The sequence below is a fragment of the Ammodytes marinus genome, assembly GCF_949987685.1.
Source record: "Ammodytes marinus genome assembly, chromosome: 15".
In the NCBI taxonomy this organism is placed as follows: Eukaryota; Metazoa; Chordata; class Actinopteri; order Uranoscopiformes; family Ammodytidae; genus Ammodytes; species Ammodytes marinus.
In genome coordinates this window covers 15,449,099-15,700,144 of record NC_137219.1, presented here as the reverse complement: position 1 = coordinate 15,700,144, position 251,046 = coordinate 15,449,099, and the positions used below count along the sequence as shown (strand labels likewise).

Below are 251,046 nucleotides of genomic sequence, written 5' to 3'. Positions count from 1 at the left end.
TACGTACCACCCTTCAGCTGTCACACACAAACACACACACACACGCACACACACACACTTCCCTTCCACCTCCCCGCCTCCTGCACAGTGCGCCTGCAGGCGTTCAATACTGACAGCACATTAGGCTCTTCAGCTCCGCCCCTGATTAATATGATTGCTCTTACAAGTTTGCTGTGGTCACGCTACCTGCCATTGCGTGATTAAGAGGCGATAGATTATGGTATTGACCAGGGCGTTCACCACACATATGCCCCACGTTTTCTCTTAGATATAAATGATCTTTCCGGGGTGCGGCCACCGACTGATCTTTATCTCATCCTGCCTGAACACCGTGAACACACACACCTACACCCACACACACACACATACACACACACACACACACCTACACCCACACACGTGTGCAGGTTGAGAAGAACAAGAGACAGGATGAGGAAGCGTGAGAGAAAGTGTAAAAGGAAACAGGACGGAGAGAGAGAGACAGGCAGAGAGAAAAGAAGAGCAGGGGAGAGTAGTACCTGAGTGTTCAATTTCCCTTATCGTGGTGATGACCACTGCAGGGGAAGAGCTGGAGGATACATTAATTAACAGATTGGGATCAGAATGTGAGGGTCTTCACATTTTGAAGGGGAATCAATAGTCAGTAGAATAGAGTGCTAACAGAAATGTGCTGGTGCCCGGCTGGACTGGTCAGAGGCCTGAAGAGTCCAAATTAGACCCAACAAAGCAAACTGCCAAAAGCACTCAAAACACTTGACTATTATCAGTAGACGCAATAAGCCATTATTTTTTGTAAAAGCCTGAGCCATTACACATATCCTGGCTCCATCTTTAAAATCTTTTTGTCATGTTATTTCCTTGTCTGCATACGTGGCCATTAAGTCGGACAGAATGTGGACTGGCCAGAGGGGGAAATTGTCATGCAAGCGTGGGGAGCAGTCTTGATTGCCGCATCAGGTTGGCATCGCAATCACAGGCAACGCTTTGTCGAGCCTTTTAATGCTGAAGGAGGACTGAAGCGGAACTAAAGCCCTGCTCCCAATGTGACAGCCTGTGTGAAGGCCTTGTTCAGGGATTGTTGGAGAGGCTTTAGAGTTGTTCTGATACAGCCGACACCTCTCAGCCATATGCACACGCGCAGCCCCAGCAGCCTACAATTACCTTTGACGCTAAAAGTCCTTGAATTTAATCCAGTGTTGTGAGATGGAGAGGTGGTGTTTTTGCCCTGCTCCATCCCCTCTCTTCAGGGCCTAAATTATCGCTCCAAATGGGATCTTGTGTCGTTGCCTTGCCTTTTTCCACTCAATTTAATCGAGTAATGAAGTGACTTCCCGACTCCGCAGGTCACACTGCGCTCCGGCCGCCCGCACTCTGAAGGTGGTTCGGTTAAGTGCCGTCGGAGTGGGTGATTTCCTATAATGAAATATCAATATTTACATCTTCATTTCCAGCCCACTGCCTTAGCGGGGGGTTTGACCAAACATGACACAATATTGACCAAAGCCGAGAGGGCTGTCTATGCGCTTGAAGGGCTTTATTCCACTCCGCTGCTGATTTCTGTCTGAGAGTCTTTTGTGTCAGGACTTCAGATATAATAACTATGCAGAGTTTGCCTTTGTTCACTACATCACGTGTCTCAAAGGGAACTCCACATCGGAAATAACAAGATATAGAATATGTTCAATAAAAATCAGTTTAATATAGACTAAAGACAACAAATAAATATACAGTAGGTGACACAGACACAACCCAGTGACCACTAACTGCATCAGCACACCATCATTCATAGCTCAGAGGGTGAAAACAAGACCAGCAACCGCAGCCAAAACCATCATCTCTTCCTTTATCTCCCCAAAAAGCCCTGGGCTCTGGGCAGGAGGGGGCAGCCCAAACCCATACACACACACGGCTGCTTCAAACCCCCTCGCAGAGATTAATCAGAGCGCCGTTTCATCTGCCAGTGCACCGGTCCAAAATGAAATGCTGGAGATTTCTGTTGAGCTGGAGTTCATATTCTATTAATTTATTATTGTTTCCCTCTCCCCGAGGGCCATTAGCGCGGGTAATAAAAAGAGATGTAATTACGAGGCACGGTGGCCCCCTCCAGCTGCAGCCCCCTCGTAACTCACCCTCAATCAGACAACAGAGCAGACAGAGGGAGGGAGAGGAAAGAGGGGATAGAGAGAGAGAGAAATTAGGATAAAAGAGAGGAGAAGATATGGGCCAGAGAGGAGGGAGATAAGGAAGAGAGAACGAGAGCAGCAGCAGTAGCAGCAGGGAGCGAGAAGGGGAAAAAGGAAGAGGGAGATAGAAAGAGGAAAGAGAGTAATTCTGGCTGGACAGGGGCTGATCTATCATGGCTGGCTATCAGAAGGACAAGCAGGCCCTGAAGACTTCTGCCCAGCGGCAATCTCACCTCAGCCAACTCAAGTGCTCTCCGGGCTCCAGTTGGAGTAAAACTGGCCCTAACAGGACCCCAGGGGTTCAGCACGTCTTTTTTTTTTATTGTAGCCTCAAACTGAACTGAATGATCGTGCTGCCATAAGCTTATTCTATATCAAAGCTTTTTATTTCAGATGACACTTAAAAAAGAAAAAAAGGACAAAAGGAAAATGTATGCACCTCTGATTTGTATTCCTCTGATCTGTCACTCCAGAGTGACAAACTACAGTGTAAAATGTATATCCGATATAGGAATGAAGTTCAATTTTGAGCAGCTGATAATGGTGTGCGTGTGCATGTGTGTGAGTGTGTGTGTGTGTGCTCGCGCACAGGGTTGTTTGCGTGGATCTGTGTATGTGTATTTGTGTGTATGTGTGCAGCTGCCGACCATGATTTTTCTTGAATTTACATGACAGCGTCAGGCAGACCCAATCAATAGCCGCTTGGTAATAAATTGTTGCGCTTGACATAAATAATTTGACCTGAAGTCCAGCCACATGTACGATACAAACAGCTCAAGTTTGCTGGGGATTTTCCCTGGACAACGATTTGATAACACACATGCTGTGTTTATATTTGACGTCATGTCAATGCAAAACTAAATTGACTCTGACTAAGAGATAGAAGATTGAAAATAATCTTGTTATTTTTCACGCTCCAGCGCTGTCTTTCAGGAGGGTCAGCTATCTGCCTTCTTTCAACATGATAACCAGCCCATTATCCCATGGTAAGTAGCAGGTTGAATGGTGATTTGACCAGTAGCCTGTGAACATTATGAGGTTGAAGAACGTTAAATAATGTAATCCCCTTGTTTTAATCTGCACTTTATGACCTCATGACCCTGAGGTAGAGGTCTTTAGCCCTCCCCAGGGTCCCACACTGCCCAATAGTGACGCTACATATCTCTGTTTAGCCCCAAAGACCAGGACGAATCAGGCTTTAATCATTGCCATAATTACACACAATTTATCTCTGCTGCCATCAAGCAACATTGCTTAATGAGGGATGGCGGCCTGCTGCAGATCACTTAAAGGCGCATCAGCATATAACATTTCCTACACAACATTTTCTTTTTAACACGACTTAAAGTTCTTTACCAATGCTTTAGTTTAAGACCCAGGAGTTGGTTCAGATGTAACTTGGTGACAATGTGAACAGTGCAAAAGCATAATTGTGATGCTGGATGTACCTGCTCATGTGTCACAGTAACTAAACAAAGCCCTCCCCCACCCTGCCTGGCAGATGTCCCTTTTCTGGCCCTGCATGCTCCTGACTGCCTGTCTGCCTCCAATACGCCCCCATCTCAATCTCCCCGCAGCTTTTCCGCCTTCCTGCCGCTCTCCTGCCGGGGTTCAGGCCTCAGTATCCACCTGATTGCTCAATCTATCTTTATCTCCTGTGTTGAAGCCTACGTCAGAGGGTAAATTGAATATACTAAGAGCTGTCTGTTGGTGTCTATATTTAATAAAGTGCACTGATGAGGTGCTGATTTATTGCCGGGCAGTATTCACACTCTATTACAAGGAGATTACGCAGCTTGAGTGGGATCAGGCTGGCAACACAGTAAGTAGATTTCACAATTTAATGGCAAAGAGAAAACAGGAGCCCGGAGGGGGCTGGAGGAGGGTGGGCTGATGGGTGATTATGGTGGTGAGGGGCTGAGCTGACACAAACACGACAACATACAAGAGGCGCGATCTCTTTTTAACATCGCTGCCTCCATGCTAACAACTAACATGCCAGGCGCTTGTCTGTCAAAAGCGGAGCTGATGAGCTGGAATCCAATAAAGCGCCCATGATGAATACTCCCAAAACACCAGTAATGAATAGAACAATGCAAACAAGAGTAGTTCATTAGATTAATCTGGCTTGATTTCATACATAATTGCAAAATGCTATAACAAATGAGGGTAACGTTTGATTTTTTTTAAACGTAATAATACAAAATCGAAACGAAGTTAAGACATAAGCATATGTAATGTCATACATTTAAGGGGTGCCCTGCCAAAGTAAAAATATGTTTTATCATGTGCCAGCAAAGCAGCAGCGGCAGCAGTAGCAGAGAGTCAATGTTTGCTTGGCCTTTTAGCCTTCCGAGAATTCCCAGCTGAAAACACTTGGGCCCGGGAAGCTGGGATGGGAGCTGACAAACACCAAACAGTGACTACCTCCTGTATAAGCAGCATGCATGGCAGTTTTTACATATGAAAGCATGACATTCCCACTGCGGGTGGGTCGCAGGTAGCCAAGGGGGATCACACTGGTATACCGCCGCTTATAGAGAAATGTAGCAATGTCAAGGTGGTAAACAGGTTCTAGTGTACTGAAGTTGTCATTATACTTAGTTCCACCCTAAACCTCTTGGACAGAGTGAAGCACAGCTTTATGGGGATGGAAGGGGGCCAGAGGGGTGGACAGTGGACTGCTATGTGTGTCAAAGGTTGTTAGCACCTTAGGAGCAACAAGCCATCTGTCAGCATCCCTATAACACTGCTACTAATGACCCTACCCCCCGCAGGCAACAGCCGTGTCACACTCCGCTTCATGGTGCTATTTGGAGCAGTGACACTAGTGTCCAAAAGCTCCGCACTGATAATCAATTCATCAAAGGCAGATTCAGAATGAGGTTCAGAGCAGCGGTCTGGAAATCGCAAAACTGTGAAAATCTCTTGACAGGTGACACCAGCCTTCAATACCTCCCTCGATAAACGTAAGTAACAAGTGCACCTGATCTTATTGATTGATCTAAAATCAGACAACAAAAACCTGTAAAACCTGAAAAGCCTTTCCTTTAGACACACTGACCTTTCATGGTATGCTAAATAGAGCCGGGATGACAAAGTTGACATTGGACCCTGTAAGGCAAAGATACCATCGACACTAATGATAGAGCTTTGATATCCTCTAATCATCTTCCAATTAAAACTCAATAGGGCCACTCTACTTCACATTATGCCACTTTTGAACGCGTTTTCAAATGTTAGCTGAGAATAGGGGAAATTAAAAATCAATTGGGAGAAGGTAAGTGCCAATTTTCCTGACATTTAAATTGTTACATTTGGACTTTAGTTATTGGCCCATCTGTCAATGGCCCTAATCAATGTGGTCTACTTCATAATGAACTGTTAATCTTTTTAATTCCATTGCCTAAGGCAGCGAAAATCTATCAAAATGCAATCAGCAGCTTTTCCCCCCTGTTCCTTTCTTGTCCCGGAGCGGATGGAGGGAGAAATATTGTAGGAAGCGAGCGTGGAGGTTGCCCTGGGGTACCGTTGCTGCATAGAGTGTTAGTGGATGGAGTCTCGCTCAACCAGTGAACCGTCTCTGATCAGGTTCAGCCATGTACAACTCAATTATGCAGCCATTTCATGGCCAGAGGACACCCACTGTCCTAATACAGACACCACCAAAGGGACAGACACAGACCAAGCACTCAGCTGGAGTCAAAGTCTTTATCCAGTCAAATTGTCTTTTTAATCTAAAAATATTATGTCTGATTTTTAGATATAGGTTTGAAAAACTGACCAAATATAAAACAAAAGCACAAGTGTGATTGTGAGTATTTAAACAAAAGCAGAGCAGAATAATCAACTTAACCATCATTAAGGTGGAGTACATTGTTTAGCGCATCCGTACAGTTCCAGGTACTAGCTCACAGTTGGAACAGATCAGGCTTAACCTACTGCTTCAGGTTTTGGGTTAAATGATCATTATCAACGCATTCAGAATGACTAGTCCCCATGCTGCAATCTATGGGGCAAATCCCATTAACCTAATGAATCTATCCATGTACAATACCTGTTAGTATAATCTGATTAACAATGCTTCAATACTATGAGAGAAAATCCGAGTCAGAGTGTACACAAATTAAAATGATGATGCACTTCAACATAGTACATCCCTTAACACTGACTGTATATTAAATGCTGTGTAAAGATGTACGGAGAAAAATCATAAATCATGGTCATAAATAAATAGACAAAAGTGTGGGTGCTGCTATAGCGACTACGCCTGCTTCAGATGAAAATAGATGTCCTACTCTTTCTACTCTATCTAAACGTATGTATGTCATGGTAATTCCTGGATGCTTGCAGTATACACTCAGCAGAAAGTACAGGAATGGCATCGTTTCTGTGTTTTTGTGAATTTTTGGGTCACAACGATGAGAGTGTGTTATCAGGTCAGTCGTGATCCAGTCCTGACTAAGCTCCTTGTTAAACTCTCAGTCTGCTGACCATGCAGGGCCCGTGGGGAGCGTTCCAAAACTGTTTAGATGCGCAAGTGGCCGGGGCAGTGGGTGTATATCCATCTCTAATCTCCTTACGATCAGATCTGTACCTGATTAATACCCCTCCTTCTGAGAAGTAGTCTAATACCTTTTCAGCACAAAATGCACCTGCACAAACTCAGTTGAAGTCCACTTCACCTTACTGAAAATAAATAAATCTTCTTCGTCTGTGAAATGGGATTGAAGATTTTCTTCTGAAATAATTTATAATATGACTCAAAAGCATGTACACACTTTTTGATTGTATTCATGTGTGTGTACGTGTGTGTTAATTGTGTGCGTGTGCGTGTGTGTGTGTGTGTGTGTGTGTGTGTGTATGTGTGTGTGTGTATCAGTGCTATAGTGATGTCGCACATTTCCTTTATGCCAACAGCTCTATGCCTGTCCAAGTTATGCTGATGAGAAGAAGAGGTTACGGGGGTGCCGCCGAGGGACACATTCATTTAGTTTGTTACGTCTCCATGCCTACACCACTGTAATGTTATAGAGTTATGGGGGTCAAGCTCAAGATCAAGGAGAATCTGCCTTGGTTGCAAAAAAAAGAGCGGCTAAACAATGTGTTCTCTGTCAAAATCAGGGGAAAAACTCTTAAAAGAAGCAAAATCTCTGCTGACGTGAGGTGCTGTATCCTTATATTCAACAGCCTCTTATACCTCGTCTATCAGAATGCCTATGGGGGCAAGAAAGAAACATGATTATGCCCATCAATAATTCAATGTGTGTGTGTTCGCGCTTTTCTGTGTTCACGTGTGTGTGTGTCTGTGTGTGATATGATGTCTTGTTTGACTGGGCAGGTTCTCAACTTTTTTCTCAATCTCCCTGGTGATTACAACATACATTTGCACTTGGTCTGTGCCCCTCCCCCCATTACCATTCAATGCAGAGGTTTAAGATGCACTCTATTGATTTTCTTCTTGCACAGCTATGTCAGTTTTGCACCCCCACTCCATCCTCCACACACCCCGAGGCTGTATAATCTGCTGCCATTAATGATGTGCATGTGTGTGTGAGTGTCCGTTTTATTTGGGCAGAGTGTGCCTGAGACAGAGGGAAATAAAACTGTAAAAAAAAGAATAGAGCGGGCAGGTTTAGAATAAAGGAGAAAGGAAGCCAAGATGATTTGTGTTGTACCTGGGATGTGCTTGGCCCAGCCGATGATGACCACCAGCTCGCGGTCGGCCAGATCACACAGCGTGGTGAGAGCCTTGATGTCGCTCTCCGGCATGGTGGGGTCAGGCATTGCATAGATCTTCTCCGGCTCTGCCACCAACAGGTGTGACACTATCTTTGTGACTGAGGAGAGAGGAGGAAGGGAGACGGGGTGTCAAAAGCAAAAGCAGAGGTCAAGGGGTCATGTCAACGCAAAGATGCACCGAGCTGATAAATATTTGGATGTTGGTAAAATTGTGGAATGGTTGTCACACTTTCTTTATTTCTTTCTCTTTCTCATTATACTATACAATGGATGGAGCTTGAATTGGTACGATCCTTACAGACTGCATACTGGAGAAAAAACTAAATGTATGTGTGTAAATATGAAACACAAGTGTCCTCGAGCACTCTGTCATTGTTTATTATCGGTCATCTGCTCATAGAGTTTTTCAATTTTTCCTTGACTTTATGTCTAAGAAATTAACTCTTAGGTGTCTTAACGTGGCTGAGATGACGCATGAATCTGGTGAAGAAATTTGCCTCAGTTTTACCTGCGTGCTGGTCTGACAGAAGAGGGGCGGTGGCGGGGTGAGACAATGGGTAAGTGACAAAGCAGTATACTCACGAGGCTTTTTGGTGGGAGGGGGGAGCGTTAAGCCCAAGTACGGGTTGTTGTCGTTGTCCAACCTCCGCTTGTACTTCTGTCTGCCCCCTCGCACGCGGTCCAGACGAACCCCTGGGTAGAAAAACGACAGAAGGACACGAGATGAGTGTATTTTTTTCCACATAAGATTTTAAGGGGAGATCTGAACACTCAAAAATCAATTAGAAAAAAATTGCAAATTTTAGATTAATTGTGATTCAAAAGAAACAATGCAAAGATACTTAAAACAAATCCTCCATCTAGTACAGTAGAACAAAACATGTGGCATGATGATCAGAGATGACACTGACATTTATGCATTAGATCATGTGTAAAAGGAGTAGTGTGAGTGCCGGTTTCTGGTTTCAGCATTGTAAAAGGACTACATAGTGGCATAAGTCAGTGTGTATGTTTGTGTGAGCATGCACTTCAGTATGTCTGTATGTATGAGTGTGTGCGGATGTGTCAGAGGCACGGCTGCCTTCCCATATGCGGTCCATGCCTGGCTGGTCTACTGTGACACAGCTGAGCCCAGAGCAGGTCTAAACATATGAATATTTAACGCAGGGTCAATGATCTCACAGACTGGCCCTCTAATTATTTAGCTTTTGGGTTGAGGCAGACTGCATACTAATTAGCTGCCAGCTACATGCCTCTTTGCTTGTCTGTGTGTGTGTGTGTGTGTGTGTGTGTGTGTGTGTGTGTGTGTGTGTGTGTGTGTGTGTGTGTGTGGGTGTGTATGAGCTCAGGTAGGTGCAATTCGGTATCCAAGAGAGGAAACTTAACCGGCCAACAAGCAAATACATAGTCCCACAGACACCGTACACAACATCCACTGTCACGCTGCAGATAGATAACTTGGTATTGCTTTCCCATAAAAAGACCCTTATTTCACCCCTCTTTCACAGGAGTAGCACTGAGGCCTTATCACCCCCAGCCACAGCTAGGGGGCCAGGTTGCACACTGATACTGTAAATGTCAAGCCGGCCTCATCATAACATAAGTTATTTATTATCTCATTATTTGATAAGAATGTTTCCATTTGGATGTCTTTTCTATTCTATTAATTTTCAACATAGTTAAAATATTTCATCTATGCTGTTCTATTTATTTGATAGCACCGGGCAGGTATTTGGTTATTTAATGCAGTTGTATGCCAACTAGGGCTGCAACTAACGATTATTTTGATAATCGATTAATCTGTCGATTATTTTCTCGATTGATCGATTAGTGTTTTGGTCTGTAAAATGTCAGAAAATGGTGAAAAATGTTGATACATTTTCCAAAGCCCATGTTGACGTCCTCAAATGTATTGTTATGTCCAAAACACACAGATATTTCAGTTTACTGTCATAATAGGATTAAAGAGACCAGAACATATTCACATTTAAGAAGCTGAAATCTGAGAATTTCGAAATTTTTTATTAAAAAATTACTCGAAACGATTAATCGATTATCAAAATAGTTGTCGATTACTTTAATAATCGATTAATAATCGATTCGTCGATTAATCGTTGCAGCTCTAATGCCAACATTTATATCCTGTATCCCCATATTTGGCCCTGTGCGCCGCTGCAGCCTAAATATCCTTGATATCTTAATCCTGTCAAGGAGGAGAATCCCTTCAATTTACCTTGTATGCATAATGTAACCTCCCAAACAAATGTAATACTAAAGGGGGATGAGAGAAAGGCTCGATGAAATGCTTGCGGTGGAGGAGGAGTTAATTTGTCAGCCGCCCGCGTCCTCTGAGCGAACAACACCCGCAGCCAGAGCACTTCCTTGATGATTTCATCACTTTATAACAGGGAGGACAGTGTCAAACCTGGGCATTGTGTGGCCACTGCAAATGAGCCTAATACAATTTGCCCATCAGCAAGTGCTCTTGGAGGGGATGAGTTTGGGATGTGTCCCATGCACCGTGATTGGAGGTCGGTTGGTGAACGAGTGTGGGGGGGGGGGGGGCAAAATGAGATGATGTAAGATGGAAGCAGGGGCCTTCATTTAACAAAGAGGAATTCAGCAGTGGATTTATGCAAAATATCTTCTTGATTTTCACCACTTATTTTGCACAGCCAAACCCCTCTACCTCACATTCAATGCAAAGGGGGGGGGGGGGACAGTAAACTGTATCATCATGTGACAGTAGAATGGAGATTTTCTTCTACTTGTATAAATGATTTGATTCCCTAGAAACACAAATCTGATTAGGATTGTCTTTCAATTTCCTGACACTGACAACCCACTAACCTAATTACCCCCAATTCCCAACAGAGGCTCATCCTTTCCAGCAAGCACCAGGGAATCGTCCTATGGCAACCATCTATACTTTACCCACACAGACACACCATGACAATTTCAATCGTATGTGTAAAATATAAAGATTTTCTTTTTTCTTCTGTGAAGGCGTCTTCACAGCAGTATCCAAACAGTCTCCCTTTGCTGCACAGGTTTAAGCCCTTAAAAAGTTCAGCTGAGATAGCATGTCGTGCTCGTGACTGTATGGATGGAAAATTCCTCTCATTGTCCAACATGTCACCCCCTTTCTACGGCTTCTTCCGGTTCTCCCGAAGAGCTTGGCTGCTGCCAGGTGGCTGCGCTTCTGCCTCTCCATGATCTGCCGGTTGAGTCATGTGGCTGTGTAAGCCAGAGCAAAGCCAGCCGTGGAGGTAGAAGGGTGCCTCTTTTAATTACAACAGTCCCGGCCATAATTAACAGATGCTGACAGGAATAAAAGCTTGGCACTAACCTGTCTCATTTTACTGTCCAACAGGGCCAGACACAAGCAGAGAGGAAGATAGAGTAATTAAGAGCAGATAGACCGATTCATTCACTCATACTGTCCAGCTCTATGGCCAGGACTTTATAGGGGCCTTTGCGAGGTTCATATGTCTCTTTGGTGGCACCAGAAGCTTTAAGTGGTCTCACTCTGACTAGTGGGTTGTGCTCCGTTCAAGGTAAACAGTAGGTGTGTTATAAATGTGCGAAGAAAGTTGAGTACCACCTCATCCAAAGTCATCTCACTGTTTTATGGCCCACTACACAGTGCAGCGAGGGTAGCAGTGGGTGAGCTCGGGTATCATCTCTTCAAAGCAGGGTGGAAGGGGAGAGGGCTTTTGGCCAAGGCGGCTGGCATTTGTGCACGGATTAGCGCAGGCCTCTGGGTGGGGGCTGGGGCCAGCTGACCTAGGGCTCTTCTTTCTCTCCAAAAACAATAATAATCCCCTTCCGAGCCCTCTCCTACAAAAGGGCCTGTCTTCACTCACTTTGTGTGGCCGGTGGTGGCAGGGGCCCTTATTTTGAGTCTCTCACCTGTTCTGGGTGTCTCTCCCTGGGGAAAGTGTCAGGATGTCTGGGATGGTTGGCAATGCCAAGGGGGGCTTAGGCAGACCCTATTTTAGCTGGGAAAATCAGAAGGCCACATGGCAAGGCATGGTGAACCTTGCCTTTCAAGGAAGCCGCCTCGCTAAACTGCCGTCAGCAGTATTTCAAAGGGACTCTGTTGCCAGCTTTGCATACTTGTAAGTGTGTTGCAGCATTTTTAATCATGAGTGGTGATAAGCGAGGGTAGCGTAAAAAAATTGTTCCCACCCCATTTGTTGACCCTAGGGGCTGCCTAGCTCGTCACATACTCGATATACAGGTTAGCTACAATATCCGTAGTGCGCTGACATCCCTGCCCGTACTGCTAATTGAAAGGACTAGACAATAAATGTATTTAAATTACAGAATTTAAAATATATATTTATAAAAAATAAATAAAATTTGGTTTGCCTCAGCAGAAGGTATATTACTTACTAAATTTTGGCATTACTACATCTTGGAAGCAGACTGTATTTGTCTTGGTATAGAAGGCCTGCAACGCACATGCACATTTAAAAGTCTAGTATTTCAGGTACTATTCGTGTGAGCGTAGTGTGGTTTATGTGTATGCTCTGTATGTTGTGTATGTGACAGTGACGGCGCTATTGTGGGATGTGGTTGTATTTGCGTGCCAGTCTGCTTCACAATGAGAGGTGTATTGTATATCAGTAAAGACACACTTTACTCCTTTGTTCAGCAAATGTTCTTGACTGACAAACTGCTCTCTTACAATAGGACAGGACATTTTACACAGCGAGGACAATGGACGAAAAAGCTATTGTCTTTGGTTCCAATTATTCAGATGTGCAGATAAAAAAAATGATGTAACTTTACAGAAATATGGCTTTTTCTCTGTACCGGTGACGTGTGTTGAAGAATCTTTGTGAGTCTGAGCTAGGGAGAAAGGAAGTCTGCGCAGAGAGCAACTGCCACTGAATGATGTCGATGTAATCTCTCAATAGTATCTTGTCTTCATTCCTGCTCTAAGCTCTGATCCGTTCCCATTGATCAGAGGAAAAACCTGTTGCTCCTGACATTTGATTCTTCTATTGATCACTTCCTCTTCATACAGTCAAGGGAAAATACAGCGACTCTACACAGGGTTTAAGCAGGTCTCCTGTAATCAGAGTGCTGATCTTCCAAGACCATTTCCCTTACAACTCTTACCGCACTTTGTGATGCGAATGGTCTGACAATAGCTTTTTCAGATGCTCATTAATTGCTGCCATCCTATGAATTGTTCTGTTGATGGTATACATATCTAACTTTACATTACTTAGAAGATGTCTAATATTGTCATTCTTTCAGCGACAGTGATGGATTGAATCTTCTGTTTCGATGGGGGGCAGCGGTGTACTTTGTAAGAGCTGTAAAGTTATAATTAGGTGATTTTCCATTGAGACACAATGTGACCTTTCTGGAGTAATGAAAGTAAGCAACATCAGTCACATGAGCGGTGGCCATCTCCACACCCTGGGCCTGAGCATGGCGTTGAGCCGATTGGCTTCATAGAGCTTACAGTGGACGCAGACCATGTGTCTCTCTTTCCATTTCGTCTTGGTGACACTTTTAAGTGCCGGGCCTCACGGCAGAGCTTACGCAAAAATGCACTTCACATCTCGCTCTCAATCAAGACAAGTATGTTGAATCATTTTGATTGTGACAAAAATCAGTTATTTGAGTGGGATAGGATGTGTGACAAAAACCTGCAAGACTTCAATCAGGCCGTCACAATAGTTGCAGTGTGCCGTTGACGGCCGCTATGTAAAAGAGGAGGGACATTCTTATTCTGGGAATGTGCTGAATACACAGAAGTGTGCATTATAACCTAAGGCTTAGCCCAAGTCTGCATATTTGAGTTCTACAGTCTTTTTACTCTGACCTGACACTGGTCATTCATTTATAGCCACGGCTACATATTTTTGTAGTCTCTTATTCTCCAAGATGATATATCGGCATACATTTTTCATCAGATAGTAATGTGATTACTCTGTCTTTCTGGCACAGAGGCTTTATCTGGCTGCATGCAGTCCAGAGGATTCTGTTACTGTGTGGAGATCCATATGGGCTGTGACCCTGGCTTTAGGTGGTGACTGGATATATACTGTATGCATCAATATCCATTCTCCAAGGAATAATGGGAGGGAAAACGGTGGGATACATACAGTATACTATGCAGAGAACCTAAAAGGGGATGTTTTAGCCGAATTTCAGAGCATTCATATCACTGTTTAACCCAGAGGGACTATCATACTATGCACAACACAAGTGCTACCTGACCCACACTCATCACCACTTGAGGAAAACACGTTTCCTTACAGAGTCCCTGAGCTACTCCAAGCGGAGGCTTGAATAAATATAACACCGCCACTTCACCCCCAAGCCACATATCTTTCATTATTCATTTGTCTGGCCTTTCTGGAGCAACCAACAAGTGAGAAAGAGACAGGTGAGAATGCATCCACTAATGCAATGGGGGTAAGGGAGAACGGATAGGTGTCCCCCCTGGAAGAGCAGCCAAGCCTCTGGGTCTCAGGGGGTTCAGTCAGTAGTGAAAGGGAGGGGAGAGGAGGGGGGAGAGAAAAGCCCAGCCAGACAAATCCATCGGAAGTATGTTTAATTGTCACTGAATTCCCTGATGGCGTGACTTTAAAAAACCATCCACAGGAAGAGAGCTGAGATGTTCGGAAAACATTTAGTGGATCAATATGCCGAGGAGAGCTGAGACTGTTCCGAGTGTGTGCTCAGGGACCTGGCCTGAGCCTTTCCAGGCGGAATACTGTTACAATTCTATTACTCAGACGGCCGGATCAACCTATTCAGCATATTTCTGTCCCCAGCTCAACTGCACATTATTTACTGCTGTGTAGGTAGGGGGAGGACAGAGGAGGCTGGGAACTGTTGTCTGGGCTAGTTGTATGCATCTCTCACTTAGGGCCGGTAGAAGGAAAATAATGTGTTGCTGAAGCACTCTGGGACTAGAAAACCATTGTCATGAGAACAAGCGTGTGTTTCAGTCATATTCCACTGGCAGCCCACAAATTGCGTTTTCTTTATTTGCATAAATGTTATGTCAGAGTTAAAAAGCAAAAAAACATCCTGTATGTGTATCTGTGGGTGCAAGAATAATAAAAATGTTCTTACTCTTCTTACCTTCTTTGAGCATCCCCACTTTGAGGCATTTCATGAAGCGACAAGCCTGACATGATTTGCGTCTCCGTTTTGTGATCTCACACTCATTTGTGGCAGGACAGCTGTACTCTATGTTACCTGAGGAGAAGAAGAAGAAGAAGAAGAAGAAGAAGAAGAAGAAGAAGACCAGGTAAGTGAATCAAGGATCAATAAATTACCATTTGAAAGCAAAATGTTTTTCTAATTTTTTTTTTTTTAAATTAGACACAGTAGGAGCTGGAAGCATTCCACCAGGCGCTAAAGAGAACCAAATGGTAAAATAAGTAATAATGTAATAAACACCAGTGTATCAGATGGTCCATAAAATATCATATTTTGCCAATCAGTCATGGACACTTGTTAATCACATGGATTCCTATAGAAAATCAGAAGGCCACATCCATTTCTGTAGACTGTGCAGGAGGCTTAGGTGTTCTTCCGCGAGTACAGGACCTAACAGCGCTGAGGTTTGACTGCAGGAGCTGAGGTAAGACGTAAAAGTGGGGGGTGGAGGTAAAGCTACAATAGTCCTTCAGGAGCCATCAGAAGGCACCACCCTGGTCCAACACTAAATTGGCCTCATTAATTCTGTGCGTGTCCCCTCCGGGCCCCGGGCACAGGCCATGTCCCCCTGCGCTCACAGGGGCCTGCCACTGCCTCAATAGCAGGCTAGAGAGCCAAACACGCTGCCCCAGACCACTTTACATAATACTCCCGCAGACCCAAACCTGTTGTTACCACTGTAGCCATTGTTGACTATTTACATAGACTACAGGCAAGAGGCCTTATGCATTATTCAGCTGCAGCGTCTGATTCCAGGACGGAGCAATGAAAACGAGTTTCATTGCTACACAATAAAAGAGCCGGTTGTGCTCTACTCTAGCATTAGCAACAGTAAGGGCAGCATATGTGAGGCAATTCCTCCGCTTCTGTCTGATTCCCTACATTTTACTGTATTCAGGGGGTTTTCAATAAAGAGTTTCAATATAATGGTCGCTTCAGCCAAGGAATTTGAATAATCCTCGAAGGGGCTTTCAGCTTTAAAGCCTTTGACATTGATATTTTTCCTAACTTTTGTTTGATGTCAGTCAGTGTAGTGAAATGAATTGTTGAGTAATATAAAAATCGAATTTAATCAGTGTTATTACCTCAATATTTTTCTTCATCCACTTAAATACATGTCAGTTAACAATATGTCAGCAAATATGCTTTCTGTTCAACATGTACAGCAACCCGTTTAACATATAAAGTATTTTACACGCACAAGCACATTAGGATTGCATCCCGACATCCTGTAGCTGCTCCACAGCTCTGACCCTCACTCTGTATTTCTGTACAGAGGAGCCGAAAGCTGTGTAATATTCCACTGGCGTTCCTACACTAGCCCTCCAACATCCTTTGACAACTTATGCAATTATGTTAACATTATTGGACAGATCAAGTGGAGGGTCCCAAGATGTTATAAATAATTAGAAATTCCTCCTTATATCTGGGTTAGAAATCATTATGCTAATTCTCCTCCATCTCTTTGGGATTGGGGTAAATAAAGGTGTGAGGGAAGCTGCTGATGAGCTCTGATTGTCTTTCCTCTGTCTGTTTTCTCTGTTGTCATAGCAGAACCAGACCATAATAATCCTATCAATTTCCCATATGCTGAGAAGAGGCAATCAGTGCCACACTGCGCTGGAATCAATTCATGGAGGTCTTTTTGGTTTGCGTTCCAACATTACTCTAACCAATCAGCAATTTGCTGGGATGTAAAGTACTAAATATATTTCAATAGAACGTGGACTTTGATTGCAAATCTCACTTTATTCACTTGATTATATCATTCCCAAAACACAGCTATTTGCATGTGCATACGATGTTGAGGGTTTGCTTGCATGGCCCAAGCCAGCACGGTTGACCCAGTGTGTCCCAGAGGGCGCTTTGTTTACAGGAGGATTTTCCCAACCTCCTCCTCCCTTCCCTCCCTCACTGTCCTCAGGGGGTCTTGGGGCACACGCACAGACCACACCTGGTGGCTAACTAAGAGAGTTTGTCCGTTGATATCACACACACTCCAGAAACAAACACACACTCACATAGTGCTGTGTCCACCTGTCAGAGGAGGCTTCTAATAGCTTAATACAGAGAGAGCGGAGGATTAACTAGTTAATTCATCTCTACATTTGGTTTATATTTAGGAGGGGGAATGTTTCAGTATCAGTGTACATACAGTAAGTCCCACTTCAAACCATGCCTAACACCTCTTAGCTCATTTCAAAAACAACAAAAGACTCTAACCTCTCTCGGCTGTGGTGGTTAAAGAAGAAAAGTATCCTTGAAATGTTAATATTACAGGCTCAAGCCCTGATGCAAATGTAAAATATAGCCTCACAATAATTATTTATAGGGGTCTTTAGTTGTTTATTTTCTCATTTGGCACCAGGCTCCGTCCATTGATGAAAAAACTATTTCTACCTGAATATAGCTAAAATGACTGATGTAAAATAAACTGTATTTTAAAAACTTTGTTACTTTGAACAATATAGGTAGGTTAAAGAAAACAGATGTAAAGTGTGACATCAGTACTGAGTTAATGGAAATGTCTACTTACAGAACATTCTAACATTGACTTGAATTGCTTTACAATAACCTTGTCATTCTCAAATGATGCCTGGAAATCCTGGCTTGTAGAGTAATAGCATGGCCAGCTCCACTCTCAGAAATGAAGCATACTGGCGGGAACCCCTTTAACCCGAGGGCCATGCTCGAGTTTATCTGTTTTAGAGAGGTTATGGTATGGTTACCAATAACATTACAGGGTGAAGGGAGAAGAAAAAGATTTCCCCCCTTCTTCTCTTGATAAGTATCTGTCTCAATCTATTTTATGGCTTTTCAGGACCCATGCCAGGGCACAGAGGGGAAAGTCAGGTCTTGTAAGTAAATTACAGTAAAATGGCAGGTATTTCTCATCAAAATCTAAACTGACTTTTACAGGCTTACTGTCAAGGTCTATTACTTCATATAAAGGAGGGCCACTGAGTTCAGTTGGTTTTCAAGCAATTTTACACTTGGGTTCAAAATGGGAAGAAAACACGGTTCAATAAGAGATTTATGTTTTTGATTGGTGGGACACGAGAGGTGCAGGAATTGGGGGATGATTAGGAAGCAATGAGAACAGGGGTATTTCTGGGATGGATGGAGATCCAGGTCGACATTAATTTGGGCCTGGCCTTGACTAATGTAACTATCTCCACGCAAGAGTTCAAGGGGCTTTTCGCTGGATGAATAGGTGACAGAAGATGGATTTTCCGTCCGCTTTTGTTGAAAAGGTAAGTGCATCAGCTGAAAAAGTGGAGGCCGGGAGCGGCGAGGGAAGTTAAGTGCATTAACCGCAAATAAATGACTAATATTTTAAATACAACTAAACTGAAATATTACATAATAATATGTTTAAAAACAAATGACTGCACATTTCCAATCAAGAATTAGCTGCTCTATCACAGGAAAATACACAGAAGTGCACAAGGTGAGCACAAGGTGATAAAGAAACTGTCATTTACATTGTTACCATTAACTTTGCATGTTGTTTGCCCCAAGTGCTATAGAACAATGTGATAAAAGGCTGGAAAAGACAGCTCCTTTGTTTTCCTCTCATTAGAGAGGGCCGTCTCACACTCCACCCTTGACTGCCTCGTTACTCCTTTAATTAATCAGTTCTCATCAACGGCACCCTCTCATTCTTTCAAGGGCTCTACAACCCGCTATTTACTGCCTCAATTTTCCTCCAGCAATCCTGCATGTGCTTCTTTTATCATTTCAGAAGGCTTTCACCTCCCCCAAAAAGTCCCTGCGTCCTCCCGCCTTCTCTGCCTGGGACCCCTGTCTGATTATTATGCCATTAAGCCTCTCCTCCTCTTCTCTGAAAGAGCAGCAGGGTCCCTCTCCAATCTAAAGAAGTCCTGGTTCCCCCCCCCCCTCCTTTTCCTGAAATTACCCGGCGACGCGTGCCTGAGTTTCTAATTGGCATGCCCGTCCCTGGAGACGGCCCCCTCCCTTCTTCCTAATGAAAAGCCTCGGCCTTAATTACACTTTCCAAACGCTGATTGTTATTGACAAAACTCCTGTGGCTCGGACAAACGACGGCAGATTAGCTCCATTACAGGCAGCCCTCCAAGAAGAGAAAGAGAGGGATTTCAAATCGACAATGCAAAGTGAGGGGGGAAAAAAGAGGAGCTTTCAATTTCTTTCCATGTACCGTTCTCTTAATTGTTTGGGCCATTGCTCCACTTAAGACATCTTTTTTTTCTACCCTTGATGCCTCTTTTCTGTTGCATTGTGTTGCCGTCAGTGTACTTTTAGTAAGGGGACAAAAGCCCAGTAATGTTACTTGAGAGAAAATGTTCATCTTTTGTCAATAGACAGGATTGTTGATGGCAGTATGGGTAAACAGGAGGATTTGGCGTAATGCTTTTGTTTGCCTGCAAAAGGTACATAGACTGTATAAAGCTGATAGGGCTGTGAGGTCCAAAATCAACACCTATCATCCAGAGACAGCCAGCTCTCCATTTAAAGCCTGCAATCATTCGTTGATGACATTTTTACTGATACAAATGACTAGAAGATATCGGACCTATTTACTCTAATATCAAAATTCCTATTTTCTTCCAATCTTAATCAGCTCATTTCACCACACTCCAGCCCAATGGCTCATTTTACCTACTTTATCTAGTTTTTCCACTGCATTTTTTCCACTGCTAAGCCGTCAGAGCTTAGACCTGGGCAGCTGTTCCTGTTGTGCAGATTTCTTTTTCTAGGCTCAACAATATCTCCGTCTTCCTGATTAATCGGGAGCACAGCGCACAGTTTCACAGTGGGGGGCCATTCATTGCCTCTCTAATGAGAAGCTGTGATACATCATGCCTTGCAGATAGCCAATCGCACCCTAGTATCCGAGCATATACATTCGCACACACGGATACAGAAACACACTGAACAGAACAGGAATACTAAAGTGTGTTCTCTGAGCCCCTCAAGGCATCTGGGCAAACAGCCCCTACACTCGCCCAAGTCTGACCCCTGAGTGATGATTGCATGTCCACCATACACCACCAACCATGACAGATGATGTAATCTAACCTAGACTATTGATCTGTCCCATGTTAAAATATTCTTCTGGTGTTAGTTTTTTTTTAAAGCCTGTACAATCAACATTTTTTAAACGCATAATCATTGGGTACATTTGCATGTTTTTAGGTTATATTATAGAAGTTGGCTATTGTACATTGAAATTAAATCAAAATATGTTTATAGGATGTTGCTGGTCTCAGGAGGAAGAGAAAACATGGTCCACACTCCAGTGATTTTCTTTTACATAGTAAATCACTCGGACTGAGTATGTTTCAGTGTTGTTCTGAGGGCAAGGTGTCTTGTATGGAGGGTGTTTTTATGTCTGGTGATGCAGCAACATGGGATGAAATAACTTGTATTGAGTGGAGAAAAATACCTTGTATTGTCCTTTTAAAAAAGGCTTTGCAGGCCTCACAAGAGGCCACCCCATAGTGATACCCTGAGGCTATATCTCCACAGACCAGGCACAGCCTCTTGGGGAGGGAGTTCAACATGTATTCGCACTTTATGGATGAGTCCTCCATGATGGTGCTGGAGCAGTCGTCATAGCGCTTGCGGCAGGTGCCGGCGCCGAGCCCGTTGGGAGTGAACATAGGGGGAGAGTCCAGGCCGTTAGAGTGGCTGTTCATGGTGCTGACATAGCCGCCACTGGCGTCTGAGTTGCCGCTGGGGCTGTGGTGGCTGACCGTGTCGATGACTGAGGAGGGACTGGATGGCTCCGTCTTAATGTAGGACCCACAGCTAGAAGGTAGGTGCCGGTCATCAGCAGCCATTCTATTCAGCAGCCTGCGATATGAAGGGACAGGAGGGGGATGGTTGATGGGGACGGGAGGAGGAGGAGAAGAGGAAGATAATTAGCAGAGATCTTCAAAGACTAGAAATGAATCTCATCTATCAGTGAAGTGACATATAAGCCTACAAAGCAAATTACTTGATTTACATTAAGAACAAAATATAATTATCTGGCAATCCATGACAATTACAACACAGATGCTCTTTTTCTTCACATACAAAATATGTGTAAGTTTCTAGAGATAATGCCTCTAGAGTGAATTAATCAGACAAGCCTTGATATACTGTTATTATATGATATTACTGACCAACTGTTCTTCTAGATCAACACTTTAGTGGAAGACGTGTTTCTTAACATAAATACGAAATGTCCTGAGGTAGAAAAGATTGGAGATGAGAGTGAGACATTAGGTAGGTTTCGTGTAATCGGTCAAAGCCAAATCCTGTTTCAAGGTGTCTTTCCAATTCTCTGTTCTCTATACCACTATGTGTCCTAACCTTCTCTATAAAGCAGTGAACCAGAGGGAGGATCCTAAGTGCTTCATTAGCCACACACCACGGCAGCTGCCCTCACAATACAAACATAGAGACAGACAAGAAAAGAAAGAGAAAGAAAGAGGAGGATAGGAAGGGGGAGAGAAGGAGCACTCAAATAACTTAACACGCAAGTGCACACACACAAACAAAGCACATCAAGTCTGGAGCATCATAGTTTAGGGAGCAGAGTGTACCTTGGCTTGTCTCCTTGAGTCAGCAGTCAACCAAAAGGAAACATGATGGCAAAATATTGACTTTTTCACTGTCTGCCTAATAACTGTATTTTGGAGTACATGCAATATGATGCTGTAACGTGTGCAGACTAAAGTGCAGCCTTTTGGCTGTGGCCACAAAATGCACTCTGATGCCTTCCTTGCCCATATAAATCTATTTCAGTCTGATTCTATAACCTTTCACTTGAAATTGCACTGGGAGAACAATGGGGAAAAAATCTCAAAGTGTTCAAATGATTTTTTGGTAGGCAAATAGAGCGAACCGAAGTGGTGGACTGGCAGAGGAGACGGATAACTCAATGTATTGTAGATGCAGTGTAGACATAGTGACCCCTTAGTGTCAAGGCGAGGTCACACACTTACATACACGCACACCCCTTTGCATTAGGTACCACGGAGGGGGTGAAAGGTCACCTGCACTTGCTTGCATTAACAAAATTGAGCCTTGCATGGCTTATGCAAATTCAGACACGGGGGCTCCTAGTGAGTGGCAGCTAGACAGCCCAAGTTGTGCCTTAGCACATTAGTTTCCATTAGCATATTGCCAACTAATGGTAATGTTTACATATTTGACATGTCAGTTTACCATCAGCACGAGAGGACGGGGGACGTTCCATACTGGGCTCTATCTGCCTGATTGGACGATAGCTGTCTGTCTGCGAGTGCTTCAGAGGCAACAGGAAAAAAGAGGGCCTCCACTGTGTCCCCTATCGGTGGGCCGGACTGCCTCTTGCTCTCTGAGGCTGATTTAATTGTGAAGGTGGGTGACGGAGGGGTTCAGGCCCAGGGGTCAGTGGGTCAACCTTATTTTCTCACCCTGGCTTCCTGGGCCCGTGGAGATGGGGGTCAGCGTGTCAAATTAAATCTCATTCCCAGGTTTCCCCTCCCCACTGTCATGTATATTCATCGGAGCTCCAGGTGCCTACCACTTCTGGAAATTCACAAAAAGGTTAACTGCTAAAATAAATAATAAAAAATGCCCCCTGTTAAAACAGTTGACCTTGTGGAATAAGCTCTTTTGCCTGAGTACCCCTGGAATTCTTCATGTAATATAAAGCCTTTTCTATATATATATCTGATACACACAACTGCCGTTGTGCTAGAGGAGTACAATCTACTGTTTTTCTTTCAGCTATTCTCAATCCGAACAATGCAAAAAATAGATTTAAAACGACTGATGGCACTGGGGCGAATATTCAGATTTGCCATTTTATAAAATGATCCACTTGTAATCTTAAATGTCCTTGCAGACAGAAATTGAAAAAGTTAATCCATTTCATGCCTTTCTTAAATAGAACTTGCCGCTCTTGATAATGAATGCAGATTGCATTCCCATAAATTAATGCACGGCTATGTGTTCATCTGCTTTATGTTCTCTGTTTCAGATGGATATGTGCACCTGTGCGATAGGGCACCTGCACTTGGCTTATTAAAGGCTATATATTAAAACGCAGGAGCACAAGATGGCTCCATTTAGCTTTTATTTCACAAATTCAGAGTAAGCTTAACCCCGGTTCAAAGGCCATCTTCAGGGTGACACTTAGCATAATTGCATAAGTGTCTTAACTGTTTCCCCTCCAGCTCAATGTGGTCATTTATAATAAATGTGCCGGCTAGAATCCCCTTAACTCATTCTGCTATGACACATTACACCACTGCTATGCTTATGTTTTTAACAAGCCTGCATATATTGATTAATGATACTGAGGGAATACTAACCACTTGAACCTGGCGTATTAATCAAACAGTCTAAAATATTTCTATAAATATTAGTAATCTCTAATGGGACAGGTCCAATTTAAATCTATAAATACCATTGTAAGGGGAAAATGAATTATGGACATTAAATAGTTTGACAGCAGCAATAGTCGTAATAAATAATTCAATATGTGGGGCAGGTGCTAATTAGCTTGTGTGCTACACCGACAGAACAGACAAGAAAGGTTTTGCTAAACTGAGGCTTGATCCTGTAAAAATCTATAGTTCAGGCTTCCTTCCTTCCTCAAGGTAAGAGCATTTCAAATTGTGCTGCCTGGCTGCCCAAAGGAGCAGTGCTTGTCTAAGATACAGTATCTCTTCCTCTCTTTTTCTCTCGCTGTTCTTCCTCCTTTTGTTCCCTTTGTACCGATCAAAATTCATGCTGAGTAGTGGGTTATGGGCCCGCAAACGCACACTGCGCAGTTTGGTTTTAATCTGATTCCACCTGGCCCCCCTAACAGCATTTTCAGATCCCTAATATCATTCCACCAGTGCTGCTGTGACCAGGATTAGCTGGCCTAATGATCTTGCAGCTTCGTCTCACACTTACTGTTCCTCGGCTTCTGAGAGGAGAACCCAGGAGCGGCACGTTCTCTCACGTCTCGACATGACACTTCCCTTGCCTGCGAGCGAAAAAACTCTGAACACTGGTCGTAAGAACGCAGTACATTCAGGATCTAATTGAGCCAATTTGTAAGTATCCCTGCTGAGAGCTTCCTGCTCACTTCAGGAGGATTCTGACGTCATCCACTCTTCTCTGGCGGACTACGGCTCTCTCTCCCTGTTTTATGAGTAAATCAAAACTACACAGCACAACACCTGTGCTAGAGGCTCAGTTTAAACTGTGAGTACATTCCTGATGTCCTTTTCAGTCTCAAGGCCACTCAAATGCCAAAAACACAATTTTATAACATTTGCTAACCTCATCCCAGAGTGTCACATTCTTGCTACCTGATCAGACTGGGTAAGCGGAGGTTGGAAGGTGTTGGTGGTGGAGGGTGGGGGTTGACTGCAGGCATGGGCTGATGGTGATATCAGATGCCCCGGTAGGGCCCCGGGCGATGTGGCCTGATAAGCAAGTGGCCCCAGAGTCAGTGCTGGTAGGACGAACTCAATTAGCTCCTGACAGACCTGCCTGCAGCCCGCCACAGCCAGAGCCCACTGGCAGCTGCCATGCTGACCTCTCCTCCAGGGGCCACTGCCACCTCTTACCGCTCCAACACACAGCCACCTTTTATTTTTTTCTGGGTAGAGGGGACACTGCGCTGAAATGCTGCACAAGCCCAACTAGTCACAGAAATACACACAGTGGTATGTATTCCACAAAAGGGTGCTCAGTGTGTGTTCTTTCAGGGGAAAATGTAAATGAAAAAGGACCTACGCTCAGGGTGCAGTTGGGGGTAACCCTCAGGAGAAAGGAAGGGAATGCAAAAATTCCAAAACATACACTCGAAAAAATGGAGGAGGGCTCTCTGTCTAACTGGTTTCAGGTTAATGACCATCAGGGGAATAGGGGGCCAATAGACTCTAGGGGCTATGTGTGTCTGGACCTTTAGCTCATAGGTCTGAGTGTGTGCTTGTGGTGCAGGCACAATATGAAAGATGGAAATATTGGAGGGATGGAGGTTGAAGGGGGGTTGTTTGACGGCTATGGTTTGGTTGGAGGCAAGCCCGGCACTCCATAGGGACCCATTCTAATCTATGAGGGAGAGGCTCCTAATTTTGGAGTTTCTCATTCATTAGTCCTGTTCTGGCAGAGAGAGAGAGGAGGGAGCGGAGGGGGTGGGAGGGGCTACTTTATTAACGGATATGCCAGACACTCAGGAGAAGCTGACATAGATTTATGATGTGCAGATCTATGAAGGCAAACAAAAGGGGAAGTGGAGGAGACTGGAAAACAGGAAAAGCCAAAGTAAGCGATACATGAGGGGAAGAGAGGGAAGAGACGGAGAGAGAGCTGTGTTTATCATGGCCGATGGAGAGCAAGGGCCCCGGATCAATAGTCCGTAGGCCAGGGCCTCGTGCAGGGTTACCGCTGGGGTGGATCAAGCTGCTCTGTGGCCTGGGCAATTACGTTTTTTCAGTCTCCAGCAATGGATTATATTTAGCTGCTCCACAGCGATGTCACTGTAGTCTTTATAAAGCCATGAGCTCACTCCACTACGACAACATGAGCCCCCGTGCTTCAGCAGGCACCACGAGATAGCGCTGGCCAAGAAGCAGATCACATCTATTGATCCCCCCCCCCATCCCACACCCCCTCTCGCTTCTTCCTGTTCTAGAGATGCTGCTGGCAGGAAAGAGAGGGCCTCTTGTGATACAGGCGCTACTGTTTGTCTGACGTAAACTGTCTGGGCCGCACTGGGCAGATCTAGTTCTTATAAGGGGCTGAGTTCACCATGTTCACCAAAGGACTAATGAGAGAGAGAGAGAGAGAGAGAGAGAGAGAGAGAGAGAGAGAGAGTTGTCGGTTGTCTAAACTTCCCACTATGGCGAGCAAAGGGTTAATAATCTTCTATGAAAAGACCCAGTTGGGAAGCTCCCTGCAGAATTGGACAGCTCATCACACTGTACGTAAAAAATAAGTGCAGTGATAAGTCTAGCCATGCCGTGCAGCACATTTGGGATCAAATTTCTAATTCTGCCTTTTCATTAGAAAAGATTAGTTTCCATTACATCCATTATGTGGCATGGCCATGGTATAATTTAACAACATGAATTTACAATGGCTCTCGATAACAAGAAAAAGTAATTATAGTCCACTACTGGAAAAAGCACCATTAAAAACAGTTTCTAATTATGAGCATTTAGTATATTAAAAGTCTCCTTAAAAAACTGTCCACAACGAAACTGGTGTGGGTAATGACATCAGAAACCACTTGGTGTTGAGTGATACGTTACTGATACACTGGCTGCAATATAACAATACATTCTCTTGCAATACTGAGGCATAGATGGATCCTTACAGCATACAGTATGTTCTTACAAACTCTAACTATTACTTGCTTTATAACAGTCCTGCTTTTTGAATGTTTATATTTTGAATTAAAGTAAACTATTATATGAATAATCATTTATCCACTTTGTATTTGGGTTTTACTACATGCCATAATTATGTTTAAAGCCAGAAGATATCAACCACATCACACCTTTTGCATACTCTCAGTATGTAAAATAAAGAGTAGAGATATTAAGATATGAATGATGGAAACTTGAGCAAAAAATAGGTTCAAGTCATGCATCACTTTTGACTGTCTGGATATTTGTGGATATTTGTTTCAGGGGCAAGATATCTAAGAGGCAGGTTAATTGTATCAGAAAGCTGAAGTATATTCCTGAGTGAGTTGCATGTTCTTTTGCGGTGTGTGTGTGTGCACACGTGTGTGTGAGTTTCACAAACAGAAAGAAATATTATTATAAAGGGTTAAGGCTATTTAACACAGTCCAGTGTAAATCACAGGTTTAGACACAGTGACTGTGCGTACAGGAGGACGGAGGCATAGAGCCATGCATGAAATTACTTCATTAATCTTCTTCTGATAGGCTGTTCTTGTTTGGGGGGGGGGGACTCGACTTGCTTAAAACAAGAAGCCAATCCTGGCTCCATCATAAATTGTCCACTTCATAAGAAAAGACAAATACAAACAGACAAATACAAATGCAAGCACATGCACAAACATGCAGGGCTAAATGAATAGGCCAAGATTAGCAGGTTTTTCAGGATCATTTAAATTAAATCTGATGTGTAAATGTTTGCACAGGTTCACAGTTAGCATTGTAGGTAGATAAGAATCAAATGAAATGCAGGATCACAACATGATCATTATGTCAAATTGTAACTTCATATCTCACATCTAAATTCTTGTTCGTAGCACACGATTCATACCGTTCCAAAATGAACTGAACTTCAAAACACTTTTGTTATGACTATGTCTGCCACAGCAGCAGACATAGTCATAGCAATAGCCTCTAGCTTTTTACAGGCTCATCTCTACCAGCTGCCACACATTCCCCATAAATAGTGCTGGTAATAAAAAGGCGGGTGGGCCTAACTGATTTATACGGTAGTGTCCACCACCACACCATTCAGGAATAATTAAACTTTGGGGAGATTTCCTGAATTAATGTGTCTCCTTCAGGGGGCAATCTAAACATACATTTCAGCATTCGCCACGTCTGCTGCCACCGCCGGACGTACCGGGATGGAGGGACCCTCCAAGTGGCGGGGTTCAACTACCAGCCACTCAATGTGACCATTCGACTGCACTTAGCGCTCTAGGGGTGGTCTTATAAGGAGACATTTTAATGTGATCATGTTTTGTGACCAACAGGCAAATACACACATAAGCACACAGTTGTATAATTTGAAGGCAGGTGATCAAGCGGGAACACACACCGAGAAGCGAACACGAATACACACACATGCACACACTCAAACCCACATAGACACACACACACTCAGAAATGTCAGTTATCAGATAAAATGAGTGCATTAAAAGAGTTAAGTCATACAAAAGAGGTTTCATGAGACATGGCACAAAGTTTAACTGAGAATTAATAAACTATTTGGTAACTTAGAGTCAAAACCTAGCCTGATAATCAGACTGGATTGCTAAACAGACAATCATCAGTTTCAACTAATTATTTTCATAATAGAGTAAGAAAGTAAGAATATAGGTGAGTTAATGTGTTAAGAATTGTATACTGTAAGAGCCTCGCTAATTCTGTGTGAGTTAGTGAGGAAAATGCAAAGGCCTCATTCTGATTTTACAGCCATGTTTCTATAACTAACATAATACATGTTTGAGTCACTGAAAAATTCAAGCAAAAGGGTTTCTGTTATTTCAGTAGTATGAGCAATGCATATTTGATATGCGTCAAGAGACACAAATACGTCAATATAAATTCCCGTTCGGCACAGAGAAACTAGGCCTGTAGTGGCTGGCTTTCTGCACAGTGCCATGTTATTAACATGGCACTGTGCTGGTTATTGGTCACATCTACTTCCCCAGGGCCAAACAGGCATGAGTGATAGTAGTAGTCTTTCTCTAAGACACGCCCATAACAAGCAGCTACTGTTAGTGTGCACACGGCATCGGTCTAATGATGTTGATGAAGCCATGCCCCACAGTTTTCCCTCACACTAAGGATGGTGTGTTTTAACATCTGAGCCTGGAACGTTTAATAACAGCTTTCAAAATACTGATACTGATACTGAAGTTCTCGTTCTGAAAGCTCTTAATGGATGCAAGGCCTAACCCAGGCCATGTAGCGAAAACTTGGTGAGGCTGTCAGTGGGAATCAGAGCTGCTACCGTGACGGACGGTTTCAATATTGATTTCATAAATAAACAAAGCTAAGCATCGATCCTAATGTTATTTTGCATTTCAATTACTGCTCCGAAAAATAACCTTCAAACAACTGGCCGTTCAATACCAATAGCCTTCACTGATAAACACCCATATAGTTACCCACCCTACATCACATTTTCTTACCAAGTGTAAATTAGTGGACCTAGAATTTTCCCTCCACTACATTTAGGACGGAGCGATTGATTTCACAATACTGACAGGGAGATCAAATATGGCAAACTTGGCAAACAGAGGAAACTCATGTTTTATGTTTTCTTCTGACTAATTTACCCCTCCACTTTTTTAGTGTTTTGTCAAGTGTGAATTATAATAACAGCTCTTTTAGTGACTCAGTTATTTTTCTCAACTTCTGCGTTCTATATGGTGTGTGTGTGTGTGTGTGTACATACATGCGGACATGTGTGTGTAAATGAGGAGGAGCCCTTCAATGTTGGAGCAACAGGAAGAAGTGCTGACGCACTGTGTCAGTGATAGCACTCTGCTGCCACAAGGGCATGAGAGCCCACGTAGGCTAGCATTATCCTTCTAGACTAATGGACCTGGTTATTTTTAAACAGATTCTCACACTGCGGTGGAGGTGTCCAAGGTTACAATGGATGAGGAATCAGGAGGGAGACGTGTGGTGACGGTTGGTGGTTTCTGTGTGTTTGGATGTTGTGAAGCTAATCAATGAGAGGTGTAAAAGCCAAACATCAAATAAGGTTCTAAAAAGACAACATGTTAAAATAACAGAAACATTTTCCAAAACTGACCAATAATGTAAAAAAATCTAATTAGATACTTTCTGTTATGAGATCTATGGCATGTTGGCTATGTTGAAAATGCTCATTTGTAAATTTCCATTTTACACAGATTTTTACACAATATCAAATTAAATGCACTGTAATGAAGACGAAGAAAATATAAAACATAAATGGTCAGGTTTTTCCGAACAGAACAAATCTGGATATTGCATGCTTCTCTAACTATTATTTTCTCAATTAATTGCCTGAAGTATAAAGTACCTCTACAAATGAATACCTTTAATAGGGCAGCTTCTTAAAAGCCAGCCCAAGCACTAACAAGCATATAAACCCGCATATCTCTGGAGCTCCAGAACAGTGAACATCCGGAGAGTGTCAATATACTCTGCATCCTCATTTGGCCTGGAGAGGGACTACATGCTCCATCCCACACACACACACACACACAAACACACACACACACAAACACAAACACACACACACACACACCCGCAACCCCCCGCTCAGCCTGAGCTGAGTGACATATTTACAGTGAAAGTAATGATACTAGATACCAGAAATGAGAGGGCTCCAGCGTGGCCAGTGGACTCAGGAATCTCTCTAATGAATTGGACAACAAAGCCCTGTTGGTACAAGGAAGAAGTATTTAGAATTGGATTCAAAAACGTTATTTTTTAAAACATTAGGTTTGCTTTAAAAGGCACAGATCCCACAGCCTCCTCAAAGCTCTGGGAGATGAGGAGGCTGTGTGGGACAGGTGGGCTGGCTGGTCAGCTTGGGCTGGACCGCTGCAGCCACCATATCCTGGCTCGTAGCGGGGTGGCCATTCTCGGCCAGGAGCCTCTTCTGGTAATGTATTCTGAAACCAAATTACCGTAAACTGATCCCATCTGGATAGTGTCTGTGTGCGGCTGCTTTGGTTACCCACCACTGCCTCTAGCCTGTGATAGCATCTCCATGAAGACAGCAAAAATCTGATTAACCCAATAACAATGAAACACTTGGTCAAAGAGCAAAGAGCTTTTAACTTAAGATACACTAATGCAATTCCCTCGCCTTGTTTTCTGAAACCTAATAAGAATCAAGCGAACAGACTGCTAGAGATGGGTGTTTGCAGGCTCTAATGCAGCAAGCTGGGAATGAAGTCAAATAAATTGAAATCTAATTCATCATTTTGTTCTAACTTCTTTCTGCTTTCTCTAAAAACAAATACATTAAAAAGCTTTTCTTTCATGAAGGGAAATTGGATAGCCTAGTTAGTTTCTAGCAGTGGCTGTGCCAGGGCTTAAGGAAAGCGAGGGTGCTGATGGAAACATTTAGAAGCAGAGAGAAGTCACGTCTCCATTCACTGACGCTCACACTGTGTGTTTTTCCGGCAACCACAGAGGAACTCAAACTGACAATCCTTAACATTGGCTGACTTCTGAGCGGTGCAAACTGCCACTACAATACAAAATCAGTCTCATACAGTCACACTACGAGCAACGCCACATTTAGAATCGGAAAAATTCAAGCAAAAGTAAATTAAAGGTTGAGTGTAATGGGCTAATAAATACCAGTTGCAATACAAATAATTTGTTTTAGCATTTATGTCTCATAGAGAATATCAAACCTGTGTTGTGGGAATAGTTAATAATAACTCCCATGCTCCCTTTTGTAAATATCGGCAGCATGCAAACTCACAAGAGGAGCGTGTCTATTCTGAAGGCAAAACTCTATTTCCATGTAATTCCCAGGCAGTGGTGATGCCCCCGGGTCAATCTATGGAGTGTATTACTACAGTCATTCCACAACAGTGCTGTGCTAATTACATGGAGCACATACGTCCCACTAATCCTCTCAACCAAGCATCACTGCCACATCCAGCCCACAGTGAGGGGCTGCAAATACTGCTGTACAATTAGCGGAGGAGATCCACCACTGAACCAAAATGAACAGCACACCCTGGCCAATGCTGGACAAATCCCATAAATAAATAACTGTTGGTGGGTAGACATTTAAACAGGAAAATACTCATTTACTATTTATCATTTCTATATTTATTATCGTGATGGATTATTTTTTAGCTTATGAGAGAAATAAAATTATATTACATCCTGAATTTACAACAAAAATAAATGACATAGTGTATACATACAGTAAGTCACTGAAGATATTTAAATCAAACACCTGTTCATAACTCAGCTCTGAAAGAGCTAAAACCCCTCTTGCCGTTACTTTAATATTATAAATCAAATATTTTGATCATGGGATACAAAAATGCTTCTGCTTTCATGTGTTCAGTGTCATCAAATACGAATCGACATTTTCTTTTATACTGTACACAAGCCAGATTGTGCACATCTTCACTAAATCTCTAATAATGTTGCAATTTCTTAATATGCAACTAACAAATTAACTAATTAGAAACTAATAAAAAAAATTGAATTGCGCTGTATTACTGATAAAATATGTTACATGTATAAAATTAGGAACTTATTATTTTACTTTTGAAAGACTGTTAATAACATTAAAATGCAAAGCAAAAATTAAAAATTAAAATCCATTTCTGAATTTCACCAGATTATTAAAGTCACTTGGAAACATCTTAAAAAAATGATTTTTATATTGATATTTGAAATTTAAAATGTCTTCATGCTAAATAATGTTTCTCCTTGTTGCAGTGACTATAATTTAAAGTGTGTTGGAAAGTGCATTTGTAGGGAAAATAATATGATAATGAAAAAAATGTCTCCTTACATTTGAGGATAATCGTATAATAACAAATTAAAAAACTATATGTATGGCAGAGCGGTGTAAAGAGTTGTTTAAAACTAAACATCATTAATAGAAGTTTTGCTTTAATATGTGGGGAATACCTTGAGGGAATGCTACAATGAGAAATATCAATAAACTTGAACGTATAAAACCTGATGTGTTACAGAAATGCACATTCTATTGCTGCCATTTGGATACATTTATATTAATGTGAATCTCAGAGTAGTGGACCTATTTAATCCATTTTAGAGGAAAAACTAAAGGAGATTATTCCACATATGTCAGATATTAATGTTTTCTAGAATTGCTTTTTGAATTTGCAGTGATTAAAGTCTAAAACAAAGATTATCTGTAATAAAGTACATTTAAAAATGAGTCAGGTAAAGCAATAAACACTACAGAATTTAGCTATCTAACTTCACACTAAATTATTATCTAATAACTATGTCCGGTGATTGTGTTGCTTTTAAAATATGAATTATATTGATAAAAAAAACTAAACTCCACAATTATGGTATCAAAAAACAATTTTAAAAACATAAAATGTTTAGCCAAATCAGAACTCAAGTTAAGCAAATGATAAGAATGCACACTTTTAATTGGAGTAGACATTTTAAATGAAACAGAATAAAATAAAAATTGTCTGAATGTACTGAGGTAGTGTGGTATCAGGCAACTGTAACTGGTAATTGAAATGTCTTGAAACATCTGACTTGTTTTCCACCAATCACTACTCTTGGCTATATCCTACTTTATCAACAATATCTAGAAAATAGTGTATAATATAACAAAGATTAATAAAAAAAATCATCCACAAATTTAAACAATGTTTTGTCTGTTTTTAATACACACAACAGGGATGTGTTAAATAAATAGTTTAATATCTACCACAAAACAGATTCCAATAAACTATAAAACAACAAATAAATATTTTTCACAAGTGAAAGTAATTTGAATATAAGTTATCGATAGATTTACAAAGTTAAAGTGTGGTCGGCACTGTAAACTCAGACTGTCCCAGCAGCCAGGAGCTGTTGAGGCAGCAGCTTGCCTACTAGCGTGCCGCTGGCTGGGACAGACCATGCCAGCTCACCGGGGTTACATGGTCCTTTCATTCGTCTTTCTCTGACTACAAATATTAAAGAGTGTAATTTATCCTCTCCACCAATTCACGTTGATCTCATCTCCTTAAAATATTATTGTCATTCTCCCTGGGCGCCCTGCTCTAGGAACAAAGCCATCAACAAACAACCTCCTAACCCGACTGGACAGGTACCCCAAATTCTTAAGGGGAGAGAAAAAATGCACACTTTGTCGGGAGGGGCACGCTAAATCAATCGGCCATGCTCGGAATTACATTTTTAAAGACCGGAATACATGATGTGCTCACACGTTGAATGCACACACACACACACACACACACACACACACACACACACACACACACACACACACACACACACACACACACACACACACCTGCCCTGTTGCTCTATCTATACTGTCAAGTCGTACATGATTTAAGAGCCCTTAAAACAATGAAGAGAAAGTGTATGTTTAAGAGTGTGAATAAGTGTCAAAGGGTATATGAAGAGAGAAGCGAGGGAAAATGCATTACTGCTAAAATAAGAAAAAGTTGAGTGCGACCAGTAAGGTTCAAGAAACAAAACTAGAGCAGGCACAGTTAAAAGAGCAGATGGGGATTTTTTAAATTAAAAACAAACTCAAATAGAGAGAGAGAGAGAGAGAGAGAGAGAGAGAGAGAGAGAGAGAGAGAGAGAGAGAGAGAGAGAGAGAAAAGACAGTTAAGAAATGAAATAAACTGCATAACAACAGAGAAGGTTAAAAAGGAAAAAGTGAAAAGAAGGAAATAAAGAGACAAGGTGCACCTACTGGTTATGATAGCTGAGAGGGTCTGGAAGACAAAGTTCTGAAATGTCCATCAGTCCAGTTTTAGCATTCCAGGAATGAAAGGAAGAGGAAAGAGAAAACAATTGAGACCCGACTTCTTCCCTTTCCCAAATGATAGCACAGCACCCTCAGAGACAACGCTGCCGAAAAAGACCCTCCAGCACCGCTCCCCCCAGCCTGCACAGGTATGGTGGACTCTGATGGATTGAGTGGGCGCGTGTGTGCGTGAGCATGTGTGTTGTGTGTGTGTGTGTTTTGTATATATGTGTGTGATAAAGAGAGGGACAGAAAGGGTGTTCGTCTGAGTGAATGTAAGTAAATGTGTGTGTGTGTGTGTCAGAGAGAGAGAGAGAGAGAGAGAGAGAGAGAGAGAGAGAGAGAGAGAGAGAGAGAGAGAGAGAGGAGAGAGAGAGAGAATGGGGGAGGGACAGATAGGCCGAGAAGCAAAGGGGGGTGAGAGAGAGAGAGAGAGAAGCGCAGGCTGCAGCGGGATGAGCGCTAAGATGGAGAGAGCACGAGAGCGCGAGCGAGAGGAATGACTCTTTCCATGGCCGGGATAGGGCTCTTTAAGACTCAAGGGCTTGATGAATATGGAACAGCTGCTGTTGGCTGGCTCCGAGGGGCAGGACTTAAAGTGACAGAGGGGCCGGCGGAGCACCGGGGAGGAGGGATCCAAAACGCTCCCTCGCACAGGCACACACAAACGCTGCACTTGCCTAACGCAAACATAGACAAACAGAGATGCAACTAGGAGGACAGTCAACGCACAAAGTTTTCAACTCAATTGAATAAAAGAACAGTTGCAAAAATTCCAGATGCTCAAAACCAAAAATTCCAGCATGAATGAAGATAACAAATAGAAGTAGGGGATTGTCTGTGTTAGTGCATGTCATGCACCTAGAGTATGTGGCACATTTAATAACATTTTTTTAAATTTTTTTAACTTGTTAGAAAAGTACCAAATGTATTATATGTATTAGTAAAGGATTTTTTACATTTTGCTATGCAACCATGTTTTATAGATTTGCTAAGAAAAGCAGGTTTTCTCAGTTTCCTCATCCTGTCTGCATGATCACATGAATATGCATTGGAATGATATCAAACAAAGCCAATAGACAGGCAAAGCAGCATTACTTCACACGACAACAACAATTAACTTTTCCACTTAAGAACTTAGGTACGATGGCAAAAATAAAAAATAAAATTACTGTAATCAACCCAATGCACTTTAAGGACCTCAAAATGTAGCCTGCACCATTATACAACACATAATAAAGTCAAATCTGACTTCAGCTTATGCCACACTATAGATGTTCCAGCAAGCAGTCGAGGGCATCCGCAGCACTTCACTTTTCAAAAAGCAATAGCTTTCAAACCACTAAGGACAGTAAACTTATTTATTGAGCTGTGTCGCCAGCTCCATTTGTGGATGTTACATGTGAGGTACCATTGTGAAACCTTTCACCACCTGTGAGAGATGATCTGGAGCGATAACTCATATTCTGGAAGCCCATCAGCTTCTAAAGCGGCGGAAAATCCAGCTCTGTCTTCTCTAACCCCGGCTTTACAGCCGCCTGTGTTTCCCTGTTGATCAAGCTCAGTAAGAATGCCGAGAATGCAGATTCCATTTCACAGTCAGTGAGGGTCTCCATGTTACTGTATCCCCACATTATAAGGACAGAGCTTACCATGGCATCTTATTGGAGAAAGGAGCAGTCCGACAATGGCTTGGTCTGAGGCAAGCAGAAAGAAAACAGCAGCCTGCCCACCTCTTTGGAACGGTCTTCAGGATAAATAAGAGTGAGTGAGGAGGAGTCCAGATCTACCAGCAGATTCATGAAGAAAAAGGTGTGTTAGGTCGCTGTGCTGCTCTCCAGCCTTGTCTGCTCAACAGGAACAGTAGAACCCCCTGGAGAGGAATCCGGTTCCATTCATCGGCTCACGTTTCTATAATCAATGCAAAAACATCACGCAATCCCTATTGATCATCACAGGCCTATTGATGTGCAGCAATAGTGCCTCCACAGATCACACAGCATCTGCTCACTTTTTGTGACAAAAACAAACGAGCAAATAAATGAAAATCCAATTAGAAGAGTTATGCCAAATCAAACACCTGTCAGTTTAATTCCTAAAAGAGTAATAAAAAAAAATCACGACCAAGCACGTTTGTCAGACTTCAACAAGAGGCCGCACAAAATACATTATGTAAAAGAAAATCAAACGTATTTGCTTTCCCCACAGCAGGTCAAAAACATTGTATTTCATTATTGTACATGTGAAATGTACATATTCATCTATTTCTTTAACTTCTGGCACTCCAATCCAAATCAAAAGATTTCAAGAATAGTTTAGTTAAAGAAACCAAAACTGTGAAAAATAAATCCTCTTTATAACCAGTCAAATGACTGCAGAAAACACAACCCATATCCTAGCTGATCCAGCATGCTCTCAGTCAAGACACTAAGTTACTGCTCGACAGAGAATCTCAAGAGGGGGACACTTCCCAATGACAGACTACAATATTATCCTGCTATCTAACCTGCTTACTGTCTATCATGTTGATAACTGCCTCAAGTTAATAAATCAAATTTTTGCATATTTTCCTTTGGCCTCCAAAGGGTTTTCCACTGACGCCACACAGACTTTTGTCACGCAGCTTGAGCTATGAAAACCCTGCTGCTGCTATCGCTGCTTCTTATCCGCTCTGTTATGAAGAGAGAAAAAAAAAAGTCACGGCATGTGACAGTTGATGTGACGGAAAGGGATCAGATACAAATAAAGAATAGAGCCGCACAAGGCAGACACTCGATCACACGTGGCATGAAAGTTAGTGGAGTATGAAAAGCAGTGAGCAGGACTGTGTTGACTATCTAGCATGTTAATTATTTGGTTTTGTTTTACGACTGAGATTTCTTTTTTATAGCATCAGATTAACTTGAATTTTTTTTCCACTCTGCAGCTCACATGTGCATGTGTGTCTGAGTCTGTTTGTTTATATGCACTGGGTGGTGCAATAAGAAAACAGTAGTAAATGTACTTGTCAAAAGGATAAAACAGTTCACACTTTAACAAACTAAAGTAACTTTGAGTAGTCTGTTCATCTTATGTGAATTAAATATGGTTTAGTTTGAAAGACTGACAATTATACATATATTTGTGTCATAAAATGATAATGCCTTGATTTTGTTTCATACAGCGGAACTTAAGACTTAACACCAACAAATGATTTTGAACTAAATTGAACTACAACATGGAGTGTAATGATCTGGTAATGTTGCTTTTATCAGCTTTCTAATTAACAAGTCAATTTCTATACAAAATGTAAATGTCTGGTGATGTATACACGGAATTGACATGAGAGTGAGAATATAAAAATTATTCTACACAAGCTAGCACCCTTAAATATACACTTTTTTCAAAAGTGTATAGTTAAGGGTGCTAAATTAAATCTGTTGCTGTCAGTTGTCTGTATCTTAAAATGGTAACACTGAATTGCTATGGAAATATAAACAGACAGTTAGGCCTTGTGAAGTCGCCATATTTAACCTTTTCGTGCATACAGTAATGGTCAAATCGATAACGTAATTCAGTCACCGTTCCCAGTGGACAAGGTAGGCTACAGTGTGGCAGGTCCGCGTGCTGCGTGCACTGTACATGCCTCAATTAGAGCTCACCCGCGTCACGTGCACATTGATATAGGCTAATTTACAGAGGCTACAGGTGCGTCGAAGCTAAAATGTGATATAGCCTAGCAAAACAATGTTTAAATTCTTCAAATAAAAATGAATAAAAAACTAAGTAGAATAAAATAGTGATAAACAAAAAAACATAGTGTCAGGAAAGTGTAACAGGAAGATACACTTTATGAATGTGTACCTTATTTGGACAAGTCATGTCACATCCCCAGCTGAGCACCGCTCACAGTTGTCGTGGTGTCCCCAGGTTGTAGTGGTGGTGGTGCTGGTTGGTGTGTCTCCGCGTGTCTGAGCGCGCCGTTTAACTGTCACACAGCGGTAGCCACACTATCAACTCCTCCTCCGGCGCGCGCCCTGTGGCTAAACCAAACACCTCCACCGGCACGGGACCCGGGTGAGTGGGGTCAAATATGGCACGAGGAGAAAAGGTCTGTTACTTGGGGTGTAAAAAAGAAGTTAGATAGGCTATGTAAGCGAGTCTCCTTTGTCTTGTGACCAAAACAACTGCTTGTAGGCTACATAATGTGAAATAGGCTACCACTGAATTGTTAGAGTCTATTATTGTATTATCCTACTCGACCGTTTTTATTTTATAACGCCAGCCGGTAAGAAAACTCAGTTGGTGTCAATGAAGGCAGCCTGTCGTTCGTTAGTTCCGTGTGCCTCTACAGCTGTTCGGAGTCTCTGTCCGAGGCACTATGCACGTTGGTTTATTTTCCTCTGCTCCTCAGCCCCGGAGGTGTGCTGCTGGGTACTTTTTCACCTGGGAAAACGGCAGGTGACAGCATGCATAGTCTTTGTACAAAAAAAAGTTTGAACACTGTGGCAGTCGGTTGTTTGTTTTCCACTATTGATGAATAAATAACAGGGCAATCGCATTGTCGCTGCAGAGATCTCAGACACAGTATCACATAACACAGGTGTACAACAACTTCACAAACTCCATTTGATTGACAAAATACTCTTGTATGCAGTTTGGAATGGCGTTTTCTGAAGGTGGCAATGTGAGAGTAAATTATGATCAATACAAGTGTTATAGGCTGCATAGGGAAATTAAGTTTTTCTCCACCCATAGTGGCCTATTTTGGAATCCACTGTTTTTGCAAAACATCACATACCAGAAACATCAATATGTAAAATATTTCAAATAACTTTCAAGTATTTTTTTTCCAGGCAGTGCAAATAAACCCACTACCTTGCCTTCACCCTGTTCATTTTAGGAATATGATTTAAAAGATTAGAAGTTGTTTTTTTTATTTTCTGTTTTACAGAAGGTTCCACTGCACACACTTTACATGCTCCGTCCATCATTGACTGATTGCCTCAACTGTGGACCAAAGCCTGAAGCCAGTTGACAGCAGTAACCAACTCCATCATCTCCACTAGAGGGAGGGCTATCTCACAACAAGGCCACCGAGGATCTGCAGCAGAGGTACCTTTATTTATTTATTTATTTTCCCAGGGATGATGGTGTAATTTATAAACTGAATGAATGACAGTCAGGAAGGTGCCAACAACCCGGCGCACAATGGAGACTCGACCGCATTTACTCCTGGGCACAAAAACCTATCCATTACAAACGCGTAATTATTGTCCTTAATAGATTAATTCATACTGAAAGATAGAAATGGGTTCCAGGCTATTGATGTAATCATTTCACTGAGGAAATAAAGTGACATTAAAAGAATGATATTGTCACCACGAAAGTATCATTGATTCTTTTCGAATGCAATTAACTGTATTTGAAAATGGGACCTGCACATTGAGCTGCGCGAGGAGCACTGAGGATCACTTCATTTGTGAGAGATATAAAGACCAAATTATCCCATCAAAGAGAAAATCTATAAATGTAATGGCAGAGTGCTACAGCACTAAGGAATGACAACAGCGGCCCTTCTCGGTTCCCTGTGTTTGTGAACGGAGAGATTATCCAGACTGTGGGGGAGAATATCACTCAATTTATGAATTCGCATTTTTTTATTGGTTAACATAAACAATCCTCTCTTAAAAGAAGGAGCCGTGAGATGTATATGGCTGTGACATGTATTATCATCGAGGTATTGCCAGGAGCCATGATCGCCTAATAAAATGAAGAGTGATTTTATTTCATTTTGTAGGATCTGTTTCAGTTTCATTAACTTAAGATTTTCGCTCAACAGTTTAAACTAGAGCTGAAATGATAAGTTGATCGATCAATTAGCTGACCAACGCATCATCAATCGGCAACTGCTTTCGTATTTGATTAATCATTTAAGTCATTAATAAAGCAAAAAATATTCCCTTTTTTTGCTTTATATCATTCTAAAAAAAACTGGGTATTTTAGGATTTTGGACTGGTTGTTGTTGCACCAAAACAAACTATTTGAAGACGACAACTTGGGCTTCAGGACAGACCTTTTTCACTGTTTCCTTACATTTTATTGTCTAAAAATAAAAATAGTAAAAGTCATTGTTAGTTCCAAATGACTTTTGTCAATGCTGGTTGAGGAGATGCAAAAAAAAATCGTCTGGAGTGCACTTTTCGCAACATCATCACAAAAACATATTCATTCATTGAAGTATTTTGAAAAACTGATTAAACATCGAATATAATTTCATGTTTTTTTTTCTTGTGGTTCTTGGACTGTCACCATCAAATAAATTGTGATAATGGCCAGGCTCTCCTGCCTGCTGCTGTGCTGTGCTTTGATGGTTCAACTGGAATGGATCTGCGACACAAGTCAAGCCCAACCACTGTTTGATGAGAACAAATGAGAGTTCAAACACTGATTTTCATTTTTTTAGTTTTGTTGTTTTTTTATCTTTAAAATCAATGTCAACCTATACACAGGACTACACATTTGTTTCTGTTTTCTTTGACTTTCAATGGTTCAGCATTGAGTTTTGATGGATTCAAACGAAAGCATGCTAGTGCAGCGGTTACTGGTCCACACAGATCCCTAAACCAATTACACTGCTGGTAATCCAGTGAAAAGAAAATTTCGCCAGGAGGTAGAGAGGCAGGGAAGAGGGGGAAAAAAACACAAACATGAAACATATCAGACACAAACACCGATATGACGGCCAAGCATCAGATGGATCAGGCATCAATCTCCAGTACGGGTTCAAAACATGCTGCATAATTCAAACCCAAACATTTTTCTTTGCGTGATTCAAACCAAATCAGAGGGTCCGAAGCCTCTCTCCCTCCACCTGCTGTCAGCCACCCTCCATCCCACCCTCGCCTAAATTTCATTTAGGAGACATCTTTCTGCTTTTCCCCCTCGCTATCTTATGCTCTCCACATCGTTGTCTCTTCTCTCTTTGAATTCAGTCCGCCGTAGCCCTTAGATTTACTTGCTTAACAAATATGGACAGGGGGCCTAAGTGGTTTTTGAAATCTTCGAATGGACTTTGGAGTGCCTGTGTTGTGCTGGGTGACAACAGTCTCTCTGTCTCTTTCCCTCCCTGTAACCCGTGTGTGTGTGTGTGTGTGTGTGTGTGTGTGTGTGTGTGTGTGTGTGTGTGTGTGTGTGTGTGTGTGTGTGTGTGTGTCACTGTGCGTGTGTCACTGTTTGTCTGTTTATGTCTATGTCTGTTTATGTTTTCATCTGGATATTGTGTGTGTGTGTGTGTGTGTGTGTGTGTGTGTGTGTGTGTGTGTGTGTGTGTGTGTGTGTGTGTGTGTGTGTGTGTGTGTGTGTGTGTGTGTGTGTGCGCGCGCACACGCACATGTGCGCCTTCCCTATGCTTTCCCAGACTCCCTGGCTGGGAGATGGCAGCGCTTGCTGGAGCGGCAGTCTGGAAATGAGATAAGGATGTCTGATTCATAGGATCTGACAGGAAATCTATACTCTGCAATGTTTATAATCCAGCCATTACTACACAGCCAAATGAAAGAACAATAATCCAATCATTTACTCCATATTTACCTGAGGCAGATTCTCGGCTTTGGAGGCAAAGTGCATTGCGCAGAGACGGAGGCTGTAAAACGGCTGATACGGGTGAGGGTGAGGAGGGTGTTTTCTAGCTGTGAGAGAGGTGGATGTCGGGGAGGGGCAGGATGGACTGTTCTCTGGGGAGATGTGTGTCTACAGGAGAGGGGATGGTTCACCTGTGTATGCTCAGCGGGGTTAGAGGTCGCTCATTACTCACCATTAAGACCCCATTGATACAAAATCAACTTGCCAAAAAAGGAGTAACTCAAGTTTAGGAAGCATCACGTTAAAGGTTACAGAGATTACATTCTAAATCTAAAATTTCTCTAAATGAGAATGGCGGAAGAAAAATCCAGTGCACACATTGGCATATTGGCAAACGGCTTCTGCTATTACAAAGCTTGCAAGGAAGGAGAGGTGTGATTTGGCTCCCTCGCACTGATCCTGTGTCATCTATAACAGAGAGGTCCATAGAGCTAATGTCTCTCCATAAGCATAGAGGAATTCTCTGGCGGGGGTTTACTTATCATAGAGTCTTTCATGGACAGTATGAGCTGCTCTTCATTGTGTACAAGGGGGGAGGTTTATCTTATTTGGAAAAGTGAAGGGGGCCTGCCCTTATCTGTCAATAAACAGTAATTAGATTTTGTGGCCGATAGCGTCGATTGGTTTCTAATCTAGCTGTCGCCTTAGACGTGTGTAATTAAAATCCTGATTGATAAAGGGGCAAAAGCCCGCCCACGCCACCACTTTACCAGACCCTACCCCCGACCCCGTCAAAACACAAACAACAGACAGATATGAAAGAAGGCCTGGGGAGAAAACTGCACTACCTATCGATCAGCTCTATCTGCCTTCCTATCAATGCCCTTTTCCTACACTGGAGGGGCCAGTACAAAGGTTTCCCACGTAAAACTTTATTGATAATCTTCATCAGGCTGATGTTATCCTACCTCAAAAAACAATAACAACTTATTATGTGAGAAACCAAAATGTTGGCTACTTATAAATAAATAAATAAATACACTTGCATACATGGGTTTTTCGTAAAAAAAATCTAAGATAAGACATAAAAATAGGCTTACCACTAATGAGGGAAAGCTTACTGTGATTGTAATGCAATCAAGGAACAATACCCCTCAGGCGTGATACAGAGATAAAAAAAAAGAGGAATGATGCATTTTTATCTATTTAACTAATGGGCCTGTGAACACAAGAATAAGGTCCAGACCAACACACACACACACACACACACACACACACACACACACACACACACACACACACACACACACACACACACACACACACACACACACAGGTGAATGTCAAATGTGCTTCACGCATTAGACAAATAAGGGAGTGCCTTCCAGTTAGAGGACTCCCACAGAGAGTAACCAGGCTGAAAGATGTTCAAAAACACTGCCTCCAGACTTCACTGTCATCAGGGTCCGTGCAGACAGACCAGACAGGAAGAAAGGCTACGTGCTGTCTAAGTTCTGGAGACAAAGGGACAATAAAAAAAAAAGTTAAATAATGAGAGAGTAGAGCAGGATCAGCAACAGAAGCAACAGAGGCATTCAGCTAAGTGAGCTTGCACATTTAGCTGCTCCAGCCAGGGCATATTTCTTCATGACCCAAACCTTCAGAAGAGGCAGATTATCTGTTTTATAGAGTTACATTTTTCCCGCTTGTCTGCAGGATTTTTTAAGGTCTGCAAACTGGGAGAGAGTGCAGACGGCAGACCTGCGACCTTTCCTGTCTGACACTGGTCACCTGCTGTCACAAATGAGGGGCTGACCCACAGCAGTGAATGATGGCTGCATACTCTGCTTCACCCCCCTCTGTGACACATACGCACTGGTAAAATCAACAAACACACACACACACACACACACACACACACATACTGTACCCACTGTGGAGTGGATAAAGCACCTCTCACTCAACAGCACACCAATGCTCCTAACACATCAAGAACATAATAAATCACCAATTAGAAGTGTGGGAGTGTGTGTACTTCCAGGGGGAGGGGGGGCTTTCTCGAAAGCACTGGTCCAGTGCTTAATTTGATTCTTAATGGAAGGCAAAATTTCCAAAGGAAAACTTTCATTGGGCACAAAATGACTTTCCTTAGTTTTCACTTTATCACACTGAGAGAGCGATTGAGATTGATAAATGCTGGCAGTGCATTGCCAGCCCATGCATGGTTTTCCTCATTTAAGTGATTTCTGTAATTTCTCCACTTAACAGTAAATAAAGTAGTCAGCTAAACAGATGAAACATAGTCTGAAAAAAAATATTGCTTTTCAACTTCTTAACCCAACATCTGGTGCAATGGTGCTTGTATAAACATCTTAAGTTTGTGAAATAATAGCTCATGCCTTGAACAGTTCTGTCAGTATTGTGCTTCATAGTGGTACTTCAAGTGTAGTCATACTCAACTGTATATTACTGTATTAGTTGTTTCAGACGTGCTACAGTATATATATTTAGGTTCTGTTTGTTTTGGGAGGAATTGTTAGAATATAAGTACTGCGGCATATAAAAAAATCTGATCTTATAATATGCTATTGCCATTACACAGTGAGCTTTGGCACTTGCAGCAAGCTTTTGTAATTGTGTTCAGGTCTCAATCTTTGTGGCATTTCCAATTATTTCCTTCTCCAAGATACTTTATCATAACACTTACAATATAATGATTACATACAGTATATAGTTGGTCAATGCAGGAGCCTTGCAATTCATTTTATTTTAGTGAGACTTAAATGTTCAGTTTTGTTGTGTGTCAGAGATGTGTTGCTGCCTTGGCTCTTTTCGGTTGCATTTCATTGCAAAATAATAAATAAGTTGCACCTATTTGTTTAGTGGACACCTTAATGAAAACCAATACCACATCATTGTTACTCTTGACTCCCTGACTCTTGCTGCCATGGCATGTATTTAAAAATTACCGTAATGTTAAATCATACATACAGTAGTAATTGGACATTATACACTTAATGTTATCTTAACTGACAATCTATTTATTGGCTTACATTCTACTGTGTGGGTATTGCTGTTACCGTATACCTAGCAGTGTGGTCTGTCTTTGCGAGACTACTGTATGTATACCCAATGCTATCTCTAAATAAATAAATAAAACGTGTTATCAAGATGCAAAATATAATTGGATTGCGCTTATATCTTATCCTTTATTTTTTTTAAATAAATGTTTACCCTTGAAATACTTAGAAAGAAAGCTCCTGGATATAAATCACCTTGTCCCGTCTTGCGTGAATATATGTGATTGGAGATCAGATTCTCCTTTAGATTCTTCTTAAGAATATCTTCTCTCCTGATAATAAGGCCAGCTCCCCCTGTGGTGCCACAACAGTGGAGTGACCTTGTCACCAGGGTGCCATGTGTCACAGTGGGCGGACCCAGGGGGAGAGGACGGGGTGATTAGATCATCTCCCCGCGTGCCTGGTACCCATGCCCTACCCTTCCTGCTCCCCACCACAGGCCCAGCACCAGAGAGGAGCAGCTCCAGGCTCTGGAGAACATGACTCCAATTAAGCTGTGTGGAGGCCTGGCTCACGCTCCACTGCCTCAGCCCAGTTATCCTATGCAGGAAAGACACCCAGTCAACCAAAGGGAAATGATCTCTGTCAGCATAGTAAAAGTGGTCACTGAGAGACTTAGATTCTGCTCTACAAACAATTTACACTATAGATAAGGACTCACCGGTCCGCCAACAAACCGCAAACTGAAACAGAGTACGACATCCTGATTGTTCGCAGATTTAGTACATTTTGTGAAACGATAAACAAAAAATTTAACCAAAAACCACAAGGAAAGAGCAACAATGATGATTTTACAGAGAGTTAATCACACAGTAATGGATGAGAGCGATTGAGAGGCCTCATTTTCCTCTGTGATTAAAAATGTATGTTGCCACACGCAGCCTTTGGTGAGGAACTCTCCTGGAAAAGGAGCTGGTTAATATTCAGGCCCATGTCTGGCTAATGTCTTAAAGTGATAAATAGGAGGGGGTTGCTGCCGTTTGATTGTTCTTCACAGGCAGTCTGGGAGCAGCAGCACAGGGGGATTTAAGGTGGAGGAATCCTCTCAAAGCTCCTCATTCACTCACTCTCAGACGCCCCATCATTAATTGGGCCTGTCGACATGACTCCTCTGTACCCAGGGCCACTGGCAGCTACCGTGGTGGATGAGCTTTTTAAGACAGTTCAAAAGAGTCTTTGCCTCATGAAAGGCATTCAAATTACATGAAATTGCATTCATGTCAAGCCTTGCAGGCATATTCATACAGTACACTGGCATAATGTCTTGCATATCTGTGCGACTATATAATCGTCCTCTTGGGAGCAGATCACACCATAAAGAGTGTGCTTTACAAACTATTAATAAATAATGTTTCTTTATTCAAACAATTGCATACATCTATACAGTAGAGACAGCACTGTATGGTGTCAAAACACAAGTCTCTTCCCTGTAATGTAAATACAGCAACCTTTTCTAGTGGAAATTAGTGGCATAATATTCTCAAGGGGAACTGACATTGTGCAGGATAATATTACAACCAAATTTGGTTTCTTGTAATATGCCTCCTGAAAACATATACAAATCCACAGGGAGTCATAATATTCAAAGTGCAAACAAAGACTCAATCTACAGTAGTAGCTGCTAGGTGCTCCACATGCTGGCTGAGGCAATCAAATGTAGTACAGATGCATCTTTACTTCTGAAGTATGTAGTGTATGACTTTTTGTTGAAACTGAAAAGCCAAAAGAACATCTAAATGTGGGGCTGGACTTCAGTATGGCTAGCAGCTATCCCTTTGGCACACTTTCCACTTTATCTCCTTGCTCTGAGTAAGTATAGCTATGCAGGACAAGGTGAGTCCAGCCTTCAAAACTTTGTGATTTCTACTGATGTGCAGTTGGAAGGTGATAGCAGAAGGCGGCCATATTTGGTTCATGATGTCAACCATGTGATACTTTAGTATTTATAACCATTAGGGGCTGTATATATGTCACAAAGTACGGCGGGCTCTTTTTCAGGGTGGCCATTGGCCTACTTCAATTCCATCCTTGTCCGACCAAGTTTTTTCTAACACCCCTACCAACAGGAACAGTTTAACTCCTACTTTACGGGAATCCTTGGTGCTGTAGGTGATCTTGATAAGTTTTTACACAAACTGCCGCTAGAGTTGCTGTTGTGTAAGCGTATAGTGTTTAAGCAGAAGATTAGTTACTGAAGGAAGGCAGTGGTTCTCAAGCCACAGTCGCTCACTGGACCTGACCTTGTCTAATAAAGCCGTCAAATATGTAGCAGAGAACACAGCACTGGGCTTTGGATTGAGGAATCACTGTTTGTATCCAAAGAGGCCTTGGGCACAGCCTTCTGTTGAGGCCACAAATGTATCTTGCTGCTCTCTTCCTGCCAGTCCAACCAGCCATTGCATTGTCACTGTATGCATCTTTTCACTGTAGGCCTACTATTTGCAGCCTCACCTTTTCTCTCTCACTCTCAATCTAAAGTTACATATCTCACATATCTTTTTGTAGTCACTCATTCAGTATCCTCCCATTACTGTTTCCCCTCCTTCTCTCCCTGTCGTGGAGAGTGCTTTTCTGTTATGGCAGTGGGAAGGCTACCCGCAGCGGGAGAGATCCTAATTAACAGCCTATTCATTTGTGTGGAGCGGAGGGCTCCTGCTTTCTGAGCACTTGTTTTATGGTGGCGCTAGGGAGCCCTGTCCAGGGATTTGGAGGGGGATAATTGCCTTTGCCGCAGGCTGCAGTAATCTGGTCGGCTAATTCATTATTTTAATAAGTTAGCTTCTCCTCGGGGGTGTGCTAGCTGCGCTGCTCCTCAAACCTTGGTGGTGCACCTCGTTATTGTGGCGGTCTTTTACAACGCCGCCCGCACGGGGTTAATAACTGTTATTAGCCTCTCTCCTCAGCCTGCAATTTCTCGTTTAACTGGGGCAATTCAAACGAAACCTTTGCAAGCGTCTAATAATCAACCTCTCTGGAACCAGGGGTAATCCCTATGAAGGGGTCCATATAGTGGAGAGGGGTAATGGATGCAATCGCCTGAGTGCCTTTCCCTGCGCTCCTTTCATTACGGGTCCTGATGTTGTTTTTGTTGTTGATGCCGCTGTTGTTTTTACTCAATTCCTCGAAAATCGTTTGAGAGAAGAAATATTTGACTTGAGCGAGGGAAGGGGGAAATTATCAGATTTATACATACAAATAAGATGATCATTAGGTTTGCGTAACTAATGGCTTCATTTAGGCCATAATCTTCCATCTCCCTAATAGGCTATGCAGTCAGTGGGACGTGGGCATGTGTCTGTTCAGAGGCAGGTTTAATGACGCCAGTGCAGTCAGACATTTTGTGCATTGGCTGATTAAAAAGCATGCCATTTCAACAGGAAGGGAATAAAAAGGGGGCTTCATGAATAGAAGTATTTGAAAAATCCAATATTGGAGATGGTGACGGCTAGATGTTTCGAGGAACCTGCTGTTACAATCCAATTATGAATAGAGCACAAAGTGGTTAAATGCCTATTGGATACATTATATCACAATGTGACGAAAAGAGATATCCTAATTCACTTTTGAGGGAAAATACGATGTAGACAAGGGAATCCTATTATGTGTCCCTGGATTTCCATGCTTTGCATCTGCCAATGACAAAGACAATCACTGTGGCTAAGGAATAGAAAACATTCAAGTTATATGCAAAGAAACTGTTATGCCTGGTTGTGGCCATTTGCACTTCAAAAACTACTTTTTAGCATTTTGATGCACTTTCATTCAGACATGTTAACTAGAGCAAATTGGAAATGCATGTAAGCTTTAAACACTAACTGTATCTTAATAATGATCCTTCTTGAGTGTTTTGGTATCCGCTTTTCACTCAAGAGAGCGCAGGCCTCAGTCCACAGGCTCTGTGCGGCTTATGTTCCATCCTGTAGACTGGCTTGTTTAGCTGTCATCATGCTGTGACCTGCCAGCCACCGTGAAATGAGCTCCTGGATATTAAAGAGGCAATCTCTTCATCTTAACCATAGTGGAGTGACACATCACATGGCCATGGGCCCCGTTAAAGGATAGGGCCAATACCATCTAGGGTGGAAAATGTTGAAATGAGAAAGCCCCTATTCTGTGGCCAGTCATATGACTGAAAGAGCAACACTTGTCAACCCAATCCAAGCCATTAAAGCACCTGAAGTATTGTGCAATGTTTATCCAAGAATGTGAGAGTCTGCAAATGGCTCTGCATGATAATTTAGCACTTTTATCTGCATCTAAAAGTTAAGCCTTATAGCCGCGGCCCCCTTTCTGTACACACAAGCGGTTGTGCTCCATAAAGTACGCACATGATAGTAAATGACCTGGTTCACTATTAACTATTATCCACTTAATGTCCTTCCTGGCTTGCCACATGTGGAGCTTTGGCTGAGCGCTGGCCTCTGGGGCTGCCTGGGGCTCGTTCAGGGCCATGGCTTTTCAAAGCCCACACTGCCATCTGCTAGACCAGCGGCCCTGCTCCACTTCAGCGGCTGATGTGGCTTCAACTGGGACTAGGGAGGCCTGTGACTGTCTCCCACCCAGGTGTTTACCACAGATTCATGCATATGGATTCATAGATTGCTATAGATCCCTGCTAGCATATGTGGAAGCTGACACACGATTAATAAATGCTGTGCTATGTGGACATGTTTGCTAAATGCTATTTGTGCACACAGGGAGGAGTTTGCTTATTGATTTTTTTCTTCCTCTTTTGGATATATCTCATTCGACACTCTTCTGTGGTGGGGGTATTGATTGGTGGTATCAGCTGATGTTTTTAGAAAGAAACCAGCAGAGCGGCATTTGCTCAGCCAAGTAGTCCTGCCCACCTTAAAGCCGCTCAATTTAGCATGACTGGCTTCTAATGAGTGGTCCCTCCTCTCATCACACAATCCCGAGTCCCTCCCTCTCGCATTCATCAATTCTCATTAGGGAAAATCATCATGTGGAATACCAACTTTTGGCCAATATTCATCACTGTCAGCCCTCATCCACGGCAGCACAATGACAGACGCAGGATCCAGGAGTGCCTAAGTAGCACTGACTTAGCTCTTTTATTCCCTAATCTCACCCTCTGTGCGCGTGGAGCCCACGCAACTCTCCGCAGTGCACACTCCCTGACAGCAATTACTTTATGCAAAAAAGAGTGGAGGAGTTCAGTGAGTGGCGTGAGTGAGAATAAGCCTCCGCTGAACTCTGGCTGTAGGCAGGCTGCAGCATTACAATAGGACCAGCACACTTCCCGTGGGCACTAAAGGCCAGCAAGGAAGGGGGGAGATAGCAGAGGACAGCCTTGTAGCACTGTGACAGCCATTTCGTTGTGACATTGCCCATCTAGTCATAACCACCCCTGCTGTAAAATTATTACATAATTATATTCATTGGTTGTGCTCAAACTGAACGGTGAGCCCCCAAAATATGATTCACACATTGCATTTTTTAGCCCTGTGAGCATATACAATATGTATTTTCTTTCTTGCTGTGCAGTGCGTTAGAACAGTAGCCTACCACTCTCATGCCTTTAAAGTATCTAGCTTAGTTTTGCAACAAGACTGGGGGAAACATGATAACCTGGCTCTGTCGAGGTTACTAACCCTGCAATCCAATATCCATATGTCCATGCTATTTAGCATGCCAGAAAAATATGCAGGATGTCCAAATACATGTCAAATGCAGTACGAAAAAAATACCAAGATGCACTACTACACGCGGTTGCATTTTGCAGTGATGCGATGGATAGTTAAACAATAGGAAGGCCCAGGGTTTTGAGAAAATAGTAGATCCCAAAAGAACATTGTTTGCATAGAGCATGCAAACTACATACTTTTTAATGGCAGTTGCAGTATGAAGAATAGTAAAAAGCAAAAGTGTACGAAGTTGGAACGCAGGGCATATCTGGCACCAACGCCTATAAAAAATTAAACATGGCGGATTTACTTGGGTTTATGCAACTGTGACTATTTCCTGGCCAGTATATTACTGCATTTGGCCAAGAAAGAGTACAGCACATAACTCCACAACCAAAACAACAAAGTGATATAATTTGTTAATGAGATCAACATAGGCGGTTAGGGGAGGGCAGGCTAGTCCGTTTCTTGTCTTTATGTTTAGCCACAGGCTTCTGCTAGCCAAGAATTCACTGTACAAAGAGAGTGGTGCCGAATTTTGCTTAAGACAGGTATATAAGTGTATTCCCCAAAATGGTGAACTATTCCTTTAAATCCAGCCTGCATCTTTTTTTCCCACCACTGGGTCCGTGTATCCTTTACGAGCTTATCTACGTCACACCCAGATTGCCTTCGCCAGCAATGTGTTCCCCCTCCTGTAAAAATTAGCTTGTGCGTGTCATTCTCATAACGGCGGTAAGATCAATACATGCATTCCCATTTTAGCTGCTCTGCCCCTTTGCCCACCCACGCCCGAGAATAGGACAGCTTGCAAAACCCAGCCGCTATGTCAGCTAATCACAGCCCTATTGCTTCAGTCATTTGTGCCCCATCGTTGGCCCACACCGGCTGCCTGTCCAGCGCAGCGAGAGATTTTACCCAGAGGTCAGTGGGCTGGGCCAGCCTGTCTCAGTCCAAACTCCCCTCCTGCCAGGTGGATCAGAGGGAGGCTAGCGGTTCGTCTCACCGCTGAGAAAATGAGATCACACCGCCACAATAGGGGGGCTGCCTTTGGAAGACCTTCATTCCAGGCTACAAGATAATAGAGGAAAACTATTTGCATCAACCATGGGGACATTATAATAAATCACACACCATGGTGAATTCTCTTAATGTTTGGCACTCACAGGTGTTAACTGGCTCTCAATTATTGTAATTTAACAGCAGCTACAGATCTAAAGGGAGCCTCAGTGTTTTCTTCCTTATGTTTTCTCTCAGCTGCTCCAGGGACACACCATCAATTGAGGCACATAAACACAAACTTTAAAACATAAATAAATATTTATGTTTTTTGTATTGTTTATTAATTCAGTGAGGCTGATTGGGATTGGTGAGATGTCAAGCCAATATACTGGACAGTTATGCATTTTTCACTCAATGTTGGGTAATCAATGCAGTCATATGCGACATTGTTAAACCTTTGTTAATTTTAAAAAGATACATGGAAAATCTTGATGTGATGCTGCTCTGCACCTGATTTCTAAATCTGCAAAAAGTGTTCTATGAATACACAAATATACACATTCTACTGCATGAGGATTGCATTGGGGAACCAATGCAATCCTCATGGTGGGCATATGACTGCCTGAAGCGTTGTCTCAGAGGTCGAGGCATGAGTCACTTCCCTCAGGGCGGCCAGTGATAACATAAACAAACAGGTATTCCTCCTCTGAAAATACAATCAAGCACAACAAACAGGTAATGATGATAAGTTAACACATCAGACAAAACCTAAGTATGAGGAAGCTTATCTTGCTATCAGTTCTGTGAGTGTCTCGTTAGATGTGATACGATACATATCATTCAATGCCATCTCATGTCGGTATAAACAGAAAGTTGCTTAGCCAGCAGTCATATCCCGACTCCTTACTGTGAGGTTGCCAGGCAACCCAGCCAGGAAGTCACTGTGCCCAACCAAAAAATAGTCAGACGAGTCAGCCTAAGTAAAACGTACTTTATGTACTATATACAGTCATATGAAAAAGTTTGGGAACCCCTCTCAGCCGGCATTATAATTGACTCTGCTTTCACAAAAAAAATATAAAAGTGGTATGTCTTTAATTTACTAGGAACAGCTAAGTACTGGGATGTTTTCCAAACAAAGATTTTTTGAAAAGCAGTATTTGGTTGTGTGAAATAAAATAAAATGTGAAAAACTGGCTGTGCAAAAATATAGGAACCCTTGTGGTTTTGTTGATTTTAATGTCTGTAACAGCATATAAAACTGATGACTTTAAACACAAAGTTGGTTGGATTATGTTGTTAAGCCTTGAACCTCATAGAAATGTCTGTTTAATCATGAGAAAATGTATTTTAGGTGCCTAAATGCAAGTTGCACTTCTCTTTGACTCTCTGCTGAAGTGAGACAGAATGGGATCATCAAAACAGCTCCCAAAAGATCTGAAAAACAAAGATTGTTCATTGTCATGGTTTAGGGGAAGGCTACAAGAAGCTTTCCCAAAGGTTTTAATTGTCAATTTTGACTGTAGGGAACGTTGTCAGGAAATGGAAGGACACAGGCATAGTGGCAGTTAAACCCAGGCATGGCAGACCAAGAAAAAAACAGGAGCGGCATAGGTGGAGGATTGTGAGAATGGTTGCACACAACCCAAAGATCACCTCCAAAGACCTGCAAGAACATCTGGCTGCAGATTGTGTATCTGTACATTGTTCAACAATTCAGCGCAATTTGCACCAAAACATCTGCTTTTTATAAAGACCAAATAACTTAATTTTTGTCTCATCAGTCCAAAGCATTTTCTTCCAATATGAAGCTGGCATGTCTAAATGAGCTTTTGCATACTCCATGCAACTGTATCTGTGGCGTGGGCGCAGAAAGGGCTTCCTTCTCATCACCCGGCCATACAGATGTTTTGGTGCAAATTGCACTGAATTGTAGAACCATGTACAGATACACAATCTGCAGCCAGATGTTCTTGCAGGTCTTTGGAGGTGATCTTTGGGTTGTGTGCAACCATTCTCACAATCCGCCGCATATGCCGCTCTTGTACTTTTCTTGGTCTGCTAGACCTGGGTTTAACTGCAACTGTGCCTGTGTCCTTCCATTCCCTGACAACGTTCCTTACAGTAGAAATTGACAATTGAAACCTTTGGGAAAGCTTCTTGTAGCCTTCCCCTAAACCATGACAATGAACAATCTTTGTTTTTAAGATCTTTTGGGAGCTGTTTTGATGATCACATTCTGTCTCACTTCTGCAGAGAGTCAAAGAGAAGTGGAACTTGCATTTAGGCACCTAATATACATTTTATCATGATTAAACAGACCTTTATATGAGGTTCAAGGCTTAACAACATAATCCAACCAATTTTGTGTTTAAAGTCCTCAGTTTTACATGCTGTTACATGCATTAAAATCAGCAAGACCACAAGGGTTCCCATATTTTTGCACAGCCAGTTTTTCACATTTTATTTAATTTCATAAAACTAAATACTGCTTTTCAAAAAATCTTTGTTTGGAAAACATCCCAGTACTTAGCTGTTCCTGGTAAATTAAAGACATACCACTTTTATCTTTTTTTTGTGTGAAAGCAGAGTCAATTATAATGCCGGCTGAGAGGGGTTCCCAAACTTTTTCATATGACTGTATAACAAACAAACAAACTGGGTTTGTGTCCCTCTGGGGAAAAAAACAAATTTCCCAAAATGTTGACCAATTTCAGTTCAGAAGTGATATGATGTCCCCATAGCGTCTTATTGAGGAGAGCCATGGAACACAGCTAACCACCACTAGTCATGACCATTGCAGGATTGACCAGCAAGTCTGGCACTCAGCATCCACAGTATGTACTGTAGATAAGTGCACTGTGCATGGACAAAATAATGGTTCTCCACCATCTCACATGTATCTCAGACAAGCCACAAGGACACATACTGCAGATGCACATATACACACTCACAATGGATCCAGGTCCATCATCTCTCAGCAATATAGAGCAGTTGAACTTTTTCTCGGCGTGATAGATGGATGGCAGAGTAGCCCCGAGGGGCCAGTGATTAAACAGGAAGTAGAGAGAGTCACCTAGCAGACCAGGGGCTGTCTGACCCCTTCCTGCTCAGCCACTCACTGATCTGCTGCTGCAGAGAAGAGAGGAGGGAAAGAATAAAAGGGAGCCATAGATTATCAATGAAGTCAATATGGCATTGTGTTACACGTGCCCTCTGACCCAAGCAGGGTTACTAGTTCTGATATCCTTATTAGGATAGGACTATTGGAGGAGAAAGCAATAATTTATCTGTATTTGACAATTAGATTGTGTGGTTATCCAGGTTATTTTTTTCTATTAAGCAATGTTCTGATTAGAGTGATTGAGAATTATTCACTAGCTTACAACTGAACCATATCACATAGTGATCCCTCCTCTTCACGGGGTAATATATATATTATTTGTTTTAAACTGTCACACGGTTGGATTTATACTTTGAAAATAGATCAATTAATGTAGATTGGTGTTTTGTTTTTCAAACATATTAAATGTGATGTCTCTGTTTGGATGATATTCTCATATTAGTATGCAAATTATTCCAAACTGATCTCGCAGTCGCTTTATCAAAGCGCTATCTCTTCATACCTAATTAGAATTCTAGTCACAGTCAATGAAAAGCTTGTTTCAACATATACCGTATCGCGGCTGCTTCTATACAGTAATGCCACTGAGCTGAAATCTGCCTTAGACCTGCTACTTTAATTCATCTCCAGCATACCATGTTTAATTTCTAGCCTTGGCTGCCCACAGGGACTTTAACCCTTTCTGCTGTCTCATTTTAATGGGGATGCTTTTTTTGTTAAATGTTTAACTTAAATTGGGAGCCTCATAAATATTCCAAATCACTCGTCCTGTGTTTGATGAGGAAATGAGCCTAGTACCCGCAGTGATTCCCCAGGCAGGCAGACAGGCAGGGAGGGAGGGAGGGGTAAAAAACCTACAACTTAACTCTTGGAACTAGACCTGTGCGCCGCTCTGACAGCATACATTAGCGAGCAGCAAATTGTTTTAACAATGTGAGGGCCGCCTTTGTGTCGAGATAATGATGATATCTCTTTTCTGTGGCGCTACATGCTACCGAAGTGATCATAAAGGTCTCTACTGTCATCACTGCCTGAGAGCTCCTTTTATGGTGTAAACTGGGAACAAAACGCTTGTGCTGAATACGAATTTCAATGTTTCATCGTAGACTTCACCTACCTGTTGAAGCAACTGATTTTTTATATATAATTTCCCAAGACAGTATAGGACAGACATAGTTAATATTGTAGCTCCCTAGCGAAAGGTCAGGCAGGTCCGACCTCTGAGTTAGTCAGATAGGCCGAAACCTTTTTCAGAGTTTCTCTCTCTCTCTTTTTCTGTCTGTCTCTCCCTCCCGTGGCTCTGTGGTCATTAATCTTCCACACAGGTGCTGAGGACTCCTGACCCTCTGCTCCACTTCCTCCATTAGCACCATGACAGCTCCACTGTAAGGTTCATATATACCCAACCAATATTTCCATCCCTCTTCTCCCCACACCACTCCAACCGGTCCACGTTGTCCCCTTCACTCTGCAAAAGTTCAATTATACCTGTTTCCGTGGAGTTTTATCGTCCACGCACAGTATTGAGAGATTCAGTCTAAATATGATAGCTTAAGGGCGATCGGAAAAAAAGCAATTGAAGTAAAGTTCATGGGAGAAAAACACAAAAACTATGCAAACAAATCATTTTATTTAACGTAACTTTGCGTTATATTACCATTATTAGGCTAATACGGTGCTACCTTAAGAACCAGATTTATAAACGTGCATGCCTTTTCCAATTTTTCCCTGCTGTCAAAATTCTACTTCAGCAAAAGCACAGAAGTACTGCCAGCAAGTTGTATCTATTTAATCTATTTAATCATATATTACACTCACCGGCCACTTTATAAGGTAGGGGGGAACGGGGTAATTTGTCACACGGGTTGGTTGTCACAATCGTTATATCTCGGAACCAGAAGGCGCTGTCTATGAAATTTTGGTATGTAAATATCCAGAATTGGGATCAGAGGTCACCTACATAGTCTTCCTTGGAGTTAGACTGCTGAATTTGAGGTGAGACGACTGTTTGTGTTTTTCATGTCAAATTGAAAATATTTAGCTCCTCAGTATTTTTCCTCTAGGCTTTTACACAATGGGTTTATAACAAAACACTTGTTACCCATACAAAGTGTGAAGGGTAAACTATATTTTAGATTGTGGTTAGCGAGCTAATTAGTTGTCAGATGGTTGTTGGCCTTGATGCTAGCAAGAAATTCAAGTTGGGGTTGGTCGTCACATTTTTTGGGGGGTTGGTTGTCACATGTTATCTCAAGGCTGCAGCCAGAAAAGGAACCCAATAACGAAATAAATTGTCAAGCTGTATCCTCACTGACACCCCAGAGAAGGAAAGAATAGAGCAGGAAAAGGCAGCTAGCAAAAAGGGCAACAAAATCAAAACAACCCAGTGCATCCCAAACTAGACCAGCGGCCAAGGCTACAGTAAGTTATGTAGGCCTATTTTTCAACTTGACAATGCAATTAAACGTTCAAATTTAGTTCTACTTTCTTGCCTTCTTTTTAAGATTATTCCCATTAAGATAACATTATGACAAACAACCCCATAGTGTTTGACAACCGACCCCTTGATGGGGTCGGTTGTCACAATGTGTAAGGGTGTCTTTTATGATTAATTTCTTCTTTATTACAATAAGATAGAAAAAGTGAGGGGTACATATTTCAAGCCAACACCTTAAGCTTCAATTTAATGTAGGAATGACTATTGAAAGATGTTTAGGTGATAAGCAATTCTCACTAGAGTAAAAAGTGTGCCTACTTACCCCGTTCTCCCCTACACCTGTTCAATGGCTTATAAAAACAAAAAGCTAATCAGCCAATCACATGGCAGCAATTTAATGCATTTATGCATTTAGACGTGGTCAAGACAATATAATGAAGTCAAACCGAGCATCAGAATGGGGAAGAAAGGGGGCTTAGGTGACTTTGAACATGGCGTGGTTGATGGTGCACGGCAGGATGGATCCATATTTTCATGTTGTTTACGCCAAATTTTTAACCTGCCATCTGAATGTCGCAACTGAAATCGAGACTCATCAGACCAGGCATGATTTTTCAATCTTCTATTGTTTAATATTGGTGATCCTGTGAGAATTGTAGCCTCATTTTCCTGTTTTTACCTGACAGGGGTGGCACCCGGTGGGGTCTTCTGTTGCTGTAGCCCATCTTCTTCAAGGTTGGTCGTGTTTTGCGTTCAGAGATGGTATTCTGCATACCCTGGTTGTAACGAGTGGTTATTTGAGTTACTGTTGCCTTTCTATCATCTCGAACCAGTATGCCCATCCTCCACTGACCTCTGACTTTAACAAGGCATTTTACGTCCGCACAAATGCCGCTCACTGGATATTTTTCCTTTTTCGGACCATTCTCTGTAAACCCTAGAGATGGTTTGGAGTGAAAATCCCAGTAGATCAGCAGTTTCTGAGATACTCATACCAACCCTCCTGGCACACTCAACATTGCCATGTTTAAAGTCACTTAAAACCCCTTTCTTCCCAATTCTGTTGCTCGATTTCAACCTCAATAGGTTGTCCCGTCCAGGTCTACATGCCTAAATGCATTGAGTTGCGGACATGTGATTGGCTGATTAGTTATATGTGTTAACAAGAAAATTAACCTCTGTACCTAATAAAGTGGCCGGTGAGTGTAAGTATTTAATTTTTAGTGCTGGTTCAGGTACAGCTAATTTGAACTAATGAACAATTGGACTACTGTTTGTTCTGATCTCTATATCATGTACTGTATAGTGTATATTTGTATCTTCACAATAACAATGTGACAAGACCATGACAATATTTCTCAACCCGTGAACAATATACCAGCTCTGTCTTTTGGAGGCTCTTGTTTTCATCAAGCGTGTCTCTGGATGCGTCCCGGTCAGCGTGGTGAATCAGTGCCATGTTCTGAGGTCGCAACCCCTCTCCGCTGTAGCTGCCTCCTGCACAGAGTTTTCAGTTTCACAGTGGAAAAGGCCCACACGCAACAGCTGGGCCATCTCACACACAAACGCACATGCACACATACGCAGACATTTACTCATTCTCACATCCCACACAGACATAAGCCTGGAGTCTAACACACGTGGGCAGTTGTTTTATCATATGCAGCATCTCTGTGCGTCCTCTCGCAGGCCACCATACGCCCAAGCCCAAGGCAAACGAAAACACAAATGTCAGTCAGGATGTGGGAAAGGTTACGGTGAAGCTAAGAGCTCGATACTGTTAATTTGCTCCCTGGGGTCTAAAAGAGTCGACCAGCAGAGTGATCTGGCTGCGCTAACTCATGAGATATATCCAAAATACCAACTCCTCTGGCAGCCTGCAGCCATCTATGAAAAAGAAATATGACAAAGTGCATCTCCGTGACACAGATAGTCAGACCGTTTAAGGATAAGTGAATTACCAGCAACCATTTCCGGTGTGATCACTCAACAAATGTGTCTAGTTGAAGATAAAAAAAAATATCTGCGTTATAAAAATATATTTTATTTGAATGGTTCTATAACCGGTTTTTGTTGTGAGTCCCTTTTCATAAACAGAAAGATTCCCTCTATACTCCTTGTAACCAATTACATTAAAAATAATCCATTTAAAACAAAAAAAATATATGTTTTTATTTTATTTTAAATGTGCTCCAAGGAACTTTCAGTTTGTGTTCATTCTTGCACCCCCTTTGGACACAAGTGGTAGTGATTTTTTTTTATCATGAGAGGAAAAACAAGACTGTTTCGGAAATATTGAAAAGTTCCTTGTAGAACCTTTATGAACATGAAACGCACTTTGAGTAGAGATGAGCATGTAGAGATATGCACGATTATATCGGCATGTCATCGGTATTGTCCGATATTGGCTTTAAAATAAAATATCGGATATCGGACAGTACGCCGACCTAACAAAATGATACATAGGCCGATGCTTCATTGTTAGTTATAAGTTAGAAAAGGGATATAAGTTGTAATTTGAAATACATCACATAGCACTATGGATAAGATTGTACATAGACAAAATGTTTTTTAATGTTAGGCTTTTAAAGGTTTTGATGTCATTTTGCACAAGTGGTTGTCCTGTTTACTCTTACGTACACATACAAAACAAAATATAAAGTTTAACAAAGTTTTAAAGGATATATTGTGTAAAATAATCCTCCTGGGGGTGGATGAGCGTGGCGTGTGAGGTGTGCTTATATTCCTGGTGGTCCCATCCAGACGGTGTGTCTGACTTTCAACATGTCTCTCTCCTCCCCATCTCACTGAGGTCACCTCGTTGGTATCGCAAGCGCAGCAGTCACATTGTGCTTCAATGCAGACAGATTGCTTATAATAACCGTTAGAGACCTTTCATTTTTCCCTGTCAGCTATTTGCTGGATAATTTTGGCACCCTTTAAGGATTCGGCTCCCGTAATAAGAGGATAAAAATAAACAGGCTAGTTGTTGAGGCACTATATTGGGATGGCATAATCCCATTAACAAGTCTGAACGCACTCTGGCCAATAAAATCAAACCCCAGCAACATCGTTAGATGTGGCAATTTTCACCATTTCTAAAACAAGAAATGACTTGAGTGCCGGGCTTTCAGACTGCCAGGATTTACTAAATGGATGAAACGTCACTTTCCAAATTCCATTACTAAAGACCTACAGCGAAAAATGCTCAGTCAATTCATGTACCATAGCAAATATCAGGTACATGTATTTCTGGTTCACCTATCTATTGACCACTTTGGGGACAGATTACATTATAAGTCTATTTTAAATGTACGATATAGCTGCTTTGTTGTAGTTTATTTTAAACAAGTTTTCTATTCTGCACAAGTAGAGCATATTGATTCCTGCAGTGAGGTTGCAGGTGGACTGGAGCTGTACCTTCTGCCCTGTCCATCCATCGCGTCAAAGCCGGATCTGACAACAGCCTGACAACCACGTCACATGTCCGTAACAACAGTCTGCCGGTACACTTCATTTGTACTGTTCTTTTTGGACTTCCATTAAAAATCGGATTGAAAATGGCCACGACAAGTAGATACTCGAAGGCATTAAGCAGAGCTAAGAGATTAGGTAAATGAATCAAGTGATGAAAGTTTGAGGAGACAATGCTACGAAAAGGTGATGTATGGAAAGAGAATACAAAGTATTGCAGGGTGAGATAGAAAAGAGTCGGGTGAATTAATCAACAGAGGCTGAAGGACAGAGGTTGAGGGAGTAAACTAATGTCGGTTCTGCCTTGAGTGAGATGGACATTTAAAAACATAGCCAGAGATCAATACACACAAGGCTATCTCTGTTGAAACAATCTATCCATTACTGTCTTCAGACTGGAAAGCATTTAATTCTGCTTCCTGATTAAAAAAATAACTCAGTGCTTAATCAAACATATCCTCATCCGTTTTGCACAGAATATGCTGTGGTTCCTTGACAAATATTGTGTCAACTCTTGTTTAGAGATGTGAATTATACAGTATATTCAACCTGAATGTATAACCTACTGTATGTGTAAATAATTTGTGGAGATAACCCATAAAATGCCTGGGTAAAAATGAGGTTTATTCAGGGGCAACCAGACTGGCAAAAAAAAATTAATGGAAATGTGTGACAGTAACTCCAGGCCTCTATTTATGCCATTTCCTATACTCTCTTTATGTATCTAATATTTCTAATTTACCACCGTCCAGGCAAAGTGACACAAGAAGCCATAAATTCCCTTCTAATTCCAAATAATTCCGATTACATGGACGAGTAGTTTTCAATCAGAAAGATAATCTGGATGATAGATGGTGGGATAATTGGCTGTCTCTGCCACGTAAATATTGTGTCGTTCTATTAATCTTGCCGAATGAAGTGTCAAGCTGTCACTCATTCGTCAAACTGAATTAGGAAATATAACGAATAAATAAATGCAGGCGGTTGGCAGTGGCTGTGAGTGGGTGTGTGTGTCTGTGTGTGCGAGAGAGAAAGAGAGAGAGAGGGAGAGATAGATAGAGAGAGGCAGAGATAAGATGAGATGAGTGCAGGCAGCTGCAGTGGGACCCAGAGTCAGAGTAAAAAAATATGGGAGTGGGAGACTTGGAGGGATGAGCTATACTTGGTCGTCATTTGTGTTTTTTAAAGTACATGAAAGACAGGGGGAGACAAAAAGAGCGAAGCAATAGAAATGTGACGCACATATATGGACAGAGGAAGGAAGGCACTCTTGGTTCTATCTCCCCCTTCAGTAAGCATGACATCATCTGGAGTATAACACATCTTAAAACATTACTGAGTAGGCCTAACAATGCAAAGTGCTTCGTCTTGCCAAAGGCGTTCTTATCAGGACCGATACCCTCAGAATTACGTTGTCTTTTCTGTCGCTGAGTTCATATCTATCACGTCAAAGGCAGCCCCAGAATATTTTCACCAACTATCAGCTGAATAGAGGAAAGGAACACCATTTGTCACAAGGATCTTCACTATGCATTCTGGTCATATGCAATAAATGGTATCCTTGATAACTTGAAAGCAAAATATCCCAGTTAGCCAATTGGGAATTTGATAATTAACATGCAAGAGATCAGTCGAGAGGGGATACATGTCTTATCCACCCTTTAACCTGTAAGACAGGAGGATAAAAAAAAATCAAGCAGTGACATCCTTTTAATTTAATTTATAAAGATCATAATTAACGACATGCGGGCTGCAGGAGACCCCATTTCAGACTGGAGACAGGAAGGGTCTCAGCCATAGGAATAAAAATGAAGTTTTCATTGAATTCCGAATTAAATCTCAAATATCAGTAATTTCACAGAAAAGGTCAGCTCTAATGGAGTTTCCTCCCTGCTTTTTAATATCTCATATTTCTCTTGAAGCGGCCTCTCTACCTGGTGTGACGTGGGCCGCTAATTGTGGCCGGTTAATTAATGAAACCATCAGGTGTTTGGAAAGGCAAACAAAGAGCTGCGCGCCCCTAAATCATCGGCGCCCTTCGACATGGTTATTATCCGGCGGCAGGTGAACCCCTCGCCTTGACGCATGACAGATTAGATCTTCTCAGAGGAAGGGCCGTCCATTTATCTGCCTGATAAACTCAGAGCCTCTCTCCATTTTCAATCATCAGAAAGGAAATGAGATTAACAATCTAATGAAGTCAGCACGCACGCACGCACACACACACACACACACACACAAATGCAGGCAGAACAATGCTCATGAGCAAATGTCCATTTATCGTAGCTTTGATTATGAGCACAGCAAAAAAGGCATTATGAGTGATATATGATCAAATTATTATTTATGATATATCAGAAAACAGGGAGCATTTTTTTATGTGATGCGAGAATCCCATTCTCTCAGTTTCAATTGTGCCTGCTTCGCTGTGTCTCTGTTAAATCACACAGTGCTGCGTGGGGTTCACACTGTTCCACAAGAGGTCCCAGGGCCTGTCATTTCACAGCTACCATACCTCAGACCTAAATTTACAGCACGGGGGCTTGTGTGCCCCGCTGTACTCCCCCTTGTGGGTCAGCCCCTCCCCTGCTGTCCCTGACACGCATAGCAAGCATCCTGGCCCTCGTAAAGCTGACATCTTCACTAAACTATGCTAACAAGGCCATAGTGATTTGTATATGCACAGCTCGGTGGCACGTGGCGTTATGGAAAGGAGGGAGGGGGGGGGGGTGTTGTCGGTCGGGGGCAGCTCATCAAAGCAAAGGTTCCACTGTGCACATACAAAACATTAATGCACTCACAAAAAACACATATCAGAGGGGTTCACATGGTGTAAGGTGACAGAGGAGGCAAACCAGCCGGCGTCCAGTGAGCGGGACTGTGGACCATTTCAGCTCTGCGATTCCCCGCGGCGCGATTTATAGACTTCAGGCTGAATGGCTTGTGCAGGTGCAGAGCACAGACAACTGCTCCGCTCTGCTCTGCCCATGCGATATATTACTGAGCAACAAACATCCAGCCAGGGTGTCAACGCAAACAACTCCTATTATTTAGGGCTGTGTCTTTTAAAGGTGATGAGCTTGAATGGCTGGGATAGTGCAATCAAAGTTGGGGGGGGGGGGGGGGTTTGAATGTTGTTTGCGTTATTTACGGCAACTGAGGGGTTGATAAATTTAATTAATTTGTTTTATTCACCTCATATGGATCAAGATTAACGAGAAAACAAACAAGGGATATATTCTAAAGCATTGTTACATTTTATCTATAGGTATACTATACCGAGCAACTTCATTTTTTTAAGCTGATGAAAACACAGGTGCCTGAATTAGGTGTTCAGTAGAAGTGTTTGTCTCTGCCTGCCTATGTCTATTAATACCTGTATTTGTGGGCCTGGGGACAGGGACATGTTCACTGCTCACTTGCCTGTGATTGAAGGCCCGGCATGCTCTTTAACTGCCCGACAGGTGAGGCTTATTTGAGGGCATCAGTGAGATCAGCCGTCTGGTTGTGACCCCGGCTGCCGCTAATTTGAGAGACTCACAGTTAAAAGTATATTACACTTCATTAAAAGGCGCTTCTTCTTTATCTGCAGGGAATGACATTCAGGAGGCGCTTGGTTAATAAGATCAGTCTGCTGAAAGATCCTCAACTTTGAAGTGTGCGTGTAGTGGCCAACCTCAGTTAAGCAACCACGTCTAGAAGGCTTCAGGTCATGCTGTTCTTCTATTTTAATGGCGCATCCTACAACAGAAACAATTCATTGTTTTTTTTAGCCATGCAAAATATTCTGGTGATGGCATTGTCTGTCTGTTGGGTCCGTCTTAAAAACAACTGGGTGGATTGCCATTAAGTTTGTTATACAAAGGCCAACATGGAGCGGATAACAGCTTTAACCATCACCTATGTCGCAGCTGACAAATGATAGGCTAATTGCATCTACTTTGTATACTTGTGCTTGCTAGCTTTATCTACTGTATAATAATACATTGTGATTTTTCAGTTGATTTATAATTTGAGTGGATAGTCTGAATCTCATGTCAGGTACACAGACCTCAACATTGTAGCCTGCTGAAGTTCTTAAGTACATGTGCTAAGTCACATTTCACTACTAGTTTAGCAGAGGGTTTTTTTGAGTGGTATTCAATAGGCATAGAAGACGGTACATTTGCGAGTGTGCTCTTCATGGAAACCATTTATAAATCAGAAACTCAATTATCAGATTTCCTTCACAAGACGTGTCAAGGTCGGTTCACTGGAAAGGGTGTTTGTCTTAATAGTCATGTCGTAAAATATTAAGTTTTCTTAAATAGGCATTATTTAATTTGTTTCAAATACAATAAATCTCTTCTTTCTTTTTTTATATATCTTTCCGAAAACTGTCAATGGCATAATATCTGTTCCGCCCTACGATTGGGATCTTATCCCTCAAAAAACTTTTGCTCCAAACATCTATCTAAAGGAGGATCAGCAATTGTTCTAAGTAAGATAAACAACATCTTAAGATTTAAGATAATCTATGTAACAATGTTTCCCCCCCCCCCCCCCCCCCCAGGGCACTTTCTCCCAGACTGGTAATATCTCTGTAGAAGTGCGTCTCCACCCGGGGTCAGCAGGTAGTGAGTCAGTAGTTGGTTGGTGAATGAGAGAGCGCCTGATCTCCTGCTGTCAGCGTGGCCCTGAGTAGACTGTATGGAGCTTCTGTCAGAGGGTGTCAAATGTCCACAGCCCACACTGTGGCCCTCTGTCCTGCTCGTGGCTGGATCTCAATAGGCCCTTTGATGGGCCACCCGAGGCCTTTCATCGTGCACCTTGCCACGGAGCACGAGGCCCGGGGAGGCTGGGGAGGTGGGGCTGCGGTTCACGCCGCACAACACCTGGCAGGTATGCCAAACCCACGTGCCCACGACAAAACAAAAGCCACTCTGTCAAGCGTTTATTGGAAATTAATTTCCTCTTTCTCTCTCTTTGCATTCATAAAACGCAGGACGGAAAAGAACAGGATGATATGGAGCAACACTCAAATATGTCCAGTCACAATACGGGCAATAGGTCATCTGAAGAAAATCACGGGACTCGCTTGCTAAAAGTGAATTTTAGATTAATATCTCATACACCAAACATTTTTCACAGGTTCTTTGTGTATTTTAGAAAGGTAAACTTTAAATGTATTCAGCAGGAGGGACAATGTTAACCTGGTTTTATAATGGCTATATGTAAGATAAGTATTAGCACTTAGAGGTGGAGTCAGTGATTCTGGAGAATGTTTGTTGTGACAATCACTTTTGATCAAAATCAGTGATTATCTCCTCACGATCGGCTTACTGTCTGTACTGTGTACGTTATAAAGACAATCCAGTTTTAATACACAGCCTAGGCTCTGTAAACTGGCATGTTGCTACCTACGGTGCAGCCCCTTTGTTTATATTCCCTTTGTTTACATACAAGTTTACAGGGCTTGGACTGTGTATTAAAACCAGATTTCATTTCAGTGCACACACATACAGACAGGTAGCAGATGGCGAGAAGATATTCACTGAACAAGCATTGTCCAGAATCGCTGCCTCCACCTTCAAGTTAAAAGCACGAAAATCAACATCCATTTTTAACCACATTAAGAGTGTACTTTAAATTGGACAGATGCCTCTGTCTCATGTCTTATCTTACTTGGCCCTCTCCAGTTCCCATAAACCTGCCCCTGCTTCCCTCTGTCTGTGCTGCCCCATATACAGCAGGCCCATCCCCGGGATCATCCTCCTTCCTCCCTTATCTGCAGTTCAAAGCCCGATGACTGAATTATCTCTGGATAAGAGGGAAAGGAAACAACTGTCGGCGGCCCCTCGGTCAGCCGCAGAGAAAACTCTCCTCCGACAGCTGCTTGGTCAACTGGTCTATATTGCCTAATCCCAAACTGGAGGGATGGGAGCGGAGAGGGAAAGCGCAGTGTAGGGACACGTCAGCAGCAAACTGAAGCCGTCGACAAACGGCCTCAGTGTTTCCTCTGGAGGAGAGCAGTATCATGAGATAGTGGATGCCCGTGGCAAGAGCGGAAGCCGAGGTCTCAGGTTTGAGTGGCCACAGAGAGCGCTTGACTGAGGTGTTGAGAGGAAAGGTGTGGTGGGGCCAGGCCCACAGGAGGACGAAGGGCTGCACCCAGGGGGGAAGAAAGAACAAGCGCTGCGCTACAGAATGAGTGGAGCCTATTGAAGCCAGAACACCTGCAGTCACTGATCAAAAGGCAATGTGTGTGTGTGAGTCTGGGGGTACGGCACTATATCTGCCATATTGTTTACATGATCACAGTTACTTAAGCTTAATTAAGTTAATATTTAACGGGAGATTCTTTTCCACCTCATGTCAGTTGTGTCTCCATTGAAGTTTATAGTAGTCAAATAAAGGTATTTAAGGTCCATTTGCAAATTGGAATAGAATTTCAAACTATGTGGGGGGAAAAAAGCATTTCCGTATTATTGGGAGTGGAGTGAAAACCAAATCCTATAACTTGAGATTGTAATCGAGGTTTGTACCTTCATGCTTAGGAGATAGTTTTGTTCAAAATAGACCTGCAATGAGTTGTACTGACATTTTAAGTCAGTTCACTCATTCTTAGCATCAGAATATTTTGGACATGTTATTTCACCTTTGCAAAACTAAGGTTCTTATGTCCAACAATCAGTTTGCTATGTGACTGAAAGATGGCTGAAAAATGACGGGCGAAGCATCATGATACAGATCAAACATCCATGAAGTTTAGGTCAACATTTTCTTTGCCTGAGTGATACATTTCAGCCACACTGTCCCTTTATGTTCTATCACCAACTGTTTGACTGAAGCATATTCATACGCATTAAAGTATCCCAAGTCCTCCACATCCACATAGATCTCCCCCCACTGGCCCCCTCGTCTGTCTTGGCTCTCTGGCACACAAGGTCATCCCCTAGCCAGTCACGACACTCCAATTAAGGCGACTGATGGACGCAGCTAATTGGTAGGATTTATAACCCCCTTTTATTATGCTTTATGAGGAAGGCAAGTGGAGGGCATTACCATTTATAGGCCCCAGGCTCAATGCTGGATCACTATCATCCACTACTGTCCAGCTACTGACTACTGAATAACGTAGCCCGTGCTGGGACGTCTTAAGTGTCCCCTTTCCCAGTCCTGTTCAAGCTTTTGATGTAGGCTACGTTGAGAGAAAAAATATATTCTGTACGAACTAAAAGTGGTACACCGAGGAGAAAAGAGGGAGACATAAGTGAAAACACAGATTGAAATAGAGAGTGAAAAAGGCGGACATAGCTAAAGATAGGGTGAAGCATTTAGAGAGGCTCCGCGGGGCAGGAAGGCAGGAGAAGGTAAGGCAGGGCTCCCATAATGAGTGTGTGGTTATTGATTGTATTGTCAGGGTGGCTGACCAGGGTCCCGTGTGCTACGGGCCCCAGTCCATCTGTGGACAATGCAGTCAGTTACACCTCACTGCTCCGTCTAATAAAGAACAGGCAGATTGATGTCACCAGTATGGTTGAACTCTACCTAACACTCACCAGCACCACTCAGCGCTTACACACACACACACACACACATTCACAGGCACACGCACGCACACACAGACACACACACACACGTACAGTATAGTGGGACATATTTGAAGCATTGAAATAATTTCTCCTCTACGGTTCATGATATGCTGCAACAAACAATTATTGCTATTATCAATTAATGTGTCAAATGAGTTAAAAATCAATGTATTCATTGTTTAGTTTGTTAAGAGTCGTAAAATAGCGAAAACAGCCATCATGATTTAAATATTGAGTCCAAATGGATGTAATGGGTTTGTTCATTTACAATGACACACAAAACACAGACAAAAAGAACATTTGTTTTGTTAGTTTTTCGTTATTTTCTTGATAACGTATTTAAAAGGAATTTCTGTATTTAAGCTTTTTATTAGATAATGCACATTGTTGATTCTTTTTATTTTGAATAATCCCTTAATTGATTCAGGATTTAACTGATATACAAACTAATATAACACTGACGGGTATTTGACCATTTCAGTTTTTGCGTGATCTTAACGTGTCATTTAAGAAAATGTACAGACTATGAGTAGATCTGTATGTACATCTCATGTGGGAACACTATGTGACTCAGTCATCAGTCAAGCTTACTGAGAACAAACTACTTTTAGCACCAGTTAACATTTCAGCAATAAACGTCATTCTCAGCTTACTGACTGACGGCATATCAGGTCAGGACCTTGATATAAATGATAGAACAACTGCAGTCATAATGAAAGCTCTGCGTTGAGCTGGTTAAAGTTGCCTCCTTTAGGGAGGAAGTCGGCGCCTCCACCCGAACATTTGGCTGTAGCCTCTGTGGCAGCAGCACGAGCGATTACTCCTGCGCAGCCAGCCAAAACACAAAAATCAATAAACAATCTCAACGTTTCTGAGGGCCTTTCGTCTGACTTAATAAATGTCTCAATCCACTGTTATGACTTCATTTTGCTTTAACGTCTTCTTCATGTGCATCTTTTGCCGATCAATTAGAGAATGGAGTGCCCCCTCTGTCACAATGCATGCCCTCCATCCACCACTGTAGCACAAACACACACACACACACACACACACACACACACACACACACACACACACACACACCCTACGCACAAGGTGAACTGCTGTTCTAATCCTTGAAATTAGATACTTTTTTTAAAGCACACACTTACATGGCTCATTATAAAGCCACGCCATTCACTCAGGTTATTCTACATCTTATAATCTCGTGTTGGGTAATTTGATTTTTATCTCAATTTGAGTTAAAATGACTCTTCTCGTCGTAAGATAAAATATGTTTGACCCTTTTGATTGTTGCTCTCATAGAAATCCTATGGAGCAGCCTGGTGCTCGGGCCCACCCAGGTAAAGAGACATATAGTATGTAGACTTAAGTGTTCAGGAGAGGCACCATTTCCGGGCTGTCAGTGGCGATGACGACCACAGCATCTTTCTCTTCAGGCGTCTCCTGCTGTCACAGGCCCTAATCCCGGTGCTGCAGGGATGACAGGTGAGTGGTGCCAGAGCCTCTGGTCTGTGACTGGGAGCTCCAGGAGAATTTCACACGCAGCCCTCTCTTGTCTCCCATCGATTCTGCCACTTCCCATTATTGTCAATCAGAGCGGCATCGTCTCCAAGGAGAGGAGCTGTGCAGCAGGCGATTGCCAGGGCAGCGGGGTGCACAGAGCAGCAAGCTGCATGCCTGCCAGCCACTATACGCCAGTACAGGGGCCACCAAAGGCCCCTCTCTAGAGGGCCACCTGGGCAGGATGCCACCACTAGAAGTGAAACCTTTTTGCTCTACAATGCACATAGCGGAGAAGCACGGAGGGGTGAAATCTCTGGAGCGACTTTGTGTTGACAAAAGGACCAGCTGAGGCCCCATCGCTGCAAACATAGTTTCATAGGCTGTCAGAAGCAAAAGCAACGCTGCTCACTCAGATGTGGCGGCCTTGTTAGAAAAATGACATAATAACAATGACAGGAATAATGGGTAACTACTCTTTTTTTGTGTGCCTTATTGTAAAGTGTTACCGGTGGCTGCTCCATAAGTGATCTTCCAATGTGGCCACGTGCCCCATGGCAGCTCCTGACCCCAGGTGGGCCACCAGTGTGGTGCTGTGCAGGCGTTCTGGTCAGGTAAGGCAACCATGCGGCAGCTATAAGCCCCAGGAGATTGATGGGAGTTGTGCCCTCCCTCCCTGCGCTGTAAAAGATTATCCGCTCACCCGCTGGAAACAAAGCTGTGATGGAAATTCGTCTCGCATCATCAGCAACAAAATATCTACACGAGAAGCGGGAGTCTCTCATTTTTCATGGGCTATATATTAAATAAAAAAGGGCATTAAAGAAAAGGGAAGGGGGCGTCCTGAGTGATAGCACTAGTTAGTTTTTTTTTTAAATGGTCCACTTGAATCAGGGAGATTATACAGTTTTTATTGGCTGTCAGGAAACACAACTTTCCGCGTACTTCACCCGCTGAAGCTCGTAACGCTCTGATTAGAATGCCAGCAGAAATGAAAAGGGATGGCGCCCGGTGCGAGGAGACAAGGGTGGAGAAGGAGCAGGGACAAGCACAGATGCCTCGGAAATCTGCTCTCCCTCAAATACACAAGAGGACCAACACATGCACATTCAATAAAGCAGAATGGAGAGGCTGCACACAGAGCTAGGGACAGACTTGACACACACCCCCAGTTTCACGGTCAGATCTGGTGTCAGAGGACTGAGCCGTGCCTATTCCAAACCGGATACATGAGACACATCAGGCAGAGTGTTATCTCTCGCTAAGTGAATATTGCATTCAGCTGATATGTGATATTTGAATTTCCCATTAGGGGGCAGGGGTGGTGGAAGGGGGGTATGTGTCGAGAGTGAAAAAGCTCAGTGATGCTTGCTCATTTCAGTGCAGTCAGTGAATGGAAAGCTTGCTTCACAGTTGCAGTGTGTCATAGTGGTGATAAGGATGAAGTGATGTAGGGGGGACTCCTGAGGGGGGCTGACTAGTAAGAAAACTGACTGACTGAGCTGTTACTCACAGGGTCACCTACACATGAGCTCCCGAGTCAGTTTGAAGACTTAACCATCGTTGAGTAGCAAACTCAACCTGATCACTGTGATCTTCTCCAGTGGTTTAGAAGTGTTTTTCTAAAAGGCAGAACTGATAACCCCACCAGTGGAAGCGGGCAGATTGAAATCGGTCATCATATCGACTTGAGAGACTCCAGTCCGTTCACGTCTTGTCAGCTTGTTCAAACTCGGCTTTCAATTTCCCCATAGCCAGGAGAGAGAGAGAGTAAGAGAGGGTAACATCAAACCCCCAAACATGACAGAGCAGGCTCTTTCTGACGAGAGGAAGCCATTGATTTTTCCTCCATTTCACCATCAATCTGGTGGAGAAGAGGTGGCTGGCTGGTGCTTAGACAGCTGATGATGTGATTTGTAACCGTGGACCACCGGTGAGCGGAGGGAGGGAATTGCTCCCGACTCTCAACACGTGGCAAAGTGACTAGCAGCGTCTTCAGCATTCAGCCGCCGAGATTAACAGTGGGGGATCTACTGATAATCTCCATTGGCCGAGGGAGTATTTTCTCCGTCAGCCACACTAACATTTGTATTCAGCAAGGGTTGTGTCAAATCTTGCAGGGATTCTGTCACTCCAGCCGCAGCTCCACGGATGGCAATGATGTTCTGTCGACAGGCCGTCTGTCTGTCCGCCTCTTTGGTTCAGACTGAAAATATCTCCACAACTGGATTGCCAAGAACTTTAGGGATGTTGTTGGGGGATAAATCTCAACGCAAGGTTTTAAATGTAATTTCTCAATAGCTATTGAATGGATAGCCAAGATCTTTTTTTCTTACAAACATCCAGGTTACGCCTCAGCATAAACTGTAATCACTTTGACTTTTCATCCAGCTCCAAACCAATGACAATCCCATCAGCCTCAGTAGTACTTTTTGTTTAATGCTTACGAGGAAATGCTAGCACACCAACACAAATATAAAAGCACTGCTGTGCCTAAGCCTCACAATGCCCTTAGAATGGCAAGACTTATTCTTGTTTCTCGATAAATAACTTTCACAATTGATCACGTATCAATATATCATTTGACAAATTTAATGAAAAACTATTGTTTCATTAATAATTGTCTGTCTAAAACACTGATTGTAACCACAACCAGCCAGAAGCCCTGTCTTTCTGCCAGTGATTCCTGCCTCTCTATACTATAATACTTCAAAAGCAATAAAAATAGGGACATATATCAGTATTTCCCACAATAATGATCACTCATTTATTGCACACAAATTTAGTATTTATAATAAATAGATACTGCAGTTTTTTTCTAGAAATACACATTACATTGAGGAATGATTTTTATAACACCTGGACATGAAGACAAGACATTACATCATATTAAAAAAACATTTTCTATCATTTTGAAAACGCACAAATGACCTAATAAGAACTACAACTTCTCAAAATAGCATCTTATCCATGATAGTCCATAATCATGTTTATACAGAATTTATACACGCACAGAGTATCAACCACATTCTTATTTTGACACATCAAGTGATGATCAGTGAAAACAGCTACGGTATAAACGCTGCACTGCAGCTTTGATTGAATTTTACTATTGTAATGTCTCTCTAACATCTAGTGACACCATGCAGGCTTTCTAAGGAAAGAGTAATCCTCTTTAGACCATTTGCAAAGCAATTAGGCATGCCTGCACTGCTATTAAATACAAAGATAACAGCCTATGAGATAAGATGCTATTTGTACTACGTATCAAATGTGGATAGCTGCCTAAAAGCCCTGATATCAGGGAGATACATTTAAATCCTTGTAAATGAAATTAAAAAATACGACAGTAAAAAATGAGAGAGACATATCTATTCTACTATCTTTCATGAAATTGATTTCATGGATTTAATGTCCTCACACCTAAATCCTCAATTAATGGATCTATAATTATGCATCACATAAATACTACACATCTTATACAGTGCAATCACTTTAAATGCATGGCTTCATGGATATTATCAACTCTTGACATCACACTGAACAAGGCAAATATACAAATACTTTTAGCTGCCATTAAAAAATGAGATCATGTCAAATATATTTATCATTGCTAGTGCAGCGTCAACACACCGACAGCCCCAGGAAGCCCTGACCACACACACGTTGGATTGCATTGTGAGGAGGGTGCCCGGATCAAACCGGATCGCTTTTGAAACCGAAAGTGAGTTGAACTACGGTGACTCGCAACATGCATTTGTCAGCAGGAACTAGAGAAGCCTCTTCTGCATGTGTTTCCATCATCACGACACAGCGAGAACAAACGCCACTGACAAGAAAGGAGGCAAAAAAAAAAGAGCAAATTCCCCACTGACCTGTAACCCCAGGAGGGGGGGGGGGGCCAAGGGGGCAGCCCCGCATGCATACAGAGGAGGTTCAAACAGAGTTTATGACTGCATTATCTCTCCTCTTCCTCATCACCTCTCCACCCATCGGTGGACACTAGAAGCCACTACGCTGGAGCAGACAGACCCAGGCATCACTCATTCACTTGCCTCCTAGGTGCCTTTGTCAGGTGATTGCTGGCGGAAAAAGGAAAACAGATCAATACATCTCCCATGGGCCTGACAGGTAATCTTTACCTGGGATGAAATATGAGTGGTACTGGCCTGCTGGATTCCTTAACTGTAACAGGGCAATTGACTGGCTGCATGGAAGCCATTCTCCCCCCCCCCCCCCAACTTCCTGGCCATTGGAAATTAATTTTGGGGCATACGGTCTGGCTGAGATTTTTATTATGGTGACCGCTAATTACCAAGAGAGGCAGGTGAGGCGTTTCCCCATCTTGCTTCTAATAGGAAAGGCATCTAAACTGAATGCATCTTCCTACCCTGTCAATGCCCTGGCACCAAAACCCCAGACTGACGGATAAGGCGACGGCGAGGAGCTCTCCTTAAAACACTACACAGTCAATACTTGTCAGCGCTTTCAGGGGCAAAATGTCTCGAAGAAGTCACCAATGTATTTGTCAAAAGCTGCTTTTTTCTAATTACCAAGCTCAACCTGTGCTTTTTGTCTATCGATCAGGTGTGTATCCGTGCCATGGGAAGAGGCCACGGTGCTGCTGGACTGCCCTTAACATTGAACTGGTCAAGTTCCAGCAGTGGGTTTAGCCAGGGGGGGAGGAGGAGGAGGGGGGGTTGGTCGGTTCTCTCTCTCTCTCTCTCTGCCTCAACACTTTGACTGATTCCTGTGGCAGGACGTCTTGTGTGAGGCATCCATTTAGACGAGTGTGCACACACAGCATTTATAAATGTCATGCCTGGCCAACATGATCACATAAAGCCTTCTCTAGACGGATTATTGCAGACGTATAACTCACGTTAATTGGCAAATCTCATTCTACTCAATGCGATTCTTTTCTTAAATTTTGTCTGAAGGGACATGCGGCTGATGACACGCTGTTGGTATGACTACAAAGGGACCTCGAGATCGTTATAGAAAAAGTGCATACCTGTGACTTTTGGTGATGGGAGGATTTCAGATATGCTTCTCTTTTTTTTTTAAACATGAGACACATTTGCATACAATCAAATTCACCCTGCTATATGCGCTTTACGTCAACATTTCCCATTGAAAAACACTGACTTGGGGACTTGATTATGTACAGGTGTATTCCTTTGTTTATAACGAGTTCACTAGTTACGAGCAATATGGTTCAGGTCAAGCAGAATGTACTTCACTTGACTCCTATAAAATAGTGCTTTTTTTCCCCCTGAAAGTACAGCTTGTTTACCAGCTTGGCATGAGAACTGTTGTGTTTGATCTCACTGTATGCTGCCATTGATCTTTTAATGCATCTGATGTCGAAGGAGCCGGGGAAATGTTTACCCCAAGGGTAGGTAACAAAGACAACGTTCAACCCTCCTCCGACTCCCGTACACTGTTACTCATCCACTCTTTTGCAGTGCCCCCGAGAGCAACAAATCTATCGCTGCTGAAAAAATTTAAACCAGGCTGTTCAAACAAATCTGCAGCTGGTCTTGAACTTAAAATACATTTGGGGAAAATGTTGCATATGGAAGGTAAGCAGCGGAGAACAGAGGTGGCCCTCCGAGGACCGCCACTACACTCCCTCTGTGTTGTGCTAATGAGCACCTCTGTACAAACTGTAGCTTTTTCAAATCCATACTAATAGGAGGCCTGTACTTTGTGCGTCTCTCTACCGGCAGTCGCCTCTCTGAACCCTGTAGCAGGATGTGGTTACTAAACATTCTGATCCCATCCTGTCTCTGAGAAAAGCTACGTGCTTGCTGCCGCACGGCCATCGTTGGCCGACATAAAAATAGACCCCCACCACCCCCCTCCCCCTCTCTTTCCATGCAGCCTCACCTGACCATCCTACCAGTGTTCCCACTGACAAACGCTGCTGCTACTAGAGTGGACATAATTGCTGGATTGTGTGGTAGCAGCCGGTGGGCCGGAGACTGTGTGTGTGTGGAAACAGGAGGGGCCGTCGGGGTCTTGAGTCAAACGAGGAGCCTCTTGAAGCTGCTTTCTTCCCTTTGAGGAGACGGCAGAGGGGCTTAACAAGGCTTGATTGCATTAACATTTGTCATGCTTAACATACTACCTGGATGGAAAGACTGGATCTAGCGGTTACATGCTGATTTGAGGAGTAATGATGTGCTTTGTATTTCTTTTTTTCTTTTTTTTTGCCTTTAAGTTTGTGCAGCAAACTGGAGCCTTTAGCCTTTTCATTCCCCGGCACAGTAGCTTGTACTTTTTCCATGCCCTTCCAGTCTTAGGTGTCTGGCGTGTCCGGGCCAGTTCGTGGTGATAAACTCCCAGGCTGAGCAGAAGTAGAGGACCGTGAACCTGGTGCACTTGGTCCTACGGCCTCTAGGGTGGAGGTGTTAGCGGCTCCCTGTGCCTCTTCTCGCTGGTGATCCTCGTGAAATGGGCTGTTAGCTAGCAGAGGAAAAAAACAAAAGCACATATCATATTCTGGACATGTAACACAATACAAACAGTAAAAGAGACTCACATAAATCACATTTTCCACGGGCGGCCTCTCAAATAAGAATTACATTCAGCCCGTGACTCATGGACCGCTCGCAGTTTTAGGTATATTAAAAATAAAACTTTGAAGCAATCCTCGTCTAATAGGTTCAATATTAATGAGGTTTTGGTCAAGTGAGCCAAATCCAATTTGGCCCCATATGACTTGTGGACATGGTTATTAAAAGGCCAATCTGTGCTGCTCCTATGGCTTAACTTCCCCCCTTCTGGTTATGCTGTGTAAGAAGCTGTATGTTTTTAACTCTATTCATCACACGCTCACATCTCACTGACTTCCTTCTTTTTTTAAAGATCCTCTTTCTCTTGATCTCGCTCACCTTAAAAGCTTTTTGGGTTTTTTTTTTTGAGTGAAGGAAAATATCTGAAAGAGAACCGGGGCCAATTTTGCCAGTGGACAGAGGAACTCTAAAACAAATGCAGTCCCTAACATGCTTGATAAATAAATCTTTCACGATCTCCCCCGAACCAAAAAAATAAAAGTTTGTGGCGGTCACACAAGACATTTGCGAGGCAAGTCCCAGAGCACAGGGACAGGGGAACTAGAAGTGACATTGTGGCTCTGGGCTGTCTCAAAGGATTAGGCATTACAGCATTCACTGGCATGTGCTTTTGCTCGTTCCCATTATATCTGCTTGTGCCTCTTTCCAGATGACTTCTTCCCCAAACTGATCCGGCGGGCAAGATAATTGATTAATATTTCTTGAGGGAACGATGACTAACCGTTGCTGAGGTTCAGGCCAAACACTTGAGTTAAACATAGTCAAAGGCCTGGATCAAAATTCAAGGGGGTTTTCATTTTTGACAGATACACAGACATGGGCTAGGAGCGTTTCGTTTGTGAGCGCCTTAACATGCACAGGGCATACCACACACTGATCTATTGTAGGTCAAGGTCACAATCAGGATAAGCTTTTATAGACATTTTTACATTGTGATGGACAGAACTGAATTTTAAATTAACTAAACATATTGAATATTACAACACAAATCAAGGCTGTTGAAGGAATGTGGCCCTAGTCCAGCTAAGTGCTTAAAGTTTTACTCTTCTTTATAAAACGTAAGTACATGTTTTAATATACATCTTAACACGGTAAATATTTGAACAACTATAGTGAAGTAAAGGTATAAAGTAGTACAAACGGGAAATGCTCAAGTAAAGTACAAGTACCTTAACATTGTATTTAAGTAATTTAGTAAATTAACCCAGTTACCACTGATTGTATGATGTAGGTAAATAACATGACATATTCACATTCAATAACTCCCCAAAAATACCGCACGTGTTTATTAATGAGTATAATACAAGATAATTTTTAAATGAACGATGTGAATAATCGACTGCTTAAATATAAGATTAATTTGGCCAGAACACCTACACTCAACTGGTTTTACACAAAGGTCAATAAAGACATTACAACGAAAGGTTTTCTGTCAATGGGAGAATTACAGTACATGCATTTATTGTGGGTGATAATGGGAGGTTGAATGGAACCATCTTACCATCTTAATAAGCTCTCATGTGATGCTCTCTAAAAACAATCATTACAGGCCTTCCTGGAGCACTACCCTCCCCCCCTGTTTATTAATCAGCTAATTACACATTGACAGTAATGGGCCTGCCGATTCCCACACTTAAATGAACAGGGCTGAATAGCTCTTTAATGATTAGCCTTTGTGTTTCTCACTCCTTCTAGCTCTCCTTCTCTCATGCAAACACACACACACACGCACACACACACATAAACACAGGCGACAATTGAAAAAAAATTATAATAATAGGACTTCGAAATCAGACCTTCCATTGAGAAGGTTTGCCAAACAATGAAGTCGAAAAGCAACTGAAAGACTGAGCTGCTACAATAAAATAAAAAAATCCATCTCCACAAAGCCTAAACCTAATAGAAAACAATTACAGTGGATAGCAAGGCAGCAGGCTCATGGTTACACTATGTCAACTTGTGTGGGTTTCACTGTTGAGTCCAGCCTCCAGCAAAAGCAAAAACCACCATCAAAGTTTGGTGAAGCAGCGCAGGCAGGCGTGTGTGTGTGTGTGTTTGTGTGTGTGCGTGCAAGCGTTCGTGTATGCTTGCTTGTGTGTGTGTGGGGGAGTTTGAAGGACGCGTGCAGGGTGCGGAGTGGAGCCGGAGAGGGCGAAATAGTGCGGTGGGCTGCATTTCTGTCAGCAGAAGTGATGGCTGACTGGTAGCGTTATTTGTCTTGTGCTGCCATACGGCCCCTCGCACCAGCCTGGGCATTAATGAGAGGGGGCCGGACCGCCGGGCAGGAACACGGCGGGCCTCCAACGCAGGTGATCTGTCACACAGCCGTCTCTGCCTCGGTGCAAAGGAGACACGTGGAGACAGAGGGGAGAGGACAGACTGCAGGGGGGCTGACCGAGGGACTGGACTACCACATGGGCACCCACATGTGGCTCCTTCCAACATATAGAGATATGAGAGATACAAACACTCTGACCAGGTCAATCAAAGGGACATTTGATTGACCTGTGTTTACTCTAAGCTCTCTTCCAGAAATGTGAGAAGAAAAAAAAATACGTTCAAGCTCGAGTTTTGTTTTATTGCCATCATTCCTTTATGGAGGTAAAGATGGAGGGCATTCTAGAAGACAGCAGGGGAGGAGTAAAAATTGCAATAATTAATAAGTCTGTGTGAGACCAGCCAAGGCCATTAAAATCCATCAGGATCTTTACACTTAGTGACTTATCTTTGCCTCGTCAATAACTCTCCCAAAATTGCGTGTATAATGGATTCATTTTCATTCTACTCAGTATGTTCTATGATTCCCTAGGTGCAGAATACCAAATAAGCATTTTAGTAAAAATTATCACCCAAAACAGTCTATGCCAAAAACCCAAACAAATCTATCATATGTGATAAAGAGTGTCAGATAACAGAAATGTGGCATGCTTTGTTCTACATCTAGCAAGGACTTGTTGGATTGAGTTGGATTGTTGGATTGATGGTGGTGAGAAAAGTAGAAAATGGCCAATTTAAGTCTGAGAAATGGAGTGGTCGTCTGATCCAAACAGATACCTGGCCTGATAAGTTGTTGTGTTTTTTTTTCACAACCAGCTTGGCCACTGCTGTGGAAGTGTTAAAAGGGGTGAAGAAAGAAGACAAAGCAACAGCTGGGTACCGCCTCTGTAATTCCCAACGGAGCCCTGGAAGACACCTCCAGCCGCAGACCATTTTCACTCCTGATTACAGAGTTTCAAATCAACCACTAACACATACAACAATCCACTTCCTCTGGCCAACTCAAACAAAGACTCGGCTGTCGTGTTCGCTTAAAGCAACACGGGGAGCCACACTGTTCTTTTCCGCTAAATGCAGTAAACAATCTTTCCATGCAAACAAGATGTTTAGCAGAAAACAAACTCCACTCAAAAAATCACTGAATCAGATTTGTTTTTTTTCTCTGTACACATTTATGTCAAGAGAAGGAAAAAAAACAAAAACAAAACGTCTACACAGGGAGTGTGAAAGCTTGTCAGGGTGGATGTGCATCTCCTAGCAGGTTGAGATTACTGAGGAAAGACATGGTGCAGCAGGCTGCCAAAGTAAAGATTTATACAGAGCAGTTGCAGCTGCAGAAACTGACATTGGACGACATGGGATGCATGATAAATCATGGTGGACAGGGGGCACTAGACTCAAGAAGCAGGAAAACACTCAGGGCTGGGAAAGGGGGGAGGGGGTTGCCAATCAGGAGCTCTCCTATGTTATTTAGGAAAATGATAAATCTTTTAGTCACTTACTCCAAAACACACACAATATAATATCTAAGACTACTTGACAGTATATCTCCACTTAAAACCCACAGGGAAATATAAATGACTATCTATTTAGATAATATAAAGAGATAATTGCCTTATTTGTAGTTTGGAAATGCCCCAAATAATTAACTTACTGTATGTGAAAAGAGTCAACCAGTTGTGATGTTTAAGATATTAACACAGGTATTTCCTGCCTCTCAGATCTCTAACAACAGACTGTGGGTCTGTCAACTGTCGGGAAACTGAGGGATGCCCCTCGTTCCGCGTGTTGAATACGAGGGGGTCCTTAAGGTCCAGGGGTGAATCCTTTTTTACTTTTATGGGAAGTGGCTGAGCGCTGGGGAGGTGAAGGACAGAGTTGCCAGAGTTCCATCACTCAATGCAATAAATGGATGCAATCTGTATCCGTGTAAAGCATTGGCTGTTTTCAAATTCCACCTCTTTTATCCAAATGAATGATGGACCCTGGTACAGTGCACTGGGCGACAATATTAATATACATCAGAGGCCTGCACCCCTCACTAAATCAGGGAACCACCATGCATTTGTTATTTAAATGACAATCAGCAGCTGCAGGAGTGAAGCACGGATAGGGGACGCAGAAGAAAAGGTGGACAAACCAATTCAGATTTCAATCCGGCGAAGACTTAAGGCCCCCCGAGCCGTAACTCTAATGAAAAAAGGCAGCTCCTCCCGTCCAAACAGACACAGCGACTGCTGCTCAGTGCCACTGCCGTTAGGGTGAACTACACACCACACTTCCTTTGTTTTAAGAAAGAGCTTCGAATGTATCACACAGATTTCAATTTTGGTGTAATTACAGTCTACAGCTACACTAACTTTGCTAACTAAGCTCTCTGAGGCTGCACATGGGTGCTTGGAGCTAGATGCTAAATGATATAATGTATAAGTACAATATTAACTACGTTAACCATTGTCGTTGGCTCAACTTTTCTGTCAGGCCTCACTTAAGTTAACAAAAAAAAATGTAAGTCTCCACACCATCAAAAACAGATTTGATTTTTATCAACAATCAACAATAATGTTGGGAACTAGCCGAGTTGAATTTTATTGAAATAAATCAAATATTCAGGGAAGCAGGATGCCCTTGCTTGTATCAGAGCACTTTTGTTTATGTATGTGACCACATGAATCATGTGTCATCGTATACACCTTTAGGTCCGCTCAACATTCTTCCCCCTGGGCAATTATGCCACCCAGTGCAGTGTGGGAACTACTGGTTTAGCATGCTAACATTTTCTAATTAGCACTAAATACAAGTACGGCTGAGGTTAATGGGAATAATATTTATGACCACAATTCTGAATAATATGTCATTCTGACCGGCTGGTAGTAGGCTACTCAATTGAATTTTCATCACAAACATTTTCAGAATTTTGTCTTTCATTTTGTGTTTCATAGAAAATCTTTTGACAGTTGCTGAGGTTTTTCACCACACACACAACAAAAAAACAAAGATGTTAACCTCATTGTGCTGGTAGAGGAAAAGTGAGGGGATTTGTTAGGATTTGTCCTCTGGGCAACATGAATGTCTAATATCGAACTGGACCAAAATGGTGGACAGACAGACCGACATTGCCATCAAAGGAGCCACGCTGCTAGCAAGGCTAAAAACATTGCAGGTTTGATATTTTCACACACAAACATAAAAACTCCAATAATAATTGAAGTGAGTGGTGAGGAGGCCAGAGATTCATCAGTATGTGTGGAGGGTGTTACCTGATGGTGTGACGGACACAGCCTCAGCTTCCCTCCTCCTCCTAGGGTCTCCAATGCTTAACAATCCCGGAGTGACGTTAGTCTGCCTGGGAGGGACACACGCAGAGAGAACAAACAAACCTCATCATTTGATGAAGCAGCTCACACTCACAATACACACATAAACATGTAGAAATGTAATCATTTTACAAACTTCGATAAACGCCAGCAAGATTTTTCAAACACTACAGCCTGCATTTAGCCTCAGTGTGGTGCACATTTTGCCACTTATACATTTTTCTTAATTAATACATATTTCTGTCGGAGGGAATATTGGATGAGGAGAGGTGCTGGGGTTGCATGTGGCTGAGTCATTGCAGAGTTCACATAAACAAATTACACCTGCTCTATGCCTCCTGTGTCATATGTCAGGAGCCCTGAAATAGGAAAAGCCCCCCCCACCTGCTTAATAGCCCTGACTTCAGAGATGTAAAGTTAAGGTCAAGGTCCGTTCCATCACTGGGGGGGGGGGTGGGAGCAGCTGACATGTTCGTTGCAGCGTGTATGTTTGTGCGCGGGAGGAGGGGGACAGATTGAGTGAAAGAGAGAAAACACAGTTGAGGTGTGTGAGGGAGCTACAATAAGAAGTGATGACAGAAAGAATAGTTCAAATCTTGCATATTCTGCTCACAGCTAGCCTGCACCTCGGAGGGAATTTAAAGAACAATATGGGGTGCTGTTAACAAAATGCCAATAAACATAACCTGTAAAAATGGATTCACGACAGTGCTGAAGGCTGGCTGCTGCAAAACAACAGAGGTTCACACAGGAGGCGGCTCCTTGTAAACCAGCATGGCTCATCCTGGACTGCAGGCTACATAAAGCCCACAGCCCTAACAGGCACATGCTACAATAAGGCCCCGTCAGGGCAGCCTTTAAACAGGCAGCGTGTTCCATGACCTCAACACCCATAAATCACATGACGGGGTGTGCAGGCGCGGGGTGTCGAGAGCCGTGCGGGGCCACGCTTTGAGCGAAGTCTCTATGTTGTATAATCAATAGATATAAAAATAAATGGCCTGACCGTTATTCTCTCCCTGCTACCCCTCTCTAATAAAATCCCAGTAATGCATATTTCATTTACTTTTATACTTATTGATTACCTGTACTCCAGTTAGTAAATCACGCGCCTATCGATCCCTCAATCGTACCTCTGTCGGACAGCACATAACCAGCCATTTGCGCCCCTGATAAAGAGCTCAGCCATTGAACTCCCCACAGTAAATCTTTGCAAACTAACTTTTTAATTCCAAAATCGATCCGCGTTTAAACGTCGCATTATTTCACGAGGCACGCCTGCGGTATTAAAAAGTAATACCCTGATGCATTTGGTCTTAATGTGTGGAGGTCCATCCCTCCGTCTTCTCTCTGCGGGGCCCCCTGCAGCCAGGGGCTGAGAGGCAGTAGGCGCTCCGGGGCCGCCAGTAGCCCACCGAGACACTCAGCACAATGCTAATCAAACATGAAAATACCATCAGCTGGCTCATTAACCAAGGCAAAACACCACCATTCATCTCAGAGCAGAACCAAAAGGCGTGTTACACGGCTCAGTGTAAAACTGAGCGAAGTGGTAAAAAATGCACAACACTGTTTTTATTATTTGACATCTGTTACTTCATCAGCTTTAACAGCGTGGCAGATGTCGGCCAGTTGTTTTTGTCCCTAAATATACAGAAACTGTGATGAGAAAAGCGAAGACTGACTTCGAGGCAATGAGCAATGAAAAAGGCACATCATGTGTAATGAAGACGACCAACAACAACAACATTCTATCAAAGACACAAGGACACAGAGAGGGGAAAGAAGTCTCCCAAGATGGATTTTTTTCAGGTCATATGAGACACTTTTAAATGCAATGCAGTCCCTTAGGGTACAGAGTAAAACCGCATTGACACAGGGTCAATTGTAATTTTGGCGCCCACATCCAAAAGCAAATATATCAATTAAAATAATAAATCAAAAGAGGAGTGAGGAGCAGCAGTTACAAAATGGCCATCTATTTTCATTAGGGTACACGGCGCTTCAGGTGTGAGCAGGATCTCAAGATTAATAGAGGTATTCAAATGAATCAGAAAGGATTAGGGTCTCCTGGGAACATAATCAATAGCTCCAAATCAATAATCAATAGGCCACTCACACCAATATACTTACTGCTGACACCGAGATCTCACAATTAAAATAAAAACTGGGAAGGGAGTGGCGTAAGAGTATGATTTATCTAGCAGCGCAAGTGTCATTTAGAAATAAATAAGTCAATAGATAAAAGCTGCTGCTGCCGGGCTCAGGTGGGAGGCAGTTATGCATTTTAACGTGGCCAGCGCCCCCCAGCTTTACAGCCAAATCCCACAAAGCATCACGCCTATTCACACGCCGATACCAGGATAAACAGCATGCAGCCCCCATACAGCCTTTATCACTTAACATCAAATCTCTGATTGTTGCCGTCAACTGGAGCCAAACAGGAGATGACAGCTTTTATTAATACAGTATCATTTCAACCTGGCCGCAGTACAAGATTAATGCTCACGCTCTGCTCACAGAGAAAACACTTTTCTCTCAAGGATGTTTGGAAACAAAGAAAAGTCAGATGTATGGGAGCTCAGCGCTGGAAATCGATCACAGGGGTGAGACGTTTAAAAAGAAATGAAAATATAGTGAAGTGGAATAGTGAGTGGACATTTGAAAGTTTTGTTAAGAGCAGACACGAGCGCGATTATAGAATGTTCTCATTGTCATGCAAAACAATCACGTGATTGTCTGGCATTGCGTTTGCAATGCCAATGTACGTTTTTGGAAGAAGTCAAAAGGGGGGAAATGGGTGCTATGTGTGCAGAGCCGGGTCGTGAGGACAGAGCAGCCGTCTCGCTGGAGACTGGATTTGAGCAGCTTGGGGAGATGGATTCAGCTTGTGCCGTCCAACGGGACACATCAGAAGCCCCCATTCGTCAATCCCCCCTCTCTCCCTCATTCATTTGGGAGTATGATTTATACTTTTTGAAGTGAAGGATCTTGAATCCCACTATAAAGGAATTAAGAGGTCTCCCCTGAGTCCGCCATTCAAATGAGAGCATGGCAGGGATATGAGGGCTTTTTAATAGAGAGAAATTAGTATTCACAATGCCTCAAACTGGAATCTGAAGGAACCTTTCAGGTGGAGAAGAAAGGGCCAGTTTATAAAAGAAAGCCCTAAGAAGTCGGGGGCTTTTCATAGCCGTCGTGTTTTTGCCCCTCATCAAGAAGTGCTGCGGCGCTCAGTGAAATAACCCAAGAGAGAGGGAAGGGGGAAAAAGAGTGTGTGTGAAACAAAAAATGAAGAATACACCATAAATAGGCAGAGTGGAAACACAAGGAGGAGTCCCACAGTCTCGAGGCCAAGGGGGCTGAGCGGCTTCTCGAAAGTCCCCCATGCAGATCCAACAGTTCCGGGGATGACTGGGAGCGATGGGAGGCTTTGACAAACATCTTTTGGATAATGTTTTTGTGCAGTCCCAGAAATGCACGGATTTGAATCTGCATTACAACTATGTCATCTCATAGTATTTCTCTATTTGGGAAGACTGACCTTGAAAACTATTAAATTCAAGTAATACTTCATCCACATCTGTGGCTGTCTATTGTCAGTTCAACGCAGGCTTCGGGCCAGGATAGACATATAGACACTAATGTTCTGTACGGGCTCCAGGAGAATCCAGGCGAAACTTAACAGCCCAGAAAACAAACTTAAACATTGTTTTACTAACTTGATAATTCATTATTTTAATAAAGCTTCCAAAACATAAATAGGACAGGTTTCACTTCTTTTTTACAGAAAACACCACATTTACTTCTATTAGGGGTCTCAGAGACTTCAGCTGTTGGAAACATTACCCCTCAACAAGCTTCTTTGAATGTCTCTTATTAGAGTTTTATAACAGATGTCAAAAAAGGAATATACATTTCATGTACATACATACTAACATGTTAGATGGGAAATATTACCTTTGATGTAATCACAGAAACCTTTATCAAATAGGCTTAATTTGTGGCAAAAGGAAGGGCGTTTCTTCAAATACCTTTCTACAAATTGTGTTTTACTGAGGTCAGAGAATATATGTACATTTAAAGAAAGAAAGGGTTGTAACAATTATTTTTACCTAAAAAGCTCAAGCAATGAGGAAGCCAAGGTCGACAAAATAGGTCAAGATGAATGTGTGCATATGTGTCTATTAGATAGTACTACAAAGAATAGGATTTGCTCAAGTGTATTACTAATATTGACACTTTAGTTTTGCAGCAAAACAAGAATTTCCCCAACTCCGGTAAAGTCACTCGAACACACTTTAAGCTCCTTAACAGTCCTATGTTGATAGTGTAGAATGAGGTATGGAACCACAACCCACTGAGATTGTGGGTGGAGTCTCTAAGGCCTCATCTTAACAAAGATTAATTCTAGTTAACAGCGACCTATGCTCCGATTCGTTTAAATAAGTGGTCCATAGACTTGTCCATCAATATATTGAGCTTTGATCGAAAGCAACTGAATGGTGTCTCCGATAGGCCCTTGAGAGGGGGCTTCGTTTAACTAACATGTCTTTAACTACCTGTTTCTGCAGACTGAGGAGGCACTTCTGAGACGGGAGCTCTCTGACACCATGTCAATAGGACACACTGGGAATGGGCACAATGGGTTCCACTGGAAAATTGAAAGTATCGATAACATTTAGATTTTGCAAAGGTAAAAGTCTGAATAAACTAGAGCCAAAAAAGATAATAAAGCATGGAAGTAAAAATAAATAGTTTGACATACCTGGCTTCGGTCTCGTTTTCCAACAGGAGGCAGCCAAAAGCTAAAAGGAGAAAAAATCAAAGTGCAATTACTGATGGAAAAAGATGGCCTCAATACCACAAGAAGTCTATTTTTTTTCGTAAGCAGTCAATCTTACTCTCTCTGGTAAGGATCTTGGGAGAAGTGTCTCAGCCTCTCTACAAACACTGGCACGCTGTTGCCCTGAAAAAACGCAAAATAAATAAGATACACAGTAAGAAAACGAAGACCATTCAAATTGTAGAGCTATTTTTTTTTGTTTTTTTTGCTGAAGAGGAAGAAGAGAAGACGCTTTGCTTTAACCTTGCTGGGAAGTCTCCTCCTATCCTTCCTGATGCAGCAGGCAGCAGAGGCTTGCACTCGTTTCAGGCGTGAATGATACCGATACCCTGCAACGGAACAGAAAGCATTTATCTTCCTGTGTGGTGCAAATAAAAGGGAGTTGCAGGGGGAAAAAAGACAAGGCAAGGCTAACTTTATGTTATAGTGTATACTATGGCACATGAGGCAGGAGAAAAAACTAAATATCATTTCATTTGGAAATGACTAAATGACCCTCTCACTTTAATTGACCCAGGGGACAATGCCAGTTGACCTGCAAGCTCAAGATGCTTGAAGATTTTTGCTATGTCTAATATATAATCAATTGCCAAGCAAAGGGCATTCATTTTAGAATCATGCTAAACAAGTTTGGTGCATACTAAAAGCCAATACACTGATTAGAGGACAACAGTAGACATATGGCTCTAGGGAAGACCCAGAGAGAAGGCTATAACAGTAGTCTTTTATACGGAATTAAGTTTAGGCCGTCTCAAGCCCAGGTCTTTTCAGGATTGGTGTTAATAAAGATTTGTGTCCAAAAGCACAAAATCATGTCCCCACTACCTCTCTGAGAGGGCCGTGCAGGTTGCAGGAAGGTGGGCGAGGGACGGTTGTCCTCGAGGGACAGCTGGTTGTCTGAGTCCCAGCCGGGCAGCAGACCAGCCACACCCGTCCCCACTCCACAGTCCCCCTCGAAGAACCAGTCGCTCTGCTCATCATCGCCTGCACACAGGGACAGGGGGAGATGTTGCAATAAGTTAGCACAGCAGTGCTGCAGCCTGTGTGTTTCTTTATATCCCTAACCTACAAACTCATTCATATGCATTTTCCAAATAAAAAAGAGGCTATTTGTGAAATTATCCAAATTCCACATCCTGCAACGCAGGATGTGCACTTAAAGTCACAGTTCTGGAGAACGCTTATTGTCAAAATTACTTTTGGACAGGTAGTTGATCATGAGGAGATATTCACTGATTTTGACAAAAAGCATTCTCCAGAGTCCCTGACTCGCCCTTTAAAACTATGGTACCATTTAAGAACAATGTTAGGAAACTCTGAACTCCCAATGCAATTGAGTAGCTACAAAAAACTCATGTATGCTCCTTGAGCTGTTTGGAGAAATATGATTAACATTATTTTCAGGGTAGTTTTGAGTCCTGTTGTATCAATGCTTCACCCAATAATGACTGCTCCTTTAAGTACACTCCACCAGACAAGCAGACAACACCAGTCTTGTCCCCAGACAATGAGCTCCTTCGGACCTGTCAGTCAGCAGAGAACACGCAGGAACCATGCCTCTCACAGTCAAGGTGTAGTGACAACTGTTAAATCAGAGGCCGCCTGGCCCCACCACGGCTAATGAGATTAGCAAAGGCTTCAGCGCTCATTAACACGACATGACAACGTCTTATTAGAGTCGCCTGGGTGCCCAGCAACCAGCCCATTGTATCGAAACCTCCCTCTCTAGCCCCAGCATTCCCTCAGAGTGGTGCGGGGTATTGTTCAAATCCGACCACTCATCATCTTTCTTTCCACTATCAAAAATTCTGTGAGCTCCAAAAACTCAAATCAAGTGTTTACTTATGGATTTTAAACACATTATGCAATGCAGTTGTTGTACTCAATACTTCCTCATATGTTAAAAATATGCAAGTTTGAATACCTTGTCTCCCCTCATCATTGGTGAACAGGCCGGGGTCACTGCTGCATGTACTACTGCTTTCCCTGCAAAGAAAAGAAGGAAAACATCACAAGTGAACGATCGCCAATGACCTGCTTCTTTCATATGGACGACATTTGAGGATGAAGAGCTCTGTTTCGATTTTGATTTGTCATCTCAAACCTGAATGGTTCTTTAGGTCAGACAATGTTATAGCATCTGAAAAGTGAACAATGTGAATCAAGAAATGTACATGCCCCTGTAATGTCAATATTTAACGTCTAACATTTAATAATGAGAATAATGAAGAAGTCCGGAGCTAGAGGTCGACATAAACGGAAATGACACAAAAAGACAGAGCGTGCCGTGTTCTCCCTCGTTGCGATAGCAAACTCAAAGGCACGATGGAGAGGCTCTGATCGAAGCCACTGAGTGACATGCACAATCTAATTGAATATCCTCCGCTGTCAGCTCCAATCTAATCTGGGCCTGCGTTGTGGAGGATGACAGGAGAGCGAAACACATTCCCCTGCCCGCCCCTCCCTCTGGGTGTGTGCTCCACACACACAGCGACCCACAGACGTGCCGCTTCCACACAGCAACTGGCCGACATCTGCTGCTGCTGCTGCTCACCGCCTGGACTGCTCCATCGCAGTGCCCTCTCCACAACCCCAGGCAACCCCTGTTACACTGCCAGTCCCTCTGCTATTGCAGACCACCCTGGGTTTCCCTGCCCTCCTCACACCTCAGCCACTTTGAACTGGGACCTCCAGACATTCCAAGGTCATTGGGGTAGTTGGAATGTGGGGGGTGGAAGGGAGAGGGGGGGTTAGTGTTGTGGAGCTGGTCAGGTCAGGGGTAGAGGAGAAGGTGACAAGAGCTCCAAAAAGAATGTCTTCACTCTTTAAGTATACCAAACATAGATAGTATAATTAATGGATAGAGCAGCATGGCCGACCTCAGTTCACCGAGGAGCATCCCTTCTTTCTTGGCGTGTGCGCGCCGCCATTTTGCCTAAGTTTGACTCCGCCTCACTTCCTCGTACCAAAAAAGGGCATGTATAGGCCTTTCACACCAAAATGAACCAAGAGTCAGTTCCAGGCTGGTGTTGGGGTCAGTTCAAAACTGGTTACAGCCTTATCCCAGTTATGAACCGGTTGGTTTCACATCGACCGGAGACAGCCATGGAGCCGGCAAGAGAGCAACGTCATGACGTCACTGTAAACGTGTGTGTACGTCACCCGACGCCGCTGCTCTTGTGGCTAACGCTAAAGCTACCGCTAGCTTTTAGCACAACAACAGCGGCGAATACGTCTTATTTTTACACTTGTTGGCTCTCGCTTTGCTTTCTTAAGCAAACAGGACCCATACAGCGTATTCTCGCCGGTCAATTTGATCGCTACGTTCGGTAATTATGTTATGTTTACGTCTCGTAGTAGCGGTGTTTTTAAATATGGCGGGCATGAGGTTTGAGTTGCTCTGGTTGGTCAGGATAATCCCTCCCCCAACCGTTCGCGCAAGCAGTTCTTATCAAACCCTGCTCAAACCTGGGGTATGAGTTCCCCCGGTTTTTACGGCCCGGAGCAGGCTCTCTGGCGGTGTGAAACCAAAACACTGGCTCTAACTCCGAACAAGCCCAGAACTAGCTCCGATTTTGCGGCGGTGTGAAAGGCCTAGTAGTGACGTTGGGGGGAGGGAGATACTCCCATGTAGTTGACGTACACCGAGTTAGCAGCATTAGCACGAGCCAGGAGCTAGGCTAACAGCACTCGCTCTACTAGTTAGCCTACCGGTAGACGAGCTCAGGCTCAGTCACGTAATTCCCTGCCTCCAGTTTGGTCCAACAACTCCAACAGAGCTGAACATATTCTTAATATCACCTCCAAGCACCTGAGAGAGGGTATTAAAAAGCTCATAGCTGAAACAAATGTCTCCTAGTGTTGACTAAGGGCTGAACTAGCAGATCTCAATGTATTTGTAATAATGTTAATACCAAACTGTCACACTGCCAGTAAATAAACATTACAAGCACATGTTTTTTCTATAGCTACATATAAATATTTCTTCCATTTCCTAAAGCCTTTTTACTGAAAACCAGTTAGCTTGAAGAACAGGTCAAATCATTGCACTGGGTTACACTGCTTGCCCTTCATTAGTTTACTTTAATGTAATATCATTCTCATACTCAAAACAAGTTGCACTGCCACTATAAATGTCCACTAATGTGAATTGACCTGCAGGTGAAAAATGGTCGTGAACAAATAGCTTTGCCTTTTTTACTATATTGAAGGATTATGCACTTTTCTCAAAATTATTCTAAACGTGTTGGTGTTCATAAGCCTGCTAACATAAAAGTGGACCTATTATACTTTTCGACTTTTATGACCTATAAACGTTGTTATAATGATTTATAGTCATTTTTAACCATACTAGCGTATCAAATAATTACGTACATGCCTTTAGACGTATTCCCTGCTGACCGTCTGGGGTGGCTGTGCAGAGCGCTAAACACTAGGGCGGGTCGAGAAATCACATGTTCCAATCGGTTCAAATTTCCTGCCATCGTGTCGTCACGATTCCGGATTTTTCCATGTATGGTAACGTGCTGCTCAGGCAAGCTCCGGCCATGCCCCCACCTTTCTGCTCTCAGAAATCTGCCCGCGCGCTGGTGAAATTGTTCCGGAAGGAAGGTAACCAATCACAACGGAGTGAGGTTTGCAGGAGGGGGGGGAGGGGGCGGAGAGAAGCACAAAGCAGTGTGTGGAGAGTTACTGCTGTGCGCGCTAGGGTGAGAGGAAGAGTGTCCCGAAAATCTACATGGCTTTTTGTGATGTGATTCGTGTCAGGTTGCTCTTTAGCAGTTTTTAACAAGAAATTAAGACCAGAAAAGTAGTATAATAGGAAATCTTTAAGCTGCAGTCCTTTTATATGATCGTCAGCCACCTCTTTAAGATGTGTTTGTCTTCTGTAGGTACAAATGGGCTTGGAGCCGAGTGCTTCAGACAGGTTAAGGAAGATGTTATATTGAGAGAAGGAACATATTGGCTTGGTTCTTTTCGTGACGTCCGTTGAAGACTATAAATAAAGCTAATATCCATTTTGAGCACTTTATGAAAGACGGTGAGGCTGGCGCTCGTGATTGCCTTGCATTTTGCTTCCTGTTTATCGCCGCTGACCTTGCTCATAGGATACGGTTGCAGGGTCAGATATGCGCTGATACGGTGCTTTGCCATATTGCAGCGGCCAGGCCAGTGACGGCAGCGTCAGAAAAAAATGTCAGTCCAGGCTGCACGACTCCCCGGCCAGATGGTCCGGCATCATCTCCCTCTTGCATCTGAGAGAAGCAGATGTGAGAGGGAGCAGGCCTCTCCGGGGAAACTGGAAGATGTCTGGCCTCCTATAGCCAAGCAGTCCTGGGCCCTTCCCTCCAACCCCCCGCCCCCCTCCTCCCCCCATCCCACCCAGTCCAGACTGACTCCCCAGGCCTCTGCTCAGCTGTACCCTACCTCTGGACACAACGGCTGGCATCTGGAGCCCATAACACTCCCACATAAGTAGAGGACACACACACACAAGAACTACAAGAACTTTACAAGAAATTACAATTTTGGTTGTATGCTTCATTCCACAACTTCCCTTTCCTTTGTTGACATACCAGTTTACAGAGCCTAGGCTGTGTATTAACTGGATTTTTCTTTCACCGCACAAACAGTACATACAGGTAGCGGATTGTGAAAAGATATTAACTGATTTAGACAAAAAGTGATTTTGTGTTCTCCAGAATCACTGACTCCGCCTTACCCAGAAGCTAGTGTCCTCTTCCAATTATTTTTATTTTTTTTAAAGATATTTTTTTGTCATTTTTATGCTTTTTTTATTGATAGTGTAGAGACAGAGTTGAAAATGAGGCAGAGAGGGGAGTGACATGCAGAGAACGACCGCGGGCTGGAATGGAACCCGGGTCCGCTGCTGGCCGAGGCCCATGGGGGGGACGCCCTACCAACTGAGCTAAGGGCGCCCCCGTCCTCTTCCAATTTTTAAGTAAAAAAATGTGTTTGCTTCTTTTCGGAGGGATTTTGTGCAAAGTTTTTAAAAAGAATCACAGATATAAACAATTAATCAGAGGCACCCATTAAGTATTTATCCGTATTAAAGGTGTAATGTGATGTCGCTTGGAGCAGCACAGGGCCGATGTGAGACCGTTTCCATTAAGTACCACCTAATTAATGCCATGAATAATTGAGACTCCCATTTTTCTTGGGACCAAAAGAAAAACCTCTCTCTTCAGCAGTGACCTTTGTCAAGAAAAAGTTGACAAACATTCAGGGGCAAACTAGGTCTTTGACCTACACGCAGTATAGCACTTCCCCCCCAGTCAAAAGATGATATTGTATTGTGGATTAGGTGCTACAAAAACAAATAAATCTTAATTAGTTAAAATACCATATGTCCATGGTGAAACAAAGGCAAGGGCAAAAACAAAAAGCGCATTCCAGTATTTCAGAGCTGAACTCCCCACATGGGCCTATTGTCTCTATACAAGTCAAAGAGGTGAAGCAAAGCACAGTATCCAGATGAGCACTAATCATTAGGATATAATCCCAGGCTCCTGGGAGAGGCAGACCAGTTTGCACAGAGATTACAGGCTAGCCGCCATTTATTGAGCCCACGCTCATTCTGCAGAGGAATAAAGAAGAGGCAGAGACGGAGGGGGGCAAAGCGCCATTACAATGGATCTGTGGGCTCTTCAAACAAGCCGCCCCAACCAAAATCCATGCCCTCTTGCATGGGTGTCTGATTATAAGGTTATCCCACCATCCCTGAGCTGCAGTAATTGGATTAGTCTCAGAGATTTATGAAAATTAACTTCAGCAAATGCCGCACTGCTTTCCACAAAAAGTCCTCCTAGGGTTTTTCTTAAATAGAAATAACAGCTTGATGAAGCGTGAGAAGTGCACGCACAATGGCTTTGTTTTATGTTGTGGTGGCAGGGTTGACGTGAACATCACTAGTAGAATAGCACACACACACACAGCTGGAGACGGGAGGCTGAGGCCCGGGACAGCGTCTACCCACAGGTGAGGCCTGCTTGCTGGCCCAGACTGGGCGCCAGGTGGCCTCACTGCCAGCAGGCTGGGCCAGGTCTAATCAAGGATGTGGAGTCCAACTGGAGCTGCCAACATCTGCTCCCCTTGCACTTGGGTGGCTGAAGGCAAAGCTCTGCTCAGTATGCACAAAGGAGGAGTGACCTTGAGGAGAGGCATGTTTTTAAGAGGCCACACTCTCCATATGAGAATGGTTAATGGAATGAATCAAAGAAATCCGAGTGCTTCAACAAGACATTTCAAACAATGGCATCTGTGTATCGACACCAAATGGAGCGTACACTCTCCTAGTATAAATATTGCTGTTGTACCACTGTCAAACCCTCATCACAGCTGCCATTTGTTCATATCCTGTGCCTCCACTATACGGCTCCACCATTAGATTGTTGAGCCCTCGGTACAGTGTGGCAGTCTACTGAGCAGCAATCAACAGCATAGGCGTTTGTGTAAGTGAGAAATGATTGACAGCATGCCATGGTGTTCCCATTTATTTCTTCTCCGGAGCTATTTTCTGTCAGAACGGCTATTGATTTTTCCATAAAGTAAGAAAACAAGTACCGTTTAGGGCGCCGGGGAGGTCAGCACAAATTAAACCAGAAGATGTAAAGCCTTCTGTCTGTCCCATTACCGGCTACCTCAAATGTCGTCTTCTCAAAGGAAATACATTGTGCAGGAACACGGCAAGACATTGAGAAATGGAACTTCCAGGGTTAAAAAGACAGTGTAACTGTATGTTATACTGACACACAGCTGAACTGCACTGCCCAACATATCTGTCTATGTGGACCATGTGAGGTTTTATTTCATGCACAAAAACCATTTATAAATCATGCAAAATAACTTGTTCACTGAACATCTAAATAAAAATAATTATAAATAGTAGAACTGAAGTAATCAATACTACTCAATTAATTTAGCTTCTCAAATGTGTAATTTTCTTTACAATCGTTATTTTTTTTTAAAGCCAGGTTGGCAGTGTGGCTCTAGAGATTACATTGTTGGTCTGGACTATTAGATGGATTGCCATGACCTTTTTTTACCGAAATTCACGGTCCCACAGAGGATGAGTCCTGATAACTTCTTCCTCTGAACTTCTTCCTCTGAAGTTTCTTCTAATATGTCAGATTTTTTCACTTTTAAAATGAACGTGAATAGCAAATATTAGCGTATAATAAAAATATAAAGCACTTTTGAACAGAATTGATCGATTGTTGAACAGTGCTACAAAAAACAACTTGTCTTGATTTACAAATTGATTATATTTGGGTTTCAGACTGATGGTTTGACAACACAAGACATTTGAAGACATAAGGGAAGACTTAAGGTAGTTACGATACAATTTTCTCTATTTCCTGATGTTCAAAAAATAAATCACTGATTTGAGAAAATAATCACCTGATTAATCATTGCAGCTAATAATCCTGAGCTGCATCTCTCTATTCCCAAAAAACACCAGGAAGAGGTGACAGTTTATAATTGCCAAAATGACCATTTTAGAACAAAACCTGTCGCCATTTAGCCTTTTTGATTCAGCAGGGTATTTTAATTCACTGTAACGATATAAAGTCCCTCTCAGCTGCCATTTAGTTTTTGCTAAATAAAATGCACACAGGAGGGTGCACCCTGGGACACTGACACAGGCCCAGCTTTAATTACCCAGCTCAAGACAGGAATTCATTTCAAAACAAATCAATACCACACCAAGTCACTTATTTATTTGTGACAATATTTCTCGAAAGGAAATAATGAGCTGGCAGATGCCCGGAGGCATAACTATCAAAGATCCCTCCCTGGTGATCATTTCAGCTACTGAAGATGAGGATGAAGAGAATCTATCATTCATTTTTAATGCCAGCTCCATACTTTAAAGTGGAGTGGTATGATTGTGATACTTTTTATTTTTTTGGTTTAGTTGAGGACACGCTGAATATTGACAAGTGGCTCGAAGACAGGCAGTATAGATCATCTTAAATGTCGCCCTGTTTAATTGCTTCTGTCTGATAGTAGTTATGATCATGACTTTTATGTTATGGGTTTAACTGCCTTGGTAACTTTCCATTTAAAGGGTAAAAAGGCCTTTTAGAGCTTTGAGCTCCTCTTTGAGCTTCTCTTTGAGTATGGTTTTAATCCTGGCTCTTTAAACAATGACAGGATTAACATTTGGATTTCTTGCAACACAGTGAATGAAATGTAGGCTTTTATAAAACTACGGCTGCTCCTTTTGTTTTTGCACAAAAACTGAAACTAAATGTTTTTATAAAACCCTAAATGGATGCCAAATGTGGACTGGATCTTCTCCTATGCATTACCTAAAAGCATTGTAATAATGAAGGGTTAGGTTTGACTCTTCCATTACAATTAAAAAAGAAAATACAAATATCCTCCCTTGAATTGAACATTTACCCTTCAGACATGTTCTCATCTGCGGCATCCCTGTGTTCCTTGACCATCTTTCTCTTCCAGCGCTCCTTCCCTATCAGCCTGGCTCCTTCGGTCTGCCGGTCCGCTCCCACCCAAGTGCCAGACGTCTTCTTGGATCCGGCCGACAGATGATGCATCCTGGACGTGGACGGCCTGTGTCTCCGTCTCCCACGGACACCACCACCAGCAGAAACCTTCAACTTCTGCTGCAGCCTCACTGTGACGTCTGAGGTCATACGCTTGACCTTCCTCCTCCTCCTGAGCTGCCGACTGGGGTTATTCTCTGTGAAGGAGTCTGACTCTGGCCAGGAGGGCTGGCGGGTCCGCACCGGGCCCCTAATGACAGAGCGCCATCGACTGGTGGAAGTCATGACGTCGTCAGAGTCGCTGCAGTTGGCCAGGGAGGCTGAGGCTATGGCTGAGGAAGAGTTGCGCCTGTATTCTCTAGTCTCGTCCAGGCTGGACTCCGAGGCCGCCTCGATCCAGCAGCGTCTGTGCTCCAGCGGGTAGAGGGAGGACTCGCGGAAGCGCTTGCGGCCTCTGCGGCGGCGGATCTGCCGGCGCTGCTGCAGTGGACTCAGGACCATCTCCTCCCACAGCTCGCCCAGCTTACTCTGCTCTGAGCTCTGCTCCAGGGCCGACACCAGGTCCTGCACCAGCTCATCCATCATGGTGCTGGAAAACCCACACATACAAGATACAACAAGAGTGAAGCTGTCAAGACAAAGACTTAAAATAACACAGATCATCTGTGATGGACATAAATTGCAATAGGTGTGTGAGTGAGTGGGATAGATTGGACAAGTTACATTTGAGATTCTGGTACAAGAAGTACAAGGCCAAGACCCCAAAGAGTACATGTAGAGACCTTTTCATGATTCTATGTCCTCAATGGTTTTATGTGTAGGAGGTGGAGCATAAACAGTGATAGTGGAGTCAGCTGAAAAAATAAATCTATTTGACAAAAGGCATATAGGCCTACTTGAGACCATATATTGTCTACTGTCAGACATTTTGACATTGTATTGCAGTATTTGGTTTTTATTTGGTTATTGCATCAATGTGATGAAGTATGTTGAGTTGTCAGGTATTCTGTTGCTGTATTGACCAAAAACTCATATTCATGTCTTTGTGAGAAAATATCATATAATTGTCAAAAAATATTGTAAAATCACATATAGCCTAGCTATTCATGTGACAGAGCATATCTGTCCGCTTTGCATGTCCCACTGCTGATGGAAATGTGTTATCTCTGCCTTGCCAACAGTGATTCCTCTCCATATCATTTGTAAGCATTGACAACATGGCACATCTAACAAGCTCTTTCCATTGAAATCCAATCTGACTGTTGCTGAGGAATAGAAGCCAAAGTAGGCTACATCGTTTTTAGGTAGCCTACTAAAACATTACTAGGTTTTTATTTTTAATTAAATCAGGCAACATAGTGTAGAGGATCATCCACACGACCAAGCCCCCCATGTTTAATCGCGACGGTTTGAATCAAAGCCTGTTTGAGCGTTTGAACGTCAGCAGCAGCATCTTCTTAGCATCTAGCTAAGACAGCGACAGGGATGCTGTGCAACATCAGTTCTTCAGCAGCACAACAATAGCAGAGGCAGGCTGAGCTGCAGGCTGTGTTACATAACATCTCATACGTGAGCTCGGCACAAGGACAGCCTCAACATCAACACATTATGTTAACTAGCAGCGACACAAGCGCCGTTTAACCGCGTTTAATATTGCAACGGTGTCATATACGAGTCATAACCGCTATTATCATAATGTTACGTAACGATAAGGCAGTACTGTGGGCACTCACCAGTCGCAGCCTGTCTTGTTTTGTTTTCAGCACAGCTGGGACACCAGACGCACTTCCGCCCTCTGCTCTCCAGCCAATCAGGTGTCTCCGCCTCTCTGCCACCATGTCCCTGCAGATAAGGAGCCAAAAACTCACTGCGACGATGCAGATAGCTCATTTAACCTCACCACTGATCACCTTAAAGAGTTATTCACATCTCCTGGGTTGGTTACGGCAGTTTTCCACTGTATATGTGAAAGCCTACCCAACAACAGAAATTACGTTGATCCCTAATGTTTTGTTTTATTCCCTGGGGGAAATCTTAGGAGGACATACATTTTCCTTTGGTAAAGGCCTTATTCAAGGGGGCCTAAATGAAGGCCTATAGCTTCACTATCAGGACAGTATAGCCAGGATTGTGGAAATACTAGTCACGATTAAAAAAAGACAACACGTAGCCAATTTTTTGTATGTTTCATAGTGAGGTGGCCAATTAAGTTTTCTGTAGCCTAAGTGCAAGGTCACTTACCCTCTATAGGCCTACTTCTAAATGCAACACATTATGTGTCATTAAACTGTAATATTTAACAAATAATTAGTACCACATTAACTACCCGTACATTAACATGTTACCGCTGTATTAGTGGCTATACAGGTAACTTTCAGTTTCTGATTATTCTAGATTCTGGTGGTGCCCAAGTGTGTGACCGCATCGCAAAGAGGTAATGTAGGTTATACATGGAAATGTAAGTTTAATAGCGGTAATATGATGATGGTGAAGCAAATTAAACGTTGATTTAGTACAGTTCATAAACACAAGATGTTCTGGTCTGCATGCTGTAGCCTATATCCCGGGAGATCGGACCCGAGCAAAGGCATTGATAAATAGGCTATATACAAATAATGGTCTTGTTTGCTGTTAAAGGTCATTTATGATCATCAGAGGAAAAAAGACCGTTTCATAAACATTTAAGAGTTCCTTGTAGAAAGTGATCTGAACTTGTCATGTCCATTTTTTGGTCAATGCCCATTAGTGATTTTTAAAGGCTGACTTTATCTCGTTCTGTTGGATTGCTTTATAAGGTCAATTGAAACACCTACTGTAGTCATTACAAAAGAAAGCAGTGCAACGCTTCACAAACCCACACAAAGATAGGAGAGCAGGTAGCCTAACCACAGGGTTTGCGGCGCAATCTCCAGCTCCACCTGCACACAAGTGTTTCCACGAGCCAGATGTTGAACCCAATTAAAGTTCTATAAGTAATTTAGTTGAGTCTCTATGATGGAGATTAATTGGAAATCCAAAAGGATTAGCCTAATATAATCTTAATAAAACGTGTATGTGACATTTAGAAAAGTTATTCAAACAAAACCCCAAACCATGTTACATTTGTGATTAGTTGTAGATAACAGTAATTCCATCACCTCCACCTTTAATTAAAACAATAGTGCACTAAGTGTTTTATTATATGTGACATCTCTCAGTAATGAAGCATTGTCTCTCAAAGCCAGCGTGTTGCTGAATGAAGCAAATAAAAAAAATCTTTAAAAAAAAGTCATTTGCCACTTCTTTCATCTTTCAGATGAAGGCAGCCCAAAAAATAATAAAAGTCTGTGAAAATGAGTACAAAAGCCATTTAATCTCCCTCATCTTCCTCTTAATAACTGCAAATTTCCCCTTGGGCCCATGGGAGAGGGCCTCTCTGTGCCGCTGCCACCTTATCTGTCGCCTCCATATTTCAGCATGCTGAGCGGCTCCCTCAGTACCCAGCCCCCGGCCTGCTCTCGCCCGGGCCAGTGGGGAAGCTGGGCTCCTGGGCCCGCCATTGTTCTGGCCTGGGAGGAGAGTCCAGAGAGAGCCCCCAAAGCTGGAGAGAGGGAATATTAAAAAAAAAAAAACTTGAGCCACTGCTTCATTAAGCGGCAGCTTTTCACAAGCAAACATATCAGAAACCGACCCCTTTCAGAGACAGTAATTAGCAATTTGGAAACCTTGCCCCCTCAGGATATACAGTTTCAATTTAGTCAGCAGCTTTGGATTCTCAGGCACTTAATATTCATTGTTTCTGCCATATTCCCAATTTCTCAACGTACATTGTCTAGTCTTTCACTGGCGATAAAGTGTTTTATCTTTCATGTAATTCTTCTTTTCAACGAGCCCCTTTGCAAGAGAAGTTCATTTTTATAAATAATTTTCAAAAGGGATGTGCAAAGAATGTGAGGGATATGATAGCAAAGTGCTCTTCAGGAAGTGCCAGGCGGAATATCATATGGAGCTGGAGCTTGATTGATTAAGTCTGGCTGTATATAGTATGGGGAAAAGTTACTCACAACTTACCGGGAAGTTAAACAGCAGAGAAAACCCTCTGCAACAAACGAAGTGGATCAAAGAGTAAAGGATATCCAAGTTTCAATGATAATATTTGATCAAAAGGACATCCAGATATACAGACCCTCATCAAGCCAAAAGAGAAAAAACATCATAGTTTGTGAGATCTGTAGCTTGACATTGCCTCTTTGTGATTATGTTACATTATTAACTTCAATTTACAATAACTGACTTATGAATACTGTTATCATGAATTATTTGCCTGTGTTTGTATTGGCACGGTAAACCCTTTGCATATATTTAATGGCAAATGTTTTCAAACTGCTTATTAAGCCAAACCACATATCATACCTCAGGGGGGCCAGACTGACACTTATCTTTGCCACCATGGAGCCTTTGTTTCAAAATGCTACCACTTCCATTCATTTCCAATCAGCATTGTCTAATAGAAATAATTGATTTTTGCCTCTCTCTCAACAAATGAAAAACGCCTGTGATTAAACATTTTGTCTCCGAATCTAAATTCAGAGATCCCCATCAACACTTTAGAAAAATAGGCAACTAATTAAAGCAAAAAAAGAAGAGAAAAAGGAGAAGCAGCAGCGGTAGCTAAGATGTGGAAAGGGGAGGCAGGGAATGAAATAATGAATGGAGTCCGAGTGAGCTATCTTTCCCCGGCAGAGCGCCACTAGGGATGCAAACTCTCAGCCACCAGAAATGAGCTACCTATCTGTGAAAAGAGTGACTGCTCCATCCTATTTGATTTGGCTCTCCTATCATCTCTTAAGAAGATGTCAGCCTTGCTTCTTCTATTGCTCTGAGCCTTTATCAACCCACAGACCATTTCCAAGCTAAAAAAAAGAAGAAAAAGAAAAAGAAGGGGCACGCATTTCAGTGCCTTTCAGGAAGCAACACTAAAGAATAAGTGTTTTGCGATAAAAAGGGGGTTGTTAAATAGATCTGTCTATTTGAATGGTAATAATGATCGCTTAAAGACTCGCGGCTGCGTGACTTGTAGAACAAGGAAACAAATCTGTATTCAGATATTGTGTTAACATGACTCTCAAAACGACCTTGTGAAACTTTCATACGGTAAAAAATGAGTTGGATTCCAAAGGTTTTTTTTCTCAGTTTGTATCGTTCTCATCCCCATCGTCTCACAGAGAAGGTGTCTCTGCACTGAGCAACATTGCCCATCTCAACCTGCTGGAGCTCTTTGCATTTTAAATGGTCTTTAGTCTACAGTTTTTATTGACAGATCTGGCACATATTTGAGATTCTCATTAAGTATTCATCTATAAGTACTATATCATACATCATTCTATGCAAAAAGGCACATTTATACTGTATAGTGTAACACTTTTCAACTCTAAGAAATGGGTCTTCAGTAAGTGATTACAGCCCATTTCATATACCATTGGTTTCATAATAATAGTTAGAAAATGTAAGAAGAAGTAGCATTATCACAATCAAAACTATGCTACATTTATTGTGGTTTTGCATTTCCATTTCTTTAATTGTACTTGAATTAAGTTACAGTAGTATTAACAGCAAAATACACTGAATAATCAAAAGTGAAAATATGCAGAATGGTCACTTTTAAAAGTTAATGTATTTATCTTTGAATTGAATTGTTATTAATGATGCATTTACATGTAAGAAGCATTTAATGTTGAACAACACAAGATATCGGTATTTTATGTATCGACATTTTTTTGTAAATAGTAGCAGTACTGGAGTAAAAGTATAATTTACTGTATTTAGCTCTGACAGTTCAGTATAATGTAAAATATTAATGCTCAAAAGTAAAAGTTTACCTAAGAACATCGCTTGAGTAAATGTACATTTCAACAGCTGGATATTGACTACATTTCCAATTACTGGCGATTACTAACCAATAATAAGTGTCTCCCAGTTTGACCATATCCATTCAAACCAAAAGCGATGCCTGCTGATTGCAGAAAAGCCTGTACCAAGGTCTCTCTTTAGGATTCAAAGGCTCCAGTTTTATGTCCCTTTGTTGCATAAGCTATTAACAAAAAATATCTGAAAAGCCCCCACATAAACCTCAGGAGCATTGTTTTGATGTCAAGTAAATCAAACAAGTGAGTGTGGACTGTTTGTTGTTGTGCGTACCTGGAGACCATCCTGCCCTTTTTTCAGATGCATCACTGTCATGTGGGTAGCCCCGTCAACCTGCCCCACTAAGGTGCGTTTGACATGTCAATTTAGCAGGTGAGGTTGAAGCTGAGCCTGCTGAGTTGATCCTTTTATCTGCGTGGCACGTCTGTGTAAACAACAAAACAGTTCAGTTCCTAAGATGTCTGCCATGGGATTTGTGTGAATACTGAGACTGATTCTTCAAGCAGAGCACCCGACGGCAAGAAGCTTATGTGTCTGAAAAGCCCCTATGTTACTCCTATAGTGTAATTATTTTTACATATCTTTTTACGTAGACATGAGGTGAATGGAGTGGTTCAATAAAGATGAAGATAAACTATGATATTTAACAGAGAGAAATCAACGTCCTAATTGCCACAGTTGAACATTAACCCTGCTGTAAATACAACCTTTCTCTGGACTGAATGCATGGTATGACTGTGACAAGAGAGATTTTTTTATTTCCCAACCATAGTTTGTGATGTTGTACAGACGGGTAACGGCATTAAAAAGGTGGGGTCAGCGATTCTGGAGAACGCTTGCTGACAAAATCAACTTGTCAAGTTCAGTGAATATCTCCTCACAATCTGGTACCTGTCCATACTGTGTCTGTTTACACTGAAAAAAATCTGACTAGGCTCTGTAAACAGCTATGTAAACAAAGGCTATGTAAACAAAGGGGTCTGTCTGAGCTAGCAACATGCCCGTGTGCAGAGCATACAAACAGTACGAATTGCAGATTTATGAGGAGATATTTACTGATTTTGACTAAATAGATTTTACAACAAGTAAGTTATTCACATCTCCTGGGTTGGCAACAAGTTCCCCAGAATTGCTGAGTCCACCTTTAATGACTCTTGTATTCCATTTGACTGTCTCAGTGAGCTCATGGAACTGGATCCTGCAGTAAAAAAGAAATTAAGCAATCATGAATGTTATCACTTGCACCTGTGCTTGTCCTGCTAACCAACAGCGAGCAGTGGACATTCTGACTTGTCATAGGGATGGCTGTGGGCTGACTGTTCCTGACTGATGAGACCGTTGGATGCACTATAGGGCCAGCGCTCAGGCAGTTCCCTTGCCAAGAAATGCGATCAGTGCGAGGCTGCACCGATAGTTGAGAGGGTTATTTGTGAAAATGCGGAAAATATGATATGCCAGTGCTCATTTCCTTGTGAACTTAACAGCATGAGCGATTGCTAGTCCAGAAGAGACGGAACAGGCCTGTTTTCGCAGGGACAACGTTAACGGGACAAGACAGCAAGACAGAAAAACTAACATGTCTCTATCCTTCCTGCTCACTCTAGTTTATAGTGTGAAATGTGACTGAACAAATAGCCTACCTATTTCCAAACTACAGGCTTTATATTGTATATGAGGGGAAAACTCCACAAATGAGGGGACTCCACAGATATTCCTTTTTTGTATATCTTAAGACCAGAACTGGACCAAATTGCATGTTTGTAAATGTTGTATTCTAATGAGAAGACCATAAACATTTTAAATATTTGACTGTTCTCTCCTCACTTTTCCAGTTTGATTCCAGGTTTTATAAAAAATGAACTTAATGTCCCCTTGAAATAAAAAAAAAACAGTCACGTTTGGAAAAGAAGCACACGGCATAGAAATGAATCCATATCAAGGAAGTCAAAAATCAGAGATGTTAAAAAAAATATGGGAACATATGGGAATTAGAAAAATCATATATTTTGGTTTGTATAAACTAAGAACTCTAGTGTTATTTATTTCTCTCTTGTATATCTAAGTCATTTGTTTCGTTTTTGTAGATCCGTCAACGCTAGAATGATAGAATATGAGCAGCATCAATCAAATGACACTGAAATGCAGAAACATTAAAAAGCACTTATTGAACCAAGACACATGAGCAGCAAATTCAAGGTGTGGAGACAGAATCTCACCACTCACCATCAAAATAACGACCAAGTGTATTTTGTGCATTGCTCTCCCCAATGCCTGCTGCTGAACAGAGGAGGAGAAGGAGGATGCAGACTACATGTAGCTCTCCAGGCCGCGGCATGGAAAGCACTAGAGGTAGATTGATTAGCCTGCTCAGTTTGGCTGATTAATCAGAGCCCGTTCAGTGGAAACGAGCACCATTTATGGCTGATTATCTTCCCAGACGGCTCAATCTTACACAGTTCACAGTGGAACTTTTCAACCTATATTTGAAGCCAGCACTTTCAGCAATGTAAATGCTGCATACATTTGGTTTTAATGCAATTTCACGTTACAGCTGTAGGAGCATAGGCCCAGTGTGTTTCCACTTTAAATTTGATAATGGCCAAGTCAGAGTAGAGGAAAATCTGTACTTACTGTTTCTCCATCAATTCAGAAAATCTATTAAATTCACAAACATTTTGCCAACATTTCTTGATAGCTAAATTACTTACTATAGCCTGGGCCCTCAGACAGGGAGCTCTTGATCAACCAAAGATGTTGGCTTTATTACACGACACATCTTGACTCCAAAGCTTGAGAACATCCTGCTTGGGAGGTTAAAAATCATAGAAACAACATGGTGGTTATACAATTAGTTTTTCTTACTAATTTATTTCATGCCTTGCTGTTCCTGCTATTTCAAATTTCAACTCTTTTTTGTTTCTTAAAAAAAATACATTTTTTACCCGTAAAACTTGAGTTGAGAAAATATAGAAAAAGCATTTGATTTAAATTCTACATATTTCTTTTACCAAATAAGCCACTCTTTCATTACTGCTTATTTGTGAAAACCAACATGTCAGTTCAAAGTGTTTGTATGAAATTTACATGAAAATGTATTTTATTCTAATTGAAATTTATTTTCTGATTTCTGTCTGTTTTCATGAGAAAAAAGGAAACAATTAATACAATGCAATGTGATGCAATGTAATTGAAGATTAAAAAGATTTCTTTTTTTTAAAGCTTTATGTATTAAAATGTGAATCTTAACTTCTCCATTTGGTCAGATAAAAACAGAAATGTGATTTGAATTCACATATTTTCTGTCTATCTCTCTTATTTATTTTAAAAAGTTTCAATTTTTTTAAATGTGTGCATTTCCTGTTCAGTGTATACTATAACCTGTTAAATCACACGTTTTAGCAACTCAAGTGTTACAAGAAGACGCTTTTCTATGCTCCGGGAAACTTTGAAAAGTTTTATAGAAAATAATTTATCATTAAAGAATATGAATATAATCTTTAGTTGCAGCCCCTCCATAACTGCTTTTACACTGTATCTTATGTAGCTCTAGACAAACAACACATTCCATCTCCTGCTACACTGAAGAAGCAACATTAACTACCTACCTAGGGGTTCTGCTGCGGTAAAACAGTGACAGAAAGACTGTATGCAAAGTGTCTGTGACCTTTTACATTGAAGTGAGCTTGATATTATAGTAATGCTGACACTTCCAAATTGGAAAGTGAATAGCTATGTCCCTAAGGACAGTTGCAATCACCCCTATCATCTTGTACAGTTCATTCTCAATGGAGCTAAACCAAAGTGTGACATAGGACTTTATCTCTCCTCTCTATAGCTACGGGGGACAAAAGCCAACATGTTCTAACATACAAACCAAAATTAGATAGAATTTTCATTTTGTGTTATTTCCGTACCCTTTGTGTTTAACTGGTGGACACAGTATTGTCTCTGTGATTAAACCTTAAATGTTGACACCACACCTAATGCTATTGTCCGGCCCTGCAGCTGTTCAGCCAATGCTCAGCTGTAGAATGGCCCTCCCTGGCCTGGTCACCGGTTTCCATTTATCTGCTGGGATAACCATAAAAATCTGTCAGGAGCAGGGTGGGTTTCTTCGCTCAGCTCAGCCCGGCTGGCAGATTGAGAGCCCCCTGTAATGCACAAGTCTGTTTTTATTATTCTTGCTGGGGGAACACTATTTCATCAAGTGCATGATTCCATAGAGGAGAGGAGATAGCCCCAGCCTGGCTATATTTCTTCCAATCAAACATTCCAAGGGGAAAAAATGAGTGTGTGCCATCAAATCCCAGAATAATGCTGCCAGATTTTATGTAAAAAGAAGGACTGATGGACAAATACAGGAAGGCAAGACAAGTTTAATGACGTGTGTTCAGGAGCTGAGATTGGAAAACTGACAGAGAAAAGCAGCCTCTTTGCCGGAATATAAATTGTTGTGCGCTGTAAAAAGGCTTTTATCTGGAGTGAATATGGGACGAAATACATGGGTCAGGGTTAAGTCATTTTCTCCGGCAAGTTAAGCGAATAATGAAGGCGAGCCCGCACGGAGAGGAGCACTGCTACTGCCAGTTTGTCTTCATTTATTATGCCAAATCTCATGATTTTGGCGTTGGCGCAGTGAGTGCTCTGGCGCGCACCGGTGGACGACATATCGCTTAATTTACACAAGGTAATGAAAGCAGGGAATGGGAGGACAAAACAATTTACCTGCTGACACGGGAAGAAGTGATTTGCGAACATGGGGGGTGAGCGAAAGAGCAGGCAGAGGGCCAGGGCCAAGGGGTGGAAGAGGAGAAGAGACAGGGATGAGGGGAAGGAAAGGGGGGAGGTAGTGGAGAATAAAGGAAAGGCAGGTGGAGGGAAAAAACAAAAGGATAAAAACTGACAGAGAAGCAACTCAGGCTTCAGCCGCTACTTGTCAGGTGATGATGATGGCTTCAGTGAGGCAACAGTAAACCCTCACTGCATCCCTCCCCCCGCAATTCACCCACACACACACAAACACACACTACGTGCAATCAGGGGGCGAAATTGACCTCAAATCTGGAGGGTCTGTGCTGACAAGGCCCTTGTTTGACTCCTCTTTTCACCCCCCAATTGTAATCACTTATCAGCGAGCCACTTGTGTTGCAGTGAAGGCCGGCTTGAACACCACTCTGAAGCCCGCAACAGGTATTTTCACTCAAAGACCAAATCTGTTGACTGCTGTCTCACACCAGATTTTGCTGACCAGTTTGCAGAGAGTGTGTGTGTGTGTGTGTGTGTGTGTGTGTGTGTGTGAGATTAATGCATGCTTCATTTTTTTTCTATAGAGTGGAAACTGGCATCATTTCAGATTTTTTAAAAATGGTCATCTACCAGCATTATTCGTAAAATTGTAAATTACAGCCAATCACTCCACAGCATTGGTGGGTGCGTTAAAGTGCACGACTGGCCCCTTCAGCTGATGGCCTTTCACACAAACAGAAAAGAGTCTGCCCCGAGACTCCCTGACAATATGGCTGGCTGCGGCACTGTAATTTTCCAATCACTAGCCCTTCAGGCCAGGGCCACTCCTTAGGGCAGTAAGATCAGATGAGCTCCGGCATTTTCTTTTGTAAGAGTCCAAACTCTATTTGTCTGCTCGCAGGAACAAAAACAATCAGGGAGCTGAGAGAGAGCGGCTTGTTGGTCTCTCTGGAGATGGGCCAGAGACAGGGCAGGAGGAGGAGGGGGTGAATGTGGAGTGACACAGATAACCCCCCCCTCCCCTCCCCTCCCCCCCGCTGTGGGTGGCTGGTTCTGGTGATGATGAACGGGGACACGGCTCAGCACCAGGTCCCTGCTGTCAAGGCTCTCCGCAGGACGAGACAGAGAGAGGAAGTGTCACTCTCGGCGGGCCTGCTGGGCCAACCTGGACTCTGCTGGGTCCTGCTGCTCCAGTCTTCACAACTAATCGCAACACCATAACACCCACCCCTCCCCGAAACGTGGCCACAACACACACACACACTGTGGAAGAATGTGTTAGAAAACACAAAACAGTTCAGCATACTGCATCTGAATGAATTATCTACCTGTCTAATGTTTGGTCGTATATGGACTAATCTTTAGGGATAGTCAGCTCTCCTTGGAAGAGAAACTAGTCCTTGGGTTGTATGTGGGGGGCTCCCTGCAGCCTCCACCCTCCCCTGGCCGCAGCCCTCTCCGCAGGCTTATTTCCCCTCACAATGAGAGGTGACAGTGAACAGTGGAACTCGTCAGTGTGAATAACACACAGTCATGCTTGGTGAGACCCTGTGGTGGAGCGTGACACACACGCTCGCACACAACGGCGTGCACAAACTGAAGTTCAAGGGCCCAGCGTTAGGCAGTCTGTGAACCTGAGTGCGCTGCCTTCCATTACAGCTTAACTGAGGACAAATTGAGCAATCTGATGGTTTAAATTTGACATATTTGCCCATCTGACCCGTGTTTGCTGTACAGTACGATCACTTTCCACACTTACATGGGGGTGAAGAATGGGAACTACATGACGTATACATGTTCTTAATAAAAGCTGTCAATGTTGACGCACAGCCTCAGATCATAACGAAGGTCAGAGTGACATTTTTTTTTCCAAGTTTTCAAACTCAGCTGAGCTCACATTACTGTACCATCATGTCCGTTGAAGTCTTGCAGTGTCCTTCAGTGGCACCTTATGGGAGCAGTCCATAACACAACCAGTGGTCAGGCTTAATTTACCCACTTTCTCTGTCCACTGCCCCATCAGCATATAGTATCACATAACTGCTAATGGGCTAATGGAGGAAGGAGAGGGGGGAGCGGGAGGAAGACAGCGGTAGTTAGGTAAATGGAGCTCAGGTTCATACAAACATTTTATAACTTATCCAATCTGGAGCGTTCACCTCTTACTGGGCTAATTATATCGTTTAACTTTGCCTGGGAGAGGGGGCCAGCGTGGACGCTCCGTCTTACAGTGTCATCACATAATTATGACTTATGCCAGCGCGGCCTAGCAAGCTGGATGAAGTCAGCTTGCAATAAATTTTAATGATCACTTAGACAATACGAAAATTTCGTGGGGCTTCCACGGCATTAGCAGGGAAATATGGACGCCATGACACAGAAAAGGCTGAAGTGGGGAAACAGATGGAGAAGAGAGGTAAAAAAGGGGGGGGGGGGCACAGGAAGCCAAAGGAGGGAGATATTTGTGTGACATGTTTGGGGAAGGTGAGTTTAGACTGGGCAAACACAGCCGCTTGATTGTGTGGGATCAGGTTCTGTGGTCGCTGGGCTGCTAAGAGGCCGACGTCAGGCCTGTCAGAGGGCTAAACACCCGAGTATAGTCTGCTTCAATGGAAAAACAGCAGCTGACACTCAATGCTTTGCAGGCCAACTGCTGACCTCATTCTACAATTAAAAACACACTGGACGGAGGGGAAGAAATAATCCTGGCGCGTCGGATATGGAAAGTTGATGTTGTGTTCCTCGGTGCAGCAGAAGTTCCTAATAACTTTCAAAAGTTGGAGGGAAAGAAAAAAAGAGAAAAAGGCCATAACGGTGGGAAAATAGATGGGGCATAATGAAAAGGGCTGACTGTCTTTTTTAATAGCTGTAAAATGGCTAATTAGCCCTCCATGATTGATCATTGTGGGAGCACGCATTGGGAGGTTTGAGTCTCCTGGGCTTTAATAGTTTTCTGGTAAAATAATTTTTACATTTCTGGTGTAATTAAGAAACGTTCGTGACCTCTGTGACCTTTGAGTGTGGTATGTGGAAATATATTTTTACAAGCCAACTATAGGGCTCATTTAACATTGTGTCAATAAATATAGCATTTTTCTTTTTTAATGTAGTTTAGCATTAAAAAATATAGTGTAAACCGATACTACAGAATAAGGAATATTGATTTCAAGACGCGGGTGGCCTACCTAGATATTCTGCACTTATGAAGACAGCAGAGAGATCCAAAGAGAAGCCGATCTCTCCTGCAGTTAATATTAATGTCTGTTTTGCGGCTATCCCATTTCAGGAGGACCCAGCTCCTGCGGTGGAGCGATTGAATGACAGAGATTACCTGTTCGGACGGCCCCACGAGACATCCGATTGATAATGCATGACACAAAAATGTTTTTGTTTACCCACAGTTATGGCTCTGACCGGGTTTCAGTTTCTTGTTTTTTTTCCCCCCAGAAACCTGATCACTGGTCTGAAGTGGATTGAAGGGAAAATCACAGGTCAGGAGGTCTGGACTGAGAGTTGACGTCGGCGTCTGGCACCATACTGAACCGGTGCCTTTCTCGACTGTGGGGGGGTCATCCACATCATATCCATCCCATTCAGCCCCTGTTGTCCTAAAGGGGATGTGACACGGAAACATAATCTCACACCACAAATTCATTCCTTCAGCAGCATTAGATTAGATTGAAACTTCCCTGCACACTTTCCCGGGGCTGTCAAATGAGCTGTCAGTCATGTGTCAGAGCAGGGCCCCATGCTCATCTGCTCTAATACATCACAGGGCCTTTTATATGGATCAGTATGAGCGGGACTCTCTGCACAAACGCCAGCAGCTACCTCCGCTGGGATGTGCAGGGAGGGGGGGGGGGGGGGTGATTGATAACATTTCCCCAGCTCTTCACACTTGTGCCCATTTGTATAGTTGGGTTTGAGAAGGGCTCCTGGTGTCCGCTGACAGATACAGTGCCCGTCATTGCCTTGCAGAGAACATGACATCAGCTTCGGAAAATGCAGCATCTCTGCTTTGATACATGCCAGGAACGGGCAGCTTTCCATTCATGAAGTACCGCGTGACAGCCATTTGACAGATCACTTGTACCACATAGTGATATTTGTATCTCCCTAACAATGAAAGCAATACGGATAAACTAGCTCGGGTGCCACTTTGAAAGAAAAGACGTCGGCTATCAAATCACCTTGTTAACCCACTTCTCATCATGGTGGATTGCTCATTAGCATGTCCGTACAGTTGTAATGCTTTAGAATTAAGCCGCTGACTCAAGTCTTGAGTGTTTAGATCACAGAGGGGAATCCTGAGCCTGTTTTTGTGTACAGTCATATCGGCATATTGGCCGAGCTAATGGCCACTTGGCACATCCACAGCTATCCATCCCAATCGCGGCCTCACTAATCCAATTGAGGCAACGTGCTTGGCAAGAGAGAGCCTCATCTGTCTTTACTGCTCATTAATAGGAGCTCCTCGTCGAGGTCGGAGCCCCATTCACATTCCTACGGATCGGACCGAAAGCAAAGCCCCATCTCGGAAACACTGGGTCTGTGCTGGCGATTCAGCAGGGACGGAGGAGGGGAGGGGGATATATAATCACTTCTGAGATACATAATCACTGCTGTGTGGGGTTAAGTATCAGAAAATATGAAACCTTCCAAAGGGATGAGCTACATATTTCCACAGGCAGTATAAAAAAATTATAATAATATTGCCTATACAACATCATTGACGACCATACTATTGTTTTTTCAAGCCTGTCTCCCTCTGAGCTGAGTAAGGAGCCTTCTTGAGATTGTTTACCCCCCCCCCCCCCCCCCCCCCTTCCATGGCAGAGCTTTATGTCTAGCGGTGGAATGATAATAATGTTTCTAATCTTGTTACATTGCATACAGAATTGTCTTCCATGTTAATGATGGACCGGCCCCATCCCTGCTCCACTGAGATGCTTACTTTCAATTTGTGTACTGTCATCACCCCGCCACGCGGCTGAAATTGATGCACCCTCTTCCGTTTAATTAAATCAAAAAACAGTCGGGGGTCCGGGTAGGTGGGGGACCTGCTCCCATACACAGCCATTGCAAACACTTGGCTGACTCCAGGACGAATCGTAGGCTGCTCCCGTTTGTCTTCCTGTGTGGCGTTCAGCAGAGTTATTGTACAGTATGTATATGGAAGTGATGTTGAATTTGTTAATTAAGATCACAAAAGGGACGTGATTTAAAGTTTAATAAACTGGTTTTGCAGCTTAATCGAGTAGTTTTGTAAAAAAAAAAAAAATCCTTTTTGGGTTCCACTGCAATCTAACTTTCTTACAATATTGATTTCAGTCAAAAAGCCAGTGGACATTTCTCATGGCAGATAAATAACTAACAATACCAAGAGAATCTTCCCCTGGTAGGTCTGCTCGAGGGCAGAGCTGGAGCCAAAGTCTAAGAAATGAGAGCGTAAAATTCCCACACATTAGGAGGCAGATAATTGGATTTCCTGTGTCCTGTACGGTGGGCGGTGTGGTTCCTGCAGCTGTGACATTATCAAGGTAACATAACCTGAAGGCTGCGGTGTAGCAGCACAGGCCCCGCAAGGCCTGTCCTCCAGTTCCACATCACTGCCTGCTTGGCTATTCATCCTGTGGACCCTGCAAATGAAATTATGGGAGGAAGAGCAAAGGACATTCTTTGGGAATTAATCCCATTTATGCCTAAACCCACTTCAGATTTTTATAGTGAGGCTCTCTTTAGATGTAAGGCGCATTCACAATTAGACAAGGCCTTAGGAGGATTGAAAGAAATACTGTGTGTGTTGGTTTGTTTGGTGGGTAATTTGGAGACAGACAGCAAACAGGAAAGCTCAGGGAATTAGATACTGAAAAGTTCTTCTCAGGACATCGGTCCAGACATAAAACGTCTGGACCAGATGGGTTTCATTTGATCAAAGTGTCTAAATGATGATGATGCCCTTCATTTTAATATTTACGACATGAAAAAACAATAAACAGTGAGAAATTGTATTAATTACTCTGAAATAAAATAAAATAAACATTTTATACCGAGAATACAACATGTATTTGAATCTACAACCTGCAACCAAAAGTTAAAATGTAGGCTATTTATTATATCAATACGCATTGTTGCAAATAACAGAGTGGACATGTAACACACTTACTGGTCTCTGCAGTCGAACAGTGCTGACCAAAGCAGTGAGGGACATACACAAGTCAGGAAGGTAGTCCTCACAACACGCTTGGTTCACCATGTCCAAACATCCGCAATAAAGTTACAAAAACGTGACTTTTTGCATTTCAAAGTGCTGTTTCGACCTTACCTCCAACGCTCTAGATGCTGTAATTGTGCTGCGTTCCTGTTGTTATATTCTTTGCTTTGCAACTGTTTTACCCACACAGCCAGAGAAAGCACCTGCTGACACCAATTAGCCCCGTCTGTTTACTCTCGCGATGCATTGCAGATAAACACTGCCCCCTAGTGACGACACGAGAATACAACTATTCAAACTGAAATATAATCCCAGCATTGGTTTCTATCCATGGTTTCTATGGTCTGCACGCTCTAGTTCTTAGAGTTCATTTACTTGAGTCTCATAAAGCTGTGACTTAAATATTTTTTTTCCCTTTGTATTACATTTTTCATTTCCATTAGGCCTATTTCAAAGAGACGATTTATATTGGTGAAGAAAAGTAAAAGCAGCTAAAACATGGAATTTATATGTACGTTTGACTGTAAATAACCATTAATCAATTATTCCAAGTCTTTGCTCATAATACTTAAAAATAAATGTTTTATTATTTTGACATCTGTTAGAATAATACATAATGTTTAAAAAAATAAACACCTGAATTTGTCATAAACCTGAAGATAAAAAGCTGGACACACACACACACACAAACAGGTCTTAGTACAAGGGCTGGGCTGATTACAGCTCCTTCACTGTCCTCATCAAGACCAGCGCAGACCACAGTCAAGAGACGAGAGGCCCCAAACGCACACACACACACACACGTACAATAATCTGTTCTATCCACTGCACACACACTATACTTATAAACACATACTCAAAAACAAACACACACACACACACAAACAAACACTGTCACAGCCTCCTCAGGCAGCCTCAGAGCTCAGGCAGGTCCCTGGCATTATCCCGTCCTCTACCCTAAACACGCAGTTTTAATTTCAAAGCTCTGATTAGCTGATGATTGCATGACAGCCGCCGACCAGGTTCCCTTTTCGCCCGGCTCCCAGACTGCAACTCAATCATGCCCAATTAGTGAGTCCCCAAACACTCTCTCTTATTAGAGGACTCATAATCGACTCATTGTGTCCTGATTTGGCAAATAAATCACTCTGGAGGCTGCTGACTCCCCCCCTCCCCCCTTTCTCTCTCCCCCACTCTCTCACCCTGTCTTTCACTGCCCACTCCTTCTTTTCCTTGTCCAGGGGTTCAGTGACAACATGTTTCACACGTGCTTTTCATTGGAGCTGACAGTTTGAGCAACGTAGGACTTATTTTTTTTTATTTCTTCTTATTTTTTTTATTTTTTTATTCCCCCCGAAGAATGAAGAATAATTTAGCAGCTAAGGCAAGGCAGGCAGCATGCGGGTGTCCTTGTCCTACAAGGTTAAGAATCCATTCCATCTGAGCAAGAAAGGAGTGAATTAAAATAAATGATGGCCCAATATTTATTGCGAGTTTGTAGATGAAGCCAAGTCACTCCAGTGGACTGGCGGGGCCTGGGCTGCCAGTGGCTCAGTGTAGCCGAGTGACCTCCCTTCCTCTCCCTGCTTAACCGGGGGAATAACACTCAATGTCACATTACTCCTGTCCTGCATTTGATACATTTATTTATATCCCTATATAAATGTAATATATTTCTTCTATCTGTGAATGCATGTGTTGGGGACATCAGGGCAAAAAGCAGGACACATATGAAATTATCTGGTTGGGGGGATGCTAAAAATATGTATCCCCCCAATGTAATTTGATTGAACGAGGGGAATTCTTGAGAAAACTGAGCTTTGGAGGCACGGGCAAGGATATCCTGAAAGAGACAGGACAGGAAGCATAGATACGCAAATGTCCTTCAGTTTGGAGACAGGAAACTCAAGGTTGTTCTGACTTACGCCTAATGTACATTTATTGTAAAGTATTTAAGGACACATCATTTGCAAACATTCAAAAACAATTAAAGTAGCCCACATGTGGTATGGGCCTCTTCTTTTTCATAGGCCCCAAGGCAAATATTCCATCCCAGAATTCATAGCTACAGTACATTTCCTCAGGACAGAGATCCAACATGAGAGCTTTGCAGACTGGGCTGGATGGACCAGCTTGAGCCCGTGGGCTTGCGGAGCAGTGGGAGGCCTGTGATGTTGCACGCATGCGGGGAAAACTAATGGACTGTGATATAGTGGACTCAGACTCATACCTTAAGAGTAGCTTTGGCGGCAGCCCACTGTGACGGTGAGCTCGCTCCCCGGGCTCAAACAAGCTTCTCCTAAAGCAGCAGAGTAGTACAGTAACCTCGGGATTATGCTTTCCTTTGTCCAAAACCAAACTAAACCATGGTCTCCCCCTCCTCCACTGTACCGAGGGCTATGTGTTTGGTGTGTGTTGAGTGGTCATTAGTCTCTGCTTACAGTGGAGAGAGAGTCTGGCCAGCTGGCGTGTGACGTGTGATGTGCCGCACTGTGGTCTACCACTGTGAGACCCCCGTGGCACAGTCGACTCGTGGAGGCCCCAGCAAAACCCCCTTTCCCCAGGGCGGGCCGCAGAGACCGTGGTGAGCATCTCGGCAGATGGAGCCTCCAGCGTTTATCCCGTCCTTCTCTTCTAGCGAGCTGAGAAGAGGTGGAGCAAGCGCTGGAGGTGGGGACTGGCCCTGGCCCCCATCACCACAGATGCCAGGAGAAGGGCTGGGACTCTGGCGAGGGCCCTGCTGGGAAGGTGCTGGGCCGGAACAGGTGCAATCTCAGCCCCCTCGATCCCCCTCTGTCAGCACCTCAGTGGTGGAGCACCAGCTCTCTTCCTGTCCTCACTCCTTTCTCATTCACACTGGAGAGGTGTTGTGGGGCTACGTCCAGCCCACTCCCTCCCTCCCTTCACCCTGCAGCAACAAAATCCAGACACCAAAATTCACCGACCAGACACGGTTCTCTGGCTGCTGCCCTGTGTCTTCCTTTAAAAGATGAAGAAAAATTAAAGGTTTTCGAGGTTCAAAGTACAGAAGCAGAAGTGAGTTTGTGACCCTCAGAGGGCAAACAGTGGAGTTGTGTTGACTCAGACGTTTTCCTCTGCTGGCCATGATAAGCTCCTCGCCTGACCTCGCCACTGCCCGGGGGGGGGGGGGGGGGGGGCAAACACAAGCGCTCTCCCATCAGCCCTTGCTTTTATCGCCATTGGCTACAAGACAAAGAGGTTCTGCTGTATACCTGGCTGCGGACAGCATGCAGCATGATGGAAAGAGTTTATGACAGAGGGGGGAGGGGGGGTGGGTGGCGAGGCCCAACAAGCCACCTTGACCTGTCCCTGCTCAGAGGAACCTTGGTGAACCTCGTCCCATTGCCCCCCCAGCCCGACACAGGCGACCTGGCCACTCCGAGCGCCACTGAGTTATTATCATAATTTCCCAGAGAGGCATTGCAGGGGCCCCCACGACCAGGGAGGCATCCGTGTTTTACAGAATGTTTTGTGTTTTATTGCCTTTAAGTCACTCATAGGCCAGCGGAGAGGGCCCACAATGATAAGAAAACCAGTCATGTGAAAAATGAAGGCCTCGGCGTACAGGACTGAGGTGAAGAAGGGAAATAATAAAATACATGACAAATGTGGAGCTCGACTGTATTTCATGTTCAAACCCCTTTCTCTGCCGTCCAACTCTCGGCTGCACTAAAAAACATATGAGGCCAACGCGGAGAATAATAGTAATAATGAATTCAGCCAATCTCACTGTTACAAAAAAAGAACAGAAGCTTATTTTATCTTTTTTTTTTCACACATCTAGTGGCTTATTCTCCCGGCCCTCTCGCTCCCCCTCCCGGGTACTTTGACAACATGACGGCCGTAAGATGCCCAGGGGCATTCCAAGCTGCCACCGTCCAAGCCATTTCATGTCCGAGCCCACCTGGGGTAAACAAAAATTAACTTGGAGCGATAGAATATTAACTAAAGAAGAGACAGGGAAAAAACTGCACTGACAAAACTGAAAATACATTTCAACTCGTCAAACTTCAGGTGTTGAAAAAAAGAACTAGCTCATTGTCTCTTTTGTGGGGTCTCTCCCTCTTCTCTTTCCACAACCCCCTGCAGTATTTCTTTTGAAGGTGCAGTATATCTAATGGAAAATAAAGCATTTGTTTAATCTAGCTATTTCAAAAGCAAATCCCCTTTTGATCAAAAAAAGAAATTGATCTGACTGCCTTAGTTGTGTGGTGAGGATTTCTCCTTTAAACATGAAGTATCATGGACTCTTTGTGGCAAATCAATACAGCGGCTGCTTTTTTGAGTCCGGTTTCAAAGGGCACGACACGAGAGCCATTTGAATATGGTTGATTTAGTGGTTATAGTTGAGATAGTTATGTTACAAACTAATGTAAAAATATGTGATCCCAGCCCGGCATAAAAAGGGGGGATGTCTTTTTAAAATGATAATAATCCTCTCATGGCTGGTTCATCGCACCTGACTGATGCAGTGATGGCCGGGTCAGCGACGGGGAGCCCGTGACAGGCACGCGGCCCCTGGTGGAATGAACTGGTCCTAATATTTCTTGAGCTTTAGCGTGTCTGTCCTCACCCCTCACTCTGTGTCTACGGGGCCCCGGCACCGTGCCCCAGCTATCTCCACATCTCCCCATTTTCTTTAATTACACCTCGGCATATTGCTTTTGGGCCATATGGAAGGCAGATATTGAGACCAGATAAGATGTATAAACTTCTGTCAACACCAGTGCATATTAGCTAGAGCTCTAAGCATATTTTCTCTACTCTATCCGTCCAATTAGCGCCCAATATCAAAATACATTAAGACAAGCCTGTCGACGAGGAGCAGGAAAAAACATTACATTAATGGGGCCTTAGTCTGTCTCTTTTTTTCATTAAAATTGTAATACTTCCTTGCGTTTGTTTTTCTTTGCCACAAAATGAAAAGTAATATCTACCAAGGGACCCCATAAAAAAATGGATAAATAAACCTATTTAAACTCAGCCGCCTGAGAACACCCTCTGCACAGCTGGTTCTTACTGCCCTCGAGGTTTTACAGTGGGTCTTCAATAACAAACTGCCTCTTTAAAAAAAAATTTAAACATATACTGTAGACTCACACGAGAAAACTTATTTTCCTACATAAACTTTTGGTGCTGCATGTGTCCCATCAAATCAAAGCTTTTCAAACATTGCGCCATTAGTGGAACATTTCCAGTGAAATATCAGATTACAGACGCACGCATTTGGGCAATGTGGGTTTTTACAGCAGTAGTGGCTCCATTACTTTAATAGAAAAATGTCAGGGAAAAACAAATTACACCTCAAACCCATGTGAGGCCTGTATCGTCTGATCTGATATACGCAGCATCAGTGTGGGCCCCCAGACTCAACTTCACCTCCCAGTGACACCATGTTCGTCTGAAAGCTCCCAAAAAGCTCTCTGCGAACACAACTGTCTTCTTCACTGTGTCTTTATTGTAGCCGTTTTGACGTGATTGAATTCACTGCACCCAGACAGTGAGAGGTCATTCTGAGCCTCGCTTGCAGCATCAGGATATAGAGTATACACTGAGAGAAGGAAGGAGGAGAGCGCGGCAGTACGAGGAGGTAGAGAGAGAGGTCACTTTGAGTAGCTGGATGCGAGTACATGCCAAACAGTGTCTCTGGATCTCTCTCTCTCTCTCTTTCTCTAATCCCCTCTCTGATCCTCTGGTGCTCGGGCCAATCATCTGAGGCCGGCTGCAACCCGTGATCACCGGGGCCCTAATCTGAGTCCTCGGTCCCATCAGCAAGTCCACCTCTCAGACAGCACAGGCCCACTGCCAGCAGAGGAGTGGCAGGCTTAGGCTTCTCCAGAGAGACAGCTAGAGGTTGTCTCTACATGGATGGGCACTTCGCAGCTCGGCGGGGGCGGGAGGAAGGGGCAACATAGCAGCTGCTCAGGGCATATGGGCAGAATTCATTAAGTCTGGCTAAATAAGCCAATTGCGGAGGCGGTAAAAAAAAAAGTGTGCGTTTGTAATGTCTGATAGAGAGACAAACAGAGATCACTCAGTGCGTTGGAGGCCTGAGCTCAAATATTCTGAGCACAAACATCCCATGTGATAGCTTCGTCCTGATGGTTTTATACTTGATGAAGTTGATTCAAGGCCCACCAAATAAATAAAAAAAACTGGATCTATTTGTGATGGGCGGTGATTGAGCTGTTAGATGCATAGATTATTTGTCCTTGAGGACTTTGCTGTGCATCAGGAAATGTCATGAGACTGCTTTCTGCCTCAGAAATAAACCTAATCACAATCTGTAAATGTTACAGCTGTTTCCCTAATAGACCTGGCCTGACTTTGGAGGCCTGCATTTATATTCACACACATGAACCAAAGACCAAACTGAATGCTGATACATGCGACCGGCAGGTGCTGAGGCCAAGGTATACAACGCATTTCATAAATTATATCAACTTCTGTGCAAATGTGTCACAGCCAATGTCGATTTAAATTCAGTACTGGAAATATATCCTGTCCCGTGGCCTGTTTTGTCGGCGCCATATTCAGTTTTTATCACATTGTTGTGAAGAATTGAGAGCGCACACACCTGACACCAGCTGCTGTCTTGTTCCAGACTTAGATCCATTCCTCTTTATCCAGTAAAAGGTATAATGTATGCTAATCCCCCAGGTGTCAATAGGAACTCTGTTCAATGCTTTTGAGATAATAGTGAAGAAAGGGTTGCTCCTATCAAAGACCTGGAAGATAAAGTCAATGGCACAGTCAATAACAATAAGGTTGTAGGCTTTAATGAGGAATGTTAATTTAAAGACAATCAACTGGATTTCAGCTTAGCTGATTATCAACCTTGGACTTGTAAGAGGGTGTTGATAATGGTGGCAGTAGTACAGGGAGGGCATTTTTATCTGTGACAGCTTTTTCAGAGGTGCTTTTCAAAGCAAATCAATTTGCCTTTTGGCTGTTTTAGTTAAAAACTAACAAACAAAATAGGCTGAAATTACAAAAACAACACTGCAGTGTTCACAGCAGTGGACTTTATTTATAAAATACAAGAAAACAAAGTATATACACTTCACAAAATATAAATTTTGGACAACAAAGAGCAATTAAAGTTACTATAACCAAAGTCACTGGCCCTTATGTGTAAAGGACATTCACCCAGTTCCCACTGGAGCCATGTAAAGTCCCAGTCCAAACCTCCTCCTCATGTTACAGGCAACGCAGCCTGCTCCTCACTCTCTCCTTGATCCCATTCCATCAGCAGCTCTGAGGACACCTCTGTAAACAGATGATCCCAGTCCCAGCTCACATCATCCTGCAGAGCAAGAGAGACACAAAGAAGAATTAGTACGAAGAAAGAGAGCATTGGGAACAGAGGGAGCAAAGAGAAAAGGATGGGGAAGGAGAGCAGAGGGTGTTAATGTACACATCATAAATCTTGATTACCTGGGAGACAGAGTGGCAACCTCCCCGGGTGCTCCAGAAACAGCTGGACAGGCCTTTGCTGGGAGCTCACAAGCTATATTTACTAAAAACTCACTCACCTCTTTCACCTCCAGCTCTGGCGCTAAAACCTTGGTGAGGAGCTTCAAGTCGATTTCACCATCCTAGAGACAGATCACAGTAAAATTCACTTAGCTTGCACAAATACACGTTATGTTGGTTGCAAAATTAAATGAACCACGGACGACGGGAGAGGTGTGAATATCAAAGAGATATAAAAATAAATGTCCTTGACTTACTAAGGTCTGGAATGCAGAGTAGTACTTTAGATCATTGTCCAGATCTCTGTAGGTCATTACTCGGTTCACCTGGATGCTAACAGGGTGACAGAAAGTTAGAAAAGGCACTTGATACAATAACAGACAAGTATTTCAATCAAGACAATACATCACAGAGAAACAGTAGCCAGTAGCCTGAGTGAGTGCGGTGCTTTCACAATGAATAAAAACCAAGACTGAGAATTGCTTTTGAAGAAGTTTGAAGTTTTTGCACAATGAAGCTCCAAGACTTCAAGCAAAGACCACAGAGAGCAGGAGATGGTTGCCAAGTGGTAAACGCTTCAAATTGAAACCCAGCTGCTTATCTGTGGGTTGGAATTAAGTGGGGGGGGGGCTCTCAAAGTGGCCGGGGCCTAGCAGTGCATGCCAGTCCTACTTACTGCACATTACACGCTACATTGCCCCCGCAATGAGTTCAATGTGGATATTATCTCGCACAGAGAGCAAGCCCCAGCCTAATAACCTCCACCGCTGTCATAGCCTTGCTACATATTCGACACATGTCGGCGTGTCTCTCACTGCCCTGTAAATCAAAGGGCCCGGTTAGCTGGGACCCTAGTTACAGAATTGCATAAATCACACCCAACTGTTATTTCTCCATTTCAGCCCGATAAAGCAAGACACTCTGCAATGGCACGAGTGGAGGACAGGTAACTATCAAAGTCACCAGTGCAAGCTACTGATCTAGTGTCCAGCGCACGGACAGAGGTTAACTGGCATACACGTGTTTAGGGCCAAACTGGGTTTCTGTGTGTGTGAGTGTGTGTGTGTGTGTGTGTGTGTGTGTGTGTGTGTGTGTGTGTGTGTGTGTGTGTGTGTGTGTGTGTGTGTGTGTGTGTGTGTGTGTGTGTGTGTGTGTGTGTGTGTGTGTGTGTGAGAGTGTGAGTGTGAAGGCATTCACTTCTGTACCTCGGTGGAGCTGCAATTTGCATGGTGAGATCTTCTTCCTGCACTTCATCGAGGTCTGGAATCACTGGAATATCTGAATACCGACAAACAACATGCTTTTTTTTTGTCAAAATTGAGAATATATGATTGGTAGCCAAATTAAAGATTTTTTTTTTAAATACAGTACATCAGTAATCCCCAGTGTGTGTGTGTGTGTGTGTGTGTGTGTGTGTGTGTGTGTGTGTGTGTGTGTGTGTGTGTGTGTGTGTGTGTGTGTGTGTGTGAGACCATGTATGTGTAGCACCTCCTCCCCTCCCTCTCTCTAGCTACATCCTCATAAGAGCTGCCCTGTCACAGTAGCCATGCGGACATGAATATTCAGGAGGACGAGGCGGTAACTCTCCCTGCTGTGAGAGGGGCACTAGCCAGGGGCTCCCCAGAAAGCACCCCCTGCTACCTGAGCATTTGGGCCCTGTCAGCGCCGCCCACCCCCAGGACCTGTAGTGGACCGATAGGCCGACCTCCATGTCCACTCTGCCACTCCGACTGGGGCGGCATCCAGCCATGTGCAAGAGTATTTGCTTGCAGGCCCATCTGTGTGGGGTCGGAAGTCACCGTGCGGCCTGGCAGGGGCTGCAGTGCCAGGAGCCGCCAACCCGCTGCTCAAACAGTGGGAACCCACTTTAATTGGCAAAACGCAACAGGACAGAGGATGGCTCTACTCCCAAGAAGGACAGGGCAAACTTCACAGCATTTTTTGGATGGACGTTTGTTTGTATAAATCAGTACCTTATTGTGTGATGCATTTATTGTATCAACACAAGGTTATGTATAGAATGTATACCTAAAGAAGAATGTGTGGCATACCAATCAATGAAGAATAAATGAAAAAATGTCTTCTTCTTTTTTGTATATAAACGTTTATAGACAACTACCAGAAACCTTTCTGGCTTTCCACATGCCCTCATTGAAAATGTGTTAACTTTGGGTGTGATGTGGATTTCCTTACAAATGTTTTTTTTTTTTTTTTATGGAGAGGGGGGGGGGGGCTGCACATCCTTATTAGCTCTACAGCTGTGTGTTGACAGTGAGAGAGACAGACAGACAGACACACACACAGACAGACATATACTGAGAGTAAAAGCCAGAGCTGGACTGCATGAAGAGGGTTGTCAGTAATCTCTAACCACAGTTCTGCACCCTGAGGGGAAAGTCAATAGTGGCGCTAAATAGAGGTGAGGAGATGGAAGTCTGAATCTGATGTGAGGAAATATCTCGGCATCTATGTCACCATTCCTTCAAAATAACTCCTGAAAATAAACCAGAGATGAAAAACACCATGCTAACTCATTTGTCAGAGATTAACAGAAGTTAACTTTAAGTAGATAACAAAAGCTCAAATGATAACTTATTTCTTTCTCTTTTTTAATTAAACCAAATTAAAAATGCCACGCTCGTTTAGGCGCTGACAAGATTCATCTGTGTTTCTGATATCCAAATAAATGCAGGCGTGGGTATTTCATATTCATGAGGCCCCAGTGACACTTTGTCCTCTCATTTACAAAGCACCGCGTTCAGCAGAATCCGTCCCCCCTGGACCCCCAATCAAATTTAATGGTCTTAGTGCAATGACATCAAAAAGCCTTGCCGTCCGGCTCTTTGCAAACAGCTTCCTGGGTTGTGTATCTGTCCGCGCGCACTTTTTTTTTTTTTTCAGCCAGTAATGCACTATTAACACACTCCACCAGAGTTCAATGTGAAGCACACAGGCATATGTTGTCTATATGCAAAGTCTATTATTAAGTGAAAAAAGGAACAACATTTTCAAATGAGCTTCAAATTCAACCCATTACCGGAGGTCAAGCAGGGCATCAAAGCAGCTGCAAACAAGCCAGTGTTTTCTTCTGATGCAAAAGGCAGTTCCATCAGCAGGGACCAGTCTACTCTCCTCATCGTGGCACGCATTAACCACGCTCACTGCCTTCCCCCGGCTGGACATGTATCAAGGTGGCTTTTGTCTGGCAGCGAGGAGGCCACGCGTACCTTATTACACGGCCGGGTCCGGCTTCTTCGCTGAGGCATGTAAATATCAAAAGGGGATAATTTGCTGTGAATGTACACATACTCCCGGCAGGCACACACCAGTCAGCGACTTTGGGAGAAAAGGAACAGCACGCCTCTCCACATCACTTGGGCTCCTGTAATCTCTGCAGGGGTCCGGTCAAATTATCACCTTGGAACAGAGTCCATTTAAAAGGCTTGTGGGACAATATTCAACACACCACCGGCTAAGAGTAAGACAGTGAGACATGAAACAGATGAGTTGTGTCTGTCTTACTGGTGCTTTTTTAAAGTGACCAGCAGGAGGAGGCAAGATGGAAGCAGGGGACTGGGCAAGCCTTCTCTCTCTCTCTGTTTCTCTCTCTCTCTGTTTTTCTCTCTCTCTGTTTTTCTCTCTGTGCTTGTAGCCAGTGGACATAAGGGATAAGGGGTAGGGGACATAATCAAGATCGCAGGGGCTATCTCACTAACCCTCAGCACTGTAATTTCCATTGCCCCTGCCTCCGGCTCTGTATTAAGAGGTCTCCCTCCACAGAGTAATAATCTTTCCGGCGGCATTAACTGCAGGAGAACCAAACCTCTGGACTTTCCATTCAACTGGTTATATGAGCCAGCGCACACCAGACAGTGACAATATGTGTGTGTGTGTGTGTGTGTGTGTGTGTGTGTGTGTGTGTGTGTGTGTGTGTGTGTGTGTGTGTGTGTGTGTGTGTGTGTGTGTGTGTGTGTGTGTGTGTGTGTGTGTGCTATAGTTCATTAAACCCTGAAATTCATTGTGAATTATAATGAAATTTGAATTTAATTTAAAAGTTAAATAATACCATAATTTATAGAATCATAATTGTCCTAATTTCAACAAAATGCACTAGCAAGTACTCCAAAATGCAAAGAAAATGTATTGTGGAACATTTTGCAACATTAACATTTGGGGTGGATTGATAATTAAATATTATTGTTTACATGTCCATATTATAATTGTGACGGGCTCTCTATAATAATTCACAGTTCTCATGAGAAAATGAATGACTGAATAGTCAAATATTAGGGGGGAAAAAACACAATTTTTTCAAACTCATGTTTGTAATTTATCACATATTTGTAGTTTTGTTTTGAGTTAGATTTTCTATTCCTATTCCAATCATTATTTGTATTTATTGCAAAATGATATTTTTTCAAACAGAGTAATGATCAGCTGTCTGCAGATAGGAGGGTTTGATCAATATGGCATTGTTTTTTGGTTCATAGATAGCATTACTCAATATTACCTGAGGTACAAATGTATAGAAGTCGTTCAGTGTTGTCAACTGCTGCCAGCCTATCTTCACAAAGGCAATTGGACCATATTCCTTCTCCAGCCTTGCGCCACAAAATAGAACGATTATTCTAGGCAGGGTTTAACTGAAATTTCCCCTCCCTTAGACCTGACTTTGTTTTTGGTGTGTAGAGTCGGGGCGGGCCCTCGGGTGACTCAGTTATGACTAGATCTGTATTCAACAGTACCTGCTTGACAATATGTGTGTGTGTGCATTTTCTGTGTGTTTGTGACTAACTGTGTTTCTCTGGGTTGTGAAGGGGGAACACTTAATTCCTGCCACACTATTATCCATGAACTATAGATTCAACCTTAATTAATGAGCATATTCGCTTGTCATTTTCATCAAAAGGGCCATGCTAATATGGTGTCACACGGGGGTCACAGGCAAAGCTCTAACACGTGGATCCAGCCTGAATTCAAGGAGAAATATGGTGTGAGCGTCAGTGAAAGGCGATGATCTGACTGCCTGCTTATCTGCTCCACTTCCATAGGATGAATGTGCCAGGAAGGAGGCACTGGAGGGCTACTCTTTGCCCGCAAGGAGACACAGAGTGAGGGGATAGGAGGGTGCTCTTACCTCCTTCATCATCTGATCCCTGGGGGGTCTGTGGTCGTAGGCGGCGGCTGTAGAAACAGGAAGTGCGAGAGTATGAATTATTTCTATGGTTTCAAAATGCGTGAGTGAGGTGGCGGGTTACTATGCCCTGATGATCGGCCTGTTTTTTTGTCTGGTCTTTCTATAGTCTGACTGGACTTCTGAAAAGTAGCCTCTGCCAAAAGGCTCTGAAGGTGTCATGAGACACTGTTGTACTGCCTGGGTGGTCAACCTGGCAGCCTCAGACAAGATCACCTCTACGATATTTGGAGAAGCAGTCTGAATAAGTATTACTAAGACAAGACAGTTGTGAAGGAAGCACAAGATAGGGGATGTTCTGCATGGTAACAACAAAGCCTCTGTCTCACTACAGCTACTTGGGCACCGGGTTCCAAACACAGACAACTGCGTCCTCTACCTGCCTCTCCTCATGATGTCTATTCTAGTCACAGAATGATGGGAGGGAGGGGTGAGGGGGGACTAGAATAACAGGAAAACTTGGCTCGAAAACAGCAATAAAAGTGATGACAACTCAGTCACGCTGTTTTTTTTAATCATGTTAAGTGATTGTTCTTAGAAGGCGAGGATTAGCTGCAACCAAGGACAATCTCAAAGTACAGCGCTATTTCCACGTTACTGCAAAGGGAACAAATGTTTAAACTGACCCATTTTCACCCAGAAGCGCAAAATTTTATGAGAAAATTAATTAAATGAGAAACTGCAAGAGAACAATGAAACATAATGGATGTGGTGGCAGGGTGAACTTACTCTTCCAGATCTTCAGCTGCAGGTCTTCTTGATGTTCTGTAAAGCAGAAGAAAAATACAGACAAATGAAACAACACATGTTCTTGAAATCCGTTACACAATAACTCAATAATTATACACAGTACATGTGCATTTTCTTTTATTCCTGGCATTTATAAGTGTCCTTATAGGTATGTTGATTGATACATCCTCATCTGTACCTAATGATAGTAATTATTCTGCTATATCAGATAGTTGTGTCTTCACCTCTCCTCTCTGTTTTCTCAGCCTCGACCCCTGCTGAATCGTGCCACTATTTTCAGTCTTCCCTACATTTACAGAGTTCTGCTTGAAGAGAGCATGCTGGACACTAAACTACTGTGTTTTATTTGAACACTTCTCTGCCTCAAAAGACTATTTTTAGCATTCGCTGTCTGTTTTCAGAAAGGGATGAATCACACCTGACACCACAGATAAAACCTAAGAATTAACCATAATCATATAATATAAGAAAGGGATAGGAAAACAGAGTATGTTTTGATTTTCAGCCTTAAAAATGAGCATAATACATTTTTATCTTTTTTCATGAAGCAAAACAGTCTTGCTAATTCTCCTGGTTGAGTAGTGCCCCCTAATGGTCTTTACTGTAATACATCCAGTGTTACAACAATATTTTCCTTGCCGTCACATCTATCCTTTCATAATGACCAAAATACAGATATTAATTGATAATAAATGAATCAATACTTTTAAACAAATCATTTGTGACTGTGGCTTATAATGATAAAACTGACTTGACAATCCTAGCACCCAACGTCTCAGTTCAGGCAAACAACTGAAAGAAAATGTGGCTTGCTCAAACATCCGGATATCAAGCCTCTTGTAGTTTCCCCTTAAGTAGACAGGGGCATCTGCAATACTAAACCCAACACGTCATCAGTTATGATGTATTTGTTATGTGTATTGGAGAAAAGTGAGACCTTATTAATTAATCATGTATCTTTCCAAGGGGAGGAAAAAAAATACATAAAACGCAATATGCTGAGCAGTTATCAGCTAAAAATGTATACTTGTTTTGTCAGTCATATCCATGTTGTCTGAATGTAGACCACACCCTTGAAGCTACTGGAGTCCAACCAGCGAGGGCAGCGAGGAGCTGAGGGAGCCTACCTGCCTGCCCTTGGACTGTGTCCTGCCTGGGGGTTGGGGGTTGGGGGGTGGCGACACTTAAGACACATTACAGGCCCCTTGATTAAGACTCATGTAAGGCAAAGCGATAGACAAGGTAAAACTGTCTGGAAAAAGTTGTTAGGGATAAAATATATTGTGACAACCTGGTTTCAAAGGTTCATCAATAAACTGACAGATCATTTAGTGTCAATTAGAAGTGATAGATCGACAAATCCCGGGATTTCTGCGCTGGGATTAGTGGGAGGAGGGCGGCGGTGATTGAGCATGAGGGGTGACATTGAAGGGAAAAGTCCTTGCCGGTTCCAGGGGGGACCATTACTTACTTTGTTTCAGAGAGGATCAATGCGCGTGCAAAACCCCTTTTACACCTCCTGTATTTCAATCGCTTTGAGACTGGGAATCAAAGCTGGGTTACGCAAAAGCAGAGAAGCGACACGCTGACCTTCTGTGAGAAGGGAACGATCTATTGAGTTTGCTGTTTTCCCTGCTTGCACTAACGGTGCAGTAAACTACGCAAATAAGCACAATTGACACAGTCTGTTCACATCACTACATCTCCCATGCGCCCACCTCCACCGAGACTGAAGAAGAGAAGCAGGTGTAGGAGGACACAAGAGAAGTAGTTCAACAGTACAATTTAAAAAAAAAAAACCTTGTGTTGATTCAGCCATGTACAGTTTTTAGATTTAGATGTGTTAGTTGTAGAAGAAAGCTTTGGGCAAACACCTTCCATCTGTTCCCAATATTTCATGAATTCTCCATGTTGCTCTCCTCGTGTAAAGAGCAGACTGCAGTGGTAAGGGGTGATGAAGTGGCTTGAACCCCTGTGATGAAGTGACTAGCTGACTAACAGTGCCCTCCTGTGGCTGATGCATTAACCATGTCAATTACCGCCTTGCTCACAGATGAAGACGAATGGAGAGTTGCCTGCTCAGACAGGCTCCCTCTAACCTTGTTGATTCACAGCCCGAGTGCCAAATATGCACTGATAAATAAGCTCATTCAACGGCATGAGAGTTCATTAATAACATATAACCCAAGACCATGGCTCGCACTCTCCGCCTTCAGTGTAGCCACAGGAAAAGGTGAAGCTATACGTACTTGGCAGAACCAGACCCAGAGCTTTCTTCCGCCCAGCCGCCCTGCCGCCGGGCCGGTTTGGTAGGAGGGCCCTACAAGAAGAGAGAACAGCTTCAGTGAATGTTTACTCACTCACATAAAAGAAAAATAAAGAATATATGAAAGCATTCTTATTGTTTCTAGGCTCTAATCTTGGTCAGTCAAGCACAAAACATCATGTTTGTGTAAGATAAAGCTTTAAGTTTCATCATATTAAATGGCATATTTGTTACAAAAATACCTATTTAATAATTGGCTGTATTGAGTACTTTATAAAAGGTAGAAAATCCATGAGCAAGAGACCTGGTAAAACCTGTTATCAGGATTATCTAAGATCCAGATCAGATAAAGGTGATCCCGAAAATAGACTTTTACCCCAAAAGGCAAATAATAATAATAATAATAATAAATTGAATCGTCCTGATTTAGGGGTGTGGGCCACTTAAACCAAAACTCATATATAATCCAGTTATTAAGTAAGTTGCAAGTCACCAGAAAGAGTGATCTATATGTACAGCATTGTTTTGTTTTTTATAGATTTCAATACTTTCCACTTTCCAGCGCCAGAGTATATGGGGCAGAGTGTGGGAACTGCCACGGGCCTGTAAGTCTGACCCTATAATAGATTCACGGGAAAAAAATTACCCTCTCCCTCTCATTCTTTGATTCTGAAAATAGTTAACTGAGTATGCATCTCGATCCTGAGACCGGGACCCTGAGACTAGCACTTGAATGAATGAATTCCTCAGAGCACACAAGGGTGGGCACTAGACAAATGAATTAGGGGGGGTAAAAAAAAAGGCACAACATTTCTCATTACTAAATTGGGTCTGCAGAGGACAAAGTGCTTGTGAAGAATTTCTTTCGTTTATGATGAAAGAGGAAATAATCTTTCATGGCTGGTTCCTTCACCAAAGCCATTTAAAAATCTGAATGTCACCATTAAGCGGGGCAGAGGGAGGGGGAGCCACTCTGCTCCGCTCTATATTACCATTAATCGAGAGAGCTGAGGCTGAACAAGCTCCTTCAACTTTGTGTAATTAGTATCCATCTCTTTGTTAAGAACAAAAAGGATTACCATAATGACAACTGAGTCACTTTAAGTAACATCTCAAAGACATGAAATCCCACTAATGTGTTTTGTTTTGATTGAAATAATCTTCATTGGAGACAAGATAATGTGGTCAAGTGTGTCAAATTCATCCACTGACAGTGACCTCACTCTACAAAAATGGAGATAACCACAAGTGTCCTGAGAAACTAAACAAATCTGCCCCCTATTCATCATGACCAAATATGAACCTTGCAGTTGTAGTAAAATAGTTATGGCTGTTAAGACAATTAGCTTAGTCCTTGTGGTTTCTAATTCAGGAGCCCCCGGTGCTCTCTAGGGCAAGGCACTTGTGTGGTCACCAAACCCTACGAGCCCATAAAAGCAAATGAGTCTTTGTTTTAAAAGATGTCAGGAATGCGACCAATCAGTTGGGTATTTTAGGCAGAAGAGGCCAGGGTTGATAAACGAAGACTGCAAATAAACCCAGCCCAGTCGCACGACACTCTGGAAAAATGTATTACATGTGCACAGCAGGTCAGAGAGGGCGCGAGAATACTGGTTCATACATTAGGGATGTTGGCCTAATTTGGGAAGATTAGCCTAAAGCAATAGCATCGCTGGAATTCTTTGCTTTGGGAATGTTGGCCGGTTTACAGTTTGCCAATCCAGGAGACGTGGCTGATTCCATGAATGCCAACGATAGTGAAGTGAAACGATTTGTTGTGTTTCAAACGTCACTATTAATTCGACTTTGCTCGTATATTTTGTCCCTATACTCAGTCTAAATCTGGCAGCATTATCTACAACATTTTTTTATGAGGAAGGGATCACTAAGAAAAACTTCACGACAACATTTCTGTTAAGATTTAAGAGTAATTCATCAAACTAGGCATTATATGGAGAGGATTAATAATGAAAAATTGGTAGAGTTATGGGGACTTCAGTGATGTAATCGGCTTGTTTTTAAATTAGACAATTTATAAGAGAATAATTACAATGCTTTGTGACTCTGAAGTTTACAAGGGCTTTTGAGCCTGCATGAAGTAACACTTCAAAACATTTCATGCCAGCACATCAGATCCAATGCAGGACAATAAATGAGGAGCAGCTTTTTGGAACACTGGCTGTCTATGCTTTAAAACCTTCTGAAGTAGGAAAATAGCAACTCAAACGGCTCTGCATAAATGAGCACTCCATTAAAACTTTATACCATGTGTGTCAAGATGGTGTTACTGTGTGTGCGGCAATGCGCGCGCAATAAATCTCTACAGGCCTGGATATCGAATCTAACCAGCTTTTTCTGGTAACTCCCATAACAGGTCAGTGTTTGTGAAACTAAAACTGCTTAAGAGGGTATAAAGTGTATGTCTGGAGCATTAGCAGCAGAAGTCATGCAAAGTCACTGCTTTTGTCATGCTACCTACCTCGTCTTCATCCTGTGATTCATGTATGAGAGACAAAAACCAAAATGCATATCGATAAAGCTTATTGTGAGGGTAAATTACAAACACGCAACAAACTGTCTATTATCACATGATCACGTACTTCTCCCATTGCAGCTGACGCCGAGGACTTCCTTGCGTACCGAGAATCTTCAAACGATGATTGGTCTGCAGTAAGGCGAGCTCTTCGTCCAGACTTTGCAACCTGGGAAAAGTGGATCATTTTAAAAACGGAAAACAGATTTTGATTTCATAAGCCAGAAGCTGGCACTTTGAATGGCAACCAAAGCCTTTTGTGGTTTCGCATTGCTTTAACTGTGCCATCTAATGAGCCAACCAAATGTTGTCTGGAAGGACTTCAAAATATAGTGGATCGGGTTCCTGCACTTGCATTAACCAACCAGGATTGGTGCTTAGTATGCTTTTACTTAGTTATTTTGTCACACAGTGCAAATGTTGCAATTTTTTTTTTTTTTGCATATGACAATAGCCTAATTAAACAAAATCTCATCATCTTCAGAATGGAGCAACAACTCTCTAGTCTCTACTGAATGATATCACTCCACTTTCAAACAGGGTGCAGACTTTTATGCAACATTGGTAAAATATTTTTTCTGAAAATAAATCATAAGCATCATCATAAGGACACATTCTCGGTCATTAGTAAGTAATAAGTGCTGTTAACTCATCATGTAATAAGTTGGAGTATTGAGGTACCTCATACCCAACTGACAAATCTGAATTTACTTTTGCAGTAAGTGTTTGCCTATGTGGTGGGTTAGATAGATAGATAGATAGATAGATAGATAGATAGATAGATAGATAGATAGATAGATAGATAGATAGATAGATAGATAGATAGATAGATAGATAGATAGATAGATAGATAGATAGATAGATAGATAGATAGATAGATAGATAGATAGATAGATAGATAGATAGATAGATAGATAGATAGATAGATAGATAGATAGATAGATAGATAGATAGATATCGACTGGACAAGACAATACATTTTAGAATGGTCATGTTAATATTGTTAAAGTGTAACTGCACCCTTTTACTTGTTTTTTGAGATAGAAGCTGAATTAAATCACTATGTTGTGAAGGAACACATATATGCTGGTGTTAATATTGAAAAAAATTGCAATATGTTAAATATCGGCAATTTAAGAAATGTTTTGTATTGTAAATCATTTTAGAACTTTACTAAGATTTGAAAATAACTTTTTCCTTCGGGTTCGAAAAATGACGTACATGGGACTTTTTTGACCCCATGTACGTCATCACGTCTGATTGACGCCAGCCAATCAGAGGTGGGCACTACACTTCAGTGCTGTCCCGCCAGGCGCCGTCGAGAAGCCGCGCTCTTTCCGAAAGTTTAGTACGATTGAGACGAGACGGACGAGCCACATCTAGCCTACATCTCCTACACCAGAGTCGCCCGCCAACAATTCAGAATTTTTTTGTTGTAAGGTATTGTTACTAAGGTAAAGGTATTCTATATTCGATATTTTTTTGTAGGCTATTTTTCTGTCAATATTTAGCTTAGCTAGCTTAGATTTTTTTGCCGCTATGGTCAAGCGATGCTCTTTTGACGGCTGTCAAAGCACGTCCGGGCTTCATGCTTTTCCGTCGGACCCTGCCAAGGCTCGGCAATGGTTGGGGGCATCGGGACTGCCCCTCAGTAGCAACACCGCTGCAATGTTTATCTGTAATCTGCATTTTTCGCCGGAGTCGTATTCCAACAGCAGGCAGGTTGAGTTGGGATTTATATCGGTCCACAAACTCCGCCTTTCTTCAACTGCGGTCCCTAACCGGCCCTGTCCTACTACCCAGGTGAGTGTGTATAGCTGCATTATACCCTGTAACGTTAGCTAACGTTTATCTTCCGGCTAACTAAAATACCTATATGTGTGCATTCACTATTCCTTTTCCCGGATTAACGTTGTCATAACTTTTCCCTCCAAAATATTATGCACTCAAACTTTAATCGTTCGGTAGCTAACGTCAACATATAACTATAATATTTTCTCAGACAAACTGAAATCACGGTGGCTAAATATCCAACCATCTTAATATGACATCTGCTGGTTTTCGTTTTTCCAGACCCGTGTTTTTACTGAGGTGTCTTGTCAGACTGAGAGCGTCCCTGTAATGAAGGACGTAGCGTGTCAAACATGTCCTGTGGCTCTTCAACATACAGCTGTACAAGCTAACGTGAAGCCCGCAAGGAGAAGCAAGGGTGAGTATCTAACAAGCTGCTATTTATTGCTTATTTTCTCTGTTGCAAAGTACTTGTTTATGGGTCACTACCTGTCAAATCTCCTGGGCGATTAAAGTGATGTGAATAGCTTTAGTTATGTTGGTTGAAATCTATGCTGTATGGTACCGTTTGTACTATATGTCAATAATTGAGTCTGACAACCTGTGTTGTCTATAAATATCCCTCAGCATTTTTTTTTTAAAGTTACAGAACATTGTGTTAAAAGGTATGATTTTCGTATGTTTCCTCTAACAGCCACTCAGTCAAAATGTAAAATGACAAGTGTTGCTTGTGAAACCACTTCTCTGGATGCACCACTGGCAACATCAACCCCAGTGAAAAGGCCCAGGCATGATGAAGTGTGTGCAGAATCAGATGACCTAAGCTTTCATCCTGACAGCACTTTTGAGGGTGAAAGGTATTACTGTTTTATGGCATAATAGATAAGAAACAAATATAGAGGTGTAAAGCATTGCCATGTTTAATTTAAGAATAATGGCACAATTATTGTGTCGGATTGGATTGATTTTATATAAACACTTATGTTATCTATTACTTATCCTTCACAGGACCTCAATGGAGACTGAGTCTCATAAGATGAAAAAGTTCATAGTCTATGAGGAAAATCTTATGAAGCTTTTCAAGCGGTGTCCTGTGTGCACACGTAGTTGTGTCCTCAGCACACGGACTGTTGGTTCCCTGCTGCATGTGGACCAGAGGTGCCCTCATTGTGAGCATTCACTGCAGTGGGATAGCCAGCCCTCAGTGAACAGGATCCCAGCTGGAAACCTTCAGCTTGCTGCAGCTGTGCTGTTTACAGGATCCTCTTTCCTTAAGGTCTCAGAGGTGAGTGATTTGTATGTTCACAAGACATTACTCCATTACTCATAATTTAGTTCATGAATATAATCAGAATAATGACTCAGAATGTTGGTCACTAACCAAAAAAAAATCTCTGGAAGGTGGTGTATTATTATTCATCTAAATGATAATGCACAACACATTGCTTACGTCTTACACACTGCATCGAAAATCATATCCATTTTAAAAATAGCTGGTTCCTTCTAGCACCTACAAAAATAATGTAACAACAACAAAGATTTTGAATATCACTGATATAATTACAAAGTTGCTGTAATCTACACATTATTTTATCATCTCTTTAGTTTATGAAGGCATTCCATCTCCAAGGCATTGGTCAGTCTACATATCATAAGCACCAGAGAAACCTCCTCCTTCCAACCATCAACTGGCAGTGGAATCAAGAGCAGGCTGCGCTGATCCAACAGGCTGTTGGCAGTGGGGAGGTGATTCTAGGTGGTGACATGAGAGCAGACACCCCAGGTAAATATTTATTTTATTATGTTACTGGGAATTTTGTTGAAAAATATGTCAATGAACAGCAGGAAGAAACATAACATTCATTCTTATATTTCAAATGTAGGATTTTGTGCTAAGATGGGCAGTTATTCTATGATGGACCTTAAGTCCAACAAAATCCTGGACATCCAATTAGTGCAGGTATGCCAATATTATTTTCATAAAAGTTAATTATTTTTGTAACTAAATGTTTTTTTTTCTGTATGAATAAACGTACACATTTTTAATACAGAGCAATGAGGTCGGAAACAGCCTGCGGATGGAAAAGGAAGGTTTTGAACGCAGCCTCAAATTCCTTGAGGGCAAGGGGGTGGTAATCACATCGATAGTCACCGATAGACATACAGGAGTGCAGAAGCTGTTGCGAGAGACCAGACCTCACATTGATCACCGGTTTGATCCATGGCACATCGGAAAAGGTAACTGTTGTACAATTTATTTACATTGAAACAATCAAAAAAAGATAGTTGCTCATATGTTTGCTTTAATGTAACTTGATAACATCTGATTTCATCATGTCTTAAGGATTAGGGAAGAAAATTGATGCCTTGGCAAAGGTGAGGATGTGCGGTGAGGTTAGCGCATGGAAAAAGAGTGTGGTCAACCACCTGTACTGGTCTGGGTCCACATCATCCTCAGGGGAGGAGACTGTGGCCAAATGGAAGTCTGTGGCAAATCACATCCAGGATATACACAGCCACGACACTGACATCTTCCCTCACTGCATGCACCAGCCACTTGTCGGTGACCAAGCCAGGCAGTGGCTACTACCAAGTATGTGTGTGTGTGTGTATATATATACAATCTCAATATACAGATCATATACAACGTCACAACACTGACAACTTTTTTCAGGTACACCTGCATGTGAGAGGCTGGTGGCTTTACTCCTGAACCCGAGGCTTATCAAGGACATGGAGAAGATAAGTTGTACGTACCAGACTTCAACAATTGAGGCATTCCACAGCCTCATTCTCAAGTTTGCCCCAAAAAGGGTGGCCTTCTCCTTCTTGGGAATGTTGTGCAGGTATTTTTGAATGTTACATTTTTACTTTTTCAAAGTTATAAATCAATGCGAGTATAATATACAGACTTGTTTTTCTTTTAAGGCTCCAGTTGTCGGCGATGCATTACAACAACAACAGTGAACGCCTGCATGCACGTACCAAAGAGGGAACGCTGCGGTATGCCATCTTGTATCCCAAGTACAAGCATGGGGATTACACTGTCCGTCCGCTAAAGGACAGTGCTATGTGTGGTGAGTTTTTATAAATATATATTTTTTAAAGATCTGTGATTTGACATGCTGAAATAATTAAATTATATTGAATTACTGCAGGTTACGTCGACAACCTCCTGGATCTTTTATTTGAGCATGTTGTGGGACAGCCTGATGCTTATCAGCAACAACTGGAGCAAATACCGGTGCCAGAGAGCCTTTGTGCCCAGTTTGACAGACCGGACAAAGGGGAAGCAGTTGAGAGACATCAGTCACGTTTCATGCTTCCAAATTGAAGAAGTAGGAGGGAGGACGTGCTTTAGAAGAAGGAGTCAGCAAGAGCGGCTGACACTGGTGCCGGAGAGGTTGATAACAGAGAGAGGGTCACCGTGTTTGGGATGTGATAGTCATGTAGTAGGATAGTATAGGATAGGTAGAATCGGCATTGTCACTACCTAGAGCTTGCATAAACGGAGCATGGGTCTGTTGAAGGTGGCTATGCTGTTTTGGCTGTGGTAGCCTTGTAGTAGGATAGGTAGAATCGGCATTGTCACTACCTAGAGCTTGCATAAACGGAGCATGGGTCTGTTGAAGGTGGCTATGCTGTTTTGGCTGTGGTAGCCATATGATAGGACAGGATAGGTAAGTTAACATTATTGTAAAAAGGTAAGTAAATATTATTGTAAACAGGTAAGTAAATATTATTGTAAACAGGTAAGTAAATATTATTGTAAACAGGTAAGTAAATATTATTGTAAACAGGTAAGTAAATATTATTGTAAAAATATAAATTAATGGTAAAAAGGTAAGTTGATATTATTGTAAAATGGTAAGTAAATATGACACTGGTGGCGGAGAGGTTGATTACAGAGAGAGGGTCACCATGTTTGGGATGTGGTAGCCTTGTAGTAGGATAGGATAGGTAGAATCGGCATTGTCACTACCTAGAGCTTGCATAAACGGAGCATGGGTCTGTTGAAGGTGGCTATGCTGTTTTGGCTGTGGTAGCCTTGTAATAGGATAGGTAGAATCGGCATTGTCACTACCTAGAGCTTGCATAAACGGAGCATGGGTCTGTTGAAGGTGGCTATGCTGTTTTGGCTGTGGTAGCCTTGTAATAGGATAGGTAGAATCGGCATTGTCACTACCTAGAGCTTGCATAAACGGAGCATGGGTCTGTTGAAGGTGGCTATGCTGTTTTGGCTGTGGTAGCCATATGATAGGACAGGATAGGAAAAGGTAAGTAAATATTATTGTAAAAATATAAATTAATGGTAAAAAGGTAAGTTGATATTATTGTAAAATGGTAAGTAAATATTATTGTAAATATATAAATTAATGGTAAAATGGTAAGTAAATATTATTGTAAATATATAAATTAATGGTAAAATGGTAAGTTGATATTAGTGATGTTTACCTAAGAGTTTGGTTATATGTCAACAGTTCAATACAAAGTTTTAAACCTTTTATAAACATAGTTTTCATTGTTTTCACAGGTTATCCAGTGTTCTATATGTCGTATTGTCCCTTTTTTGTCTTGTGCTTTTACTTTTTTGATGTTTGTCCCGTCTTAAGTGTTCCCACTCGTGGCTTGCACCTTGACGCGGTGATTGGGCTTTTAACCAAGACAAGTCATTCTAAATCTATTCTGCCACTGCTATGACTTGTCATCTTTTGTTCAGGACACTTGAGGAAAGTTACAACGCCTAGGCCAATATGAGGGTATCACCATCATCACATCTTGCCTTCTTCACATGGACCGCAAAAGCTTGATAAGTGTCACCGCTCTCAATACATTGAACACTGGAAACATCCTCAGACCCATTTCAGCCACTGTCACAGTCAACACCACACAATTTTAGTGTGTGTACAGTATATTCAAGTGATTTTATAACTAGACAGAATTATATGAGGGATGAATTATGATCATGTTTTAGCTTATTGACTTGGGAAATCAACATTCGATGTAAAATGTAAATATGTTGACGTAATCAGATATTGACTTACATGTGTTCTATTCTTTGTTCTGTAACTTTTGATTAATACAATCAGATGAAAGAAAGCTGCTGGACTTTAGTTTTTTATTTTAAAAATCAAGCGGAGGAAGGAAGCCACGATAGCTTCCATCCTCCGGAAACTCCTCTCGCACTCTTGTCACCGCGCACGAAGGTAGCACGACCCGGACGTGCTGGCCCAGGTACCCCCAGCACCATCTCACAATGTTGCGGTACGCTAGGTGCCTGTAGCAACTGGACGAGAGGTAAAGGTATATGTGAATTTACTATAGAGCTTTGGCCATCTGACAAAGTACAATTTTTTTATATCGAGGCTAAAATTAATCATCCTGTTAATTATTCCTACAACTGACCTGTTAAGGAAAGGCTCTTCGAATTCCCCAAACAGCTGTAAATATGTCCCATAAACAGCCTGGAGGACATGGGGGTTAAGGGCCACCGGTTCAAAGCCAGGGTGGGCTGTGATGCAACCCACCCCAGTCTGATCGCATCGCCGTTGAACCTTTATCAATACAGGAAAATGGTATCGGAATGTTTTAAAATCAATGGTTCTCAAACACAAAAAAATAAAGAGTAATTCAATTCAACTGTTTTCACATGTGAGGGATGTACTATTTTGTTGTTTACGCTCGCTGGTTGCTTGTAACCGTTGGGACATTTCCCTAGATGTCCTCATTCTAATGTCTATTTTATAGTTTTTTTAGTATCTGTATTCGCAGGTGTGTATGTAGTGGAAATGTGTTTTTCTGTATATTATTATTTAACCACAAAATATATCGCACTTTTGCCTGTTTTTTTTATACAAATTTGATCGCAAAAAAAATATTCAATTTTATTGTAATTTAATTTAATATAAATTAGAAGAATATCAGAACTTGTAAGTGTGACTAATAATTCATTTTCACTTTTTAAAGTGTGACATTTTACACCAATAGTGTAAATAGTCGTATAACTCATTTGACAAGCCTTTACCCAGATGGCAAGTATTATGTACTGTAGTTAGGGGGCTCGGGCTGTTGGTGATATAATCAGTTAGTTATATTTATATTTAGAGACAGATAATGACTTAATTCATCCCAAAGGGAAAGGTGTGTTGTAATGTTTCAGTTTCAGTAATGAAAAGGCTAGACTATCTGAAGGGAGTCATTGTAGATGGTTATTGCTGTTGGTACGATCCTTATTACAGTGAAGCCTGAGGAGTCTCCCTCTAAAAACACTGCTGTCTGACCACTAGGCTTTGACGGAGGTGTGTGTTGCTGTCCATTATCTTCAGAAAGATTTAGGCCTATATAATATGAAGTTTATGAACATTAGTGTTTAAATAAGAAATATAATCAATAATAATTATGACATTGTAGAATAATATTTCATCAATACTATGATACAATGACTATACGTAGTGGGGGAAGTAAGTTTACTACTGATAGACGTTCCTTAGGCTGGGTGTTCATGGAAAGTGGTTTTGAAACAAGTATGATGTGCTTGGTTGTATACAGAGGCAGTTACCTTTTCCACCTCCCGACAACAAACATTCTCAATTGGGGACAGACAGACGCACTTCCCGCACGAACACCTATGTCGGGACAGAAATTATTTAGGGTTTCGCTCTTGATTTTTGCTCAAGTTAACGTATGTGCTACGTAGAAGTACAGCTCACTAACGCTAGCTACGTTACCAATCGGAGACGGCGCCCATCCTGTCCTGAGCCGTTACCTCCATATCAGATGCCGCCACTGGGGCTGGAGGAGCCATCGGCTCGAATTGGTAGGGCTCAGGACCACCCTCAGCTAAATAAAATTCCCCCTGAGGGGATTCAGGAGGGGAAAAGTCCTCCACCTCCTCATACGTGCCGCCGGTGCCGGTTGATTCTGTGTCACTTTCCATTTAGATTTTGCTAACTAGCTTCAGACGCCGCGCGCACCTTCCTCCTCCCCCCTCCCCTCCCGAATGTCAGACGTCCGATCTCGGAATGTGTTAAAAACAATGGTTCTCAAACGGAATTCAGAATCCATGGTCTGAAAGCATTTTTCAAAATCGTGCAGTAGCTCAAACAGGGGGTGCAGTTACCCTTTAAGTAGTGTTCTCATACAAAAATATACTTCTCTTTAGAATACACAATGCTTCTTTTAATAATAATTGATAGGATTTATATAGCGCTTTTTTGGAGGTCACTCAAAGACGCTTTCAGAATCTTGTATCCATCAATATTTGTCACTTCCCTATCCAAGTTAAACCTGCAGTGTGTAGAATTTTGTTTTATTTTTTCATAGCAGACTTGGTAGAAAATAATTATAATATCCATAAGTATGTTTAATTTAGTGCATAATAGCTGAAGAATTTTTTTTTTATATATATTTTTCCCTTAGAAAGGGTCTCATATCTCCATATTTCTCCATACCATGGACCACGGCCTGGGCGCCGCCATTTTGGAAGCGTCATAGTTGGAACGTCAAGCACAGAAGGGAACAGTTGGCCACACTGTGTCCATCAGAACTACCAGTTGGAATGTTCTTGAAGAATTTCTGTTGCTTCTCTGAACGGGAGACAAACTGCTGTGATCTAGAATTGTACCACTTGTTGATGTCATATTACACACTGCACCTTTAATACACCCTTTTTAAAAAGGAACGGAAGACGAAAAAGAAGTCGTAGAATAAATAACTAAATACATATTTATATCATTTGATATTCTGGAAAGAATTGAGGCAGTGATGGATGATGCCATCTTTAGTAACTAGCTTATTGTCCTTAAAGGCCACTGTACTTCTGTAATTATTCAAAAAGGAAGGATTACCAAGGGGGTTGCAATCTAGAACTTTGACCACTTGATGATGCCACTAAATATTCCGATATTTAACACAGCAGGACCATCATAAAATGTATTTTCCTGTCCCGTGTCTATCTATCTATCTATCTATCTATCTATCTATCTATCTATCTATCTATCTATCTATCTATCTATCTATCTATCTATCTATCTATATTTCAAAACGGTATGGTTTAGTTATCATTGCTAATGTAACAAAGACAAACAGCTTGGGCAATGTAGCCTACCCCTCTCCCTTAACACCCGCCAACTAACTAGCTGCAGCATTTTATAGAGAAAAGCTGTGATAGTAATTGAATTGCAGAATAGGTAGGCAGTAGGCTACACCAGAATATGGACGTTTTGATGAAGTAATTACAGAGGTCGACACAGGTCTCAGTATGGAAAGAAAGCCCATGAGTCCATTCAGTTGGCAAAGATAAACATTGAGCTGAGCATGTCGGGAAATGTTGGCTAGCAGGGCTAACCATTTAGTTAACGCTAGCTAGTATATTTAAAGACAACCTATACTGTTGCCGTGGCTTAGAAGCGGGAAATGGGAACGCCTTTCCGCTGGTCACAGGCAGGTTTGATACCTAACTCATTCACTGAGCTGCTTCTAATGAAGTTTACATTAGCTCTATAGCTAAGTTGCTAGCAAAAGCCTTGCAGCACCGTTACAAAACGCATCCTCCTCCATTTACACCGCATATTAACTAACGTGAGAGCTGCTCCTTATTCTCTACTGCTTTCTCAGCAATAATTCGAACGAGTCACTCACGTTTTTCCCCGCTCCAGCGTCTCCGAGCTGAAAGTTATCGTCCATTTTTCTCCTCGGCTCCCATCAGGGTAGCGTCATCCTGGATATCAACAAGCGTCACGTAGCAACCTTCTCCATGGTAACGCCAATCAGATGGAAAGGTTGCTCACTTTGAAGTCGCGTCAGGATGTGAATAAACAAACAAACAAAATAGCCTACGGATACACAGCCAGCATTCATGACAAATCCACTATATTGGTGCTGCTTAGTATTGGGATAATGATGTTCGTTATAAATGCCACTAAAAATCCTATCATATGTTTTCTCGTGCAGTTGTTTAGGCTATCAGACAGTGTTCCCCAATCCCCACTGGATTAAAAACCCAGGAGTCGCCATAAACCGAATACTAGGCTACTGAACAAATAAGGTGGAGACAAAGATATTTGAGCTGAAGGAATATCTATAGGATAAGGCTATGATAGTTCTTAACATTAGAAAAACATGTCATCTTCCACACTGAACCATGCAGTTGCAGTGAAAGAAAGGTCGGGCCAATCATTGACTCAGTCAGTGTTTGGTCAGTTAAAAAAATGAGGACCCGCATTGTAGGAAAATTATGTCATCTAAACAATCAGAGTCAGAGTTTGCCATTTTATAAACAAACCGCATCTTTCCCACAACTCCCTCATCCTTAATCAAGTAGGAGTCCCACTGCAGTGGTCGGCTACAGTCAATAATAATAATAGCCTATCTAGGCTGGCTGTATACGGCCGCACTCTGAGAAAGAAGTGGAAAATTTGTACCCGACGTTTAACCGGATGCCCGCTAGATGTCGCTATTGTGCATGTTTTAAGTGACTGGGGAGAGGCTGAACGGTAGCAGAAGTTAGCGGATCACAGCAGCTGGCTGCCTCCCTGCGCACCCTCAAGATCAGTTTTGTTAACCCTGAGCCTCCTGTCTGCTTTTTCCTTTAAAACTTTATTTTGGATGCAGTTATTCTCCAAACACTCATTGATTAGGCTATAGGCCTAGGCTACGTTTTGTCAATCCGGCCAAGGGTCAATAAATTATTAGCCTATGGAAATAGGCTATGAGCACACACCATTGCTTAACTTCGGTCCAATTTATCAGATACAAATTATGTGTAGGCCTACTCTATTTAGGCTACGTAGGCTAGAAAGAAACAATCATTCAAAATAATCCCATGACAAAAATGTAGTAAAATCAGCGGGGTTTATTCAAACATTAAAAAATCAAACATTGCCCAATGTTACGCGAGCTGTCTACAGTTTGACAACATCAAATCTGAAGTAGCCTAATGCATTTCAGAGTAGGACCGATTTGATTGTCCGCACATAGGCTATAACTTGCTGCCCCTCCCTCGAAAACGTCACAGCTTGTGGCTATAAAGTATGAGTGAGAGTGGAAAGCGCTTGGAGTGTGTTTGAGGTTGGACTTCAGGGAAGGTAGCAGAGAGGCGCACTGACTCCACAAGCACAAGTGGATGGAAAGAGCCCAATGCAATGGAGAAAGTGAGCCGCGGTGCAGAGGTCGGTGCGCTGTAAACTCAGGAAGGAGAGAAGAGAGGCTTGCATGAGACAACAGGGAATGAACAGTAGGCCTGTAGGATAAAGAGTTGTGATTGATTTTTTTTTTTTTTTTTTTTCAAAATGGCACGGATTTGCTCCCACGCAAATGCGCATTTTGCAAAGATGACATAGCACCTGAGAAAATGGGAATCCTCCAGGGACAGAACTCACTCACGAACTGAATGAACAGAGAAAAGAGGATTCTATTCAAATCGGAATTTTTGATTCGTCTTCTTTTAATTGACAAGCCTCGGCTGTGAGTGAAGGCAGAGTGAAATATGAATCTGGGCAAAGCACTTCTGTTTTTCCTCCTCTCAAATTGTGTGACAATGACTCTGTCGCTGTCCACTTGCACCACCGTGGACATCGACCACATCAAGAAAAAGAGAGTAGAGGCGGTCCGGGGACAGATTCTCAGTAAACTCCGGTTAACCAGTCCGCCTCAGACAACAGGTCCAAGTCAAGTACCGTTTCAGGTTCTGGCCCTTTATAACAGCACCAAGGAGCTCATTGAGGAGCTGGGAAGAGACAGACAGCAGAGTTGTGGACAGGATAACACGGAGACTGAGTACTATGCCAAAGAGATTTACAAGTTCAACATGATCAATGGTCCGCCAGAAAACAGTAAGTGTGGCTATTGTTTTTTTTTAATCATGATTATTCAAGTGTTTATTTCGCGACTACCCATGCTCACCTGGACATCTTAAAACCATCTGTGTTCTAGATGTGGGTGATAATAAAATAATAAGATAGTTGCTTTTGTGACTGCCAATATATTTTATTTTGCCAGTGCGCCAACATGCTCAAACTTGTTCCAAATGCCTTTGTAAACTCGTCTGTGCAAACCCATTCAAAAAATCTCATCTCATAAAACTTAAAAATACATTTGGCCTCGATACAAACTTACTATTGGTGAGGCGACAATGTCTAAAACAGCGATCTGATTTGTACAGCTGGCGTTCAGTCCGCTCGTGTCTGTGCAGCTCTTTACGCACAGACGCGCCTGTAGGCAGTGGAGCGGCGCGCAAAGAAGAGGGCAAAGTAAACAGTCTAATTGGAATGAGCACCATTCCTCATACATACCTCACACCTAAGCCATGGGAACTCCAGCCTTAAGTCTGACACATTCCTTAGCGGGGAAAATTCTCAGGCAGTTAAGTCTAGTATTAATTGCCAACTCCAATACCTCATTTCCATTTTCTGGCCGTGAGTTTCCCAATATTTTTCATCCGCTGATTATCTCACCTCTATTTCCCCCTCTATTTCTCTCTAGTAGCGAGGAGCCGAGTGACTATGTGTTATGGCCCAAGTCCCTTGTTCATGCATATTGGTATTTCCTGTATAAACCATGGTCCATTGATTGTTCCAGAAAACAGAAGCTCACTGAGCTGCAGATTCTCCAGAGAAAGTCAGTCTTTCAGTGGAGGAGTTGGACATGTTCCTTTATTCTCGGGTCAGGAGCCTGTTAGTGCCTGGTGTAACCATTTTGAAATCAACAGGTGTTTATGGTGTGCTGTGACACTAAGCAGAGCCTCTCTGCCGGTTCCAGCATTAGCCCTGAATCAAATCCATTTCATGGGGTCCCACAAAGTGCTTCTGACATTCAAAATACACATACCGGGGTTTACCCACTGGTCAGAGGTAGCCAGAGCTCCCAAAACAAACAGAGGTCTAAGGAGTGGGATCAGTGATGGCCAGGTGCCCAGGACACATCAGGCTGGTCTCATACTGTAGGCCATATGCTGTAGGTGATAATGCAAGACACATACTTATTTTTATTTTTGTTACTGGCAACACCTTCTGCACCAAACAGCTTTCTCCAAGGATGATATAAACGAAATAAACACATGCTACCAACATACATTTATTATCACTTTCCATTATGTAAAGTTAAAGAGAGCAGGGCATGTTGCAGTATGCAGTAACATAATGCCTGTCACCTTGATCATTTTGCAGCATAGTTTATTTTCAAGCCTGCTGGATATAATGAGTTTTACATTCACCGTCTTTGGAAAGTGGGAGTGTTTGGGAATATGTTCAAGTTTTTCTTTTTTTTTACCCAGTTAAAAAGTTAAACAGAAACTTTTCTCTCCTACTTTAATGCGCCACTTGCTCAGTCCAAACTATTCTCCTCAGACACAACTAAGAATACAAATCGAGGCATTCGCCACCTATGACTAGATGGGGCACAATTGAGACAGCGCAGCAAAAGCAATATCTTCACCAGATGGCCTGTGTTGCTCATTATACCATCATAAGCCATACGCTGTTGAAGGAATGAGATAATGGTGACCTTTGGCACAATAACGGTTTGAGAACCTGCTGATGCTTAAATTAGAAAGGTGGTGCACACTGAAGCATGCAGGTTCAGGGAAATTTCAAGCCAATCATTGACTCAGTGTTTGGTCAGTAAGAAACTAGCGCTGATGACAGCAGGGTATCGGATATATGACATAGTAGAGAGATGATGTCATCTGAAAAAACAGACCGAGGTCTTCTACCCCCCACCCCCCTCAACTCCCACGCCTTTACCATTGTTGCTTCCTCATCCTTAATCAAGTGGGGGGAAAAAAGTTGTTTTTCTTCAGAAAAGAGCTGCATGCATCACATCATCTGATCGGCTGTTGTGGGCTGCCAGAGCTGATGTCTCGCCGCAGGAGGAAGCAGAAAAATTAGACTACTCTGATTTTTAAAAAAGTACCATTTGAATTCTGCATCGTTTGAACTATAATCCAGTTTCAAGGTAATTTGTCAAGGGGAATGCCTTTACTTCACTTGATAAAGAGCACTCAAGCTACATCTCCAAAGATGCTCCTGTTGTCCTTTGTGAGATGGGAACACCTCGGCAGCCGGCTGGCATCTGCAGCCTTATGCTTCCTATTTCCTTTGTTTACCTCCTCAAAGCTCTGGAGAGACTGACATCACAGACAGTCCTCTGGGCAAAAGGGCAAAGAGAGGTGATTCCTCTTGTGAATTTTTTTATCCGGGAGTTTCTGTGTCATTGTGAGGAAAGGATCCCAGACACAGGAGGGCGACCGAGCATGTGTCAGGGTGCGAGTGTCTGGTCGAGGAACTTTATGTGAAGCTTTATAACAGAGCTATTTAAACATCTGTCCCCAGGCCTCCTTACTTTACAACTTAAGCTCAAAATCCCTCATTGAAAGCCCATCGATATGAAAATGAGATCTGTTTTCAAGGATTATATATTCGACAATAAATGTGCATTTTGTATAATTATAATCTGATCTAAGAACAGTTTGTAACTTAACTAAATCAAAGGTCATAACAGTAGCTCTAAGTTTAATACCTCCATAATGCTTAGAATATATATATGCTTAGAAGATCAAAATCTTTCATTTTATTGCAGACTGATGAGAAGCTTATTGACACTTGTCTGTGCCTCTTCACATAGTTGAAAGGTCAAACGTATGTCAGCATCCTGACAGCCGTCTTTGGAGCTATCATTTGATATGGTGGGGGTCAGACAATTGGTAAATATATTTTATTTTAATTAACCAAGCAATCCCCTCCACTTACCAACATGGAACAAATTACCTTTCAGACCCTTGGCAAAAAATAAGCCATGATGTGAAATCCACCTAAAACCATTGCAATGGGGAAAATGAGGTCATCCAAAAGGAAACCAAAGACTTGATTAGAATTTCAAATCTCCCCTCCAAGTGGGGCTTTCCACCTTCTGTGGGGGAGGCAGAGGGGAGATGGAGGGGGTGGCGAGACGGAGTAGTGAGTGAGGGGAGGAAAAGGCTACTGAGGTTTCCTCCTTATAGATTGTGTGGAAACACTGGACAGATATCTGGCTGGGGATAAATGCTGAAAAGGTCACCTATAAATAGGGAAAGTTGAGAGAAAAAAAAAACTTTGTGGAAATATCTGATAATGGCTAGGAGGACACTGAAATAGGATTATGGGTCAAATTCAGCACAGACTCTGGGATGTGCACGTTCCTTTTGCATGACACAGAAACGACTGCACTTTGGAGTTTCCATTTGTCCCAAAACAGCTTGAGGTACACATCAGCTTAAGGTGCAGTGCCCCTTTTAACCACCAGCAGATCTGTTGCTTGGTTATAAAGCTCCAGCTTGGGGTAATAAATTAGCCATGGCTTGGCTGTAAATGGCTGTTTCCACTTGGCCCATAAAAAGTTTGCTATGTGCTTGTTTTGCTCAACACTGCATGTGCTTGGCCTGTTAAATTAATAAACTGTTCAATGGTATTATGCTGTAAAAATGGAAAAGGCTTCAGCGCGACAGGAAGCTTTTCAGATAGAATAACAATGTAGCCATTTATTTAGCTGATACTGCTAAAGGTCAGTGACACAATCACATTGAGATACACCATGTGCACAGCAAGTTACTGCTTGTCAAGCCAGCACTAAGCGGAGTGTATTGTCGTCACGGAGTCCCCCTCCTAGATGGTTTCTCAGGTATTGTTCTGCTCCGGCACGTGAGCCCACATGTTCCACTCGGTTCCAGGCAATAGTTGGCTGCTGTTGGAGCCCTTGCAGCACCTGTTGGGCTGCAGAGCTGGTGGGAGGAGGAGCACACTGCTGTCCCACTACTGCAGTCTGCTGCACCACCACATGGGACATTTGGTTTTCATTTCATGACTTCAACTTGTTGCTAACTCGGACCGCACAAACCATGAGCAGATGGTTCGTGGTAATGGTCCACGACTTTCTGTAATAGACTAGAAATAGAAAAAAAAGGGATTTTTTTTTTTTTATCTGTAAACTATCTAAACATGGAGTGGGAAATCCTCAGCAGAACGCCTATCAATAATCAGAAGGTAAACATGTCCGCCCCTCTAAGAATGTCAGTGGGGAATAGCTTTTGATAACATATACACAATGAGGTAACAGATGAATAAAAGCTTAAAGGGATTCGGACAGAGCTCCAATCTGATCTTTGTTTTTCAAGGGGATATTTAATAACATGATTTCCTCTTTACCTGCAGATGACCTCCCCTTCTGCCCTAAGGGTATCACCTCTAAGGTATTCCGCTTCAACGTCTCCACCATGGAGAAGAACTCCACCAACTTGTTCCGGGCCGAGTTCCGGGCCCTGCGGATCCCCAACCACGGCGCCAAGAAAAATGAACAGAGGATTGAGCTCTACCAGGTGTGTGAACTGACCGTTGGTTTCCACTGTTAGCAGAGCACAGGGGGGTAATGTGCTCTATTTCTCTCCGAAGGCTTATTTTTTAGGTCAGCGAGAAAGATCAAAACATTTATATTAGGGTGTCCAACTCCATCTTGCCTCTTTTTCATGCGCTGATCATTATTCCATGTGCTTACAGTCTAATGGATTCTGCATTAGGGAAAATTTAAGAGCTTGCACAGCCGTGTTTCAGTAACACTAGATTACCATTCGGCAGTTTCTTCTTTCTTAGCTGTCAATCTCAAAGCAGTAGTTGTCCATCATTGGTAGATCCAGTAAGGTGTTATGCTTTCAACAGGGGATTTGTAGATCTGCACCTGCATCTCTGTGTTTAAGAACTTTATTTGTGGAGTCTGTTAGATGTCTGTGTGTGTGAGTGTGTGTGTGTGTGTGTGTGTGTGTGGGAGGGGGTGGTGAGGGTGGCAAGGGTGTTTTTTTCTAATTTTCTTTTGGTTTCCTCATTAAACTCCCGTGGGAGACTAGAAGTAATGATCAGGTTCCAACATTTCCTGCCAGTGAGACAAGCGTCTCCGGACTGCATACCACCTCTGAAGGCCAGGCTTTGGCCAGCGCTGAATACAGACTGTCAGGCCCTCTGATTGTTTCCAGGGGCCCAGGAGGAGATAGAGGCAGGGTCACCCGATGGGGGAGTAAATGGAGCCGCTCGCTTCGCCCCCACGCTTTGGAGGCTGGAGCTGATTGGCAGAGGGGGCTGACGCTGGCAGTCCACCGGCCCCTCGTTCCCACAGGAAGACAGATTAGATCCTGACAATGTTCAGGAACCTGGTTATCAATAGCACTGCTGTGGGGCCAAAGGCTCATACCCACTGCCCCAAACACACACATTTCTCACTAGAGATAAACACCTTTGTTCAGAGAGGTGCTGATGGCGATAGGAATGTCTGAACCACATGTAGCGTATTTTCCTCTATCAGTGGGTTTCTACATTTGAGGTCTCGACATGATAACACAGTTAGAACATGAACGCCTGCAGACATACCTGCGACCCTGCGTCTTTGCCGAACTGGCCAACACGGCATCTAGGGAGACCTGAGCTAAAGTCAAAGTTTGAACTGCTGATGATGTATAGGACAGCCAGGTTCTCATTGGCAGGGAGGGTAACACGCAGGCATTAACTTGCAAAATGGGGATATCAACACAGGGAGTCACTTTTTCCATGAGGAGTAGACATTTGGCCCAAGGCATCCCGGAGAGTCTGCTGGCTCAGACAGACAACGCTGGTTCTGTGTGTGTGTGTGTGTGTGTGTGTGTGTGTGTGTGTGTGTGTGTGTGTGTGTGTGTGTGTGTGTGTGTGTGTGTGTGTGTGTGTGTGTGTGTGTGTGTGTTTTAGTGAATAACAAAGTAGAGGAGTGTATGCAGCTAGGTCACATTGTCATCTTTCCTCACAGATCCTCCAAAAAGACGACCCCAAAGCTAAACAGCGCTACATTGGGGGCAAGAACGTGCTGACCAAAGGAACGCCCGAGTGGGTCTCCTTTGATGTCACAGAGACAGTGAGGGAGTGGCTGATGTACCGACGTGAGTGGGACACCTCAAAGTTTCTTTTGCATTGTACCTACATACCATGGCGAGGAGCACCGGTTCATCATTTAAAATAATGAATGATCACATCCCTCTGCTCTTTCTTCCCCACTACAGAGACCAATCTTGGACTGGAGATCAGCGTGCATTGTCCCTGCCACACTTTCAGGCCTAATGGCGACATTGTGGAGAATGCCAATGAGGTGCTGGAGGCCAAGTTCAAAGGTGAGGCTGCGTTAAATACCTCAGTGATGGGAATGAAACGAAGATGGTTTGGATTTGTATCAGTTGGCTTTGTTGTTTGTTTGTTTTGACCATGCCTTACTCATAAAAGTGTCAATTTCACAAGGTGTCTCGATGCCGTTGAAAACAACATTGCCAAGTTTTCATACTGACTCATCGTGCAGACATAGGAGTGATATCAATCTTCTGATATAAATCGCAGTTAGAAAGCAAATAAACGTATTTCCCTAAACGTCAAACTATTGTCTCTCATAGATCAACGCCACGTTTTTCTACTTACGTCCTTTAAAAACAAAGACAAAATAGAAATCCTTCAAAAATTCAACCCTAATTACATTTTAAGAGCACATCTAAGTCTGAATCTCGCTGATTGTGTAGGTTTTCCAGCGTTTTTCAAGTCCTCCCGTCTCTATGGCCAGACTGTGGTCGCTGCAGTCTGGATTTGGTCTGGATTTGTCTCGGCTTTTGATGTCTCACAGTGAAAAGATGTTCTGCCAACTTGTATTCAAGATCAAGATACCCGATAACATTTGCGTCTGTTTGATTTGTATTTCATTTGTCTAATGTTCCAGATAAGCATCTCGTGTTCAGTTGAAAAATGTTGGTTTATTCTGATTATCGCCACTGAGGCAGTGCTGTTTTTTAGGATCATTTGAATTTGCGGGTCTCAGGACTTTCTACAAACTCTTGCACTAGGAGTTTGTTTTAGGTCCTAGTTTGAGTTTACAGTGCCGGTTTCAGATGTTTCAAAATTACGTTTGGATTTTTGGATTGTCTGTTATCTGAATTTTTCTCTATATTTGCATGAAAGGCTAAACAGGCCTGTTGTTTCTTCGCTTTAACTGCCAAATTAAAGACACCGGAGGCGTTGATTTTGTCTCTCTGACAGACTTTGTTCAGGATATGTTCAAGGGCAATTATATTGCACTAACACTCACAATGCACTCCTCATTATGAAACTGGTTCCCTTTCATCCAGTCATCAACATGTTCCTTCAGCAGCATTACCTATTGAGAGCTAGTTAGTAAGATAATGGGTTTCCTTTTTAAGAGGAAGAGAAAGACAGAGCATGGGAATACAATTGATCTGGTATCTCAATTAAGCATTGGGGCCCCCGGGCCCTTGGTCCTGGGAACACTCCCGACTGGCTTGGCCACAAGGAATGTGCTGCCACGGCGCTCAGACGCTTGGCCACGAATTAAAGAGAGGCGTACATATCCACCAGCAGCATTCTCTCCTGAGATGTCCACTGCTTTAACTATCAGGGGTAGATTGGATGAGCAGACGTAGGCCCAGAGGGGATGAACGGGGGGAGGAAAGGAGGAAGTTGGGGACCAGTGTTGAATAAGGAAAAGGATGAAAAGTGAGCCAAAAATGAGTGAAGCCCTGCCTGGATATTACAGTATACCCTTCTGTAAAAGTTACAGGGACTAAACTGATTAAAGCGGAGTTGTGGCTCCAACAAAGTCAGCTCGAGGCTCCGACATCTGTAAAATACTGGACAAATCTGTCTGTATTTTTGTGCAGCTTTTCTTGGTATCCTCCAGACTAAACTTCCGCGCTCCTGCAGGTATGGAAACAGACTATGACGATCAGGGCCGGGCCAAGAAACAAAAGGAGCAGCTCTACCCCCACCTCATCCTCATGATGCTCCCACCCCACAGGCTGGATGCCCAGTCCTCCTCCCGCAGACGCAAGCGGGCACTTGACACCAATTACTGCTTCAAGTAAGGCACATTTCTTCGCCTTGGAAAATGTAATGCACTGCTTGGAATGCTGTTCACTGTCTATAACTTTGTGAAAAAAACAATTTCTCTTGCTGCATGTGCACTCTCAGGTTTAGGAGATTTGAGCACTAAGCTAGTTGAAATCATGCAAATTATTATTACTATCTTTGAGGGGAGGGAAGGGGGGGGGGGGGCATTGTCAAGTAGTACACCAGCCAACATGGAATGGAAATATCAGCTGTCACGTCACGTCTCAAAAAATGTGCCGGGTGAGAAGAGTGCATGGGCACAGGATACATGGAATAAGCTTGTTAATCAACTAGACAAGCATGACAGAGGTATTATCCGATACAAGTCGGGATCTGTCCAAGTATTAGCAAAACGCTACCTCCTCTTACACCCGGTCTCCTCAGCTCTGGATTCCCTCTGTCAGGCTGACAGGCAGCACCAAAGACACCTGGGCTGACTCCAAGAGGGAAAATAAGGGCACACCTACGAGTGGAATTTCTGAACTTCTCTTCTCTTCACTCTCTCTCATCTCTGGCTGTGAGGCCTCAGGAAAGGAAAATGTGTACGACCCTAGAAATAGTGTGTCGCATGGGAAATGAAGTGTCTAATCTTCTCTGTCTTCTCTTGTCTGCAGCAATTATGAGGAGAACTGCTGCGTGCGACCACTATATATTAATTTTCGGCAGGATTTGGGCTGGAGGTGGATCCATCAGCCTGAAGGGTACTATGCAAACTTCTGCTCAGGTCCCTGTCCTTACCTACGGAGTGCAGACACCACCCATAGCTCGGTGAGACAAAGTGTCGCAACACATTTTTAGGCGTGAATCACTGTGGGAAGTGGGGTTGCTGATCTCTTTCCATTCTTTTTTTCTCCCCATAGCTGCTGAGCCTGTACAACACATTGAACCCTGAAGCGTCCGCATCGCCCTGCTGTGTTCCTCAGGACTTGGAGCCCCTCACCATCCTCTACTACGTGGGTCGCTCCCCCAAAGTGGAGCAGCTCTCCAACATGGTCGTCAAGTCCTGCAAGTGCAGCTAGACTTCAGGGCTTTGGGGGTGGGGTGGCCCGGCATGAAACGTGGGATGTGACGGCACCCAGCACTACTCAGGAGCAGGTATGAGGGGTTTCAATAGAGGGGCACGGTACAGTTTATCCTCCAGGAGTGCCTCCAAAAACCCTGCTTCAGCCTTTCCCCGAGCTCTCTCACGAAAAAAAAACAAAGATGCGGTCCACCACTCTGCTCACAATCTTTGGCATCATTTACCTAGAAGACTTGTCAAACACCACTTCATTAACAGCGCTCTGAAGCCTATCAGACCTCTTCGGCAAATCGCCCCATTTTTTCTCATGTTTTTCCTTCATATTCCAGCGTTTTGAAGAGCCTGTACCTCAGTGTTACATAACTTAAGTTTTCAAAGCCTGATTTAAATGAAAGAGACACAATACCACTGCGTTTTTAAGGACATCAAATTGTTGAAGTCAGAAAAAGAAAATGACTGAGAATGCAGACTGAACTCAGCACGATAGGAATACGTCAAAGAAACGATTGTTTGTCGAGAGCAAACACACACCCCGAAGACCCTACACACAGGACACCCTTTCGAAATGTCCGAGTTGGAAACTGACGCTGTGTCCCGCCGCAGCTCCCGGGACTGTTCTGTTTAGGATTAAATGCTGTTGAATAAAAATGACCTTAGGAAAAAAAGAAAACATGCTGGAAACCAACCTTTAGTTCAATGTAGTATTTCCATGGTTATGTTTACCTCTGTAATACAACAGGATGGTGATTCCAGGGATTGTTATGTTTTAAAGTGAAGCCTTTCTGTTGTATGAGACGATGTATGTCACTAAGTGAACACTTAACTAGATCACAAACTGTAAATGTTTTTTCTTATTACTCTTGGAAACACCTTTTTTTATTAAAAAATGAACAGTTGGATAGAGTTTTTCCATTTTCCTTTTTTTCTGTGTTTTTCTGTTTGAATTAAGTATTTTAGAGCACTTTATTTTAAAGGGTAAATCGGGTAAATCTAGATGACCAAAGTGAAGAACTCCAAGTAACAACTTCCTGTGAAACGCATGTGAGGTGAACAAGTACATTGACTGACATGATCAGCATGTTTTAATGTTTTTCTCGGTATTCGTTTCAATGTGGATACAGAATGCCTGGATGATTCCAAAAATATTACATTTCCATGCATGTGTGTTGTAAACCAGCAGCAACAAAACAGATTAAAAGGACAGACTGTAAACAGCTTTGTATCACCACAGGAGAATATGCACATTGATTTGAATTCTACTGTTGGATTATTGTAACACAGCATGCACTGGCTTCAACATGACATTCAACATCAATCACTACAAAAAAATAGCACTAGGTGTATCAAAACAAGCTCTGTTGTACTGCATTGAAAACTACAATCTGTGTCCTTCTGATGATAATCATCCGTTGATGTGACAAAAAACGTGCATAAAATTCAAGTATTTCTGACAAAGTCATCATAAATATATACAGTACTGTACTGAATCGATTGAAACATAGACATTTTATTGTATTAGCACACCCTGAGTGAACTCACTATGTGGTCCCAAGCTACAGACTATCCATCAGGGTCCTGATCAGCTGGTACAGCATTAACCTTCATTGTATGAAAGGGTGTACATAACCCTAATTCCTTTTTATGTTATGCCTTACACAACTGAAACGGCAAAAGACACAATGTACAGTAAATAAATACTGACGCAATAATAATAATTTACTAAATATTTATATTAAATTTGGTCCATCGAAGAAAAACTACATCAACATGTCAACAGTTTAGTGGAATAAGCACAAGTCAGGTGTATTCTTAGTATAAAACTTCCCCTGCTACAGTCTTACATCGCCCTTGTAAACAGGGAACAAGGCATCCACCATCATATTTAGGCTCTTACCAATCATAATTTTCCTTTGTAAGCCAACAAGCTGAAGATGCTATGCTTTTAACACATCCATAGGCGATGACCACAGTCTGATTTGGCAGCAATTTGGCTTCCAAGGGGGTCAGGGAGTTGGAGTGTCTAATGCCTGATGCCACACATGAAAGAAAGTACTCACCATTCATAGAGGCAAGATGACAAGCTATTCAGGCAACCTCTACAATACGTACCAACACCCACATCTCACCTGTTTGTATAACTTTTGAGGAGGAAAACATCGACATGAATGGCTAACGGTGAACATGCCACTGCATGAGCAAAGAATAAAACTTTGAATCCCATAGTTAAAATGCCATTTGCTGAAGGCTATCTGTCAGTGAAATATGTGTGTGGTATCGGTAGCATAGAGGGAATAAGGGTGGACAACTGTGGGGATATACAAAGTCTGTAGCTGAGGGAAGGGGGCGATGAGCAAAAAAGACCAACTGATGTTGAGCAGCGCAACAAAATCCCAACCTGCATCAAAGCTGGGCATTACTGGCCCTCGCTGACTATCCTCTCGCATTTCTGTGGCTGTATCACGGAGAGGTTAATAGGGCCCTGTTCCATGTCTGGCATGCTTTCATCTGCGTCTGTTGTCCTTTTCCCAGAATACACTTCTGCGAAGATGTAGTTACATGCAGAGACACCTGTCAGGCCAGCAATGGGGCAGGACACGCCTCCGGTTGCCTTCGTGTCATCTGTTGCTGGGCTCCTGGCCCTGGAACAGCTTGTGGTACACAGAAAGACCTGGGAAGCAACACATGAAAGTAAAGTTAATAAAAAGCGGTGGAAGGGCAGCACAAGGTTTCCCTCACAGCACCCGTGTGTGCACAAACCAACATATTTAAGGTCAGACCTGAAAGAGTTTCACTGCAAAAGGGGAACACTTAAACCCTCCTGGTGAAGGTTTTGTTGATCTTTTTAATTATTCATGGTCAGGGTGGTTAGCAGCGGATCTGCTCAGTCATCTTTTAGCTTAGCCTTTTGTCTGGCTGTCTCCTCAGCCCCCTCACTCCTCATGCTATCGCCTGGCACGTGGCCAGCCATCCAGTAGAAAAGGCATTCCATGTACAGTTAGAGCTGCCGTGTTTGTGCTCCCAAACAGTATTCCCTTTCATTCGCTCTCCGCACACTCTGTTTATTTTGGTGCTCTTTTACACCTTGGGGCCTGACCGAGCCGAAGAAGGAAAACATCTCTGTGACTTCCAAGCAAAAGAAAGATAAAAGGGACAATATTCTCTCTGGCATGCAAATCTAAAAAAAGATGGAAGAAATGATGTCAGCTGTTTGTTCGATGGCAAATTAACACCTAAAGATCTATCATCAGATCAGAATAATAGAATATTCAACTATCTACCATAGCTATTCATGTTTCTTGTGTGCATGCAATTTATACTCAAATACAAAGGACACCTAAAATCATGCAGTTTTGTTATAACAAACATGTGAACTTATCTAATAGAAAGATACCTGATAAAATACTTTGTTTAAGGAAAGTCATTGGCCATACATAATACATCAGCCAATAACTACCTTAATTTCCCAACAAGGCACCACACAGTCTTTATTTTGATAGAGCGAGGCCTACGCTATCCGTCCCAACATGATCAGACTCCCATTAAAATGGCACAAGTGCAGCATTCATTTCCTTCTCGAACTGAAAGCAATAAATATCCTCCAGTCACCAGCTGTGGAGCCCTGAGAACTTTGGAGAAAGAATCAAGGGAAGCATTGTAAAACACACAAGGTCGATATAATCTCGGTTTGTGAGCTTTGATCGGCCCCCATCAAAACACTCCCCTCATCTCGCGTCAGAAATGAACACAGAAGAAAGTAGGGAAGCAGAAGGGGGCGGAATGGGGTGAGCGAGTGACCAGGTTTTCAGAGGATAGAGGGATAGAGGGAGAGTTGTACGAGCAAAGAGAGGAAGAGATTAGGAGAGTGAGAGATAAAGGGAGAGTGTGATTAATGACGGCTGACAGCTGATCATAGAGAATGCTCTCCACTTGGACCCACTCTAACTCCCTGTCACAGTCGATCAGGCGAGCCCCGTCATCTCGCTACAAAGGTACGTGAAAGACCTGACGCACTCCAAAGCTCCACAAAGGCTGTGCCCCTTCTAATAACACGCCCCTACCCTACAGAACACCGTACTGGGTGACTCAACTCCCAGTCCCATTCATTGTTAAACCTGCCTTGCTAACTAGCTTTTGGGACTGAGATTTTTTTTTTCTCTCTGTCTTTGGTCCAGACATTTTTCAAGTCAAGAGTGAGGCATCTCCCCCGCCCTTTGCGCCCTGAACGACGGAAAAAATGCATTCATGAAATTCAGAAGCTTCTCCCAACGGATCCAGTTACAGTAATTGATGAGTTTATAAGATGTTTGTTAACCTAAGCCAACCTTCATAGTTTGGGGGAGGGAGGGAAGAGGGAGAATAAAAAGAAATGTTCTGGTCGCAGACACAAGCAGTCATTTTATTTGGAAGGGGGCTGCCGGGTGGTGCACGGCAACGTATGATGTGCTTGTTGAATTTCCCTTGATCAGACAAACAGATGTGTTTCATCTTGGCAAACTGCTTAATATCACTGTTGCCGCAATAAGCCTCAACACTTCGCTCGGGGTGGAAATAGTTGTGGAAAGAGGGCAGGATGACATGGCACACGTGAGTTCATCCAGTGTTGCGGTGCATTACCCATAATAAAGTTAATGAAGACTGAGCTGCATTTCTCCACTTTTGTGGGGGTACGAGGGGACGGGACGGATGGACAGTTATTACGAGTGCGTAGGAATGGCCAACAGATGGCAATGCCCCAACTGTTCCCATCACTGGATCTCTTTACAAAAGTATAAAAACTGTCAACACTGTTACACTGGTTTATCCTTCAGCAGTAATCTGACCTCTTGTCTTGGACACATACAGGCACACAAACACACCCACCCACACACACACTATATGATCAAACAGCAAATTACCACACTAGAAAAGTTTGTTCATTCAGCTCTAGCTTCTTCAACTCTACTTGGCATCCACTCTAAAGTGGGTCATGATGGCACAAGACATTATAACATAATAACCAATAAAAAAACTCACTTGTACTCTTCCAATAAGGTTTTAATTAAAGGTTGTACACCATTTATCATCTTGACAACGTAGTGATATTTTATAGTGTGTAAAATACATTTACAAACCCTGCGCACCAATGAGCGAGCAGGAGCTGGCTAAAAATATCCTGTGGTGTTTATCAGTCCTCCATGGGGAATGTCCACTATGCCTGGCTGTATTAACTGACACTGGCATACGGCAGAGCCTACAGCACCGACAGGCCAAGTTACAGCACAGTACGAAGCGTGTGTGTAGAGCTGCAGCATCGGACCCACCTGTTTTACCGCAGATGGCTTCATAGACCTTGTGTTGGGTGCTGGCCAAGCTCTCTGCCGACGTCTGCCTGTTAATCACACAGAAGGGAAGTGTCATCGAGGACCGGAAGGATAATTCCGCGAGGGGTCACGTGTCCGGTGACGGACAGAATTTTAAAAGCAATGCTCATCTCCACAGTGCGGATCCAAGCTGTTTTGACAATTTGTTTTGGATTTACCCCAGTGTGCTGTTCTACTTAAAGGTGGAGTCAGCGATTTTGGACAATGCTTGTTGTTAATTTTTTATCTATGTCAAAATCATTCATTATCTCATCACAATCCGCTACCCGTCCGTACTGTGTGCGCGCTGAAAAACCTTTCAATGTTTCAACATTTCAATAAACAACCTAGGCTCTCTAAACGGACAATGTTGTTTAAATACCCTTTGTTAACATACCAGTTTACAGAGTCTAGGCTGTGCTTTGACCCTGGATTTCTTTTTAGCGGACACAAAGTACGGACAGGTAATAGATGTGGGGAGATATTCACTGATTTTGAACAAACATTCTCCAGCATCGCTGACTGTATTTTTCAATAAATATGTAACGATATCTGGTTTTGACGACTTGTGATTGCTTGAGCTTATGTGTATGGGCACGGTGAGTGAACGAGTCATCTTCTGACAAGAGAATAGTGGCGTCGATTTGGATTTGTAATAGTCTCAGTGTATGTGCAGCCGGTGGAGGTTAGTGGGGGGTAAGTGTTTACAGAGTGCCTCTCATGAGCTGTTGTGACAAAAAGGGAGCAAATTCCCGACCCTTGTCCTGGGTGATGTGATTTTCTCATTGGCAAGATTATCGTGGTGATTACTGACAATGTGGACCTGCTGGCAATGGCTTCAGATAGAAAGGGCGTACACTTAGTATTTCTAAAAGGTTATAGTAGAACATACAGTAGACCTCCTGTATTTATCTGACAGGGCTTCATAGTACAGACATTTGGAGATTAAAGACTTATTTTCATGTAATCAGACAGCAAATACAGTGTTTTTCACAGAGTAGGCCATTATAAGAACTGGTGAGGCGTGGAGCGGGAGCAGACACGTCTGTAACTTTATACATTAAATCTGTTAAGCTTTTTTTCAGGGGGAACAATAAATAAAGCTTAGCTAGCATTAACCTCTCGCCCCATAACAGCAGCTTGCCAAAGGAGCATTAACAAGGTAATGAGGGTACACACTACCTCCTTGTAAGGGGCTGCACAGTTGTTCTTTCATACCATTACACAACCACAAATAGGACCGGGCCACTTTAAGTGTGGCATACCTCGACAGGAAGCAACCCCTTTCATATTGAAGAAAAAAAAAAAAAAAAAAAACGTGACCCCTGTGTTCCTCACATCACTGTCTTTGTCAGCAGCCTCTCACTGAGTCAGGCAGCAGCCAGAAACACTGCAGGCGAGAACACAATCTGAACTTGAAGCATGTGCAGATGATATATGAGCGTAACGCAGAAAATGTCACACTACTCACAGAGAGCTCAAGTCCTTTTGTAAACATAGTTTTAACTTTAACTTTTTTTTTTGTTGCACTTAGGTAGCTAGTATTTCTTAATATTATTCAGACTTACCAAAGGGGATACAGTTTAACCATAAACACACTTTTGGCAGCTTCTGTGTGTATACAGTATCATGTGAAAATAACTACTGTTGTGGCTGATTAATAGGGAGTGAAAGCAGCAACCAGGGCTGACATTAATGGTGCTGCTGTAATTGTCACCCTATTAGTAATGCCACACGACAGCCGGGGTTTCCGTAGTTACAGCAGCGTCTAGCCAAACCTCACAAACAAAATACCAAACAGGCTCATTTATTTGTGTTACAAATTGCTCCTTTCAAAACCCTCACTGAAGTCATACCACTTTGAGGTCTTGCAGCCCCTCGGGTTGGCAGCTGAGGTATGTTGATAGACCAAAGAGCCCTGCCCTGCTGAATTGATACCAACATGAAGCACATTTGCTTCAAGCATGTGTACCGCAATGTTGGTTGAGCTAATCAATCAAAAGGCACCGTCACTGAGGGGCCTTGCCGAGCTTCTTTTAATCCTTATTTCGGCCCACCTTTCCAAAAACTGGACACAAGTCAGCAATGTTACACAAAGATGATTGTATAGGACTCTTGTAGGGTTTGTCTTGCAGCCATTCATCTGAAAGAAATCATTTGGCTGCATCAACACAAATCTTAACTCCATTTCCTTTCCTAAACAAGACCGAAAACCAAATGTCATTCTGATAAACAGATTCAACTTAACAACTGTCAATGATCAACGGCGGTGTGTTATTCATATGAGAGCCAGACAAGGCCAGTGCTGGTGAATTTATATCATTTTTACAGCTTAACAGCTGGCTGGAGGAAGGTGTTTGGAGGTGGCTGGATAACCTTGAACCCCTTTGAATACACCCAGCACAGTGATTCTATTATAAGTTGGAATGGCTCACACCGCCACCGGGATGCATTTCAGATGTGCCTCAATAACAGGGGTATTGAGTTGCCCCCTCTCCCCTTAAAATGAGCACTGGAAATAAAAGGGAAGCAACTTATTATGCCGCCATTCTCTGCAAACAATCATCTCCTTTCTCCTGGACAGAGTTTACTTTTCGCTGTCATTCTCCCTTTTCCCTTCTCTTTCTTCTTTTTGTTTCATTGTTTCCATCGGTGCATTTTTCGGTCCCGAAGCTTCCGTTTTTCCCACACTCTGCCCTGTCACACTGGTCCACCGCAAAAATGCAGGACAGAGGAGAGTGTGAGGGGGCTCTGGAATTCCACATGCAGAGGGTAAACACAGCCACTGCCAGGAAGACACACACACACGGGAGCAAACAGAGCACCTACCCGGCTGACCTAACCCATTCTACAAACCCCCTGCCCCTCTTTTGAGTCTCTCCTCTTGCCAGGTAAAGTTTTTTCCAGTCAAGTTAGATGACTGAAAGTAACACGTCAGCAGTCAGAGTGTCCGTGCAGTTGCAGTGAATGAAATAAGTCACACAGGGGCTTCACTCATATAGAATAAAACAATCTGCCCTTTCAATCCAGTTGTGTCCCTCCCTCTTACGCATTTAGAGGAGTGTGAAGACCCCTTCACTGCTGCAACAGCGTGCTTTTAAACAAACAATCAAGCCCTGATCACAAAGGTTTTGCTGTTGTTGTGTAATTTGGCCAGATGTGGGGAGTAATAAAGTCATAAAGTAATTGAGGGAAATGGCTGGCAGTTCGGCACTGTTTCACTCCTTTCCTTTTATTTTCTTCTTCTGTGCTCTTCAGCTTATCTCCAAACCAAACAGGATTTAAACGGCACTCGGGCCCGGGCCCTTCCACTGAACCACGCTCTGTTTATGGTTCAGGCAGAAATCAGGCCTGTGATGAGGTTGTTTACCGAACGGGCAGATACACCCTGCGGCCAAAAGACTGGGAGCACTCCACTATACGCACATGCTCTAACTCTCATTAGCATTAGCCGTGTCCCCTTGAACTCAGCGATCCCACTGCACTCTGTCTGGATCCACGAACAGCAGCCGATCAGTGCCTCCCGACTGCAATCACTTAACGTGCTATAACTTACTTTGTTAAACTCTTAGCTCGGCTGGATTTAGGGAGCATCAGGAGACAGAAAGAAGTAAATCAGGAGATAAAATGCATTCAGTTGCAAGGCCGGTCTTACTTGATGAGGCGTTTTGTTGCAGTTTTTCTCATCTGGCCCTCTCCTCTGGCACTGCTTGGTGGTTTTGGGGTGAGGACAGGACTAACACAGGTTTGGAGGTGGTGGTGGCTGTGACTGGGATTGGGCCGAACAAGGAAGCTGGGTGGCGGGCAGCTGGGTGAGTTTGTGAGAGCCTTGGCGTGTGGAGTACCCGTCTGGTCTAGAAATTGAGCCTAAAAAAAGAAGAAGGACAGCTGTTATCAACACCATTGATACAATGAAACTACTTTTGGACACTTTTATCGATTGTGGTTACACCCTTATTTGGTATACAATTGTCACTACTGGGGCTGAACGATTACTTTATTTAAAGTCTTAATCGCCATTTGGAACAATGTGAATAGCAAATCTCAAAGGCTAGGATTTAGGATGTACATTGTGCAACTCGTCTGACCAGGGTTTAAATTGTTGTGTCAATGGTTTTACAAATTCCTGCCGTCCTCTTTGTGTGACGGTTATGCTCACCAATCAGAGGTTGCCCGAGGCAAATGCCAACAACAAACCTGCAAAACCCAGGGAAAACCTTACATTTATGGTGCTGCAGAAAAATGGCCTCCGTTGAGCCAGACAATTTAGTCCTGAAGAAAAGCAGCACTTTGGTTGTATGGGAGTTTTCCAGGTTAGAGACAATAGATGTGCAACAAAAGAAGGTATTGTTCAGGACCTGTGATGAAACAGTTGCCAAATCACAAGGCATTACCACAAACCTATATCAGAATTTGAAAAAAGCACCAAAGGCAGCTGTATGAGTGCACGGCCAGAAAGTCAGTGTAAGTAGTGATGCTTTAGCTGAGTCTAGTAAAAAAAACGACTGTTTAGATTAGTTTGCCGCTGTTAGTCCGCATTAAAGGGCTCACGAAGGCCCTGTGAGATAATGAACCAGGTAACGAACTACTGCGTTTGTGACACGGTGTATATTGAACTGGAGCTTGAATTTAGAAAAATATATTGCAATCACAATATAGCTGCATATATTTTTTAAAGTTGCAATAAATATTTTCCCCAAATCTAGTCCCTACCTTAAGAGCAGCTACTAATTATGACTACCCATTAAAGGTCAGATGTCAGATGTAAGAAACTGTATTGCACAGGCCACATCCATGATTCAATCCAGAGTTAGTATGATCTACTAATGCATTGGCAAAGGCATGTGAACATTTTACAAAATACGTTCCATTTTTAACAAAAGATTTACCGTTTTTAGGCAGTGAAAGGCAGTGTGGCATTTGCTTAGAATTTTAAATGGTCAGCAAACTCTATTGAATTTAGTTTGAACATACCAGAGACTGGCACAGGCATATAATGTTACACAATTCAAATAAAGTTGAGATTAATAGATATTGTTATTTTGAATCCAGAATACTGTCAATGTATAGGTGCAAAAGTGTTGACCCTACTCTGTCCTTATATGTACGTATACAGAACGCTTCAATGTCCATGTATTGTGTGTATTTTTGGAACAACTGTACGTCACAATACGTACTCAACTGTTTGGGACAAAAAAAGGTCCAACCAAATTCCAAAAGAGGACCAAGGAAGTGCAATTACATTTGGAATGGGTTAGTCATGGGGAAAAAATGTTGTCCCTGGTCATTTAGGTGAAATATCAAAGTGCTTGACATGAATTAGATATTAATGAAATGCCATCCAGTATCAAAACAAGCTCAACATTTTTTTGCAGTTGGCTACACTGAGAAGCAAATTCTTCACATTATGTTTTTGTTTGTGCAAGATCTCTTCAAAGGCTTGGGAAGGGTGAAAATACCGTTTTCTTTCTGACATAATATTTTAGAGCCACATTTCACTCTGTCCTTGCAGCACTCGGGAATGCTTTGCATACATTCTTTCCACCTCTTATGCCTTTGCTATTTTTCTCTGCAGCTTTATACGGCTATCTAACAAGCTAATGGTTTTCCAGCTTCACAGTGCAGTCGTTCAAAGGGGCCGGCAGTGTGACAGGGAATATCTGATGTAATTTGTGTGTTGATAAATGAGAAGCTGAGTTTCCAGGTTGCGAGGCCTCTGGCCACAATTCAGATTGAGCGGGACCAGGAAGGGCACCTTTCTTTGGCTGCCAGGTGGCCAGCGGCCAAGCCTGTGGAGGAGCCGTGCAGTCTGCACCCAGTAACTGGAACGTGGAGTGGAGCGCCGGAACAGCCCCCTGTCTCTCTCACAGAAGTACACACTCATACACATATTGTGCACATGAGCACTCACACTAAATGAAGCACTTCCTTGTGTGCCTTCAGTTGAATCGAAAAATGACCAATACATTTTCCATGCCAGTAAAATGGCCAGAGGCCAGCAAATCAGGCAAGGTGAGTTAAGCGAAATGAAGTACATTATTATCAAAGAGCCAAAGACCCTCTCTCATCTCACTTCAGAAAAGTCAAGGCAATAATTCCTGCACCAATATTTGTGCATTGCTGCAAATAAATATTCAGACAATTGTCTCTGGAGTCAGAAATGGGTGGAATAGTAATACATAAAGTGGCTGCAAGATTGATGTACCCAGCTTCATTAAAGATACGCATTGTTAGGTCAAACTGGCAGAGAGAACCATGTTGATGGAACAAACCGGGAGGGATGGCTGTGATTTTAGGGAGGGCCGTCTGATTTGATGGTGAGAAAACCGTATCCGGATTCAGCCTTCCTATGACCTCAGTTTTGTGAGGGTTTAACAGGATGACTCCTTTGTAAAGTCCACATGCTTGGAATTTGATGGGCCATGTCAACAATAAAAGAAACTTGATCAACTGTGTTTCGACAATGCGACGAAATGCGAGGGGGAATGGAACAGAGGGAAGGCGAGGGATCGCTTTCATAAAGCGCCTTGCGTAAGGCCGCCGGACTGAGCCAAGAGAAATATCACCTCAATTGCATTAATTAGGGCCAAACCAAGACGATGAAAAAAAACAATGACGTGAGAGCAACTGCATTAGTCAGGACACATTGGAAAAAAGCGGGTGCATCCAATCATTCCACCCTGTCAGCTGTCCCATGGCACTCTCCTGTCTCCATTTCCTTGCATCCATAGAAGGACACAAAAGTCTCTGGAAAATGAAGAAATGCACTCTTCCTGTTGCGATCCTCTTTCAAAGCAATCGTACAGAAAGACGAAAGGCCCTTATTTTTCCTTTAAACATTAACGTTATGTTGTGCGAAATGACAGAGACCTCTCTACCTTTCTAATCTCCCTCTAAAAACAGCCAAATCCCATCTGTCACAGCTAGTCAGGCGAGGCTAAGAGGTTTTTTGTCGCTACATTACCATTGCTGAGAAAATCCTATCCCGAAATTATATTTATGTTGCAATGGGAACAAAAATGGAGTTCAAATCTGATATGAACTGTAATAATAAGACTTCTAGCTCATGGACTCTGTACCGTGGCCTCTCTAGTGCCCTCGTGGGCAGCATTCCTTGATTACTCACTTTCCAATATAAGCCTAGCAGAGTCCCTCAGCAAAACATTGTAAACTTGGAGTGAGGAATCATGTTTGGCTCTCCAGGAATGAGCTTCTGTTGAGGAGGATATTCCCACCGAACACCATTTTGTGAAGTGGTTTGGAGAGAGATTCTCTCTCATAGCTTTGTAAATGCTAACACGAAAGCTTTCCCCTTGATGTGGGTGTACTTTGTGCTAGTTTGGCCAGCACTGTGCTTAGGTAAGGGAATATTCTGTACAGACACAAATATGAGGTGGGTTTTCCTGAGTTCTACCTCAGTGGTTCTCATACACATTCAGTATTCTTCCATGCGGCGTTCGTATTCAAGTGAGACATCAAAGAAAAGCAAAATAAGTTGAACAACGCATTTCCCTTGACTCTTTCACTAATTCCTGATTTAAGAACAGCACAAAAGTAGTATCAACCTCAAATCCCTGTTCCTTGATACAGTGAGCAGGGCAGTAGTGAGCAGGGAATCCATTTTTCTCACCAAAGGAGCTGGGTTCAAGGCAGCCCGTGTCTGAGCTATTGTGTACTTGAGGACAAAAGTTGGCCTTTACCAGGGGCGCTCCGGTGGCGTAGTGGATAGAGCGCGTACCATGTCGGCTCCGGCTATCGTTGCAGTGGTCGTGGGTTCGAATCCGACCTGTGGACCTTTACTGCAGGTCATCCCCCTCTCTCTCAGTCTCCCCATTTCAACTCTGTACTGTCTAATAAAGCTTGAAAATGCCAATAATTTAAAAAAAAAGTTGGCCTTTACCAGCTCTGTGGAGATTTTCACATCAATATTTTCTTGCTGTTATGGTTATTGGAAATAACACTCGCTTAGTTTTGGTAAACCATACCTATTATGAAAACTGATAGCTGCTACAGCCAGATATCTTGCTAAGAAAAAAAATAAACCTTTATTCATCAAATTAATCAAAATCAATTAATTGCATTTCATTCTCAAATTTTCTAGGAGTTTGATGGTAACTACTTCAGCAAAACACTGTCCCAACGACACCAGATATCTCCTTCTGCATTGATGCGAAAAGGTGTGTGAGTGTGTAGCCTACCTGCTGTTGCAAAACAACTTTTGGAATCATCCAATACCATAGGGAAATATACTATACTATACATACTTTTTCAGGTTATAAGTTTAACCTATGCCATTACTAAGAATATGTTACAATTATAATACAGATCATTGAAAGTTTGAAACTACATACACAAAAAGTTATTTAAAAAATTAATATACGTATCAATACAGTATATATATATATATATATATATATATATATATATATATTTTTTTTTTATTTTTTTTTTTTTTTTAAATCCAGATGTAAAAAATATGGGGGGGCACAGAACTCTTTATCTCCATCTCCACCTTTTGGAAAATCTGTGTTCAAAAGCACCAGTCAGATTTTCTCCCTGTTATGACGTCATAACGGGAGATGACACACCCCTAACTTAGAACTTCCTCCACCTGTGATAAGCTACCCTCAGATACCCCTGAATCTACAGTCTGCCATTTTGAAGTGGTGGGTGATGCCTATGCCCCCATGTGGGTCTGGCCAATCAGAGCAGCCTGGGGGTTTTGGAAGGCGGGGCTTAAAGATATAGGCACTGAAAAGAAGAATTTCAGACAGAGGCTGATAAAAAGGGGGGGTGGGTAATTAATATTAATTTATTGGGGTGAAAATACACCATAAAACTGTTTCTAGTAGAATTACAATTCTGAACCTAAGTATCATATTTATCTTTAAACAATGGGAAGAAACAAACCAAAAACATTTTATATACCTGGTGCCTGCAATGGCTCTGGTCCGGCAATTGTTGGGACTGAAGTCTTTGCTGTTGCAGTTTCTGGATAGCAAACTGAAGCTGGTAGCTTCCCTGGGTGGGCTGGTACTGCTGCTGGGGGTTGACCCCTGTCACCAAGCTGTAAGCACTCTGCATCTGCCCATCCCAATGACCCTCCTCATCCTTTACTGTTGTTTGGCACCGGTGTCTGGCCGAGCAGGAACACAGAGAAGTCAGTGAAGAGAGGTCTGTGTTTTGACGTTAATACCATCTGTATTTATGTGTCAGCCCAATGTGGTCTTATTTGCACTCTGATAGAAATTGAATATCTATTCAAACTCAGGCTGGAAAACCCTCTATAAAACCCCCTGAAGAAAAAGACATTATTCTTTAAAAGAATCATTCTGGGAATTTGGGGAAATATGCTCCTGTGCGTCTTGCAGAGAGTTAGATGAAAGGATCAATATCACTTTAATGTCTGCCCTTTCAATGCGAAGCTACAGCCAGCTGCTGTCTGGCTTAACTGAGCACAAAGACTGGAAACAGGGGGAAACAGCTAGTATGGCTTTGGAGGTGCTGGTAGGTGGATTTTTGTTACCGTTGCACTGAGCCAGACTAGATGTTTCCCTCTGTTTCCAGTATTTTTTGCTAAACTTAGATAACCGGCAGATGGCTGTACCTTATTATTTTTTCTCTGCAAGTAAGCCAATAGGCGTTTTTCCCCAAAAATTTCAAACTATTCCACCTTTAAAGTTATGCGAAGCTGAGATGTGACAATTCTACTATAGCCCTAAAGCATTCTTTACTATTGAGTCATTGTTATGTTATGGTCACTGAGCATAAAGCATCAATTGAGAGCTAAGAATGATAGTATAGTTATTTCTGTCAAGTGATGCCAAATCAATGAGAATTGTGCTCTCCTTTTCTTAAATCCCTGTAGTGTATCAAGCTACTACTGATTTACTACTGATTGGTAATAATAGCTAATAATTACCTGGAATATTGCAAGATGGCGCAAGCTTCAGTGGCTTAATAGGGAGTCGTAATAGCACAGTATTTGCTACCAACTTTCCCCCGCACCACTGGCAAAAAGTAAAAAAGACAAGACAGCTAACAGCATCCCAGTCGGGGGCTGCTGAGCCCACAGAAGCCTCAAGTCAAAGTGTGCAAATCAGAGTCAAAGTAGAGGGCAAGCCTGTGGCAAATGCAGGCTGAACTAAAAACCTTTCCTCTTTGCCTCAGTGCTCCCCGAGCTTCACGTTCCATTCACATCACAAAGCCACAACCTGGAAAGCAAACCTTTTGACGAGCTCCACGAGTTTGTAACTGGATTATCTGTCATTAGAACTAAGCCTGTTTCAGCCTCTCTCTTTTTTTTCCTTTTGGCCCCTGCTAAAGCAATGAGGTGACCAGCCTCCCCTTCAGACACGCTTAAATTGAGCCTATGTGGAGTCTGGTGCGCTGCTGTATATGTGGCCCCTCAGCCAAAAATAATGCCATAAAGAGCACTATTGGGAGCTGGGAGGAAAAATATGATAGAGGGCTTTAGCTGTAGATACATGTACAGCTGAAGAAATGGGATCCCCGGGGGTCATAATGACAAAAAAGTTCTTGGAAATTCCTCTCATTACATGCAATAACATTTTTCCATTGGTCCAGAGTGAAAGAAAACACTATAGACTCAAGAATCACAATAGCTGCTATATTTTTAGAACCAAGCTATGATAAGCCCTACAATTAGAATTCAATTAATCTTGAACAACAATACACGCCTATGGGATAATAATCTTGTGTCGCTTGAGTGAAAAAAATATTTCTGTCCTGTGTGGCCAAACAAAGACACAAGGGATCTTAAACTCATGTGAACATGCTATCCGCCCATGCATTTCTCAGTTCACATAATGGCATATATATTGCAAAAACAACTGGTGCGACCACAGGGCCAATTCATTTTTTTTTAGCTCCTGGAAACAAAGGCACGTCTGTGAACCCTGCAAGGCCAGAGATCCGACAACGCCAGGAGACAAAACAAGAACTCGCTCTTTGTTTACAGCAGTCGTTTCCTTTAACTTGGCGGCAGTTTGCACCCTGGACCACAGGGACCTTCACTGCTACCATTTTATTAGCATATGGTCTAAAATGAACTATTTTTCTCCAGTCCTGAGCATATGCTTTTAGTGAGTATAATGTCGCAGCAGGACCCAGAGGAGAAGTCTGTTCAGATAGGGCTTGTCAACACGATGTCAGGCAAAAAAAAAATAATGCAACAGATCACCATGAATTTAAAACCTACAAGACTTCTCAGTCCAACACAGTGACCAATGAAATGGGGGAAGCGAGTCGAAAGAGAAGAACAGTTTTTACATCTGAGTTTCTCATCACTGGTGCAGCACATGTGCCGGGCTCCAACTATCTGGGACTTCCCTTCCTGCCGGACTTCTGCTGGTCGGTGTCGGCTTACTCCCCGCTGAGCTCGCCATCCTTTAATATGCTGATATGACTTACTGTAGAACAACACGGCGCTGCAAGTTCAGCACATGTGCCGCATCAATCTAACTCTTTGTGGGAAAATAGACGGCCTCAAATGACATCATACCACAGCATCTCAAAGCCCCCAGCCTGGTCAAAATAAACATGCGGCCGCCTCAAGAGTTTGAGGGTATTTCCAGCCATTGTTTGTTTACCTCGTTTCATTGCAACAACATGACACTCAATGGAAGCGTCCTTTGAACACAAATAAGAACTAATATCTGGAGATTTGTTGTGGTGGCACTCCAGACATAGTTTAGTTAGCGCCGAGGAGAGCAATACGGGAGCATGACACTTAGAGGTCTGTTCCAGGAAACAAATTCACTATGTTATCCAAAAAACTTTGCAGAGTTAAATGTAGAATATCCTGATATCTGGAACATGGACTGATGTTAAATTACCACTTTGGCTTTTTTTAATGTCAAAGGAGCATAGGGGGAATATCTTTATTTGGACCACTGAAAGGCAGAGGTACATGATTTCTTCTATGACTTCCAAGAATTACAAAAGAGATTAGTGAGTTGCATGAAAAAAAATAATGCCTTTTACACCGGCAGTTAAAGGTGCTGTAAGCGGAATGGTTCGTTTAGCTAACTTCCTGTCAGTTACTGCAGTTAGCAGTCCCCTGGCTCGTCCCTACGTCACCGCATTAAAGCACTGTGGTCTTCAAGCAGCAAGTTATCTAGCATCATCTCAGATCCATAAGTGTGATAAAACCATGATAAAAACCATCAAAACAGACATTGGGAAGGATTTTTACCTGCTCCGCCATTGTAGGCACATACACATTCACCCATCTGTTGCTCTGGCGTGCACCGGCAGTGAGACCATGGAGTATATATACTATATATGAGTGAGACGAGTGTCGGTTTGTAGCGTTCTCTCTTCTGATTGGATAGAAATTTCGGGATACTCCAATAAGTTTATTTGCCGATTACATGCAAAGCAGCTGACTGAGAGATCGGCTTTATGAAACGCGCACATTATGTAAGTGATCACTGTATGAATAAAGAGCGATTTTACACTTATATTAACATAAATAAACAGCTTACTTCACCTTTAAGTTTATAAGTTCAAACTTAGCCTAGAAGTTATAGGAGTGTTAAGTAGTAAGTATGGGTTTACACACATTATTATTTAAAACAAGTTGTGCCACACAAACTAGCTCTTTCATAAAGATCGGTTGTTAACTATTTACACAACCTAAATGTAACTGAAACAACTGAAAAAACTTGATTTGCCAATTAGACCTGTTTTTCAATTGAGGAGTAGAAGAGATTGTAATGAATCAACGAAACTGAGATTGAAATGCAGTTTAATAACAGCATAAAGGAATGTTAAGGCAATTTTACACTTAGATTAGATGTATTAACATAAAAAAATTATTAAACTCTACATTTCCATACAGCTAAATTATACCTACATTTACAGAGGACAAGTGGTCAATTAAAATATTGCTTGGCCCCTCAAATGATTTTCCAAATGACTTCCTGTCGTTTACATAGTTAATTGCTTCTGAGTGGATGCCACTTTAGATATGTCCTTGAAACCAATTTAGACATTACTAAATTCTTGACTAGTTACGACATTTATCAAGTTTAATAGTACTTGATTAGTTAATCCCTAGTTTAAAACGTGCAAGTAGTTACTACAAAGTAAATTAGGAAAAAGTGAATAGACAAACTAAGTTATTCTCGGGAACAATTCAGTGCAGATCCATTGGCAGCCTGAGTGCCACACATTTGGTGTGTGTATCTGCTGAAATCCGCTAAATCAATTCCCTGGAATTTCACTGGTTCTTACCTTAAGGGTTCTCCTTCCTATTACCACATCTGGTTCAAATCATTGTGAATAAAAAGAAATCTCCTTTTAAAATAAAAAAAGGGAGACATCAAACCAATTTTGCGGGGACTTTGTCCGTCATCAAAGAAGTTTTACATTTTCACCAGAGATTGTTCTGATTAGTTGGGTTGTTGGTTCAGCAAATGGGCTGTCATAAAATCCTTTTGGAATGGTATGTCCTAACAAAATTCGACCAAGTCAAACAACAATTTTACAAAGTTTCGAATGGATCTAAAAATACCCTTCATAAATTGGGTTGTGGTTTCTCTCAGTTCTGGCCGTGCTGGAGTGAACGTTGCATGGCGGAGATAATAGTTTCCGGTTATTTGTACGTACAGAGAGAAGAAAATGGGGAAGCAATTTTGGTGGCCGCTGGCCGGGGTGCTAAGGCAGCTCGAGACACATTAATGAGTGACTAATACGAGCAGAGAGGACCAACTATGACCTACTGACTTAAAAAACTCAGTCTACATCACAAACTCAAACCACAACTGTAGAAGCAAAATCACACAAAAAAAGATGATTCAACCAAAAATGATATGCTTCTTTGTAAACTTCCAAAAGTATTACAATGACGAGGACAACAAAAGGCTGACTCTCTCCGCTGTGTGAGTGTTTGAAACTGCTCACATCGCAAGTACGCTGAATGGAAATCATCATAAACGGGGTGTAAGAGGACGTGCAGCTGAGTGAGGCAGCGGTCCGCAGAGTGCTGATGCAGCATACCTGCTAGATCCTGGCAGCGGCACTTCAAAGAGCCGTGCTACTCTTTGAAACCCATCATACTTCACCCCTGTGGTTGCTTAAAGAGCCAGTGTGCTTAACAGTTTCAGTATGTTTGGCACAAAGCTCTCGGCCCCAGTGCAGGGGAGTGCGGGGGCTTAGGATTCTGTGTTATAAGAAACAGCGCTGAGGGTGAAATCAACACAATTTATCTTAATATGTTATCAAAGACATTTCAATGCAATTTGAGGTACATGCCAAACCAGGGGGCTGGGAGGACTAAGGTACAAGAGAGCTTTTTGTATAAGAAGGGAGATAAAGGAAGCTATATATATTGTAAGAAGATTTTGTGAAAGCTTTCTGACAAGAGCAACTGTATATTCCTTCTTCGTAGATTTATTGTTAACCTGAAATATGAAAGGCTGAAATGTGAAGCGTTAATCTTCTGATGAATGATGTTCCAAAGCAATACATAATATTGAAGTGGAATGACTAAATTCAGAGAAGAAATGTATGGTCCAGTTAAACAGGAGAGCATAAGGTGACTACTGCTTCCGCAGTATAGTATATAAAAGCTACATAAGGCCTGTAAAATCATAGATTCTATTAAATCTTGGTTTGTGGAAATAAAACTATTTTTTTTTAAGGAAAAGGCCAGACATTCCTGGAACTCTCCGACAGTTCGATACAAAAGGGAGGGCTGGTCTGGAAAAACTGGAGTCCGTGATCAAGGTCAAGTTGTCTGAAACATTGTCACTCACATATTAAGACAAAAAGAAGTGGAGTATGATCGTAGACCCCTTACCCCTCCTTCAAAAGCCAATGAATTATTCTGGCCTGGTACCATAGAGCACCACCTCTGTCTTTCTGTTTTGTACTTTCTCTCTCAGAGCGATGTGAGAGGTGGGTGAGGAATGGGGGTTACAATGGTTTCAGAGACGAGAGCCTAGAGCAGACAGACTATGTGTGTGGGTGTTGACATTGCCCCCCCTTGCCACTGCCTCCAACCCACCAATACAATATTTTATGCTGCCAGCGTGCTTCACTCAGCAGCCAATTCTTACTGTGACTTACCTCCACAAAGCACAATTAGAAATGTGTAAACAAATGCCCATTCCGAGGTATGTATTGACCTAGCCTGTACATTTCCAAAGACTAAAAACTTTCAATCTAAAAATGTATCAGAGACCATTACATGAGCCTTTAGATTCTAGTGAGTGGGACCAAACAGTTAAAACTTGTGTAAGGCTGATTACACAGAAAATCCTAAGTCATACCTGAGACATGAACAGCTTTTTTATAGAATTTTTCAAACACTTCAAGAATGAAAAAAGGCAGCTTCCCTAAAGTTAAACACTCAACTACAGTATCTTAACTCTTAAGGACCAATGACACATTCTAAAATAAATAAATAAAATGAATGTATGTTTGTGTGCACCAGCTCAGTATCTCAAACTCAAGGCTCTCAGAGGAAAGATATGCTCTTTTACCTTGGCAGTGAACCCCATTGAGACTGTAATGCACTATATAGCTGCTGCCTCAGGGGAGGGCGAATAAATAGTGCATGTGAGCACAGGGGTGAAATTTGACCAAAAAGCAGCACTGGAGTACTAACATTAGGGCAGCAGAGGTGTGGTGTGTGCCCAATGCAAAAATTGACTACTATATAACTATTTCCATGTCCAACTTAAATCACATGAATATTCAGAATAAATAATAATAATTCATACTTAACGGTTATTAATTATTCAAATAAGAACAGACAGACTTGAGCGGCAGCCAGCAGACCACACTGGACCAACGTGACTTTAGCAGGTATGTTTGTTTACATGCTGTTCAATGTGCTGCGGCTCATTAGCTATCTTGCCTGCAAACTAACATTAGGAGAGCACTTTTCTTCGCTCTCTGAATCTTTTAAGAGAGCAACACATTGAGGAACTAATATTCAAATGATATCTGTCCCCAGGCATCCCAAAATGTTGCAGTTTACAGTAAAATATATACCATAGGTCAAAGGAAGTGAAGAGAGATGGGGGGGGGGAATGCAAAAAAAATTTAGCATCCACATTCACTAAAAAGTGGAAGAAGTAGAAGAAGAAGAAATGGACAATGGTTGTACGTAGAGATGCACTATTCAAGCTTGTTTTCCTTGCATATGTGACGTGTTTTCTGGACTCACCCAGCGCTGCTACAAGGATCCTTTCCAGAGTGAACAGCTTTCACCGGCCCTTGGGTTGGAGCAGAAGCATGGCGCACTTTAGAGTTCAGTGATAAGCTCTCTTTGCCCAGCATCCTGTTGGCCAGATTCAGGTTGGTCAACTGTGGGCAGAAGGAGAAAAAAAACTTTAACAGATGACTCAGCTCAAACTCAAACGTTAAATCTCTCCATCCAAACATCTCACTACTAGTCACCCCAGTGTCTCTGGCAATGGGAATGTTTGACAAATGATCACTCATATTGTGTTCCTCCCCCACATCGACCACTTCATTCTCTTGTGTCTGGGGGCTATGTGAAATGTACACACAGCACATGGCACAGCCAGTCTCCGCTCAGCACTAAATCCAGGTGGTCCCCTCCCTGTTCTCCATCTCTAGCAGAGTCAGCTATCATGACTCGCCGGCTCAAGTCTGTTTACACCCACATCAGGACTCAGCCACTGCACCTCTGTATTGCTCTGAGCTGCCCTGGGAATTATTTTCAGGGAAATCTAATGGGAGAATTCATTACGCTGCTGTGGCATTTTATTTACTTTATTCCCTCCGCTGCGCTAAATGTCCAATGGGAAAATTGTGAAGCTGCCAAGCCTTGTACGACATGAAAAATGTGTCAGCCTGGTGCTACACAGCTACAGCTCTGAGTAACTTATTAAGGTAGACTGGTAGTATTCATGGATACTGTTTGACTTAAACTGAGTTAATGAAAACACACAAGTGGGTGCTAATATTTCTGGGCTCTTGGACAAAATTTTATTTATCATATATCATGTCAACAGATCAGAATTTGTATATATACCTACTATAAAGTAGTTATTTACCGCGTAAGTAGCCGTTACAGTACTATCCTCCAGTACACACACAAACAAACACAATGCATTATACACCGAGTGTTACAGGGATGTCTTAAAATAATATATTGGGAATACACATACGCACCTACACACATGCTGGGACTCGGAGGATACACCATCATATTTAGGCTTCCCCGGGTTCGCAGGGTTAAGTCCACTCTATATTGAAGGTGGCCATGCCTGGCTTTACTCAATTTCTGTTTCGGTTTTGTATACATGTGGCTTGGCACGAGAGTGAGTAATTACTTAAACTTAAGAGGTCAACTAGTGTAACAGGGTGTTGTTCGTGTTTACAAAGTTCTCCATTTAGTTCCAAAAGTGATTTAATGACTTCAAATCTGTGCCCAGAGAAACACACACACAAAATGTACTCTGATCCTTTAAGTGCAAAACACTGGACTATTTTACCCTGCAAAATAAACTGCTGCCAAGACCAGGATTAACATTTCATAAGAAATACAGCAAACACCTTTCAGATAGACAGAATAATGCACAGTCAAAAAGGTAGCTGTAAAAATCCACATGCTGTGTGGTCTGGTGCCATCACACACACACAAAACTTTGACGTTAAAAAAGCCAGTAAGGCCCTGAGAGAGCCCCTCCTTGGTTTGAGATTGAACAGAGATTGTTTTCCCCACTTGCCCCTATAAATGCTCTGTCTAGCACTATACCCTCCAAATTAAAATCTCACCCTATCATATCCAACCTCTTTAATGTGTGGAAGAAGTTTTCTAAAGCTTTTAATATCAATGTCTATCTTAATTCTGAATCTTGTATTTGGAATAACCCAAAGTTGCGTATTAATAAACATTCTCTTTTATGGAAAGATTGGGTAGAAAAAGGAATTATTACACTAGCAAACCTATATGAGAGGGATAATATAAAGTCATTTGAAATGTTGGCTGGTGAATACAATCTGCCCAGAAATAATTTCTGGAAGTACCTGCAAATGCGTCACTTGTTATTTACTGTAATAGGGAGAGGAATAGAACCTCAACAGTCAAACCTTCTTTCTCAGACTACGAAAATAATGGGTTTGGGGCATGAGGCTTCCATATTCTATGCAATGTTATTCCAACAGACTGTTACCATATCTTATGCAACAATGTTAACTTGGTCGGCAGATTTGAACATTGATGTCACACATAAAGAGTGGGATCGTATTTGTGAAAACATCAAGAGGGTGTCAAGAGACATTAAAATTAGATTAATCCAGTTTAAGATTCTGAACCGCTTTTATTGGACTCCAAGCCGACTGTTCAGGCTGAAGCTGCGGGATAATGCAGACTGCTGGAAGTGCTGCAGCTCAGAAGGGACTCTTCTTCATCTGCTCTGGGAATGTCCCATGATTCAGAGCTACTGGCAAAAGATTCACGATCGCATTGAAAACATTACTCGGACTACCTTGGAGTTCTGCCCTAGGCTGTATGTTTTAAATGATCCACAAATAACATCCAACTGTGGGGCAGCGGACTTTATTCAGACCAGTATAATGGTTGGAAAACAAATTATAATGAGAAACTGGAAGAACCCAGGTGAGCCCTCTTTCCAGGAGTGGAGCACGGAGTTGGCAAAAGTGGCATCCTACGAAAAAATCTCGTTCAACATCAATAACAGGACTGAAAAATATGTGGCGAAATGGGGAAAGTACGTGCAATATATTGCTACCAGATGAGAGAGTGTTGCTTAGTGTAAATCTGTACAACTGATCCATGTGTGTTTTTCTATTATATATACATATTTTTTTTCTCTTTTTTTTTATTTTTTTTACCTTTTTTTTAACTATTTCTACCTGATTTCTATTACCCCTTTTGGCATAATCTTTATTTTCTTTTTCAAAAATGTAACATCACTAAGGGATAAATGATAAGACGTCAATTGTTGTGTTGACTATAATTCTGATTACATTGTTACAGTGATGTATAAAAACTCAATAAAATACTAATTACAAAAAAAAAAAAAAAAGCCAGTAAGGCAGCAGAGGAGGAGGAGGGAGGAAAAGTTGAGGGGCTCCTGATGCAGAATGACAAACCTTTGGGGAATAGAGGAGAAGGTGGTGATGGAGCCAACAGTGCTGCCGCTCCCCTGCTCAGTGCCAATTTGCCACATTCCTCTATTTATAAGCATCAATTACCACAAAAGAGTGGGTGCTTGTTAAATATCAACAGAAATCACTCCCCCATGGTGCATCTGATAATGAGACCTCACACAGAGCTGAGGCTTGATGCGGCTCACCACTGTTTAGGCTCGGGCCAGCTTCAAAACCTCCAGTGTTCCAGTTTCCCCCCCCCCCCATCCCCAGCCCAACAGACAGCGGGCGAGAAGCGAGGAGGGCTGACTGAGGGAAGGTGTACGGTGCAAGGCAGCGCAGTCAGACCCTGCCGGCTCCAACAGGTCTGCTGGAGGAATGAGCAGCAGCTAAGATGCCGCCAATCAGCATGGGGTCAGAGCCAGGTTTACACATCAACAAAGAGAAATGTCAGAGACCTCACAGCGAGAGACTACACTGCACAGTGGGCCAGATTCTTCTTCTTCCTTACATGAAACATCGCAGAGATCAGTTTACAATTGCCTAATAACTCAACGTTAGCCTCTCAATTCGAGGCCTGTGGTAGTAGCTGTTGGCTCCGCTTGAGAACATAACAAACTCACGTGTTGTGTCAGCAGGTTGATGTGACTGGAGCTGGCGTAGCGGCGAGCGACCTGCTTGTCGGCCAGCTTTTGCAGGGCTGAGATGAAGGCCTGCTGGTTGGACTGGGCTTGGGCAGAGAGGGTGTTTAACTCCTTGAATGTCCCCGCCGAGTTTGACTTCAGCTTACCGGAGCTGCTCCTCCTGATCACTGACACAAACAGAATAACATAGGACAAACGTGAGAATACGCTGAAGAAGACTCTGTGTGTACAATCAGTCTGTGGGGTGGATTAGTGGAATGTGTTAGGTGATGGGTTGAAGAAAAGCACAAACATAAATCAATTGAAAAATCTACACTAAAATGATATTTTTGAGAGTTATATGGACAAAGAAGAGCCGTGTAAAAGGGTTGATTGTTATTTAGTTTTATCACGTGACCGAATGGATATTTTGGTTCTAAACAATTCAGGATAGCTATTTATATAATTATTTATTATTACTTAAAGGTGGAGTCAGCGATTCCGGAGAGTGCTTGTTGTCAATATCAATAATATTATCTCCTCACTACCTGCAATCTCTTTGTACTGTGTTTGCGCAGAAAAAAAATCTAGTGTTAGTACACAGCCTAGGATCTGTAAACTGACATATAAGCTAAGGGTATGTAAACAATGAGGCCCAACTTAGCCAGCAACATTCCTGTTTACAGCTCTTAGGATATTAATACGTACATGTCATGGGGAGATATTCACAGATATAGAAAAAAGTGAGTTTCAAAACAAGCATTCTCCAGAATGGTGGACTCCACCTTTAATATATTTATATTGAAATTGGGGAATTAAAAGTTTAATGATATATTTGTGGCTAGAGGAGAAGTGGAAAGGGTGTGGGCTAAGTCTTTCCTTCCACATAATCCTTTTCACTGTTACTCTTGTTTTAATTTTTTCTTTTATTTCTCTTAAATGTTTATGTTCCAAATTAATAAATTCATTCAACTTGATGAACAACAGCATTCAGCAACATTGAGTTGTACTTACCTTGGCCGGCCGAGGTGGGTCGAGAGAGCTTCTGGCTGTAGATGTGTGTGGCGCTCTGGATGGAAGAGGCCGCTCCGGAGCTGGCCGTCGATGAGGCACCGGTAAATGAGTGAATCCTCCTGAGCACCTGGGTGGCTTGCCCAGTAGAGGCTGTATTAGAGCCAGTGGAAACAGCTGTCCACGTTGCTCTATGGGGCTGTGCAATGGCGACGGGAGGAGTGTACGCTGGAGGCTGGGAAAGGGCCTCGGGGTGGCAGAGCTGAGACTTTGCCAGGGACTGTGCGTAGGACGGGGGCTGAGCAGGCGCTGGCGGCGGAGGACAGTGGAGAGGTAAGGACGTCTGGGAGGCGTGCTGCTGCTGCTGCAGATGAGCGTGTGAGCTAAAGTCTAGAGTCACAGGAAAGCTGGAGCGGTGCTGGGAGGCCTGGACCTCCGGCTGGGCTTTAACAGCCCTGACTGCCGCCTGTTGTTCAGGCAAAGTGCGGACGGAAGGCCGGCTCTCCGCGGCCTTGATGTCTGGGTCACTGCTGACTTTCCCCGTGGAGAGCGAGGACTCTGAAGCGCTGGACTCCTCTTTGGCCACAGGCAGAGCTGTTCAAAAAGGGAGAGAGAAGAAGAAGCCAGGGCTCCTTTATCACCAGTTAACCATTCCCCGGCTCTGACACACATTTGTTTTCCCCCGAGCGAGCGCTAATCGTTTGAAGCTGACCTCTCCTTCACCCCCGGATGACTCAATCTTTTTTCCCTTCACTCGTTTTGGGCTTACAAATCTAAACAAGTCCTGTTTACTGTGCTTGAATGATAAAATATTAAACATAAACCAGACCGGTGGTAACAAAAAAATACAAGGGGGAAAAAAACATGGGAGGAGGAACTCACTTTTGGAAGGCTGACAGCCGCCTGAATCTCCCGAGGCATTTACTTCATGGACGTCTTTCTTAACACTCCTGGCTTTTGTTCCCAGGAAGATGGTGGCTGATTTATTTTTCTGTGTGTAGAATGTCAGTACTTCCTCCAGATCGTTTTCACTGTTGAAGGGAGAGAAAAAAAAAGGACATCAGATAAATGTGTATAGCAGATTGAGATCACTCTCCAGTCCAGTAGCATATATAACTGGAAGAGTGAAGAGCCAAGCACTGAACAATGGTAGGCGGGCTTGCCAATTGACTAACCTTGCCGCGGTGATGTACTCCTGAAACACACTGGGGTTGACACAATGCTCCTCTTTGCTGTTCTCCTGCTTTTTCACCATATGTTCCGTTTCCTGAGAAGATAGAGTAAGAATAGGTTTACTCAATATGCATCTTTCCCGTCCCATGTTTGCATCATCTCTTTAGAATAGTGTTTCTGTTGGTACCTTGTTGTAAGAGTGGATAAACTCTCCTAGTTGGTGGGACAGGATGCGTCTGCGGTCGTGGAGCGGAAGCTGGCGACTGGGCAAGGCCACCTTTATGTCTTGCTGGAGGTTACTGGCTGCTCGTCTCAGAAAGCGAATCACCAGCTCCTGTTCAGATGAAAAACACTCATGAGAAAATCTTTGTTATCATCGCTGCCCCTGAATCACTGATTCCTCCTATGGGAGCTGCCTGTGGGTTCTCCTCTCAGCCATTCAAAACATTCAGACCTTTGAATTTAATGGCCCAAAGATCGACTTCCATTAGTTCACATTTGCTTTTCCCCCAAAAGGTTTGAGGTCACCGGTGATGATCATGATGATGTATGCCATTGCAATGCAGACTTTTCCAATCAGGCAACATTTTTACAGAAACCACGTTTTTCCTTGTGGCCAGACATGCCTCGTACACATTTCAGCTACAGACAGGGGGACATATGAGTAACAGAATGATAATAAGGGGAAATCTGGCATATATTTATACATGCAGGGGAAATAATTGCCCCAGGGTAATCCAATTTCTATTTATTAGGAAAAGGAGATTAAAAAACGGTTATCATTGTACCACTTGGTCGTTGTCCTTGTCTGGCCAAGCTGGGATGGTGTTGGCCCTGCTCTCCTCCAACAGTCTTTGCTGGACTCGTAGCAGGTATGAGGAAAAGGCCATCCGGGCCTGCACTTTACTGGAAAGAGAAGAACGTCATTAAGAGCTTCATAAGTTACGCAATGGGAAAGAGAGGATACAACAACAGATAATTAATAGTATCTTCTGGTGGTTTCGCTCGAAACCGGCAGAAGAAAAAGAAAACATTTAGTTGCATTGGAATCTGTGATACATCTGTCACAACGGAAATAACAAGCAGTTTGAATTCCATGTGCTGACATTTCATCCAGGAGAGCAAGGAAAAACAAAAACAGGTATGTATCACTTTCAGCCAAAAGGTTGTTGAAACACAGCGTTACTTGTCCCGCACCGCCATCAAAATGATAAACTGTCTTTGCGGCCCAGGTGAACGTGGAAAGAGTCAGAGCATTGTAGTCCAAAGAAAATGTTTTGGAAAAAGCTGTCAAACACAAACAATGGTAAGGTGTACTATAATTTCCCTGCTTGGATCACAGTCCTGGCAAGCACTGAGGAATTTCTACAAACTCAGACTTGTTATTGTAATTCCTCCTCAAATTATAATTTCAGGCACACTTTTAAATCAGACCGCAGTCTTTGTTGCACTTAGGTATAGAAGTATTTACAGTGTTGTATGTGTTTGACAGTATAAAGTAAAGTGTAATAATAGAATAGAATTTACTATTTTATATTTTTAAATTACATTTACATTTATCGACCCAAGCAACAAGTTTCAGCAAAGAGAACTACCTGTGTTTTGACTGATTTAGGTACACAAGAGTTGTGCTCAAAAACTGATCAAAAAATAACCTGTGTGAAGAAGGCTTCAAATTCTTCTCATTGTCTTTGGAAGGTGCATGAGTGCACTTCATAATTCTACTTATTAAATAGGGAGGGAGGAGAAAGTGTGGGAGAAGGAAATACAGTAAGGAAGAAAAATTGAGAGCAGCAGCCCAGAATCCAGACTGACCTGAGGTCCCAGCCCTGCTGAAGGATGTTGAGCAGGTTGACTTCAGGCCTGGCGTCGCGCGTGACTGCCTCTGAACTGGACACAGCCTCACCGTGGCAGCGCTCCAGTGGTGTTGCAGCCACTTGTTTTCTTTGCCTTGCCACTAAAGCCTTGTGTGAGAGCATTTTCACCTCCTCTCCCTCCTCCCCAGCGCACTCCTCCTCTCCCTCAGCACTACAGCTTGCAGTCGGGGAGGCCTTGGATTCCGTCCCTAAAGTATACACAGCATTGTCAGGGAAGACAAATGTCAGTTGCATCACTGGCATCTTTGTATCCTTGGATGAAACACACACGGACACTCAAAATAGGGTTTTTATTGTTGCTGCAATGAAATGAACTCATTCCGAGTCATATCTTGGCCAACCCTACCGTGACACAGGGGAGTTATTTATTGGATTCAAAAGTGCATTAGTGTGTGACGTTGTCCCATTTAGCTGCACTCTACTCGGTTTTAGAAGAAAAGAAAAAAAGGCAGTTCCTGGATTGAGGCAGAACACATCATCAGGCCTACCAGATTTCTTCTTCCCCGCAGCAGAGCGATGTGTCAGGTGGCGCTGTCTCCTCTTACGCGCCTCCAGAGACAGCAGCTTCCTCTCGTACTGCACAACGTGACAGCCGTGGATGCCGTCCACCTGCAGCTGCACATTCCCCTTCACATTCCTGATAGACAGAACAAGGCAGGTCAACTAAATGGTAATAACAACAACTATTAGTGATTTATATGTGTTATCGTCGACAATTACAAGGCAGAGGAACAGTTTGGACTTTAACTGAAGCCGGTTCTGAGGAAAAGATTAGTGCGGTTGAGAAAGCTTGTCCAGAAGTTGATGCGAGAGACAGTGATGGTCCAGAGGAGAGGGGATAAACAGTAAATAATAAACTGAGGTCTTGCAGCAACGACCGTCTCCCTAATCTGGCTACCTAACTGATATGGAAAAAACTCATGGATGGGCTTAGTTGGGGGGCCAAATCTCCAGACTTTATTGTGCAATAGCCGAAGCCGTGGATTAAACTTGAAACCCAAAACCGATTAGGATAACATAAATGCATGTTGTGTTACAATAACAAAAATGTGGTTCAATAAAAAGGCACAGTTCATCTAAAACCCTCCTTCCCCTCCCGCTCCCCTAATCGACGCCATAATGCCACGTAGACATCGGGCGTGCGCTGGAAAAGTTGACCGCGAACCATCTTTTTCAGCCGTTTCTCTCACCTACCCAAATCGAAAGTTACAATCCAACCGTTTCCACAAACTGATGGTGGGATTCATTCCCTCCCCCCCCAATCCCAACCACAATGGAAACGCTTACCTTCCATGGAAAAGTCTGTTTGCCAACATGTAGTTCAATGATGTCTTGGACTCCAGATATCCACTGAGAGAAGAAGATAATAAGCAAATTACAAGAATCATAGAGGCAGGATTTTCTAAAATGGCAAAAGTGTTCTAACGAGACTTCTGTGATACAGCTACTCTTTAAGCAGCCGCTATTAAATGCACCAATAATTTCCCAGGCTGCTCAATAATACGCTTTTAAAAATTCCACAAAATCCCTGCTGCTGGGACGTGTATCTAATCATGCGACAAATCTTCACATAGGAATATGATTTGCTGGCACAAAAGTGGATTTCCTCTCTAACAGGAGCTTTGATGCCATTTTGACATAAAGTCACAGTGGAACACAAGCCTTTTCTTGGAACATAATACACAGAGTACAACATATAAAAACTCTGTAGATACACCTTAGACTGGTGGTTGAATTAGTGAGAGTCAAGATGAGTCTTGTGGTCTGTGTTAAGGCACTGATTGCATCAATTTAGCCTAAACGCTCCACTCATTCTGAAGACAGTATTGGTAGTAATGAGTAACATTACAGATAAACACCCCTTGGAGATTACAAGTGATCTCTCTGTTCCTTCTTGGCTCAGCTCACCCATAGAGCTCCCATGTGTCTGCAGTGGGGAAGATCCTTACGAAGCCTCCACGTCTCTCATACTCTTCCTTTATCCTCCTTAGCACCTTGATCTAAATAAGGGCAAGAAAACAGAAGAGTTCATGTACTTGCAATTTACCATTATTTTTTTTTATTCAACAAAATCGCACACATCATAATTAAAACTACGGCTGTTAAGGCCTTTACCTCCTCAGCAGTCAGGTTCAGAGTGCTGTCTCCTTGGCCTGGCTTAGGTCCTAGCTTGTCTTTCGACCCGTCTGTTTCGGCGTTACTGGCTGACGAGGGCCTCTGCCGCTTCAGAGGAGAAGAGTTAAGACTCTATCAAACTAAAATCCAACCATGTACCATCATTCCTCTTTCCAAAATGCCAGTGTTAAAAAAATAACTGATTGCTTTAAAATTGCTATTGATTTTAGTATGAACGAGCGTTGTAAGAATAGTTGCAATTCTTCATCTGTCATCTGTTACTGACAAACAAGCAACAGATCTGAAACACATCTCTAGTTTATAAATGGAAAATGTGTGAAAACCAAACCTTGTGTTTCGAAAAAAAAATACTCAAAAAAAATGTCTTCTCCCTGTCATATAAATGAAGTATTTTTGTTATGCATTGGCATTCTTTGGCTGCCTCCCCGCTGCATGCACTACCAGGCTGTGATTGACGACTTTGGCCTTCAGGTTAAAACCTGGGCCAAACCAGAGGGGGAACAACCCCACCGGATCACATACAGAATTTGTCATCTAAATAGCTGTGGGATTACATTTAATTTGTCTGAAGCGGCTGGTGGGGGGATACAAAGGCGGCCAAAAAGTGACAAGGCCTAATCCTTCAGAAAAAAGACTCAACTGTTGCCCTGATCAGAGTAAAAAAGGGAGGGGATGAGCTCTCTGAAGGCCCCTCGAGTTCTTCAACAGCCCTTGTGACAGCCCTGGTTTAGGGCTTGTTTTAAGGTACGTCTGGATAAAACTTGAGACTCCGTAAAACAAAGTTTCTGAGTTTTGAGACAAGTGGTGCATTGCGGTTTTTTTAAAAGGACTTGCCTACTAAGGCCACTTCTGCTAATGTAATGAGAATTCTATTAAACAATGCATTAGCGATCGATGCGAGCAATTTGTCTGTCACTATGACAAATAGCAAAGGCACGTAATCAAATGAACAAAAAGCAGCAAGCAATTTCTTACCGGTAATGAAACAGGCATCATGGAATGGCAGAAAGGGACAAGGCAAAAGAAGATTAATACGTCTGACTCTCAAGAAAACTCACCACTCGGCTGTGTGCAGCGGCTGCCGGTGCCGACATAGGTTTCTAAGAGGCAATGGGTAAAGAAAGACAGTAAGTTTTGGGTGAGCATCAGGATTAGAGTTTAACCTTTATGTAGCTTTGAGCATTCTACGTCAACATGCACCAATGAAACATTGTTAATTTATGTCTAAACAGGCCTTTTTACACAATATAAGGTGGAGCAGAAATCTGTCTGATTTAGTAATCCCCCTCCAGCAGATCCTGCGCCAAATCTGGGTGCAGTAGTCGAGCGGTGGGAGCCAAGTGCATTAGCTGCTGTGGCATAGGCAACAAGGCCCAGAGAGAGCATTAGTCACTCGATTAGAAATGATAAAACAATAAGCTACAGAGTGTAGCACTTACAAACTGATGTCACTCAAACAGTGTAATTACATTAGCAGTTGTTTTACATTACAGTGAATTTTCCATGAGGGTATATAGGAAGAGCTCAGTGGCAGTTGCAGGAATGTACTGTAAGCAACAAGGAGATGAGGACAAGAATGGGACTGTTTCACAAGGAGGGGTGAATGAGTGCAACACTTGGCTCTTCGCTGTGTGTGTGTGTGTGTGTGTGTGTGTGTGTGTGTGTGTGTGTGTGTGCATCCAGTACCTGTGTTTTTTGGGCTGCTGGGTGCTTTAGGCTGGGGTCCAGGGTGACTCGATCAGAGCGCGGCTGTCTCGATAGGGGGTCCTGACACACAAAGCCTGCGGGGACGCAGAAGTGCAATAAAGGGGGTATATCGATGACATCAGGTCTTAAACATGCTACCCGTTCCCATGACCTTCGTACATTGCATCAGATGTTGCAAGAAACCAAAGGAGTGCGAGGGACACGGGGGCTATAAAATGACATGTTAATCAAATAGGAAAGTCAAGCTATTTCAAAGACTTTCTATTTGCTTTCTTAACTTTTTAGTCGGAAACGGAAGACATGTTTTGACATAGTGACACGCCGCTGCCCAACAGAACCACAGCTGCTTGATGTGAACCACTGACCTTAGAGAAGAATGGTTATATTGTAACAGCTCAACGTTTTAGGAAGTAGGATAATTCGCTTTCCTGCAAAGAGTTAGATGATAAGATTGATACCACTGTGTATGTCTATCCGTCTGATTAATATAGAGCTACAGCCCCCATCTGGTTAGTTTAACTTAGCAACAAAGGGTAATAAAAGGCTCACATGTAATATCTTGTTTGTTTGGTCTGTATAATAAATGGAAAACTGTCAGTTGGATGTTTTCTGTGTCGGACAAGTGATTGCTCATATCCATCATAAAATGGTGAATTTACATTTTTAAGGTACCGTAGATAAAAGGTGTCATGTGCCTTAGACCTGTGGGTTGGTGTATTTTGTTACCTTAAGAGAAAGCCATGCTAGCTGTTTCCCCTGTTTCCAGTCTTTATGCTTAACTAAGCTAACCGGCTCATCCTTGTCATCTAACTCTCCGGCATAAAGCAAATGCACTTTTTTTTCTTCCAAAATGTCAAACTATTACTTTAACTTTTAAGTCAGGGATAGACTATATCTGTTCTTTTAGTTACACTACTTTGGATTGACACAGCTCCACGCATTTACATTTAAGTGAATCAGTGTGGTAGTTGATAAGGGTGAGAGAAAAATTATTTTAATTCACATTTCTTCCAGCTAAGATGTTCCCCACCCAGACAATAAGCCTATAATCTATGTTCCTCTTTATATTTATTTCCATACTCCCTCAGAGCTAATTGGCAGTAAAAGTGAAAGGTTAAAGAAATGTGTTTATGTTGTGTCTTGCAGTCACATTAAAAAATCGAATTAAGGCTATTGACAGCTTGGAGCTTGAGGCTATTTGTACTACCTCATCCAATATGTCAGGTAAGAATCAGGCCTCTGCCATGCTCTTGCCTAAACACAGCAATTATTATAAACACGGGCGACACGGAGCTGACAGCTACACACAGGCGGAAAATGAATGCTAATGGAATGCTGTCATTATTTACAGGTCTGGGATGCGGCCCAAATGTTATCAGCCAACAGCGACTAAGTTTGTTTGGTACACAATAGATGTGCTATGTTATACATGCCACTGCTCATTTTCCCCAGGCCCACACTAACGCCTCCGTCCAAAGATAACTGGCAATTTATAATTCTACTCTTTCATTTAATGAGCCGGAGGGGAGCGTTTCAAGCCACAGCATGGCCCAGGCTGAGTCACACTTGCCTATGTGCACTCGCACACAATAGCCGTTCTTTAATATCATTAGGCTAGGGCCACAGAGAGACGTAAGGGTTCATATGGACGCCTGCTTATCAGTGGGCTACATGCATCCTGTGAATGGTCATATGGACAATTCAGAGTATTAAGTGAAGATAAGGTTTGGATCAAGACAAGCCCTCAGTATGTGGGAGTGGTCAGAGATGACTGTGAGATTGTCCATAAATGATCACAAAATATTCTAATTTCTTCCTCTGTATGAGAATTCAATAATTAAGCACGTAGCATAGGAGACATAGCACAGACAGACACATCCCATTCACAAACGCTGTTGTATAAACAGTGTTTATCTCTGCCTTAGGCATTTTTCATGTCTTCATGCAAAAGATTGCTTTAGTTTGACGTGTTGGATCCAGTTTCTCAAGAGAGCTTAATGACTACACAACAACTAAGGCCTCGGTTGACAATTTTGTCCGCGAGTCATTCGCTGTTAATTAATAAAGGCTGCGGTTTTATTCTCTCAACACTGGAACTCCCATCATGAAGCCATACAGCTATTTTCTGCAGTTTGCACAAACTCATCGAGTGGAATGTAGGAAAACATTAGGCATTAAACAATAGACGACTGTCTCCGCCTGCTCGAAACATGATGGTTACAAGAAAAGGCCGATGAGCGTCTACGCCTTCGAGTGAGACCAATGAAGGAAATACAGCATAATTACAGCACTTCTCCAAAATGAACATCTGTATCCCGAGTATTTAATTTAGCAATAAATTATTTCTGAATTGTAGATGAAACAAAGTATTAAAAAATAAATTGTACCCATAATTTATTACTGTTTGTCTGTCACTTATTACTGTTTATTTTCACCGTTATGCACCAGAACACCAAAGCAAATTCCTTGGATGTGAAAACCTACTTGGCAATAAACCGTTTTCTGATTCTGACTCTTAAACTCTGAATATGACTGAACCTAGTTTACAAAAAAATTATTGACTCATTGATTGACTGTTAAAATCGAAATGTTCCACCTCAATTCTGCATTTTGAATTTTTGCTGATATTAAGGTTTGTCTTTCTTTAGTGAATCATGTGTGGCTATGTATGTACTTTGTTTCACCAGCACATCTTTTAAAAGTGTAATGGTTTTAAACGTGAAGCTATAAGCTGTGAATTCATACAAACTGAATGTGTATGAGGCGCAATCACTGTAGTGCAAAACTTTGGAAGTTGTATTTAGTCATTGTTTCAGCATGTACTCACCCACAAGCGACAACATGTCTGCAATCATGCTGGCCTTTATCTTCAGATCCAAGGGTGCATCACTGTAAATATTTTTTTCATTTTATTAAAGGACAAATCACACACAACACATAAACATGCACAGGGGAGGGCAGCAGAATGGATCAACTGGCAGAAGAGGATAAATATTTGTGGCCTGACCTACCTAAACTGCGAACACATTTGCAGGAAAAAACAACATTTTCGAAAGTGCTACATCTCTAGCCTGAGGGTATGTTTTCACAAACTAACTGTGAATGCCATTTCCTTCATTGTAGCATTTTGTTAACCCTTTTTCTTTTGGCATTTTTTATGCTTTATTGATAGTGTAGAGACAGAGTTGAAATGGGGCAGAGAGGGGAGTGACATGCAGAGAATGACCACGGGCTGGAATCGAACCCGGGTCCGCTGCTGGCCGAGGCCCATGGGGGGGGACGCCCTACCAACTGAGCTAAGGGCGCCCCCGTTGACCCTTTTTCTTGTTTCAAATTCAATGGACCCCTCTTGTTTGAGTTGCTACTATAGAAAGAGTCACTGCAAGAGATTCCCCTGAAACAATAAAATAAAGAATCATATGACTGAGACGGAGTCACTCACCAGGCCAAGGAGGGAGAGAGGTTCACCTCTAACAGCCAGGGTTTGAGGTTGGAGTCAATGAGCACATCAAAACCATACAGCTCTATGGAGGAAAACACAAAACCAATAAAAAATTGCAATGGGAAATAGCAAAGAGAAGCAGAATTAGAGACCTCTTAAGATCTGTTCACCAAAAAGAAAGGATGAAGGGCATCAAAGTCATAAGAGTTTTATCATAGCGCTGTTATGTGGCATTTTGGTAACATGGCCTACGCCTTTCTGCTACTGATTACACGCATGTTATATACCCAATCACTCAGGGGAGAAACATTCACCATAGCCTGCTACTGAGGGGTTGGCTCAATTACATTAACTAAGTACATGCACATTTCAGCTGTCATAGAGCTGCTTACGTAAGACGCTAGATCAAAAACCCACTGTGGCTGTGAATATTTTCAAACGTATAGTCAATCATTTTCTCATGACAGGGAAGGTTAAGCAGTCTTCATATTGTCACTTCATATTAACAAGAAATACGGGGCTCTTATTGGTACCAGAAAATGTTTCACCCCCCCCCTCCCATCAGTATCTTGTCCAACTGGGGCAATACAATATGAATACCAGAAGTACAAAGCTGGTAATGTGACGGTGTGTCCCCAGTGAGGCAGAAACCTGGGGAAAATTAAATAGGCCTTAAGCTATATAGTGTATATATTTCACTCCAGTTATAGCTCAGCACTGAGGGGGCATGCTAAAAGCCTTTTTACAAAGTGGTCAGACAGTTCCCGTGTAAAAACCCATCCATCCATCCATCCATTCTATCCCAATTCTCCTCCTGGTTTCACTGAATGAAACATGGCTATTGCGCTGCTCTGGGGAGTGTCACCCTGTAAGCCAACGACCCGCCGGCCCCAGCAGCAGCGTGCAAGGCAAACCACAGTATTTAATAGGGATAGAGCAAAGCCAGAGAGCCCGAGGACAAACCCTTCTCTAATGACACTTCAAAGGAAAAGACTGTGTTGAAAACAGGCCGGGGGTTCAACGCTTGCATAGCCAGTACTGTTTGTTCAGACATCTCAGGTCAGTGCCAGTGTTATGCACACAAACGCCAGCGTGACAGCGAGCAATGCCTTGATATTGTACTTGGTAGGCAATTCTTGTCAAACAGGGGTGAGTAGCATTAATTAGGTGGTCTGTTACTTATTATAGCTATGTAAAACAAATATCCACCGTTTATTTGATGTATTTGCATTGAATATTTTGTATGTATTGTTGTTTTTCCTTTGAATTTTTTTGTACTCGACATCATTGTAAATGAGGGTCACCCCTCAATTGGTCTCTCGAGGATAAATAAAAGTTAAATGAAATATCCACTTAGAGAGTCCCAGACAATGATCTGTTAGATGAAAAATTTGCTCAATTAAAAAAATATAATTATGATAATATGCTACCCAAAGTCCCAGGTTAATCAGAGAGGAACTGATTTGACACAAAATAAGATCAGTTTACTCATGATGAAGCGTACTACTCTTTGGACTTGGCGACTACAAATCCATAACAGATAGCCTGTGTTACGAAATGGGGGCATGGAATTTGAAAGACATGGGTATTTACAGACGCTATCGAGTTGCATTATTAAGAAATGTAGGATCCAGGGTTTTTCCAGACTGCTTTCGTTCTAAGCGTTTCTTTATCCGTCACTTGCGAGGTTGCCTACTCTATTAAGATTGTTAACACTTTCTTGATAAAATAATTGTAGGCCTATGGTATTTTTTCTAACACTTTTGTTTTCATTACTGTGTTTTTCAAGTTGGAGAAGATTGACAGTAGATTATGATCATTGGGATATAACATTACATATGTCTGGAGCTCAAAATACACTACTGTATCATATTGAGGTTCAAATTGGTATAACAGCAAACTGTATTCTCATGATTGAACTTGCCGTACATCCCAGAGCCAAGGCCTGCAAACTGAAGCTGCCACTGACACATTTAACTTCTTTAACTTCTGAGGATGGACTGGACCCCCACTGCTTTAACAGCACCCGCTTAAAGCAGAGCACTAAGATTTTATTTTCCTTTGCTTGCAGGCGTATCCCATTCTATCCACTTTTGTGTAAAAACACACACAAAAACACACGCAGGTTGAGGCTAAAAGAGAGATGGAGAGGGTGCGTGTGCCATAAAACATCTTGGGGAACACAGGTCTGAAATAAATGGTTCTGAGCCCGCGGTGCCTCACCAGTGGCAGCACAACAACAGGGGAAAATGGGGAGGTGTTACACCACCTCACCAGCCCCCGACAGGCAGACTCCAATGCGCCACGCGTTTTTCCCCCAATTAGGAGCAGACGGCGCTCCTGCCCCAATGAGCCTGCAGAGCCGCTCGCCGCTAGACACGTTTGTGGGAGGGCGGAGCGCTCGCTGTTAAGTGCGCCTGCGGTGGACCCACAACAAGCATCGCAGACAAGGGAGACGGGAGGCAGCGAACATTCACATCACACCAATTAAAGAGGGAGGGAGTCAAAAAAAATTGTGACAGAGAAAAGGGGATGATGAAGAGAATTTCTTTCTTTTTTTATTATTATTGGATGGGTGCTCCTGGAAACTTCACCACAAGAGACAAAACGCCCAAAAACAATCCTTCTCCCCAGCCCGGCAGTCTGTTAGACCACCACAACAATACAGTAACACAAAGTATTTTCTTTATGTGTGTTTTCTTCATCGGCGAGGACAATTGAATTACCCTTGCATCATCCTGGGGTGAATTATTGCTGCTGAACTGTTTGACTGCTGTTGCAGGGAGCACGGCGGAGCCACAAACATGAAAACACTCCAGAGGACAACAAATTCAAATCGCAGTTAACAATCCGCAGCCCCTATTATGATAGCATGACCCAGAATCCATTAATCCTCCTTCAGAAAGACTTTGAATCAAGCAGCAGCCGCACTGTCGTAGTAACGCTGTGCTGCAGTGAAGTGTGGGAGTATCTGACAAATGTAAAACAGGGCGAGTGGTTCACAGACGGGGGATTCAACCACACTCAGCACTTAATGAGGGACGCTCAGTGGAACACAGCACCAGTAAGTGGAATGTTTTGTGTGTAATAAAATAGGCCTTTGGCTTGGCTAATCAGATCTTAGTCAAAACATCTCGTAATCAGCATCCCTCAGCAAAAAGCCTGTCCATTAATCACACTGCAGCGGTAAAGGAGCTGCATGGGTGGCATTTTTTCTCCCCACAGACACACACACACACACACACACATGCTTCTTACCGATGTAAAACAAAAAAATCTGTTATTTTTATTTCTCCCCACATGAGACATTACAGAGCTATAAAAAGATTTTTGTTACAGTATGCCCATTTAGATACGGATGTGCAATTTGAGCAAAGGGTAGAAAAATCCCATTTGAAAACAATAAACATTGTATTAAGGCCATTAATAGACATTAAAATAGCAGGGAACAATTTGCAGTAAATTAGTAAGAAAGTAAGATCATAATGCGCTTTATGATCTTGCATGGCTCCCTCCCAGAGGAGCCAGAGATCACATAAAAAAAATGGAAAACAATGGATGCTTTTACCTACACATTTCCTGCCTTAATACGCATACGTTTGCTGCCCTGCGTTCTCTAATGATGCATTACTGGTGCCAGGGCCCAGGTTGCTTGCTGGGTGTGTCATAGGTCACGTGAGGGAATGGGAAAGTGTAAGTAAGGATAAGTGCAAGAAAAGGAGAAAGGGAGCTGGAACTGACAACAGCAGACAGAACCTGGCTCCTTGGTGGTTTGAATGGGTTTTATCTAAGAGACAAGGGAAAAAAGACACTGGACCGGGCTCCCCAAAGCTTAGAAAGACCTGCGTGTTTGTAAATGCTTGATACTGGTTCTTACATGTCTCTGTATTCATACTATCCATACATACTCACACGCGCACCGGGAGTTTGCATGCAACATGACCACCACCCACGAGAGAGGAGGAGGGTGGTCCTCTGGAACCGTCAGTGTCTGTCTTTGGAAACCTAATCCTGCCGGCAGACTATGAAAGCTGTAATTAACTTGCTTGGGGCCATCTGAAGACAACAAAATTACACTAAATTCAACGGTAAACCGATACAGCTGAAGTAGGGTAATAGGCATGTTCACAGCAGACCACGGTGTATTATGTATCTTAGTAAAAAGGTGTAGAGGCTAATTGCTTTTGTGCTAGCTACACAACGACATGGCCATAGTATCAATGTATACAGGTTTTCTATAGGCTTCCATATAGGATTTCAACATTGTTCACCTAAGACGGATGTAAAAGTCCCTCGAACACCTCAACAGGTAAAAGTCATTACTTTGATGTTCATTGTTTCATTGGAAATCCAACACGGATAAAGAGTCGCAAAAATAAATTGGCACAGTCCGTATGAATTTAGAATACTTTCATATTTCATCTGTCATTTGGAGCGGGACTGTGTACGAAAACAAAAGATGGCATCTATTCTCAGGAAAGTAAATGCAACTGTGGTGCAGTGCGGTATATACATTTACATGGTATATCTGAACGTTCCATAAAGATCATATTTGCGTTTGAGACATGGGGATGTGTACAAACACATATTCCAGGCTAACCTGAAGGAATAACTGAATTAGAAATACAAGCACATTTCTTTTTTCCTTTACTGGTTTTCACAAATGTGTCACCTGGTTGTTTATTGGTGTCTATCAAGTGCGTACGAGAGCCAGGTCGAGGGTTTGGTAAGCCACACTTCCCTGTAAATACCTGCATGGTCACCATTCACACCCTGGTCTAATGTGTTTTTTTCAGCCTAGCAGTGATGCTCTGGGCACAGATAGCATCTTCATGCGGGCGACCGTCTGATGGTGTGAGTCCATGCTGCTACGCGCCCAAAACAACCACCAATCAGGGGGGCTATTATGTCTACAGAAGCCTGTCACAACTGCAAAGCCCTTTATTTTTCCAACATCCAGGAGGTGAAAGAGAGTGTGAGCAGGCGAGTGGGGAGACTTATAAACAAACAGAAAACAGCGAGAGAAGAGGAAAAAGAGAGCGAGAAAGAGACAGTGGTGCTGAGGGAGGCTTGGCCAACGTGCTCGCTTTCAAAACCCGAAATCTCAGAGAGACTGCCAGACGGAGAGAGAGAGAGAGAGAGAGAGAGAGAGAGAGAGAGAGAGAGAGAGAGAGAGAGAGAGAGAGAGAGAGAGAGAGAGAGAGGGAGAGCGCACACAATTAGTGCCAATACTAACATGGGTAATGGCTCCAAAATGGAGTTCACACGAGCCCCGCTGCTAGACAGCAGCCAAGAAAACAGTCAGCCTAAATCAGGCAGACCTGAATGGCAACAGAGAGGAGGAAGCAAATTCCTGCTTCAGTCAATAGGCACTCCACGTCCCGGCAGCCAGTCAAAGGGCAGCAACAGGCAGACCAGCTCTGCACTGAGGATTGACTGTCTGCAACCTCAGCTCGGCTCAGAGGATGAATAGTTTTGAGGGCGAACTGCCGGACAATGAATATGAAACTGAAAGGAAATGTGATGGCATTGCAGTGTGTGTGACAAAGTACGGGTGAGGGTATCCGCGAAGCAAAAATGGGGATTTGTGCAGAGTTCAGTTTTCATTCAAAGGACATACTTAAGGAGAAAAAACTATTTTAAAAAGAAGAATGTGAAATGATTACCGAAGCAGTTTGTCTTATGGGGAACAAACATCTTGCAGGCGGCGGCGATCTGTAATTCAGCGCTCACCACAGCTTTGATGATGAGGTCCTCCACCTGTCTCATCAGTACTGGAATAGACAACAGGAGGAAGTGATAAGTAAAAAACTAATTTCCTGTAGTTCTTTTGTTCAAGAAACAAAAATATCAAGCTGGGGTTTGGCAAATGCAAATGATATCTTTGCGTTGACATTCTACAGAGGAAAAAAGGATGAGAAAGGGAAGAAAGTGAAGGTTTGACTCACATGTGGTGTCCTTCCCCTCCTGCTTCAAATACCTCAACACTGCACTCATACTCCACTTGTTCCCATAATCCTCAACTTCAGGGTCATCGCAACTGAAACGGGAAAAGAAATGCACTTCAAACACTCTGGTGATAATCAATGGATGAGTCAGTCTTGCTTCCCTTGTAAGCTCCACGTTCAATGTATGTTCGTCAATGCATGAAAGGTTACCTGACGTAATCGCTGCTCTTTTTGTTCAGGCTGTAGTTTGTGAGATGCATGAACGTGTTCTTAATGCTCTTTGAAGTCCGGTCGTACTTGACTGTGGCAAATCTGTAGAGAGATGGAGTTTATTAGTACAAGGAAAATCTTCAACCGTCTTCCATACTTATTTCCCTACATATGTATCTGCTCATAATGACCACATTCATAGGGCCGACCCTTGACTGAATGAGAGGGCCACTATGGAGAAAGATTAGTAACTGGCAGTGTTTGAGAGGGGAGTGGATGCCACATGTGAAATAATGAGAATTTCTTGGCACGCGACATGTACCTGAATACCAACACAACCCAAAGGAATGTCGAGAGATACAAAAAATAGTGGGATTCCGAAATACTTTGGCCCTGATTTATTTTTCACAGTTGATAATCACGCCAGGAAACAAGAAGGGTGATGGGTGGGTGGCACCTTGTTTCCAGCACAAACCTCAGCGAGCCGGACGTTCCATGAATCATCCACCCACTCCTGACCTACCTGTGTCTGACAAAAGCCTCTCTTTTTTTTTTGCATTAATAAATTCTTCCTTTTCTAAATACCAACATCCCAAGAAAAAAAAAGAGCAATTATGCCAAGACGCAATCAGCAAAACCTTGATGAGCACATGGTACAAATGAAACAATAGAGCGCTTTGTTTCAAAGTAACCACAACACACACACACACACACACACACACTAAGCAGCAGTTAGTCTAAAGAGTTAAGGCTGCCCTCTTCTGGGCACTGAAAGATCACCAGTGGATGTTCATTGAGTGCATGAACCGGGCAGGGTCTACTGAAAAGCCCTAAGGACAGTGAGCTTAATTAAACATAATAAACATCCGTACTACTTTTTAACTATTCAAACTGCACTATTAGTCTAGTCTATTGATGAATGCTTTCCTTATTTACTCCTCACATTCAGGGCGAATATATTTTATTTACAGGCTATGTTAATTTTTCAAAAGTTGACAAAGAAAACAAACTTAGCATTGACCGTGCTGTACATTTGTTGTTAAATGTCAATTGTGCTGTTATCTTAAAAAATGTTATCCCAAAAAGATCATTGTGTCTGGTAATCATCATTACCCTCAGTAATGATGAGTCACACACTATGCAAGAAAGGCCACACACAGCTCACCTAGCCAGGCCCTCTTCGTAAACATAGATGAGCAGTGGATCGTAGGATGTTACCAACACGTACAACCGCACGTCAAACTTGAACTCTGTAAACAAAAAAACTAAATTGATTCACACAACATCACTCAGAAGGCCAGAACAATGCTGACACGAGAAGCTGTGAACGCCAAACTCACCGTCGATGAGTAGTGGGTTATTAATGTAGCGAGACACCAAGATGTTTTCGTCCATCGAAATCTGGTTAGGCTGCAGATAGCAAAAAAACACAAATAAAAGGCAAAGTAACTAACACAATCAAGGAACATGAATGATTATGATTATGTTAATATCACAATCACATTAACAGGTTTAAAGCTAGAATGTGTAACTTTCCACAGTTAAAAGTACAGCAAAGACAACAATGGAAAATGTTATCAATTGACGTTACATAACAGATGATATTGTAGATTATTTACCACAGGGATAGCGTTAGATGGCGTTTTTTTTTTTAAGATATTTTTTTGGCATGTTTATGCTTTATTGAGAGTGTAGAGACAGAGTTGAAATGGGGCAGAGAGGGGAGTGACATGCAGAGAACGACCGCGGGCTGGAATTGAACCCGGGTCCGCTGCTGGCCGAGGCCCATGGGGGGGACGCCCTACCAACTGAGCTAAGGGCGCCCCCTTAGATGGCGTTTTTAACCCGACTTGCACGACTATTCGTGTATAACAAACTCAAACACCAAAATTCCAAAAAGATGATGTGAAACTGCTGTTTGGCGTTATCGCCAAAGAATCATCTGATCAATGCAACCACACTGGCCATAGCAGGATAACATTCAATACCAGCCAATAAAAATGCAATCTGGTGGCGGGAGATGGGTCATTTATGAGGTTGAAATGTGTTGCAGGTGGCAAGGTGGAAAAGAGATGGTGGGGGGAACGGGGGGTAAACTCAGCGCTGGCTTCAGTTCAGAGGAAAACCTCAACAAAAAAATATATATACTTCTTTCTTCTCTCGAAATATCGCTCTGACATTCTTTCCACTGTTTCATAAAAATGCCTGAGAAGAAGAGGAACGGTGCACATGTTTTCCTACAGTGAGAACCTTGTCGAGCTCTTCCAATAAGCCAAGGCCTTGGAAGAGTGTGATTTACTCTACAGAGCTTATTAATGTCTCAAACACGAGTTGATACTTGTGTCAAAGACAGCTGTATCCCACCCCCGCACGCGCGCGCACACACACACACACACACACACACACACACACAACATCTGGCCAAGTGACTGTCGGTTCACACAGTATTTTCTAAGTAAGTCTGCTTACAGTTAACTCCTGCATGCTTTGCCATTAATGTGAATATGCGTTAACGCATGAGCAGGAAGCTAGAAAAAATGACTGACAGTGTGAGACATATTTTGTTTTATCCTAGCTTAGCATTCAGCGTTTTCCCTCTGTGTTTCCAGACTGTGCCGAGCTCAGCAAACTGTAGTAGCTTCAAGAGTTATCTTACAAACATATGAGTGGTAACAATCTTCACCATCCTCAGCAAGAAAGCAAATAAGCTTATTTCCCTAAATGTCAAACTATTCCTCTAGTCTAACGCACAGCTCTATACGGATCTCACGTGGAAAACAGTGCCCTAACTTGCTTTAAACCTCCGCTTTTGTATCATCTTCTACCACATTTTCAAAAACTGTCCCTGTGTGTTTGCGGCCAAAAGAAAAGTGAGTATACTTTGTTTTGATCCCTCACATTCAGTAAGAAACAAAAAGCATTTTTCTTTTTTTTAAACATGAGATTGAAGTGAACCAATTTCCAATGTCTATATAAATGCATGTCTGTTCTTTCACTCCAACCTCTAACAGTTTTATTTTGGATCACTGCATCAGTCTGAGAAGCGATTGATACAACAGTGGATCCAAACTCGACCAATATTTCTGTCACACAATAAATATGTATGAACTTGTAGGTGCATTCTTGAACATGGAAATAGCACAACTGTAATATGAATTAATTAATTATCAAGAATAAGTCTCTCAAATGTTAGGACTGTTTCCCAGTCATCGTAAACTTAACACCTTATAGTGTTTAGACTTTTGGACATGTTGGGATCAAGAAGTTTTGATTTTTACTATTTTCTGATGTTTGCTATACCAAACAACAAAGCAATTACTTAAGTAAATAATAGGCAGGTTTTTTGATAATGAAATAATATGTTGCAGCTCATACTTTTACAAGTGGACCTTGCTTCATATTACAGACTCACAAACCAAAAAATCCCCATATAGCACAATGATAACTCCAGTGGTCCAAATCACTCACATTGCTGACCAAGTATATGCCTCGGCCTCTTGAGGATGCTACCGGTTTTATAATCCATGGGCCCTTGTCCTTGGCGAAACAATCTGATATTGAGGCAGGAAGGAGAGGAAAGTGTGTCATTTATATGTTTAGAATGATGGAAACATATCATGGAGAGAGGGTCTACTTGGAGAAACAGGATCAGGTGAGAGGTGTCTTACTGCAGAACTCCTGGTACTCGGAGGGAAGCACAAAGGTCTGAGGAACGATGTGGAAGTTTTTGAAGCCATGAGTCTGCTGCATACGCTGGATGTTTTTGTACAGACGGTCTTTGCGCGTCAGTTCATGTGACCTGGAAACAAGCAGAGTTTAACCCCCCCAGTTTAAGAAAAAAAAGAAAGCACCAGTAGGACAGAAGTATATGCGTGCATAACAGCGAGAGATCGCCCTCTGCCTGACAGTATGATTCATTTCATGTTTCAGAGAGGAAAAGGTCCAAACCAAACACGCCTTGCAAGTGGAAGCCAACCAACACATTGCCTGAGCTGACAGGCTAAGAATGGCTCAGCTGTGATATTTATAACACAGAAAACAGCGGCGATGCAGCCATAAAGTACGTGTGAGCGCTCTGTTACACCTGGGGAAGTGGTTGACCTTCTGGAAGTCTTGAAGGCTGCGGAGTATGTAAGGCTTGAGGTGAGATCCCGTCCACATGAGGTTGAAGTCATTACTGTTGGGGTGGACCTGAAAAAACAGGCAGAATGACTTCAGTTGACAAGCTGGATAGAATCACGTAGATTCAGCACGTTAGCACACACACACACACACACACACACACACACACACACTGAGCCAATGACCTTTGCAAAGGGATCATTAAATAAAAGTATAAAAAACAAGTATAGCCATTTCTCTGCATATTGAATAGGCGCAGTATAGTTTCCAACAGCAGTATTATATTCTGATGTCCATCAAATGTGACAGCTTAGTTAAACTAAATTTTAAGAAGCAGAGCAGACACCACTAACCTGGAGAGTTACAGCCTGTTCTTTAGAAAAAATCGCAAAAAAAGGAAGTCCAAGGCACACATTTTTTCATCACCACAATATTATTTTATCTGTTTTGTTTTGCTGTATTCCAGCAGTTCGTTAGAAGGCATGGCCGCTCTCCGTGTAGGGGAGAACCAGATGTTTGCAATAAAGGCTTATTAAAGTTTGGCTCTGTCGTGGCTGTGGCAGACACTCGTCTGCCTTTGATGACGGGTTAGCGGGAGTCAAGAAGCATTGCAGTGAAATAAAAAGGGAATTATTTGTAACTGCTTGGAAAGAGCAATAATGGGGATTGTGTGCCCTCGTGAAACTAGATTAATGCTCTTGAGGTATTTTTTCCTTTTTTTCCACGGGTGCATTCCCGGGCTTTGACATCGACATTATCAGTCAAGGGAAATAAAAACAGCCCGTTATCCCTCATCTTATACAGCAGAGAGGTACATAGACCGCATGTGCGGATGAAAATAGCAATTATGGATTTTTTGCAAGATTTGCTTTTTAAATTTGCACAATTTAGTGGGGAAGGTTACCTCATGGAATCCGTGATTGGTGAGGATTCCTCGTACCAGGCGGCTCTCTGTGCGCACAATCTTGAAGGCCAAACTATATCGCTCTGAGTAAATAAAACATATGGAACAACAATCATTCAGTATTAAACTTCCCATTTTAATTATATTTTCATTACTTTTCACATCATTTTGGAGCATTGACAAAATGCATTGTACCTCCAATGGAGCAGATGTTGCCATCTTTTGACACGGCAGCTTCAGGGAAAAACAACAGAACTGGGATGGTCTTGCTTAGGCCACTCCAGGCAATGCAGGGATGGTCTCTAGTGGACAAACAATCAAGACGATACGCAGTCACAGTTAGAGGCACATTCTCTAAATGCTCCCAAAGTTTGGCACCAACAATAATCTGGAGAGATAAACATTTCACACACAGTAGAGGTTCACAGTAGCGATGTCACGGAGATGCTACTCCCGGGTGATGTGGACTACAGCCTATATGGGTAGTTTACCTAATGCTGAGGGAATGTTTCCTCACATGGTGTTTGTTTCAGCCGGACAGATAACAAACACATGTACTGCACTAACAAACAATCCTTGTAAAACTGCAGCCTATCTGATAGTACCAGACACAGCCTGCGTCTCAGGGGGCTAAACAATAAGATAAGGTCTCATGATGATGGAGTAGACCTCCGTCAGGCGTGGGCGGGCTTGATAAGAGGGGAGAGGCATGTAAACAACTGCTGCCCCTAGCTAAAGCACCCAGGCATGTCGGACAATGCCGCAGCAGATATCTTATTTTTCCACTGTGGTCGGTTTTCTGCGCGCCCTCAAAACAAGGCCTTTTCCTAATATTTAGGCCTGTTGTTTATTTTGAACATAAACCACCATCAAGGCTATTGAGATAGTAAATAGGAGATGTAAAACGTCACATTTTTGCCATCGCAGTAATATTTGAGAAAAGTGTGACCATTTAAGTCGCAAATACTTGGTAAAATATGCAGATGTGTTATCTGTTTTTAAAGTATTTAAAAGTCTTGCTCCTCTCATTCTATTAGAAGCGATATAGAAAACCCCCACAAGGCACTTGGCACACATCGCAGGGCCAGAATAGCAGACGAATGTCTGACTGATGTGACAAAAATGTCAAAGCTCTTCATCACAGAGCCAAAATGTTAACCCTCAATCCATGAATGTATTTAAATAAAAAATGCCTTATATTCTGCATGCTCCTAGAAAGTTTATATTATCAAGTGTCTGTTCTTTAATATAATTGGTATACTCTCTAAGTACAATGAAACAATTAAATAAATTGGCACTATGCTGCAAAATAAAGGGCTGCGTCCCCTTGGTTAGCGTTCATGCTTTAGTGTACATGTATTTTTCATGCAGTTAGATGTGTTGGGCTCCTGCATTTGCTCATAATGCTATACTTTGTAGTCCTTTGCATTACTTAAGGCTATCTGAATCTCAGCCACTGATAACTAAAATGATAAGGTTCTAGTCAGAGTTTAGCTGAAATAAAATGTGCAGACGATGCTTCTTTGATAATAATTTCAATTGTGACAGGGTGGAAATACAAAATTTTCTTTAATGTGATCGCAAGTCGTTTTTGAAAATGGCATGCATTTCCTGCTCTGGAAACATCCTCCTGATGCAATAATCACCTAAGTAAAAACACTACGGTTACCTGAAGGTTAAAGCCTAATACTAAGCAATCGAAAAGGACTCAGGAGCTGGAAAAATGCCTTAAAGCAGACCCAGTGTCTGTCAGTAAAGTATGACTGAACATAAGTATAGCTTAAGAGGGAATTAGTTGGCAGAGACAAGATACTGTAACAGAGACCAATTGTTGCAAGTATGTTTAGGAGCTAGATGCTCTTCCATCTCGTTCAGTCAAACTCCCATCAATTATGCAAAATGAATGCTGAATGAAGACATGTTGTCTCAATGTATCGTGGCATTAATAATTAAACAGGGCCTGGGAAATCTTCCGTAATCCTACCGTAGAACAGATTGCATTACACAGTCAGTAAACTATGGCAAAATGCAAAACAAAGACTTTGGTACAGCTTTGTCACTTTGGTACTAGAGGGAAATCTTGTGAGGTGTCCCAGGAGGATCAGCAGGCAACTGACACTGAAAGGAAGACATCCGTAATGCAGACAGTCCGCATCCACAAAGTGCAGGGAATGACATTAGTATCATACTCATCTGCTATGAAGCAATGAACACAGAGAAAAAGAGGGGCCTGATTTGAAAGAGAAAATGCAAATCATAATTGAATTGAATGTGTATGTCAACATCCCATTAAAGGGTTTTTGGGGAGTTTTTCCTTATCCCAATCAAGGGTCTGTTGAGAGGCTAGTATAGTAGTGTACATACTGTAAAGCCTCTCAAGGGAAATGTGTGATTGGCAAAACTGAATTGAATTGACTTGAAACAGAAAAAGAAAAAGCGCTCAGGTATTGTAATTCAAGAGTAAGGGGCAGTGAGTATATTATATTGAGTTGAGGATGAGTCGTTTACTTTCTTCCTGTCACTGTCATAGGGCTTTGCAGTACAGACAGTAAAATGGTGGGCTAAGTGTAGCACAAACACTTACTCTTGCTCGTCCTCTGAGGAGGATTGAGAGTCCTCCTTATCCGGGATCACAGCTGGCATCTTCACGGTAAAAGGGCACGAGCTGCCCGGTGCAATCTCCCTGGGATCAAGTGTGTAGTTTGACCATGGCACCTACCGCCTGCAACTTCAAAAAGCACAGGTCATTGAACAGCTCAGCTCCAAATAATCCCCAAATATTATATTAATAACCACGTTACGTAAGGCGCATAAACAGTCCCGAAACAGTGATTTCGCACACAGTTAGCAGAGAAAGGCTGCTTTGTAGCTCTTCCTGTGTTAGGGAATTTCTCCAGTAACGTTTAAGTTAACAGTCGTTAAGACTAAACCCACACAGACAAGCTTTAGCTAAATCACCCTTATGTTACTGAGTGGTACATGCGCTAACCAGGTATAGTCTGCTTGGTTTGACACCGCTTCAGTACACGTTTTTAAATAATTTCATACAAATACCCTCCAACATAAACTTGCCTTTGTTCATTGAACGCCTGCTAACTGCTAGCTAGCTGGTATTGCCAGGGCCAGTTGATCATCGCGGTTAATCTTCCTGGTAACTACAACAACTGAGTAGCAACAGAGCACTCGGTGCATGCGCAGTCGCGGACAATGTTTATTTTGTCCACCTGACCAAATGTTGTGCAGCATCACCAGTCCAGCGCACGTTCCAGAGGCTGTCAGAGGAAAGGGCCTGTTACTACACTACTACATGTATTGGGTCTGAAATATGTCCATGGTCTGAAATGGTTATCGTTCTCAAATAGCGGATATGGTCGCAGGATAAGCGTAAATTAGGGTCTAAAAATGAGCCTACCTGTTTGATGCGCCGCTCAAAAACGTTAACAGTGTATTACAACTTTATATGTGTGTATTTCGACCGATAGTATTCGTGAACATTTACACATGAATGTAGCAAAATGCCACCAAGGGTCACTGAATATTAGCGGTGTAATGACTTAAAACTATTTGTTTCGGGAAGGCCAGACTGAAAATAATCTGAAAGAAAATGCATTGTCCACCTCTACCAAAACAGATTTAACGAAGACACACATCACAACAAAGCTTCCTCTTGACCTACATTTACTCTTTTTTTTAACGCAGCCTAGCTTACAGGCTACAGGTGACTAGATTCCTCAATAACTATTGGCTGGGGAGGAAAATAGGCGGAACCCAAACGCTCGTATTGGCCAATCATATGAATGGTACGATTTGATGGAGCCACTTCTGAAGCTCTGCTATTGGAGAACCTCACATTTGACTTGAGTACCACTTTTCTCTTTCTCTCGTGAACATGGTCACACTGTAGTTTTTAATAGACACCTGCAGGTAAGTAGACCCACCATTCATGTTTTTTTTAAATCCTAATAGGCTCAATAGTGGTATCAACCAGGTAACTGCAATGCTGGACTGCTGTGTCGCGTTAGTTATTGCCTATGGTTATTGCTACTCATCGCTAGCTGATTAATTGTCTGTGTGATCCGTTAGCCAGGTAACACAAAAGCAGCAGTCATCTGTTTATTCTGTCTGTAAGGAAAAGGAAAAAGATGAGTCGCTTTCTGAACGTCCTGCGGAGCTGGTTGGTGATGGTGTCCGTCATCGCAATGGGAAACACCGTGCAGAGTTTCAGAGATCACAGCTTTCTGTCAGAGAAGCTCTACACAGGCACACCACAGTTTGGTGAGCAGCACAGCATATCATCTAAACGTGTGTGTGTGTGTGTGTGTGTGTGTGTGTGTGTGTGTGTGTGTGTGTGTGTGTGTGTGTGTGTGTGTGTGTGTGTGTGTGTGTGTGTGTGTGTGTGTGTGTGTGTGTGTGTGTGTGTGAGAGAGTGTGTGTGTGTGTGTGTGTGTGTGTGTGTGTACTCACTATTTGTAGGCTTTAATAAAATACATTCTTTTGTATTATCTGGACTTAGAGTCTGTAATAAAAATGATCTATCCATCTATCTATGGTAAGATCGATGTAACACTGTAATAGTTAGGAAAAAAGCAACCGTATCCTCTCATATTTATGAAAACAATCAATAGTTAATCATCTTTAATATTAGAGCCACGCTGATTATGGATTTCTGAGGCCCATACCAATATTTGTGATATACATTTGATGAAGATACCTCATGTACATAAGCATCAACATCAACATTTTGACGAGCATAAGAAACCTTACTCTTCTTTTTAATTAAATATGTATTATTATTATTATTATTATTTATTTATATTTGTACTTGTAGAGATTAAAATCAAAAAGTAAACATGTCAATGCAAGAATTGTGCAATGCGAAGTTGATCCTGTTTCTAGACAAAACCTCTTGAACATTTGAGTATTATGGATTTCTTATTCCTCATAAGCTTGACATACCAATACCAATAAAGTGTTTGAATAAACTGAAGACTATATCTTGATGTTTTTATCTGCATTCCTGAAGCATTTCCATTTGTTCCTTTTTTCTTAGTGAATGGTCTTCAGGCTCGGACTTTTGGTATTTGGACGTTGCTGTCATCCATCATCCGCTGCGCCTGTGCCATCGATTTCCAAAACAGAACGTAAGACAGTCAGTGTCTCACTTCCTAACGCAACCTTGTTTCTACTGCCAGTCTTCACAGGTTCTAACAGTGTGCTGTACTTGCTCCTGCAGGCTGTATCACATCACCTTGTGGACTTTTTTGCTGGCGCTGGGCCACTTCCTGTCTGAAGCCTTTGTCTACAAAACCGCACCATTGACCATTGGGGTCATGGCCCCCCTCATTGTGGCAAGTGAGTATGATGGGAAAATTATAATGTACATGGATGATTGAATTTAATTTTTTTAAATGGATTTGAACCCTAACAGCGATTCTATGTGTGTGTTTCTAGGTGTCTCCATCATAGGTATGCTGATTGGATACCAGTGTTTTCCAGAGTCACAAGAGGAAGTCGGAGCACGCCAGAAGAAACGTAATTAAACCCTCGCAGCCTGATCCCACCACGTCAAGAACGACCACTTTGGTCTGAGCGTGCTGCTCTCCGCCTCAAGGAACATGAGATCTGGATTAAAATTCATTTTCTACTGTCTTTAACACCCCTACCCTTGCTGTATTTCATCTTTTTAAATGATTGACACAAGGTCATGTTGCACATCAATAGTCGATTATATGCTGGTTAATTTAGTTAATTTTGTTGTGTCTGAACTATGTTCACAGCAATATGTGAATATGAAACGTTACAGCACTGTATGACACTCACCCATATGTCTATGCTCATAAATTACATTTGTTTTGGTCATTTGAAATGATGTTCATGGCTGCAAGTGAAATAATTACAGAAATAATAATTTTTTAGACAGCTAGCTCCTATGCTTTACTTGCAAAGAACACAGATGACTATGTATAGGGAAGAAACTATGCTTTTTATTACAAAGTAACCCAAACATGTCCGTCAGCACTATTTTCAAATATTTTTTTTTTCTGTGCTGTGAAAAGTTTGTACAAATATTTGAAAGATTGTCCTGTAAAACCTTTACAAATTAAATGTTTATTTTAAGGGAATTATATGCAGGGTATTTATACTACTACTACATACATACATTATAGACATTTAAATAATATATAGGCCGAGATGTTTTCAACATTTTCTGATACCATTTCTGTATTTTTAGCTCTGGAATCTCTGAAGGACTAAAAAAAAAAAAATGTGAGCACATTTTGCTATGTGAGGTTTATTTTTAAATTGGAAAGCTTAGGAAAATAGATTCTAATTCACTCCTTATATCCAGCAATACATTGAATGACAATTTTTCTTCAGGTTGTCCTTAAATCAGTAGAATAACAAACTTCACTGAGACTTCCGATTCGTGTTTTGAAATATATATTTTTTCTCATTAATTTAGTGTCATGTGAAACACTGAAATATTTATCTATTATAGAACAATTTGAACTACTACATTAGGAATAAATGTATATAATGCAATATTTGAAAATAAAACTCTAGGGGTGTAAAAACCTTTTAACAGCACTGTAAAATGTCCTAAAATGCCACTGAAAAAATAACTAGCACCTCTCTTGATCAGAAAACAATCATCATAAAAATAGGAAAATCTCCAGACAAACTAGCAACCACACATCAAGTCAAACATGTTAATGACAAACTGTACAAACACTGGCTTCTTCAGCAACCAATTTACAAACATACATAAAAACATTTCTTTGTGCTAAAAGACGACTTCAGCAGATCAATTTGCTTCCTTCCATTGTGTATTATGACATCCAGTTATTTATCAAGTATTGTGGGAATCACTTACAGTAAAACAAGGACACGACTCTGCTTCCAACGTGTGCTCTGATGCACAGCATCAATCCTTTTTCTAATCAGCAGTATTCAGAAGTAAAACTTCTATATGATCCTGAGTGGCAGGTGTAGGTGATGTGCTAACCTGGCTCAAATGACAGGGAAACACTTCACTGTCCTAGGGGGCAAAACCCCTTTTTTTTAAAAACAGACATAGAGCGTTGTAAAAGGTTGTTCACCAGAAATGATATCCAGGACCTTCCACGATCACAACCTGGGTGGACAACCTTGTCAACAAGCTGCTGGAAAGCTACAGCGGGCCGACATAGAGCAAATCAGAACCACTGTTTAAGCGAATGGGGGTGGGCTAATAGGGAATTTTTTAAACTTATATACTTGGCATGTCATTTTTGGTGAACAACCTTTTACAACGCTCCATGTCCATAAAATCACTTTGCCCCCTGGGTATATTCTGCATTTTAAAATACATAGTCTATAAACAGAACACTTGATTGAAAAAAACTGAGTAAAGTTAAGCACAACATTGGTCCCATATTAGGAAAATACATAAATATCGCTCATCAGATGCATAGATCGCTACATTAACACTGATCAGAAGGGAACGGTAGAAGCTAAGAAAACAATTCAATTACAGAGTGCACTAAAGTGGGACTGCATTGCACTGACAGGAATGGGATACAATAGATTTAACTGAAGATGTTTTTTGTCCATTGATGTGAGAAAAAAACGTTGAGGTTCACAGTGTGTTCCTCCTGTGCATGATTGACTCTAGCTTTGTTTTTTGGGGGTACAAGCTCAGTTGCACTTTGGCTGTTAGTGTGATCCTCTAGTGTTGAGGCCGGAGCGTGGCGTCCACACAGAACATCATGTTGTACTTTACATTAAATTGCACTCCCATCGTAAGGCCTCACAGAGGGGGCTCAGTATGATTCTGCCTCAGTGTGTTTATGCACTTTGACCTGAGCATCTTCCCTCCTTATAACTTTTCCTGTTTCAGGACTTCAGGTGGTGAGACACTTCCGTCTACATCAGCTGTTGCTTCCTGTGAAAGACAGAAAAACAATCAGGCATTGTCCAACAAAGGTTTTTTTTTAAGTCACAAAATGCAGAAAAACAAGAGAACAATGAGAAAATGATTCTGTACGTTACTTCAGCATTTCACAAGTTAAAAAAGTCTCATTCACCTCTTGCATCAAATCAATATAATCCACAAATGGTGTGCTCATCAGAACCTCTTAGTTAGTGCTGACAGTTAATCACAAATAATCACTTTGAATTTTAGAAGGTTTGATTTGATTAAAGCAAAGGAACAAAAAAATTAACTCTTTGAAAACCCTTTTTTTTCTTGAATACCATTTATGGAGGTTTAAGGTCGAGTCAGCAATTCTGGAGAACACTTGTTGTCAATATCACTTTTTGTCCAAATCATCTCTTCCGTTTGGGTATGTAAACAAAGGGGGCCCATCGTAGAGAGCAACATCCCAGTTTACAGAGCATAGGCTGTGTATTAACACTGGATTTTTTTTCTGCACATACATAGCACGGACAGGTGCCAGATCGAGAGGAGATATTCACTGATTTTGACAAAAAGTGATATTGACAACAAGCATTCTCCAGAATTGCTGGCTCCACCTTCAAATCTCAGGATGCACAGTAGGGGGACTGCTTTAATATAAAAGTTGATTGTGAAGCAGTGTAAGTACTAACTGCAGTTATAATCTCAAGTATTTTTTTTTCAATTGAATTATTAATGTTTTTGGGAGGAATTTATTCAAATTTAGTTCATTCAATTTAAACACAGAGTGGTTTGGCACAACTTTGGACAGTGGCAACAGATTCAGTGGAATGTTAAAACCTGAGATAAAGTTTGTCATTATGCTACTCTTGTGTAAACGTGTTGGGTAGTATGACTGCTCCGGAGAGTGTGTGCCCAGTACCTTGGCCAGGTGTGTGTTTTGGTTTTTAGTGAGGTTGTTGTATGTGAAGACTGCCGTTGCTTCTGTACTCCGTGGCCCCGTAGTCCTGCACTGGCGACATGGAGCCTGTAGGCTGGAATGATAGCAGGGCCCAGAGGGGTCACCACCTCATCCCTCCACACCACACCACAACACCACCACCACCACCAGACTGGCCCCAAGCAAACCCTGCACACCCAACTGATACTACCTAGCGCTCTAACAGCCTTCAGTGAGGAGAGTATGGTGCACAGTTCAAAGTCTTTTTGCAGTTAAACAAGCACAATATGATGTTATTTTAATAACAATGTAAATGGCCTATTTGTTTTGCCATATACAGATATGGATATATCTTACATTAATGCAATTTTCTAACCTTCCTTCTCGTTCCCTTTCTAACTTTTTAGCCTCATTCATAAAAGTGGTGGTGGTCTATTCAATATATCTCATTTAAATTCTGTTAATAAGCAGGATACCTGGAGATTTTAAATTCAGCTGCATTTGTTTTGTTAGAATTGGAGTATTATGGACAGAGCAAAGGATGAGTTGGACAGAAAAGAAAAACAAGCCTGAACGCAGCAGAAGTTGTTATTGTTCAAAATGGCATTCGTTGTTAGAAATTCAGGGAGGTGATTATATGAGCAGCTGGAGGCCACTGAGTTTTGTTTTCTGCTTCACTACATTATAATGTTTGGAATGTTTTATACAAAAAAGCACCATTTGTTTGTGTTATTGTATATCATATGATTTTTGTTCATAAAGTATATTGTGGCGTGTTACTATGACATTATCACAGTGATTTTACGACACCGAATATTTCTGATCACTGACCTTCTCTACAGCTCTCAACTGCACCCATATAAAAAGTGTAAGAAAGTTCATACAGAGTTAGGTTTGTATAGCAGAAGATGGTTAACATGCGGTTAGAGCAGGCTGGAGAGCTGACAGACGACATGGGAGTAGAGGATGTTTTCGGTGAGTTTGGACAGAAAGCAATGCAGACCCTGTGTTCCTCGGTATGCATGTCTGCGGCACTACGCCACAGTGTGAGGACAGTGCATTCAGCCCAGAGTCAGGGGCGGCATTTAACCAAACCTTTCTCCACAGAGATGTCAAGATCCCACCTCTGACTTTTTCTAAGCACACACACAGATGTACTTACACTCACTGCCCGCGTCTCGGCCAGTTGGTTAGCATTCTGTCGCCTGAGGTCAGACTTGATCAATGCTGTGATAAACATAGAGGAGACATAAAAGTTAAACTTTTTCAAACTTTTGTTGGTCTTACAATTAGAGCTGCGCACTGTATTATGTTGGCACGAAAAATAGCAAAGTGTGTATCGTGTTTTCTGAGGGTGACTCACTTCCGGAGTTTAATGTATTTTAGGTTGAAATAAAAATTCTGAATTCAAAGCAGCATTAGAAAGCATGCTGTGTTAAATTGTGGAAGCCAAAGTTCTGTTACAATATCAGGATCTTTAAAAAGTGTTGGGTTCCGCCTTGTACCAAACTTATCAGAGGGGTTTTATGAAACAATTTGATGTATCCGATGTTGTTTTTTAAGAGTTGATTAGTAGGTTTTATGATCGTTAGCATGTGTTATAATGCGTATGGAATTCTAACATGGAAATTAAATAAAAATAACAGCATGTTGTGGGATTAATAAAGTGGTGTATGCTATGGAGCAGTAATGAAAAAGATTAAGTCTTTAATCTGAATTAGTTTTTTAATTAAAAGGGATTCCTCATTTCAGTCACTAGGGGGCAGCCTTGCCCTGTGAAATACTCCACTGTGCATGTGTAACAAAAGGCTTGTAAATACAATACAATAATAGTCATGCCATCGCTCTAAAATACACAGTGAGATAAAGTTCCCTTTAATTTCACTTGCATGAAGTTCACACTTGAGTTCCTTGTTTACTGAAAATGTGTGTTGTCTTGTTAAGGGGAAGTTCTTAGCAGAGAAAGCAGAGGAAGAGGTTGATACCTACCAGTCATTCCTGTTCCTATTAGCAGAAAGATACATAGAAAAATGTTTCCCGCAAAAGTGCCCCATCTGTCTATAATCTTCCCCTGGGAGATGGTGAAAATAATTCCAAAGATCTGAAATGATATTGAACAAAAAATAAATATGTTGTATGTTAATGGTACATTTTTGGTTGTCTTTGCATTTTGAGTCATGCTAACTTTACTGACCTGGGCCGAACAGTTAAGCAGTCCAGATGAGGTCCCCTCTGATTCTGGATAGGTGAGCTCTACTGCAAACTCAAAGCCCAGAGGTAAATATCCTGTCATGAAGAACCTGTAGACAGAGACAGACAGACAGACAGACAGACAAGACAGACAGACAGACAGACAGACAGACAGACAGACAGACAGACAGACAGACAGACAGACAGACAGACAGACAGACAGACAGGCAGGCAGGCAGGCAGACAGACAGACAGACAGACAGACAGACAGACAGACAGACAGACAAACAGGCAGACAGACAGGCACTGAAGGTCAAATAAACAGTGTACAGTATAGTTGTCATTCCAACAGAAAAAAACAGCCCTGAAAAAGTAGGGCAATTGCTGTTCGGGCTTCAGGAATGAAAACAAGACAAAGAAATTGCTATGGGTGTAATCAGCTTATTGGGATATTGAGGAGTGTTAATTTTGCTTGGACAAAGCAGCAATAATGCCACACACACACAGAAATGCAATGAACTGAGCACAGCATCACAACAATGTTGAACGGCATTATTAGCAAAACTTTTTAAAAAAGACCTGTGGACATCAAATGTAACAGATGTGGTTCATCATAACCTCAGGGTTAAAGATAGTCTAAAGAAGGTGTCAGAAGACATCTTCACAACAAACCTCTTTAGCCACCATTGTTAAAGGCAGTGTAGTGACGTTGCTCAAATGTTCCTGGTTCCAATAAACATCACTGGTGACTGACAGCAGACTAGAATCTCACAATGCTTGAGTCAATGAGGTGTCAAAAAAACGTCATCTCCAGAAGGTTGTTGAATTTGCAAAAGGTCTTGTGGGTGTATTTGGTAACAATATACTTAAAACAAACAAAAGAGCAGGATGTGGGCTTAGCCATTGAAGAAAAACTTTTGCTGTGTAATCAGCCACACTGCCCCTCTCCATTATATGCACACAGGCACTCAAGACCTGTAGAGGTCACCAAAAACATCCATAGCACACAAATAATATTTAACAAAATATGGCTCCTACATGCAGTCTAAACAAACTCACAAAATAAAAGCCAATTTCAAGTTTCGACCAGGTTTTGAGAAGAATATTTCGGATCATAAAACGAAATGACAAAATGTATTTGAAGGTACCTACCCTAAAAGTCCAGATGTGACAAACACCACCCACAGGTGACCCAGGTTGAGGGTGAAGGCGTAGACCAGCATCCCAATAAGAGAGAGGAGATACACGGCCAGGGTGGTTTGTCTGAGGAGAAAAGGAGACAAATATTAATCATATAGTTCAAAATAGTGCTGTAATAATACCATCAACCATCAGATGCAGACTATTGTAACTCTAATGTCTCCAAATAATCGTATAAATCCAATGTAATCTGATTTGACTCGTACATTAAGGTTTAAAAATGTGAATCTCGTCGGCAAACAACCAAGAACAAAGAAACCCTCCAAAATAATTTAACAGAATGTTTCGTGTATACACGTGTAGATATACCTAGGGGGGAAGGATTTTACTGATATTCCCATCTATCCCTGATACTCTATTCCCTGACACTCACCAGTTTATATCATTATAAGTATGTTTATAATAATTGCATCTTTATTTATTTTTTTTGTGTCAGATCAGGCATCTTTTTCCAGACTGACATCTCACTTGAGACTCAAAACACGTCCCTCAGCATTAACAGTTCTCTTGAGTTACTAGAGTTCCCCCTTGTCATAACACAGGGCCATCTGCTCAAACAGGCTTACACTATCGAAACTGTCTCTCGTACAACCACGCGTGAAATACTGCTGCAAAACATCTTTTGTTAATATAACATCGTGCTCTGACTCTTTATTATGGGACAATAGGAGTGTGAGGGTCAACAACATAAATCTGGGCTCGACTGCTTTGACAGCAAAGCATCCTAATGGAATGTAAGGAATCTGAGCAGCGAGGATTTTTCGCAGTCATAATAGTCTGCACGCCAGATCACTGAAGGCACTGTCCCAAACATCTTACATTCAGAAAGCTGCTAAAGATAAGGGGTTACTTTTGTGGAAGAAAAATATTTGTGTGCTTGATCGAGACAAAGAATACAGCATCGTAATCCGATTGAGTTATAAGTATTTACCATGTTTAATGTAGTGGCTCGAGGCTTGAGATGCTTGTTGGTTCAGATCAGCAGAGAGGGACATCAGATATAAAACTCAGTTCCGCTGGAGTCTCATTCATGCCCACTTTAGACAAAATCTTCAACTGACTTGGATACCTCCCTGTGGATGGATGATGTTGAAGACATCCATGCAAGGAAAGAGACCATGTAGGGAGCATTTTCCTTTAAAAAAGGCCATGGTGAGTTTCGTGCACCACTTGTTAGCACAAAGCTAAATAGGACACGTTTCTGACGTGTTAGAACTATGGCTCTATAGTGGGCAATGTTGCTGTGACGGTCCAACACTTTGGTCCAAACTGAAATATCTCAACTAATATAAGATGGATTGCCATGACATTTTGCTATTACCAGAGGAGAAATTCAAAAATGTTTTAACATTTGTGGTTTTGAACTATTGGATAGATCGACAGGAAATTTGGTTTAGATCACCATTCCCCCCGTCAAGATCAAAGGTCAAGGTTTTAATTTGCCCAGTGTGTTGCTTTACTACTAAAAAACAGCTTAACCAACAAAATGACCATTAGCCATAGCTGTACGTTGTGTTTAGCGCTAAATAGCAAATGTTAGCGTACTACCAAGCTAAACTAAGATGGTGTAATAAGTAAACATTACACTTGCTAAAAGTTAGCATGTTAGCGTCGTTATTTTGAGCATCGTGCAGACATTAGCATTGAGCCCAAAGTTCCACTTTACAAAAGAGGATGCGGCGGACTCTTATCTTTGGTTGAATGAACATTGTCTACAAGTCATCAATGATTTCCCAAATGAACCTTTAAGAACCTTGTAGACTTCTCTGATATAAGGAAATATAAATTGCCTTATTTGAAAGCCTTTTAGTGTGTGAGAAACAGCTGTGATTCAAGCAACTTACTTGTCTGAAGACACTGTCCATAGCAGCGTGATTAGAAGGAACATTTGTCCTGATTTCAGTGGATGGAAGAAAAACTGCTAGGAGAGTTTTGGTTTCCTCCCAATGCATGGAAGCATTACTTAAGCTCACCAGATCAACAGAACATTTGTATTTTATATAAATGTCTTACTTGTAGGTTTTGGTCTTGTCCAGCCAAATGCCACATAGAAGGGACCCCACCATGCCAGCAACGACAATGGTCAGACCAATTCTCCCAGCATTCACCTCTTCGCCCTGAGAGGGAGAACAATGACCTTTTGGTATTACAAGCCGTAGAAGACAAGTCACACCTGTGAGATTCTGCATGCTACAGTTATATTGCCCTGGAAGCTCTGAGCAATAACAATCTGGAGTCCCAGACCACAGTTATCTTACGCTGTCAGGGTCGCCTCCAGGGCAGTTTTATAGTTAACTGTTTTAAAAGACAGAATGTAGGAGGGGGTAAGAAACTCAGGAAATAGAAAGAAACACAGAAAGTGAAATAACAGCCAATCTGGTCTAGAGGAGACGTACTGGGACTTACAGGATAATGCTCGATTATCATTCGATTCAACAGTGTGGAAACAGCGTAGAAGCAGCCGACATTCAGCCCTGCAGACAACAAACAGATAATTATTTATTCCGAGAAGATTCATGGGGAAAGAAGAGGGTCCAAGTAGGACTCAAAATTTTGCTGAAAGCATTTAAGTTTCTGCTGGAGCCCAGAGTCAACCAGAACCTCTTGGTGTTCAAATCTCTCTCTAGACACATACTGACCTTAACAGCCTATTGTTCAGACATGTTAAGGGTACACATTTACAGACCCAACAAAATGTTTGTGTTCTTCACACAGTCAATCATTAACTTTGCCGTCATTAAATAGCGAGCAAAAAAAATGTGAAACTCAAAAGACCTTTACATCAATGCAACATGTGTGCAGTTTGCTGGAAGTCAATGTGGTATGATGACACATTCTCATATCTGCTAAACCAGCTGATAAAGACAGGGAGAATCCACAAATGTCACTGTGGCAGCTCCAACCGTTGCCTTCTATTTTGAAACTTTTTACATCTTTGTTACCTTTAACCTCAAAATTGCAAAAATATCCACCCAGCCTGGAAAGGCGATAAAAGTAAGATATTGTTGTGTGGGGATGCACTGCATGTCACAATGATTTAATCAGTAAACAAGTATGACACAGGTGCACGTGAAGACCCATATCTGACTCAGACTTCCTGCTCTTTATAATATCATGTTATGTGACATCATGTTATGAACCTACTGCATGCTAAAATGAATATTTATTTGGAGCGTTACAATTAAGTGGATTTATGTAAGGAACTCAGATTTAGGAAAATAAATAAATAATGAAAGGGACCCACCATAGCTGACCACCAGGAGCATGAAGGGCTTGTTGCGCAGTAGCCTCAAAATAGAAGCCGTATATGAGTACTCGTTGGAGGGGATGTTTCTGGCCTGAGCCTGGGCCTGGGTGGGAGGGATCTCTGGTTTCTCCTGAAACACTGAGGGAAGAAAAAAAACACAATATTGCCCAAGTGTTTGTGCACAACAGCAAACAGCCAGGGAGGGACATCCTCCAAAGATAAGATAATCTATCCTAGAATTTGCACTAACTCAGGTGATGTGTTTTTTTCCCCGGCCAGCTGACAAACACATCTGTTGTCAATAAGGAAACAGGATAAATCCATTAAACAAATACTTCATCACTCAGTATCAGCATTTTCATTTGAAAGATTGTATTGGCTTTAGTCTGTGGAAGAAGTTTTTTGTTGAAGAAAACTTCACTATAGTCCAAAATGAAAACAAATCTTTACTTAGTTTCAAAAGACAATACAGATGATTATGGTCAGCATTCATGCATGGAGAGAAGACCAGAGCATCCTACTCAGAGCAATGCCAGGGTCTTGACTGAGTTGTATACACAAAATGAGCTGCTTTATACAGAATGGTTGACATGTTCAGATAGTTAAAATAACAATGGAACAATCAAGTTTGGTTCTTGATGACATCAATGCTAATCTGAATCTGGGAGCTTGCAGGATTGCTCACACCTAGGGTGTCAGTCCAATGTGTAAACATGTCCTCATTTTATTCTGCTGTTTGCTACACAATTCAACTCAAGGCCTTTGCATATCAGTACAACCAGGTGTTTTCATGTCTGCTGCCAAATGCCAGAATATTCTCAGGACTGCATGGGAAAAATATATAAACCAACCCTGTTAACACTCTTATTTGTGCACAGACTTTGGTGACATTACAAAACGTCCTGCATAGCTACAACCACGTTGAACCTGCACACAGGTGTAATCAGTTGCAGCAATTGAAAACACTGGTGTGGGCAAGCTGAGCCTTTAAAAGCATCAGAAACTGAGAGCTCCTCAGAAAGAAAGCTACAAAGCCTTTTCTGACTCATCGTCTTATTTCTGTCAACCAAAAATGATCTGCCCCTATACCAGATACCATCTTAAAGAGTAGAAATACGACCTGTGGTCAAGCTTTATCATGTTTCTCTGACAGTCAGTGTGTTTAAGTCCATTGTGAGGGGCAAATGGGGACTTGATAGGTCTAAGAGGGAGGATGATTTCATAAAACACTTCCAGGACTCCCAGAGTCCCTTGCCTGTATTTCACATGGTGTCCAAACACATCTCATCAAAAGGTGGACAATTACAGCAATTACTGCAGCTGATCTTCCAGTGAACTGCGACGCTGATGAGTTTTCTGTAGAAAGCACATCTCACGGAAACTCTGCTTTTCACTCAGCAGTGCTGCCTGAAGAGCCCAGCAAACCAGATAAGAGGCTCCAATGTATAAATAAATGTTACTGTTAAAAAACAATGAACCCCAATGTTGAAAAACTTTATAGAGAATCAACCTCTAAAGATCAATCTAAAAAGATCAGTACAATGCCTGTAATTAAGGTCAAATCATATTGGCATTACTGTGATGTACACAATGGGTATAGGTGAGGTGAGGTGAGGTAGCCGCTTTGTCAAAGTCCCCACTTCTGGAAAGCACTCACTGTCCAGATTAGTCTTGTATTTATATATTTTCACATTCATGACAGTGGGAGTTACATGACATTGAAAGGGACTTGCATTGGGCTTTCATTGCGTGAGTGAGTAAAGAGCCCTGACAGCTCTTACCCACTCTGGATGAGAATATCCGTCTCACCAATGATCACGAGGACGAAGATGAGGGTGGCCACTCCTGCGCTGATGTAGAACATGATTCTGATGTGGTGTGCCAGCTCATCCATATCGTCCACATTAGGCACGAGGATGGGTGGGAGCAGGAACCCAATGGCAATACCCAACTGTAGACGGAAGGAACAACATAACAAATACATGTTAAAGGAATAATCTGACATTTTGGGAAATACGCTTAATTTCGCTTCCCTTTCTAGTCATCATCTACATCTTTAGGGTAATATGAATCTACAGGGGAATGTTAGCTTAGTTTTCCAAATGTGGACACCACTAGAGGTGACCATTTCCTCAGCTTCCTACCACCTCAATAACATTACAAATGGTCAAGGTCTTTCCACTATTGGGGAAAGGTGAGGGAAGGAAAAGGGCAGAAGGTGACAAGACATGTTCCTTAAGGAGGGACAAACCTGTGGCTTGCAATCACATAAAAACATCATCTGGGAATGTTACAACAACCAACTTTATTGATTTTACGTATCAAAACAAGTACTTTAACAATCATTAACTTACCTCGTGTTTAAGACATTCACAGGAGCCTAATAAAAGATCCCTACAGCACAGTAGCTGGAGAGCAATATCAGTTTAATCATTATCATCTATCCAAAGCAAAGACAAGACACTGTATCCCCTTTTCTTGGGCTTTTCGAATAAGTGGAGCATATCTTGATAAATTCTCAGCGCATTCTTAAATTGGTGCAAATCAAGGATGGCCTCTCTAGGTGTTACGTTTGACACAATCTGTAGATTTGTTTGATCTGCAAAGCATTGCAGCCCTTAATGAGCGTCCTACCTATATTTGGCTATGAACTATTTCCAAATGGCTAAAAGGGACATGTTAACTGCTTGGCCCTTAAAACTGGGAAGTATGAGGTTAAGGGATGGGAGCCAAAGAGATGGAGTCGTGTAGAGCAAGTAAACATCAGCAACAAAGTCTCCTTTTATCCTATGCGGTGGGGAGCGGGGACTAAGGCATCAAACAAGAAAATGCCTGACAAAGACCGGGAAGCAGTGTCTGGTCTATTGCAGGTGAGAGGAAACACACTTCAATAGAAGGAAACAATAGTAAAGCTTCAAGGTTTAAAGTTCATCAGAGAGTTCACACGTCTTTCGATGGAAAGTGTTTGACGTACTAGGTTAAAGATCACAAGGCACGCATATCTCGCCTTCTATCAGTATACATTCACTGTTTACATGTAGTATAATTTGGAGATCAAAACTGAATCAACATGGAGGGGGGCGCCCTTAGCTCAGTTGGTAGGGCGTCCCCCCCATGGGCCTCGGCCAGCAGCGGACCCGGTTTCGATTCCAGCCCGCGGTCGTTCTCTGCATGTCACTCCCCTCTCTGCCCCATTTCAACTCTGTCTCTACACTATCAATAAAGCATAAAAATGCCAAAAAATACCTTAAAAAAAAACATGGAGTCACTATGCAGCTATGTAACAACACTGTGTCGTTTTTCTAAAGGCGAACCTCAAGCTTTAGACGACCACGCAAGCGTAACACATTTTCAAATTTTTTTTTTCAGTGTGAGATGGAAGGATAAATAAGCACACACATACCCTCTCCAGCATCCCTCACTATCTCCTCCCCCCCCCCCCCCCCCCCCCCAGACACAGGGTTCTCGACGTATTCTCACCATGCAGTTCATTTACCCCTAAGGAACTTGTTCAGAAGCAAACGGTTCACCCACCGTCCCCCCACAATTTCTCCCATGGACATATGGACATACGGAAGAGCAATCCACAAACATAAAGGAAATGTCCTTGAACAATGAGATGATACAAAAAAAAGTAATAAAGCCCCGATGAAAAAAAAAACACATTGGGCATTTTGATAATACCTTAAAAATAAACTGAGTTGTCACTATAGTTCAATCACTATACCACACAGTATGCATGTGAGAAATGTTGAGGTCATTTTAAAAGAACTGAAACTAACAATGTTAGTTTGTATTATGTGCTTGCATCAGCCAGTTATCACGCATCGCTAGTCTGCAATCCTTTTCGCTAGGATCACAAGTACAGAGCCTGAGTCACACGGTCAAGATGGCAGACGCTGACATGACATAACACAAACCTGTTTTTAATCATACTGATATTAGGATACACTGTAAACTGTTAAAGCTAATAGAGCTGTCTTTGTCGCCACCCAGCACACACATACAGTTCACTTAAAGCTATAGTGCGTAATAACAATAACACTGTCGGCACATCTACAAGAGGTAAGCCCTCTGTGATGATTGCGCATGAATTTTGCTGTACATCCAAGTTTTTTCTTAGCAGTAAAATCAACAACTGAAACATTTTCATGGGCGCTTCTAGGGAGTTTTCTGAGCTCCTACGGCAGTGTCGGGGGCGACACCAGTTTGGAAATGCTGCCATACTGAGAAATACAGAGAGAGTTTTTTATGGAGCTGATGGGCTTAATCAACTTTTTGTCAACTCGTTTGGAGATGGCTTGAATGTAACTGACATTCATATATACACTCAACAAAAATATAAACGCCACACTTTTGTTTTTGCTCCCATTTTTCATGAGATGGACTTAAAGATCTAAAATTCATTCCAGATACACAAACAATATTACCATTTCTCTCAAACATTGTTCACAAATCTGTCTAAATGTGTGATAGTGAGCACTTCTGCTTTGCTGATTTAATCCATCCCACCTCACAGGTGTGCCACATCAAGATGCTGATCTGACATCATGATTAGTGCACAGGTGTGCCTTAGACTGTCCACAATAAAAGGCCACTCTGAAATGTGCATTTTTTGCTTTATTGGGGGTCTGGGGACTCAGAACCAGTCAGTATCTGGTGTGACCACCATTTGCCTCATGCAGTGCAACACATCTTCTTCGCATAGAGTTTATCAGATTGTCAATTGTGGCCTGTGGAATGTTGGTCCACTCCTCTTCAATGGCTGTGCGAAGTTGCTGGATATTAGTGGGAAGTGGTGCACGCTGTCGCATACGCCGGTCAAGCACATCCCAAACATGCTCAATGGGTGACATGTCCGGTGAGTATGCTGGCCATGCAAGAACTGGGACATTTTCAGCTTCCAAGAATTGTGTACAGATCCTTGCAACATGGGGCCGTGCATTATCTTGCTGAAACGTGAGGTGATGTTCATGGATGTATGGCACAACAATGGGCCTCAGGATCTCATCACGGTATCTCTGTGCATTCAAAATGCCATCAATAAAATGCACCTGTGTTCTTCGTCCATAACAGATGCCTGCCCATACCATAACCCCACCACCACCATGGGCCACTCGATCCACAACATTGACATCAGCAAAGCGCTCACCCACACGACGCCACACGCCATCGAATGTGAGCATTTGCCCACTCAAGTCTGTTACGGCGACGAGCTGGAGTCAGGTCAAGACCCCGATGAGGACGACGAGCATGCAGTTGAGCTTCCCTGAGACGGTTTCTGACAGTTTGTGCAGAAATTGTTTGGTTATGCAAACCAATTGTTTCAGCAGCTGTCTCAGTGGCTGGTCTCAGACGATCTTGGAGGTGAACCTGCTGGATGTGGAGGTCCTGGGCTGGTGTGGTTACACATGGTCTGCGGTTGTGAGGCCGGTTGGATGTACTGCCATATTCTCTGAAACGCCTTTGGAGACGGCTTATGGTGGAGAAATGAACATTCAATGCACGAGCAACAGATCTGGTTGACATTCCTGCTGTCAGCATGCCAATTGCACGCTCCCTCAATGCTTGTGGCATCTGTGGCATTTTGCTGTGAGACAAAACTGCACATTTCAGGGTGGCCTTTTATTGTGGACAGTCTAAGGCACACCTGTGCACTAATCATGATGTCAGATCAGCATCTTGATGTGGCACACCTGTGAGGTGGGATGGATTATCTCAGCAAAGCAGAAGTGCTCACTATCACACATTTAGACAGATTTGTGAACAATGTTTGAGAGAAATGGTAATATTGTGTATCTGGAATGAATTTTAGATCTTTAAGTCCATCGCATGAAAAATGGGATCAAAAACAAAAGTGCACTGTAACTTTAATAGCGTTATGAGAGGTGCTCGACTATATGCACACACTGATAAAGATGCTTTCGAAACCCAACAGGTTAACAGAGACACACCTGGTTTCCCAGAACGCCAATGGCACAGGCGGTGGACACCTCCTGCGGCCCAAACCACAGGGACGCAAGTCTGGACGGGATGCCCAGGATGTGAACGGTGGCCACCGAGCACACAAACTGGCCCAAGAAGGTCATGGCGAACATGGCTGGGTCGGCAGTGCTTGTCTTGATCCAAGCCCCGATGCAGTTGAAGGCCGAGCCCACCACCACCACGTCCCTCATGCCCCGGACGTCCAGAAGCCACATGACGGGTAAGATGAGGGGGACGTAGGCCAGGAAATAGATCATGGAGAGCCAGTCAATGGCCAATGTGTCAACGCCATAGAAGCGCACGAAGATGTCACTGATGATGCCGTACTGCAGCCACATGAAGGCGTTGCTCATCGAATAGGCGCTGAAGACCAAGAGCATGAGCCATCGCCGCTTGTACAGCTTGGTCTCAAACAGTGGGAAGAGCTGGATGGTGTCCAGGTCGCAAGTCTCCAAGCTCTCACTGCTGTCTCCCAGAGGGCGGTGGTATTCCCCCAAACTGGTTCTTCTTTTTGGGGAGAAATCGTTGTCTCTAGCACCGTCAAAGCCTCCAATCCACTCATCATGAGAGTGTTCATCCTGAGGAATCATGTCGCTAGCTGCCACGGAAAAAGCTTCCTCCTTTTCCTTTAGTAGCACTTAACTGCTGGAGGGAAGAGCAAACATTTCGCTTGTGTGTGTGCCTTCTCAACACTGTGGCAGTTTACCTGACCCACCCCTCCCACCAAGCAGGTATTTGCTACTTGCTGATTCACAAAACAAGCGCACCTTTTGTGCCTAAAGTCGAGATGACTGCTTAATTCTACTTCAGATGTAGGTTGATCTGGGGTGCAGTTTAAATATGATAAGCTAGAGCTGGTGAGCCCTGGTCCCAGCCTGACATACACAGGAGTTAGTCATTTGAAAGATGTATTAGTTTCACCACTCCTTTTATACTCTTCCTTTTACGTCACATGTTCATGTCACAGGCAGCAATGGCTAGCACCTGATAGCAGGTGCTGAGCGTGACCTTAAGGTTAGACGGTCCAAGAGAGCCAATTGAATTTTACAGTATTGTTAAGGAAGGCACGAGTCATACATACACATACCAATGGTGCTAAAGTCCACTGAGGGTGATGCTAAACCAAGACTGCAACATCTTCAGAAAACGGACACTTCACTGTCTGGTTATTTTGAAGCATGAAGCTATACGGCCTCAGACGTTAAATGGACGGTTGTGCAAGTACAGAACTTGCAGACCTATGATGCCACTTGTCACTCCATCTCATCAAAGTATGAAAATAAAACTTTAAACATTAACAGTAGATTCTTAAACTGTCATCTCTTGTTTTACTACACTATACAACAAGTTTAACACTTAAACCTCATGCTGTCTCACTGACCTGTTCAAATGTATTCTCTGGATATACAGTACTTCCTGACATCACTGCATAACCAATTTGATAATTAGACTGATGAATTGATTGACTGATTGATTGACAGAACTATTTGCTTTTATTGGTCCAAAACAGAAAAGCCTTATAGCCTACAAATGGGGAATAATAAACTTAGGGATCAAATATACAGTATTCAGTTTGGAAAACAGGACTTTTAATGGGTTTTAGAAGCTGGCACCATTATATGGCACTTTTTCATCGGTCTAAATGAGTAGAAAAGGACTGTTGGAGGATTCTGTGGATTAATAAATCACAATTTTCTCAGCTGCTGTTGTGACTGTGTCTGTATTAGACTGGAAATTTCCTATGGCAGCTGTAGCCTTGTGCCCCTGCCGTCTCCAGTCTCCACCTACACCACCTCTGCCTATAGTGGTGGAGCCAAATCCATGAATGGAAGGAGTGAAATAGGAGGAGAAAAAATGTACCCAAATTTATCCTACGATATTCAAACTGCAAACCCCAGATTAACCTTATTCGCTGATCTCGTTTAAAGGAAATTCCTTTGCACATTAAATCAAACCACGGTAGTAGCAGCTAAGCCGAGAGCGCCTTGTTGGCAGCCAGTTCGCCTTGTTTCCATAACATCGGCGTAGTAAAACCATGGACATATAAAGAAAAAAGTAAGAGTAAGAGTAAGTAAGAGTAAAACGCTTTACCGCAGATAGAGCGATTGTAAAACAAATTCGTGGACCTGTTGCCCAACATGCCAAACTCTTCCGGTGTGTTGATGTGCGTTATGCTGCCTCGCGATTATTACGCTCCCTACAAAACAGAGCCCACACGAGCCGTAAATAGCCTATAGCCTACGAAACCCTACAGCATATTTCCATAGAGAGGAATAAACGATCGAACACGCAGAGACATAAAAAAACGGTCAGTTTAACCATAGCCTACCTGCAGAACGGCAACATTGCTATAGCCTAACACTATTACACTACACAAACCAATCCCACTCTACCATCATACTGTGCACGTTCCCTCCCACTTGGCTGACACCCTCAAAACAAATAACTTGTAAGGAATAGGCTAGGAAATTCTAATAATCATAATACATGTGTAATAATATGTCAGCATGGCATCATTTCAGTGGCAGCCACAGGACCATTGATTTGATGTTATTATTTTGTTTTAATTGTATTTTTAACCTTTATTTAGGCCTATACAAGAAGGCTAACTAAAAAAACTCGTAGGCTATTAGGCCTACATTGTTGAAACTGAAATGGCCTATATGGGTGCCTAAATTTGAAGAAAACTAAATTTGCATGGTTAATCTGCATGGTTAATCTGCAAAGAAGCCTGTTTTTAATCCTCTAAAAGGCTAGCAGGCTATTATAATTGCCTAAACCTAGTAGTTTTTTGTTTTTGTTTTGTTTTATCTAGGAATGACTATCCCACTTTACCAAACAAACTCTCACATAACCTGAACATGCTGCCTGCATAAAATGGGGCATGGTATGTTTAAGGGTGTTTAGCTTATAAAAAATATAAAAGTATTACTAACTAATTTCAAAATAAAATGGATCAGACATGCCGTGGACATGCAAAGGTTTACGATTTAAGAGTGAAAATGTTGCAAAGTAGCCTAGATTTACTACAAAAATGTAAACAACTCCATCTGTTGCTTCACTCCTCTCTCATAAAATCATTGATCAGTCAGGACCCATTTCAGATACAGTCATATGAAATTTGGGAACCCCTCTCAGCCTGCATTATAATTGACTCTGCTTTCACACAAAAAAGATAAAAGTGGTACGTCTTTAATTTACCAGGAACAGCTAAGTACTGGGATGTTTTCCAAACAAAGATTTTTTGAAAAGCAGTATTTAGTTTTATGAAATTAAGTAAAATGTGAAAAACTGGCTGTGCAAAAATATGGGAACCCTTGTGGTCTTGCTGATTTTAATGCATGTAACAACATGTAAAACTGAGGACTTTAAACACAAAATTGGTTGGATTATGTTGTTAAGCCTTGAACCTCATATAACGGTCTGTTTAATCATGATCAAAGGTATTTTAGGTGCCTAAATGCAAGTTCTACTTCTCTTTGACTCTCTGCTGAAGTGAGACAGAATGCGATCATCAAAACAGCTCCCAAAAGATCTTAAAAACAAAGATTATTCATTGTCATGGTTTAGGGGAAGGCTACAAGAAGCTTTCCCAAAGGTTTCAATTGTCAATTTCGACTGTAGGGAACGTTGTCAGGAAATGGAAGGACACAGGCACAGTTGCAGTTAAACCCAGGTCTAGCAGACCAAGAAAAGTACAAGAGCGGCATATGCGGCGGATTGTGAGAATGGTTGCACACAACCCAAAGATCACCTCCAAAGACCTGCAAGAACATCTGGCTGCAGATTGTGTATCTGTACATGGTTCTACAATTCAGTGCAATTTGCACCAAAACATCTGTATGGCCGGGTGATGAGAAGGAAGCCCTTTCTGCGCCCACGCCACAGATACAGTTGCATGGAGTATGCAAAAGCTCATTTAGACAAGCCAGCTTCATATTGGAAGAAAATGCTTTGGACTGATGAGACAAAAATTAAGTTATTTGGTCTTTATTAAAAGCAGATGTTTTGGTGCAAATTGCGCTGAATTGTTGAACGATGTACGGATACACAATCTGCAGCCAGATGTTCTTGCAGGTCTTTGGAGGTGATCTGTGGGTTGTGTGCAACCATTCTCACAATCCTCCACCTATGCCGCTCCTGTTTTTTTCTTGGTCTGCCATGCCTGGGTTTAACTGCCACTATGCCTGTGTCCTTCCATTTCCTGACAACGTTCCCTACAGTCGAAATTGACAATTGAAACCTTTGGGAAAGCTTCTTGTAGCCTTCCCCTAAACCATGACAATGAACAATCTTTGTTTTTCAGCTCTTTTTGGAGCTGTTTTGATGATCCCATTCTGTCTCACTTCAGCAGAGAGTCAAAGAGAAGTGCAACTAGTATTTAGGCACCTAAAATAAATGTTCTCATGATTAAACAGACATTTCTATGAGGTTCAAGGCTTAACAACATAATCCAACCAACTTTGTGTTTAAAGTCATCAGTTTTACATGCTGTTACAGGCATTAAAATCAACAAAACCACAAGGGTTCCTATATTTTTGCACAGCCAGTTTTTCACATTTTATTTTATTTCATACAACCAAATACTGCTTTTCAAAAAATCTTTGTTTGGAAAACATCCCAGTACTTAGCTGTTCCTGGTAAATAAAAAGACATACCACTTTTATATTTTTTTTGTGAAAGCAGAGTCAATTATAATGCCGGCTGAGAGGGGTTCCCAAACTTTTTCATATGACTGTATCTTTGAGTTGTTAGCATTTCCATAAAAAAGACAGATTTGCTTCTATATTTCTCATAGGGTTTCACTTAAATAAAGATTCGGGACGCAATATTTCACACATTGGATATCATAAATTATTAAATAGAAAAGTTGTGAAATCATCTGCCCTTGCCAAACCCCCATAGGCTGGAACCCCTGAACTATGCCCAACTTTTTATAAAATAGTAGCTCAACCAGCTTCAACAAGAAAATGCTACCAATGCATTGGTGCTTCAATAATATGCCAAATTTATTTTTGTTTTATTGTGTCTCTTAAATAATCCATAGTAGCTCTGAGGTTGATTGGCACAGGTTGAGTGATACAAAATCAAAGGGCTGTCTGGCGGCACACTAAAGCTGTTGAAAAAATATCAGTTTAGCGTATACAATCAGACTGGGGCTCGGAAAAGGTCCAGTAAATGGGCCCCCCTTACTCATGCTTTACTCGTATCAATGTGTGTGCGTGCGCTTGTGACACTTACAAATATATGGTCACAATTGTTAGGTTAGTAAAGTGTGCAAAAGTACTACAACCTATCCACAAGTATATTTAAATGCCTTACCTTTGTTTTATATACAAGTTTGACAGTAAAGAGTTTCTTAATTCAATGATAAACCCCAATGTAAACAATGAGACAAGATGGCGGTCTTACGGAAGATATAGCTTTAGTAGTCTATCAAGCTCCTCGACTGTGCATATGCTACTGAATATGTTCAGCTTATGTTATGTTTTAGTCAAGTTATATACTGTAGGGCATGTAATTGTATTTGTTTGATAAGTATATGGCCAAAAGTGTTAAAGAATGCCCTTATTGTGTTTATATTGTGTATGTGTTATATCTTAAATGTGACAGAAGTAGGCTAATTTTCTTTGCCTCCAAAGATCATGGGTCCCCCAAGTAGCTGGGCCCTAGAAAGCTTTCCCACTCCCTTATGGGCGGCCCTGCCTACAATTGAACAGATATTTAGGTTTTAGGTTCACATTTACAGTATATATGCAGACAAAAAAAGTTGTTCGTCTGGCCCCCTCTGCAACAATACAAGGCTGACTTCTGCTACAGCAAGGTTTTCCCCAAACTCCTTTTAGTGACTCCGCAGATTCCCATCTCTGTGAGTTAACATTTTTACTATGCCTAAGAAGCCTACCCCATACAACCCCACTTCAAAAATACTGAACCATCCCTTCAATCTCACTTGCAAACACACAAGTAAAGGGTGGGGGGATGACATTACATAAAATGACACAACCAAAGGCATGCAGGTTTATATATATATATATATATATATATATATATATATATATATATATATATATATATATATATATTAGGCAGGGTTGGAAGATGGTGCCCGAAAGAAAATATTTGCTCGAGGCCCCCTAAGCTGTTAGTACAGCCATGGATTCTGGCTGTCAGGCTACTAATGTTATTAAACAGCAATTGAGCTAATTAGTTTGAGTTTTTTAAGTACAAATCAAATCAAACGAAACAAATACTAGAGGGTATATCACCGGGACTGTTTTATTGTTGTGGCTTTCAAGAGATCAACTCACCTGATTGCCAAACACACCGATGGAGCAAGCAGTTGAAACTTCATGCGCGCCGAACCAGACCGACGCCAGTTGGGAGGGCATCCCGAGGATGAAGACCTGGGAGAGAGAACTTATACACTGTCCCAGCATGGTCACCGCGAAGAGGTTGGATTTTGCACTGGCCACCTTGATCCACGTCCCGGTGAAGTTGAGCACGTTGGCGAGCAGCGCAGTGACCCGCAGCCCCTTCTTATCCAGGAGCCAGGTGACCGGGAAGATGAATGGGATGTAGATGAGCATGTAGACCATGGACAGCCAGTCGACGGCGAACGCATCCACGTCGTAGAACTTCATGATGATGTTGCTGATGATGCCGTACTGGATCCATTGGTAAGCGTTGGATAGGGAGTACGCGCTGAACAGTAACACGATCGCCCAGCGCTTCGTGTACAGGCGCGTAGTGGCCGCGGTGCCGCTTTCACCGTTTGGTGTGGGGCCGCACTCCATTTGGTGCACGACATCTGGACCTTTCGCCACCACATGTGGACCGTTATTATCCTCGGCGTCCTTTGCGCTTCTGTCCGGTGAGGCTGCTGGCATGTTTTCTCCCATTCTCTACTTAAATTAAGACGAGCGCACTTGGAAGACAGATAAGCCTAAACCTTCCACCAAGACCACAGTAGGCCTACACAATGTATGTAAAAGAAGAGGAAATAATGGGTTAATTGACACCTTTGTCCCATGGCATTTAGTTGTCAGGATAATAAATTATCTTCAGCTTTTTTCGAAGGTCTGAGATAATGCTGGCTTCATTCCCAAGGACTGACCTGCTCTCCAGAAGTTCAACGCATAGCCTACTTGGGCTGTCTGAGAAATCCCCTTTATTATAGGCTAGATAGTAGCCTACGCGCTGACCCCACTTTTACTCCACCCAGTTGCTTAGATAAGAAATGACAGCCTGTTGAGTAGTGTGTGTGGAGGGAGGGAGGGGGTCACCAGTCAGTGAAAAACAGGCAAGATTAACCAACGCACGCAGGCCTATGGTGTCTGTGGTAATATAGGCTATATTTAGTCCTTATTGTTGTCTGTTACAACTTCATCCCCTTTTGCAACATCGCATATTATCATTGAGACACAACTGGACGCCTATTTCTATTCATTAACATTCCTTCAATTTATTATCATATTGACATTAGCCTAACCAGAAGTTTGTCTTTGTGTTTCTTTAGCCGCAACTGTAGCCTTGTTAATCTGCAGTTAAATCCCTCCTGATAGAAACAATGAGCACCTTTGTGTGTATAGTGCAGTACAAGATGAAAATTCTGTTCTTAAATAGGCTTTTTTTTTTTTTACTAATTAAATGTTGGCTAAATGTCAAATCTGAATTTAACAAAAGGAAAGGCATGTGAGCAGTTTAAAGACTTGATGCAGAATTACTTGATGCAGAATTACAGTGGAATTGGGGGATTAACATGGAAAAATATTGAATTCATTAGACATAGCCTACCTTGAATTTGAAGCACTTTTCCACTGTTACAGGAAAGGTTGGTATCTGCATAAACATACATCAAATGTGTGGAGATCCATACAAAGTGTATGGGTTTGGGATTGATCAGGTTGTGCTGCTACTGTCCACATGAGGGCACCGTTGCCCTGTTTACCTGCTGGTCAGGAAATGTTTTACATACAGTTTACAATACATGACTGAGTTAAACATTTTGGAACTCAACAAAAAAAAAACTTCCATTAAAATAGAAACTAAACATATTTTATTATGGAAATACAAAATGGATTTGTGATAGCTTATATGCTTATATAACATCATATACAAAAGTATAAAAAACATAAATGCTAGTATCAATATGGTAACAGAAAATAAAGTACAATGTAAACAGTCCATATATATATATGTGCATACATGACGCCTGCGCCAAAACATAGGAAATGGGGGTGGGGGACATCAACCATCTACTCTGCCACCAAATGTGTGAAAGGACAAAAAATACTAGAAAATCATGAAGCTCTTTGTGTGATGGTGTAAGTACTTGCTTTGCAGATTTAATTTTTTTTTTTTTAAATTAACAATTTAAAATAAATTTGATTGAGCAGGGAAAAAACAAAATATAGCATCAATATGTGCTTGTTAATGCATTCAAGTAGTTATTTTTTATTTTGCAAAATGCATCTAGAATGCCCGCTTAATGCCTTCTCCTAGTTGTACTTCAATTACAATTCCTATGATTCCCAGAACTCATTTTAACAAACTTTGGGAATTCAAAGAGGAGCAGTATTTTTTAGGCAGCTTCATTCTTGCTGCTGAATATATGCCGAAGTGATGTCGTGTTGACTAAAAGCTAAAGCTAAAACAGATAGAACACAAATGCACAATGAAACGACAAACTAAATGGAAGGCAATTTTTCAATAGTGATGTTTTCACGTCACACTGATGGTGGCTGGAGCTTTGGTGACCAAATGGGAACGCAAGGGAGAAATAAAGTTTGATTTAACTGCCAAAAGTGTCCGAGACTTAAGGTAGGAAGAATGACTTGGCTGTTTTCTCCTCCATGGCCGAGGCCCAAAGCTAAGTGCTGCTAGTTGGCTTCTTCTTCAACTCAGGTATCAAACTGTAGAAAGCGGTCGCACCATCACTTGTCCTCCAGCTGCTGCAGAAGGGGGTTGACCTCGCTCTCCGGGGTTTTGACGCTATCTGTCCTGACAATACACGTGGGGCGATGGCGGTTAAGCATGAGGATGAGTTGCTGCCGTTCCAGCTTCAGCTCCTCAATCTGGGCTTTGAGGTCAGAGTTTAACATCTCTAGTCTCTCAGATTCCTGTGAAAAGATGGAAAGGGTATTGTAGGCCAATTCAAAAGTAAGGACGTGAGGTGAAGTCAGCATTTCTGGAGAACACCTGTTGTTGTGACAAAAAGTGATTTTGATAACGTTGCGTAGTCATGTCTCACCTGTTGTAGATAATCTGTCCTCTCTTTCTTCTTGTTTCGACATCGAGCCGCAGCCACTTTATTTTTCTCCCGCCTCCGTTTCCTCCTGTTTGCTTCTTCATCTCTCTAAACAACAATACAGGTTCAAAAAATAAAAGGTTTGAGGCTAGGTTGTGATGGACCTGCTTATGATGAAATCATTTAAAACATGTATTGTCTAAGGTGTCTAGGGTCAATATATTAGCTACAGTATATATAGATGAAGATCCATCTAGTACACTTTCTCTCACTCTGATTATATGTTTCCAATACAGTCAAAGAATTTAAGATTGAAGAACAGTAACATGTCCCACTATGTCCACTAGGTGGACCTGTTGATTAAGATATGACACAACGCTCTTGTTGCAAAGGGGCTTTCAATTCAAGCAAACATGTTTCATGATACATGGGCACATTTGACAGAATATGCGTTTTATATTTCAAACACTATATTAGGATTTGTTGTGTTTTCTTTTCACTGCTGCTGAGTGCCGTAAAAAGAACACGCCAATGTGTTTAAAAGTCAGTTTAGAAAGAGCATGTGCACCGAGTAGCCTACAAACTCAAAATGCAGAAGTTTCACATGGACATGATGTAGTTGTTGATAATTAGCGGCTCAGTGTGTCCTGTACCTCTGTTTTGATCACCAGAGGCCTCTTGCCCAGAGTGTCCAGGAAGTGCAGAGGTGACAACATGGTGCCAAACTCCTGGAAGTCACCGAATTTGAGCTTGTCGGTCAGCGTGGTGGCCGAGATCCCAGCCAGCGGGCCCAGGCTGGGCAGGGAGCCTGCTGTCACAGAGGGATCTGGGATTCGTCCTGGCATCGTGTCAGACTCGGTCGTGACCACAGCTGGGAGAAAGTGGGAGACATGCTCAGAAGGCAAATAAACCAGAATCGATGAAAAACACATAGGGCCCTGTCTACTCTGCCTGTTATAGCGCAGACTGGAATCACATTTTATGGCATGAGGGTAGCAGGGCCATTTTACATTAGTACATTATAAACCAATAGATGTGTAGGGGCTTTGTTTGACCTCCAGTCTGTTAGAAGGTGTCACAAGTATATTTGCCATACCATGATTAATCGCTGGTCTGTTCCAGGAGCCGGATGCTTAGGCTGCTCTCATTAGGCCATTTTCTTATTTTGCTTCTTTTTCTGGAATGAGTACCATTTGCAGAAATCTTGGCAAGACTTCAACCCATTTAATTTCCAGAGGCCAAAAGAGATCAGAACAAGAGCGCGCAATGCACACTAAGACAAATTCCTTTTATTTCAAGGATAGCTCAAGCCAGCCACTGCCAAGAAATTCCCATGCACCATGGTTTCCTCTATATGCAACTTAATGTCAGGGGAGCAGAAAGAGGACACCATAATTCTGCATAACTTGGTAAAGTTTGAACCCAAATATAACTTGTTTTGTTCAGCCACATGTCTACTTGTAATGTTTTGTGCCAACAGAATCTCACTACAGTTTTGTTGTCTACCACGGGCAAATGCCTTCATGTGAAAAGGGTGAACGTGCACGTTTTAAATACATCCAAAGACAATGAGAGAGAAGTGTGAGCCAAGACACAGGAAATTACTACAACAGCTCAGCGGATTCCCAAGCCACATGATGCAGCCACACACTACCATCTAACGGCAATTACTCTGATACCTTTAGCCCACACTGAAGGAACAAACCGGTAATATCATATATCACTATAGAAAAACAGCCGCTGTAAAGACAGATCTATGGGATATTTAAAGGAAGCGTGTTTTTGACAATCATGCGTCAATTTAAAAAAAGTTAAGCAGAGAACTAGATGAACCAAAATGTGTTGTATACTTTTCCAAACTGAGGTCAAAGAGAGCATGCCATGGCAGGGCACATGATGCCCATGTGAAGGATATAAATGTTGTATTTTATGTTAAACACCCAGGAAAATGTAAAGTAATATGTAATAACATAACTAAACTAAACAACTTTGGAAATATGGAAAACAGTAACCAAAGCAGACTTCAGAACCACATAACACCCTGGTAATTGAAACATTTTCATAAAAGGGACACCCAAGCATACAACATGGACCAGTGGGCTCCATCTGAATACATAATGGCCCACAGTGTAGCTATGATTAAAACAGCTATTAATCCTTCTCTAGTAGAGGAAACTTTATCCCCTGAAGGTCCAAGAAACCAATTAACTTGCACTGATTGGACTGTGTTATAATTATTTGTTTTGAACTCAATGTACTCTGACAGCAGAACATCCCCAGGGTATGTTTTTATGAACATGAATTCCCAGCTTTTGTAGAGTAGGCTAGCCTATGCATGTGGAAGGCGACTTCACTGTGTTGCAGCATGCTGAACTGGAGCCATTGGTCAACTTGAAAGCGGAAGTTTTTCTTCAGTGCGGCATTTATCTTACGTAACTTTGTCTTCCCATCAGAGAGCCGCAGCGATCAAATGTCACCGCTTATCGTTAGCAGCGGGTTTCGCTTTTTGGTCACGAAGCACGTTTTTAAAGAGTCGACACCAATACGAATCGTCTACACTAAACATTAACACTAAATAAGAACATTTTGTCCCGAAATTGTGCATTACGTGGTCCCCTGCAAGAGGAGCATGCAAACAAAAGAAAATCCGTCTTTCAGACTGTGGCATGCTCAAAAGGATGTACAATCGACTTTGAACATCCCTCTCAAAACACGTAAAAGTCAGAGAGAATGCGGAGAATAGCTCGATGTAACCGAAACATCACAGACCTGCCCCGCTGCCTGTTCGCAAACTACACTCGCCGCTGTGACCTATGCGTGGCGCGCCAACAAGCTACTTAGTATGTAAGAAAAAAATTATTCAGCCATCGACTTATGAAGTTCTGTATACCGACCTGACTTTGATCCCAGGTGCAACAAATGTCCTCTCTTCTGGTCAGCCGAGGGTCGAGAGTATATTTTAAAAAGTGGGAACCGTTGCATCAGCCCGATTGTAATATGTGATCCCAATCTGGGAGGATTTGGGAATGCGGAACTTAGGCAATGCCAGCCAAACGTAAGCAGGGATGTGAAAAAGTACATAGTGGGGGCAGAAGTGGGGAAGTCGCGCCGCTCCTCCCATAAAGAAACACTGAGGCTGCACTACTGCAACGACAGAGTGTGGCTCAGATGGAGGCCTGCATCTGGAAATACACAACAACAAATGCCAAGAGAAACTAAAAACTCACTTTTACTAGGTTATTGAAAACCTGATGTAGCCTAATGTTAAATGAATATAGTAATGACATAAACATACTTTTATGGAATAACAACCTTATATAATGTAGATATCTTGGAAGAATATAAAAGGCATAGAAGATTAAGAAATATAAGATTTTCACCTTAATAAATAGATTTGAAACAGCAGCACCAAACACCATTCTGAATGTAGATTTATTGTAATTATTCAGCAGCATATAAGCAATCAACGCTCATATTATTTACGTAAAGGTAAAAAAATAAACCATAAGTTACATCTTGATAAGATATAGTATATAGCACTGGATGTTTTCATGGAAAACTTTCAATGAGGTCAAACCACAGTCAATGACATTGAGGTATGCAGTTACTTAACATGGGTGAATATGTATGTAAATACAACATTTACAGCAATCAATACACTATTGACACCGAAACACTAAACCATACTGTAACATTAAATCCCACATAACATCTTAGAACAGATCAGATATATAGAAGCTTTGAAAGTTATTTCAAAAATGATTTGGAATTTCTCAGCATGCATTTTGTTTTTTAATCACACCTAATTTCAGTCCCTCCAGTCAAAGTAAAAGCCATGCTTTTGGCTACATTCCTCTGTTGGCTATGTATCTGGATAAAGTTTATATGTTTGCCTAGTCACACACAAAGACATTTCATGAATGTATTCCTTGAAGTGTTACAGCACACTCTGGCATATGTTGTTTACGGTCGTTTCAAAGTCTGGAAATTTGCAGAACAAGGAAAGAAAATCTGATAGATCAGACTGATCACTTCCCTCCCCTCTGTACACTATAAGGCCAGGAGAGTTGGAGAGTTGAGGAGATCTACAGATTCAGCTTTGCCCCCTCCACCTCTATGGCCGTCTAGTCCCTCTGTGAGAGAGTCCAGCTCGGGACAGGTAAATGTGAACACAGACAGGTAGCTGCTGCAGGTGGGGGTGGAGGTCACCACAGGAGTACTCAGAGGTTCCAGGTCACCTGAAACAGACTTATACAGGGTCTCCCAGTCCGACACTCCGAGGGAGCTGCTCAGGTCTATGTCTGGCACGGATCGAGCCGTCTCCATGGGGGTTTTCTCCTCCAAACTGGGCAACATATGTTCCAGCAGACCCTCCTTAATGTCCAGGGAGGGCTCTAGGTCCAAGATGTTGATTTCGGCGCTGGCACACAGCAAGATGTTGGAGTTCCCAGAAATGGCTGTGGACGGATCACTGGGGATGTCCATGTCTTGGAGCGAAGGGGCTTCCTGGGCGCCGTCCTCTGGTAGTCTGTCCTCGTCCGGACTGGGCGGTGGCTCGGGGGACCCCGCTGCCACCTGGAAAATGGCTTCCAGCTCTTCTGACAGCTGGCACGCTGGTTGATGCGTAGCAAGGATCAATTCAAGCCGTTCTTTCTCTTTGAGGAGGTTGGCTATCTCCGTCTCCAGGGCAGCCCTTTCTTCCTCCAGCTCGTCCGTCTCCTTCAGAGAGATCGACATTCAAAAATCACCCGCATTAGGGAAAACACACGAAACAGTGGGTGCAAATGACAGCTGAGTAAATGCATCACTGTTTACTTACAGTTTGCAGCGTGTCGGTGAGTTCCCGCCGTCTGTTGCGACACTTGGCTGCAGCCATCTTATTCCTCTCCCTCCTGATCTTCTTTTTCTCTTCCTCCGCCGGAGACAGCTGGGACGCACACAAAATAATTCAGTTATTACCTTGTAGAATCCAGCCATTTCATCTCCTAATCCGCTACATCCGTTGCCAATTCCCCCTCTGAAGGATGGCAAAAGCATGTTTCGCTGCAATGCGTCTAAAAATAGACCATTGTTGTTGCAGACTTGCTGTGACCTGAATATAAATTGACTGCCTATAAGGAAGGCACGCGGCCAGCACACGTCAACCAGAGGAGCATGCACAATAGCACTGTTGCACGCAAGGAATTCAGATTGACATATGTAAATTTACACCATTGACTATTCTGTCCAATAAGAGGTGGACTGCTTCCAAGCAAACCTACCTGCACTGTTTTCCCCTTCCTGACAGCATTTTTTCCCTTACGCCCGCCCTCTTTGGGTGTTGCCTGCTGAGAGCTTTGTGCTTCATTGGCTCGCTTGCTACCAAGAGACGGGGAGACAGATGTAATGATCGTAGGCTGGACCATCCACTGGAAATCTGGGGTAGAGGAAATTGCAGTGACTGTCGGAACAAATGGAGTGTCTTGAACGCTCATGTCTTGGCAGAGCTCCTGAAAAAAGAATGGACATAATGAACAATGAGGACTATAATAGAAAGATTTTATTCAGATAATTATATTTCCAGGATATTGGTGCTTTCAAATTGGATATTATTGTGTTGACAATCATCAATGGAAAAACCTATTCATATGCTGAGAGTATTAGACAAAGGGCAGCCTGCTTGTGATAGCCTATTTTTTTCTCTAAATATACCCAACCAGAAATAGCCTTCTCCAGATCAATATTTGACTTTATCATCGTTTCTGACGTCAACGCTGACGCAGAGATGCTGTGGAGTCTCCTGAATGGATTTATTTTTCTCAATGAACCGCTGCATCGACACGCTCACATTTGGTCCCAGGACGACGGGGATCACAACAACCCGATCAGCACAAGCTTCTGTGTCACATTTCAACCTGCTTTGATCGCTTGGTCCAATAAATTATCAAATGTATTAAATAAAATGTGTTACAAATAAACAAATAAATCAAGCAGTTACCCTAATTAAAATCACATCAATCCCCCCGCCCCCCCACGACGAAGAAACATTGAGGCCCTCAGTATGTGGATCACAATCAAACTGTAATCTGCTCGTTTAACTGCATGTTGAATAGACGATCACCAAAAGTCATTCATACCTCTGCATTGCTCTCAGGGGAGGAATCTGAGGAGCTCGTCTCTTCTGGCGTCTTCTGACACAGTGTCCCGACAGGAGACTCTGCCCGGCAGGTGGGAGAGACTGGACTCATGTCAAGCGTCAGGTTGTTGTGATGCATCACGAGGAGAAAAACAATACGTTCCCGATCAATGCTCAACACATACGACTGTGGCGTTCCGCTGGGCCGAGCGGCTCGGGTCTTTCCTCCAGGTATATACCTGGTAACTGGACGACTAGAATGTAAGCCCCTCCTTTTATGCTCTGCTAGAATTTTATGAATGAACCAAGACTGTACCATCCGCGGAGGGGGAGGGGGGAGCGGGCTGACAGACACACGGGCTTACATTCGGAGTAAAACAAAAGAAAAAAAGAGCGCTATTTTGACATTTATTCTTTTTTTATACTTCTTCCACGAATGATAAGCTATGTTTCGCTCCTATTGTTAGATGTTATGACAACTTCATAGCCGCGCAAAAGCCAAATGGCAGTTTTTGCACTCCCATTCATAAATATCCGCTCCATATGAAGGCAATGTGGGGTGAGAAACGTGAGCCTATTTATAAATACTCATGTAACCATTTCATGGGCGAAATTCATGTTCTGGTGGTACACTCTCGTCAAGAGTGAAAGACACTTGTTCGACACGGGATCTAATACATCCTACCAATATCCAATTGTTTAGTTTATTCATGTAAAAGCTTATTTAGCGCAAGTTCGACATCATTTTACTCGACCATTGTGGAAATCAGTTTAAAATAGAATGGAAAAATAAATATAGTAGGCCTATTTGGATAACAAAAACCTTGCATATTTAATGCGCGAATGACGAGCTAATTGATGACCTCACTCCTAAATGAATATAACAATTTAATTTTTCAAAACAAATAAAATACCCCTTGTTTGTTTTGTCAACCGTCTGACAGACCTCTCGCTAAGCTCAGCGCTTTGGGACTGCCTTTCTCAAAGATAAGAATCGATGGCTGTTGGCAGCAGACAATGAAATGATGCTGATTCCTGAATAGTTTACGTGGGGAGAAGGAGGTGGGACTACTGGACATGTGGGGGCGGAGAGAGTCACGTGATGCGATCCGGAACTGGAGGGAGGAGAGCGAAAGGAGGATGGGGTGGTGGGCTGCATTTGACAGGAGCAGCATCATCCTTCACTCCCATCACAGCAGGGGAAACTAGCATGTCTAGACATTGCATGTTACTGCAGATACCAGTCCTGTTTGACCCGGTGTGTGCAATTACTTTCTACATGCTGGTCATCTCTAAATGTCAACAAGATGACATCCACAAATATGTGCTGCCGGCAGGCGAGTTCCAAGCCTGCGAACAGTCAAAAAATAGAACTGATTTGAAGGTATGTGAACGTGTCAAAAATGCAAGATTCAAAATAAGACATTGGGTCAGTAGTCTACAGCTTTCAATAAATAGAGACATGCTTATAAATACTCCCATTGTGTTAACCTAAAATCCAGCTTCTATTTTGCCATCCCTTTACAAATCAAAATTTTTTGGAGATAACTAATGTGGATATTATCACCGAAACAATTGTGTAATTTAATTGTAATATAGCTTTGTTTTGCAGCTTTTATGTTGAGGAAACAAAACTACTAATACTTGTAGTAATGTGTCACATCATGACATCAATATGATAATGTTTTATCTTCCTGCTTAACTCCAAAAAGGAGTTAGTGGGCCCACAGCCACACTTTGGATCCAGTGAGGTGACGACTCAGTTAACTCTTTCCACAGATCACGGTTTATTTTGTGCAAAAAGAAGAACACCACAAAAGGGAAATTTGCGTTCACAACAGAAAATCAGGACCAGTGTGACATTTGCTTTCAAAGCAGAGCTCAATGGGGATAGTGAAGTTTTTGAATAACGTTTTTAAATAACATATTTTCTTAAAAATATTGTGAAATAAGTATATTATTTTCCTCAATTTATTCTTAGTGATAAAACAGAATAATCCAAGGCAAATGGTACATAAATTAAGGCGACCCTAAGACATTTTGAACACCTCACACAGTCCTTTGTAGATGATTTTGACGACTTGAAGAAACAAGGGATAGGGATGCTAGACACAAATGGTAAGTATATGTTTAGTGTAAATAAATAAAAAAGTTAATTGTTGCTTATTTTCTGTTCAAACGGAATGTTTTGTCACTATTGTACTGCTTTTTTATTCTATATTTAAAATGTTTCCTCTAACACACAAGTGATGCTTTTCAGCATCATTCCCACGTGTGGTTTCCTTTCATTGGCCATGTGGCCGTTCTCTTCAAGGCAAAGACATTGTTTGCCTGACTGTGTTTTGCAAGCACAGCCTGCTGATCATCAAGTGGACTGCAAGTTTTGGAACATTCACACGATTACTACATTGTGCCTTCCACTATTTTTCTGATGATGCATAACATTTCAATGGGGTTCATTTATTTGACTAATTCCTCTTTTTGTGTACACAAATGAAAATGTTATATCCTTTCTATACTTTGTGTTCCTCGGAATTTAAAGTTGCTTATGTATAAAACAAAACATTTCAGTGACAGGGCTTTTAGGGACATTTGGCAAGTTAATCAAGACATTTCTCATGAGTTACCAATCATTTTGTTGACAATAAACTTCAAATTTAAAATAAAATATACACCCACTTATCTATTTCCATATAGTTGCCATGCTTTATACATTCTTCTCAGCTTTTGGAGGTTGGGTTTCTGTAATTCCTGAAAGGACAATAACGCTCAGTCACCAACAGTTTGCCTTGCGGTACTATGCCTTGAATGTTACACTTCAGACAAAGATGTGCTGCTTCATTCTGGTACCTTCTGGTCTTGATCCAAATGGAGGATGTCTACCAAAGGAGCGATGGATGGACGACCATGGGCACACTGGAAGGGTAGATGGCAGGAGGACAATGACGCCACCAGGCTGCGGCATTCGTCTCTACTCAGGCTGTCGTTAAATTTGATGGCTCCTGTTCAATGTGTGGATGTAAGCAAGTGATATGCATTAAGGTTTCTGTGTGAAACTGTAATGGATTGAACCATCATGGCAAAATAAGACAATTGATGGATAGAATGGAGTCATTTATCCTTACCGTGGCACGCTAAGGAGGCTAGCACCTTCAACACAGTGAGAGGCAGAGTTCCTCCCATTGTACCAGTCGAGCAAAATAACTGACACAAAGAAGAAGAAACAACACGTCAGCATTTATGGAGTAATAATAAGATACTTTCTCCCCATATAAGGTTGTGTGGCTGGAAAGACACTTCCAAGCTTACCTCAAGCTGCTCTCGAAGATACTCCTGACGAAGGGAGAATTATGGAGAAAAAGCCAAAATGGTTAAGTTAGCAAAATGAGTGAATGATTCAAAGATGGTCTTAAAATGGAGCTTATAGCAGTCTTACCTCAACAATAGGCTTTATAACAGATGATCTCCCTCGTCTGAGCTCATTACTCTCCTTTTCCATGAAGCACAGAGGAACTTTACCTACAAAAACTTGAGGTTCCGCTGACTTTGAGAACGTCACTTCTAGGCCCAAACTCCGCAAATGTGGCTGACAAGACCTGTGAGAGGAAGGGTCCTTAATATGCTGCTGGCCAGGGGGCAATTTATCCAGCGTATACTTTGCATTTGACAGTGTACTACAACAAGAACAGATCTTACTGAATGATTTCATATGAGCCATTAAGTGCCGAGCAAGTTGAGACCGGTTTGAAATTAGGCCGTGTCACACCACCAAACTTTTATGTGCCCTTTATTGCTACCATCCTTCACCTCTGTGTTGACTCAGTTATTGTATAGAGCAGGCAGCAGGCTCTTAAACCCAAAATGGGTTCTATCCACTTAAAAACCATCAAGCGATGACGTTTGCTATGGCACCACAGTGAAAAAACACTGGTCTTCACTGAGACATTCATCGAGCCCTTCAAAATAAAATGTAGACCATTTTCCTTACATTGGCAGCATCCTGTACTCCACGCTCACTCGGAGATGTATCTGAAACTCAGTATTAGCTGCGTACATTTGACAGGTTTTTCCTTTTCGCTTGTAATATGAATGAAGAAAAACAAACACACCTAAGCAGCCTTGTCTCTTCTTCTGTTACACTGATCTCAAGAGGAGGCAAAATGGTTGAAGAACACAGACGTCTCTTCCCTGGTGCATCTGGGTCATCCTCATAGGAATCTATGACAAAAATTGACAGCTTGAGTATCACATCGGGGTCCCAACAACAGCATGATATACTGTATTTAACATGTCATCCTCGATATAAATGCTGCGAATGGTGCCTTTGTTAAATTTGTGTTACCTGCGACTAGATTTTCAAGTCGAACTCTTTCGTGTGCAGCGTGTTGATCCACCAGCACCAGAAGGTTCCCTGGGGATCAATATCAAATGCATGAAATGTTGATAAAAATAAAATCTAATTAAAAAAAGATAATACGGTGAAGATCATCTCCGTACCTTGAGGTTCAGTGACTGCTGCAGGCTCTTCGTCTCTTGTATTGATAAGACAGGCAAGAAACTTCCTGTCCACTTGATGAATAACCTGTCAGGGTCAGTTACATTACAATTATCTCATGATGGTTCAAATATTACAAATTAACATTTTGTCAGAACATTCAAAGTGAAGAAACCAAAAGAGAAATGTGCCTTCATGGAGAGGATCATGGCTTTAGAAAAACGGTACGGAAACAGGATGTTGTGGATCTTGACAGCCAGTCCGTCAGCGTGGCCACTTGATATGTCCACTCCAACCTGTCGATACAGCAAAGTTCATAATTCATCGTTAAACAGCAAAAAATGAATCGGTAATTCAAATTTGTATTAAATCCCTGCAAATGTTATAAAATTGCAACCAAAGATTCACCAGCACATTTTATTAGATGGTTAGGGGGAGACACCACGAGCGCCCCCTCACCAGCACATTTTAACACAGAAAAATCTAGGTTTTATTTACCGCAGGAGGTCGCACAAACACAGGATTCTTCCATTTTGAGTACAAGGCGGTGAGTGAGTTGGAGCTCTCGCCACCGTCATCTGTTAAGACAAGAAAGGATTAAAAAGGAAATCAAACAAGCCAAAGTTCATTGTCAACACTCTACTTATGTTATCCAACCCTACAGTCTACAATCTGCTTTTTCTGTGCTCTACCTCTCTCCTCAAGCCCTGAACTAATCACTCTCTCTGTCCTGGATTTAGGTAGGAAGGGTAACACTAGATCCATCTGAAAGGGGTAACACCTGTATTCCATCCCTACAGTTTAAGGAAACAAGAACAACAGTGACAGTGAAGGTGACAGTGTATAACGCTGACTCCCAGTAACTATCAAAGAACAGGGAAAACGTACACTCACCCATTTCCGTGGTGACACTAATTGCCATATTGGTGACATCAGATGTACAGCACACTTGTGCTTCTTCAGTGGACGGCTCCTTGTATCGGCTGAGCCCAGTCACCTTGTTGACATAGACTGTCTTTCCCACAGATGTGTCGTAGTGATGAAGCCAGTCGCCAGAAATTGAAGCCCCTTTCTGCTCGGCAAGCTGAGGGTTTGTACTGCAATCTGGGGCTGGCTCAGCATTCAGCCCGGTGTTACAGTGTTTTTCGTTGTTGTTGTTGCTATCCTGGATGCCTTCATCAACACTACTAGGATAGGTGGTCGCGGTCAGGTGTGGTAACACTTTTGAATGATCTGTCCAGTGTTGTTTCAAATGGAAGAGTTTAGCTGCCAAAGATCTTTTCCCTCTGGTCTGCCCTGAGACTTGAGGTTGGAATTTTGAGATGGTTGATGGGCATTGGAGTGTTCTCTGTGTCTCTTCTTTTTCTATTATTGTAACATTACTATCTCGCCCATCTTTCAGGCAAACCAACAAATTATGGGAATTCAAAACCAAGCTTTCTGTCTGAGGATATTTAGTGTTATTCTTTTCAGAACTCAATTTCAACTCATCAGATTTATCAAATACTCTTCTAAACTTTTCAAGAGATCCAGTCTCCTTACATAAAGTCAACTTTTGACATGTTAAAATTCTGGGAATCTTTGGGTGAGTGAAAGGAGAAAAGTCTCTGCTTAGTTTCTGGCCACGACCTGCATCCAGTGAGATTTTGCGCTTTGATGCAAAAAATCTCTCTTCACATTTCTGGGGTAAACTTTGCTGCTTAAATACTGACTTGTTGATTTGGGACACATCGTGAGTCTGCAGACTTTCATGAACGTATGGATCAGAAAGACTGATCTTTCTCTTACTCACTAAGCTATTTCCATGTCCTCCCATGCCTTGGCACTCAGGTAATGTTTGCTCAATTCTGACTAAGTCAGGCTGAATGTGTTGGTTGAGGTCGTCTAGTGAAGTTAAAGCGCTAGCTGAGGTAGTATCGCTTGATTGTACCTCTCTCTCTTTTGAAAGTTCCAGTTTTTCACTTTCTAGTTGTGTGACCGAGCTTGGCGTACACACTATTTGAGAGTCATCGCCAGCTTCACTAATTGCCGGCTCTTCCTCTGTGGCAAATTTACAATCAGGTGCAGGTTCCAGTCTAGCGGGATCACTATTTGGCTCGTCTCTACATTTATTGTTTCCTTCGATTTTTACCTTTTCCAACTCATTTGCAGTTAATTCTTTCTGCCCCCGGCATTCCATCTGAGCAGACTCCTGACAAACGTCCTCCTGAATTACACAGTTGTCTTCACGCTTGCGATGAACAGAATCAGACGCCAGTCTCGTTCCAATAGCGCAGTCATAAGTGGAAGCACTGCTAGCTGCTTGGTCTGTATCATGAGTGCCAAACAATTTGGGAGATTCACAGTCCATGACATCTTGGGAAAACACGGCCATTAAGTTTTCCTTGCTCAGGAAAGCTTTCACTGCCTCCTCTATACAGAGCAAAATGCCATCCCAATCTTTGAACTCTATTAGCGTTTTGGCAGGCTCCAGACATATGTCATACTCGGGGTAAGAACATTTAATATTGATGATGTATACTCCGTGAAGCTCTTGGCTTCGTTTGTGCTTTGGGCTCCTGATGGCAGGCTGCCCGTCTGGACTGTCGTTTTTCTGAGTTGAAACACTCAGTCTGCGTAGGAGCAAGTTCAGCAGCTTGTGTATACGTGTTTTCAGGAGGAGTCTTTCATTTACATACAGGAACTGCAAGCTGTTGTTGTAGTGGCCTTCCCTGCCGATGTGACCGATGATTTTAAACTGTGCTTGCGAGTGGCTGATTTCTCCAAGTTGCTGCGCTCTCCCGAGGCCGTGGATCTGAACAAACCTGTGGTAGGTGGTCCTAGCCTTAGAAAGCTGCACCATCATGGCTCCCGTGCAGTCATTCTTCAGGGTGAAAGAAACACTGGGATGCATGAGAGAAATAGCCTCCACTCTTTGTCTCATCCGCTCGCCCTCCAGGACAGCATCCATCCTCTTCCTCCGGACTGGCATGTTATGGAAGAAGTTACAAATGACAACAGTGGTCCCTGCGGAGGGCCGAGCAGTCTCTGCTTCAAACATGCGCATGCCCTTGCCATCTTTGAAGACTTTGACATGAGTTTTCACTGATGACCTGGTTCGGGACGAGATTTCAACCAGTGTCGCAAGAGAGGAGATACTCGCCAGGGCTTCTCCTCTGTAACCGTACCACTTGAGGTTGTCCAGGTCGCAAACAGAACCACATTTGCTCGTGTGGTATCTGTTTCCCACGCGCTCCATATCCTCGGCGTTAATCCCAGCACCGTTGTCTATCACCTGGACCTTGAACGCACTCATGTCCACCCGGACTCCCACGCAGGTTGCCTCGGCATCAATGCTGTTCAGGATCAACTCCTCCACGCACTGCTGCAGAGAGGGGACGGCGACCCCGGAGCGAAGTCTCCCCTGAACATCTGCAGGCAAGCACTTTATCATGGTGTTCAATTAAATTCAGTCCTCTCTTGATATGCAACGTCTTACCTGCTGTCCTCCTCAAACTACAAGTTGACAAACTGCTAGCTAACGTTCGGTACCGTTAGTTCCATGAGTTCCAACAAAAGCTTTTTGACCGCGGCACATTCATAAAAAAGTCGGGTTACTTGGGTAATTCAATTGGAGAAAAAAGTACCTTAAAAAGACAAGATAAAATAAATGTAGCTGTTGTTTACAGTCAACGTGAAACAACAAGAGGTGACCGTTGTTGCTAGCAGCCAAAGCTAATGCTGCCGCCTAGTGGCGTGAAGGACCTACGTCTTCTTCTTTTTTGATAAAAGATCTTTAATGTCCACAGCACCACCTACCGGCAGTAAAGCGCTATGCCTTGAGATTACACAGCATTTAAATAACTGCCATTCTATTATATTGTACTTCATATATGAAGTGTGTTTAATTAATGAAATAGGCCTTCATATAAATTCTCACTAGATGCTCATTCATACATTGTTCCCCATTTTATGTTCATGTCAATGTCACAGGTTCCTTTTTCTTTTATACATTTTGTAGAGCATTGTTGTAAATAGCGTGGATAGGCCTACTAGGCTAAAAATATCATGCTGATTCAGAAACCGTTATGTAAATGACAAATTAAATAACTTTAACTTGTTCTTGAAAATATTTCTCTTTCAGTCTTATTTATCCCTTCGGATTCCCTTCTTGGCCCATTTTACAGTTTGTCTTTATGCCTTTCCTATGCAAATCAAGTCAAATATCCAATACATCACATTTTCCCCGATTTAATTAGCCAAGTATCGAGTGTACACGTTTTAAATATGTACAACAGTGTTGATCTTGGGCAAATCAAAGTAAATTGCATTTATACATCTTGGCAAGTCCTTTTTTGTAAGCTCGGTGGTGTTCTTTGAGTGTTTCAACTCAAACACAAATCGAGGATAAATTGATCCTGCACCTTTTGGCTGATCATCCGTTTTCTCCTTAGCCTCTATGACTTTCCTTGCCAAAGGAGGGCAGCAGATTTCTAAAGGGGAAGATCAGTCGGTCTTTATGGAGGCCGATGCAGGAGGTAGTGACAGATTTCAAGGCCATACCATGGTTTGGTGACTTCACAGGATGTTGTGCTGGACTCTGTTTAGTTTGTATACGTCCACTTCAAACTGATCTACAGTCTGTTAACAGTCTCGGTTAAATAATGAGGTCACTTCACCTCTGAAAATGTCTCAGTCCAGGTCTCTGACAACCAGCTTGTGTGTGGTAAAGGCGATATAGGCTCTTAAAATCCAACTCATCATACATTTCCCTTACTGCTGTTACTACAATAAAATGCAAACAATGTGGAGTCTGCTGAAAGGAACTTCTCATTTATTAATGGATTCCATATATTGTCGTTGTTAAGGAGAACTTACACACACAATCAACATCTTGAGTTCTAAAAATAAAAAAAATACTAAATAAATAAAATATCTTCTTCAAAGTTAATATGACAGGATAATATTATTTTAATATGTTAAAAGACGAGTTTTCTAGGCTATTTATTGTTTTCTTGTTGTTAAACTCTGCCTTGGTTATGTTTGACTTGGGGCTGCCAGTCGTTCTCAGCCACTCTTGCATTTCTTTCACCTTGCTGCGTGGGCCTTGTAGCTGCCCCTGAACACTTCCAGCACGTGTGTTTTGGACCCATCCAACCAGGCCAAGCTTCTTCCCTTCTGCCTGCAAAACAATGCAAATTAGAAGAGAGGGCAGAGGTGGGATGGCATGGAGGATATGGTTGAGAACTTGCGAGAATGGCAGAGAAAGGAATGTGTGTGAGATTAAGTGTACTGGATGGGCCGGCCTTGGATACCAAGACTTAATATTACACTTAGCACAAACACTGATCGTTAGTGTCCAGACAAGGAAAAAGTTTGTGTTAAAGCTAAATAAAGATAAGGCTGGCTCTGTACTGGGGACTGCTCTGATGCCCTAGTTAGTTGTGGAGAGAAAGTTGTTGCACAAGCTGCTCGACAGCCTACTGGCTGCACAGTGTTTTTACTAGTAAGTAGTAGACCTTCTCTTCATCTGCAAAGACTGTGTGAAAGCCCCCAAAAAAGATTTAGGTTTAGATTTTCTTCTCAAATGAAACTTAAAAACGACCTTTAAATGGGCCACACTGCTCCTATGATGGCTAAGGCTGTATCACTGTCAAACTCACTTGTGTGTATTTCCGAAAAAATACACCTTGCACTCTGCCAAAAACCTCATAATCCACTGAAATGAGGTCTTCGCCTTCGCTGGACATAGTGGACCTGGAAAGAAACAAGACAGGACTTGGCTGCTGTGTTGTGCATGTCAGGGACACTGCTACAACACGCTATGCTAACACAGTTTATTTATCTTTAGAACACATTAAAAACCTAAATAAGACAACACGTTTAGCCTTGTATTCACTATGTATGAATAGACGATAGCTCGTGTGTGTAATATTATCCACCTGAATGTTGTTAGGAACAAGAGACACCACAATCCATCTGCAAAGAAACGCCGATTATTTTTAAAACACGGGATTGTGCTTCCGGGAGTGATGTCAAAACTGACCAATCAGAGAACAGCTCGAGACACTTGGTTTCTAGGCAACGAATGCAAACGTTGGGAGCAGGAGTCGCATCACTTATTATGGATTTCTACCATTTTTACGAATGACCATTTTATTCGTTGCTAACTGAACGTATGTTTTTATCCAGGCGACCTTTAAATAGTCATTAGGTGTTTGAGGTTCTTGACGAGGTTTTGGGGGGAAGTTTGTCAACCACATATTAATTAATAAGTAAATGGCAGCTCGCTACTTATCGATCTTATCTGACTTTGACCTCTATCATTTGGCTTGCTAACCAAGAAACAAGGTGAATGCCATTTTTACCAATTTTCTAATTAAGTAAGTGTTCTTTTAACTGCTTGTCCCTTTCTATGGTTATTTTGGAGTAAAATGTGTTTAGACTTTGTCAACTTGCTTGCAAGGTTTCGAACCTGATCTGCAAGTTGTTCATTCATGATCTCATTTGACATGGACCCATAGATGTTTAAAGTTTTCCATTATTCAGAAGACATGATTTCTCATCTGGCATACAGGGCGAGCAGTCCAGGCAAGGTCAACTTACTTAAATAATTATTATTTCATTGACTAATTCAATGGACTTGGGTTTGGATTGGCACAGGTGACTTGAGACCGGCTGGGTAATAAAGCAAATCTGTTTCGTTACGCTGCAGATGTTAGCTGAGACCCCCACAGCCATTATCTCTTATATAACCCTCTATTTTTTCTGTTTTTGTTTCTTTTTCCTTGAAAAAAAGACAGATCTAAGGAACAACAGTACCACCTCAAAGGCATTCAACAGTGGAAGTCATGAGTGCAAGAAGAACACAAAGTCCTCCAGTTCAGTACAACATTGCGGGAAAAAGACACAGCAATGATTACACTGAAGCTCAACATGGTGTTGTAGCTGGTAGGAGAGCAGATAAAGTGGACCGGCCATTTCCAGACAAGCCCGTTAGTCACAGAAGACCTCTCAACCCTAGGACACAAGACCCACTTGATCTGAGTGATTTTGAAAAAATCACCATTAAAGAACAACCAAAATGCCCTTTGTTGCTCCAGGAACATCGTTCAAATGGCATCGGAGAGACCAGTGGATTCCGACATCCAAGAAAGGTCTCACACGGAATGCCCAGAGGAGAAATGCAGATGACCAGAGCAATTCATGCAAAGGAGCTCCTGCTACAGGAGAAGCTGTGGAGGGTTGGGGAGAAAGTAAGACAAAAAATCCAGAGAGACAGCATTGACGCTCCTAGAGGTGATGGCCACAATGCAGACAGGGGAAACGCTCAGATAAAACCCAGGCTGATGCAAGACGGAAGGCAGGAGGATGTTAATCAAATTAGCCAGAGGAAACATCTGAAGAGCGAGGACACACTGAGGAATACACATGAAGAAGAAAGGGCCAGATGGAAACAAAGGGAGGTAGCAGAAGTTGCACATAGGTCGCAGTCGCATAGAAGAGGAACCAAAGGAACTCACGAGATCACAGTACACGAGCAGGAAGGGAGTGGCGGGCTGAACAAAACCAGGTGGGAACATGTCAAAGAGTCCACAAGGAGACAAGGAGGTGGTGAGAGAGATTATGGCATGCGGGGAGAGACAGGTGAGAAATCAGAGTATGGAAACGAGAAAGCTAAAGAAAGAGAACAAAAAACGTCATCCATGGGCGACAAAGGTTTGAAAAGAGACAAGAAATATCGGGAGAGGACACGTGAGGAGGTAAACTGTCCAGAAGATGAACGAGACATGCCTCAACAGGAGAATTCTTATGGAGCGGCAACAGAAAACCACAGAGGCACAGGACGGAAGCTGCGTGGTGAACCAGTCCTTTCACACGGTAGTCCTTTACATGGCAGGGGTTCAGAGCAAGGGGAGGTCGGACTCACAGACCCTGGTCTCCAGCTTCTTCCGTGCAAAATCTGCGACAGAAAGTTTGCAAGCAAAAGATTAGAGAAGCACGTCCAAATCTGTAAAAAGGTTAAAGAATCCAATCGTCAAGTCTTCAACTCCTACGGTAACAGGACCAAGGGATCTGCCATAGAACAGTTCTGGAACACCCACAGCAGACCCAAGTCTCCAGAGGTAAGCCAGTAACAGTTTAACCTCTTATAAGAGGTTGGCCCACAAGTATTAGACATGAAAGGTTTATGTAAAAGGGACACACAGGTTACCCCAAAGTCTCATACAGTATTTATTAGGGTTTGAAAGGCATGGGTGTTACTAGCCATGGAGAAATAAATAAAAATATGCTGTATTGGTTGCATAATGGGAAATGTAGGATTCAGTGTTGGTCCAACAACACTAGGGACTAAAAATCTGAATTTTTCTGCTTCCGTTTCACCTACTTATTACCCTAACTCAACGCAATGAATGCTAGATTGACTATGTTGTGGTGTCTTTTTATCCAGGTTTCAAAGAAAAAGAACTTAAGACAGGACAAGGCAAACGCAAGGAATCTGCACGAGGAGCGTCTACCAGCAGGAACTTCAACGACAAAGCGATACAAGTGAGCGGAACAGACCGATACATTTTGGCCCTGGACCAGTTTAATGAGAAGTCCCCAGGTGCACATCAAGTCAGCCATCACCATCTTGTTATTAATGTCTACATTTTTTTTAATGAATCCCTTATTAGAATATTGTTCAAGATCTCCAGTCCAATTTGTTTTCATATAATCCCAATTAAGTTAACAGCACGGAAAATGTTAGTTTTGGCACTTTACAAGGATATAATCAAGGGTAGTACTAGTATCAAGTAACAGAAATAGGGTAAAAGTATATTGTAGCTCACATAGTGGGAAATATTGACTGTACACACATAACAAAAGACAGCTGCTAGTTTTATTTATGTCTTTTACAAAGAGCATAAAGCAGTGTGACTGTAAAAGACAAGTGTTTATACAACTGTAACATCTCCACATGATTAGGTTAACTGTTGGAAAAAAATTAAACACTTTTTTAAATGCTGTCAAAACACCA

General features: G+C 42.4%; 12 protein-coding genes across 14 annotated transcripts in view; 3 read left to right on the top strand and 9 right to left on the bottom strand.

Moving 5' to 3' along the window:
* esrrb (estrogen-related receptor beta) overlaps positions 1 to 34,309 on the bottom strand; it is a gene marked incomplete at both ends in the record, with an annotated part of 37,853 nt that extends 3,544 nt beyond the window's left edge. Inside the window, 7 exon segments of the mRNA XM_080042698.1 lie at positions 7,862 to 8,023; positions 8,434 to 8,500; positions 8,503 to 8,618; positions 15,042 to 15,158; positions 20,551 to 20,960; positions 30,164 to 30,232; positions 34,260 to 34,309. Coding sequence (XP_079898824.1) covers positions 7,862 to 8,023; positions 8,434 to 8,500; positions 8,503 to 8,618; positions 15,042 to 15,158; positions 20,551 to 20,960; positions 30,164 to 30,232; positions 34,260 to 34,309 — 991 coding nt within the window.
* A 41,422-nt stretch (positions 34,310 to 75,731) lies between these two features.
* On the bottom strand, positions 75,732 to 98,029 carry LOC307261875 (G patch domain-containing protein 2-like). The gene is made up of 10 exons (XM_080042542.1): positions 98,007 to 98,029; positions 96,170 to 96,862; positions 88,665 to 88,726; positions 87,566 to 87,724; positions 86,984 to 87,069; positions 86,799 to 86,863; positions 86,663 to 86,702; positions 86,457 to 86,548; positions 81,838 to 81,923; positions 75,732 to 76,190 (listed from the first exon to the last, which is right to left on the bottom strand). The coding sequence occupies exons 2-10, from the start codon at positions 96,856 to 96,858 to the stop codon at positions 76,024 to 76,026; spliced, it is 1,446 nt and encodes a 481-aa protein (XP_079898668.1). The 5' UTR covers positions 96,859 to 96,862; positions 98,007 to 98,029; the 3' UTR covers positions 75,732 to 76,023.
* A 22,215-nt stretch (positions 98,030 to 120,244) lies between these two features.
* Positions 120,245 to 141,882, bottom strand: ift43 (intraflagellar transport 43 homolog (Chlamydomonas)). The gene is made up of 9 exons (XM_080043012.1): positions 141,809 to 141,882; positions 131,445 to 131,546; positions 128,828 to 128,898; positions 126,558 to 126,593; positions 125,772 to 125,818; positions 121,840 to 121,912; positions 120,892 to 120,967; positions 120,694 to 120,756; positions 120,245 to 120,464 (listed from the first exon to the last, which is right to left on the bottom strand). The coding sequence occupies exons 1-9, from the start codon at positions 141,851 to 141,853 to the stop codon at positions 120,354 to 120,356; spliced, it is 624 nt and encodes a 207-aa protein (XP_079899138.1). The 5' UTR covers positions 141,854 to 141,882; the 3' UTR covers positions 120,245 to 120,353.
* A 1,353-nt stretch (positions 141,883 to 143,235) lies between these two features.
* Positions 143,236 to 154,011, top strand: tgfb3 (transforming growth factor, beta 3). The gene is made up of 7 exons (XM_080042653.1): positions 143,236 to 144,000; positions 148,351 to 148,514; positions 149,963 to 150,092; positions 150,213 to 150,320; positions 151,909 to 152,065; positions 152,709 to 152,862; positions 152,955 to 154,011. Exons 1-7 carry the CDS (start codon positions 143,655 to 143,657, stop codon positions 153,111 to 153,113), a joined length of 1,218 nt encoding a protein of 405 aa, XP_079898779.1. The 5' UTR covers positions 143,236 to 143,654; the 3' UTR covers positions 153,114 to 154,011.
* Positions 154,012 to 154,139: 128 nt separating this feature from the next.
* On the bottom strand, positions 154,140 to 203,369 carry ttll5 (tubulin tyrosine ligase-like family, member 5; the record flags this gene model as incomplete). The annotated part of the gene is made up of 31 exons (XM_080042652.1): positions 154,140 to 155,783; positions 158,416 to 158,483; positions 162,110 to 162,321; positions 167,383 to 167,590; positions 174,656 to 174,795; positions 178,197 to 178,384; positions 179,211 to 179,801; positions 180,090 to 180,238; positions 180,383 to 180,474; positions 180,568 to 180,714; positions 181,169 to 181,286; positions 182,196 to 182,445; positions 182,746 to 182,894; positions 183,545 to 183,607; positions 184,166 to 184,257; positions 184,373 to 184,480; positions 185,452 to 185,493; positions 186,080 to 186,174; positions 188,928 to 188,989; positions 189,543 to 189,624; positions 195,209 to 195,316; positions 195,491 to 195,582; positions 195,701 to 195,802; positions 196,866 to 196,950; positions 197,041 to 197,110; positions 199,169 to 199,251; positions 199,369 to 199,499; positions 199,785 to 199,891; positions 200,727 to 200,809; positions 200,922 to 201,028; positions 203,311 to 203,369. The coding sequence occupies 31 exons, from the start codon at positions 203,367 to 203,369 to the stop codon at positions 155,731 to 155,733; spliced, it is 3,936 nt and encodes a 1,311-aa protein (XP_079898778.1). The 3' UTR covers positions 154,140 to 155,730.
* A 1,224-nt stretch (positions 203,370 to 204,593) lies between these two features.
* On the top strand, positions 204,594 to 206,743 carry erg28 (ergosterol biosynthesis 28 homolog). The gene is made up of 5 exons (XM_080042520.1): positions 204,594 to 204,650; positions 204,856 to 205,001; positions 205,777 to 205,867; positions 205,960 to 206,078; positions 206,178 to 206,743. The coding sequence occupies exons 2-5, from the start codon at positions 204,869 to 204,871 to the stop codon at positions 206,264 to 206,266; spliced, it is 432 nt and encodes a 143-aa protein (XP_079898646.1). The 5' UTR covers positions 204,594 to 204,650; positions 204,856 to 204,868; the 3' UTR covers positions 206,267 to 206,743.
* A 177-nt stretch (positions 206,744 to 206,920) lies between these two features.
* On the bottom strand, positions 206,921 to 224,471 carry flvcr2a (FLVCR choline and putative heme transporter 2a). 3 transcript variants are annotated; one of them, XM_080042519.1, is made up of 11 exons: positions 222,155 to 224,471; positions 218,010 to 218,151; positions 216,198 to 216,338; positions 215,360 to 215,427; positions 214,967 to 215,070; positions 212,906 to 213,016; positions 211,758 to 211,863; positions 211,553 to 211,664; positions 210,726 to 210,790; positions 209,546 to 209,657; positions 206,921 to 208,650 (listed from the first exon to the last, which is right to left on the bottom strand). In XM_080042519.1, the coding sequence occupies exons 1-10, from the start codon at positions 222,773 to 222,775 to the stop codon at positions 209,571 to 209,573; spliced, it is 1,557 nt and encodes a 518-aa protein (XP_079898645.1). In that variant the 5' UTR covers positions 222,776 to 224,471; the 3' UTR covers positions 206,921 to 208,650; positions 209,546 to 209,570. The 3 variants fall into 3 exon arrangements, 2 of the variants coding, with proteins under 2 accessions (XP_079898645.1, XP_079898644.1); XM_080042518.1 differs by having other exon boundaries at positions 206,921 to 210,790; XR_013845228.1 differs by lacking the exons at positions 206,921 to 208,650; positions 209,546 to 209,657; positions 210,726 to 210,790 and having other exon boundaries at positions 217,982 to 218,151.
* Positions 224,472 to 230,221: 5,750 nt separating this feature from the next.
* Positions 230,222 to 234,469, bottom strand: LOC307261379 (jun dimerization protein 2-like). Its single transcript, XM_080041914.1, has 4 exons — positions 234,330 to 234,469; positions 232,089 to 232,306; positions 231,439 to 231,543; positions 230,222 to 231,307 (listed from the first exon to the last, which is right to left on the bottom strand). Exons 1-4 carry the CDS (start codon positions 234,415 to 234,417, stop codon positions 231,122 to 231,124), a joined length of 597 nt encoding a protein of 198 aa, XP_079898040.1. The 5' UTR covers positions 234,418 to 234,469; the 3' UTR covers positions 230,222 to 231,121.
* Positions 234,470 to 235,116: 647 nt separating this feature from the next.
* fosaa (v-fos FBJ murine osteosarcoma viral oncogene homolog Aa) lies at positions 235,117 to 237,704 on the bottom strand. The gene is made up of 4 exons (XM_080041928.1): positions 237,552 to 237,704; positions 236,697 to 236,924; positions 236,255 to 236,362; positions 235,117 to 236,154 (listed from the first exon to the last, which is right to left on the bottom strand). Exons 1-4 carry the CDS (start codon positions 237,687 to 237,689, stop codon positions 235,486 to 235,488), a joined length of 1,143 nt encoding a protein of 380 aa, XP_079898054.1. The 5' UTR covers positions 237,690 to 237,704; the 3' UTR covers positions 235,117 to 235,485.
* A 2,450-nt stretch (positions 237,705 to 240,154) lies between these two features.
* Positions 240,155 to 245,487, bottom strand: mlh3 (mutL homolog 3 (E. coli)). Its single transcript, XM_080042697.1, has 12 exons — positions 242,940 to 245,487; positions 242,738 to 242,839; positions 242,544 to 242,623; positions 242,237 to 242,341; positions 242,048 to 242,132; positions 241,893 to 241,961; positions 241,660 to 241,768; positions 240,987 to 241,146; positions 240,860 to 240,883; positions 240,676 to 240,754; positions 240,401 to 240,552; positions 240,155 to 240,301 (listed from the first exon to the last, which is right to left on the bottom strand). The coding sequence occupies exons 1-12, from the start codon at positions 245,476 to 245,478 to the stop codon at positions 240,230 to 240,232; spliced, it is 3,576 nt and encodes a 1,191-aa protein (XP_079898823.1). The 5' UTR covers positions 245,479 to 245,487; the 3' UTR covers positions 240,155 to 240,229.
* A 1,444-nt stretch (positions 245,488 to 246,931) lies between these two features.
* acyp1 (acylphosphatase 1, erythrocyte (common) type) lies at positions 246,932 to 248,014 on the bottom strand. The gene is made up of 3 exons (XM_080042346.1): positions 247,967 to 248,014; positions 247,688 to 247,781; positions 246,932 to 247,206 (listed from the first exon to the last, which is right to left on the bottom strand). Exons 2-3 carry the CDS (start codon positions 247,772 to 247,774, stop codon positions 246,991 to 246,993), a joined length of 303 nt encoding a protein of 100 aa, XP_079898472.1. The 5' UTR covers positions 247,775 to 247,781; positions 247,967 to 248,014; the 3' UTR covers positions 246,932 to 246,990.
* Positions 248,015 to 248,875: 861 nt separating this feature from the next.
* Positions 248,876 to 250,614, top strand: LOC307261961 (uncharacterized protein; the record flags this gene model as incomplete). Its single annotated transcript, XM_080042696.1, has 2 exons — positions 248,876 to 250,150; positions 250,477 to 250,614. 2 exons carry the CDS (start codon positions 248,876 to 248,878, stop codon positions 250,576 to 250,578), a joined length of 1,377 nt encoding a protein of 458 aa, XP_079898822.1. The 3' UTR covers positions 250,579 to 250,614.
* Between the last annotated feature and the right edge of the window lie 432 nt (positions 250,615 to 251,046).

Excerpts from the sequence above, each read along its gene's own strand:
- flvcr2a (XM_080042518.1), bottom strand. The coding sequence starts at position 222,775 with ATGATTCCTCAGGATGAACACTCTCATGATGAGTGGATTGGAGGCTTT. Across the intron at positions 218,152-222,154 it reads TTGGCGTTCTGGGAAACCAG|TTGGGTATTGCCATTGGGTT; the intron begins GTGTGTCTCTGT and ends TTCCGTCTACAG. Across the intron at positions 213,017-214,966 it reads GACAAGACCAAAACCTACAA|ACAAACCACCCTGGCCGTGT; the intron begins GTAAGACATTTA and ends TTTTCTCCTCAG.
- erg28 (XM_080042520.1), top strand. The coding sequence starts at position 204,869 with ATGAGTCGCTTTCTGAACGTCCTGCGGAGCTGGTTGGTGATGGTGTCC. Across the intron at positions 205,868-205,959 it reads ATCGATTTCCAAAACAGAAC|GCTGTATCACATCACCTTGT; the intron begins GTAAGACAGTCA and ends TTGCTCCTGCAG. Across the intron at positions 206,079-206,177 it reads GGCCCCCCTCATTGTGGCAA|GTGTCTCCATCATAGGTATG; the intron begins GTGAGTATGATG and ends GTGTGTTTCTAG.
- fosaa (XM_080041928.1), bottom strand. The coding sequence starts at position 237,689 with ATGCATCACAACAACCTGACGCTTGACATGAGTCCAGTCTCTCCCACC. Across the intron at positions 236,363-236,696 it reads GGAAGGGGAAAACAGTGCAG|CTGTCTCCGGCGGAGGAAGA; the intron begins GTAGGTTTGCTT and ends TGTGCGTCCCAG. Across the intron at positions 236,155-236,254 it reads TCACCGACACGCTGCAAACT|GAGACGGACGAGCTGGAGGA; the intron begins GTAAGTAAACAG and ends ATCTCTCTGAAG.
- tgfb3 (XM_080042653.1), top strand. The coding sequence starts at position 143,655 with ATGAATCTGGGCAAAGCACTTCTGTTTTTCCTCCTCTCAAATTGTGTG. Across the intron at positions 144,001-148,350 it reads CAATGGTCCGCCAGAAAACA|ATGACCTCCCCTTCTGCCCT; the intron begins GTAAGTGTGGCT and ends CTTTACCTGCAG. Across the intron at positions 150,321-151,908 it reads GCTGGAGGCCAAGTTCAAAG|GTATGGAAACAGACTATGAC; the intron begins GTGAGGCTGCGT and ends GCGCTCCTGCAG.
- acyp1 (XM_080042346.1), bottom strand. The coding sequence starts at position 247,774 with ATGTCCAGCGAAGGCGAAGACCTCATTTCAGTGGATTATGAGGTTTTT. Across the intron at positions 247,207-247,687 it reads TTTTTCGGAAATACACACAA|GCAGAAGGGAAGAAGCTTGG; the intron begins GTGAGTTTGACA and ends ATTGTTTTGCAG.
- LOC307261379 (XM_080041914.1), bottom strand. The coding sequence starts at position 234,417 with ATGCAACGGTTCCCACTTTTTAAAATATACTCTCGACCCTCGGCTGAC. Across the intron at positions 232,307-234,329 it reads GCACCTGGGATCAAAGTCAG|CTGTGGTCACGACCGAGTCT; the intron begins GTCGGTATACAG and ends ACTTTCTCCCAG. Across the intron at positions 231,308-231,438 it reads GGACAGATTATCTACAACAG|GAATCTGAGAGACTAGAGAT; the intron begins GTGAGACATGAC and ends ATCTTTTCACAG.
- mlh3 (XM_080042697.1), bottom strand. The coding sequence starts at position 245,478 with ATGATAAAGTGCTTGCCTGCAGATGTTCAGGGGAGACTTCGCTCCGGG. Across the intron at positions 242,342-242,543 it reads TGTTTGTGCGACCTCCTGCG|GTTGGAGTGGACATATCAAG; the intron begins GTAAATAAAACC and ends CTGTATCGACAG. Across the intron at positions 240,553-240,675 it reads AGCCTCCTTAGCGTGCCACG|GAGCCATCAAATTTAACGAC; the intron begins GTAAGGATAAAT and ends CACATTGAACAG.
- LOC307261875 (XM_080042542.1), bottom strand. The coding sequence starts at position 96,858 with ATGATGGATGAGCTGGTGCAGGACCTGGTGTCGGCCCTGGAGCAGAGC. Across the intron at positions 86,703-86,798 it reads CAAGATCCTTACCAGAGAGA|CTTTTGGCTGCCTCCTGTTG; the intron begins GTAAGATTGACT and ends TTCTCCTTTTAG. Across the intron at positions 76,191-81,837 it reads TGTGTCCGTCACACCATCAG|CTAACAGCCCATTTCACGAG; the intron begins GTAACACCCTCC and ends TTCCTCTGCTAG.
- ift43 (XM_080043012.1), bottom strand. The coding sequence starts at position 141,853 with ATGGACGATAACTTTCAGCTCGGAGACGCTGGAGCGGGGAAAAAC. Across the intron at positions 128,899-131,444 it reads CGTCAGCTGCAATGGGAGAA|GGCCCTCCTACCAAACCGGC; the intron begins GTACGTGATCAT and ends CTCTTCTTGTAG. Across the intron at positions 120,465-120,693 it reads CAGAGCTGGAGGTGAAAGAG|GATGATGTGAGCTGGGACTG; the intron begins GTGAGTGAGTTT and ends CTTGCTCTGCAG.